The sequence below is a fragment of the Electrophorus electricus genome, chromosome 22 (assembly GCF_013358815.1).
Source record: "Electrophorus electricus isolate fEleEle1 chromosome 22, fEleEle1.pri, whole genome shotgun sequence".
NCBI lineage: Eukaryota > Metazoa > Chordata > Actinopteri > Gymnotiformes > Gymnotidae > Electrophorus > Electrophorus electricus.
The window spans coordinates 6818084-7103577 of record NC_049556.1 but is presented as its reverse complement, the minus strand read 5'-3'; the positions used below and the strand labels follow the sequence as shown (position 1 = coordinate 7103577).

The window sequence follows — 285494 nt, the reverse complement described above, 5'->3', positions numbered from 1 at the left end:
ACGGAAGTTCTTTCAACCTATTTTTTCTAATGCCTGTGTAAGAGTTAACATAATCTAAAGTAGTCAGTGCTATTTATTTGGTTGGTAAAGAGTATAACATCTTAGTATACAGGCAAATGATTATTTGCAAAAACTTTTCAATTAAAGAGATTTTTAAAAAGCCTTACTTGGTCGAAGTATATGATTCGGGTTTTATTACTCATTTCCGACGGCTCGTGGTTGTTGCTCCTGACGGCGGAGAAAGCCACCTTGGAGTTCGCTGCGCGCACCGAGATGCCGAGCGGTGAAGAGGAGCCTTTCCAATCCGTAGCCGGATTAGAGTCACAAACCACGAGACATTTGCCCTCCAGGACAATGGGCTCAGTGTCATTCTGAGCGACGACATGTTTAGTGATTACGACGAAGCCGATTAAAAGAGCCACATAGTCGGGTGTCGCCTTATTAGACGGCATTATCAAAGATAATGTACCAAGTTCCAATATCTTCCACTGGGTCTCCTCTGATGCTACTAATGCGGCTTTCGGTACGTTTCAGAAAGACATCCCTGCAATATCAACCGCCGATTTCTTCCAAACTAAACTTACAAATTAACGTTACATGTAGATAATTGCACCATCATTGTAGTCAGTCATTTTTTTTCAAACTTTCTATCCGTCTCTTTTGCTAACCAGTTGGTGGGTTTTAGTCTTTCAAACTCCAGCAAGCGAAATGCAGTGCGATAGGAAGCTCTGCGAGCAGCGGTTTAGAAGGCAAGCGTGCCCCTATCACTGTGTTTCATCACTTGGCGACTCCACACAAGCTTCTATTCCCTTTAGTGGTCTGCTGCAAGGCAGGTACAAGTCGAGAGAGTGCACTTAAAATTACCCGCAATACATGCGCAATTACATGCGCAATTAATCAAATTAATTTGCACTAACTAAAAAAATGAAAAGCAAAGAATCCGCGGGTTATTATTCCCTCTGTGCGTCTCTGCTTTTCCATCTCCCTCTCTCGGCTACACGTATCAAGTTGCAGAGCACAGTTAATGACTCTCGACTGATCACAAAACTCCACCACAGTAGCCCCCTGAAGAGAGAGCTACAAGTCGGATTAATAGCGGATCGGGAGGCACGACTCGGCGCCCGGGTCTGTTTCGTGATATAGCCATGCCGTTTGGACGCACTGGTTGTGATATACGATATGAAATCTTTTAACAGTGGTCCAGTGGCAGAGTAGAGTAAAGCCGCCTGCTGAAGTAGCCAGAAGAAAAAGAAAAGAAGAATGATTTGTGCAGCGGGGCAGTCAAATCGTGCCTAGTGACATTCTCTCATAAATAAAGCTTGGGAATTTCAAGGTTCTTCAGTTTCTCTCTAAAGCCCTGTCGAAAGGCTGGTCACAGGTTCGACAGAGTTTTTACTGTCGTGTTTACTTCGACGGCAAGAAATTCTGAACATGTTATCTTATTATCACAACCTGAATTAGTGCCTTTCTTAGACACATACAGTAAAGAAATAATTTATTTTGACATCCAGGAATTTTAATTTAGGAACGTTTAAGAATATGAATGTGCCACTGTTACTTTACACCAAAAAGCCACTGTAAAAATACAATAAAATAAAATTTGAATGTTAAAGATTGATTCAAGAGTCTGATCACTGGACCTAGAAATCATCAGCCCATCTTATGAAGTCTTCATGACCTCCTTTTGTAAATGTGGAAACTGGAGAAATTAGCTTTACATTCTTTTACATTCATTTGGCCTACCAGATGTCCTTATAAGGCAGCTCTTAGGAAGAGTTTACCGCACAGCTTGTCTTTGTTTGCTTATGGACACATTTTAGGAGTCTGCTGTCTTTAGGAGTATTTCATTCAGAATTTGAAACAGACTGTCTCACTGCAGCTACAGGGACCCTTATGTGATGAACACAGAATTAAACATGATATAACAACAAAATAATTATTTATATTTGTTGTTATGAGGTCCGCCAATATATTTGTGGGCATGTATGGGACTGTGTGTGTGGGATGAACAGACTGGGAGTGAGGGCTGTTCTGAGCAGAGAGGGAGGCTGGGTGTCCAGGATCTAACGACTCTCCGCTTGGCCTGACAACTGCTACTGCTCCCTCACACAAGACACCAAAGCCTTCAGAACTCCTGACCACATCACAGAGAATGCAATGAATCCATCAAGCCTGCGTTTGGAGTCTTCTCAGCTAATTAGACTGCTTCGCTCATTAGCACAAATAAGCAGTGCAATCACCTCAGGCTCGCACATCTCCAGTCAACAAATGCCTAGATTGTGCAATGTTCTCTCTCTCTCTCTCTCTCTCTCTCTCTCTCTCTCTCTCTCTCTCTCTCTCTCTCTCTCTTTCTCTCTCTCTCTCTTTCTCTCTCACTGTTTGTTACATGGGCTGACTTAGAGAAGGAATAACATGCAGTGCAAATGCAATGCTAATTCCCTCCCATGTTGCGTGTGAATTCAGGCTATTAACATGTAACACTTTAAATCTATAGAGTGCATAAAATGAGAGTGGCTGAAAGTTCGACATGTGGTGTAAAACAGTGCATGTGATGTCTATATTCATACTGTGAAATAAGACCTTGACAAAAATAAACAGGTCATTAATAGCCTAATCGCATATAATGGTGGTTTGTTTGTAGCATCATAATATCACTGATCTTGTTGTTTATATCAGTGACAAAACAGAAATTATTTCTTTGCCTGGTATTTAGCAAATAAAAAGCAAGTATTTCACAGCCCTTCTCCCTCATCAAATACTTTTGTGTCCATCATTAAAGAGGAAAGGTGCTTTCAACCCAGCATGACTAAGGTTAAACAGCATCTTTAATTTAAACAAAACTCTATCCAAAACAAATTTATTCATAATCTTTCAACATGCCAGCATAACTAACTTTCCGTTACGCTGCCTTCCTCTGTTACTGGACATGCTGTAGTGGGCAGGTACCATAATGAGAGCGGTGTATTTGATTTTGTTTTTCCAGGCCTGCTTTCAGGACAGAGCCCTGAGGAGGATTTGGGCCACAGGTCTATTCCTGGATGACTATGAGATAGATGAGTGGGACTTTGGAGTGCTGCAAATGAATCGAGCTCCAGTCACCCGCACGCTTTCAGAACAGCTAGCCGAGCATTGGCTGGGAACATGGGGAGAAGAGCCGGGTCATATGAGCCTATTGACTCTGTTTGTGGTGGGGAAACCTCTTGGGTGCAATTGTGGGCGCGTTTATAATTTAGCAGGATGTGAAGCAGCTCAACATGCCTGGGGCTATGGAGACCACGAAGCCACTTCAGAGCTTGTGCGCAGTGAGTCAATGACTTGTCCATTTAGTGCCAACCACTGTACGTGTTCATTGATGTATGCTGTGCCTCCGTGTGTGTGTGTGTGTGTGTGTGTGTGTGTGTGTGTGTGTGTGTGTGTGTGTGTGTGTGTGTGTGTGTGTGTGTGTGTGTGTGTGTGTGTGCATGCGTGCGTGTGTATGCACGGAAAGAACATCTTACTGCATAAAATGGGTATGGGGGTTCTCAGAGGGCTCAACTCTTAAGATGTCTTTGAAATTAAGAGCAAATTACATTAAAATTCCTCCAACAGCTACTCACGTGTAATTTATTTCAATCATTGTATTAAGTAGAGAAGGTTTTAATATATTTATGCATATGCATACACACACATACATACATGAGAGAGAGAAAGAGAGGAGAAGTGCTTTTAATCTTTGTTTAATCTGTGCTTTAAATGTGAATTATCTCACCTGCTCCCAGGTAAGCAAGAGGTTTAAGTGTGGAATTTAATGGTCAGCTATCTTTTTTTAAAGCACCTAGTAAACCTCATTTTAAAGTGTGCTATATACATAAACCATATTTATCATTTTTGTTATGAAACGTTAAAGGCTGCAATATTAGAATGCCACTTCACGTTCCAAAATCAGCCAAACTCATGCAATAAACCTTGCCAGCAGTCACAGTTCAAAAGCTCTGGAACGTTCATGTTTTCAGAAGCCAAAGTTAGAACCTTGATGAATAGCACAACACATTTTATGTACTGAGACCTCCCCTGACAGCTGTGGCAGTCACTAATAATTGTTGTGGTCACATTATTAGTGACTCTAGCACTATAGCATGTGAGGTGGAGCTGGCATTTGACCCACAGCTGATAGGGTGATGAACAGAGCGGCAGTCTCAGTCTGGCCCGGCAGGCCAAGCTGACAGGAGATTGGTAGCCTGCTGCCATTACCCCGCAGTAGCCCCGTGCTCTAGCAGGGAGGCCCAGCGAAATGGTTTAATCTGGATGGTGAACAAGGGTCACAGCACTGGTTTTCTTCTTCTTTTCCTCTTAATGGTCTAAATACTTCAGTGGCAGGTTGGCCAAGAGGACTGGGTGCTTTACAAATGAGAATCTCCTCAAAAATGATAGCAACACAAATCGTGGTCTCAATGTTTTGTTGAATTCAGAATTCTCAGAACAAAGGGTCGTTAATATTATTAAAGCTTAATTTCAGTCAATGCTTATTTTTTTTCACAGTTAGGAACCTATATGTATAGCACTACAGGGATTGTATAACCAATTACTCAGTTACTCCTAAAACCTAAACTTCAAACATGAGTTACTCAACCTCTTAGGCAATATAGTTCTTATTTAATGCTTTACCCCAAAAGATCAAGTGTAAAATGGCTCCCAGCCAGACACTGACAGTCCCACTTACAGAAGATGGAGTTTCAGACTGTACACTACATCAGATTCCTGTATCGCTGTGATGGAAAAACGCACAATGAGCCACTGTGATACATTTTTACAGGATTTAATTATAGCCAAAAGATTATTTAAAACATCTCAATAGGAATGACTATATGTATAATACCACCCCCTGTACTCCCTGTAGAAATGCCACAGTACAACAGCATGGAAGCAAATTTAGATTTTCCATAGAACTGGTCAAAACTCTATGCTGCATACCACATAACAAACTAAAATATACTTTCAAAATTTGTCAGAACTATTTCGATAGGACAGACCATCATGGTGTACACAGAATGTGTTCTGGATGACAGTCACCAGATCGCTCATCAGTTGATAGGGATAGGATCAGTTGGACAAGCATGTGTTACTAGTAAAAAAAAAACTCCCAGAAACATGCCTGCTAGAATCTAGAGAATATTTTAAAGAATGTATTCAATGTTAAATGTATTGCTGTGTGCTATCTCTTGGAAAACTAAATTTAAATATGTTTATGTAATTATTAATTAATTATGTTTATATCATTTTAAAGGTTAGTGTTGCTTCCAAACACAAGTACCCATTCTGAATCTTCTAACATTTGAAGCTACTCACCTCCATAAATGCAAAAGGTCTTTCCCTACTCCCCTGCCTCAACTGGCCTTTGTAGAATTAACTATGAGGAAACTCCCACAGGTCACCTGTTCACTCTTTGGCTCTGATCTTTCTGGAGTGCACAATAAATAAGTAAATAAATAAATAACACCACAACATCCTTTCATGTCTTGCTCCTGAAACAGCAGAGCTAGTTATGTAAAAAATAAAAGGCACTGTTACAAGACCATGCCTGAGCTCTTCAGAGAATAAGTAGCAGATTTTAGGAGCTGATTATTGAACCCCAGTGCAACAGAAAATGTTTCATGCTCCTGTGTATGGCAGGTGGAATGATTTAAGCAGCAGTAAAACCATCCCTCTCCTGTAATCCTCTGAAACTAATAGCAGGGTATGATTGGTGGAAACTGGTGGCTTTTGAACCTCGGGACAATGGAGAAAGTTCTGGATATACAGAATGGGGATTAACATTTCAGTGTAACCCAGGCACGAGGCACAGATGTAAAGGTTGTTCTGTGTTCCCCATAAACCCCTTTCAACACAAGCTGTAATATGTAAATGTTATACAGGCAAAAGCATATTTGATCAAAGGGATATTTATTAAAACATTTTTATATACAAAAGTAATCAGTTTCCCAAACTTAAACTAATCATTGTATAAAACATTTATCCTCAGCTGCTTTTATGCGAGGATTTGGTAAAAAAAAAAAAAAAAAAAAAATCAAGCTGTATGATATCAAGTTAAATCTTTTTGCACATTGGCACACAGCAATAAAAAAAAAAAAAAAAAAAAAAAAAACTAAGTGAAGCATTTCAGTTTTATTTTCTTCACATTAGTATGTGCGACATATAAAATGCTTTCATGTTTTCTTTTCTTACTCTACTACTGAGAGCTGTTGAAAAAAATAATTGCAACCCACAATTACAACACAATTATTATTTTGTCTGACCTGTTGCTATGTGTGTTTGTTACAATGTGCATTAATCAAAACAGACATTCAGGGAACCACACATGCCATCTGAGGCTACTGTAGCTTTTAAAGCAAGTGCACATCTGTCCTTTCCTGCTTCTCTATGTCTGCTTAAAGTGTAAGACCCACAGAAGCTCACGCTCCTTCAAGTTACAGACAAAAATCAATCGCAAGCGTTCCAAAACACAGTTTAGAGCCTCAATTCTACAACGGGCCCAGTCTGAAAGGAGAAGAGGAACAAAAGGGAAAAGCTGTGAAAAGCCCTCACGTTGGTCTACAGGGCCGTCTGGAGAACCATGGGCGGGGGCGGGACTCGGCTGTCTCTCACCACCGGAACTTTCCGTTCATCGCTGGCCAGCCGTGGAGCCACTGGCATTTTGGCAGACGCTGTCTGTCTTATCCAGCCCACTAGCTCCCAATGAAAGGGTGCTGAAAAAACAGCAGCCAATCTATGTGAACCTCAGCCGAGCGTTTTCTCCTGAGTTAGCAGGGCATCCTGTGTGCTTTGTTATGGACTAGAGCCCGAGATCTGCTTTCAGTAAATCTGTCCAAGACTTTTAATCAAAGTAAACATCGGTGCGGTGATAGATCCAGTAAATCCTTCACTAAACCCTTGGATTATGCTGCTCACAAAACACCTGGCTCTTCAGTTTAGAGTGACATTCAAATGGTCTTTGGACCGACATGCCTTCTATGATACGCTTGAGAAGACATGACTAGCATCAGGATTTTACATATTAGTCACTGCGAGTCCTATGCATGCACAGCACACAAACACACACACATTTTATATATATATAAAAATGTACATACACTGAATGGCCACTTTATTGAGAAACCTGCCCTTTCATGATTGGAAATTAGATGATGATTGGAAATTAGATGAACCCAGCATAAACTCAGATGAACAAGTTTTCTGTGGATCAGTTTCAGTGTGAATCCACATAAGAATGGGAAAATTGAGGAATCTCAGCAACATTTAAAAGGTATGTCTAACCATGTCCGCCCAGGGCCAGTATTTCAAAAACTGCCAACCTTGTGAGGTTTTCTCATGCAACAGTGTCAGGAGTATAGTGAGAATGGTGTGATCAAGGAAAAACATCCAGTAAAAAGGGATCCTGTAGATAAAAACTACTCATCAATGAAAGGTGTCAAAAGAGGATGTCAATAAATGTTCTCATGAACAGGCGGTGCACAGCTGAATACAATGCTGGTGGTCCAACATCTGTCCAAATGACAACTTGTCTATAACTGTGGACGACCAATTCAAGTGCCATTGCTGTCTAAGGGAAACAGGGCAAGTGGGGAAAAGAACATAAATACTGGATCATTAAGCAGTGTAAAAGCATTGCCTGGTCAGACGAATCCAGAATTCTGTTGAACCATGGGAGGGTCAGAATTCGGCGCCAGCAGCATAAGTCTATGCGCCTTTCCTGTCAGTTCAGGCTGGTGGAGGTGGAGTAATGATGTGGGGAAGGTTTTCTGGGTCCTCTGATCCCTGTGGATCAGAGGCATTTGTCCCTTCATGGCATCTGTTTACCCTATGGCAGAAGGACACTTTCAGCTGGACAGTTGGGTTGTATAGTCATGGACTGGCTCCATGAAACTGACAGTGAGTTTCATTTCCCTGGTCTTCACATTCCCCAGAGCATCTCTGGGATGAGGTAGAATGGGCTGTTCAGACCATGTCAGTAACATTTGGCAACTGCGAGAAGCTATCCTGTCCACTTGGGTTCAAAATTCCTGCAGAGTTATTTCAACTCCTGCAAACTTATTTCTAGTGGTAGCTATGTCACAATGACTGCTGTAGTTCTGAAGACCAAAGGATGTCCAATGTTTACAGCATTTAGCTGGCACTTTTATCCAAAGCAATACAATTATGACTGAAAGCAACTTGAGCAATTGAGGGTTGAGGGCATTACTCAGGGGACCAACAGTGGTACCTTGGTGGTGATGGTGGGGTGTGAACTGGCAACCTTTTACAAGTCAAGTACCTTAACCACTGAGCTACCACTGCACCAAAGTTCTACTAAGTACTAGATGGGCGTCTCTAATAAAGTGGCCAGTGTCATATATATATATATATATATATATATATATATATATATATATATATATATATATATATATATATATATATATATATATATAAAGATTCACGTACACACAGGTGGTAGAGTCTCAGCAGGTAAACTCTGCATGCATCTTTTTGAACTCATTGATAAATTGACAAACCCAACCAAACAGTTCTTGGGAATCTTGATTCAAAGGCTCCCCAAATTTCACCTAAGAAGAAACGGAAACAGCCAGTTCAGTTGAGAATGCATGCGGCTTGTGTAGATCTTTATTTACAGCACATCACAGACATGCATTTGCGCCCTCATCTGTTCTGCAAATATTGTACTAATCTGGTTCCTTATTACTTGTTTTTTGCACGGTTTGAAATTTTTCATAAGAGACATTTTCCATATATCTCCATGGAGGCAACACTTCTCTAGAAAGCTGCATTCTAGTTGCCAATGAGTTCACACAAAAGTCATACCTCTTATTTGTGCAAAACTCACATCTCATATTGGTATCAATTCCACGTTCATAATATTAGTAGAAATATTGCAAAAGCTGGTGATTGGAACACTCCTTGTCACTGATCATTGTCCTGGCATTCCAAGCATGCACTGCCTCTGCCTCTGCCTCTGCAGGCCAAACCCTGCCTCTGGCCTTACCTCTCACCACAGGCTCAGTCCTGTACAATCACAACACGGTGGAACCACTGAAGCCCCTGAGGAGCATGGGAAAGGCCAGCCTAGTGCTGATAATGCAGAAGTCATAAGAGGTGTGATGTCCGCACTGTTCTCATCTTCTTTCTCTCTCTCCCAGCCTCTCTCTCGTTCCTCTCCCTCCCAACTCTCTAATCGCGCGCTCTCGCGCTCCTCAATTCTCAGCTCGAGTCCTTTTCTCTCGCTTTCTGCAACTCTCTTTCTTTCTGGCTGACCCGAGTTGCTTCCTTTTATTGATGCTGGGGGCAGAAACTTTAGGCTGTAATTGTAAAACTAAAGCAATTCCCCTCCCTGGCTCACCAGCCCACCACTCACCACTGTCACACTCTCACAAGCCCAAAATCCGTGCAGAAGACCAATAACACTTTTGGAGATGATGAATTAGCCCTGGCGGAAATTGGGACAGCTGGAGGAAATGTACATTGGGGACTGGGAAAAATGGACTGTTCTCCCTATGTCTGCCCTTTGTCTTTTTAGGAGCAGAGAGGAAAGCACAATGCTGTACTTCACTGGAACTCACAGGCCTGGTCTTAGCACTGCAACAGCAGGAAATAACAAGGCTAATAAGGGCTACTAAGCTGGGACAGCCATTACACCATTTTAGTTACCCCTATTAGGGTCATTAAACTGGATGCTTCTTTACGTATAAAACAAACCATTACATTGTCAAAAACAACATAAGTACATGATTATCACAAAAAAGTGATAAAGGCAACAAGTATTTTTTTTCAGGTACTTTCAAACTGTATTAAGTATATTGTAATGAAGACAATGTTCAGGAACAGACAGAGGCTGCTGAGTTGCATGATAAAGCTGTGAACTGGGGGGCTTTGTGTATACACTGCTGGCCTACTAGCTGTCAAGTGCATCAGTATATCATCAGCTTTACTGAGAGCGCATCTCAGGACGTACATCACAGACACAATAGGCACCAAGGCTGGCAGCGTGGAGTGGCAAAGAATATAAGGAAAAAAGATCTAGTAACCTTGAAGAATCAACTGGCTGAATGATTTTCCTCCCTTTCTCCTGAGCCACTTTTGGGGAGATAGGGGGAGTATCACCAAAGAAGGCCCATATCAGCAAAACAGGTGGATCTCAGGCCATCCATCTCCACGAGGAAAACAACAGACGATATTCGAATAATAACTCAGAGATTACCAATATGTCTGTGTAGAGCTTCCTCATCTCCTCACACCTCTTCGTCAGCTGGCTGAGCTCAGCATGGTACTTCTCGATGGCCATCTAGAGCAGCAGATGAAAGAGTGGGAGTTAGAGCTAATCTCTTGCATTCTCCCATCCGTGCTTTCTGAGAGCCACACTGGTACACCGAGTGCCACTGCCCTTGGAGGTCGTCATTACTGCCACTCATTTCTTGCTGTCTGGCATCAAAAGAGGCTGTTTACAGTGAGTGAGGGAATTCTGGCCACATGAGCTAGTGGACTTTCCACTCCCTCCAGAGAGCAGATTGAGAGACTGGCTGTGTAAGGAGCATTACTGGGCAGTTTTAAGCAGAAGGGACGTTACCACACACGTTTTCCTTACCTCTCCATTCCCCATTATGCTCAGTTTCAACTGCACATTTTGCATTATAATATAATATAATATAGAACCATATTTTTAACCATATATAGTCCAAAGGCTCACTAACAAAATGCACCAGCACATCCCATCACATTCTTCGATACAGAATATAAAATTACTAGAATTACCTTCAAGTCTTTGGAGAACTTGGCGTGTAGGCCACCTGGGCTTTTCCACTTGCCTTCTTTCCTGTACTGGATGACCTTCTGTAGCTCATTCTTCACAACTAGAAGGTGACATAAGGTAACAATCATACATCTTCTCTGCTCACTCAGGCGGATCTTTTTTTAAGTGGCCTGCTACCAGCTCAATGGAGATCTCACAATGGTGTCAACTCTTTGAGCTTATAAAAACACACCATCTGAGCCCATCACTGCAGTAAATGTTACTATTGCTCATGGTTAAACGTGACAGTGGTGCATCGATCATCTGCAAATGCAATATGTCTGCCTTCATTCCCTTCTTCAGTGACATTCAAACCAAAAGCGATGCATCTATAGCCAGTACAAGTGACTATAGCTATGCATGTCTGCACTTTGGTAAATGTTCAGTGCCAGTTCCACAAAGGTGCTTCAAAGTGGACTTTTTTTTTTAAAGGGGCAGAATAACATTTTTACTTGACTGATGGTCCATAACCAGAAACACTATTTTCTCTGGTCTTATTTATACATGAGTGGTTGGAACTGCTGCATCGTCATAAAAAGGACCTTAAATAATGTAACACTTACCATCCACTTCAGCTGTTAGACCTTTAATTGAAGCTAATGGAAAAAAAACATAGAAACACAATAAAAAGGTATTTAAACTTGTCCAAAAAAGTCATGATCCGAATCTCCACTTTTTGATGAAGTTTTGATTTGCCTACCTCCGGGGACCGTCTCGAATTCCGCCAGCTCCTGATAAAACGTTGCCAAATGGGGCTTGTGCAACATGACCTGCTCTACAAGGGCATGCAGCAAGGTGAACTGCTTCTTGCTCCCTCTCAGCTGCGAGAGCTATGCAGAGAAGAGAACAAGAAACAGGCCGTGAGCGAAGAAGTGATGAGCAAAACGTTCATGAATCTGTACCTCCGCAGTCCCACCTACATATGCGCACCTCATGCAGCACTTTTATCAGGAGGGAGAGCAAAATATTCCAAATCCATGCATGTAAATAAATATTCTTCTTTGTTCTGAATGTGTGTGACAAGAACGCAAGAATATCCACGGCCAAAGACAGAGAGAGAGAGCACAAGAGACTTGAAAATTCAAGACCCACATGCTAGTTAGCTACACTATAATTAAAATGGAACTTTCCTGTGTCCTTGTGGTCCTATTGAAGCATGATTTTTTGTAGAGACAGGGAAACACAGTTAGTGACTCCACAAGGATCTCCTTGACTTCCTTTGACTGTTGGTTGTTATTATAAAGCATCAAAACAGAGGGCCACAGCACAGTGGGCTCTAGGGCCCTAGGCTTTGGTGCCTCTGTTGGAAAGCAGCATCTGAAGGGAGGAAGGCTGCCAGTAGAGTGCATTTGCATAAGCTGCACTTGTTTTGAGTCATCATACTTGAATGGCCATAACAGTTTTAATGTATGTATGTATATATAAAATATAAAAAAGACTGCTAATGACATATCCAATTGAATTTGTTGTATACGTCACATCAGGATAGATGTGCTTTTTTTTTCATTGTGAATGTAATGTAAACAACCCAGCAATTAAAGTCATAGTTGGAAAAAATGTTTAGAGTACTCTGGAAAGCTTATTTGCTTAATTAGGATGTAGAAAATACATCTCTGCTTTATTCTTACCACTCATAATAATATGGGTAGATATGCAGCTGCTTCATGATGACTGGCTCTTAACTGCAGGAAAGTGAACACTCTTTCCAGATTATGTTGTTTATCAATTTAAATTCATTCCCAAAGCAGTAAACGGAATAGTCGGCCACAGAAAGAGTGCCTCACTTGAAACTGAAACAGTGATTTGAAGGAGAGAGAGAGACTGTCCCTCTTTTCCAAGACCCCCAGCTGATGTCCCATCCTACTTTCAAAGGTCCCCCTCCCCACAGAGGTGTCAGCTGAGGACAGAGCACGTCCTGTCACCTCATTAGCTCGGGAGGAAGCCTTTTCGCTTCTGGGGCAAATGCCCTTAAATCTTGGTGGCGAGAGAGCAGATTTCCCACAGCACCAGCCGATAAAAATCAATACAAATTACCGCTGAGGTGCTAATGACCCAGCCAGGCCTGAAATAATTCCAAAACAAATGCACACGGCAGGGGGAGCGTGAAGCTAACGGGTGTGGGGTTAGACGCCAAGCACTGGCTCATACCTCCTCTTCATACTAAGTGAAGAGAAAAAAATCGAAGAGCGACATATCCGATCAGTGAGAGGTGAAAGCTAGAGAGAACGAAACTTACAGAGTGCCGTGAAGCTATGTTTGGGGAGAGGGGATGGCAGTGTGTGCTATCGGGGACATCGCAGAGGACATGTGACTGTCTATGTACCTCAGCCAAACAGAGAAGATGGATGGAGGAAGGATGGAAATTGAGTTTGCAAGAAAGAGAGAGAGAGAGAGAGGGAGAGAGAGAGAGAGAGACAGACAGAGGTATAGAAAGGGGCACTAGGTAAAACAAGAATGCATTTTCCCTGTATGCCAATGAGCAGGCTTATTAGCCTTTGGTCCCCTCAGCTCCGGCGGAGGTCATTCGTAGGCGGCGCCATGTCCTACCTTAGTTAGGGATGAGAGGCGGAATCCCTTGGCCTTGTCTTTGCCTGCGTGCTGGTTGAGGTAATTGCCTACGGCCAGCAGGTACTCCAGCACGCAGACAAACGACTCGGAGTCCCACAGGTTCCGGCACATGCGGATCTTCTGGCTAATCAGCTGGAAGACAAACACAGAGGCCAGGACATGACAACTCGCTCAGGTCCCACCGACGCACGCGGCCTGAGCCCTCACACGCTCCACCGTTAATGATGCCTCTTCCCCGGCCCAACATCACAGCATGCGCCGAGTTTATGAACAATTACACGTCTCCCATAACGGAGTGGATGCCAGTCAAATAAATGAATGCTGTGCCAAGGTTGAACTGTAGTCACAGGGAATGAATTAAATCTACCGGAAAATAAAGTGGGAAGTAGAATGGCATTTGAGAAAAAGCCTTTTATCTAATATTTTTGATACTTGGAGCAGTTCGGGACTAGCCTCAAACAATACTGGCCTAATATCCATTACCTCTAATTAATTACACCAAATTAGATACACCGCATTAATTTAGCCAGGCTACTTAACATTCATATTAATTCCACAAGTAACAAGCTGATTCTCCTCCTGAGAATACCCTCCTGAGTTTTACCGGCGCAAACATTTTCGGCTTCTCTAAATTTGCGGCAGCACTAGGAGCTGCCACATTAATTGGTAATGCTGTTTGTGTTGGTGGTTATCAGCAGGTCTCACACTTGTGCCTCGCCCTCTCCCCACACTGCACGAAGCAGCTCACTAGTGTGACTGAACGTGCACACACACACACACACACACTCACAGCCCACCCTGTGATTCGGTGTCCTAAAGATGAACGAACTCTGTTCGCAAGCTTGCCGTAGGTCTTTCAGTGGTGTGCGAGATACCTCTCACCTTGCTTTCTGTTTTCTTTAAATGAAGCTTGTGGTCCATTGCTTTGCCCACATCTCCCTCTGAATCATCTTAATAGAATCTTACACACCTAATATAAAACAGTTACACTTTATCAAGACAAGGCCACCTGCCCCACTAGAGGCATAAATGGAACAGGCTCTGTCAGATCTCTATCAGATGTCAGATTAACTCACTGGCTGCACTGTGTAACTGCACTCACTTTTTACAGTACTGTCATATTAAGTTTAGCCCAGTACAGTAAGCCAGTGATACTGGTAACTGCAGTTCCTAGGGATTATACCTGACTTTTAAATTGTAGTTCCGTTTAATTCATTTGCTTTGAGGTAACTTTGCTTTGAGCCACTGATCTCCAAATGTTCATCTTTTATGTATTTTCACTGTTACGGTGCGCCAGGATCGCCACTCAAAGGACACACCCACTGCCACACACACACACACACACACACACACACACGTCGCACCCGCTCCCAATCACCTGATTATCGACTGCTTGCACCTGTTCCTTGTTTGCCTCCTTTGTTTTCACCCAGGACACAATTGTCCAGTGGTGCGCATTTCTCCTGCTTCTCTGCTGTGTCTCAGGACTACTGCCATTTCTGCTCACCACACTGCTTGTCATTCTGTTTCAATGGAGTCTAAAGACACACCATTCCCACTCTCGTGTCTCGCTACCTGCTGATGCCACAATTACATTTGCTGTTACTACAACTTGCTGTTATTACATTTGGTTTACATTTTTGATTTACAGGCTATTCTAGGCTATAAATTATATAGAGATGCATATTTTACACATTTTCTCTTCTCTGTATAGATACTGTGTTAATTAATTATGCACTGCTTTGATAAATAAGCACAATAAAGCATAAAACATGTTTATTCTTTGCGTGGAGAATCACTTAAACTCATTGCACAATTCCTCTTATGCCTCTTCCACATTTCATAGTTGTGCTTCCTCCTTCCCATAATTCCCAGATGCCCTTTAGCCTCATGCATCAGGCTGTTAGAACAGTGCTCTGCAGTGATGCTCCGCTCGGCACTGACACTGCTCCCCAGGAGGAAGCAGGTCACCTCCGGAGAGCTCCCAGCATTCCCCCCCTCCCTGAACCAGCCTATTTTGTACCCTGGTGCCCCGCTGTCAGATGGCGGGCAAATCCGCCCTAATGTTGCTGGCTTAAAGAGTCTAGCGTGTGAGCCAATCCTTTGGATTTGCAGTCAGCGGCAGAAACAGAGGCTTCGGCTCCATCTCGCTGACGGAGTAGCACTTAGACTGGGTACAGGACTGCAGTCCGCCTGCGACCACCAACGCCGTCTGCATCACATACAGTGCAAAATTATACTGATAACTGTGTAGCTTTTTTTTCATCTGTATACAGTGAGAGGATCTGGATATTCTAGATGATCTGACATCTCTGTGTTGCATGACTATTTTGTTACACAGCTCAAAGCTCTGTGTTACAGTGTTACAGTGTTCAACACTGTAGGTGTGAAATCATCATTGCTGTGGCCTCAAAGTCAATTTTTCCATCTTGACGTCAGTGTGTGACAGAGAGCAGGCAGGGACAGAGGTGTTAGAACAGGAGGTCAGAAGGCCACACACCTACACCAATGATGAAACTATGGCTAGAACACAAGCCCTCAATGGCACACAACTGCTGAGACAAACACATTTTCCTCACTGTATATTCCCAAGTTCACACACACACAAACGCACACGCGCGCGCGCACACACACACACACACACACACACACACAAACACACACAAACACACACAAACACACACACACACACACACACACACACACAGAGCCACAACATTTGAGTACTTACTGGCTTCATCAGTTCATAACCTGTATGCTTACAAGACACACTGAAATCGAATGCCATGTGTTGCCTTTCCATGCAAAATGCCAGTAAATGTGCAGTGAATGTATCTGTTAATAAGAAAGTGAAGAAAAAGCAGATGATCAAAGAGATACAAATGAAGTCTAACTTTTGGAACAGATGGGAAATAGAGAAGGAATTACAGGTGCAAACTTTGCTCTTTTGTCTCTATTCAGGCAAGAGAAGATTATCAGAGTGGTTATGTTCCCATTCTTCGCCTGGTTCCACCTTACCTTACCCCTGTAATACAAGCCCCATGGGCCCCTGAAGTGATTGGCCATTAGAAAACCCCTCAGTCGACTCTAAGTGCAGATTCCTTAGGAGTAAAGCCCTTATGTATTTATGCATGACTCTTTTTTCCCCACAAGTCCATTTCAATTATTGTTCCAGGAGTCTACTGTCTGGCAGAATTATCTTTTGCATTAGTGAATGAGCTTTTTCTTCTCTTTTGGGGAGTGTTTCCTTTTTTAGTGTTTGCCAGGAAGCTCCTTTCAAGGCAATAGTGGTTTCCTCTCATGGGGCATGAGTTGATTTCACCTGAGATTGTTTTTCCATGAACAAACTTTTCAATTTCTGGTTATGAGTCTGCTGTCAATCATAATCATGAACGCAATGCACTGCTAACTGCAAAACAATTGCTCCAGCATACACACACATACATACAGAAGCACGCAAATTTAAATACACACAAATGCCTGCACACATACACTTACGTACACACACTTAGAAAAAGAAACACACTCATCTGCTGGCATTCACATGCCCTCTGCTCTGCTACCTTTCCATTACTTAGCAGAAGTAATGACTGAAGTCTCGGAGTTTCACAAAAAAAAACAAAAAAAAACAACAACAACAACAACAAAAAAAAAAATAGCCTAAATAAGAGTGGATGCTGTACTGACAGATAAATAGAGCAAGAGAGAAAGACACTGACCGGGTTCAGGTCCTCTATGCTGATTGGTAGTTCTCTGAGGGTAAGCAGGAGGTCCAGCTGAGTGCTCAGGTATGGGATATTGCACAGCTGTGGAGGAAGTCACACGGCCATGATGCTACATCTTCCACTCACACTCCCATTCTTACACTCACATTACACATACATAGTATCTCTCTCCATCACACGCATACGATAATAACAAACCTATGCTTTATCATATTTTAGATGGACAGTATTCCACTATAGAATTCCTGTCCAGATAAACCACACTGAGGAGAATTCTGCTGCAATGCCAATTGCCAGGTTCAAACCGCTAGACTCCCAAACAAAGCACCTGCTTTTAATACTGGACCTAAACTTACCAATAATAATAAACCATTCTTTTACTGTGGGTCCCACAAAACACATGTCTATATCTGACTGCAAGGCTGACTCCTGCACCCCAGACACTACCCTAGGGCACAGGAAAACAATAGGAACGCACAGTCCCAAGCACTTGAGTGGGAGAAGTGTTTCCTCCACCTTTCCTTCAACCACACAGAGGCTGGGAAGGCCAAGGCCCTGAATCTTGCCCAGAGCTCTCTTAGCTATTGTTCCTTCTGTCCACCTAGTCTGTGGATGTTTGCTTGTGCACGCTTGTGGGTGGGTGCAAGACAGACAGACACCGAGTTAAGGTACATATGATGTGTGATAAACAGTTTATGCGTGTTATCCATAGCCTTTGTTAAATATGCTTGCCTACATTTGTTTTTAGGCTATTAACATGCTTTGATCATCACATTATGTGGTTTATACTGTGAAGTTATCAATTTAGTTTAATCGGCATTTCTGGAGATGCATTTTCCAGGGAAAGTTTTTATTTTTGACAAGCTTACCTCCATCATATATTGATCAACCACATGCAGATCATTCACTTCCCCTTTATAGGACTTATACATTTCTATATCATCAGGAGTAGGGACATACCTGATAAAAAGACAAAATCAAAATTCACATACACACATTCCTATAGGGGTTACTTATAACCGAACATTGTAATGGGACTTCTGTGCTGTATTTGGCTTTATGCAGATTTACTACCTCTGTGGTATGTAGAACCACATGCGTTTGAAGGTTTCTTTGATTTATTTGGTTTGATTGATGATTGCAGCACAAAAAAAAAGATTTTATTAACCACTTCATTGTGCCTAGCACAACGAAAGCTTCCAGTATTACTCTTCCTATGCCCCACACAATAAAAGCTAACATCTCTCACAGGTGGAAAAACACTGACAGATGCAGTGTTCGCTCTGAGGAGAGCTTGGAAATTACAGGGCCAAGCACGTTTCCTTCAAAAAGCGCTGCCAAATTCTGCTGCCTGAGCGTGTCATTTGTGGACCACTGGTGATTACACATTTCCGAGGAAAATCAGTTGATACAGAACAAGTCAACTAGTATGGCCGTGACAATCATGAGGCAGCCAGAGTCCCTTTACAGCGTTGAAAGTTACGAGCAATGTTACCACAGCGTCTCCAACTGCACTCTCGGTCATTGGGTTCACCGCAAAACGTAGACAGATACTTTCTGAATGCAAAACTGGACAGTCCACACCTCGGCAGGGGTGTCTAGAGGGCATCGCCAGTTGGTGTTAAACATTCCCCACTGGGAGACTCCATTCAGTGAAACTATCCCCCCCTCTTCCAGGTCCTTCCACTTCTGACATGTCTTCTCTCTCTCTTTGCAATCCTTCTATCTCTCTCATGCAACAGTGATTTCCAGTGGCCCGAGGAATGGTGAGATGATTAAAAGCCAAGCTGCACTCATGGCCCAAGTCAGCTCAAATAAAGCTTTTGGGACGCTGCCGTTTTGGCCTGCTTTGCTCCCTTTGTGAACCCGGCCTGCCTCCAAATGTGCCTGTCGCATGGCCATTTAGTGCTTCTCAAACACAAATGATTTTATGAGTAATTATTTAAAGATACATGTGATGCACCTTCGGTATGACTGCAGTCAGTCGCCATTAATATTGCATCCTGTGTTGTGCGGAGATTGTGTTCCCGAGGCCCACGTAAAGCGACATTAAAATACACATCACGTTTGAGCCAAAGGATATAAAACCCGCAGCCTGTGCATCTTAGTGCGCTAGCCTTGCAGCAGGTAATCCTCCTAGAGCTCTCTGAGGATGCTTTCGGAAGACAACCAGTCAGAAAGCAAAGAAAGCGTTTATTCCAGTCTTTTGGCGTAACATTCCTCAGGGTATCTCAATTGTGTCCATCTCTTCAAATACCAGCCAATAAAAGTTTTATTGTTCAGACACTCTGGTAAAAGGGTCCGGCATATGCTTTTTTTATCATTAGCACTAAAGAAAGGCTTCTGGTAGTTTTACCTTCTCCCTGACACTAACTGGCAGTGAGTTGCCCTGGTCTCTTTGGGCTCTATTAATAGCATTCAGACTGTAGTACTATGTGTTCTTCCAAACACTGTTCCTGTTCTTACATACCTCACGTCCAATAACACCTGTGAATGCCTGTGGGTTCACTACCAAATACAGCTATATACGAAACTACAGATAATAGTTAAAACCAACAGTAATGTCTAAAGGAAATGACTACCTGTTTGATATGTAATCGGTAGTGAAACAGATACAGATATCGGATATTGTGAGGGTCACTCAGTTTTTCATTAAATAAAACAGCCATGTCAATATTTATTTGTCAGCCTACAATGTACACCATAAACCAGCCATTGCAAATCACTCTACTAAACACAAATCACCATTTCCCCTTTGGGCAACTAGCATCCCTACAGAGAGAACACCACACACACAACTGAACGACTTCACGACAAGCCAGGCCATTGGTGTCTGTCTTAGCCAGACTGTACATACTGAATTTCGACCTTTGTCGAGGTTTGCCTTTTACCAATGTAGCACAATGAAACATCTCTACGTTACATCAACTTTACATTTATATAGAATTTTAGATATTCATCAATTAAGGGAAAACACATTTCCACTTACAAATTGATTTACTAACATATTCTATTTACCTAATTCCATTATTATGGATGTTGTGCCACAATACAGCAGCCAGCAGGCCACTTTCAAAGGTCAATAAGTGTTGCCAGAATGGGCCTTGCCACAGGTAGAAATGAAAGAAATGGAACATACAGATGTGGTTCATTATTAGCATTCTTCTCTATCAATCAATCTATCTATCTATCTATCTATCTATCTATCTATGAAATGTAATACATTTTTTATACCTTCTAAGCGAAGCAATGTGCTCATCAGAGAGACCTCCTTCTCTCTCATTAACAATAAACAGTTTGTCCTTGAGGTCCTTTGGCTGCACTGGAAAACTTTTGAGGAAAATATCTGTGAAGAGGAGAAAAAAAATTAGTTTCGCACACACACACTCTCTCATGCACACATGCACACATACACACACACACACACACACACACACACACACACACACACACACACACACACACACACACACACACACACACACATACATACATACACACACACAACCATACACGCATTAAACAGCACTTGAAAGCATCCCTCCTGACAGAAAATCTTCCTACCCATGATGAAAAATCTGTGAATGCGCTCAGAAGACAAAAAAAACCCTGCGCTTAATTACCTCTCCACACAAGCCTTTTGGGGCTTACCTGAGTGCTGATTTGCATTGTACCAAATCTGAATTGATGAGAATTTTGTTGTACCTAATAACCTCGCTGTGTTGTTTATGAGAGGGAAAGACAGGCCATGAATATTCTAAAGATGTGGTGCCTTTCGACTGAATGAAGTAAAGCATCAACGGATTCATGCTTCGCCCAAGCAGCCACAGGTTCAAGGGTACTGTCGGGAAAGACAGTGTAGACTGCTGGGTTATTCTTCCCTGAGTCAAATGGAGAGGTTGCCAAACATGGAACAAATTAGCCTTAACTCTAGCATCAGAAGCAAGACCAATCATAGCTCCTCCCTTGACGGAAGGCTGTTGTGTTTGTGCACTGGGCCAAGGAGGACCAAGCTGGGCCAATCAGAGTGCAGTCAGGAAATGCAATCCTCGGTCTCATAATAAAATTATTACAAAAGAGACACATCACACTGGCTTCCACAGAGGACCTTGGTCAGAGACTGAGGTTTAAAAACATAATGCCCTCAAAGGAAGTGTTGCTAGTTAACAAAATTCTGAGGTGCTCTCTGTTATAAAGGCAAAAATGCCTGGTTTTGTTCAGTTACCTCGCTGAACACCATACACTAAGATGTCTGCATTCCCTCGTGCTAAGTGACTTTAATCTAAGGCTACCGCACTCTCATTCATCAAAGGAACATGCCACACAATTTAAGAATTTCTGATGGAACCAAATCCAAGGATGTTTTAATTCTAGCAGGCCCCCATATAAACCAAAGGAACAAGTCATTCAGGAGAAATGGTTCTCAATGGGAACTCCAACCTCAACCAGCTCCAATTTCAATCAGCAGATCTTTAAAATACTTTTTTCACCTTTCAGCTTCCCGTTTTATTATGGCAATTAAGAAGCAAGGGAAACACTTTAGAACTCTCAAACCAGGTCTTAAAGGCTGCCGGGGAGGAGAGTCGCTTTGCTATTGTGGCAGAAGAAAAACGCATTTTTTATTTTGTTTTTTATATGGTAATTTTAAAGGAGCAGTGCTGAATGTCTCTCATCTTTGAGCCTTTAACTTAAGCGCTAACTTCATTCCCTCCCCAGGGGGGTCCATCTCGGCATTCATCTGACGCTTCGTACGGAGGGAAACCATAAACAGCTTCCTTATTTGCTGTGTGCATGACTGTTGCACTTCTGTAGTGCTCAGAGCTGCACACGTTTTCTTCTTATGATATATATATATATATATATATATATATATATATATATATATATATATATATATATATATTATTTTTTTTTATTTTATTTTTTTTTTTTTTTTGTGGTAACACTCAGTGGGCTCATATATATATATATATATATATATATATATATATATATATATATATATATATATATATATATATATATATATATATATATATATGAGCCCACTGAGTGTTACCACAAATCCTGGAATAAAATACATCTGAAGTGTCTTATTTGTAAGCCTTTTAAGGTTGAAGCTTATAAGCTTAACTGTATGCTTCCAGGCTCTTATTAGGGAGATTTGTAGGACCTACAATTGCTAAATTCATGCAAGGGCTAAGACACACTGGAGATGTAGCAGGATATAAAATGGTTGACTGGCTTTAGCGAGATCTTATTTCACCTTAAACTGTTCTCTAGCCAGTACAACAGTGCTGTGCTGAAAATGCTTTGAAAAGAAGTTAACTTTCCTGAAACCACCACTGTCCTGAGAGTTGCAATAACAACCCAATGGAAAGAGAATGCCTAAAATCCACTAATTCCACCATCTGTATATTCTTCACTCTGCCATCTGTGTCAGTTCGAAACATTAAGCCACTGCATCTCTTGGCATAAAACTGCACATCAATTACCTGAGCCCAATTTACATTAGGCATTATTAGGTATCGAATATTTTTTAAAATTTATTATTGAGCAAAACCCTTCGTGGACAGACAGAATCTAAAGTTTTGCCTTGGATTCCAAAATGGGTCACAGGATTCATCTGAATACTAGCACTCAGTAGGCATATAGATAAACACACCTAATGTTAATTAGCATGTTGTGTTCTTTGAATTTACAGCCTCTATCTTGCTGTTTCACTGAAAGCCACACAATGCATCCTGGGAAATGATGGCTACCTAATGAGTCATAGTTGAGTCTTACATTCTCTCAGACCTTTGAACACAATACAATTGTCCACAACATGTGAGTGCTAACCTTGCAACCTGACTGGTGTTCACCTGTCAGTCTGCTATCCACTGATGTCATTAACTTCACAAGTCAAAAGATATTGGTTCATTTAGTTTCTTCAAGGTCCCTCAATCCACACCGCGTCCAAAAGCTCTGTGATAATGTGAATTAATATCTCTCTTTCTCTCTCTCTCTCTCTCTCTCTCTCTCTCACACACACACACACACACACACACACCCACACACACAGACGCACGCACTCCCTTTCTCTTCACATGGCTGGTTGAGACCAGCTGAGTTATTGCTGCTAAACATGCGCGCGCCGTCCGAGGAGAATTAACAGCACGACGGAGCTTGGGAGCCCTTCTTCTTCTCGCGGGCGGCACGACTGGAGAGATGGATTGCCTCGGGCTTGCCCCGGGGCCTGCTGGGCTGCTCCTGTGGCTTGTCAGAGGCTGGTGAGAGTGCACCCGGGACGGATTGCGTGGCTTACAAACAGGCCGGCGAGGGCACCATGCATATTTACAAACAGGCCGGCGAGGGCACCATGCATAATTCATGTGGGCCCCTATTGCGCAGCCCAGTGCCGAGATGGGGTTTTTTTTCGTTGTTCTTCTTCTTTATTCGCTGCGACATGGCTGTGGAGGTGGTCCGGATCACGCTGCACTGAGCTCGCCGTGTGGGGGAAGGGTGAGGTTAATACCACTGCTTCCAGGGCTGCCAAGGCCATGAAGTGCACGAGGTCTTACTGGCTGCAAAGTGACAAAAGGACGTGGCTTATTACTGCCAACTCTTGTTTCTTGGCAAAGGCTATTCTGAAATGTTGTGCGACGTAACCTTACGGCTGTGAAAGTGCAGTGTAGCTCTCAGCCTTACTTATTCATGTCTTTTTAAGTTTATTCAAAGCATTTATGATAGCTTCCATTATGTTCAACCCAGACTATTTATGACTGCTAATCTATTGATGTAAATTATAGCTAAAACATAAACATGGAGGTAAAACATACTATTAAACAAATAATCCTCAACCCTCAAACAAATATTTGAATTTAGAGAGTACATCTTAGCTTGAGGATCCAGACAATAAGCAGACCCTGCCTTTTGCAGTAGCAGGAACTCAGTGGTTTGCTGTATACTGCTGTAGCCTCATTCCTGGGGTCTCTGTCACATTAGTAGAAACACAGTAGGTTTGTATATACTAAGATATACTCCATTTGTCATCAGAGTGGTCAAAGGGAGTGACGCATTTTGTTGACATGCTCCAAATGGTATCAGCCAGAACAATTTAAATGTATTTTAACAACTTATTTACTTGCAAATGCAGAGGTAACACTTCTGAATATGGTAGGATTTGTTACAATCTGTTCCTTGCAACGGTCTCAAAATAAACAGCACGTTTTAAAAAGAAATCATATGCTGCCATCTAGTGACAGTCATGAGAAGTGCGTTCTCAAACTCAGTTAATATTCTTACTTAGACCTGGATGTGGCTAGAAAAAAAACACCAAAAACCCCAGTAAAATGACCAATCTTTATAACAACTATAAACAACTTAAACTACTTTCAACCACAATATTTATTCTGCTCAAATAAGCCACTCTACACAGTATATACATCTATTACTGCATATGATTTACATTTCAACCCATACAGGCTACTAAAGGACTCAAAATAACAAAGAAGCAGCAGAAAGCAAATGAGAGTATATCACTCTGACCCAAAATGAGTGTATAATCACTCTGATCCAAAATGAGTGTATAATCACTCTGATCCAAAATTACTGTATAATCACTCTGACCCAAGATGAGTGTATAATTACTCTGACCCAAGATGAGTGTATAATTACTCTGACCCAAAGTGTTCATATAATCGCTCCAGTCCAAAATGTCAATCTAGTGTGTGCACTAATTACATAATCTTTACATCTGAGATTGCAAAAATGTAATTGGAAAAATTATCAAAACGATCGTGAAGCTGGCCTTCTTCTGTCAAGCCATATTTATGCTATTTCAAAGTTGTGGTACAAGGTTATCTGAAAGGACTTTTATGAGGTTTTATTTTGTTCCCAGGTAATCCGGCATAGGTTTATAATGGCCTGCTTGGCGGTTGCCGCGGCCTTAATCCTCCCAGAGGGACCAATAAACACATCTAGCATGGCTGCTTCTGCATGATGTGAGGATACTCACCACAATCACTAATGTTCAACTTTACTTATCAAAGCATCAAGCAAAGCCACCCTCTGCTTTGTAGGGATTACACTTGATCAAGTATGCATATTAACATATGCAGTCCTAAGAGTTCAACAGTTACTGCAGCTGTATGAAAAGGTCCTTAAATCTGTAAAGGTATATATTTATTGCACTTATAGCTGTGGGTATGATATAGATATATTGGGTATAGTTTTATATATATATATATATATAGTTTTATATATAGATATTACAGCAATGCACATTCCAATTAACTGCTTATTAAATTAATTCAAAATGTAAAGAACTGTAAAGAATTCATGATTCAATATCCAAATCTGTGTGTATGTGTGTGTTTATATATATATGAACATAAATGACTAATCCTATCATTAAAATGTTGTGCATTCGTATATTTCTATTGATAGGTCTCTTTTAGAAGTAAAATACTCACTGAAGTTGTGTGCAATTTTTGGATTCAGCAGGATTTCCACGTGACTGCTCGACTCCAAGTTGGAAAAAGGCCCCGAGTCACTGACTCCAAATTGCTCATACAGACGCATCGTGTCGATTTCAATCTCTCTAGGGCTTCCCCGCGCCCACACTGACTTCGCGATCTGTAAGAGATGCGAAATCAGTCAATACCTTCATTCTCCTCGCAGGAACCTGCAATAAACAAAACTCTGTAATATCGCTAGGGGCATGAATGATCTAATCACAGTGCACAAACTCTGCCTTTAATATATGAGTTCAGAGAGCATACAAACAAGCATCTAAGCCAAAGTCTGAGTGAGAGACATAATAAATACTGAATTTCCTTTCAATAAAAATGAACCATTGTGGACTCAGATAAGGACTACGAATCATTTTAACTCTGATTTTATGAGACACAATGATTTGGCAGCCATATTTTTGTTAAAAACAACAGAAAACCCAACATATGGTACCTTGTCTTGAGCAATGAGGTCCCAGTGAAAGGCTTTGGTCCTCCCTGTGGGCGGTCTTGCCTCCTTCTTCTTTGGCAATAGGGGTGGAGCAAGAGGGGGAGGAGGCGGGATTAGGGAAAGACTGAGCACTGGTGATGGGCGGGACTCAGCTTGGGGCACAAGCACTGGGCCACTCCTTGCTAGGGACAATGGAGTGTTCTCTGGCACAGACTCCGCCCTAAACTCAGATGCATACTCTGTCTCCAGAACAGGCCCAGATGCCAGTTGTAGGCTTGAAGCTGGCAACGGAACAAGCAGAGGAACTGAGTAGAGCACACTTTCTAAAATGGGGGGGCGCAGCGGTAAGGCAGGCCTGTGGTTGTACTGCTTCCTGCCCGCCTCTGCCTCACAGTCATGTTCCTTAGTGATGTCACCAATGTTGGCTCGTTTTGCAAACAACTTGAGGTCTTCATACATGTGCTCACGCTGGGACTTGCGTTTCCATTCTACGCACAGATCGCCGATGGCTTCAACCCAGGCATCCCGTTCAGCCCTGACCTCCTCCGCACACGTGTGCCCAGTCATAGGAAGCAGAAAACTGAAAAAGATCAGAGAGACAGGTCATTTCTTTTCATAAACCATGGAATTCCCAGCAGCAGCCTGTTAATGTCTCCTAAACTGAACTAAACACAACAATTTACCATTTCGAATAAGTTATGCAAAGACTTTCTCATGGGGAATATATTGCCTTCCAGGCTACAATAAGCATTAAGAAGGTACTCCAAAGACAATGGAGCTTGAACCCCACTGGAATTTGTTCTTGTTGGTGATCAGTGAGAAGGCATCACAGGCGCTGTGGCTCTCTACTTTGGCACCACCGTCGGACAGGTGAATGATGATGGGCTGGCTAGAGGAGGCAGGTCCATCCTCATCACCCGGAACAACCTCACATCCCACCGGCAGCAGGGTGAGCTGGCCAGCCTGGAGATGAGCCTTGAACCTGACCAACAAAACAAGGGACAGTTTCTGAGTGCTCGATAACCCAAGTAAATTAAATGCCACCAGCAGGTGTTGGTGAACCTGTTATCAAGAGAAACCATGCCCCTGAACAGCAAATTCATATGGATCACCGGACAATCATTATATTTCTGTCTCCGTGTCAGAGAGCATGTATGCCAAGTGAACCAAGGGAACATGCATGTACATCTGCCATCTGCATGACGCCAGCCCTCCCCTCTGGAGGAGCAGCTGGCCCTCGTGAAGCTTCAGCGGGGATGCAGGCAGCTTTGTGGGCTCTTCATACAGATCCGTCGGATGGATATTCCTGTAGATGATCTGATGTATCAGTTCCAGGATCTAGAAGGAGGAAATGTAATTCGGTGTGAACGGCAGACATGAGGAACATGTTTGAGGAAGTTTAGAAATTAAACTTCAGACACCACACACTCTCTGGGTATTCCCAGGATGCTTTAGTTGAGTATAAATTCAAAACAGGAATAATAAACTCTCATCCATCCTAATGAAATCTGGTGAAGTTTAGTGGCTTTATAGCTACAAATTATGTTTCCATTAGTAAGGAATAAGAAATTTTGGAGCCCCAATCCTGAGTTCTGTGTTTTACTTAATCTAAATTCATAGCTAATTATCAAGCCCTTCATGAGATGGATCACATATTTAAGCAGGTCAATCCAGGATTGGGATGATAAATGACTGGTTAGCATGAGTGAAGTTTTGGTGGTTTTAATGACTTTGAAGTATCTGAAACATGTCTTACTTTGTGCTTGTCCTGTGGGGACATAGCTTCCAGTTCGTAGTCATGGTGACACTTAAATGACACAGTGAGCTTGGTGCCTGCAGCATCGTGGCAGTTTTTCACCATTGCAAACAGGAACTGCCTCTTCACAATGCCCTTCTCAATACTGCACACGGTCTTTGTGCTGAAATCAATCTGAGGGGAGACACAGTTAGGACTTCCCTAATGTGACAATTATTCTAAGTACTGTGTTATTTTTGCTTTGCATGACTAAACTATAAAGGTTGCTGGAATTAAATTTAACTGTCCAACCGGCCCGGGGTTTTCTTTTAACCTTTAATATTCAGAATGAACATCCTTTCCAAGAGCATGTTTGTTTACAAAGATCACTGCTTTCAAGATCATGTTTGTTTACAAAGAAACACGTTTGTTTTTAATGCATCTGTTTGTGAATGCAGATTAATTTAATGAATTAAGTTAATCTGCTTGAAAATGCAGTATCAATACATGTGCTGTTTTAGCTATTTTAATTTCATTCCTGTTCTATATTTTTATGTATTTGTGTATTCTTCTGTGTGTGTGTGTGTGTGTGTGTGTGTGTGTGTGTGGGTGTGTGTGTGCAGTACCTGAAACACCCGTTTTTGCCATCTGTACAAGCTGAATTTGTGTACACTAAAATTGTATTGTGAGGCCTGCTTTTCCTGGAAGAGAATGACATCAGAACAATGATTTCTGCACTTTTCAACTTCCTTACTGTGATGTTACAATAGATGCCAGCAGTCTAGCTAAGGCCTTTGGAATGCTGAATAGTAAGTTTCTCTATTTCCTCCAAAGAACTGTGCCAATCCTACCCTCCATTCCACTCCTATCATCTAATTATACCCTTACTGAGTACAGCATTACTATAGTAATATTAGTTTGCCATCATTTACTTCTTTTTGAGGTTCATCAAAACATTTTGTATTATGCTGATGGTTCGCAACAATTAAAGCTTTGTGACAGCTCAACACTGACAATGAGGAACTCTACAGTCTGCACATGGTTGCATTGCTACACAGTTCTGTGTTTTCCCTGCTCCAACTGTCAGGTTAAATCAGGTGAGCTGTGGCAGGGAAAGTTCTCAGCCATGTGTGGCTGTGGTCCCTTCACTCGTGCTCCATGAGGCCTCTAGGTTGTGGCGTGTCTCGTGGCACCTCCAGGTCAAAGCTCTTCTCCAGCAGCCTCAGTCGATCACTCCTGGCCTGATTCAGAGCGTCGTCGATGCTCAGTTCTCCGCTCTTAACCCTCTGCATGATGCTGAGCTGCATCTCGTTGCTGAGCTAAAAAATAACACACAGGGGGCAATAAACTCCCTGCAAGCTACTCGATCGAACTTATCGTGTAATCATCAGAACCATTAGAACTTGTCATGTAATCATTAGAACCTATGGAATTTATCATGTAATCATCAGAACCATTAGAACTTGTCATGTAATCATCAGAACCAATAGAACTTATCATGTAGTCATCAGAACCATTAGACCTTCTCATGTGATCATTAGAACCTATGGAATTTATCATGTAATCATCAGAACCATTAGAACTTGTCATGTAATCATCAGAACCAATAGAACTTATCATGTAGTCATCAGAACCATTAGACCTTCTCATGTGATCATTAGAACCTATGGAACTTATCATGTAATCATCAGAACCATTAGAACTTATCATGTAATCATCAGAACCAATAGAACTTATCATGTGATCATTAGAACCTATGGAACTTATCATGTAATCATCAGAACCATTAGAACTTATCATGTAATCATCAGAACCATTAGAACTTATTATGTAACTCTTCTGTCCCTGTGTCTTTACATGGTGCTCTCAGACAATAGTGATATAGTAACAGTGATATGCTGTTGCTAGCGACATTTTAACACTAGCCAACAAGGCCGGGGACACTTCAAAAATGATTTCAGGGTATTATGTGTGGAAATGATCCTTGACCGACTAGGAGAGGTTCTGTCTGTCACAAGCACAAATATTAGTGACATCGTGTTTACAAACATGCATAATGTGACTGACAGCCTTCACACAGAGCAGTGCAGGACTGTGGTGTAGCTAGAGTAGCCAGAACTGCTTAAGTAAAAGTATTGTTCCTTTAAAACAATAATTACCCAAGTAATATGCAGGTGTATGATTTTCTTTTGAAGGTGTTAGATGTGGTTATCACACAACCTTGTTGTTGTTTGATTTGCTCAGGGGAAGTAAGGTCCACATTTTCTGAATCGGATTGAACACAAATGTGGCTTTGGTGGGGTCAGTATATTCCCACCCGTAGCAAAACATGGGACACTAACTAGCTTATTGTGCTTACTGTGCCATGTGTTATAGCTACATAGTCAAATGTATATATAGTGCTTTTTACAAGAGCTGTTAGCACAAATTAGCTTTACAGTTCAAGTCCAAGCCCCCAGTAAGCAAACCAAATGCTACAGTGTCAAGGAAAAACTCCATAAGAGCATGAGAAAAAAAAAACCCTGAGAGGAACCAAGACCATAAAGGGAAACATATCCTCATCTGATCCACACTGGTCACCACAATAGCAACAATATAAACAATCAAAAGAGCAAAATGAGTAATAAGAGCTACTTAGCAATGGAAGTCTATTGTGCTCTCAGACAATAGTGATATAGTAACAGTGATATACTGGCACAGTAAGTGTTTATCACATACGCTATTACAAACAGGAACTGCAAGCAAATAAATATTGTCATATAACAATACCACTGACCTTGGTTATGCTCCTCTTTCACTTAAAAAGAACAGTACATCAAAGTTTGGGAGCATACCAAGGCCAAAAACCATTTAGACCAACACTGAAACCAAATCAGCTACATCTACATGATTTTTGACTTGCCTGCAAATTATGTTTGATATTTGATAATACATAACCATGTAGCCATATCAAATTATATTGGCACTGTTGTTATCTTCACAGTAACATAGGTTAAGTCTTTGTTATTTCAAACAACTGCTTGACTACAATTCCTTGTTTACTGCTTAGTCTTGTCTTACACTCAAAAGACTACTAAAGAAGCCTCATATGAAATGGCAATTTATTCCATAACTTTGTAATTCCGCATAAAGGGTTAAAACTCTTTCTTTAATGAAAATGGGTTTACCTGAGGGACGTCCAGAATGTGTCTGTTATCCATGCTTTTAGATCGCTATGGGTAACAAAAAAAACCAACAGAAAAAGGGGACACATCAAGCGTACAGTAAAACATAGCCTACTTCCTTAAATGTACAAAAGATAAAGAGAGCAAGGTGTGCAGTTCACTCACCGGGTTTGTCCACCCCTATCAGAGTCGAATCTCGTAATGAAAACATCACAAACATGAGAAAAACGATCTGTTGTCCTCTGTGCAGAGCCTTACACTGATTGAAATAAACATTCACAAAGGCTCGCCATCCTGTCCGTTGTTAGCAGACCTGGGTCGTACGTTTCTTCGTGCGTACCTTGCAAGGGTCAGCCTAAGTGAAGGCACCGCAACGCGCACTGCCCCTGAAAGAGTTGCGTGGATGTCAGAAATCTAGTAAACAGACGCAGGCATGCGGTAACGGTAGGCAATGGCAACAGATTTCGGCCTTTTTTTTTTTACAATTAAAAATGCAACTTAAAAGGTGTGTTTGCAATTGCATTTCTCGTGTGAGTGTACATTACTTAAGATGTGATTCAAATTGAAATGCAAAAAGTGTTTGCATTTGGTTTGCTGTGTACAGTAACTAACACGAAAAGAAAAAGCAAAATCTTTCTGACGCGTCATTTTCATTGTCGTATTCAGATATATTTTTAAAATATCACATTTGCAATTACATTTCCTCACCGTCGCACTCCAGCTATGACAAAAGAACATGCGTTTCTACTATCGACGAGGAACTACTTTTAAAAAAAAATTAAATTAAATTAAAAAAAAACAATAAGGTGGAACATCGGGAGGGACTTTTTGTTGGTTGTTTGAGGAAGCGGCTTTGGCGTTAATGGTACTTTTGCAGCATAGCTAATATGGTGGCAGCAACCGTTGCTAGCGACATTTTAACACTAGCCAACAATGCCGAGGACACTTCGAAAATAATTTAATGGTGTTATGTGTAGAATTTATATTTGACAGACTAGGAGAGTTTCTGCCTGTCACAAACATAAACATTAGTGACAAACATCCATGAAGTGACTGACAGCCTTCGCGCAGAGCAGCGCAGGACTGCGGAGTAAATAGAAACTGTGCTAAATTAAAAGTAGTTACTTTAAAATACTTACCCAAGTAATATACATGTGTATGATTTTCTTTTCATGGTGCTAGATGTGGTTATAACATAACCTCTAGATTTTGTCCAAGTCAAAGTGCCAAGGGGAAGTAAGGTCCACATTTTCTGAATCGCATGGACACCCAAAAGTGGTGGGGTTAGGGTTAGGGTTAGGTTTAGGGTTAGGGTTAGGGTTATGTATATTCCCACCCACAGCAGGACGTGGGACACTAATTAGCTAACTTACTATGCCACGTGTTATAGCTACATAGTCAAATTTATATATAGCGCTTTTTATATCAGCCGTTATCACAAAGCAGCTTTGCACATGTACGAGTCCAAGTCCCCACTAAGCAAACCAAAGGTGACAGTGTCAAGGAAAAACTCCCTAAGAGCCTGAGGAAAAAATCCTGAGAGGAACCAAGACCATAAGGGGAAACACATCCTCGTCTGGTCGACGCTGGACACCACAACAGGAACAATATAAACAATCAAGATCAAAATGAGTAATAAGATCAAGTTAGCAATGGAAGTCTATTCCAGGTTCCTAGAAGTCCTAGTCTGGGTTTGATGAGTGTAGGAGTGTCCAAAACCCATCTGGTACAGAAATGACGAAGAACAGCTTCGTCAGCATAGGTTGGCTGGGTTGGAGGTGGGAGTAGCCACAGTAAGAGAAGGAACCAAGGTATGGGAAGAACCACAGCAGCTAAGACAGGTTGAGGCTCAGCAACAAAATGTACAAGGATGGACAGATGGCAGATCTAGCTATGGCAGCACAGCTAAAAAGATCCAGAGACAGAAGTATACACAGCATCACAACATTCCAGTTTACCATAATTCTCAATGCCCCTGAATCCCTAAATCTACACCTTTACCTTAGATGAGAGGGTTTTTTTTATAAAATACCTGATTAAACAACTAGATTTTCAGCCTAGCTTTAAATACTGAGATTGTGTATCATGCTCCCTAGTCTTAACTACAATGGGTTGCTCTCAGGAGCTCAGTGGATTCCAGCGTGGTACCGTGATAAGATGCCACCTGTGCAACAAGTCTAGTTGTAAAGTTTCCTCACTACTAAATATTCCACACTCAACTGTCAGTGGTATTATAACAAAGTGAAAGCGATTGGGAATGACAGCAACTCAGCCATTAAGTGGTAGGCCACGTAAAATGACAGAGTGGGGTCAGCGTATGCTGAGGCACGTAGTGCGCAAAGGTCGCCAACAATCGCTACAGACCTCCAAAGTTTATGTGGCCTTCAGATTAGATCAAGAACAATGCGTCGAGAGCTTCATGGAATGAGTTTCCATGGCTGTACAACTGCATCCAATCCTTACATCACCAAGAGCAATGCAAAGCACCGGATGCAGTGGTGTAACGCACACCACCACTGTACTCTAGAGAAGTGGAGACATGTTTTCTGGAGTGATGAATCACGTTTTTCTGTCTGGCAATCCGACGGACGAGTCAGGGTTTGGCGTTTGCCAGGAGAACAGTACTTGTCTGACTGCATTGTGCAAAGTGTAAAGTTTGGTGGAGGGGGGATTATGGTGTGGATTTGCTTTTTAGAAGTTGGGCTCGGCCCCTTAGTTCCAGTGAAAGGAAATGCTATTGCTCCAGCATACCAAGAGATTTTGGGCAATTTCATGCTCCCAACTTTGTAGGAACAGTTTGGGGATGGCCCCTTCCTGTTCCAACATGACCAGTGCACAAAGCAAGGTCCATAAAGATATGGATGAGTGAGTTTGGCCTGCTCAGAGTCCTGAGCTCAACCCGATGAAATACCTTTGGGATGAGTTAGCGTGGAGACTGCAAGCCAGGCCTTCTCATCCAACATCATTGTCGGACCTCACACTGTGCTTCTGGAAGAATGGTCAAAAATTCCCTTAAACGCACTCCTAATCCTTGTGAAAGCCTTCTGAGAAGAATTATAGCTCTGTTATAGCTGCAGTCATTAAGCTGTAATCATTAAGCTTTATAACAGCTGAAAACATTTGTCACTTGAAAAAATAGTTAAGGATGGAACATGCATTGCTCAGTGCCATGACTGATCTGATGCATTTGTTCATTTTGACCGTTGCTTGTTGTTGTTTTGTTGTTTAAGTTAACACTAGATGAATATTTGCCTTTTTGTGTGATCTGTAGTGTACTGATTGAATTCAACCACAAAAGTGGAACTCAAAAGAAAAACATGAGCAGTTGGATGAATTAAACAAAGTTCATAAACAGAATGCTTCAGAAGACAGGAGATGGTTTGGATTATGTCTTAAATTATACACACTCTCATGGTAAATGCAATTGTAAATGCACAATCGAATTTGCATTAACAAATTTGCATTTGAATTTGTCTGGAAAAATGTTGAACAACATAGAGAACACCTTATTAAAATACCTCTGTATCACATGGTTTATAATGTTTTTAAATTGAATTTGTCACTTTCGACTGCATATTTTCTGCAGTTATTTAATTTTTTAAAATACTCCGTCGAGTATTTGGCCCAGATGGATGGGGTTTGACTTCACTATAGCCACGTAAAAGAAAAGAAAACAAAGCTCTGCAAAATGTCTTTATCCGCTTTTATCCGCTAGAGGGCACTGCTGCACTTAGTAAACCCAAGCAACAAAACTAAATTTGAAGCACTGAAAAAAAGAGCACCGTATCATGGCCTTTATGTTGGTATGATATCAGTCAGAATTTCCTTTTGTTCTTTTGTTGTTGCAATGCTTTTTAAAGCCCAAACAAATATTCCAATAAAAATAAACAAAAGACCAATTAAATCAATAATAAAACTGCAACAAAAAATGTATATCATTGAACGATTATTTGCAAAGCCACTCACTTAAACCAAATTAAGGTTCATCATGAAGCAAGAAATGTTTTTCTCAAAACATGTGAATCACATTTTTTTCCTCTGATAAATTGTAAAGCAACCTTGAATCTGAAAAGGGCACTATATAAATGTAAATAGTAGTAGTAGTAGTAGTAGTAGTAGTAGTAGTAGTAGTAGTAGTAGTAGTAGTAGTAGTAACAGCAGCAGTAGTCAAAAGTTCAAACTGGTGGAGGTGATGTAATGGTTACAGTATCAATAAAATGAAATAACACATGTGAACCAATAGATTAAAATGTTAAAAATATACATGAACTCATGTGTGTCCAGGCTTTGACTGAAATGCACTGGAACACATTTGTAAGCTTAACAATAGCAAACAACTATTAACTAAGTAGTTAATAAAATGCCTGACTGTTCAAATAGGTTTTCAGCCTAGCCTTAAATATTGAGACTGTGTCTGAGTCTTGAACATTTACAGGAAGGTTATTCCATAGTGTGGCAGCTTTATAGGAAAAGGCTCTGCTGTCTGTGGTAGATTTTCTTATTCTTGGTACTAGTGAAGAGCCTGCACCTTTTGATCTAAGCAGACGTAGTGGATCGTATTGCATTAAGAGTTCTCTAAAGTACTCGGGGGCCAGACCATTCAGTAAAATTTCATATTGGTTATAAAATACTTCTTATGACCTACAAAGCATATTGGTTATAAAATACTTCTTATGACCTACAAAGCTTTGTAGGTCATAAGAAGTATTTTATAACCAATATGAAATTTTACTGGGAGCCAAAGTAAAGTAGCCAAGATAGGAGTGATGTGACCAAATGTTCTAGTTCTAGTAAGAACTCTGGCTGCTGCAATTTGAACTAGCTGGAGCTTGTTTAGGCACAACATATACATGCTTCTCTACTCCCTACCTCCCTCTCAACCTTTTTAATTCTACCCTGCTAACCTCACTAAAGTGACCTGAAGTAGTTGACATTACATAAATAAATAAATGGATAAATAAGTAGTAGATCATTAAGGTGTAGAAAATAAATAAACAAATAAAATAAAACCAAACCCAAAAAACAAAATAAATGAACAAAAAACAAACAAAGATTCAGCATTTGCTTTGGAATGGAATGAAATGATTAAATTAGGACAGAAACGCAAATACATGTGGATACACACATACATATACACGCACATATAAATACCCATATGTGCATGTGGTGAAATACTTTGAAGCAGAAAGCAGACTACCACCACTCAACAAGGACTAAAAACAACACATGTATTTCCTTTTGGAAGTGAAACAGATACTTTCTGATGAAATCAATTACAGTAAATGCCTAATGGCATTTTTTACATCTTTGTTCGAACTATTTCATCATGGTGAGTTAGGTATTTCTGTATACTGTTAATTAGTTTATTATTTGATGGATTGAATAACTTATTGATTATTGAATGCTATAAAAAGAAAATGTAAAAAAAGGACTGAGCCTGAATGTAACAGATTGGGCTTAAAAAAGCACTCAGCTATGCCCCCAAAACTATTGATGCATACAGCCTGTTTCGAATTCCTCATCAGACCAGGGGATTCCCTACCACTTCTCGAAACGTCACACATTCCTTCATCAGAACACTGACAAATACATGAGATTTGATTGTTACCAGACCTAAAACACCTTCTCCTAAAAAGGGCACACCACTTCTGCATTATAACATCTGCGTGTCAAAGTTTATAAAACATTGTTTGTTTGTCTTGCGTTGATTAGCCTATTTGACCTGGGTTTTCACCTTGTTACACAGACCAAACTTCGCTATGTTAAGTGAATTCTTCCAGTATTCTCTACAGAACAGGATTGCTTGGAATATGGAGGGTTTAGGGGAAATAGTCACGTTGTCCAACGATCAGCCGAAAGGGAACAGGAAATCCCCCTCCGATGATGCAGGGGGGGGGGGGGGATAGGGGCGTGTCATTCGTGCTTTATCTCCGTCTGCTTGAAGTATAATATTCCAGAAACGTTCTGCGTTTTAAAGTGTACACATACATTTCGTAGATTACGTTTTAAAAGAACAGAAATGCGCGAAGGATTCTTAATTCTTTTGGTAAGTAAAATGATTTGGTCTTGATGCGCATAGAATTTGGCAGAGGTGGCTATGCTAGTTAGACGGCGTAAGTAAACATTTAATAGTTTGTTGCTGCAATTTACGTTGCTGATATTCCCCTCTTTTGCTGTTGGTCCCGTACATGCGTTAGGATAGCTTCATTTCCAATTAACAAAACATTGCTTACATTATGTTAAAATCAGCGTTAAGATGTCTTCTTTCAGTTTCGATTTCAAGTCATTGTTATTTGACTTAGGAGCTCACAAATAGTGAGCAGTAACATATATTATTGCTAAAACTTTAAGGGTTTAGTTTCTTGTTTAAGTGTCGCTTGAAGTGGCATGTGCATTTTAGCTGAGAATTTTGGGGACTTTCCGTGATTGACAGGCGAGCTGTCACGTCGGGCTGTTGTCATATTGGAAATGAAAAGCTCGTGTTTACCATTGTTGTTGGTACCAGTACCTGTGTATTCATTGTCTTTACAGCTTTTACCTGTTATAGTTCACTCCTGTGACCTCAAGACACATTATGCAAAGGATAACAACCAGTGCTGCAAGATGTGTCAGCCAGGTACAATTTTACATTAATTGCATTCAGCCGACACTTTTATCCATAGCAACTTACAATTACGACTAGAGTACAGCTTGAGCAATTGAGGGTTAAGGGTCTTGCTCAGGGGCCCAACAGTGCCAGCAGTTTACTAGTGGTGGGGCTTGAACCAGCAGCCTCCAGATTATTAGTCGAGTACCATAACCACTGAGCTACCACTGGCCCACTGTAGATAAAGTTCATTGCTCGACTTTTTGAAAACGCAAACTCATTGTTTATTACAATGTTCTCATATGATATTATATGAATAAAGAATGTGATATTTTGTTCTGCATCATTTTAAAACAGTGAAATGTGGGCCTTCTTTGGGGGGGAGGGGGGATTAGGGATTTTCCTGGGACACTCTCCAACTGAGTGATTATGGTTAATCTTATTGTGTGAAGTTTTAGTGCAGGCAGGACATTCCCAACTACTACTATATTTGTATTAAAAAGACTTTTTATTATGACTATCGTACAGGAACAAGGATGCACCAAGATATGAATTGCCAGGATCCCATATGTCTAAACTGTGAAGATGGAGAATATCAAGATGTTTACAACAAGGACACAAAATGCAAAGAGCAGCCTATGTGTGACCCTAGTGAGTTTCTGTTCAGGAATATATTCACCTAGAATTAACAACACAATTGCAAAATGCAAGGATTTGTTTACTAGTATGGCTAGTTTAGCAAAGTAGTTTAACTTACTTTGCTCACACTCCAGTGGCACCGTGCTAAATGGAATCCACCTCTTCCCCTCCACCTACCACTCCACCCTTTTGTCTTTTGAATAGATCTAAATTTTGCGAAACAAACAAATCCAAGTAAGAAGAAGTTCATGCAGTGCCAGTGCATCCCTGACCATCACTGCTCCACTGAAAACTGTGATACGTGTGTGAGAAACACAGTGTGTCAAGCAGGGGAGAGCATCAAGAAAATGGGTAAAGCACATCCTTACCGGTTACATCATAGTAATCATACATCATCACAAATCACACAGTAAACCCTGATCGCATGTTTCATATTCTGTGTTCATTTGTGATTATGTGTTTTGGGCTTTATTGCCTGTCATCGGGGGTTGCGTAATTTCAAACAGTGAAATAGCAATTTAGCCTATTTCAAAATCAAAATATTATTCTTTTCCAGTCATCAGACATTGTAGACAGAAACACAAAGGAGTGCAGCCCAGTTTAACACCGGCACTGGGTAGCGACTGATACGATTAATCTTACAGGCAACCAGACCTCAGACACTGAGTGCGAAAAATGTCCTGATGGCACATTTTCCAACACGCATTCAGCCAGAACCTGTCAACCATGGACAGAGTGAGTAGGCAGAAAATTTATTTAGTCAAAATTGGATGTGTAGTGACCACCACCAAAGATCAATCTGAAGCTTACAAAGATAATCTAATGAAGCTTATTACAGTGTTTTTAGTGAAAATATACACCTACTATAAGCAGATTTACTAATGGTTACACAGTGTTTTAGCATTTACTAATGCCAAAGGTTGTTTGACTTAAAATATTTTTTTACTTAAAATATTAGATTTAAGCACTGGTGTATGGAATTTTGATGTGGTCACCTCATCAACGGACTTTCGAATGTAATTGCACTGTGTTCCTCCGTGGTGTTTCCCATTATGTAGATGTGTGTCAGGATTCAGAGAAAGTGTTCAGGGATCTTCCACATATGACAGATCCTGTGGTAAGTACAGAACTGCTCCCAGTGCATCCTAGGAACTTTATGTGAATTTGTTTGCCATATAGGAGACTTACGTACATAAGTCCCCATTGTCATGAGTACATTAGTGCAGAGGACAGGAAGTGAAACCCGAGAAGCACATGTAAGAAACAGACACCACCCTCTTCTAGTATCATTTCCCTCATGCTGAGGCACTACACAAAAACTGAACTATCTCTTGTGGTTGGTTGAATTGTTTGGTGTAAATGGGCCATCAGCACCTTAGCCCATTCTAAAAAGCTAAGATTAGGGATGAAGTGTCTGTCACTGTTTCCATCAAAAGGAACCTTGTACTTGACTGAACATGCACCAGATTAGTAAAGTGCTTTGATGTTAAAGGAATACTCTAATGCTAAATCTCAATAAACATAGCTGTTTTTTAGGGCCAGTGAGTGTTGTGGGTTGTGATCCTTTTCTGCATGTCAACACCTTATATTCTCTGTTACTCGCTTCAAGCATTCAGTCTCCATCTTAGCCATCTCTTCATTGGTATAAGAGCAAAGTACTTTTAAACCAGTCCCAGACTAACCCAAAGGATGTAATATAACTCTTTTTACATTTACATTTACGGCATTTAGCAGACGCTCTTATCCAGAGCGCCTTCCAAAAGTGCTTTGTCATTTACTCATAGAATATATCCAAGTACAGTATAGTAAATTAGAATTAAACATACCAATGAACTAGAATACTGTAGAATACAGGGATGAATGCTGATACCTAGAAGTGCAAAATACATAAGGTCTATCTTAAACAATGATAAGTGCTATAAACAATAAGTGCTAGAGTTTGTTAAAAAACATAAACAGTGCCCTACAATAAGTGCTAAATTAGTCGGTCAATAAGGGAGCAGTGTCAGTTGTCCTTTAAATATTCTGCAAATAGATGGGTTTTTATGCATACAGTTGTAAACCAACTATTTTTTAACCAAACATTATGCCCTGTGAAAGGCTGCAAAAAATCATGTTTATGCTGTCTGTAAAACCAAGCATTTCACAGTATAGAGCAGTATAGAGCTGAAATATTCCTTCAAATATTTTTGGTCAGCTAAACTCACGGTGAAATCTTGACACATTTCTTTTTCTCCTCTTGCAGAGGCTACAACTAATGTAAAAGCTATAGTGTGTAGCGTGGTTGCTGGGCTCTTCCTGGTTGTATTAGGAACGTTACTCTATTGTTACAGAAGAGGTACTGTGCATACAGCATCCAGCATATACTTTATTTATTAAAGACTGCAAAAATGTGTAACTTTTGTTAGAATGTTGTACACCATGCCTTGTTGCCCACAGAACATGTATTATAATAAAATAATTTTATGTGTATATATATATATATATATATATATATATATATATATATATATATATATATATATATATATATATATATATATATATAGATATATATATAGATATAGATATAGATAGATAGATAGATAGATAGATAGATAGATAGATAGATAGATAGATATACACACACATACATACATACACAAGAGCTTTGATGAGCTGTGATGTATAACTTCAAATCCATATTTAATCTTAACTTTTAGGTAAAAGGGGAGCCATGGATCTGGAAAAAAAGGTAGTCTTCTTAATCCTCATATAGTATACATTGCAGGGATTTTTAATTTGACTCATTTTAATACATCCTTTGTTCCTAGTTACAGGAGCAATGTGGGATTTTCTGCAAAACCCTCAGAAACAATCAACCTTTCAACGATGTACCTTTAGAAGACGAAATGAACCAGATGCAGGGCAACGAGCCGGAAGAAGACACTGAAGACCAGTTAAAGCATGGGGTCTCTGCAAATGGCATGCCTGTCAGACAAGACAACAGCAAGGCATCTCTGATTTCTCAGCCCGAAACTGCATCTCCATCGGAAAGCATCTAGGGAATGTCTGTGAGACATGCATGTAGTCTTGTGTTCCAGGAGCCAGTCAAAAACACATTTGGGCTTATCACTTTTATCAGCATTGGTCCCCGTTGGGAGGAAAAGGAGCAGTTTGTGCATGCATTTAGGAATAAGGTGCTGCCCCTGTAGCACAGCTTAAACATGTAAACATACATCTTGGCACAGTCAGTTGGGTTAAAGTATTCATCGACTTGCAATACTGAGACAGTCAGCAATAGTTTCAGTGTGCATGTCATGATTCTGAATGTTACTTTAGCTCTAAGCGTGATGTAGTGTGTATCTTTAATTGTTTCCACCAGATGTTCTCAATCCAGTTCCTGGGAATCCCAGCAAGACCAGGATTTTTTTGCCAACTCCTAGCACACCTTAGCCAGAGAGAGTTCTAGCACACCTTAGCCAGAGAGAGTTCTAGCACACCTTAGCCAGAGAGAGTTCTCTCATGTGTATGAAGAGCTAAAGCTGCAGAAAAAACCTGAACTGGCAAGGAGTCATCAAAGACTGGACTGGGAACCTAAGGTCTATGTTGTATACTGGTGTTTTAAAGTTTGAAAGAATTGAGAACAATTTTGATCTGTGTTTGCACTACTCTGTGATGCACAAAGCGGTCCTGTGTTATATTTTTTGTGTATATTGTTGTAATTTACATTATTTGTGTTATCAGAATTGTGCTTGTGTTATCAGAATTTTTTTTGTTTTTTTGCTGAGTAAATATCTTTAATTGCTTTATAGTTCTGATATTGGCAAAAAAAAAAAATTAACTTACAAAAATAAAGAATTATATAATCTCTCATCTCAGGTGAATATTCATAACTGCATTTACATGGATCCATTATAGTAGTCCGAGATGAATCACGCTGGTGTCTTTACGAGCAGTTTCCTGTTTTCTGTCTGATGTGTATTATCCCATGACACTGATGCAGCTGACACCTTTAATAGTGTGAAACTTCATGATTTGAACTGTTAAATGTATATTGGCGTGGGCTGAGGAGTCGTCCACAAGAGGGCGCTGTTGCTAGCCAAAACCTGACATTCCTGTACCTGTCTAAACGTAAATTTAGGTTGTCTTCTTGGAGTGGAATTTAATTACCGAACTCATCTGTGGAAACATTTTGAACTAATTCCTTTTTTACTAACACTAGTTTGAATTTGTTCATTCAACGAAGACATTTTAATGTTTGTCTTGAATATAAAATTTCACACTTAATAAAATCGATTGTATTAATTATATTGAAAGATTGTGTTAATTATAAAATGAAACAAATGTTTTTTTAAAGCATCGGCTTTCCAAATTATCAGAATAGCCATGTCAAGAAATGGTTACAGCAAAGTGAGTAAAGTGTATGAGCATATGTTGGGATTAGCAGATCCTGGAATGACACTTGTGCCAGATTGTGCCCCAAAATCTCCCACCATTGTGTGACACCTCCATGTGGCCCACAAAAGGTGCAGCCCTCTGCCAGTCGTGTTTAGACTAGGATTACACCTCATTTGGGCCACCTGTAAGAGACAGGATCCGGAGCGGATTACTCGCCCCCATGTGTTTGGAAGGGATGATTGCTGAGGGGGTATGTGCATTTCAGGCAGGCAGTTTTTTAGCACCCAGGAGTTTTTTCATTATCCTTGGATTAACAGGCCACTGGCCTTTGAATTTACATGAAGACCTGAATAACTAGCATGGAACCGTATCCTTTCAACCCCTTGGCTGTCTCCCATTAAAACAGAATTCTGGCGATTTAATCCGGTTGGTATGTGTGCAAAAATATATGCAAATATATGCAGAATGATAAATGGATACAAAAATCGGAAAAGCAATCACAAAATATTACACAATTTAAAATTTTGCAGCATCTTCCCTTTGATCGGCTATGGCTATAATCCACGGGGGTTCATACATGAGGTTTAGGACCTATCTTAATTAATAAAATAGATTTGGGGAAGAGGCCGATGGTGTTAATGGTCTGTCAAATCGTTAATGGCGCAATGGATATCGCCAAGATAAAATCTTAATTATCACCCTGCAAGACGAAAGAGTTTGTGTTCTTAATCCGTGCTGGTTTGAAATGTTTTAACAGATCAGTGCTAGATATGCAAATCCCTTAATGGTAGTGCCTGCCTAGGTAACATGAAAGCTAAATCCTCCTTCAGAGCGGGGAACTTTAAAGACTGCTTGCGCAATGTATGATAAACTTTTTAAATGTCTTCTTAAGAATATTTACTATTACAACGTCCTCCAGAAAACTACTATATTGTTATAATAATCTAGATCATGAAAGTTCCAAAATATTACATTGTACGAAAATTATTTATCAAAACTTATTTATCCTATTGCTAATAGTTATATATCCACGGTTTTCATACGATTTCAGATTATGACATTCAACATAACGAGTATTTTCAATTCAAGTGTTTTTATTTTAGCAAAAATAACATACGCATGTAAATGAATTTATAATTTACATTGTGTACAACAAAATAAAATTTATAATTGAACTATTTACACAAATCTCACACTCCTTTAGTTTTATACCAGTTACTGGATTTGAACTGTAAACGTCATGACCAAAGAGTTCTTGTTAATTCGCGAGAATTAGGATTCAAAGTGCAAAATAACAAAAGTCTTGTATGTGTTGGATTAACTGTTTAACTGACTTTGTTTAAGAAAGTCATGTGCACAGTAGCCTCCAGCAAAATAGCTGTTCTTTGATGGCCAACTTTCCCACCATTTTCTATGGGCTGGGTCAAGGTTTGGATATATTTTAACATCGTTGGGCTTCCTCACTGTGTCTGAAGTTGCAGTTTCCGCCAGAGACCAGATTTTAGGCCTGTGAACATTAGGACTTTCCTTACACAGTTTATTCGACGATTCACACACTGTCTCCTTCTTTCCTGACTTAACGGTCCCAGTGCTGATGGTGTCATTTTCCGTTGGCGCATCAAGACCTTTTGCTAAACGCTCTTCCCCCGAGCATGTGCTCTCGTTTTCCACTTTCTCGCTTAAATCGGCCTCCACGTCAACAGTCTGGGGATCGATTTCGTCCTCGTCGGAACACTGATCTTTCTGCGAGGATCCCTCTTCTTCACTCTCGCCCTCCTCTTCCTCGTCACTCTTCCCTTTAGATGCCCAACTCACTCTGTTTTCCTTCTTCAGACGACGCCGAGCGTTGGCAAACCATGTAGACACCTGGGTCAGGCTCATTTTGGTAACAATGGCCAGCATGATTTTCTCTCCTTTAGTAGGATATGGATTTTTCAGGTGTTCGCTGAGCCAAGCCTTAAGTGCACTGGTGCTCTCCCTGGTTGCTACCTTAGTTACTCGGCTGGGGTCGTCCGCGGATACGGGGCGATATGGAGAATAGTATGGGACATTTCGGTTGAAGAGAGATTGGTGGTATGGTGTCGCAGCCTTTAGATCGTATGAATTGCCCTAAAATATATATTTTTTAAAAATTTGAAAGTCAGTTCAAAATAGTGATGAAGCATTCGTAATTCGTAATTAAGCATTCGTAAATGTTAAAGGCTTAAACGTAGTTTACTTTCTAATTTTAATATCGTGCGTAATTGCGCAGCATGACTTTAGTTAACATAACATAGTATAGTATAGGTTAGTATAAGTATAGTATAGGTTTTTAGAATTATTATTGGAAAAAACAAATTTAAAATATGCGCAATATGCAATATCGGAGACTACTTACGATATGAGCCATGTGTCCAGGATGTGGGAACGGGATGAAACTGTATCCCGGTATTCCTGAAAAGGGTAGGGGCATCCCAGCCATGGTAGCAAGGTGCGGAGGTGGCTGTGGCCCTCCAGGGGGATATCCTAATATCTGATATCCAGCAGGCATATTGAGCTTTCTGTCAATGAAGAAGTTACCAAATCCCGTTTGAGATGCAGGCATCCCTACTCCCTGAGCGATAGTCTGAATGACAACTTAGCGAGTTCACGGACCGTCTTTATAGGCAGCGCGATAACAGTGGGCGGCTCCGAAGGTCGTGACTGACAGTCGTACTCAAAGGCCCTGGCTTTCACTCGTGCTAAATCCCTTCAAAGAAGAACTCCGCTGTTCCTTTTAACGGCTTCTAAAAGCCATTAAACACATGATACTTATCTCAGTCCGATCTGCATTGTAGTCGGGAAAATAGTGCCTCATTTGAAATGCACAATATTTCTACATAAGACTATCTTAAATTATACCTTTTAAAGCGATCACCAAATCACGTCAAATATAAAGCATTGACTTATTCTTTAAATATTCCAGACGAAAACGTAACCCTCGTAACGTAATCATTATATGGTTATAATTACACCATACCGTTTTTTCATAAATAAACAATTCATAATCCAACTTCCAATTTGAGCTTTACAAAAAAAACCAAACAAACAAAAAAGTGTTTTTCCCTGCTGGAATTCTACAGACAAGAAAGGAAAATTAAAAGCTTGTGGTACTAACAGCTTAGAATAAACTTTTTTTCGACCATGCTGAAATTGTTTAATCTTTCTCTCTGAACATGATTGAGAGACAGCATTGCAAGCGATTATCAGAATTTGATTAACAACAACATGCAATGTCGTGTCTGACACCTTTGAAAAAGTAAGTGGTCGTGGAAATCAGGTAGTCGTGAATCTAATTACTTGGCAGTAGGCTATACCTCCTAACGTGTTCAAGAGTTTAAAAATATTTAGCATATTTAAAAGCTGGATAAAGTGGCTTTATCCAAACTTCGCCTTGAAAAAATGACAAGGATATTTTTGTAGTATAGCCTATGCATAGAATTTGCTTTTACAAAAGGAATTTATATTTTGTGACTGAATTTCCATTTAATATTTTTACTCATTGTAATTAAAATGATTTTGCTTATATCACTGCAGTACATATGAAACACAACTGCCAATGTAAGCTACTGAAGTATACAAACTTTACCATCCTTCTTTATGCCAATTCAGGTAGTTTATTATAAAGAGACATATTATTTGGTAGGGAGGCGGGTGCTTAAGAAAAATCTCTATTTCAATATCGTAGATTGTCGAATTATTTTAATATCGTTTCACTGGGTACAATTGAGTTGAAAAGAAATATATTGCTTTATTGCGATCGAATAACTGGAATGTTTATTAATTAGAGGGTAGTGTGGTTTTGGCCATAGTTTACCTTTTCAATTGCACTAATTAAATACGTATAACCGAAACAGGTGTTGACTAATGTATATGATAATTACACCATAACAAATGCTAATGTGAGGAGGTCGCTGAATTGTTAAAGATACGCAGATAAGATTAGAATTCTCAAACATACATACGAATACCTTTGCTTCACTCCCCTGGGGCGAAAAGCATACCAAACAACCTAAATAATCGTGTTACATTTCAAATGGACATTTGACTGGGAAACTGACTTTGAAACCTCGATTCTAAACCGATAAACTGTGAAAGGTTTGCCACTAAAGTAATATTTTTATGCATGACTTCATTACATAACAAAAACACATTGCTTATTGCAAAGTGTTCCCCCTCAAAAAACAAAATACCACAATCTAAATTATGCTTATTAAAACTGTTTCTAAAGCATTCAATGCATTTAAGTTAAAGTTATGTTATTAAAACAACAGAGAGATAGCGAGAGAGAGAGAGAGAGAGAGAGAGAGAGAGAGAGAGAGAGAGAGAGAGAGAGAGAGAGAAAGAAGCGTGGAGAAGTTAAGGAGGATGGATGTTTAGTAGGATTCTGGCCCCTTGGGCTAAGAGCAAATTTACTCAGCTTGTCCAAAGGCTATAGTGAAGAGCAAAGATCAGGACTTATGCTTACATGTCTGGAGACAAACAGCTCCGGGCAATGGCCATTGTGTCTTTCACACAATCTGTACTCTTTCCTTCCTCCTGTCTCTGATTGCACACAATGCAGGTGTTACACATGCTCTGACAGGTCGGGTTAACGCCGTTTGCCCATAGGATGTCATTCGTTTGCAAAAAGGGGCTAGAAAAGACCTGAAGCATTCCACAGCTGCTTGTATTCCAGATGCAATGGATGAAGAGATGAAGAGCTGCATATGCAGTCTGCGTCCTTAGAGAACATTCTCCCATTTGTTTTCAAATTGTTAATTTTTACCAAAAATGTGCTAATTAAATCTAGTTGAGTCATACTTTAGGCGACCCTCTGTTTTATGAGGTTGTGTTTTCTGCACAAGAAAGAAAGGTCAGGTCTTCAAGGACACTGAGCAAAATTCAGATCCAACCTTTCATGTATGGCAAAATAATTAAATGGCTTTGTGTGTGATCTACTTGAAACAGTTATATGTAGTTATTTTCAAATCAGACTACTTACAGTAGACTGAGCTTCCAAATTAAATGGAAGGGGCCAGACCACAGTATGTATGTTAAGTTGAAGAAGTCAGACCCACAGGGGCCAGGCCACAGTATGTATGTTAAGTTGAAGGAGCCAGACCACCGTATGTATGGTCTAATGGGCTGATAATGACATTGGCCAAAAGGTGTGACTTCATTTAGAGGCCCCTGCGCAGTCCTGAGCTAACAAAAGGCATTAGAATAGACTATAGCCAGGAGAGAATACGACCTGTTAACAAAAGCTTAAAAGGAATCCACAGAAAGCATTTAACACCTTCTTCATGTTAGTTTTTCTTTCTGAGTAAGTCCCCTTTTCCTTCTCAAAGGTAGGAGAGGAACAGAACTTGATAGCTGTCTTTACTGCTATGGAACAGAAAAGGAAATAATGAATCCTATGATCACAGTCTTACACTTTTATATTGGAGTTGCCAAATTCAGTTGAATTAATACAGTTATTCTTGCAGTTATTGTACTTTAGTGCAGCCTCTTCAGTTATAGCTAATAAAGGAAATTCTGCTTAAACATTTGAAAGAAGCATGAACAAGACTTCCCTGTAAAGTTTGCCAGTGCATTCTGTTGGAATTACCTCAACAACAATTATTCAAACTATTAGCCATCGCTGATCTAATGGAAAAGCTGTCAAATTTCTTTATACCACAAAATATGTAGGCCATGAATAGCCATTCCAAAATAGCATTTAATACTGAGAAATTTTAGAAACTAGTCAAACTGATGGAGCTTTACCCTCTCAGGCCTCTGGTCGAGGCACTAACAGGATTTCCTTAGGGTCTAACCCCAAATGGAGGGCTGTTAAGCATCGTGTGAATGTTATCAAGCTGTCCCACCTTTTTTTAACTCCTCTGCGTACCATTCCTCTGACCCCTGTTTTGTCATTTCTCTTATCAGTCTCATCTTCATCACTGCCTCTAACACAGCTGCTAGTGCCGGCGACGGCCAATGGGAGGACACCTTTGTTAGGGGTCTGAGCAGGCTCCACCCTGAGCAGTGTGATTGACGGGCCTTGTCATGGGGTGAGTGGCAGGTGTTGTGTTAGCCTGTGAGGCAGACCATGGATGATATGGGGCCTGATCATGTGCCAGTCAGTTTCACTAGTGGCATACTGTATGTCTCTTGTGTGGAACATATCAGTCCAACTGTCATAATGTCATAAGTCCTTGGTACTGAGTACTGCATGTTCCTGACCAGGCATGTCAGACGTAACAAACCCTCTATAGTATGCATCGTTCTACTTTCTGCACAAATTTACCGTACATGATAATATAAAAAGGTACACCAACTAAACAATAATCCTGTACATTCTAAACAATTTTTTACATTTAAACAATCCATTTTCATGTCAGCTTGACTCTAATTATTCTGTCACTACTATGTCATTTTTATATAATTTATTATTACCAAAGAAAGTATTGTTTAACAATTACTCCTGGCACTGTCAAGACAACACATTGTGCAATGTGCCTGATACACTGACAGCCGACCGCCCAAGGCAAACACTTGCATTCAAGATTAACAAATGTACTTTTCTTGCAGCCATTTTCTCCTACCTTGGCCTCACAATTGGTACCTGGGGTGCTTGTAACGCATCTGTGACGTGACATCTACATTTCTTACCATTTGTAAAACAAAGGCTACAGGGAAGCTGAAAGCCCTGGGCTCCTGGTTACTCCCCCCTCCCAACACAATAGCAGCCCTGGACTGCAGCAGGAGAGCAGTCCTCACATGGAAATGAGCAACCAAATCAACAATGTACTGCCTAATCTCTTCAGAGAGCCGGGAATCAGTTACACAGCAGTGCGGACAGCTCCATGCTTTTCACTGGAACCAGTTTACCATTGAAACATGAGTACCCCTCTCCCCTCCTTTCCTTAACACCATTCCTCTAAGCACACACACACACACACACACACACACACTCTGACCTCCCTCGTGTGCAGCCCCAGGATCCCCTTACACAGGGGCCAGATACAAGCTAGCTCCCCCCTGCGACACCAGAAGGGGTTGGAATAAGTGGAGGAGGTGGGGTGGATACAGGCCCCTCAAAGCACAGGATTAGAACTAATGTTCCCTCCTTTGGTTCTAATCTCTTCAGAGAGGGATTCTGTATGAGGGCTGGAGGGCAGTAAGATAAGTATCTATTACAGCAACTCCTTCTTATCCTCCCAAACCCCCGCGGCCTTTAGAAGTGAACCACAAACCCACTCGCAAGTCTTCCCTTCACTCCTCTGATACCCAGGCCTCGAAAGCAAGGGCTGCCTTTTTTTTTGGTGGCTAAGCTGGATTTAAGGGCTCAGGCCTTATGGAGGGCCAACAGGGCCATATTTACTCCATCTGTGGAGCTCAAAGCCGGAGGAGCGGCTGACGGTAATCAAAGGCTGGGTGAAAAGGAGGCTACAAGAAAAGAGAGGCCAGGCTTTTCTGTTTCTTGGCAGAAGCTGGGAAGGTGGAAAACCGCCGGGCTCGTGGAGCGAAGCGGAAGATCTGATAGGGTGTAATCTTGTTAGGCTCAACCGTCAGCGGAATGAAAGGAAGGAGCACGGCAAAGCACTCGGAGCGCCTGGAGCTGCAGGCTGGGGCCCGGGGACTGGCTGCAAGCGCAAGAAGCACCTTGTGTAGACCTGCCATCCCAGGAGAGCTTACTAATGGTTGATAATCACAGCCTTGCACATGGAACAACTGTCTGACGGTACAAATGAGAAAAATACAATGAAGCATAAAATATCATTTATAGTTCTTTTTTTTTCCTCACACCAAAAACAATGATGTGCAAAACAGCATTACAATTTTCTGAACCCCTACAACGGGAGTAATCAATAGCAAAAAATAAGGAAACAAAGAAAACTCCCAGCTCAAGGCACAAATGAATATTGTTACATTTCCTCTGTTTAGTAAATTATCATTACAAAATAGGTCCATTTCTAGACAAATTCAATCTCACACCTTATTGAAAATTATTACACATAATACCTTTCATTAATTATAGACGGCAAATAATGTATAACCAAATAACAAGCAACCAATGTGGAACATGCTTCTGTAGACCAAAGGAAAAGATGAACGGTAGCAGCATGACCCTGTTAGTCCTTTGCTTTTAAGACTTTTCAATAAAACCACTATGAGAAAAAATTTAAATAATGAAACATTTTAAAAATAATGTAAAAACATCTCAAATGAGGTTTTTTTTAAACCAGAAAAAAAAAAGTTACAAGGGCAAACCAACAAAGAGGAGAAAGGCGAGCAGCTCTGGCAGCGTTTTTTGTATGTGAAAAAGGATCAGGCACGTGTAACAAATATTCAGCAACCTCACATGATCTGACGCCACAGAACACAGCTTGCATTTGTGTAAGAGACAGCAACAGAAGATTCATTAAACAAACCTGATATAACAAGCGGGTGTGAACGTGTGTTTAATCAATGCCTCTCGTACAACACAACAAAAAAGGAGCAAAAAAAAAAAAGGGTATTTTAATAAAACCTCACCATATAAACCAAAATAAGAATATAAACATAAGGTGAATCAACAAACACCCTTGAAAGTGAAGAAAATTGTTGTTAACACTGATCCATGGAAAGTTTGGGGTGCCACGGTGAGCACAGTCCTAGCGGGAGAACTTCCTGGGTCTAAAAGCGGGGATCGTGAGCTGTTGGGGGGCAGTCCGTTCTTCTGGCACTGGAGCCAGCTCCTCTGCGGATCCCCACTTCTTCCGTGAGTGAAAAAGTGAACTGAGCTTCCTGTTGCGCCTCTCGCTCACTTGGGCTGGGCTGTGGTACTCTGAAACTTCAGATTGAAAAAGACACAACTCAAAACCAGCATCCTGCACTTCCTTAAGAAATTCATCCTGTAAGTCTAGAAGCAATTCTAAAAGCTTCTCATCACTGTTTAGGTTGGCTTATCTTCAGATGTCATTTATGTAATTTTTAAAAAATTACAAATATGTTCCATCCTAGTGAAAATATTACTCCATTTCATGTGTTGCTTTTGCTAGATGAGAACTTTTCTAGTTGTTTTTTCCACTCATTTTAATTAAATTAACCTGCATTTGAGTAAAGTGAAAGTCCTAAAATAAAAAGCATTAAAGCATAAAATCTAAATGAGTTTAGGAATTGAGCACCTTGCTTTCAGTATACCTTCATATGTGTTTCATTGAATAATACAGCCGTTAACACAAGAAACATGCACAAGTGCAAACTGAAGGATTGCATCGCCTCACTCAGATCACTGGGCTCCTCCACCGTCTTCTGTATGTTCAGGTAATGGGATGCCAGGTGACCACTGTAGTCTCTCAGGTTTTCTTTGGCTCCTGACAGGAAAACCGGAATTTTTCATTTTTCAAGCATAACTGCAATAATTCCGCTCACGAAGCCAACACTTTATTGGTTTAGACGCATTATATGTTACCATCAAACATGATAAGAATTTATTTTACCTGTTCACAAATATTAAAACCGTCATCGTTATCAGGATTTCATCATGTTGGTTGATGCTTACCATAGGTGGTGATCAAAAGATCAATTATATGGCGGTGACCATGAAGCGCAGCAATGTGTAAAGGTGTGTATCCCTGTCAAACAGCAAGGAGGTAGAAAGTTTTAATGCAGTGAATAGCAATGTGACAGCTGTCCTATACGAAAAAAGCTGAATGAGGGGGGGGGAGAAAATCGCACATCTAAAAATGCACCGCTAAGATACTCGTGCCTAATTTAGTGGCCAGTGTGTGTGGGTATGAGGTGGCCGCTGTGTGTCTTGAGGTAGACAGAACTAAAAGAGGACACAAGAGCACTTACTCCCTGTGCGTCCCATGCCACAAATCCATCCGAGCATGCACACACCCGAGCCAGAGTAGGAGCCAAGGGGAGATGGGAGAAAAGCGAAAGACAGCATAACCGAGAGGACACAAATGAACTGAGGTTACAGCAACAAACCCTAACGACAGCATGGTAATTGCCTGGTAATTCAGTGCAATTGCTCTTTTCAGAGTCCTGCTATTGGAATACGTGAGGACATTGTTTAAGGGAAGCGGTTAACGTGACATGGTTTGATTTATGAATGTGCGCTCTGAAACAGCGGCCGCGTTTATTCGCGCAGCTGCACTCTGTGCTGTCCCTTTGAGAGGAGCTGTGGCAGAGCTGCTGACTCTGAACTTCCAACCTTTTGGCAGGCAGGTAGACATGTGAGCAACACGTCATCAGCTGTACAGGGCTGTTTTCCACGTGAACGCAGCAAATCAAGGGCAGTTACTTACATGCTGAAAAGAACAAACAAGCGAAACACTGGATTAGTGATTCAATTTCTAAACATATTGTAAACAACCTTGTCTGATATTTCACCAAAGTATTTTTTTTACTACGCGCTGTCAAAATGCCACTGCATGAGACTAAGAGCATGACTTACAGCCTTGGTATTCACGTCGGCTCCAGCGTCAGCCATGGCGACAGCCATGTCCTGCTTTCCGTGTTTAGCAGCCCAGTGCAGAGCAGTCTGTGTGTGTGTGTGTGAGTGAGTGAGTGAGTGAGAGTGAGTGAGAGAGAGAGAGAGAGAGAGAGAGAGAGAGAGAGAGAGAGAGCGAGAAAACATGATGTCATGTAGCACTTCTGTAGACACATTCATGGTCAAGTTGCTGCCTTATTAATATTGTGCAATTTAAATCATAGAGACACAATTTGTGTAACATGGTAAAGCACCTGAGCCACATGTACTTGCTGAAAGCATTGCTGATATGGAATAAAGTACAGTTTCATATACAGCACATGGGTTGTCCATCTTGACTCTCTGGCAATATTTTTCAATCAAGCAAAACGTAGTTAATAGACTGAGGACTCAGCTACTAATTTGTTGGCTGGATGAGATGCAAGCTTGAAGCCAGACTGGCCTTCTGTGGTTATGACTCTCCACCAGTGATGCAATCCTTGACAAGACTTCCTGGGTATCACACACTCCCCAGATCACAAGACCAAAGCTGTAATGCAGGAGTTATAAGCAGCATGCCCTACATGTTCCACTCCACACCATGCTTGACTGACCCGGCCCCTCGTGACTCCCACAGTTGCAGAGGTTGTAGCCTCCTATTGGCTGTCTGGATGGAAGGGTCCAGCTGTGCGGTGGGGGGGTGGGGGGTCTCGTGCGGAGGAGACGGTTTCCTGCCACCTAATGGCGGCCTAATTACAAAACAACAAACCAGTGAGCCCACTGCGGGGGAAGGAGGGGCCTGTCACACGGGGGAAGATTGATGATGTTGGTATGACCCTATGATGGAGGACCCACCCAGGCATCAGCCCACTGACAAGCCCATCACGAACACTGAAACACGCTGCTGTCGCTCCCTCCCCCTACCTCATGCGCGCAAGCACATTTCAAGTAACCTGATGCTTTAGTAATGGACAACATTCACGAGCAACAGAAAAGAGATGTGCTCTAGAGATGTGTGCACACTCGGCAAAAAACTAGCATTTCCAAAAACATGCACTTTAAGTTCAAGCAGCGCAAACAAACACACAAAATGCAAACAGGCACATACGCACAGGGGAGACAAAAAGCAAATTTCACAAAACATTGCACATAAAAGGCTTCTAAACAAACGAATGGTACATGATGAAATCCGACAAGACCAACAGAAAGAAAATTTAAACCGTTTCCCTTTTGAATGCATCTTAAAATGACCATTTGGAACTTACCGGTGTTGCACATATTATATATATATATATATATATATATATATATATATATATTTTTTTTTTTTGTATTCTATTCTGCACGTCAGATGTGGTTATTTTTTAAATGATTTTTTACTATAGAAACACACTCCTCTTAATTTGATAATTTAGGAAATAATTCTCCATCTGACTATCTGAGGAGATACAGCATCTGGTGTAGCTGAAGCTTCTCAGTTCCACTCCACTCCACGGGCCCTGCAGCGGTGGGCGGGCCCAGTGCCCTCTTCGGGGTGTGTCCGCCAACCAGGCCCTGAGACAGATTGTGATAAATGGAGTCTGGCTCCTCTATCTACAGGCCCATTGTCTTCGCCGTCGCACCCTGGAGACGGATTGGCTGCCGCACCGCTTGAGTGACAAGCTGACAGGCCTCTCTGAGGCAGGGGGGCCGCACGGGTTTGACGGACGACGGCCAACAGGATGTGGCGTCTCCTGTCTTCATTGCTCAAGCTCCTGTCTCAAACCAGCGGGGTATCTCCTGGCCATACTAAGTAAAATACCACCTCCGTGTCCTGTTCCAGGAGACTATTACAAAAGGACACTGTGCCACACATATTCACTACATTTGAAGAGAGGCAATAGGGAAATGATATACTTACAAACTAGAGGAAGGAAGAGTGGTCCACGACCAGTGGGGAGGGGGCATGGTGTGCAGCACATGCAGAAGAGACATAGAGACAAAGGGAACTAGGGGTTAGGGTCAGCTACAGGTGGTTCTTCATTCACACACTATCCATCTTCTGCTCGTTGACTGACAGGTGTGAAGCTGTCCAGCCTGCGATGCTCAAAGGCAAAAGAATGTTTACGCCGCATCTGGGATAGCTGGCGTTTATTTTTCAGGTTGCCCCACGAGAGGCGCAGCTGGAATCCCCCGCTCCACCACCCCACCACCCCATCCAGGCACTTCAAACACTCGGAAACCAAACAAGATAATGCTCGTGTCAGGTTACGCTCCTACACCACCAGGGTACTTTCCTTACCAAGAAGCTCAAGACGATGCTTAACTGCTTAAAGTGCATCAAGGACTGAAGCCAACACCAAAGAGGAAGACTAGAGTCAGTCAGGAGGTCAAAAAATATATATAAGCGGGAGAAAATCCCTGTCCAGCACTTGGGAAGGCCGACAAGGCCTCATCCCTTGGCGCTCCCAGCCTCTGCTTACCAGCGTTGGGCCTTCCCTGCCCACCGCTCACACTCTGGCTCTGCCATGCCTGGGATGGGACATCCCGAGGCCCAGGAAAGTGGCGTCTTGGCCCGCATGACTTCAGCAGCCTTGGCACGCTGGCCTGGGTTGGCAAACGGCGGGGCGGGCATCAAAGCCACCCCGGGCTTAAACATGCCACCTTTCCAGGGACATGCTTGCAATTGTTGTCCAATTAATCCTAGCCTGCTCTATTACTTTCAGATTATCTTTAAGTGGTTGAAGTCTTTGAGGTCACGCCTAATCTCCCGTGTACTTCAATAGTCGCTGTTGTATCTTGTCCAGGCGGGGAAGGGAGCGGCTTAGTGGTTCTTGGAAGGTGGTCCGAGTAAAGATGGTGTGAGAACTCTAGGCCACGGAGAGACAACAAACACTACTCTAAAGCTCTTAAGCACACGGGGGGAGAGGGGTCAAATAAAGGGATTTGTTTGGGGGCACAGGAGCTAAAAAGCCATCTTTCATAATCCTTTTGATGGTAGGCCTTTGAAATGCAGGCTCTGGATAGAGCTTTTTTTTGCTTTCCTCTGCATCACACCTGGGGACAGGAACAGGGACTATGCAACGTCAGGGACTTCATAGGAAGCCAGAACCAGGGATCGGTAATTCATTTGCTATTTTAAGAGTCCATAAGAATTCTAATAAGAATTACTGCCTCTGTATCAATTGTACCAACACGTTAGTACACAAAACAGCCCCCTTGCATTCCAGTAAGATAGAATATAAAACTGAAAGTTCACTCACCCCCTTCAAGTAAAAAGGCATGACCACGTATCCGAGCAGAAAGGAAGAAGCGAAAAGAAACGGCATTACTTAAAATACAGACATTGAAATTATACACCACACACCTACAAAGCTGCAGAATTACAAACATGTACTTACTGAGGTAAAATCCTGGTTGGAGTAAACAGGAGAACCCCAAAAAAAAAGAAAAAAAAAAGAACAGTCTTATTTCTATCATTAGCCAACAATCTGTCATTTAACATATTTATTATCTTTGCCGGATTTTTTCATTAACAAAGTGTTCTGAGTTATATGGCAGTGCTGAGGCATTGCTGGTCTGAGGTCTGACTTTGGTCTGGACGGAACTCTGGTTACTTTTTTGTTGGCCAGCGAGGCGTCCTGCTTGAGCAGCTGGGTGAGGTGAGGCAGTCTGCCGCATGCTGCTGAATACATCCACTCCTTCTCAATAGGGTCCAGCTACAGAAGGACAAGCCCCAGCACCCGGTCAGGCTGATAAATGAGCACATGCGCTCAGAGGCATGCGTCTGTTCTGCATACGTTTTCAAACGGACGAGTCACAGGATCAACTACAGAGATTCGTCTCTTCTAACTTGCAGGGGGCTTTTGTGACGCCGCGGTATAATTTACAGTGTCATTAGCACCAGGCACACCGTGTGCTTCTTGTCTTGAGACTTATGACATCATATCACTTTGTTTGTGTGTATACTGCTTGGGTTTTATTGTGAACGATATTCTGCTCTCAGCTCAACTCCAACTCTAAATAAAAACTTTGTGGGGGTTTTTGGTTGTTTGTTTTTTTTTTTTAAGGATGGGCACGGCTGAGAAAAGGAAAAAACCCCTAGAAAAAGATAGCCACTTACTGCCACAACAGCAGAGCCAACACTGCCAGTACATTCCTCCTCTTGCTCTGATTCTGACTGGAAAAGAGAGAAAGTGAGCGAGGGAGAGAGAATAAAGAAAGAAAGAAAGAAAGAAAGAAAGAAAGAAAGAAAGAAAGAAAGAAAGAAAGAAAGAAAGAAAGAAAGAAAGAAAGAAAGAAAGAAAGAAAGAAAGAAAAAGAGAGAGAGAGAAAGACAAAGTGAGAGAGGTGTTGATACACAGTTATACCTGATTTTACCTAATGGAATTCTTAACTCTGACGTCAGAAATAAAAGGGTATCAGTACTCGAAAATCACATGTCAAAGCATCGTGCATTCTTTCTCTGTAGCAGCTGCGTGCCTGGAGGAAAGGCTGCCACACCACTCTGCTCAGTCAAGCAGAAAACGCCCAAGTTCACTGTGAGCACAGCAAGCAAGCCACAAATAAAACGCACATCAGGGAGAGGGAAATGAAATGGACCCTCTGGTCGGAGGACGGCTATAACAGTAAAAAGACAAACACTGCCTTTCTGTTGATCAACACACGGCATTACGCAGTGATGGTAACAGACATCAAACATACGAAGCAGCCAATCGGTTGAAATGAGGAAAGAGCTTTGGCGCACAGCCCAGACATTTGGTTCTCTGCTGCAGCGGGCCAGGGCGCAGTGTCCAGGTGACCCTCACACTTTCAGCCCTCCTTACACAACTCCTTTTTTTTGGGGGGGGGGGGGGGGGGTCTGTGGAGTCAGAACCCCTTCAGAAATAGACAACTGGCTTCAATGAAAGCCAAACAGCTCGAGCAGTGGATTTTCTTGTCTTCTTGAACTCGGTTTTACAAGGGGCCAATACTTAGGGACGGTCTTATTTTATATAGGCCTACCAATGTGTCAGTCACTTGGATAAGTGGCAGAGGAAAACAGCAGTTTGCTGATTTTAGCCAAGCGCTCGTTTGCTAATTGTTCTCAGGGCAGGGGAGCAGTGGTCAGCCTGACAGTGGGCAAACACACACATTCTTTCATGTGGACGCTGAGAACCGTCCAAAATGACTCCCCTTCACATTGTGAGAGGTACCACATTTAACCACTCAGGCACAGAGCCAGATACCCTTTCCACTGGAAACATGAATGGGAAAGGAAAAAGGAAAAACTTTGGAAGGTAATTGCATCGATTATAACTGTCAAGGTCTGAACACTTATGTCCTCTGATCCAGATTATTTTGTGATCAAACAAAATGCAAGTGTTGCCCTGGAGACTCAGCACAAACTCACTATAAAGGGGGTGGGGCACTTTAAAAAATAAGCACATTAAATTTATGGCAGTAAAACAGTTACGAACATTTCATATACAGGATTCTTAGAGTAATTAGTAAGGATGGGTTCAGTTTCATGAAAAGGACACTCAAGCATGAAAAGGAGGAAGTACAGCAAGTAACACTCTACATTTGTAATAAATGTGTGACAAAAAACAGACGCTCCTGACCAGAGTCATTTCAAAACCATGCATGTCGTTTTAATATAATGCTGAATGAATGAACATTTACTGGACTGTTGAAAATTAACACATCAATCTAAACTATTCTTGGCTTTTCATACTCCGTAGTTTCACCCAGATGTCCTGAATTCGTGACCATTACCTGCTATTGTTTGTCATCAGATGAACACTGTAATCAGGGTGATGCTCTAGTACCCACATATCAATCCTCAGGCTGAGTTGGTCTAGTCATTTAATAGCCATTCCTAAAAAATCTTATTATAAAATATTAAGAACAAAAATGCTAATAATATTTTTACTTAAGCCTATCTTACAGAAATACAAACTTTCATAAATGATTGTTATGTCACCCTGCCCAACTAACGCACTGTATAATGGAAATATTAAACTTATAAATTAAAACACTGTAATAGGATAATGGAAGACCAAATTGCAGTTGATTTTAGTCTTTAGGCGTGTTTTAAAAGCGATCTATACCAAAAGCCGCTGCATATTTAAACAGTCTGAGGACACAGATGAATATCGTCTCTCTAATGAGGTGGAGCATGCAGCTGTTTTACACAAGAAAAGAGAGCATCTCTAACATGGAAATACAAGCCCCGTTTGTACTGTCTCTTGGCTTCAAGCTTGTCTGCATCAAATCCAATTCATTAAATTGTCGCCATCTGGTGGTTACAAACAGCATCACCGCAAGAGAAGTCGATTACTTGACGACTTCAATCGTTGTCCAGAGGCTGCATTCAGTTTAAGTCTCTGAAGTAGGTACAGAACGGAGCAGCAGCACAACACGAATCAAAAAAGATTTTACAAAGGCTCTGTAAATCTGTAATCTAAAATGGCTTAAACTAAAAAAAAAAATAAACACAGTGCTTCGCCAACCTTTGACTCTGAGACTTTGTCCAGCTCCTCCTCTGTGTCTGCAGGCTCTGTCAACTGTCTCTCTGCTCCTAAACACGCAGAGGACCCAGAAATGACCTAGAGAACTACTTTTAACAACAACACTTTTCTGCTTAGTTATTAGACACTAAAACCCTATATGAGAAAATTCCTATTCACTGGGTATGGCCTTCTCTCCTCATCAGCTGAACTATACACAGTACAGGTAGCAACCACAGGCCTAAGAACATTCCTGCCATGGACATTTAGACAGTTAGCTTTATATAAAATTCACATGTTATTGGTCTGAGTCATGTTCCAGGTCAGTGCTCACAGCAAGAAACTGTTGTCCAAGTTTCACAACAGACAATGATCCAATTGTACTGAAGTCACAGAAAAGAAGAAGAGAACGCGAGGGGAAGAGAACGAAGGAAGGAGATAGATAGATAGATAGATAGATAGATAGATAGATAGATAGATAGATAGATAGATAGATAGATAGATAGATAGATAGATAGATAGATAGATAGATAGATAGATAGATAGATAGATAGATAGATAGATAGATAGACAGACAGACAGATAGATAGATAGATAGACAAACAAACAAACAAACACAACTCTTGCCTGTTTGCAGTGGTAGCTCAGTGGTTAAGGTACTTGGCTAAAAATCAGAAGAAGCCGGTTCAAACCCCACTACTACCAAGTTGCCACTTTTGGGCCCCTCAACCGTTTAAGTTGCATTAACAGCTGTAATTCGCTTTGGATAAAAGTTGCCAGCTAAATGCTGTAAATGTAAATGATGTTTAGCAGTTCAAACTCACACCTATTCAGTTAAGAATAGTACTGGCACTGTTTGTTGTGAAACTTAAGTGACACTCAGCCATGTGGCCCAAGCAATGTCTCTGTGGTTAAAGACGTCCACTGTAACTTCAACATAATTAAAAAAAATGTCTCACAGAAAATATTGAAAGCCAGCTATGTGCATAACTCTAGCTGAGATAAGGCAGTGTTTTTTTCTGATAAAGCTTGAACAACTAAACGACAAGCAGACACTAGCCTTATGATTTAAGGCTCGGCTATGTCTCTACAGGGTAGCCCCAACACTACACGAGGCTCATGGTAATGAGAAAAAGAGCTGAATCGGGCGTTTCCGAAGAAGTGCAGGGCTCCAAGTTGCACCCTCTCTCAGTGTGAGCAGAGAATGCTGGTCTAGGCGATTCTGACCATTAGCGACAATGAGGAAGTCTAACTGCTCCTCAGCTGCACTTCCATGCAAAAGATAAAATGTCTGCAAAGTGGCCGGCAGAGGCTGACTTATCACTGGGTGCTCTTCATCTCCAGATGGCACGCTTCAGTGAGCGCCTGGAACAGGATGTGCTGAACTGCTGGCACTGTCAGAGAGAGTGCACGATCGCCAGAGAGCTCAAAGCTGAAGCTTGTAACCATGCACATTTCTACAACGTTTCTAGCAGCAAACAGGTTGGACAAACTCATTGTATCGGAACGAGGAATGTATATGAGCGCTCCAGAAACAGAATGAGGCATTAGACAAGGAGGTATATCTCATGAGGTATATCTCATGCAGTGAATGATGAGGAACTTCTTGATATTCACTGAATTTTAGTGAAGACAAATACAAAAGTCAGAACTCATCTCTTGAAATAACTCACGAGTGCCCTGTTAATGTGCAATCTACCCGAGTGCTCACTTCCACATAAGCACGCGAGACCCTCCATATAGAACGTTTAACGCACACCACTGCAGTTAACTTTGTGGGTTTGCCTGGTGACACTAATCTGAATGCGGTGGCTGAGCTGTTTTGTTCTAACATCCACTTAACTGCTAGCCCTCAGCTAGCCATGGCTGAGTACATGGAGACATGGGATACTCACATCTTCTATAGGCTCTTCCACTTGGGCTTCAGAGACTGTAATAGCAGGTGCTTCACACCAGGCCACCAGCGCTGGTTTCCTACTTTGCTCGACATCCATCGAAGTCGGGCTTGGCTGTCGTGCTGGCGCCCAGCTCCGGAGCTCTGTGAGATCACACTGCCTCCCTGCCTCTGCCTCAGCCTCAGCTCCACTCTTAGACTCACGCTCCTGCATCAGCTGTTTATACTTCTTTTTGAGGACAAGGTATTTCTCTCCCTGAGGGGTAAACAGAAGGGAGCCCGAGGAGAAGGTAATGGCCTTTATCTGGAGTCCCACCTAAAAAGCATTTTGTCACAGTTTCCCTAGCAGTCACAGATATAATGAAACAATTTAAAAAATGCTTCATAGACGAAACTTCTTGGTTTTCAAATGCATCAGTCAACAGACTTTGAGTCAGATAAAGTGACAGTTTTATTAAAACCAACATAAGAGCAGGACACATGTTCCCATTAACAAAGAAAAAAAATTAATTCTATCTGGTGAATTCAGTTTGATCCGACGATGCATTTCAAATGATCCCAAATTCAACATGTAACAACTTAAACCTGCATTAGACGCATCTTTTTGTCATCTTTCTACATACACCCTTGGTAAGATATTCTCACACCAGTCTAACCTAACACTTGCTGCATTTAACTGTAATGATCTGATACAGAATTAGAGTTTTGCATTTATGATACTACTTGCCCTGTTTATTGTCATTTTACATGCTTGAAATTATTTTCCACTCTGCTTTAAATATACAGAAATTTGTCAAAGTATTTCTTTGTTGTAGTAGACAGAGAATAAGTTGAAAGAGATTAAGTTGGAATATCCCTTTAAGAGGCAAATTACTTGAAATCACAAAAAACATAAATACTAACATCTGAGAGGAACAACTTCTCACATGGCTTATTACCAAACGAGGATGGATTTTGCAAATAATGTTTTTCTTTGGGAATTATTTTTACATTTTTATGACAGTAGCAATGGGCTAGTAAACTATGAAATAGCACACAAGGCCCAGTCACATACACTATAATTAGGTCCTTAGGGAATGCAGATTAGGTTTACAATGACTAGCAGGGGAAGCAATATAATTTAATCATACTTCAGTTACTGTGAACATCTGAGCATTAATCATCTTAGGACAACACTCTTAATGGTGCTGAAGGGAATGATGTATTTTAAATGATGAAATAATGAAGAGCATAAGAGCCTCACTTACATTCTCAGATTTACACACAGCAATAGTGTCGATGATGCGTTTGAACTCCTCTCTGTATTTGGCTGCAAAGACACACAAAATTGACAGTGAGAAGCGCATTTTTCTGTAATCTCTGACTCTGAGACTCAAGGGTCATCATAACCCCCCCAAAAAAAAAATAATAAAATGAATGTCAATACAAAAGAAACATGAGAAACATTTACAAGTGGAATTCCTGAGTGCATGCAGGTGCGACAAGACATAAGAATAAAGACGGTTAAATTGCCAAAAATTAGGATGGATCTGATTTCTGCAATTTGCAGCTACTAGATTATAAATACTAACAAAACAGGTTTCAGTTTGTTAACTGCACTGACCCTTAACCGCTTGGACACTGCACTGGTGGAACTTTGCTTCATGACAAGTGAAATCTTTGAACTCTCTTGTTCCTTCTTACATTGTATTTGTTTCGATATTATGTCAATAAGATTAGTGAGTAGGCCCTAACCTCATGCCTGTCTGAGGACTGGGCAAGATCTGTCTGGAACTGTTTTACTGACCAATGGGAACTCTGAGCAGACCCCTGGTTCATTACCCCTGCATGAGTACAAGCTCATGAGTAGACCCACGTACATGACTAAACATGAGGGGTAGCAGCAGAAAGACCGTATCAGACAGGCTTTTCCATTCCCTACAACAATGTGTATTCAAAAGGGACACTCTCTACAAGTTCCCTGTACCTTGTGGGGAAAAAAAATCAGCATTAAAATACCACCAATCTACTTGATACTGCGTTTTAGTGTTTTAGAGAATGCAGCTGCAATTGTTTATACAGTATACATAGCATGCCCAGCACAGCTGAAACCTTCCCATTTTCCTGCCAGGGGAAAGAGAGGCTCAGAGGAGGACAGTTGTGCATTTTGCATCCTCAACAACAGGAAGTTGGAAGGGAAGCCAGTATTTGACCAGCCCAGACAGCTCAATTCCTGGGCTGGTGGTGAGAGGAGCATAGTTTATGTTTTTTTAGGGTTATTCATTAGCTTGCTGCCCTGATGGAATCAGGAGACTTTAATGTCACAAGATTCCCACAGAGAAAATAGCAACTGCCCAAAGTCTTCTCACAACCACTTCATAAAGCCAAGAGATTATGAAACATAAGATATCATTGCAGATTTGGGAATTTTTGGAAATAATTATATCTTGACAGCACTGTCAGACGGTGCCAGATGTACAGAAACGTCAGAACTGCACCAGAGCATCTGGAGAGAAAACAAGCCTCCAAATGGCAGCCATTATGGATAATGGTACACCATGGTACGTTTCTGAACATGAATTAAGTGTAATTATTTGTCATAACTCAATGTACACTATATAACAGAGTTCGTAATTAAATGTAACAATTTAAAACTGTTAGAATGAATCTCAAAAACAACTATAAATGAAATATTAAATGTTGGAGGACTAATCGTCAACTCGTATTTCGAATTTGACTCCAATCAAAATTCCAATCAGAGATCAGTGATAGATCTGTATTGAGATGTGTTCAGTCGACTGAGTGGCGCTGGCTGTTAGGACGACTTCAATCCTATGCCAACGAACAGAATGGTCGTTTTCCTGAGCTATGAACAGTTTACGCAACCGCACGAAAATAGAGCAGCACTGAGTGGTCCGCAGGACCGGAAACGACAAGATTCTTGATGGAACTGAAGCGGTTTACACAGACGTTAATGTAAAGCAGATGTTTACTAGACTGTTGTATCTAGTTTCGAGGGTTTACTGTGTGCCTGGAAGCTCTTGTAAATGTACAATGAATGGGACGACGGTGAACAGAACGAATGATGAGTTATAACATGGATGAATGCCGAACAGTCACACGTTTTGGCTGGAATGATTTAGCAGTGAGCGCAAGCCACGCGCACGAGGAGAGGCGGTGGCGAAACGCATCAGCGCGCGCTGCGCCCACGCCACCATCAATAAGAAAAAAGAGGAGCAAATATTCATCTACAGCGAAGGTTACTCACCACGAAGATGCAAATCGCTATGGCTTATATAAGGTTTATACGTTTTTAACAAGTCTGTATTTGTAACTTTTCCTCCTGAGCAATAAATATAATCCAGCAAACATGCCTCACTGACATCCCCCATATTTGATAGACAGCTTCATGCGGAAAGGTTGCTCGGAATTAACAAAACCTAATTTCCTCAGTGATAATGTAGCAGGTCTTTGTTTAGCTATGGAGCTAGCTAATTAAAATAGAAAGAAATACACTGGTTGTCCAAGTTCACTCCACCCAAATCCGGCCAGCGCGCCTCCTACAGTTTAACTCTTTACAGCCTGTATTGGATTTTTACTTAAAACAACAAATAAGATCAGAATACATCATAATTAAACCACCAAACAAATAGCAATTGTAAAACTAAGCTACTCCTATCAATGTTTCTATATCTCGCCTGTGGTAGCAAGTCATATCACATCAATTTGCACGTATCCAGCATAATGGACATCATTTATAGGCCTATAATTGATCAAATAAAAAGCCCTGTTACATAAAGAAATGTTGGAAAGCATATAATAACTTGGCATAGTTACTAGCGTCGACGTTACAGGTGAAACTGGAACTTTTGTAAAGGTACTTCCTTCGTTGGTCGAGCAACTAGGGATCGCGGTCTGCAATCACGCGCCCTTCGCCCTTTTTTTGCTGTTTTACCAATCACTTGGAGGTTTAAAATGCACAAGTGTTAGAGGTCCAAATTTAGGTCTAATAAGAGGTCCAGTGTTGCAAAATTTGAAAAATGTAATCCACCTTTTTTAGGTGGCGCTTATTGCGGCAAAGGGTGATATCACAGACACAACAGGCTACGCCATAACTCACAGCGTAGTGGATATGAACGAAAATGCATTCCCTTCACACCACAAACCTTTCGTCATTAGGCCTTTTAAAATACATTTCCCCTTTTCATTAAGAAATGTTTGAATCCCATTAAAATACAATGTTAAAATAAGACTAAGCCTCTTATGTGCTGGTACAATTACAATAACCTTGCCAGATGTGTTCATAAATTGTACTTTCTCAAGCTAGGTGCGTGATGAATAGTTGTGACCACCAGAAAGGAGGGGAAACACCCTAAATATGCTGCACATCTCAAATAAACCAGTGCTCAGTATTTACACATTTGTTATGAGTCATGTAGATAATTTTAAGATGAAATGACTCGTGCAGGGCCATTCTCTATGAATACGCAAGTCACTAAACAGGGGGGAAACCGTCTGTGCTGTGCATCTTTTCAGGTTTCAGATTTTTATCCGGTCGTCTCCAGAATCCCATGGCTGAGGTAGCGTTAGCTAATGAACCCAGCTGCCAAGGTCAGGTGGCATGTTAATAGGCATCTGTTCCCATGGTGATCCACGCCATATGGCTCCCACTTGTCATTGGTGTCTTTTGATGGCATAGAGCGTTGTAAACACTGTAGTTCATCATTCCTGAGCCCAAACACATCCAATTTCACATAATTCTAATCACCTAGGCATTTAGTGAAGCAGCCACTGGCAAAATAGCAGTGGTTTAAGCTCTCTAATACAAGCAGTTACAGCATAAGGACATGGAGGTCAGGGCTCAGAGCACGGACAGGATGGGCAGACAATAGTGACTACATCATTTCATTCCCTTGGTGGCACAGAATGCTGGGATTGGCAACATTTAATAAATGAAAGTGCACCCATAATCTGGATTTGCCAAAATGCCCTTTTGTGTTAATCAGACTTTTTTTTTTTCTTTTTTTACAGCATTTGACATCTGTCACAAGGAGTTGTTAACTCTGTAATGACCCTACAGACCTAGATTTTATATGGAGGTACCTGCTGTCTGCACTGAAATCTTTTATTAACTGTTTTATTAAAAGAGTTTAAAAACACATCATTTTGTGTATTCTAAACAAAATGCTCTAGACACAACTGTGTGCTGAATAATAGGCATTTAGTGAATTTCTTGAACTGTCTTGTCGACACTCAATACCCACTTAATGACCACATCTACATCGATTAGAAAGAGTTTCGCGGTATGAGTGTTGGCGGAGGCGTTACTGTTGCCGAGTTGAGAGCGGGGACAGGTGACGATGGCTAGGGAAAACTCCCTGAACGGGATTAAGAAAGAAACCTCTGGAAAACCAAGACTCAAGAGGGAACCTGTCCTCCATTGGGCAGCCCAACAAGTACCAATACATACTTTTTTACGGAACTGAGCAGTCACTTACATTTACCTGACGCTTTTGACTGAAAACAACTTAAGCAATTGAGGGTTTTTTTTTACAACATTTATAACACTGAGGGTTAAGGGTGTTGCTCAGGGGCCCACCAGTGACAACTTGGCAGTGGTGGGGCTTGAACCAGCAACCTTCCAATCACATCAAGTACCTTAACCACTGAGCTACCACTGCCCATGTCAGTCTAGATGTGGAGCCTCAGTTACTCCAGCGGGTCTAGGGAGGCCCACAGGCACTGGCCAATCAGGAGGCATCAGAGGACGGCACAAACAAATTCTGCATAACAAATGGGCTAATATTTTAAACATGAATAAAGGTTTCCAATCAAATGGGTATAATTATGTATGCTTCACAGGAGTGTCGATGCAACAGTGATCCAAAACAAGATTTTCCAATTTTACTTCTAAAAGACTATGGTATGCCATAAAATTTGGAAAAAATATCTCTTTTCCTGACCAATAAAGTAATATAAGATGCAATTTTATGCGCAAAAAAAAAATTTTTAAAACGTCCTACACAAAAAAAGATGAAATTATGCAGTTCCTCCTACTATTGTCATGATGGAATAATTAAAAACTGAATAGCAAATATAATAATAAGTGAATCGTGTTCAGAACCTTCACAACATTAATATTGTGTAATTGAAATTACAATTCTTGCCCTTTAAAATCAGCTAATGGTTTAACCATTTTTCAGGTCTGGGAAAATTACATCAAAATTGTAGTCAGTGAAATTAAAGAGAAATAACAGGACCATCATGGAGAGAAGCAGTTAACTACATTTTAGAGGAGAAAATTTCAATGATTAAATAACATCTAGCAAGATAATGACAGTTTGAGTCAGCTGTCAAACAGCTAACAGCTGTCACACTCAGGTGGGATTTAGAACAATTAACAAAATTGTCATTTGATTTTAAAATACGTAGAATGTAACTAGCCGATTTAATTAAATCACCACATTACTTGGTAACAGGAAAATAATGTAATTGCTTTAAAACTACACTGGGACTATAAATAAAACTACAAGTTACAGAGAAACATTACTACATCTGTAGGTTCGTGTGATCATTCTACTAGGTTGATAAGATTAGATTGGTAGTCATAGATGCAGAAATTCATTGTTATACACACTATCTTCTCTGCTTGTACATACAATATCTCCTACTCACTCACACAGCTAACCAAATCAGACTGTGTAATTTACTTTACGGTTCCTGAAGCAAGATGCATTTTCATAATTAAAGTCCAGCGTATCAGCAGTGGAGCATAAAATAGTTTCAGAATGCAGGATTACATTGGTAAATCCCACTCAGCCAGATGTGGTAACAGGGGAGTAGAGATGAGATTAAGGGGGCGGGGCGGGGGGGGAATCCCACAGGCCAGAATGCTGCCTAAGGATTAAGGCCTTGTGTGGAGTCAACATGCTGTAATCCACCGATTAGCTGATATAATCATCCATAAATACACCTTGACCTGCTCATAGTATGGACTGAAAGCAAAGGAGCTTCTCATTTGGTCACTGTGGTTCTTCTGCAGAAACACACTGCTTCAGACATTCCAGATGGAGATGAAGATGAAGGTTAGATAGCTAGAACCACAAAAGAAGCATAGAATCCCCAAAATCATAATTTATTAATCGAGCTCCTGAAAAATCCAAAATCTTTTTAAAATTATTGGCAGTAAAACCACACAAGAAAATACACTGTGCAGTATATGCAAGACAAGGAGAAATGACTAGTTAAGTACATTGCTGGGGTATGCATTTCAGTTATAGTTTATGTTTTGGCAAATTAAAATATGATGTAATGCTTGGATTGGAATCATGCTTAAAAACATCCTCATACTAATATTTAGGATGCTCTCTAGGGGTTATAATTAGGAGAACAATGAAGGCACTACTTCTGATTTGGTGGATGCTCATTGGATTACTTGCAGAAAGTGTAGTTGAATGTAATAAAATGGATCAGCATTCAAATCTGAATATATTGTAAAATGTCTTTTTATTTTGCAAGTCACTTAAAGACCATTCCCTGATATTGGGAACAAAGTTAATTTGGTTCTTAGCAGATTGACCTCTTAGCAATTAGATTTTCAGTAAACAAAAGACTACAAAACAAAAAAAACATTAGTTCTGAAATAAACAATACATTTACAACAAACCATATTTCTCACACACATTATATATATATATACATATATATATATATATATATATATATATATATATATATATATATATACATATATATATATATATTAAAAAAAACACACCAAGATTAATAAATATGACGATTTTTTTTAAACATATGCACAGTATTAATTTTGGCCAGCTTTACAAAAAGTACATTTAAGGTTTACCAAATCTGGCAGAATTGAACTTTAACACCTCTAGAGCAGTATTAGTAATGTCATTAATTGTTTTTATTTAAAAAACAAACAAACAAACAAACAAACCCCTTGAATTGTACCCTGAGGTTTCCAGGTAAATTATAATCTTAGTCGAAGTCCTATAACACTGTCAGCGTTTAGTATGAGATTCTAAAGGAGTGGTTGCTATAAGTGCTGCTCTAGCGTCAGGCTGTTGTCCCTGAACCATAAAACTAAACCGAATAATGGCAATGTTGAGACAGGCGTAGACTCACCTTTACTGGCAAACGTCTGTAGTGAACCCTGTAGAGTGAAGTCTAGTTTTCTCAATGATGTAAAAAGACACTTTAGTAGCTGCTAAAGTTTCTTTAGTGTAATGCTAAGAAGCCAAAGGATGGGAACGGCTACCTTAGAGGCTTCTCACTGCTCCACTGGCAATAGATGAGTTCCATTATACTTTAATCTCTATGCCTGGGATGCAAATCCAAGTAATCACTTCTTATATTCTGCAGTTGTTTCAGATCACCTGTTCGTTTTTTTTTTAAGCAGTAAAGGGGTCTACAAGCAAGGTCACTGAGGATGAATAAGCTTCACACACACACACACACACACACACACACACACACACACACACACACACACACACACACACACACAGAGAGAGAGAGAGAGCTTTACACCCAAGTTAACTTGGTGGAAGAACAGGGCTTTAAACCTAAATTAAGGAACTTAGCTGAGGAACAGCGCTTTAAACCCAAGTTAAGGAACTTAGCTGAGTAACAACACTTTAAACCCAAGTTAAGGAACTTAGCTGAGGAACAGCGCTTTAAACCCAAGTTAAGGAACTTAGCTGAGGAACAGCGCTTTAAACCCAAGTTAAGGAACTTAGCTGAGGAACAGTGCTTTAAACCCAAGTTAAGGAACTTAGCTGAGGAACAGCGCTTTAAACCCAAGTAACTAATATGGTCCTCAAGTTCTTTGTTGCTTATATTTAGAGTTCATCTACCTTGCCATCTGAAATACCATTCAAATAGTTTTTACTTTGGTTTAGTTCGTAGGTTAAGTCAACATTTGATGCTCACATGCACATGCACAAGCACATGCACGTATGCTTGCACATGCATGCACGCACAAAGTATTGGTCAACACGGATTTCTTTCAATTACATGAACTGTGCATCTGCAGACCGAGCCCCAACTCAAACAGGCAGATCCAACAAGGCTTTCTGGCCTTTGTGTAAATGAGGGACCATCAGTGCCTTTGAGAACTGTGGGGAGTTTGCGCTCTCCGTAACCCTCAATACCTCGTGGGAGGTCCATGGAGAGGGGTCAGCTGGAGCCTGCCCTGAGCTGACTCCTTTAGAGGCCACAAGCGTGAGGGCACGGGCGCATGCGCGCCAGCTCCGTTACCCACAGACACCAAAATGAAACGCCAAGCGGGTGGGGTCCTCACACGGAACACCAGTGAGGAAAGAAGGAACAAAGCCCCTTGAAGGGAGAGTCACTGCCGAGCTTCTCAAAGCAGTAGTGATGGGAAGTCCAGGGAGATGCAGCGTGCGCTCCAACCGCATGCTCTGCCACTTTTCTTTTCATTCTGATTCCATATCAACCATCCTTCTGTCTTCCAAAACGGCCGATCAGCTCCAAGTGCACAAAATGGGACAGACCTTGGCATGAAACTTGACCACTTTCCTAAGAAAGTGTCAGTCAGTATCTGCTTTACCTGAAAGTTTAGCCACCCACCTGCCCCCAACAAAGTTACTTGTGATACAAAGTGCAAAGAGTCCTCGAGAGCGTGCCTCAGCCCCGCCGGATTTGGGGTGGGAGTGGCGATGACAGCAGGAGAGTACACTAGTCAGAGGGCATTCGTGCGGGGGGAGTTCAGTCCTGTGGGGTGACGTGGGCATCGTCAGCGTCAGGTGGAGCGTCCAAGGCTACACCTCCCTACGGACAAACACAGAGTCAAAGTCAGAAAGTCAGCAAGTGAAGGGAATTTTGGTAAACACTGAGTGACTTTTTATAATGACTGTAATATGACATCTGAGAGGGTATTTTATCTACTACTACATCTGAAGCAATTTTACCACAGACCACACATCAGAACACAATTTAAATACGAAACGTATTAAAGGGCAAACGATTTGTATTTTAAATGTTCAACGGCAAGCTGAACTCTTGGAGGCACGCGTGGGACTCACGAGGCTGTGAGGGTGGAGTTGAGCACCAGTGTGGTTCGGATTCTGCACAGCTGCGCCATGGTCAGCTTCTTCTTCTGCTGCGGCGAACTCTTTCCGCAACCCCTGTCCTCCTCCGACGCGCTGCAGCTCCCCTCCGCATCCGAGCAGCCATAGCTCATTTGGCCCCTCTTGTAGTCGCCCCTGGCACGGCGCAGAGTGTCCGCCAGCAAGGTGGCGGGAAGGCTGTGCGACAGCTGGCAGCTTTCCTCTTTCTCCATGTCTGGCAGGGGCGCCTCCACCTTGTGCCCTGCGCTGCTTGGGATCAGTTCGCACAGGCTCCTGCTATGCCCCAGCCCACCGTCCGGCCACTGGGGGCTCACCCGGGCAGGCTCGGTGTCGGCGCGTGCCAAGGGGCGACTGCCGTTGCCACTGACGCACTGCAGCAGGTTGTCCTCCGAGCGGCACTTGAACGCCAACCTCTGGAGGCAGGGCAGGCGGAGCTGCACGGGCGCGCGCCGACGCGGCTTCAGGTGGCGCGCGGGCGAGAGCAGCGAGCAAGGAGAGCCCCTGTTCTCTGCCCCCTCCTCCTCCTCCTCCTCCTCCTCCTCCTCCTGGTCCTGGTCCTCCAGCTCCTCCAGCTCCTCCCCTCGGTCGCCTCCTCTTTCTCTCTCTCCCTCCTCCTCGTCCTCCCCTCCTCCCCCCGTGCCCACCGACACTTCCTCCTCGCTGGTGGCCGTCAGCGTCTGCATCTCCAGCAAGGACTCGGGCGAGAGCGTTCCGTAGGCACTGTCCACGGACACGGAGCGGCGCTCCGAGCTCTGCGGCAGGGGGTCGGCCTCGCCCGCGCCCTGGGCCTTCTGTGAGCCCGGGGCCACGGGGCTGCCGTCGGGAAGGGGCATCGGGGTCACAACGGGGTCGGCCTGCAGAGTGGACGAATCCAAGCACGCTTCCGACTCGTCTGCGTCCATCACTGAAAGCGTCTCGGTGGAGCCATCCGAGCTTCTGAAAGTGGAGTAGAAGGAAAAAATTAAGAAAAAAAACCCAAAACACACACCGTCCAATCTCAGCATTAGGTGCAGGACCATAAGCCCATGAATAACCAGACAGCTTTAACCTGTATAATCCTGTCTGTTAGAGTATGCAGGGACAAGGCTGATCCTGGGTCAGTTTTCTAAGCGGATTTAAAGGAACGTGTACCCCGTGTGATGCTGCTCTTTGTTCTGGAGCCGTGGGGAGCTGGCGGTGGAGGTGCAGCTCTCTTCGCCTCGCTCGTCCTCCTCCCCGTCCTCTAGCCTCTGCCTCAGTCTGGCCCTCCGACGGCGGCCCTCCTCTGACCGCAGACGCTGTAGCTGGCTCTGGAATAACAAAAACAAACACAGCCATGCAGTCAGTCAGGAGGTCTGCTCTGCCACCCACGAACCTGCGAAGAGCACGCTCAGCACGGGCCTGAGAGCCACGAGGCGAACCCATGCAATCGAGAGAAAATCCACGCCTATAGTCTTTCGTGACTGAAGGCACAAACCTGTGCACTGGAGAGTGCATCTATCCAGCTTCTCCCCTGGGGGGCGCTGTTGGCCTGGAACGAGTAGGCAGCCACAGCACTTTTGAACTCGTTGAGGTAAATGAGGACGAAAGAGCCTGTGTGGAGAACAGCAAACATAAAGGCGACGTTGGAGAATGAATGACCACTTTACCATTGGAACTGATCTGGATCTGAATGTTGTGGCTCAGTGAATAAACCATCATTAATGAAAGTGGTAAACAACAACAACAATTAACAGTCACCAACCTGGGTCTTTCAGTTCCCTGCACACAACGTTCTGAACAAGGAGGGGTGGTCTGATCACTTTCACCTTCTCGACGCGCTTGACTGGTTTAGTGACGAGCAGGAGGTCGGTAAATAGGAAGCAGTAAACGTCCATCTGCAGAGCACACAGCAGGTCAGCAGGGGGGCACGCTTGCCTTTGCCCCGAGCTCGGGGTTGTTTAGAGGGGTCACTGAAAAGATTGCTCGGAAAGTGGCGCCATTACCCGGCTGTCTTTGCCTTCTTTCATGCGCAGCGCCCCCTCCAGGTGGAGCTGTCTAGTCTCCTCCGGAGAGGTGTCAATCATAGGAGCCATCAGGTCAATGTGGTTGAACTCTCTCAGGATCTGAGAGCAGAGAAGTGAAGTGTGAACGCTTAAAAACGCTGCTAATGAAATGAAATGGATGAACACAGCACGGTGATGAACGCGGTGCTCTCGGTCAGGTTCTTGGACGGGAAGGAGATCTCACCCTCTCCACCTCCTCGGTGCCGCCCTCCACCGCCTCGTAGCTCTCCACGCGAGCCGAAATGGCTGCCAGCTTCTGCTGCTCCTGCTTCTGCTGCATCTGAGTGTCCACGCTGTTGATGAAGCTATCCACACACGCCAGCTGTGCAGCACGCGCACACACACACACACACACACACACACACACACACACACACACACACACTTCTTCAATAGTGTAAAAACTATACTAATATCTAGAGACTCTTACACAACGCTATAAATGAGGGATGCCTGATTTTTGGAGGACCAGCCACTCCACTGTCCTTTGATGATTTCCACGCTCACACACACCTAAACCAGCAGCTGTTAGGAGGCAGCTTTGGCAGATGTGTGGGAGCGGGGACATCAGCAGACGGGGGGTGGGGTGGGGTGTGTGTAGTGGGCCGCACAGGCTCCGTCTCCCTCACCATGCTGAGCAGGGCGTCTTTGGCGGCAGGCTCGTCCGTCTTCTTCAGGATGGTCTTGAGCAGCAGTGGGTACTTGGTGAGCCTCTGGTGTGGCTTCACCAGCATGTCGGCCAGCTTCAGCCTGGCGCACTGCTTGTTGCCCTCGGCCCACTGTGCACAGGAGACGAGAGGCGCTTCAGCTCAGCCGGGGTTCAAACGAGGGGTCAGGCAGGAAAGCGCAGAGGCGGAGCGGGAGGGGACTCACCGTGATGTAGATTCTGAAGAGCTCGTTGTCCCGTAGCTGGCTGCGCATGTACTCCATGCATCGCTCCTCCTCCATGCAGTAACGTAAGTAGGGCTGGAACCGTGAGCCAAACTGCGCGAGTGCACACAAACACACACCCCACCGCTAAGACGGACGAACGGACGGGCGGACGTGTATATGCGTGTCTAAAGGTGTGGTGACAGGGTTAAACTCACCGTCTGGAAGCCCTGTAGCAGGTGCATGGGGTCCAGGAGGCTGCGGTCTCTCCGCGCTCGCTCCAGTACCGGTTCCATGACCTGGACCCACAGTGTGGCATGCACACGCACCAGGTCCTGGATGTTGCTGAAGAGTTTGCCTGGCTCCACCTCGCTCAGCAGTCCACAGTCCTGCAGGTGCAGCAGGCCACATAGGAACAGCTGCGGACACACACACACACACACACATATATATATATATATATATATATATATATATATATATATATATATATATATATATATATATATATATATATATATATATATATATATATATATATATATATATATATACACACACACACACACACACACACACACACACACACACACACACACACACACACACACACACACACACACACACACACACACACACACACATCAAACACTTTGCTTACACTGCCCAAGAAGTGTCAGCATGACTTGGCATAGCTGAAAGAGTTCAAAGCAGGGAAAAAAAAAAACCCCCAAAAAAAAAATTGCTGAGGTCTGATCTGTCCATAAATCTACCCCAAGAGTCATTTTACACAGTAGATTATGCAGACTGGGAGAAAGGAATGATCCAGTGGAAGACGCTGACTTACATCAGTGATGACCTTGAGCTTCTTGATGTAGGTGGCCTCGGTGTGGATCAGCTCCCATATCGCCTCCTGCTGGTGGACCTGCCGCCGGCTCAGAGTCTACAACACATCACCGCATCCATTTAGCCAGGCATACGAAGGACGAATGTTTGTGCGTATGTGTGCGTGCAAGTTGAGTGTGTGTGTGTGTGAGAGAGACGGAGAGTGCACCACCTCTGGATTCTCCAGGAGCTGCTGCCAGCTGTCCTCCAACGTCAGACCTGGCTCCTCATCGTCCTCCTCCCAGGAGTCCTGGTGGAAGGACGACACCTTGGGCAAGCCGTTGTACGTGTAGAACTGGAGTCGGTTGTTAAGCAGCTCCACCCGGTCCAGCTCCTGCTCCCCACACACACACACACACACACACACACACACACACACACACACAGGGAGAAACACCAGTAGTTACCCACTGTATACATCAAATGTAAATGACTCCATGTGATCCATCACAGTTTCCACACAACAGGGCCCATCTCATTACCGCGTCACGCGTCTAGCTGGCTGGACAAGCCCAGATAGACAAAGACCTCCTCTGTGCTTTACCATGCCTTACAAGCACTTACAAGAGCTTTTCTTTAACACATCAATCAATCCTGGCCTGCTGTGAACACACTCTTCTGAGGAGCTGCAGCTGATCACACCAATGTCCTTCCAGAGGACTGGACACTTACAAAAGAAAGCGTCAGTTGAGGTGGACGCACACAGACAACAGAGCGGCGAAACAAAGCCGATAAAGTGACAGAAGGCGGCCCTGGCCCGCTCCTGCATGGAGGTCAGGGGTCTCGCCAAAACGGGATGGCGGTTCCTCTGCAAAGGGGGTTGCTGGAGAACAAGCTAAGCACGAGTGACAGCTGAGAGTCGGCTACCCCTGCTCGCACGTCTGCTATGGGCCTGTGCTTGGGGCTGGTGGGGCTGTGTCAGAGCTGTAGAAAGATTTCCAGGAAACCGAAAGCGACAGCGGTCCTGGGAGTTACAGCTTAGTAAATGAGCTGTATAGCTTCCGGTCTGTGCACTAGCATTAGCGGAAGCATGGAAATCCCCACCTTGCCCGCTCCCGAGGGGAAGAAGAAGCCACTGAAGCGGCTGGCCGGACGGTTCTTGGGAACGCCGAGAGGCGCCACGGAGGGCAGGGAGCCCCCGAGCTGAGCCAAGGAGTCTGGGGACGGGATGCTGGCATCACCCAGGAATTCCATCATGTTCTTGCGCCGACGCGCCTGACCCTGTTTGGGGTAGGGGGGAGAGAGAGAGAGAGAGAGCTATGAGTGTGATTATGACAGTAAAGGATGACGCATAGTCACAAAGTTGGTCACATGGGTTTCAGGAAAGATGGGTACAGGAGAGAGAAACAGGAAAGGGAGGGAGAGAAATGGACAGGTTGCCAGACATTCAGAACTACAGATCAACAAGGACAGCAAAAAGAAAGAAAGAAAAAAAAAACATGGAGGGGATATAAGCAGAGAACAAATATTCATCTTGCATTATTCAGCTGGCGGGCTGAATTGGATAGGGGTTCTAGTAAACCGTGAACAATGGGGAGCTGCAGAATCGTAAAGCATGTTGACACAGTACTGCAAACTAGCACTAAACCTATTACAGCATCTTCAGGGGAAAAGTTGCATTCTGACACAAATCGACAATGGTCCCCTATTGTACCCAGATTGCACTGATCATCTATCATGACATACAGCCCCCCCCCCCCCCCCCCCCCCACCCCCCCCCCCCCACACACACACACACACCGTGTTAATTTGCTTTATGACAGCTGGTGCGCTGAATGAACTGTGGCTACTGTCATTGGCATTTTCCAAGCGTCCACGAGATGAGCGGCAAACCTCTCTATCCACAGCACAGGAACTGTGTTCCCCAAATTCCTGTCCCCTACTAAAGACCCTGGAACATTCCAAGGATTGTGAGGAATTACATGGGTCAGGATACAAAACAGGAAACCGGCTTAGGGGGCGGGGGGAGGTCCACACGTACAAAAACACCATACTCCATATGGAATCGTCTGTGCTGGGCTATGCGCTCGATGCTTGGCACATGCATGACAAACAAGCTCACTGATCTCACGTTTTCAAACAGACAGCAGCATCATGAACGTACAGCTCCTGAACAACACAGGTGATGTCTACCTGCTCAGAGGCCCCGGGAAGAAGCTGTGGACATTCAGTACTGCGAGAGAGGCAATACACCCTATTATTTTCTAACTTCCAACGGGTTCTCCACGAGTCTGTTTACAGTAAACTACATTAGTGGTATGCCCTGCTGAATTTAGTGGTTGGCTCAATCAAATCCTTGTTATAAACAAACATTCTTGTGAAACAGCTTGTCCAATAATATACAAATGAAAGCAATACTGGGAGGATTGGAGGCGGTGGTAGATGAGGGGATTTCTAAGGAATCTGGAGCAAGAGGATGATGACAGGAAGTGTCCCTACTCCAAGGAGGAAGGAAAGCAAGAACCCCTAATGAGTTACAGATACTACTACAATTCACACAAATGGAGCGGTATTTAAAAATAAATAGGTTATTTAAAAATATATACATCTAGATCAAATGACTAAATCTGGTCAATAAAAACCAGAACTTGAAAACAATCTGGTTTTCAGTGCTTGAAAAAAGTTCTTACACAGTCAAGCAAGACTTTTGCAATCAAGAATGAAATGATTTTATACAAAATAATAGTAAACAGAAGTCGTCTTCAGGGGAGAAAGCGCTGAGACACCTCGACATCGTTATCAACTCAATCACGTGACTGCAGTCGATGCTTTCCAAACCTGTGCTTCAGACCAGAAAATTCACCGTCTGCTGAAAACCGGAATGACAAGTAGTAAATCATAGATACACACGAGGATTACCAGGGAATTAGCGATACTCACTGTGGAAGCAAGAGTCATGGGAAAAGTGAGGAAGACCATTGTAATCCTTCAGCTGGCCTGGCAGAGCCAGCTGTTTCTCTCTCTCTCTCTCTCTCTCTCTCTTTCCTATCCCCCTCTTTCCCTCCACATGGGTATGGTACCACTCCAGCAGCTGCAAGGGTAGAGACTGCCTACATTGCTACAAGGGACCACCTTAATGTCATGGCAACAAACAAGATCCTGTCCCATTGTGTGGGAGCAGGAAGAAAGGGGAGTGGCTAAAGGATGGCAGGAGGCTAATCTGCATATGTAGGAAGAGCCAATGGGCAGCGTCTCAGTAAAACATTCTTCTACCTCAGTGATACCAACTGTTTATTTAGAGGCTTTTGTATTGTTAGGACTCCTTGAACAATGGCCTTCACATCCCCTTCTCGAGGGGAGTGGGATTCGTTTCTAAATGAAAAGCACCAATGACCTCTGATTGTCAACAAAAGATACGACACCTGTTATACAAGGCTGATACGGCCCCCGACACCCCTCTGTTAAACACGGCTGATACGGCCCCCGATACCCCTCTGTTAAACACGGCTGATACGGCCCCCGATACCCCTCTGTTAAACATGGCTGATACGGCCCCCGACACCCCTCTGTTAAATATGGCTGATACGGCCCCCCCGACACCCCTCTGTTAAACATGGCTGGTACGGCCCCCGACACCCCTCTGTTAAACATGGCTGATACATCCCCCGATACCCCTCTGTTAAACATGGCTGGTACGGCCCCCGACACCCCTCTGTTAAACATGGCTGATACGGCCCCCGACACCCCTCTGCCACTGTCCTGTGTTTACCTCTTGGACTATAAGACTTGCATGAAATGGTCTGTGTGTTTTATTTTTAAGTGCCTCTTACAGTCAAACAAATTTTCTGTGGAGGCTTAAACTAACACCTAGTCCTAAAGATGGAATGTAATGGACAACGATTTATGAGTTTGATTCCTTCACAGTATGTCCAAGTCTTGTTTAACAATACATTTCAATGTAGAGTTATTTAAACATCCATAGTAAATTAAATGAAACTATGCCATGGTGAAAATGACATTGGTGGGTATGTGGGTGTGTGAAAGAGTGAGAGAGAATAAAAAACACCTCAGTAAAGCAGGCAGACCTCGTCAATCTTCACAGGGAGGTGTCCTCTGCTTGAGGCAAAGGGGAAACCCCACTCTACATGACAGTTGCTTTACTGAACTTTCCTGTACTTGACATCTGCACATAAATAATGAAACTAAAGCTTTCCGGGAACATGGAAGTAATATTGTACTTTTGACTTCCTTCTAATCTCGTGAATCGCTGACTTGGAATGCTTTACACTGCTCCGGGACCTAAATCACAACATTAAGTCATCCAGTTCCTTTACCAAAATACAGCAGAACTATGTGGATCTCTCGGACCAATACCCTGGCAGCAGTGGGACGCACAGCGGGAACCTCAAAGATCCGGTGGGAATGTTGACAGCGACGGATCTGATCGGCACACTTGCTCATAGATCTTTTCAGGTTCAGTAACTTACCATTTATACCAAGATGCTGGTGAAATGCTGGCGTGTCTGTTTAGCAATACTAAAACTTACAGCAGTGCTGGACACACTGTAAGACTCAAAGTCTGGCCTGCTCGTACAATAAAGATGAAACGGTCCTTGATCAGCCTTTGATTAATGATGGGGAAACAGCAGGGTGTTAAACACCCACCCCACCCCCACAATCTCACGTGTCAGGATGTGAGATCATATAAATCATGTGAAATGTACACAGCATGCACAGACACAGGACATGGAAGATCTGGAGAATGTGGCTTAAGGACGCATGAGAGAAAGGTAGAACAAAAATAACTAGAATCAAAAGACATGAATCGAGCGAAAGGCAAACAAGTTTGTGCTTCTCATGTTCCCTTACTGGCCCTCGTATGCCTAGCCTTGCCTGTCGACGAGGGCCAGGTCCCAGGGCTGGGTCCACACACTGGCTCACCTCCATCACCGCGCTGCTCGTCATAGCGTACGGGTGGAATAAAAAGCCATTGAGACTTCAGCACAGCAGATTAATCAGTGATCAAAAACAGCGACGACCCGGAGTCTTATCTCAGGACACCGATAAGGCTGCCCGTCACACAGAAAGCCCCAGGCCCGGTCATCAGTCGAAGCAGGGCTACTTCAGCTTTTCCACTGCATGCAAATTCTATTTCCATTACGCACTGTCTAGCGTTAAGCGAGCTGACGTCTACACATACGTTTCCAAAACGTACACCGAACCGAGCAACCCGAACTTCCACAAAAGATGACAAAAAGATAGCCTGCTGAAACCGGGTCACGCAACGGATCGATAACTGGCATAATGAAAGGTTAGAACACCATTTTTACAAGCAAGCTTGAAACCAAAACAATTTCACGTGATAAAGGTTGCCGCCACTTTCAAGCAAAACGCTACGCTTTAGCAAACCAGTTCTTTGCCCAGATCGAGCCAGTCAGTGATCTGTGCCGTTCCCCAGGGTCCTTCGCTAGGAGCCCAGCCTTACCTGACACGGGGCGGACGGCTTCTGCTGCCCCGGCTCCGACAGGTTCTCGGGTACCATGCTCAGCAAGTCCCAACTGTGCCAGGAGGTGAGGCGTCCGAAACGCACCATCGGCCCACCGGCCACCAGTCGAGGAGCTCTCTGCCAAGCCCCGGCTCTCAGCTCTCTCTGACGCCCTCAAAGTGGAGTGCACCCAGCGTATGCTCAGACTGGGAGGGACGGTAGTCATACACTAGCTCCGCGTCGCTTCGGATGGCGCCGACCAAGCCACAGGGAAAGAGAGGTGGAAAGGCACCAACACGGAGTTGCTTCTGCAGCTACTGAGCCGCTCTGAGAGAGAGCATGACGCTATTAACACTGCAGATCTGTAGTACGCTGTACACTCCTCCCACCACAGCATGCATGTGCACGGCCACCCCCTTCCCCCCCAATACACACAGACACACATATTTACACACAAAGTTACAATGCCCCGCTGGAAACCACCATCTATCTGCACATCAAAAACTGCAGATACACAGCACACACAGCTGGGGAAACCTTCCACTGGAGAAAAGGAACTATCTGCTCAACAATTCAAACTTTCAGGAAACAAACGACTTCCATCAGATAAAACACAGTAGCACAGGCTTATTGCTTTAGGTGTTATTCATCTTAAAGTGGGAAAAGCAACGTACACAATCATCATCATCATCATTATCATCTGTAGCTGATTAAACTTGCTCTGATTTAAGCACGTGAGTATTCAATACCGCATACAGTGTCAAATTATCTACGTGTTGCAAAATTAAAATGATTTTTCAGTCACTTATCACAAACAGAGCTTTTTTTTAAATCACAGCAATTAGCTTCATCAGTAAAGCAATCAAGAAAAAGATAAGTCTGCGTTTTGCAAGTTGTGTATTCTCGCTGGTCCCCATTGTCTCCAACACAGGGGGTTGATAGCCTGAAACTAACTGCATAATAATCTGGTTAGCCTCAGTGCAAATCAGAACATCAATCAGGCCTGCACCCAGGGGGAGGGGCACATGAAAGCAGTGAGTGCGCTTTGTGGGGAACTACAGCGGTGTGAATAAGTGATAAGTACCACGTGTGGGCTTCCTTTCTTCTGTCGGCAGGCATCGCAGGCCTGGCTAGAATCAATACAAACACAGACTGTGGGATCCGCCGAGCAGACAGAGTGACCGTTTCAAAAGAAAAGTTCAGTTCTAAAAGAGGCAAAGAAAACAACTAAAGAAAAACAGCCTGTTGGGTCCATAAATGCCCATGGGGCCTACAGAAAAATGTAGGAACACATTACATCTTCTGTTTGGAAGAGGGTTAAATTAATAGTGTGCCGAAATGAGATCAGCCTGCTGTAACGAAGGCTAAAGGCAGCCACCCTATCCGGGACTCGAACCCAGGAGGCAAACTTGAGCTATGACCACTGGAATTTGATAGGATACGAACCCCGTCCTTCGGTGTCTGGATTCTGCCGGTGGTTTTTCCCAGCGTAGCCCCCACCGAAGGCCCCGGCTGTTCAGCGGGTGTTCCGCTTCGGTGGCGGAACAGCCTGAGACAGCACAACATCCCTCTCGCCTTAAAGCCCAGCCATTGCCGGCTTCCGCTCGCCTAAACATGACTGCCCCTTCTCCACCACAGTAAATGGATCTTTTTTTTTTTTTTTTCTTGGAAGAACTTTTGGCAAAATATCACTATCAAACCTGTGATTACTGGTATTTCATATAAATGTTATTTCTTATATGACACTGGCATGCTTTGTGTAACCCATGTAACTTCCTTAGGGGTAACGAGAGACGTCTTTGTTATGAGGACTCCTGAGATCAGGGTCTTTGCTGGGTCATCACCTTGCAAACACACATGTTCATGTACTCTCCGCTAGATCATGGTGATATGTTCCCCTCTGTCATACAGCCTACTCCCCCGAGGGCAAACTAGTGCCTATGATGTGATTTTTCCTGCCATTGTGCAACAAGCTCATCTCTGTGTCAGACAGGTAAACAGTTCAGGCCCGAGGGTGAGAACGGTCCAGCAGCGTGCGCGCTAACACCCACACAGGCACGTCCACGAAGGCCGTTCCCTGTGAGAAGAAAGAGCCAGATATGACACAACTGGAGTCCTGCATGAGACATCGCGGGAAGTCCCAGGAAGGGCCCGACGCATGCAAGTATTGCGTCATTGTGACTGGTAGTGTCTGCACATTGAGCCATGTACAGACATGGGAGAGATGAACCTGAGCAGTGTGTACCAAGATCATAGAGGAAGAAGCGTCAGAACATGGACGCGGCTTTTACCAGAAAACCTACAATTGCGAGACATTTGTCTTTTAGTTACTCCGGCGGGGGGGGGGGGGGGTGATTACATCAAACCGTAAAGCTCAAAAGGTCATCACAAGAGCAGGGCAGATATGAGGGCAGGAGAGCAGGAGCAGTGGCCTCGTTTGTAGACCCCCTCCGCCCCGATTGATCCACGGGCGCTTTTATTGTAAAGGTCAGGCCTTGGCGACAGGGAGCGAGACCCAGCTGGGAGGACGCTGCTCAGCGGGTGAAGCGTGGTCCGAACAGCGGGCGAGGCCCAGCAGCGGATTGTCATGTTGGGAGGTGCATGGAGGGTGGATGGGTGGTGGAGGGAGATGGAGGGAGGTATGAGGAAAGCCAGCCCGGAGCACCTCCTCACTGTGGTTAGCCTACTGGCAAAACTACAATGGTGAAAGTTATGAAAACGCTCAAAACTGGATCATATTATCGCATCCATTAAAAGCTGGAAATTTAGCCTTGAGGTTCTAATTATACTTTAGCTCCGCTTAGAGAAAGGCTGGTGATGGAATGCTATTTGCATGCAGCCGTAGAGTTATATTCATAACGGCATCAAAGAACAATGCGGAACATCTTTCAGGAGGAAAGACGGGGTGGATGGAATGCTGGGATCCGGCCTGGACTACTGGGACGGAAATGCGCCGTGTTCCATCTTCAGGCAGATTTGTGAACCTGTCTGCTTGTTCCCCAACAGCTGCACAGGAGGAATATTCAAATTGGCTTCACTCTAAATGGGTTGGAGCACAGTGGTCACCTTTAGGAGGTGTGAAGCAGAGTTCAAACCAGGTCACAGCCAAGAGATAACTCCATCCCATTTCCTGAGGCAGGGGATGCACTGCGGTGCACACTTGTGGACAAACGGGCAACTGCACTTGTTGGCACCCCTCAGGCAGTAACGTTGGACTCTGAAGTGCCCCCCCATCATCAAAGCCTACCTATAATAACTACAGAGGGGCTGACTTCACAAACAAAATGTTCCCACTTTGCATTAAAGTAATTTCTCTTTTACAGAGATCCAAGTGCTCATCATAAATTTCAACTTTCCAAGAAAACTCCAGACGGCTTTGGCTCAACGCTGGGTCTAAAGTCTCTCACCTGTGCTTTCTCCAAGAAAACTGGCCTGACAGTGGATTTGGGAGGCCAAAACCGCTTTCTACCCGCGTGTTAAGCGGAGAATAAGAGTGCATTTAAGCTGCAACGTGTACAGGCGTGTCCACGCGTTATGTAACTCTACAGAGACGTACGCAGTCCCGTGAGCCGTGGTGGAACGAGGACGAGTGCACGGCCTGAGAACGGAGTCTTGTGGTTTCACAGCTAATCCTCGCGGCCAAACCCGGAACGAAAGGCGGTGGGTATCGAGTATGGAGAACACGCCAGTTTGCCCGGGAGGCCGATGCAAACACACCACTGTTGGCACAGTGGGCCTGAACGTGCCAGGGAGCAGAATTTACCAACAGATTCCCGGACCGCAAACACTGAAGCTGAGCTGAAAATCCTTTGCTTAAAAGCAAAAAGGAGCATCATCTCAGCACAGAATGAGAAGGGGTAAAAGATTCCACGGTGATAAAATGCTACTCTACAGCAAGATAAAAATGGTAAAACAACTACAAATAATCTGAAACGGAGACAGAGTTCTTGCAATTTTAGCCCTGACAGCTTAAAAATAGTAATTGCGTGTATGCCCGCATGCATGCACGCACATTTATATTAATTTATATAAAACATTTTTTGAACACGTCTGTCCCTGTCAAGCCGTCAGGTTTGTGACCTCTTCGCTCAATACGGCAGACTAAGCACTTCCTCTCCCAGGGTGGCTTTTCCTGTTTGAAGCAATGAGGTCATATGCTTAACAGGAACAAACACTTGCTGAAAGGAGCCTAAGTCATCAACAGGAAAACCGTAGCACCAATGAAGCGTTAAAACCAGGTGAGACCGCCTCTCGTCAGACAGGGCCAAATGACCACATAGTGTGTGTGGGTGTGAAGGTGATGGTACTGACCAGGATGTCCACGTTGTCTTGGCGGGAAAGGGAGCCATGATCGACTTTGTCGTTGGTGGGGTTGAGGATATAGGGGCTGATCCCACTCGAGCTCTTTATGTTGGGCAGACTGAGGAAGCGCAAGTCTTTTACCCCCTGATCCACCTTCAACTCATCACCAGGACGAGCTGGAGCACGCACACGCACACACGCGCGCACACACACACACACACAAAAATCAATACAATACATTCAACCCAATCAACGTGCACAGCCTGAGACATCAGTAAATAATAAGTACTGAAACAAAACGAATCAATAAGTAATACTTTTACATAGGTAAGCAATAGTTAACAGGCAAACTCTTAAAAATCAAAACCTTGAAAATATTTCGGACTAGACTAGAAATTCATCTGCAAATCAAATGCAGTAAACATTTGTACTCAACATGAACATGCTGGGACTCTGACCAGATATGAGCCTTATTAGCCATCAGAAAGCAAAACAAGCTTTAATCCAAATACATACTTCCACACTAAACACAGGCATGCAAACAAGGCAAGTCTCTAAATACTCTAAATACTCACCACATCTCTCAGACGCTGGCATTTTTACCATTAACTGCACATGTTTATATCCACAAAAGCCTCTGTTAGTGCTGTATAGAAAGCTGAGGAACACGACTAGAGCTCTCAGAAGTCACCCTTGCGCAATCCGTACGAAGGCAAATTAGTCGGCTGTCCAAGTGGGCGATCAGAATCATTTAACTGTGTTTAAATCTCCTGTCTCACGTCAGCGACTGCAAATTACGCAGGCAGTGTCAAGACTAGAGCAAGTATGATGACTGTGGCGTGTGTGTGTGTGTGTGTGTGTGTGTGTGTGTGTGTGTGTGTGTGTGTGTGTATGAGCACGCGCACACAAACTTGGTGGAGTGCAAGACGAGGATTTGTTAAGAGGTTATTTGTCATAAAAGAGGCTTTGTGGTTGGAGCTGCCCAGTAGTCACAGAAAATACACACACACACACACACACACACACACACACACACACACACACACACACACACACACACACACACACATATATACATAAAAATAGACATTACTATGATAGTACATGTGTGTGTGTGTGTGTGTAGGAGTGGAAATAGCAGTGTAATACACAAGACTTCCAAAGAAAGAGGTCAGAGAGAAGTCTGTCATGATCTGTGCAAGTGAAGTGCTTCTGAAGCTTACACACCCCCACCCACCCATTTAATAACGACGAGTTTCCCCTCTTACCTTTGACTTTAAGGTAGTGCCCTCCAAAAGGGTAAGCCTCAAAGTGGAGTGAGAGGGGAGTGTTCGACTGGTCTAGGAACAGGTCTACCCGCGACAACTCAATGCCCTTCCGCTCGAACACTGGTCCCAGTAGCTCTCTAAATGCAAGAATGGATGAAACCAATCAGAACGCTTTCCCTCCGACTCTCACGTTAAGCCTTTTACCCACAGGTGTTTCATAACGTGCAGTGTGAAAGGAGTTATACTGAAACTAAAGACGACTTCCTGGCAGACAGCTAGTCATGGATAGGCTGTAGTTGGTTGATCACTATCATGTACACTATCTGTTTGTAAATGTATTCACAAGAATGGCTCTATAATTGAAACTCTCCTCCCTCACTCACCTTAGTGTCTTCTTTTTCATGGCGGGAACAATCTCTGTATCTATGTCAACGTTCAGGTCAAACTTTAGGGTGAAGCATTCTTTACTGGGGTCCTGCAGGGGGTGACACAGCAGTTTAAAAAAAAGAAAAAGAAAAAAATAAAGATGATTAGTACGATTCAGCACAAATCAGCACGATTCTGTAAGATTCAGCAGCATGTGCCTCGGAAAGAAACAGAATGCTGTTGTTATCTCTGTAATGACGGGCTCGGATATCTCACTAAGGATCACATTTTGAGCCCAAGAAAGATGACTCAGATGCTGATGTCATTTCCTGTGTATTGGCCACATCAGTGTTTAATGGCCTCACCATGAATGACCAAGACTGACTTTCCCCAGGAAAACATTTGGAACCGACAAGACAAATCCAGTTAAACCCAGATGCACACTCACACACAGACACCTAAATACATACACATGCAAACACACACACTCCTACACAAAGATTTACACAGATATAAACAGATGGTCACCTGTGTATAGGAAAGCTGATCTCCCTGAGCCTCATTAAGCCAAGGTTTAAACCCCAAAATATAAATGTATTGGTGAATAACCATCAAATCTCCTACTTGTTCCAAAATTTGCATTACTTCCCAAAAAACAACATCTACTGAGTGCATTAGAGCTAAAACTGTAATGTGCTTGAACCACCACTGCCGGTGTCTCTCCCATAATCCCCAGAAGACACGCACTCACATCAGTGTAACGCCGACGATGCTTCTTCTTCGGCTTCATCTTTCCAGGCTTACGCTCCCTGGAAGCCCACATGTGCATAAGAACACACACACACACACACACACACACACACACACACACACGTGAAGACATCCCAACATACCAGCTTCCACATGTACAATAACAATTACACTGCACACAAAATGTACAAAGTGTCTGTCCGCTGAGCTTATCCCAGCAAGTGAGAAACCGGACGCGCAGCATGCACGCCGGACGTCACGCGGCGCGGCGCTAACTGACCCTCTCTCTGTGGCCCCCTCCTCCTCCTCCTCCAGGTCTGAGGGGGGGCTGGTCCTGGGGGGACAGGAGCGGGTTGACACATTCCGCGCCAGGATGGAACCTGCAGAAACGCACATGAGGCTGTGTGAGGCTGTGTCCAAGTGCAAGTCCTCTAAAGAACAAGTCACACAAAGGGCAAGATGTTCTCCCAGCAGGGGTGGTGTTAGTCCAGTTCACCTGTGCGTGGCTTTCTTCATACGGACTTCAAAGCACAGCAGTGACTATCTATCTTGAGCATTACTGGAAACAGGAAGTTTCCCAATATTCCATCGCTATTTAAAACTTCGCGATGACTATTTATAGTTCATTTTAAATTCCAGTAAAAGGATGCAATTCGTTACGTTTCACAAGAGCAGATGAAAGAACAGTTAAAGTGATTTATTGTGTACTGGGCTTGCGCTTGGCAATGTAGGATGGCTAGATTACTGCTAAGTGCATCTGGTTTTATCTGGGTAGGTATTTGTAAAGGGGTGTGCGCGCACGCGTGTAAGGTTAGGTGTGTGCACGTGTGTATAGACGTGTGTGCGCGCGTGCACGTGTGCTCCTTGCCTTGTGGCTGGAGATGAAAGCGAGGGTGACGGTCAAAGTGCATATTGTCCGTCTCGTCTGGGTGGCAGCGGGAGTCACATGACTCACACAGGTGAAGAGGGCTCTTGCTATTCAGATCCTGACAGTCTGGATGATGGCACACCTGGACATGCACACAGACACACGAACACACACGATTTTTGCATAAGTTCTGGAGGAGGAATCAGTGCATGTCTTTTTTTTTTTTTTGTATATTTATTTAATCACCTCTCTTCATAGTAACGTCAAACGTATTTATATAGCACTTTTTACAACGCGCAGTGTCATAAAGCAGCTTTACAAATGTATGGGTCCAGATCAATGATGAGCAAGCTGAAAGTGACCGTAGCAAAGGACCCCCCCCCCACTGTACAACATCACACTGCACCCTCCCCCCACTCCACCCCTATGTCTTCAACCCCCACCGCTGGAGCAGCGGCCAGGGCAGAGCGGCTGGGTGCTGACTCAGAAAGCCCAAACCTGGCTCCACCTCAAGCCCTCAAGCCCCGAGCCCTCCAGGACGAACAGCTGAGACACTCCGTCAAGGAGTGAGCCAAACGGTAAAGGACTAAATCCTAGAGAACTCCTGAGCGCCAAGTCAAGTCTTCTTCCTGTCCTGGCTCCCGCACGCCGCGTTTACTTCAGCTTCCAGGAGCCGTGCAGCCGGCCCGCGCCTTCTCCCAGGCCACACCCCTGTGAGGGTCCATCCCTTTTCCCCCCTTCTCTCACCAGACGTCTTAAGTTGCCCGACTCAGCCAGCCCTCGAGTCAGGTTAAGCCCCTGAGGGGGTGAAGCTTTAGGCAGGATCTTGACTCCCCACCAAGATCCATGGCTCTGAAATCAGTCGAATCTTCGGGGGGTGGGGTGGTTAAATCGGCCATCGTTGCATCACAGCAACAAGCTCCTGTCTTTGTTTCAGTGATATTGTCCCTTTGTTAAAGAAGCAAATGCTTTGAATTGTTTCCCCCTTTCCTGGTGTGTACACATATAATTAATAAACAAATAAGAACTCCGATCCAGGAAATGAAGAAAAGCCCGTGGAAGGACGTGAAAGTGGCTCTGCCCCAGGCAGCGTAACGCACTGCAAACACTGAATGAGTCTTAAACCAGAGGGATACTGATGGAGAGCTCGTGGCAGAGATTAGACAGAGACACATACACACACATACACAGATACTACACTTCCTCCTGCTGTCATGGCAACTGGGTCTGCCTCATTGTCTGGTCCAGAAAAGCGCAATTAACAGCAATAAAGCCAAGGTGGGTCTGCTATGCTCACCACCAGGCACACTCCCATCCTGACCCATCCAGGACGGGAACGGGACGGGAGACAGACTGAAAGAAGGGCATCCTGGCTATGGGGTGCATGGACAGAGAAAAGGAAGTTAAGTGAACGGAAAAACGGACTCCTGCAGAAAAAGTTTCAGAGCGAAATGCACATAGAAAAGAGTCGAGCGCTCGCATTAGCAGCATGGACAGCTCGCCAGGCGGCAGAAGTCAGCGCTGGCGATCAGGGAGCCTTTGCCAGGGATTACTGTGAAGGCCAACTGAGCGTGCGTGCGTGTGTGTGTGTGTGTCTCATGTTGCCTGCTCTGGGTGTTATGGGGAGTGTGTGTGTGTCTCATGTTGCCTGCTCTGGGTGTTATGGGGAGTGAGAGTGTGTGTGTGGGTGTATAAGCACATGTATGTAAGCAATGAGTGAGACAAGACACCAACAGCTGTGAACACATTGATCTCACTAGGGCTTCCATGTGTCCAGAGCCACGAGGCACTTGTTAACACACACACACACACACACACACACACACACACACACACACACACACACACAAAGTGTTTGGTCAGCACAACTGATCAAACTACAAGACTTGGTCACAAAGAGCAACTGCTTCCACAAACCCTTTGCCATCATTCTAATGAAGCAATTGGCAGTGCCATCGTCCATGCGTGAGGCATGAAGTGTATACTGCAGTGACACCGTCCCTGTGCGAGGCACAGCGTGCATGTCGCAGTGACACCGTCCCTAAACGCACAACTGGCAAGCACGGCCTAGAATGAGTGAATGGGCTTTACTGTCCACTACTGCACAAGAGAGAGAGAGATCGAGAAACATGCATGGTCGCACAAAAATCACTTTTATCCACCCGAAGATAAAGGGCAAAGGACTTTGTTAAATCTGACAGCGCCCACACCCACAGACAGAAGCCGAACGGATCAGAGCCAGACGGCTCTGCAACCCTCTGCCTACACGTCGATACAGTCATGGGACTGACCAGCAGCAGGAGGACAATGGATGCACTTCAAGTGGACCAAGCTGCACTTGCAGAGCTACCGGATTAAAGCGTGTAATACGGAAGGAAGCGTGTAGTAACTTGTACTGGGAAAGTTCCCTGAAGGAGCTCCACCTGAAGCCACTACTCCTGACTCTCAGGCTGACAGACACAGAACGAAGAGCTGAGCGCTCCCCTTTTCTCAGCTGGTCATCCGGGCAAACCGCAAAACACGAGGCAGCGTGAGGAGAGTGGCCAAAGGTCATGGTAACAGAGGCCTGCTTGCCGGTCACAATACTCCCAGCAGTGCCAGCTGAGCTGATCAAAACGTGCCTCCAACGCGCCTCCAACGCGCCTCTTCTCACCTCCCCAAGTGTGACGTATAGTGCGTGTGTGAACGACGGAAGGAGAGATTCTTAAGAGTGGGTTTGAGCTTCACACTTGTCCAGTTCTGTTGGAAACGAGCATTAGAGGATAACTGATGAGAAGACGCTGATACGTCAACAAAATACCAAAATAAGCAAACAACCCAAACGAACAAGAAAAAAGCCATAAACAAAAAAACACAGTTCTATACCACAGCACGTAAAACCGACTCCCCCCCCCCCACAACCCCCAAGAGAGGCGCCTTGTTCTTACCCCATTTTCTCTTTATTTTCTTTTATTCCAAAGCTTTATACAGACAGAAAATTCTCTGTGAGGCAACCAGCGATTTAAGACCCTTTAAAATATCCACAACAGAGCCTTCAGCTAATAGTCTGACTTCAAAATGAGTATGAGAGCATGCATGAGTGTTGTGGGAGCGTGTGGGCGAGCGAGCGAGCAAGAAAGGGGCATGGTGAGAGAGAGAGAGCGCGCGAGCGAGCGAGGGAGGAGAAATATCATTTAGTGAGTCACTGAATCGCACGTCAGCCACCATGACTGAGGTGTCTGACAAGAGTGAGACACACACATTCTACTCTCTCGCTAACACAACACACCCATGCCCCCAAGACCGAAACATACACACAGACCTACTCAAGCACCCACTGAGCACTTACTCAGACAAACTGATTCATACCTTCCTTGCCTTAAAACCAAAGATGTGCACAACCCACAATCACATAAACAAAATGACCATGCATACACAGAGTCATGACATACACAAGGTCAGTCAGTCAATCTGTTACAGCACAGCAAGCAACTGTACGGATGTGTCCTAGATCTCCTCTCTCAACATCCAGAGTATGGCTCCATGCTCAGACACCTAGACTCAATCAAGTAGGCTAGCCAACAAGTTTCTTCTGTTTATATGTGGGGACCTCGCTAGAACTCCTACATAGGAAACGGGACAAAATCATTTCGGTACACAGAGAACAACGGCCGATTAAGTGTGTTACAACGTTTACTTTAGACATCCTGAAAAATAATCATGAAAGCTAGGAAATTAGATTTTCTGCATCTGGAATTCAACGCTTGGCATGCACTTGCTTAGAGAGCTATAATGCAGCTCACAGAATTAATTGCACCAGCCACATCTTCAAATAAACCGAAGAAGGGTCCAATTTACTTTCATCTGCATATGAGCAGGATGGCAGCGTGGTGGAGCGTTTTAGTTAGTTGGCAGACTCATGTCTGGCCTGTAAAAACCACTGCGTTCCATTAGCCTGCTCTCCACGCTTTGTTTTGCTTTGCCTTATTAAGCTGGCCTAAAAACAGGACGTCCCGTCCCGGCTACCCCTTTTGAAAGGGGCCGTGCGCACACGTGGTTTCGAGATAACTGGGTCGGAAGCATAAAAGCTATGAAAGTGTTAATGACCTTGCCGATATAAGCGCACTAAAATGTCTTTGGTCCATCGCCTCTAGAAGTCTTGGGTGGGCAGCACCAGTGTGGAAAAGCAGGTCTGATGTTTGAGAGAGGGATGCTGATAACACCACGGGCGAGAAACCTGTGAAACACCGCTCTGAGAATCAGTCGTCCTCTTTCTGTTCACTCAGCCCTGTTCATCTGAATGAAGGCATCTAGGCAAGATAAGGGAACACATGTGGACCAGGTGGGTACAGCTGAAATATTTCAGTGCCTCAAGAGGGAAATCACACACCAAAATATTCACCAGTCAACTGCTCCAGACCTGCCTGCCAAGTCCAACCCTACCATCACTCCCCTGCCAGCACATTAAGGCTCTCGTGAAGTTCTAAGAAGACAAATCACCATTGAGTTTCTTTTAAATGGCTAGCACCGGCAGTGTTACCAGGAGTACACTTTGATATGACACAGCAGAACCAACTGGGAAGTCTCTACTGTCAATTTCCACTTGGTCTTGAGAAGCATCCAGCTCACAGGAAGCAAAAAAGCAGGGAGGTTGTGACTGACCAACCATGTGCAAGAGCCGGTGGGGTTTCCACACTCTAGTTAGCAAAGCCTCAGGGTCAGCTTGACAGTCAAACCTGACTCGGATATAAACGAAATTCCTTCATGAAAAAGGGGAGATAAGCACACGAGACATTCGTCTGAAATTTAAAATAAACAGAATCCTGATCACGCTTTACCTCTGTCTAGGCCACAGTCTCATGACCTGAAGCAAAAGGTCACTGGGGTTGGCTCATCACCAAACTGCTCAGCCACCAACCTCACACACAATATAGCTAGTGTTCATCCCATATAGCTTATCAAAATATGAACTGCTTTAAAGCTAAACAAGCAGGTAAACAAAAACAAATTTAAGCCTCTGTTGGCTGACATGCCACATCCTGAGAGGTTGAGAAGCATGTGGTAAAAGTGAGAGCATCAGGCGGAAGGTCCTCACCTCCTCCAGTGGCATATGACTATATACTCGGCTTCCGGTATATTCCGCCAGTGTATGTTGGAACATGCAGTACAAACACTACCAGAAAGCCAAAAGGTGCATACACACCCACCTCAAACTGCCAGCTTTTCACAACTTCTCACGGGTAACTGATACAGAGAAACACGCTCAAAAGTTTGGAAAAGCCTGAACAAATTTGTTCAAGTTGTATTTTTTTTTTTTCTTTTAAACAAACCACAGCACTTGCTTGGGATGACTGAAAATCCTTTAGAAGACATAAAACCATTTACCAGAAAAGACTGAGACCAGTAGAACTTATATAAGCATGTCTTATAACGACTGAGTTCTTTTCCCAGTGATCACCATGTTATTTCCATTCAAACCAGTAAAGAAAATCTTCAAAGTACAACATTTAACAATACTGACGCTCATCCACTTGGTAGCACCCCAGAGACCCCCGTTACACAATACTAGCGCCACAGAAAAACAGCCGAGTTCAACGGAGAAACAGACGGAGTCGGTACGAGCTTGTGTCCGGAGCCAGCGGACTCACCAGCAGATGTTCCTGCTCTCCCGCTATCTCTGTATCAGCTCTAAGGCAGGCAGATGCACTGAGCGGAGCAGGCTGTCTCGGGCTCCTACAGCCCTACTGTGATGCAATACCGCTATCCATAGCTTGAGGGGAGGAATAGAGTCAACGGCGGTGGGGGGGGGGGGGGGTCGGAGCAAGAGAGAGAAGAGAAAGGAGAGACGTAGAGAGTAAGAAAAAAAGAGGGGAAAAAAAATTGGTCATTGGGACTCAAGGTCAATCTTTGCTTTTTTTTTTTTGCAACAGGAAAGGGGGATATATTAATGGGTGCAGAGGACCTTGGGTAGTATCAGAAGCAGATGTGAACTATACCGACACAGGAGAAAAACAGCGGTAGAAAAGTCTGACAGGCCAGAGATCTGAGCGCCGTCGCCCCCAAAAGCCGAGTGGTAGAGCTCATTCCAAAAAAAAAAAGAGAGAGCTTTATTTCTCTAATGAAAGACAAAGAAAGGGGAGCAAGAGAGAGAGAGCAGGATGGGAAGAAATGGGAAAAAATTTGCACTAGTCTGCGTTCGTTCCAAAACCACCTCCAGTCCAGACCTGCTGGCTTGTGCTGTTCAGTTTGACATGTTCAAACTGATCCACTTATACATCAAGATCCACACAATTCCCAAGAAATTTGCCAAGAGCGTCAGTAGGCTCCACATATTAGATGTTATAATTATTAACACACATACACACCCCTTCACACACCCACCCATACTACCTACATCGGCATGCGCATGCAATAGAACTCCACATGCTAACCAGCAAACGTGTTGTGCTTTAGAACGGCTTAACATCGTTTTGTTATATATAACAAAGGTTAAAGAGCAAGGTGAAATCGCAAAAAATGAGGAAGAGACAACGAGAGGAAGAGGGGAAGAGCGAGAGAAAGAAAATAACCAGAGAAAGCAAGCACGAGAGAGAGAGAGAGAGAAACAGAGAGACAAGCAAGAGACAAGGTGGACTCCTGTGTCTCACTGTACCTTCATGGCCACTCACCTGTGGCAGACAGACAAAGAGGTGCGTGCGCGCTCCACCCGAGGTCTGAGGATGGCACGTCAGGTTATACGTATGCATATGTGCAGTCTGCGTGTAGTCTGCGTGTAGTCTCCTAAGCCCAAACACATCTACTGCCTTGGTAGTCAGTGTGCATGTGAAGTGAGAGAATTTAGCTACCTGATCTGATGTCTCCGTATAGAGATATGGAAACTTCTCTCACTGGTGAGGGGCGAGGCTAAGAGCGGGGGAAAACCGTCTCACACACACACACACACACACACACGCACGCACACACACACACAAAAGGACACACCCCCTGCATTACCTGTCGTGCACAAACAGGGATTCTCTCTCCTCTCTCTAATTTAATCCTACGGGCACGTTTGGAAACGCATTTGTTCATCGCGGGTCTTCAAATTGAAGTGTCACACAAGTTCACTTAGAAGACTTGAGAGCTGAAGAGAGGTGAGCTGCCAACCTAAAGGAAGAGGAAGTCTGAGTGGAGAGAGGAGAAATGAGAAACTCATCAAGCCTCAGGAAGATGCAGCACAAGTAGATAAACAAGAACCCAAGTTTAAAACAGATGGCTCTTTACCTACATGATAAAATAGTGAAACAAAATCAGATACTTAGAACTCAGTTACGCATCAGTTGATTCCCCACCCATGCCAGAAGGCTCGAAGCTGCGTCCGTATCCAAACCTGCTTGCAGGTTAGCACGCCTACGAGAGGGTAAAAACTCTGCAGTTAAACTCGGGATGGCCAAACAAGGCGCATGGCAGATTGCTGTACACCCAGTCCTACGCATCAGTGAGGTGCCTGATCCCCTCAGGGACCGCGGTGTCCTGAACTCCTGTCAGCTCTGCCCAGCGTCAGTAATGAGCTGACTTCTTTAGAAAAGAGAACCAAGTCATGGAAGACCAGGTGGAATCACTTGTTGGGTTGCATATTTGAAACATAGCGGGTTTGTAAAAAGTAGTCCTCTCTTGGATGATGGCTCTAGACTAGGTTATCAAGCAATGATAATCCAAGTGAACAGCGGGTTGAGAGATCTTTGCCTGAAAGCACACTATACCATTGGTGGTGCTGACTGCCACTGTAAATGAGCGCTCATGTGTTTACCATGAAACACACAGCTTGGCTGAAATGTTCCTGAAGACCCTGTTAAACTGGATCCATCAAGTAAATGTGCTAGCTTGGCGCACACTTTGAGGGATGGATGGCTTCCAAGAACAGGCCTAGAATCTACTCGTCAGCCCTTACTGCTGCAGTCAAAAGCCAGCAGCCAACTTGTCAACAGGGCACGGGACCAGCTGCCTTATGTCCATATCAATGGGTCTATTAGGGTATTAAAAGCAAAAACTGATCCTGGACCAGAGCTGCTACTCAGTACACCAGAACTGCTCAGGAACTGTTCAAAACATCATTCCTGTTTATTTAAGAAGTTGTAAGAAGACAAAACATTTGTAGCATAATCTGGGGAAGAGAAGCCCAGGTGTCGTGGGTGACCAGAGACCACTAGTGTCTCACGAAACAGGCTTACATATGTCAAAGTCAAATGTATTTCTATAGGACATTTTACAACATCCGTTGTTACAAAGCAGCTTTACAAACGTCCAAGCCCCCAGTGAGCAAGCCAAAAGCGATAGTGGCAAGGAAAAACTGTCTAGAGCATGAGAAAGAAACCTTGATAGGAACCAAGACTCAAAGAGGGAGCCCCATCATTCTAATCCTAATCCGAAACCCATTTTGCATGACAACGTCTGTCCAGGGCTCACACACTCACTTCATTATAACACCCTCCCATGTACCTGCCAGCCAAAAGCACGCAGCCATCGGTGGTGACCTAAAACTGACCACTAGTGAAGTGTTGGAAGGATGGCGACCTGTGCCCCAGACAAAGTATTTCTTCCAAAATAAAAAAAAAAAGTTTGTAATAATTGTAAATGTACATTTGAATGTTTTGGTTGAAACGTAAGTAACCGGAGATACCTAGCACTATTATTGTTCATTGAAATGAAAGCTTACATTGATTTCGTACCTGGGACTTTACTACAACTGTGAGTTTGTGCTACCAATGACGACATCAAATCATTTCTTAAACTCTGTGGAATCTCTCCGCCCGAGTAAACAGCGTTCACTGGCCCTGCCCTCCCACTCTGCAATCATGTTTGTGCATGCCTATTTCCTGGCAGGTGTTGATTCCAAATGTGATGTGGATAAGGACCTCTCTCCGTCTTCTCTGGAATCCTCCCTTGGACCCGTTGATTTATATCTATACCATGAAGATTCAAAATTGGAGTATCTTGTCTTCCAGGAAATCAGCAAACTTCCATGGAAACAGAAAAGTCAAAAACAAACAACCCCCCCCCCCTCCCCCAATCCTTTTCTTTTAATCTTAAGGTCATCATAGTTGTAAGATCGATAGTCCCATTATACTGCCACAAGTCTAAATACTGCGTTTCAGAACATTCATACTTCTAAACTTTAGTAGAAGAGACTTAAAAGCTTGTACATTCTGTGTGTGCAAGTATGCTCAAAGGGTAGGGTGCGCAGCATCTCCGTGCAAGTATGCACCAAAGGTTAAGGTGCGCAGCATCTCTGTGCAAGTACGCTCAAAGGTTAGGGTGCGCAGCAGCTCTGTGCAAGTACGCTCAAAGGTTAGGGTGCGCAGCATCTCTGTGCAAGTACGCTCAAAGCTTAGGGTGCGCAGCATCTCTGTGCAAGTATGCGCAAAGGTTAGGGTGCGCAGCATCTCTGTGCAAGTATGCGCAAAGGTTAGGGTGCGCAGCATCTCTGTGCAAGTATGCTCAAAGGTTAGGGTGCGCAGCATCTCTGTGCAAGTATGCTCAAAGGTTAGGGTGCGCAGCATCTCTGTGCAAGTATGCTCAAAGGTTAGGGTGCGCAGCATCTCTGTGCAAGTATGCTCAAAGGTTAGGGTGCGCAGCATCTCTGTGCAAGTATGCTCAAAGGTTAGGGTGCGCAGCATCTCTGTGCAAGTATGCTCAAAGGTTAGGGTGCGCAGCATCTCTGTGCAAGTATGCTCAAAGGTTAGGGTGCGCAGCATCTCTGTGCAAGTATGCTCAAAGGTTAGGGTGCGCAGCATCTCTGTGCAAGTATGCTCAAAGGTTAGGGTGCGCAGCATCTCTGTGCAAGTATGCTCAAAGGTTAGGGTGCGCAGCATCTCTGTGCAAGTATGCTCAAAGGTTAGGGTGCGCAGCATCTCCGTGCAAGTATGCTCAAAGGTTAGGGTGCGCAGCATCTCTGTGCAAGTATGCTCAAAGGTTAGGGTGCGCAGCATCTCTGTGCAAGTATGCTCAAAGGTTAGGGTGCGCAGCATCTCTGTGCAAGTATGCTCAAAGGTTAGGGTGTGCAGCATCTCTGTGCAAGTATGCTCAAGGGTTAGGGTGCGCAGCATCTCTGTGCAAGTATGCTCAAAGGTTAGGGTGCGCAGCATCTCTGTGCAAGTATGCTCAAAGCTTAGGGTGCGCAGCATCTGCACAGGCTGCTCTGGATGTACACTCTGACCACACAGTGTCTCTCACTGTCTGCCACATTTGCCATCTTTACATTCCAAATAACCTGTCGAGTTGAGTTTAGGTGCATGACAGAGGTGTATGCAGCAGGGCTGGGCACTGAAGCACTGTGCTTCAAAAACAAGGGCAGTGTCAGCTGGGCTAACCCATATGAGCAAGAGCAATTAAACCAATTAGGCACGAGTTGCTGCACAAGACGTGAGCAAAATGATTTATAAAGGGTTTAAAAGTTTGGATGATACAAGCTGATAAGCATATTCTGAACGTCGACAGCTGATGCTGAACACACTGACGTGTACTGGGCTATTTCGAGAGCAGGTCAAGCGCTCTCTTCCTGGTTTAAGCAGACACCCTGCTGCAAGGTTCTCAGCAACATTAGTAGTAACCCTTTTCTGTCTTTAAAATATTTTTCTGATTAGAAAGAAAACTAAGCAAGTGTGATGAGATTTGAAATAGCACACACACACACACACACACACACACACACACGCTTCTAATAAAGCCATAATAGGCTGTGTACATTACCAAGCAACTTATGCTGTGTGTGTGTGTTTACTTCACTTCTTCTAGTTATCAAATACATCAACATTCTCCATACTAATAATTTCCTATTTGAAACTTTTTTTTTTTTAAGCCCACATCAGAAAAACTGCTTCATTGTCCATCCTATAAATTACCTGCCGTTCGAAAACATTTAATGAAGTTCTTAAAAAAAAAAAAAAAAAAAGTCACTTATTTCATCAGAAGTAGCTGAAAGGCAACGCAGGCTATTGTCCTCGATTTCAACTCTCCCTTCCCAGATGAAGTGGTCCTACGCCGAATACCCATCCCACTACTGCGAAGGCAAGTGCCAGTGTAAAGATGACTGATGTCCCAGCATTCCTACAGCCAAAGTCACAGGCATCCCATTCTTTGTTCCAGGAGTGGAAAAGCATTGGTCTGCTGTCGGGCTCGGCCCATGTGATTCAAGCTCTTGGTGGAGAAAAGAACGAACCAAAAAGAGGCAGAACCAAAAAGGTGGCGGGTTGGACTTCCTCGCCTTCCTCATTTTAGCTGACGAGCTACAGAGCTTCTCTGCTTATTCTGGATTCCCGTCACCTACGGAACGACACTGGCGGCTGTGTGGAACAGGGCCGCGATATCCAGAGACTCCCGGAGTGCTCCGTTCAGGTGGAACGGCGGGGGGCCTGAGGCATGTACGGATATGCCAGGGAGGCCCATCACCCACTTCCCAGAAATGTGCTCTTTGGTGAAACGCGGGCTTTCCCCCCCCCATGGGCGGCCCAAATATAGACTGGCAGGCCGTCAAACATCCGCACTAGCAATGGTGAGGTATGAACCGTACCAGGAGCCTAGCGAACGCTTATGCTGGTACCTTAGCAGAGTCAGCACCTTCACCGAGTCCAAGAGAAGAGCAACGAGGCAGGTGTAGCTTTTAACCTTCCACCAGACCCACAGTTACCACTCTCAAAGATGCGAGACAACGCGTTTCTTGCTTAGTCAAATTAGCAGGCTGATTTGACACTCAAATTTCAGTTGCTCATCCGTTCACACTCAGGGCAGAGAGAGCGAATTAGCGCGGGCAGACGCAGGACGTCTCGGGCTTCGGGTGATGAGAAGGCCATGAGGCCTTGAAAGGAAACCCCATCTACCTAAATGAAAATTATTTCAAGGTTAACTGATTAAGATGGGTCACCCTCAAAAAGACGATGGTTGGGCGACATGAGTCATGTGACCAGCCAGCGTGACAGATGGTGATGGGGGGGTGATGGGAGTGGTACTGGTATGAGTAAAAGAGTGCCGTGAGAGAAGATAGACATGCGAGGCAGTCCGAGAGGAAAAAAGAGGAAGAGACGATAAAAGGAGTGAAAGTGAGTAGGAGAGTGAGAAAACAGACAGGAACTAAAACACAGGCAGAAGAAATTGAGAAGGGGAAAAAAAAAAAAAAAAAGAAGTGAGAAATATACGAGGAGAGTAAATTGGTAGATTCAAGATGCCGATCACTCCACTTGCTTACACAGTTACACACAAACAAAAACTCTCTCTCACTTTCAGTGCTGGCAGCAGTGCAGTTTTGTTGGGCAGGGCAGGGCAGGTTGGCATAGCGAGCTCCACCCTCCTGGTGCTGTCTGATCCTGCTGTAGGGTGAATGGAGGTGGCAAGCATGCCCAGACTCGCCTGGCCGGGCCCGGCTCAGGCCTCCTACCAACCACGTCCAACGCCTTAAGCCAGCACACAGGGCTTTTAACGACCACGTCGACAGCCTTCAACCAGCACACGACGCTTTTAAACGACCACGTCCACAGCCTTCAACCAACACACGGCGCTTTTAACGACCATGCCGGGACTAAGAACTGCAGAAGGAAAAAAATAAATAAATAAAAACTTTGAAAAAACTTTGAAAAAGACATCGGAAACGGAGGCTCAAGAAAACACACTTTCACAATACCCTGCAGACCAGGCGCCCTCGACCCTATCTAGACAGCAGTGTTTGTTGTGTTTAAATTTAAATGCGTGCATTGCGTAAAACTAGTGCCTGCTTCCCTGCTGAAGTGGCAGCTGAGATGCATGAATCAGTGGATTGAAATCGTGTGCGTGGGTCTGTTGAAACTGGAACAAAATAACCGCCACCACACGTCCAGGACAGAAAAGCAGAACATACTTCGAATTTTCAAGTGATTAATTATAGGTTTAGGATCGTGTGCCCTGTTTAGCAAAGGAACTGCCAGTTAAAACAGCTCTCTCTAGTTCATTTATACCTTTGAGGCAGATCGAAGGTAAACAGTAACTGCTAGCAAACATGGGCAACAATGCTCCCAAAAACGTACATCTGTTTCCCCCTGGTGGTCACATTTTGCTACAGCAGAGTGGGAGCCAGCAGCACATTCCAACAGCCCCCAAATCAAGACATGATTACTCTAAACAGAGCACATTTATTTACCACATTATTGATTAACACAATCGATTCTTGTATAAAGATTTCCCATGCACACTTTTTATTCCAATCACTACCAGCAGTCACATTAAAACATGACCCTGCTTGCTAAGAGATTGCAGGAACAAAGGAGAGAGACCCCAGAGTAGGAGCAAGTGACCCTGAACACACCAAAACAGCTGCAATCCTGCTTCTCTTTTCCTCTGAGACTCATAGAGTCTCACTCCCCCCAAGCCTCAAGGATCTCACTTTCACAGTTGTGAGGATCTCACTTCTCAGAGTCTCTAGAGTCTCACTCCCTGCTGAGTCGCTAGGATCTCACTATGGAAACGCCAAAGCAGAGGAGACACGGCTAAGCGCTGACCTCCTCTTCAAATCACAGCCACACCACTGACATACGGCAACCGACAACACATTATACGTTTGGAGTACTTTAATCGAGGCTTTATGTAAGCAAGTTGCAAAGCCCTAAACAAGGACTGGCCTGCGGTACAAATTAAAAGTGCTGGGGTGATTTCCCTGAAGGGGCCAGACGGTTCCTCCCACGCTATCTGCTCCTCATGTACCCGTTGAGTGCAGGTGGGCGAAACCGAGAGGCGTCTTTCTGTCAGCAGTCGCTTAGAAGAGCAGCATGCGGACACGCATTACGCCGTCCTACTAATGCTCACTGCCTCAGGGCCCCTGACAGGAATGAACAAAGACAGAAAGATGATTCTTATTAGGGAGCAGACAATTCAGTCAGGGTGGGGGCGAAGGGTGGAGGGGGCTGCAGTGGGGATAAGCCTCCCGGAGCAGGGAACCCGGGGTCCGAGGTGGCACCAGAGACAGCGCGGCCCTGACGGAGGAACCCACGTCACACGCTGCCGCCAGCGCTCTCAAAAGGCCATACAACAGCAGGATCCTCCACATACCCACACACACGTGCATAAACAGTGAGACAGACAGACTCGCTTTGTCAGTGAGTACGTGGGTGTGCGTTCAAAAGTAATTCATCCAAGAACGGACACAGACACAGACCGACTGAGGTGTGCGATTTTGCGGTTTTGCTCGACAATAACTTAGCCAGAACCCTCCGTAGAGCGGAATAAAGAACATGCCCAGTGTTTTTACCTTTGCGGCACGGCGGTGCTCTGTGCAGCCTGGATGCTGACACACCACACACTCATCATCCTGAGGGGGCTTCTCATCTGGAACAGGAGATAAAAGAGCCAGTATTAACTTTGGCACACACCCACACACACTCGCGCGCAAACGCACACATACACGTGCGTGTGCAACCTGCGCAGACACTCTCAAAATGAAGCTCGGGGGGAGAGATGACAGGGCCCGGTAAAGAGAAGATAATGTCTTTTGATGAGCTGATCACCGTTTAGGCTGCAGTGGCCAGTCCCACTGACGCAGCAATCAAAGCGAGCAGGCCGGAGGCCAAAAGGTGACGAGAGAACGGGCTGAGAGATGGACCGAGAATAAACCAGGCAGAGGAAGATTAAAGAGGGCTGAGGAAGAGGATAAAAAAGGAAGCAGCAAATGTGGATGAAGATGTTCACCACAGTTTGATCAAAAGACCACAATGAGATGTCTAAAGCGTGTGGTGCCAAGTTGGGAAACTAGCTGCTGTTGTGCTAGGTTGGGGCCGTCCCGCATGCCTTCACAATATTTGGCTTATACGAAACGACAGTTTGAAGGTCTGTATTGGGCTAAACAACTCTCTCTGATTAAGGTTAAAAAAAAAAAAAAAAAGAAAAGAAGAAGAGAGGAAAATAGCAAACCTCTTTTCCATCGCTTTGCCATGTCTATTAGTTTTTAAACTCCTTTTAAAGGAGCTTGGTTTGGAAAGACACAGGGTTGGTGTATGTGGTCAGATTTTTTCCTGGTAGTTTCTGCCAATTAAAGTTTTTCCTGATTTTGCCTGAAATTGGTAGGGCTGGCCAATCGGATGTCTGGGGGTGATGTAGCATGACACGTCAGTAAAGAGATGAAGCAAACTGACGTACACGGCGTGCTCTGAAATCTCACATGAGCATGAGCAGATATTCCGCATATAAGCTGTTAATGCTCTGTCATTTCAAAATGCAATGGGGAATGAAAATTAGAGCCTTAAAATGTGTGTAAACCGGAGGTTGGGGGGGGGGGGTTAACGCAGACACATCTGCAGTAGAGCAGCAAGTCAGGAAAACAGGTCTGGACATGAGGGCCTGGAGATGAGCAGTAATTTTAGCTGTAGCGCAGGACAGCGAATGGTAATGACTGTGTGTGAAGAGCAATGCAGTCTGACTCAGCGATGTACATTTCTGGGCGTTACACCTCTTTCCCAGTTCCGTGTGCTCCCTCCCTCCCTCCCTCCCTCCCGGAATTTCTGACCTCAGCACTGCTTAGCAAGCCCAGAAAAACAAATGAAACCATACTGGTAGCACACGCAGAGCTCCACGTGGACATGTGACGGTACTCAGCAGGGACACTGAGGAGGCCAACTGGAGACAAGTGCCCTGGGTTTTCTGTTTGGGAAAGCTTCTCTGAACACACATTCTACACCCACCTACCCACCCACATCTGAATGCCAGGTCATACCATGTGAAACTGCTCAGAGGTCGTTTCCATCATCTCCCATGGAAAAGGAGCAAAAGGATTTTTAAACCTTGCAACTTTTTTTTGTTTTGGTAAAAATGATTTTTCATGCTCTGTCAGCCATTTCAATATTGATGCTTCTCACAAACTCACAAATCTTTAACGGTCCATCCACAAATTGCACCGGCATCTGCTCCAGGACATGTATGGGAAAGGCACCTGCCTATAGTAGATTTGCAGAGATAATGCTGGTCATACTGTTAACCCTCTGTGCTTGTAACCCCAATTCCATTTTTACTATGTCAGGATACATGACCAGATATGGACCAAGCACAAATTACTCTAATCTTTATCAGAAATCAAAACCTACATCTGATTACGTGTTATGTATTACACGCATGTTGCATCTATTCTAGGGGCTTTATTGCAAAACACTGATTACTTTTTTGGGTCCATGTGACCTTTCATCCCTACAATAATTGATCTGTCCACACCTGAAGTACAGTAAAGAAAATTACTGAGATTTAAACAAAAGACATTCAAAATGATCAATCTTCACTGTCACCGATTTGCATGCAATCAACATTTCCATAAACAGTGCCCCTGAAAACACTGAGAGCTTACAGAGAAGCCTCAACACAGCACAGAACTGGTGCTGCGCATTAGTGAGTTTGCCATTTTTGAGAACAAACTGTACAAAAATAAGCCAAACCAGCATTTTTAGAGTAAAGCTCCTTGCGCAGTTCAACTCTGTATCTACATTAAGACAGACACAAGTCCTTTATTCATTATCCCCACATACAAGTATGCAGTCATGATGCACCAGAAGTCTTCCCCAAGTTGAGGCGAGGGAAACATGGCATGTGTTTTTGTCTGAAGAATGTGTGGACTGCCAAAGGGGTCCACATTTTACCTGCCTGCATCATCTACATCTACATTTATAGCACTGTATTTAAGGCATGATGACTGACTCCTCGACCTTGCTCTGATGTCTGTTTGCCCGCAAGTTGACTGGACGCTGTAATAGTGCAAGGCATTGCCTAAAACCGTCTTTCTGTGGTTGGGTTAGAGCAAAAACATGGATTGCCAGGTGGCTTATAAAGACTGGGTTGAGAAACAATGCCCTAAAGGAATGTTTCACAATCTAGTCCATGTGGACCAGTCCACTGTTTTAGACGTTCCCAAAACAGTTGCACCAGATATTCTATGTTCTTTACTTTTTTGCTTCAGCTGTAATAAGAACTGGAAAAGAGCCCAAATGAAGATTTTCTGTGGTTCCTTCAGGATTCGGGGCTCAGAAACACTGCCCTAGAAAAGAGACAGCAGATGACCGCCGACTGCCTGGGAACAGGGAGATTTCTTCAGATGGAATATCAGAGGCCAAGACCACAACTTACCTCACCGCTGTACGACGTGTGAACAACTTTCTTTAAAAAACAAAAACAGAACAAAAAACCCTGCAACTGATAAGCATCTGCAGTGAAGACCTGCATTCAAGTCAAGGAAACCTGTAGAGTATTGCTTTTGTGCCAAGTTAGGAGTGACCTGTCCATTCATCCATAAACTTTACAGTGGTTCCAGAATTAATATGGCCTGATGACTTTAGCCATATTTCCATGCCAGTTACAGAGCAAGAAATGAGTGAAACTAGATGCTATACAACCGTCCATTTTCCACATTAATGGAAACAGTAACTTGCGGAGAAAGGAAAAAGGGCTCTATGACTTGGCAAGCAAACATGCAGACAACTATAACGACACAGGAAACGATCGTTTTCACATGGGGGAAAAAAAACAAAACATGCGGCTGGTGGAGTGGCTAAGTGTCCGCGCCTCATGCACTTTAAAAGCGTATTTAGCTTAAAAATGGGTAGGAGGTGCCAAAACTCATTAAATGGCAAATAAAGGATAAAAGAAAGAAAACCTGCTTTTGCACTCTCAGCCAAAAGCACTGCCTGGTGTAGACTCTCCGTGTTCCATCTGAACACCTCTCATCTGTTGCTGCCCGGTGCCATAGCACGGTTCAAGTGAAGCCATTCTGTCGCCGTCAGCTCAACCCGCAGACATGCACAAAGCACCATGACTCCTCTAAACACAAATGTGCTTACAGCGGACGCAAGTGAAAACTCTGCAAACAAAGGCAATGTGTCCAGGCTCGGGTGACTGGCGAGGGAGCGAATTAACTTGTAGGCCAGCCAGACGTGACCCATTTCAGTGGCCTGAGAAGGACTCTGATGCATGTAGAGCTTCCACAAGGAACTCTGGTTTAACGCCAGCACTTAAATGCACATCTACTATAAATATAGCCGCTAGGCACAGCAAACCATCAAAACACCAAAATGACCGCTCGGTATAACTAAGTTACTACCCAATCCGTTATGCAACAGGAATGTTTAAAACCGCTGGTGGTAGCTAATCCTAAATAGTGGCCTTTTAAAAAGATTGCATAATGTGGCCTCAAGCCATGGCTTCTTCCTCTTTCACCTTTACCAGCTGTTAGGGCAGAACGATGTGTGCTTTCCCCTTAGTACAAATCAGCACTAATTTGGATCTTTGGGAATTCAAGTCTATGCTTGACAATAAGAATATGTACTTGGATGGAGGCAGTAGCAGGGCCTGGCTAAGCTGCTTGGCCTTGCTCTCTGATTGAGTGAACGGGGCACCAAAGAGCGGCCTCCATGCTGTGTCCCATGCTGTGTCCCTCCTTGGCTGAAGCATCCCAGAGGTACGAGCAGGAATTCTGAGCACGCCAAATGACCTGCAGTAGCGCGCGAGGCTTCCAGGAGTGGACCGCGGATAGAGTTCCGTTCTCCGCCAGGTGAATCAATAGCGAGAGCCGCCGAAGCGACGCGCTTCGCGGCTGCGAGCCATGATCATTTCATTCCAGCCTTGGATATCATTTGAGGCATACTCACAGCTAGACAGCAAGTTTCCATTGAGCAAAAGTGGGGGATATCATTTACGTAATGCGTGTTTTACCTGCATCTAGCCCAGCAAATGTTGCGCAAAAAACAAATAATAAAAAAAACAAATCCAGTGACCTTTTGTTTGGCACTACAGTATGAAACTGTGCAAGTCAAATGACCCACAAAACTGGCTGACTTAACAAAACTAAACTGGTTGTTGGCAAGGAGATTAGATCAAGCATGTATTGATATGTGACACAAAGTGTGACCAGGACATCCGTAGTGTTTAGAAGTACACACTTTCCTCTTGGTGACCTTTACTGTGTACAAGGTAAAACTCTGATACATTATTTACATGTACTGTGGATAGGATAATACACTTTACATTCCCATGGGCATGAGCTTGTGTTTAATATGACAAAATGCCATGTTAAATAAGTCATAAAAATGCTTTACTGGCATGTGTCCTTCATAAATCAGGGCTTTAGATACTCAGTCTGCCTGCCTGCACAAAAATAGTGTCCAATACTAATAGTGTATAAGGGAGTAATGGAAACTTTCAAAAACCAAGGAATTTAGAATTTACATAGATTTTACTCTAGACAATTCCATTGTTAGTCTAAAATTGCTCTAGTCAGTCATACCTAGTTTCCAATATTTTCTTATCGTCATGGCAATAGGAAAATTTGAATATCATGAATATCAATTCAAGGCCAATGACTCCCAGGAGTCATATGTGCTTGCCACATTAGAGCTTTTGAGAGGAACGGAACCTGTCCTTACCATATGGATCGTGGATGACCTCCAGGGAGGAGGACCAGGAGAAGCGCTCTGGAAACAGCTCCATTTGAGAGGAGGGAAGAGTTTCCAGTTCATAGGCCCCTCGCTTCTTCCAGTAGAGGAACATGGCAAATGAGGAAGCTTTGTGAAGCTAAAGAAAAGGCTTGCTTCACTTCCTTACACTTCAGCTGATGACGACGACCTCAACCGCTAAACCGTCCTGTCCTGACACGACATGCAGGTTTGCTTCAAGCTGCTGGAACTGAGCCTTCAGTGTCTAACAAAACTAAGGACATATCCCATCCCAGCAAACCCTACCTCCAAGATACTGGGAATAGTCGGAGGCAAACGGTTCCCTATAAATCAGGCACCTGCATAGTTACTTCACCTTTTTTGTGTCAATTAAACTTTCTCTTTGAACAAGATCCATTGTTTCCAAGTTCAGAAAACGTCTATATCCAAGCCAAAACCCGACCCGTACTCCACGTCCAAGAAAAGCCTGGCATCTATTTCACAGAAACACTCGACAATAACTTTCAGGAGAGCACGTGTAACTGGTTCCATCATCTGTTGTTAATTCTATTTGAAGCCAAGCAGTTTAATTCCCAAACAAAGCACACACATACACTGGATGGAGTTGGCATAAATAAAACAAACCAAGCCATTCTTTTGACCGAAAGCAAACAAGCAGAAAAAAAAGAAGAAAAAAAAAAAAGAACATTTCATTTTATCCTTTCACTGTCATTAAATTTGTGGTATATCTTTATAAACCCCTCTCATCTTGATTGTGTCGCCCATTTACTGAAGCTCAAAAGTTAACACTGGTTGCAGTGAGGTCTGATTGGTGCTGTAGCCTGTGTAGTGTCCCACCGAAGAGTGGGCTGGCCAATAAAAGGCCCTCGACCCACACTTTCAGACAAATGTTGCATTCACCCCAAGATGAAATGCATCGGTCCGAGTCAACGCCTTTCAGTATAGGTGGCACAAAGGTCTCTTGTACCCACCTCCTACGTCGGCAGAGAACTTTTTTCCATGATTTGCAAAGACTGTAAAAGTCTGACATTTTTCTGCATTCATCACACTCTGGCACACTCCGATTGGTGATGGATTTTTGCCTTGTGAATGCAATGTGACTGTGCTAATGCGTTCAGCTATTTCTGCGGAGGGACCACGCAGGCAAAGGACAAGCACGTTGCACTAATGAGGTAATGGGGCATGCAAAGAAAACACTTTTTTTTTTTTGGGTGCCCCCGTGCACAATTACAACAATCTCTTACTTTATTTGGGTTAGGATCTCAACAAAGGATTAGAGTTCCCTAATGCTACAGAGAGCTGTGAGCAAAGTTGTTGTGTGCTCGGCGTTGCCCCTGCATGGAGCCTTCAGTAAGGTTGCAAAAAAGTTGATTCATTGTTAACCTTGTGCTGAAGAGAGCTAAATAATCAGAGTGAGAACACATGCTAATCTGGCAAAAGAGCAAGAGTGTCGCACAACAACTCAGATGTCCAATTTTGGGCTAAGAAATTAGAGGGTAGGACAGAAGCTGGTTCGCCGCTTAGAGGTTGGCCTCACAGACATATGGTAGCAATCTGAATCAGTCTGGAACGCATGAGCAGGTCACGCTGCTCCAGAACTAGGCCCAAAAGAGCAGTAGAAGTCTGTTAACAGCTGAAAGAAAGCAAAAGTGCAGGGGACTCCCCTGGCCATGTCAAACCGATGTTCCTCTCAGAATCTCACAGGTGCATCTGGCATGTTTTCAGCACATGGTGACTCTCAGATCTTTGACTTTATTCATTTACTTTATGCAAAATACAAATTTGTTTATTTTCAATTTGGAAAGGAACAAATGTCATCAAGGATCTTTAAAACCTCAAATTTTATGATACAAATTATTTCCCCAACACTATACTCTATTTCCTGAAATATAAATCACATTCTAAACTGTTTCTTTCATTAACAATAGGTGCACCTTGGGTTTTACCTGATCACAAGCACTTCACTAACTTAGAAACTACCAGGGCCTTTGGAGCAAAGGCCCTCTGAAGAACATTTTAGTCATTTTCTATTTCAGATCGCATCCAGGCTGTGATCCACTATAATCGCTTTAAGCCAATTCAAGAAAGCTGCTTGCTAATTTTAATGGAAATCTGTCAATTAACTAATCCATTTAATTTGCTTAACTGATCATTTAGATCAGCAAAGCTACAGTAAAATAACTGCTCACATTCACCAGATATCTACATTAAAGTTGCAAAAGTCCCATTAAATATTACTGCCACATAATGCTCATTCAAGCTCATTCAAGCCAACTACAACAACTACTTCTAAAATCCCTTAATTGTCAACTCTATGGCTGAAATTACTATGGGTGTTCACCCCATGAAAAGCTGGGAGCAGACAGTTCCTGTAATTCTCTGTATGTGAGCTGATATAAAAGACAGCTCATCCTGCAAAGACATGCTCATTAATGGAAGCCTGCCATGTTCCTAAACAGTCATGAGATGGGTGTGGGCCCCAGCTTGGGTTAAAGAAGCAGCAGTCTGGGGAGAAGAGAAGGTGTCATAGCACGACCTCTGAGTAATGGCTCCTTTCATCATTGGTTTAGCATGGCATGGCAGAGAGACCAGCCACAAATTCAGACCGAAGGGTGTGGGCCAGTCCACCAAAGAAACGAGACATGATGACTGTTTCTGAAGTGAGGCGCATTTAAGAGTAAATCCTTTCCTCTGGAGCGAGGCTTGCACGGAGAACATGTTCCCTTACCTCTCGTCTCCAGAGACAGTGCAACCAAGCATGGGAGCACCAAAGACTTTCAAAGGAAACATAAAACGTCTGCATTAACTGCAATGCAGCAACGTGTGGCGTGACTATGAATGAAAATACTGGAAGATCACATGTGAGCAAACCTGCATATTCTGTAAAATGATTTTATATGTCATGAAATCACAAAAGGTGTCTGCCAAAAGGTCCAAATGGTTTCCCTGGCCAATGGCCTTCCTAGGCTTCAGCCAAATAACAGCCTACATATCATTACATTACAGCTGGGACCTAGCTGAAGGAACTCAAACAGCCCCCTCAGGCTACCACAGCAGTGTACCATCTGTCATAGCAAATCTCTAGATGCAAGTTCACTGCTTTAAAAAAAAAACCCTGCTAATCCCCACCATTCAAATAGGAGTAATAGCTGCGTGACCACCACTTTAACTGGGGGGGCAGGATGCAGAGACAGAGGAGTATGCTTAAAATCAGTCTAGTCTTCTATATGGAAAGACTAATGGAGGTAAAGACCATAGGAAAGTAACGAAAGATGGAGAGAGGAATGGCCTGCAGCTGTGTAAGTGTGTTCACGGCCGTGACGTCACCCTTCTTTGCCTCGGTGTGCGTCTGTGCGTGTTTGGTTTAGGTCGCTGAAGCAATGACATGCTATAATCATGCAATCTAGCAGGAACAGCCTTTTACATTTACAGACAGTTACATTTATGTTGTGTAAATTTTGAATTATAATCTGTCAGAAGACAGGTCTGAAATATTGGAAAATATTATAATCAGGCAGGCACATTCTATAAAACACCCTTTTCTATTGACTGACTCGTTTAAATGTGCTACAAGCATGCTACCAGCTTTGTAAAAGTCTGCATAATGCAATGAATAAGTCAAATTAAACACTAACACATGTACACATGCATACACACCGTTGTTCTTATGTCCCTAAAGTATGTTTTATTCATGACTAATGAGGTCATGTTACTTTTGGCAGAAAAGCATCAGTGCTACTGTACTAAACACACTAAAGAACGATATATTATGGAACCCACTGCCCTAATATTGTTTGTGTAAGGGATTAATGCAAGAGGCACTAATCAATCAAAGATTTAGCCTTGCAGAATGTATATATTTGATTACAGTACATAGTTAAATATTTAGACTATGGTACACTGCAATTGCTTCCTGGAATTTCACACACACACACACACACACACACACAAATATATAAAAATCTATCTATAATAATAAAGTCCATATACAAACACATATGAGTGGTAAATTACCCATATGTCTGCAGATTCATAAGAAAGCCTTGTATTTCAAGGAGGACCGATTCCCTGTTGCCTGGATCAGTAAGGCCATGCTTTATCCCTCCATGGCTTACAATCCCATGGTAGTATTCTAGCCAGTGGATGGCTAAATATAAATCACTACTGCAGGCTTGACAGATAATATTACAGGCTACCAGGATAATCTTGTCATAGTTCTGGCAAGCAATCATTGTGTACCTGGGACATTTGCCATTGTAAAACGTATAACTAGGCAGGCAAAAGCATATTTGCCTACTGTCCGGTCTTTCAATGTTATAAAATATACATGAAGACCAGCTTCCAATTTTCTTTCTGTAAAATACAAACTGAGGCAAAGCCTGGACCATGCAAGATTTACATGGTGAAGGGAGCTCAACATTAAGTAATTTAGGCTAGCAGATACCTATAATTTCTTGTAACAATCTCTAAGAATAATACAGCAATTCTTTGCAAATGTATAAGGACCGGATGAGGAACTGCAGGAACACAATCAACCATCTTATGAGGTGGCACACATTAAAGAGTGTGTATAGATGAAGCTCAGTTAAAGGCAATTATGAAAGAATTGATAAAACTTCATCCTCCATGCTCATTTCAGAATGAAAAAAGTGATTATGGCTAATCCGTGGCTAAATTAATTGATCAAGTCTGAATGTACATGTTATCATCAAGTTAAGAGCTGCATCATCTCATGTTATGAGGTATAGTTAACTACACTATATAGACCGAGATGCCTCTACGATTTATTCATCCATATTGCGACAAGTCGGATAGGGTAGGGTCCTATAGTGAGTCTCAAGTGTGTAGTCTATAATTAGAAATGACAATAATTACAATTATTTTACATAACGGTGAAGCGTAAAGAAAAATCTTACTGAGACGTAGTCGAATCCCAAGCCAGCTTCTAGGAGGAGACTTGTGAAGAGCTGTATTCATGGTCTTGTCTGGAACCATCCAGGATTTATACAACGCTGCATTTAATCCGACTGGTGCAGGCGGAGGTAGAAACAGCTGGCTGAAAGGACCAGCAGATCCTACAACGGCAAAGTGGGAATAAGATGTCTAGATCATTATTTCCTTTGTTCAGCCTGTAACCACATACTAGTTAAACTGATAGTATTCTGTTTCTTCAAATGCACTATACAAGTATTTATCATCATCATTTAACATCACTGCGATAAATTCAATTTAAGCGACTAAAATCTTAGTGCTGATGTAAATTAGCTAACCTAGCTAACCCTAGCAATGCTAAAACTTGATGCAGCTGTCCGCAGGTTATCAAAGAACTTACGCGACTGGAACCATTTAGCTAGGAAGGCTCTACAAAAAACGGGATAATGGATAAAACATATAGCTAACCCATGTCCGTTATTAAATTACTGCTTGACGAGTTCACCCTTTTCCGAGTTACCTTAAACAGCTAGATTTAGGGTAGCTAAGAGATTATATATATATATATATATATATATATATATATATATATATATATATATACACACATACATACACTTTCCTATGTGGTTTACCTTTTAACCCTAGGTTTGCTATCGCTACCTTTCCTACAGCTGCCACTGCGCTAATTAGCTAGCTAGTTAACCTTTTAAAATTGTTTATCGCTTTTACATGCATCTGGTGACGACATTTTGGTGCCTGGAAAATTCTTAAATAAACCTTCCAACACGGAGTAACTAGCTAGCCAGCTACTGCAACGATTCAAAGTCGCACTAACCTGTTGCACAGAGTTGGCAGTAAGTAGCCTATTCTTACCGAGCAGCAGATCCGCCTGCAACTCATTCAGCCTCGACGGGATAGTTTTCCTTCAGGCGAATCGTCGTCACTCTTAGTATTACAACTCTGCCTTCGGTTGATTTGGTTTTATTTTGTTTTGTACACTTCTCTAGAGCTAAACGTTGGTTTCCATTCCCCCTTTTTTTCCTACCAGTCTATTTCTGTTACTTTTCTGCCATAAAGCAAATATGTCCTGCCCCATTCATTCAGTTCCAGTTAAGTGGAGAGCTGTCATCCCTACATGTCGTCTAGTGAGGCGCAGTAGAGCGCAAATGGGTCAAATTAAACCTTTTTTTTTATTTTTTAGTTATGACTTCGATTTGTGATCAGTTCTAGGTAATGAAGAAGTGCCATTTCCTTCGTGTTGGCGCCATTGGCAGTTTACCTATTGTTTTTTTGTTTTGTTTTTTAATCAATAACTCACATGTAAAGTAACTGTTATCTTTAATGTTATTTGTACAGTATACCCGAGTTCAAGATCTGAAAGTGAAGTATAGAATCAGAGGAAATAAATGGAGATTAAGCAGTTATAGAGCGAGATTACTACCGCATGTATGACGCGCACCTAGCAAAACTGGCCATTTATAGCCATTTGGAAGCATGTTTAAGTCTAACAACTGCACAAGACCGTTGTTTGTAAACTAATAACAACAACAACAACATCCACAACAGCAATAATAATGAAAGTAGCCTGTTTTGAGCATCAACATCCCTGGATTACCTGAGTGGTCCATCTAGTGGCCAGATTTGTAGCGAGATCATCTTGTCGAGTATAAGAGTGCATGCATTGCCAATAAATAAATATACCAATAAATATTTTCAAGGACAGTCAGAAATATTATCAAACACTACAGAATATTCACTGTATATCTATTTAAACCCAAGAAAGCCTTTATTCCTTTTTTCTTCCTTCCTTTTTCTTTCTTTCTTTTTCGTTCTGCGTTTAACTCATGGTACTACGCAGTCAGGGAGTGACGTATGGTTTCGTCTAGTGTAAACACGGAAGAATACGTAAGTCATGGCAAATAGAAATGATAGAGCGTTACTCATCTTCATTTATTGTTTTTGAACATTTGAGCTATGACTGTTTCTCACTTTTTGTCGTATTGTTCTTTACTTAATAAAATATGTTTACGTCGTAAGATGCCAAGCTAAATGTACGGCACGCTACCTAACGCTAACGTTAGTGCACTAGCACTCTGGCTAACGTTAGCTACCTTAATTCTAGTTTCCTCATTTCTAATTCATTTGTAATTTCCTATTTTGGGGGAGCTACAACTCATGTTTACTGTTATGTTTTCTTTTTACACAGAATGGATGCTAGTCAGAAAAATATCCTTCAACTGAACAGGACTAATATTGTTAAAGATTTGGATCCTTCAAATGTCTACGATGGACTTTTGTCAAGGGGCATCTTCACTGAAGACATGATAGATGAGATAAAGGTTTGGCGATGATGTAGCTAGGTTAGCTAACCCTAGCTAGCTAAGTTTACAGGACTCTCACTGGTCAGGGAATTCTTTATGGAATATGGAATTTTAAGAAGTCTATTCCAGACATGGAAAGTCGGGGGATTTGATACATTTCGGTCAAGTTATGAAGTATTAGGGAAAATTGTTTGTAGCATGGTAGCTTCCATCTTTAAATTTTAGTTGCCGTTTATAATAAACAAATAATCGAATATGAGTGGTTTTTATGGTTGCTTGATTTCTTGGTACCCATTTAATACATTTGGCCTGTTTTCCTATTTATTGTAGGTCATGGAATTTCAGATAAGAGAATTTGACATTTGACTTAGCGTGGAAACTCGAATAATAATCATGTGAAATGTACAGATTTTGAAGGAGCTCTTTAAAATGTTAGCTGTCTATACAATTTCGCTCAGAGTCCAAGTCCGATCATAAAAAAGTGTTAATATATTTTTAGTAGTTACATTCTTGTACATTCTTGGGTAGTCATGAATAAGGATTAGTTGCCTTTCTCAGAGCGCCGGAACCAGACGTGACCAAGCCAGGCAGCTGGTAAAGGACCTACAGATGAGAGGGAGTAGAGCATTTCCTGCCTTTCTTGAGTGTCTTCGCGAAACTGGACATCACACTTTGGTCAATATACTACAAAGTGAAGGTCCAGTTACTGTCCCAGCATCCCTGCCTGTGCTACCTTCTGCCGTCCCTTTCCCAATCTGTGAGTGTATTTTTTTATGGAATGATTTACTTCACAATGAGAAGTACTGCACAAGTACTCTTTTCCAAAGTACAGAAACCTCTATTCCTCATTATTTCTGTGTTATGCTTCAACAGCACATCCTATAGATGGTAAAAAGCCAGACAGAGGTGATGGTCCTCAGAAGCTAGTGCCACTAAAACCAGCACTTCCTATCCTATGTATGTATAGGGTTCCATCTCTTAAGGCACTATTAAGGAATGTACACCATTGCAAATAACAGAGTTATTTGACTAAGCCGAATATTCCTTTTCCTGTAGCTCCTGAGGGTGAAAGTTTAGCACCCAGGCTGCCTAGGCCAAGGCGTGAGAGCATCCAGGTCAAAAGATTTTTAGTGCATGACCCTTAGATCTCACAAGCCTTATTGTCATGTCTTTGTTTACCGCTGTAAAAATATACTGCTTTTCTTTCCACATTCAGTCTTATAAGATAGAAGCCAACCCATGTGGGCTCTGTTTGATCATCAACAACGTGGATTTTGACCCTGCCTCAGACCTGAAGAATCGGGCTGGGTCTGACATTGACTGTGACAAGCTGAAGAGGGCGGTTCGAATCTTTCAACTTTTGTGTTACTGTTCGGAAGGAACTTGAAGTGTAAGGTAAGCACTTCTGTGTTAGGTATCAGGACGGATACGTATGTCTTTGTGAGGGACTGATCTTTGTATTTCCATGATACTGTGATTGCAGTTTTGGAACTGACGCCTTTCTGTCTCATTCACAGGAAATAAAACATCAGTTGTCTGTGCTGGCCAGTACAGATCACTCACTCCGGCTATGACTGCTGTGTGGTGGTCATCTTGTCACATGGCACTGAGGTACGTGTGTTGAAATGCGTCTTAATGAGACATACACCTTTTTTTTGCAACATATTGGATCTACATTGTAATAAAAATTGCTTAACTTCAATGGAAACATGTAAGATTTGTTTCTGTTTGGACTTCTTTAAAATAATATTGTCTCTAATACTGTAATTGTACAGTAGAATTAGGAAAATCATGCAGAAATTGGTCAAATGATTACTTCTGAAAAACTTAGTAATTCCATTTATATAACTCTTATTACAATACACAGCTTCATTTACTACTAATAAATTGTCTGATGTAATGAAATGTAATATTTCTTATATATATATATATATATATATATATATATATATTATATATATCTCCTATCCAATACATCCTTATATTATAGTGTGCTATATTTAACATTAACATTTTCTAATTATTCAGCTAAGAAAAGCTTAAGCTTGTTTCTGTAATGCCTGCTCTGTCTCTTCTGATGTTCAGTCAAACAACAATCGCTTCCCTGGAGCAGTCCATGGTGTGGATGGTCGCTCTGTCCCCGTTCAGATCATGACTAACTACCTCAATGGCAAGAACTGTCCCTCCCTGCAGAGCAAGCCCAAGCTCTTCTTCATCCAGGCCTGCGGAGGAGGTGACTACAGGATCCCTACGGTCCTACACTGCTTTAGTTCTTTGTTGCTTGCCGATTGGCTTTTTTCTGTCCCATGGCCTCAGCGTTTCAGTCAGGCGTCCCGTTTTAGAGAGAGAGGAAGGTCTTCAGATACATGCCATTACTTTCCTGGTTAGAGAACCACCACAGAATCATGACAAGGCAGGATTTGCTGTCTTTCTTCCTTCCGTTCTGTGCAAAGTGCATTTAAACCGATCAGCATTTAGCTTTCCTTAGTTCCCCAGACAGAGCCTGATGTTAACTTAATTGTACTTGACATATTATTTAATGGCCTTTAAATAATAGAGCCTATAATGTTTATATCTTCAGAAAGAATGACAGAAGTATCTTTTTCTGCTTTATTGTTTTGGTTTCTTTTTTAGACCTGTAAGTAAAACATTTAGTGCAAAGTATGAATGACCATGTGCTGGGTTCAGTTTGATTTATTATTTATTGATTTGACTGAAAGATTTTCGCAAACTTGGATTCAATATGATCGTTCTCAACGTGTGTGTGGGGGGGGGGGGGGGGGGGGGGGGGGGGGGGGGGGGGGGGGGGGGGGGGGGGGGGGGGGGGGGGGGGGGGGGGGGGGGGGGGGGGGGGGGGGGGGGGGGGGGGGGGGGGGGGGGGGGGGGGGGGGGGGGGGGGGGGGGGGGGGGGGGGGGGGGGGGGGGGGGAGGGGGGGGGGGGGGGGGGGGGGGGGGGGGGGGGGGGGGGGGGGGGGGGGGGGGGGGGGGGGGGGGGGGGGGGGGGGGGTGGGGGGGGGGGGGGGGGGTGTGTGTGTGTGTGTGTGTGTTTGTGCACGTGTCACACATTTTGGTAGGCGAGAAGGATACTGGCTTCGAGGTGTCCCCGGATGAGGTGCGGCCCATGGCAGGTGGGATGGATGACCAGACGGACGCCATTCCCACGTCCTCCAGCAGTGACTCGCTCAGCTTGTCTGATGAGCCTGACGCCAGAGCCACTCTTCCCACAACCCAGCGATATTCTAGTGTCCTATCTCCACCTTTCCAGGTACAAGAGTGCATGTGTTTGCTATGGACTACTGTACTATCAGATATAATTCAAGAACTGACATTCTTTTTCTAAAAGAATATGCACTCAAAAGTCACTTTATGAAATACCTTTTAGCTATATGGTTATAATCTGTGGCATGGTCAGTTTGTGGTGGCCATCCTTTATGAACCAGCAGTCACTTTCTGACCATAGGACCTGTGTTGGCTGAATATTTCTGAGAGACACAACATTCTCAGCTCAGCAGTTCTACTGATGCTTAAAACATCAACTGTTTCAGTGTTAATGCTGTTTCAAGAACAGTTGGTTATCTTATCAGAGGTCCTGCGATCAGAAACAGAATAAAAACAGGGCGGGTGACAAATGATGCATGTCAACATGGCTACAGTGTAATTTAGTTCATGTACAAAGTAGTTATTTCTTTAAAAAAACAAAACAAAACAAAGGTGGCTGGTAAGTGTACAATTACTGCCTTTGTCCATACAATTACTGTACATTCCTTCTTATATCAAGTTTCCAATATGCCCCTGAAAAAGATCACCGAAATCGTTATTAAGTTTGCAGAAGAGTTTTGAGAGTAGTTAGTGTTTGTTTGCAGTACTGAAGCAGTTCTGTCCCCAGGATATGTCTCCTGGAGGGACAGCAATACAGGCTCCTGGTATGTGGAGACGCTTGACTGCATACTGGAGCAGAATGCTGCCACTGATGACCTCGTCACCATGCTAATGATGGTATGCCATGTTCTTTTGATTTATTTGTCTCCGATTGCTTTATGATCATAATTGTGTTATTTTTCCCATTCTCTAGTATTGCATATTTGCTGTTCACTGAATGTTGTATAGTGCTACCGTTATTATTCAAAAGAGATTCATCCTTAAAAATTGAAACTTTTCTCTTCCATACACAAGATGTCTCCAGGTTGGCTCATTTAATGTCATTTTCTTTTCAAAACATGTTTGCAATCCCATATATCTATGCATATATTATTTTCTGCAGGTCAACAATGAAGTCTCTCAAATATCTGCTAAAGGCCTATACAAGCAAATGCCTGGGTCTTTCAACTTTCTCCGGAAGCTGTTTTACTTTCAGACCTCAAAGACATGACTGATGGAAACTGACATGATTCACATTAAACAGAATTGCTGTTATTCTCACTTCATGAGATGACTGATCCTGGAGATCAGAATCAACGTGCAGCACTGTCGACTTTATTTAATGCACCTTAAAACTAGTCACATGGTATTGGAACTCTAGAGAACTTTGTGCAACAAAAACCAGCAGCAAGACTCATGCTTATCACACTGTTTGTAAACCCAGAGCTAATCTTTGGGAGACTTTTCTTCATTTTCTAATGTTTTGATAAAAACTTCAAAAAAAAAAAACAAGCTTTGAGTGACACAGCTTACATTAATAAATTCAAACGACTTGGGTCGAGATGTATGAATTGTTATGGTGTTATGGGAGCTGTTGAGGGGGTGTTTGGTTTTCTCACGATTTGCTCATTAGCAGCAGAAAGCTGGCATGGCCAGTGCTTGGCATTTCTGCTTTCTAAGGACATTGCTAAAATTGTATGAGTGTAAGTGTGAGAAGCAACTTCGCAATTTTGTTTTGTAGCAATATGTGTGAAATGAAAAACTTAGTTGAGCTAAGTACTGGTGATTGCATGGTCTCGTCCCATGAACCTTGCATCTCACTGATGGTGCTAAGAGCTTCTTAGTCTCTGTGTGTGGAGTCTTTATTACAATTGCATACAGATGTATTAAATTAAAAGAAGACAGTCTTCAGACAGAAGTAGCAGTGGCTGGCTCTGGAACATAGCATGATTTTGCCTGCATGCAGTCATTTAAAACCAAATCTTAACTTCATCTGCTTTGTTTCTCTCAGTGGCGCAGTTCACATGTTTGAATGTCATGTATATTTCATGTGCTCTAAAGATTGAGATGGATGTATGATGACACTTCTGCATTTTTTGTTCTGTCTGGGTGCTGTTGTTTCCTGTTCTTCGTCCACCCTAATGATAGCTGTTAGACAATGCTTCATTCAGACAGGCACTATGTCTTTTATTACGCAAGTGATATATTTATAGCTCATTCTTTTGTATGTACGCACATAAGAGAAAACATAAGAGCACATAAGAGGGGCACAGAAATAAAAGGTGAAAAATTCATTCACTATCTTTCATCATGTCATAAAAGTTACAGTATTGCATTCCACACTTTCAGTGTTTACTTTCCCTCTTAACTGTCACTGGTAGCATTGTTTGTTTCTGTGAGAAAATGCTCAGGGGAGGCTACAGTTACCACGACCCTACTGACAAAACGCTGAATTACTGGCAGCGACTTAATTCTATGGATGTATCCACTATTTCAACATTGACGCTGTCAGCGGCTTGTGCTATGACTTACCTCGGGGTTAGCCGTGCTGTGTGAAGTCTTGCGTTGAGGGGTGGGTGAGGGGCTGAAGCGTGAGGGACTAGCTGCGAAGAACGCTTCTGGTGCTGAGAGCGTGTGCTGCGTCAGAATGAGTGGGCAGCACCAAGAGGAGGAGGAGGAAGGACTCGAAGTGTTTCACATTATCGCAGTCTGTGGGAGAACAGTATTGCTAGCTCTGACAGCATGTGTGTCTCGGAAAGAGTGTAAGGGAGGGAGTGTTTGATGTACGGCAAGAGGACGTATTAATGCAGGTAGACGGAGTGTGTTGGTATCGTTAAATATTTGGAGGTCCATGTGAGAGTACATGAGGATCCATCCTGGGTAAGTCTCTTGCAGGTTTACTTTATATTTTAGATTTAAAATTTGCGGTCGAATGTGCTATGATTTAACTGCTCATCACTCTTTAGAAATTGGTATTTTAAGGCCTTAATTAGGTAGCTTGGTTTTGTTGTACGTTTGGTTTTAGAAGGCTGACTGTGGACTATGAAACCGCAAACAGGTGATCTGCTTTTAAACGAGTTCTTCAGCAGTCTCAGAACTATATTTGTACCTGGTAAAATAAAACCAGCAAAGATATGTCTGTGGTATGCCGAATGAACGTATATTCGGAATCAGCTTTTAATTAATAACACAAATGGGTTCTATTTTTGTGCCACTTTCTGCTGTTTCATTCAAGGGCAAAAGAGAAAGCTGCTTCTTTTTGCTGATTGATAGAGAGAAAGAGAGTGGAGGAGTGACTCATGGTGAGAGTGAGCAGGATTTGCTCAGGGTTCTGCTGATCCTAACACAGGAAGCTTGCGTTCTTCCCTTTTTTGAGGCCACTGTCACCAGCTATCACACAAAGGGTGAGAAACGTGAGACTGCGAGTGCACTATATTGCAGGTTTCCCTCTGATGCATGCCCAAAGAGTGCATGACAGCGTGCACCCAGCACTGCGTGCACAGGGAAATCGCAAGCACACATTTTCTGTCCTTTCACTTCGTCCTTTCATACTGTGCTTTCTTGTTGCTTACATAAGCATACCTATTTACAGTTGCAAATGAGTGCCTACAGTTTTCTAGATCTATTGTAGAAGCTTTAGCTACTAATAACCTCTGGGTGAATATTTTCTCTAACACAGAACAGTGAGACAAATACATGAAGCACAGTTTAGCAACTCTGTCATCATATGCAACTCTATTAGAATTAAGCATTACATGTTGGGGCCATTCGGATCAAACTGATTCAGTTCCGAATTCAATTATATCTCCATAGTCCCACAACGTGTATCTCCATAATCTCTACTTTCACTAGGTTGCTCTTCATCCATCACCCCCATAGTTTCAAACACACACACACACACACACACAAGCACAAGATCATTTCTACTTCTGTACACTATAATTAGCTCCTCTGAAGGGCACTAAGAACTGAGTGTAATGGAAGAAACAGGATGACATGAAGATGCACTGACTCAGTTTCGATCCAGTGTTTGCTTGCTCTTATGTAAGGGCAACACAGTCATTTCCACTGTGTGCACATGACATGTTGATGTGCAAGTCACCCCATGTCTCCGGGAGCACTGGACAGGTCAACTGGCTGTCACTGGTTAATGTCCAGTATGTGCTAACCTATTTGGATGACCGAAAGCATGTGACTAACCAAAGTATAACAGTGGTCAGCCATGTTTAGCCCGTGTGCAGGGAACTCCTTCTCTGCTCATGCCTTTCCTCCTAAGGGACACTGTGTTCAATGCAGGGTTTCACGCAGACAGTGCTACGATGTCGTCATACAACGTCAAACTGAGGAGAGTCGGCGGTGCGGACTACGACACACAGATCAAAGGTAGGAGCAGACCAAAAACACCACGCTTTCCTTGGCCATTCTTCTCCAAAGGCAAGCTCCATAAGATAGAACACCTGCAACAATTTCAAACCCTTTGAAGTTCAAAACACTGAATACATTTGTAAGGATATGAGAGCAAAAATTAAGATGACACTACTAAAGTGTGGCTGGGTGAGTGCTCAGTATACACCAAGGTGTCATAGGTTAACTTGCTCTATAGCGGAATGCATGGGCTACCACTCCATTGATCTGTTTATACTTAAGAGTTCATTAACTGATGGTAATTATGTTCTCGTCACCTTCACAAATGACCTGTTGCAGCAGAATGGTGTTGTGTATAAGCTTGTATAGATTCAAACGTATACTGTATTCAAGTGTTTGCATAATCACTATTTGAAAATGCATTTATAAATGTATACAATGTAAACATGCATCCAGCTACCACCTGCCCTCATGAGAGATGTTCGAGGTAGAGGTAACACAAGGGACAGGTCTCCAGTACAAGTCAGCTGCAACAATCAACACACACATAAACATACAATTAGCTGCAAAATTAGGTAAACCTTTAATAAAATGATAACTCAGGGAATAATCTTAAAACAGCTCAAATTTTTGTACTTGGCCTTTTATCTAATATTTATCAAATGTGATCAAATACAGTTAGATAGATATATTCTCAGATTGTGAGTAAAGCAGGCAATCATCTGCTTTAGCATTAAAACATAGAAATTTGCTTAACTGAATTCTTCAGTTCTGACAGAAACCACATAAAGCTTTTAATAAGACTGGCATTCAAATCTTGACTGAAGAGTTGAACTGGCTCAGTGTGGCGATGGGTAGCCTGCTGAGGTATCCACGCCAGAGATTTTGTGAACACTTCCCTCAGCTACTTCTGCCCTAGCCAGTTCAGATGTTAAGTCTTACTTGTCCTGTGCTACTCAAGTTGATTATTTACTGGATTTCAGAGTAGATGCAGTGACTTACTTTCTAAACTTATAGTTTGGATTTTAATGACCTCCTGTGTCAGCCTCATTTCAGTAGACTCCTGAGATCTGAGTCTAGATCGAGTGTATTGTCGCTGTGCTTCTATGAAATCTGTACCATCGGATAATAAGGGAAATCAAACCGAGTCCTTAAAAAGGAAGTAGTTTATAAAAAATAAAAATTAAAAAAAAGTGATGTTCGCATTAGAGTGCAACAGAGCTGTTTTATCAATTCCAATGTTCTCACATGAGGAGGTGTGGTCTCATAAAAGAAACCCTGATAGAAGGAACTGTTAAAATAAAACATTTTAATAACATGAAGGAACTAAAAGATGTTCCTCACTCGTTAGTAATAAAATGTACCATATTAAAAAAACTGGACTAGAGAACAGAGGTAAATATAATGTACAAAGATAAGTAATATTGTGTCTAGAAAAGAACATAAACATTTCTACTTTTAGTCAAGTAGCGAGTACGACAAAGCAAACATTTCCATCATTTGACAGCTTGTGTGTTTTGCAAAAAATCAACAAGGATGAAATGTTATGTGCAGAGAATGAATTTTCGCTCTCCTTACATCTTAACCCCCCCCCCCCCAGAGGTTCGTAATCAGCTTGCCGAGCAGCTGCGAGTTGTTGATAGCCATCTGGAGCAGAAGAGCCAGGTGCTGCAGGAACTGAGTGACTACCTGCGCCGGCGGGGCGAGATCGAGAGCGAGTACGCCCGCTCGCTGGACAAGCTCGTCGACAAGTTCACCTCCAAGAGCAGAAAGTGAGCGCGGGAAAGCGAGGTCATTTAGAGTTCACCTCTATATAGGGCTTGTCTTATAGCAGGTTCTTTAACCTGAATGTTTAGTAATACAAATCCCCATCGTGTAGGGTATTTGGCATAACATTCGAACTAATATACTTTTTCATTAGCTGTGTTGCAATGGAAAGCAGATTACAGTCCACAATATTATACTTATGTGAATATATAAGAGGTTTACCATGCATTAGTTGTCGGCATTGCTTAGGGCTATGAAGATTAAATAGCCAAAGCATGGTAGTCTCTCTAACTGTCTTGGTATGTCTGTCGCACTTCCTTTCTTTTCTGCTTGAATTTCTGTGTCTTAGAAAGGAGTCTAGTAGCCAGTCAGCGGTGCACTGTTGGCATATGCTGTTGTCTCAGACGCGGCAGGAAAGCAAAGATCACAGTGCTCTGAGTGACAGCTGCAGTACTGCGCTACCTCAGGATCTCTCACGCTGCCTGGAACATGTTCAGCGCCTGGCAAAAAAAGTACTCTCACACACTACATATACTTATAACACTGATGCACTGAGGTGTTACCCATATTGTACATGCACGCACGCACGCACGCACACACACACACACACACGCACGCACACACAGAGTTATAGACAGACCTATGAACATACAGATACATAACCACTTGCAACCAAAGCTCACTAGTTCATTTTCACTATAAAAATAATTCTACATTGACAGAACACTTAACTGAATTTGAGGAAACTGACTTGCTATATGCATAAAAGATTTCTTGTTTCTCCTTTTTATTAACCTCTTTTGCTTATCTTCCTTCAGAGTAAAGACATCTGCACTCAGCTACAGGATGGTCTGCTGAAGGTAACGGTGGAGCTGCAGACTGTAAGTACACTCTTTTAACTTCACAGACTGGCTGGGCTGGTTAAATACTCAGCCTTGAGTATCGCAATAGTCTCCTCCTGCCAGTCCAGCATAGGCTGGCTGTAAGTATGACCTGGCTTTCCGTACCGTTAATCTGTGTTACGTTTGGGTGCGTAGACGTTAAAAACATATTCCCAGTACCATACTGAGTACCTGTCCGCCGAGGTCAAACTGAAAGAAGCTGCCAAACAGGAAGAGAAACAGAAACAGAGCGCTGCAAGGAAGATAGAGAGACTGATCGAGAAAGTAAGTCTGCTTTTCATCCTATATCAAGCCAAAGTTACTGTGGTTGAAAAGGGCACATGGGGTCCATTATTGGAATACTGATTCATCTGACCACAATATGTTTCCACTGTATGATGCTCCATCCCAGATGTTGATGCTGCTTCCAAAAATAGCTAACATAAGACTTCTATTTTGCAAAGTAAACATAGTATTTAATATAGGATTGTTTATACATAAAACTGCGGCATTTGCAAATGTAACTCTGTATTGTCATGTTTGACAGGAGTTCGCTAAGGTAATTGCTAAGGTCCATGTGATTATATCATTGTTGAATGACAGTTCTTGGTGCAATGCCATCTGAGGGATTGGAGATCACAAGTGTTCAGCTGAGACTTATGTCCTTGGTCTTAACGCACTGAAATTCCTCCCAATTTATTGAATCGTTTAATGGTGTTATTCACTGTAGAGGGAGAAATCCGCAAATCCTTCCAGTCTTTGAGGAACATTGGTTTTAAATTTCATTAATTTTCTCACGCATTGTTGCCAAACTGGAGATCTTTTCTTATCAGGTATTCATGGATACTGCTTTTGTACCAAATCATGATTGCAGCACATGTTGACATCATTTGTTTGAAGTTATACTTATTATTTATCCTTATTTAGTTTTGTTTTTTTTTTAAACCTCATTGCTAGCACTAAATTGCGTCCATCTCAAATTTTTTGGAATGTGATGCAGGCTTGAAATGCAGCAATGGATGTATATTAACAAATGAAGTTGACAAGGCAAAACATGGAATATATTGTGTTAATACTGTTTGCAATGAAATAAAAGTCAATTAGCTTTCTTGAAGAAACACTGCAATGTTTTATTTGCATACTGTCCCACTGTTTCTGATGTGGGGTTGTAAATAAACTTGCCTTGCTTTTGTCTAAATGTCAGGTTTTATTTGTTATAATGATATGATGATAGGATCACCTTTTAAGTTAAATTCCAAAGGGTTTGCCAGCCTTTTTTCCAGTTGTAAGTACTTATCATTTTCGCCAAAGTAGCCTTTATGATCATCTGGAATTATTTACACTTTGGAAACTTTAAGCTTTTACTGTAATGTAATTTTAAAAGGTTGTGTTTGACTTTGGACTACATTGTGTTTATCTGACATGGTTTAGAATGAACTGGGTATGACCAGGTGCAATAAGAATATGTCTATCTCTCATGTTTGAATGTTATTCATCGTTTCTTTGCTGTGCTATGCATGCCCATGCCCTTTGCAATTTGCCTGTGTTCAGATGAGATTTCCTTTCTAATTGACAGAGTAAGCGCCTGGGTTTTTTCAGTGTTGCCGTGTGGGCAGTGGTTTTTGCTTTGTTTGTTTGCATGGTTTCATTGTGTGGCTGTTTTCTCATATGTGCAGAGACAGTGTAAAGTTCAGGAGATCCAGCTAAAGTGCAACAAAGCACGCAATGACTATCTGCTCAACCTGGAAGCTGCCAATGCTTCCATGAACAAATACTTCCTGCATGATGTCTCCAGCCTCTTCGATGTGAGTAGTCCACATAGCCATGGCGTAGAAGCTAGTGCATGTAAGAGCGTAAATGTGGACCAGAAGTTGCATTAGCATAATGTTCCTCATGCATTTTCTTATAATTTTCTTCATGTTGTTGTAGTACAGTGATGCAGGATTCCACCAGTCACTGTCTCAGGTTCTGAGGCTGTACATGTCCAGACGCTCCCAGTCCCACCATAACCTGGGCTCAGGGCTGCAGCAGTTGGCTGGTGCTCTCTCGGGCCTGGATCAGAACCATGACAGAGACACACTGATGCAGATGCACGAGGCCACCTTCTGCCTGCCGCTCCGCTTTCAATACCAGCCCCATGAAGGAGACCAAGTACTGTAATAACTGTGGGCGGTTGGGGGAGAAGGTGGATTTGCGTGTGCAAGAAAGGTTACCAGAGAAGGCATATGTGCGAGCATTTGCCCTGGTGTGCTTGTGCATGTGTGCATGTATGTGTCTGTGTGTTTGTTTGTGTGAGTGTTTTTGGATGTGTGGTGGGTGTGTGGTGGGTGTGTTTGTGGGTACGTTTATTCTGTATATCCTGTACAGTCTGACTCATTCATGTCTTGTTTTGAGCAGGTGTGTGAAGTGAGTGCAGACTGTGAGATGAAGAGTGAGCTTGAGACTCGGTTCCAGCAGCTGCAGACTAGGCTGTCCTTGGTCACTAGTGAAAATGAAGAGGTGCTTTCACAAAATTTCATTCAGTTTAACACACAGTGGTAGCTCAGTGGTTAAGGTGCTTGACTTATAATCAGATGGTTGCTGGTTCAGGCCCCACTGCTGCCAAGTTGCCACTGTTGGGGCCCCTGAGCAAGGCCCTTAAACCTCAATGTTGTAAATGTTAGTCATATTATAGTATTGTTTGTACTGCACCATCAAATTACAAATTGTTTCATTGAACTAAGTATAGTTCAATATTCAGTTACAAACCCTGCAATGTTGACTCTCATCACAGCTCAGTAACATGGTCCAGGTTGCTCACACTGCCATGCTTGACTGTATTAATGAGGATGTCTTTGGCTCCACCCCTGAGCACATTACCAGCCAATCACCCGAGAGTACCAATGAAGTCTCAAACAATAAGTTCAATCAAGCAAAACGTAGGACCAATCTGCAAGAAGTGGAGAACTCCTATTTTATGGTAAGTTTACTTTAAGAAAGAATGACCATACAGTGTATCACGTGAAGGCAGTAGGAAATGGCTCTCATGTTTATTGATTGTGTACCCTTTGTCTCACAGAAAGTTAAAGACTATCTCTTAACTGGCTCCTTAGCGTCAAAACTACAGGCAAGGCATGATCTACTCAAAGTTGCAATACAAAAAGGTAAATTCAGTCTACCTATCTTTTAAAAAAAATCTTTGTCAATGGATACTAAATCTAGTTTCTCTGCCTGTCCCTAACCAGCTGGAACTGTTGACAGTCACCATCCCAGGTGAGGACAGAGTTCATATTAAGAATTAACAACTTTAACCAAAGTACTATGTAGTAGCCGGCTATCCTTTAAGCTCCAATCCATCTCCATTTTAGTAAAATGTCATTTAAATCTCTTGACATGTGAGACAACACTCAAGGCAAAGGATATGAATTACATAAACACAATACGTTTTTTCAAGTAATTGCCATTTTACTGCCTGAATATAAATTTAAAAACCCTTATATTGGGTGATCAAAGGCATAAAGACATTAAAAAACAGTAGTGTTTATTTTAGTGTTAGTGATGTGTCAATAGAAAAATCCATAGTGTTATTCACAGAGTAGTTATTAAGGTTGTTAGTCCAGTGTGGTATGGCATGACAGCACTGCTTTGAAATCATCAATATATTCCTCCAATATGACTCCTTCGCTGTCTCTTGGCCAAGTGCTAATCGCAGTTACATTTTTTGCATAAGAAAGCGCTCCAGGAAGTCTGTTCGCCAAAAGAAGAGTCAGCTGTCTGCTCAGACCAGCCTAAGCCCCTTCTTTGGAGACCTGCTGTCTTACATCCAGGTACACCCCCTCTCTGGCCAGCCACAGAATGGTCCAGCATGTGCTCTCAGCGCTTCTAAGCCTCAACGCCTCTCCTGCAGGCATCCGGAGAGCCGATTCCTGTGGTGGTGGAGAGCTGCGTCAGGTTCATCAATCTCAGTGGTAAAAAGAGGATAGATTTTAATTAATTAACGTGTCTGGTTACAACGCACAGCAGAGCCTTGTGCTTTAGGGTGTTTCTGCATGTCGGAGGTTCATTTCATAATCCATGGATATTGTTCACTGAAAAGATATTCTTGGCTAGATCGGGATTGGTCCCTTTCTCAATGCCACCTCTATTTTGCTTTCTTTCTCGACCAGGCTTACACCATGAGGGCATCTTCCGAGTGCCAGGCTCCCAGCTAGAGGTCAACCGGCTAAGGGATACATTTGAGAGAGGTATGTGAGCCCGCTCTGTCGGTCATGTGCATTTCAGAGTTCCTCCTCCACTGTGAGCTAGTGATGATGGAGGCCAATGTTCTTTGTGTGTGCTATGTCCGTGTCTGCAGGGGACGACCCCCTGGCTGATGAGACATGCGACATGGACTCAGTGGCAGGTGTACTGAAGCTGTATTTCAGAGGAATGGAAAATCCCCTCTTCCCTAAAGACAGCTTCGACCAGTTGATGGCGTGTGGACGTGAGGAATGTTCCTTTTTTCAACAAAAACATGCTAAGAATGTACCTTGGTTTTTTTTCATCTAGTGCTTTACATAGTAAAAGGTGTTGAACTGCCACCTACAGCAATGTAAGTCCAGATAAACACAGATGAACACTGTAAGAGTAAAAACATTTGTTAATTCGACACTGTGGGTTTTGCTTTACAGTTGAAATGGATGTTATAAAAAAGGGTCCTTTTCCCCTTTTCTTTTTCATAGAAACAGAAGATGAGATGGAGAAAGTAGCAGAGTTAAAGAGAGTCATCCTCTCCTACCCTCCCCCACTTATTGTTGTGATGAGATACCTCTTTGCATTCCTCCACCAGTGAGTAATGAAACGCTGGACTGGTCTAACATTCCTTAAATGTACATTTAAGTCATGGCTCTAAGTGTGTGTGTGTGTGTGTGTGTGTGTGTATAGTGTCTCCCAGTACAGTGATGAGAACATGATGCAGCCCTACAACCTGGCCGTGTGTTTTGGGCCCAGTCTGATCAGGGGGCCTGAGGATGCAGACGCTGTCGCACTCCAGCAGATCAATGCCATCGTCAAAACCATCATCACCCAGCATGAGAGTATCTTTCCCAGCCAGAGCGAACTGGACGGACCCGTTTATGAGACGTGCATGACACTTGAACAAGAGGATATGTGAGAATCTCACCCACACACATACACATGAGTATGTGCAAAGATGTGCAAAAAAACATGGATATATGTTTGTACCCAAAGTGAGGTTGCGGGAGAAGAGGGGGAGCTGGAATCGGACGCATCACCGCACAAAGAAGTCAAAGAGGGTGAGCAAAAAAAAAAATGCATATGACAGCTCACTGCCTCTCCAAGGTTGTACATGAAATGAGTGTCAAAAGTGTTGCTAAATGTGAATCTGCATTTTGTATGGTGCAGAGCTGGAGGGAATAGCCTTGTTTGATTACACGGCACGTTCGACAGCTGAGCTGTCCTTCAAACAGGGTGAACGTGTCCTACTTCACAGCAGAGCCTCCTTTGATTGGTGGAGAGGGGAAGTGAACGGCACAAAAGGTCTTATCCCAGATAAATACATTAGCATGCCAAGGTGAGTCTTCATACGTCGTTCCCCTTCTGATCCTCCTGATTTCACCCCCATCAGTGTTCTGTTCGATACCAATTCTGTGGTCTGCCATGAACAATATCACTGAGAAATTTGCTAATATACCAGAAGAGCTACCCTTGGATTGCTCTCATTCATACCTTTTGTACCTTCCTCTTTCTCATTTTTCATCTTTAAAGTGCGGCGGGAGGGCAAGATCACAGAGACAGAGAGAGGAGCAGCAGTGGAAGCCAGACAGTGGAGCAACCAGCCGGGGTGACCCACATACGGTGATTTAACCTCAGCAAACGGTGCAAATTTCCTGCTCGTTTGTACCATGCGCATAACGTCTATGGTATGAGCGAAACCACCAAGGCATCCATTCTTCCAAATTAAACAGATGAGAATGGTTTATCTTTTAGTACATCATGTTACCTTGGGTTAACTTTGGTGTATTAGCTTTATGAAGAGAATTAAGAGGTTAAATGTGCATATGGATTGTCTGTGTTCAATTTCAGGCCCAGGGTTTCCAGTGAGAAGTCTGGAGTTAGTGCCAGCCATGTGCATGCAGGCAAAATTACCCTCCAGATACCCACAGGGCAACATATGCGGCAAGCCACTTCTCCAGGGGCTTTACGTAAACCAATAGGGTGCGGAAGCAAAAACCCACTTTTTAATGCTTTATCTTCCGAAATAATAATAGCAGATACGTCTGCGGTCTACCACTTGAGTAATTTCACATCTCTAGCATGCTAAAAGGCAAAATTTCAAGACATCTGTCTGATATATTGTCCCCCTAACAGTCCCCAGATGAGAAGGTCTGCAGTTGACAGTGAATTAGGAGAGGAGATGAAAATAGAGGTGGACAAGGTTGGAAAACAATATTAATTTGAAGCTTTGCTCCCATAACCTCTAATTTCCAAACTGCTTGACCAATTACTGTGAGTTTTTTTTTTTCGTTCTTACAGGACGTGTGTCATCAGATGAATTCTGTCTTCAAGGAGCTTCTCTCTCGCCAGCAGTCTGGCGAGCAACCCGAAGTGTCACACTCTTCCTCGTTGCCCACTGAGACCTTGTCTTCCTCTCTGCCACAGAACTCTCAGGGGAGACGAGGCAGTGCAGAGAGGAAGAGGCGTTTTTAAAATGGCAGAACAGATGGACTGAGAATTAGAGAAGGACAATTAGGCCTGACACACTCTGAAAGTGAGATACAATGCATGGGTCTGTTGGTAGTTATTAACAAAAGAGAAGTTACTTACAAAAGTAAATGCCATGGTAACCCAATAGGTTTGATGACAATAGTGGAGAAGTTTGCATTCCCCATTCCCTGATCATATTACATTAGTGCATATCTGTGCCATTCTCTACATTTATGATTATCATATAAATTGTCAGTAGCGGCATAACACATACTAGCTTAATTTGCTTAAATAATAATTTATTTTCTGAAGGTATTTATTTCCTAAATTGTGCACCACAGGCTGCAGATTCTTTGTGGGGTTTTTTTTTTTTTTTTTTTTTTTTTTTTTGCCTGCTTGTTTTTGCAATAAAATAATTTAACAATTGAACCCGTCAACATCTTCATTCAGGATATTGTGTCTTGGAGTTAAATGCCCCCCTTAGATAAAATACCTTCTATGGTTATTTATGCACCAAAACACCATTTCTTTTCATCACTTTATAATTTTATACATTGGCCAATTTTATTTGGATGGTACTACCACCACTGAACTAAGTAAAACATACTGATTATTTAGCTGTTTAGATAGTAGATAAGCTTACCTTGTTAACCAACATTTTGTAAGTTTTTATTTGTATTTGCCAGCAGCTCAGTCAAGTTGGCCATCAAAAACCATCAAACCAACTTGGACCATACTCTGCTGGTTAACCAGGGTTAAGTGGACGCGATGGTTGTTTGTTTTTTTTGGTTTGTTTTGCACAAGCGTGTTAAACGCCTCTTGTTGTAATTATATATTTTTCGTTATAAAGTAGTATATTAAGTTATCAATTGTTGATAATCTAAAAGTAAATTGCTAACGAACGTGTGCGAGTTAAGCCTGGACCACAAGATAAGGTTCCCTTTATTGATCCCCATGGGGGAATGCAGTGGCTCCAACACTGAACGAACAGGGATAAAGGTAGAATTAAAATGAAGTAAAAACATTTTTGCAGATCACCGAAAAAGTACATACAGTTAAAACGCACTATGTGAATTTATGTCAGCAAGCTAAGTGAACAATTCCTAAGTCGCACAAGTAAACAGTATTTTACGATTTAGGCCATATTGAATCATACAAATCATAGCGCATAATTCATTGCGGTAAAAGGAAAAGTAACAAAAGATCTACGGGGTGACCTCAGAAGATGAACATGTTAAAAGAAACTATATTTTTGTTAAGTAGCAGTATTGCTTAGAATATATATTTACGTAGTAACTGGAAGCGTGCATGTAATCTCTGCAAATCATTTTTAATATAAACTATTGATGCGTTAGGAAGTTTGGCGCGGCTCAATCCTCGAACTCAACGTCCCATAATTCATAGCGTAACGTCGTGGACGTTCCAGCGATGACGTGCTCTCTCAGGAACGTGGCTAGCGTTTGGAGGAACCGAGCGGTCGATATACATAGGCAGTGCCACGATGATTAAGATTGGACTCATTTTAGTGGTTTTTGTCTGCATGTGCAAAGGTAATAATTTTTAATTATTTAACGCTAAATAGATAGCTAACTGTGTAGCTAGACAGCTATATTAAATTCCTAATTTGAAAACAAGTATAGCGATAGATATTACATTGCTTTTTTTTACTGTAAAGTTTTAATTGTGCTGTTCAGTTTTGGACCGTTTCACTTGAACAGTAACCTATCATAGCTAGCGAAAGCTTTTGCGACCCCAACATTAATTAGTAAAAAAATAAATAAATCTATCTATCTATCTATCTAGCTGGCTGGCTGGCTGTCTGTAGGACTGACTGACTGACTGACTGACTGAGTTAGCTAAGTTGGCTGTCAGCACATTTAAGCAACATTTGCAAGTCTAGCTAGCTAACAAGCTCCAGTTTTCGGTTTGACTGAAAGAGTACCGATAGCTAAAAGACATTGACTTGCCTGAGTTAAAGATATCGTACAAGTCTGTCTGTCTGTCTGTGTCTGTGTCTGTGTGTAGGGGAGAGTTGCCTGGATCCAGTCATTAGACCATCAACATACACGACCAATGATGCTGTCATCTCATCCGAATCTGTCTTCATTGTGGAGCTCAGCTTGTCATGTGCCAATGGAGTACAAGTAATTTGGGGTTATTTATGGCATACTTTATGATAACATGAGTAATTAAATGAGTAAAATAACAACATTCCTGTTTTTCATCAGAGTGTGGCATTGTATGCAGATGTCAACGGAAGGCAGTTTCCAGTGACCAGGGGCCAGGATGTTGGGAAGTACCAGGTTGGTATTCTTTATCTGACATACATTGTTTCTAAAGTCTCCCCAGGTTTCCTATGTGGGTGATTTCTTACCAGTTGCAGCAAGCCCTGCTACTTCATGTGTTGGTTTGATATTCGAACAGGTGTCGTGGAGTCTTCCACACAAACAGGCCAGCTCGGGGACATACCAAGTCAAATTCTTCGATGAGGAGTCCTACAGTGCACTGCGCAAGGTTGGTCAGTGATAGCTGAAATGCTTCTGAGGTTAACGGTCTTTTGCTGCGATATGAAGTATTTAATGTCCACTGAAGAACATGTATACGTGTCTTGTAGGCTCAGAGGAATAACGAGGATATAGACACAATCAAGCCCCTCTTCTCGGTCAATGTGGATCACAGAGTAAGTGGAAAACTAAGCATTTTCTCAAATTATTCATTCTTCAATGTGGCATTGACTGGATATGCTGTCTGATTGAGGATTGAACATTTGTACTCAAACACTTAATTAGAAACACCTTCCTTACATCATACTACTTCCTTTCAGTTATGCCCATTTTATGGTGGCCATGTTCCATGTTTCAGCCACCCTCTACCCTCATGATGGCTCATTTTATAAACACTGGACCACCCCTTACTGGATGTTATTTGAGTAGTGGACCATTCTCAACACAGTAGTGACACTGATGCAGTAGTGGAATTGTCATGGATGTTATGCTGGAATGCACGTATTGGGCACAGCATTGTTGTCGCAGGTTTCACATGTGTTGGTCACTTCAGGGTTGAGAAGGGGGAAAACATCACACACATTCAGAGAAAAATCAAATGATCCAGCCAACAACAGTCCTGTTTTTTTTCCCACAAAACAGAGTTAAGAGTTGGAGGATGGGCTCTAGTCCCTAACGCTATGGGTCCACTGCATGTAGCATGGAATTCTCCCTCTGCTTCACCACTTAAGGGACATGACTCAGTATTCAGTAGCTCAGCAGTTTAGTACTGGACTTGTAATTAGAAGGTTGCCAGTTCAAATCCCACCATCGCCAATTTGCCACTGTTGGGCACCTGAGCAAGGCCCTTATCCCTCACTTACTCAAATTGTAAGTCGCTTTGGATAAAAGCGTCGGCTAAATGCCATCAATGAAAATAACTCACCAGGAGCACTGATAATGTCAGAGACTTTTTCCATGCTGTGTTTCTTTTACTTTTGTTTCTGTATTCTTGCTATTTTTGATAATAAAGAATGGGGAAACCAGACACAGCTGTTACTAGCTTTTCATGCTGATATGCAGCTGCCCTGTGTAATTTGTAGAAATTTAAATGCAGCTCAAGTCCTCTTACAAAGCCGTGAGTCAGTTTCCTGCTGGCTGCTATCCCACAGTTTTTTTCATACATTTTTTTTTTTTCACGACTCCTCCTTGAACATGAATGAGGGTGAATTTTTGGATGATGAATTTACATGCAGTGCAAATGCACCGTAGGGAGTCTTTCAAATGATGCTTGGCAAAACCACTGTGCTCACAGGTACATTGTTTTCCTAAGGGGAGTGTGGTGCCTCTTCACCTTATGTAATTCAGACAAAAATCTAACCGGCATGCACCATGCCAGGTCTGCAAGGAACTGCGTTAAGTCTAACGAACCTATACTCATTGAATACTCACTGAACGCAGCTGCATGCACTTAATAATTCGATAACTGCAGACCTGATCAATGCATTTATATGCAGTTGGGTAATCAGATAATAGTTAAACAGCTGTTGTTGCCCTTCATTGTTTTGATGATGACAACACTAAGCGCATGCATATTCGGCAAAAGCCAAATGAACTCTGATCTGACCATTATCATCCAAGAGGCCACAAATCCAATCTAGGACTACTTAAAATGACGCGAATCCGATAAGATTTGAAAGAATCTGAAAAGATAGGATTTGTGTGTCCACACAGATCTGATAAAACAGATTTGTTTCACATTAAGACTAGATTTAAGCGAATGCCGTGTTTGTATTTCTAATAAATAGATTTTTGTAGGAGTGTATAGTCAGAGTGTACCTTCTCATGCCAGTGTCACCAGTTTGCCTCTGTGTTTGATTCAGTTTTAGTTCACACTGATGGAGGCAAGCATGTGCCTGAACTGTCTGTATGTTCCCGTGTATCAGTGGTGGTTAATCTCTGCTCTCTGTGTGTGTGTGTGTGTGTGTGTGTGTGTGTGTGTGTGTGTGTGTGTGTGTGTGTGTGTGTGTAGGGAGCATGGAGTGGCCCTTGGGTGTCTACAGAAGTGCTGGCTGCTGCTATTGGCATCTTGGTTTACTACTTTGCATTTAGCACTAAGACTACGATCCAGGCTTGAAAAGGACCCCCACAACTCGCATTGTTGTATTATCACCTCCTCAAATACCTCCATACGTTGACCTAAATATGACCATGTTGTGGTTTTTTTTTTTTTAACTTGATCTATAATGGTCTTTATTGTTATGCTGGATAGAATTTTGTGAGCGTTGTCCAATGTGCATTAATAACAGTTCTCTAATATCTATCTATTTATGTATTTATTTTTATTAAGTTTGACAGTGTATTTTTTATTTATTTATTTATTTTTGTTCATGGTTGTATTGAAACAGTTCTGAAACAGTATCTGTTTGCTTTTGGCCGTTTTTCTTTAAATTGTGGGTGTGCGTTTATTTCCGTCGCTCTGGTTTTACTGTAGAACCCTCTGGTTACAAAATTATGAACACAAGGGGGCAGCCAAACACTTTCTATGTGCTTCGCCATTAAATAACAAATTCAGCTTCTATATGTTGTGCTGTTTTAAGTACTGTTGGTAATGCAGAATTATTTATCATTACTACTGTGTTCCAGTCTAAAATATGTTTTTCGCAAATGTCCAGTAGTTGTTCAAAATGACTTGCTAAAGCTGGTGATGTCGATAGAAACCCTGAAAGTGGGATTTTGGCAGTACATCTGGTATGGCACTGTTAAGCATGGTGCTCAGTATGTTGGTCATGACATTAAAAGGAAGTTTAAGGTGAACTGAAAGGTGTGATTTGGTCTTTTGGAATACAGTAAGTAATGACCAAGTGAGCATAAATGGTATAGGTGTAAATCTCAAATATTTCTTAGGATAAGTTTGTTTATGAATGAATTAGTCCTTGTAAGTAATTTGAGTCATTCAGAAAACTACTGGTGCTGTTACAGTGTGGACTATTGACCACAACATGCATGAACTGTCTGGTCAGGGATGATGAGTAAGCTTACTGACATTCCCATCCTGTGCTAGCTTGCCCAGTTTTGAAATTCACATTCTTTGTTGATTTATCAAGAACCATCACCCCTTGGAATATCAAATATAATTGGTAATTTATCTGAGACTGGTTACGCTTAGCCTTGGCATAATTTGCTTGGCCAAATTTCTACACTGAAAATCTTCCTTGGAGTAAGATTTTCGTTTTTCTTGGAGTACCAAAATGCTAATACTGCATATAAAAATCAGAAACATAGCGGGTTTTTTTTTTTAAAGTGTCCTGCGCACACTACTACACAAGAAAACGTTAGGCCGGGTGTTGCATTCGTTGTCCATATGTCTTGGTACGTCTTTGTAGAAAAGCAGACGGCAGTGTAGTAGAGTTTGATAATGATTTGATTTAGGAGACTCCCGTGCCACAGTCGCGCCTCTAGCCTGATTTCCGAAATGTAATAATTCAGCCTTTAGCCGTCTAATCTAGTTTGTGTCAGACCCTAACCGACTGTAATGAAGGAATCCAGCTATCGAGCGTGAACCTCTGCCCAGGTAATGGCGATGTTTGCTGGGGAGATCACCCAGAGCTTCTCCGTTAACTTTTAGACGGCCAAAAGTTCGTACGACTTCGCTGGAGATGGAAGTGCAGTGGTGCTTATACATCGGTTCACCAGCACTACCGGTGTCAACTTGTACGGTTAGATCAGGGACAAGTTTCATGATAGTCACTAAACAACGATAAACTGACGTTAACCAAAAATTGCTGAACTGGGTTAAGTCAAATCTATTGTGCCTGCGCACGAAAGTCAATGACCAACATTCTAGATGGTTTAATGTTTTTATTAATTTATTTATTTTTGGATAATACAAATAAGTAAGGGCAGCAACCATTAATGGAAAAAAGAGAACACATGTATACCAGGTGTCTATGGGGAAAAAGAAAACGCAGACTACAAACATTGGCTAGTAATCCCATTGTACACATTCAGCAATTTAAGTGCTAACTTGCTACAAGGTAAACGCAAAGCAACCTTGTACTGAGGAAATTTGGTATAGAAGGAGACATGCTGGTAGTTTTATCACTTCATTTACATTTATGGATGTAAAATTGGGATATAAGGGTATTAGTAAAGGCCGCAAAGGAACAACTCATTGTTACTGGCTATTAAAAATACTTTCTAACAAGCAGAAACCGAAAACAGCAAAAATCATAACGCGAGCATGGGTGACCACAAACAAAACCAAAACTGGGCCATAAAAAGCTACAGTGAACACGCAGGTTTGGAGCTTGGTAGTTTCAGAAACCGTTTAACCCACCACGTATTTCCGATTATGAAACAGTCTGTTTAGACTGTGTGAACAGTCATGTACTGCTAATGCTAAGGCGTTATATATACGTTTTGTAAATGCTTACCTCAAAAGACGACCCAACGAGCAACATGATTGTTGCTCAACTGTTCTTAGCCTACTGACAGAATTTAACTAGACTTCAAATTGCCATGCCTTTGCTGTACGTAGCTGCTAAATTTACTAATAGCCTAATTGCATAGGACATTCCCTTAAAATATCTTAAATGTAAACATAAATATAAGTACATTTTGTGCTGATATTCCTTATTTTTTTCAAACATTTTAATGCCAGAATTATCGTTAATTCCATAAAATCAAACTTAAGTCAAAGTCATTTAGACAGTTTTTAGAAGGCTTGAGTTTTGGGAAATTAATGAAATATAAATGAAAAATGGGTGTCTCTATAATTTATGTTCAAACTTTGAAGAGTATGTGGTATTTGAAGAAACGATATTATAATACAGGCAAACAATGAAGTTGTAATAAATGGTCGATTACAAAGTGATGCTATAAGCAATCAATAAGCAAACAATTTTAAATAGCTCTATGGTTTCTGTTTGATTGTTTGTTTTTTTTACTGTATTTACTTAAGTAAGTACATCTACTCTACTTGCCTGAAATCAATAACAGAAACAGGTGTGTATAAAACTTCATTCAATGCCAAGAAAATTTTAACACCAATTTATCTGCCTCTAAATTATAATTAACAAATGTGTTTGAAAGAGCAAATTCACTAGTATAGGTGATGAGAATATGCATAACTTTACAAAGATGCTTAATGCTAAAACGGCCTGCTTTGAGGTTTACCATTTAGCTAGCCTAATTTAAGGTTTAACCTAGTAAACATACACCAGATTGGATACTTCACAGGGAATTATAAAACTACAGTTGGTTCTGCATGCTGGTTAGTGAATACTTAAGTATTTACATTGCATAATGCTAAATAAAGAGCTGAGATTCTCAAGTTCAAGGTAACACAGGATCTTTTAGCATAATACAAGCCAATCAATTAGGCTACATATTGCAGTTGGTTAGATATTGTAATGAGGCAATACAATTCAAACTGTAAAGAACAGGTAAATAACAAATCCATCATAGAAATTAATGCCTGAATGTTACTGGACCCATGAATGGATGGATGGATGGATGGAAAGTTTGAGAGGGAAACAGAGAGAAAGAGAGCAAGACCAAGAGAGATTTCTCCAAACGTAACTCCTCAGTCCACCAGTTCTGCCCCAGTTCTAGTCTCAGCTCCACTTCTTCAAAAATCCTCTCCCCAAGGTCCAAATGTCCCAGTGTTATCATTACCAAGAACTGAGATTTCTACCACTGACGATACAACAGATCTAGTGCACCTGGATGGTTCTTTTTACAGGGAACTTCAATAGATTACAACTTTTTACTGCTAGTACCTGATTAAAGAAATACCCAGGTGAGACCAAGAGATGGCGTACAGAGCCTTCTGAGGGAGATCTAAAAAGACTCCAGTTGTGCAGCTGGAATTGTCTGGTTATTCAGTGTATGTGCTAATAATCATTTTCTTTGAATTGGTGTGTATTTAGACTGTATTCAGAACAGTGAAAGGTTAAGTAAGCGTGGGCTTACAAATCTGCATTACTAATAGCATTTTTAAAAAGTGCCTTTGGAAAATAAGTAGAACTCTCTTACTGTGCTACTCTCATTGGAAATTATAATAGTTTCTAGGCCAGCACTTATAGATACCAATCTGATTATGCTAAAGGCTCTACATGATAACTAACAATGCCTTGTCTTTAAAATCTCTCACAGATGTTTCTGTTGCATATATGCGATTTCACTATTTAACTTGTATTTGTTCACATTATTCTGCTACTGCCATCTTCAGCCTCTGAGCTTGCAGGTTTGGGCTGAAGGAATTCTTGCTCTGGTAACAGGTCTGCCAAACGTTTGAGCTGATTTTATAAAAGAGAAAATCCCAGGCTTGTCCAAAATAATCAACAAGTGAATCAAGTTAAAGCCATTAGCCATGTATGTGAAACAAGATGCAGAGAAAACACCACACTGCTATTATCCAGTGTGAGTGATCTGAAGTAACAGGAAGCTTTTTTCTAAAGGTTAAAGCTACATCTCACGTTTATTTTCTTTCCATCATGACATTGGTCTGTATTTTTTCAACTTAAAGATTTTATTAGAATTAGCTATGTTTAGGCATGAGCTAGATGATTACATTATGCTGCTTTCTGTTCAGACATTTGGTAGACTTTTGAATGGTGGTTATGGGCAGTGATTTTGGTTTTACAGAATTAGTGTGACCACATATATTTGTAATGATGTCAAATGAAAATGATTAAATGTCTCTAAAGCTCAACAGGATAGCAATGTAATGCATGGCCAGTTCCAGCACCTTATTTGCATAGATGGTGTGCTAGCAACCTTAAAAATAGAACAACCAAAACAAATCAACAAAATATGCCTTCCAACTTTTAGTATCTATAGTCATGCTTTTAGAGCCAGGATCCATTCTAAAGACTTGGTCAAATACATTTAGTCACTGATTTTCTACTCATTAGAGATAATTAGATAATTAGCATAGCTCAATGGTGAAATATATATATATATATATATATATATAATATATATTATATATATATATATATATATATATATATATATATATATATATAATTGCATTTCAATAATTTTCCAAGAAAAAACCTCTGGAATTCACATTCAATGCACAGTTAATATCAATAGGTACTGAACATAATTATCTATATAAGGTCATTAAAACAAAACAGGAATTTAATTAAATTTATGGTTTTACAAATTAAGAACCAAAGGACATGATTTCATTTTGTCCGAGATTTATTCTGGTGTGTGAACATTCCTAAATACAGTATGATGTGGTACTGACTCTGTAAGTGCAGAATGGTAAAAGAGGAAGCTATAGAGTAGATGGTTGGACATGCTGCTGTGAGTGGCATTTAAGGCACTCATCTGGCCTGCTATAACTGGAAGGGTTCTGTCCTTTTAGCCTTTCTTAATCCGAATATTACAGGCCAACTTTGGTTCTGAACAGCAAAAGCAGACAGCTAAATGGCACCCGACAAGTGGCACCCAATAGTGTCCTGCACCTGAGCATCATGCTTTGAAAGGTTTTAAAGGATAGAGTATCATCTTCTTCTTAGAGGTAGTGGTGCTGGTATAACACTGGCAAAATATTTAAGGAATTGATTCTAACCTGGTTTGTTCCCCTTTTCATAATTCTCTAATTAGAACATGGAATGTAATGTGGCTGTATTTTTAGTCTTTTTTCACACTTTTACATTTGCATTTATGGCATTTGGCAGAGGCTCTTATCCAAAGCGATTTACAAAAGTGCTTTGTCATTTGCTCATAGAATGTATAATAGCCATTACAGTAGGTTAGAGTCCAAGATACCATTGAACTGCAATGCTGTTGAAATACAGAGTTCAGTGCTGATGCCTAGAATTGCAAAACACATAAGCTCTATAACAAACAACAATACATACAATAAACAATACCGTACAATAAGTATTAGAGTTTCAGTTACTCAACATAGGTGCAGGATCAGTGGTCATTTAAATATTCCTCAAATAGATGGGTCTTCAGTCTGCATTTGAAGACTGCAAGGAACTCTGCTGTACAGACAGGCAGCGGAAGTTTGTTCCACCATCTAGGAGCCAGGACAGAGAGTAGTCTCAATGTTTGTCTTCCATGAGACTTGAAGCATGATGTTTCAAGCCGAGCCGTACTTGAGGTTTGAAGTACTCGAGGTACGGATCAGGCTTTGACCATGTATGGAGGGGCTGGTCAATTTTTTGCTTTGTAGGCAAGCATCAAGGTTTTAAATCTGATGCAGGCAGCCACTGGAAGCCAATGAAGGGAACGCAGCAGCAGAGTGATGTGTGAACTTGGGAAGATTAAAGACCAGCCGTGCTGCAGTCGCAGAGATCTGATGGCTCTTAGCGGAAGACCAGCAAGTTAACGAGTTGCTTTTCTGTCCATGTTGTTTGTTCTCCATTCATCACCACTACTTTATGACGGATTTCTAGCTGTTGTTCTTGGATGAGGTTTGCATGCTTGCATACCATAAGCTATTTTTCTCAGCCTTTGCCATGAAGGCATGGAACGTTAAAAGAGCAGAGGGATTTATGGCAGACAGAGTGATACAGTGTGGTGGAAGTGCAGTGTTCCTAGCTTAAGCGGTGATCTCTTAAGTGGGCTTTCCATTCTCTCTGTTCAAGAATGTTGACCCATTTGGTAAAAATCTGCAATATATTATTATTAGTTATTTTAGCTAATCATAGGATTTATTTTGCTTGCTATATTAGTAGTCTCTTCTCACTCTTTGCCATTTTAGATGGAAACAGTTTGAAGAGCTGCTATATCTGGGGTGCATACTATTTTGCATGAAATTCTCATAAGATCATATTCATGTCATGAATTGGGTCTACAAGGTCATAAATGTGCCATGCTGTGAGATGTGCTCTGGATCAGGCTTCTGCTGTTTCTTCCGATTTCCTGCCGGAGGTGCATACATATCGATGTAGGTGGAGCACTCCCAAGGACGGGACCCAGGTCACGTGTGTTTCACGAGCGTTTTATCTCATCAGGCTTGCTCTGCCTGGTACCAGCGTGTGAAGCCTCGTAAATCTTCCTGTCTGCCCGGCGTCTGGGCATCAGAGCGGCAGGGAGGGGAGCTGTGCCCTGCGCACGCGTCGCACGTGGGCCTGCCTGCACGTGTGCGGAGGTCAGTACGGGTTGTCCTTCGTGGTGGTGGAGGTGTGGATGCCGCTCGAGTCTTCATGGGCGGAGCCCCTACGTGAGGGGCGCGTAGGGCAGTGTAGCAGGGTGAGCAGCTCGCGGGACACGCTGCTGGAGAAGGCTGTGTAGATCCATGGGTTTGTGCATGAGTTCAGACTGGCCAGAAGCATCAGTATGGTGAAAGCCACTCCTGAGAGAGAGAGAGAGAGAGAGAGAGAGAGAGAGAGAGAGAGAGAGAGAGAGAGAGAGAGAGAGAGAGAGAAATGACATCATGGGGGGAGACATATCGGCTTTGTGATGCCAGCACAGTAGTGGTCTGCTATTAGGGTATTAGCTCACAGAACATGAGATGACTGGATGGCAGATATACAGCACAGCTGAGGTCAGTCTATCTGCTTTTATACAGTGTATATACATGCACCTCATAGCACATTACACATTAGCTGGTGTTTTACATTTGACCTTTCACACTTCCATTGCAAAATCATAAAACGTATACATAGATACATGCACTTTGTAGCATATTGTGCATCACTACAAGTATCACCATATAAGTTCAATTCTTTCAGCATATGGACCATTCACCAAGTAATAACCCTATAATACTAGAGCAGCTTTGAGATCGACATCGATCTCAAACATACTCAAGTGTGACAAACAATGTCTCCTATTGTCTGTACTACACAAACTATAATATGCAATTTGTACTTTGCACACTTTCCATATTATAAGAAACACTAACATCCTGACCATAAAGACATAAAACTGACATTCATCTGGGTAGATCTTAATTCTGTAATTCGCTTTGAAAAAAAGTGACCCCGAGCACCTTAACAGGAGATAATAATGGAGAACAGCAATATCAAAAGCCTACACTTATCAAGTGGAACCTATCCATGTGTCTGTGTGTGCATGTGTGTGTGTGTGTTTGTGTGTGGGGTGGTGGGGGTGGTGGTGTGTGTTTGTGTGTGTGCGTGTCACCTTTTGGCAATGTAGTTTGCTTTTGAAAGACCAGCATCTGGCTAAGGGGAGGCAGCAGCATTAGACTCAAACATATAATTTAAAACAGGATCTTTATTGGCAGTGAAGAAGAATAAAGCACACACTCTGCCGTCAACATGGACCTGAGTTATGATGCTGAGTGAGAGACGGGGAGAGGGAGAGAGAAAGCACCACACTGCTTGCCCTAGTGACTCAGTACCCTTGGAACAGACTTTAAAATGTGTTTACAGAATTGTTCGTTGCAGTCGTGACGTTTAAAAGGTTGGATGTTACACCTCACCTTGGGATGGTGGGTTGGGGTCCCAAGCAGCCCAGAGTTGTACTATGAAGAAGGGCGACCAGCACGTGATATACACCAGCACTATGACCAGAGTCATCCTCACTGTTTTGGACATTGCTCTGGATACACCCGACGGAGATGGTGTGATGGGGTGAGGAGAGGCAGAAGAAGGGTGGGGGCCTGGAGCAGAGGCCTCTGCCTGGGGTGTGAATGAGCTAGTGAACGTCTCAGAGTGAGGCGATGAAGAGGGGCTACAAACACCAGTCTGTTCACGAGGACCCTGGTTCAGAAAGCAGTTTTGATGAGGTGCCGAGGTGCTCTGTTCCATGTGAGCATGCGTGCGACTGTATGGGCGAGTGTGAGACAGCACATCCAGAGACTGACAGCTGCAGGAGCGAGTGACTGAGGCATGCTGGTTGTCCTGAGGGACAAAGCCATAGCAGTCTGGCTGCGGTGCATGCTGGGAGTTGTAGATCTTACAGTGCATGGGGGAAGGACTGCTGTTACTATTCCTTTCATGGAATTCTTCTCTGGCTTCCCTCGGCAAGCACCTTCCTCTCCCTCGCTCTCTCGCTTTGCCATCCTGCTTTCTCAGGCTGGGAAAGTGGAAGAGGACCAGGTTCTTTTTCACGTCAGCTGACACCACGCGCTCCGACTTCAGGTAGATGTTGTCGTGGAGCTCCCTGAATATTCGCACCTGAGAGTGAGACAGTTGCAATCACTTACAGACCTTACAGACCACTCAAAAAAGAGTGGTCAAAGAGAGTTCATATTATAACGGACAAAAAAGAGCTCCCTGGTTCAAGCCCCGATGATTCTACAGTCATGTGTGCTGGGAGTCCTTGCGTGCAAACTAGTGCTGCTCTTAGGGTGGGAGGGGGACTCCGTTCCAGCCATTAACCTCAACACTAGCCCATCATGGACCTCTGTGTGTTTGTGCTTGCTGATGAGTGCAGTTAGTGCTCTGAGTGTTCTGGGCTGCCCTCTGTTACAACACAGACAGCAGTTCGAAAAAAGGTGCTTAGTGTCATGTGTCTTTGACGGTTAGTTGTCATATGACAGGGAGGCTCGGTAGGAGGGAATTGACGTAGCAACTAAACTGGAATACAAATGACATAAAAATGAGGAACAAGGACACACAGTGTCACTGATGCAAAGCACCAACGCTGTTTCAGAGCTAACAGCGCTCACTTGTGATCCATCGAATGAAATGTGTGAGTGAGTGAGTTACAAGACAGATCCATGAGGCGCTTTGCATCTAAAAATATCTAAAAATTAATTTAAAGGAAAGGATTTTAGATGTGCCCCACCTTTAAGCTTCAGAAAAAAATGATCTGATCTCTCAGTCGTATAGCTGAAAGTGGCAGATTTTCACAGAAGTCATATTTAATATATTACACCCAGCATATAAAATGACTGACAGGTCACCAAATTACAGTGCTTGGGGAGTACAGAGATGAACTTTTAACAGCTCCAGACTATACAGGCTAGAGCAAAATGTGTGGAAGTGGCAAACATTTGATATTGGGCTTGATAAATGAGCACTTATGGCACTTATAGCATTCCTTTCGAGGGCATGATATGCAAGGCTCGGTGGAGTCTGTATTGTTCATTATTTACACATGATTTCTTTTGCAAATAAAAGTTACAAAACCCCACTGGAACTGTATAGTGATCTGGTGAGAATCATCTGCACGGTAGAACACCCTTCCAGAAATATAAGGGCTCTGACCACAGTGCCTGAAGCAGGTCGGGATTGCTGATCTCCCAGGACATTTTAAGATACACAATGCCAACAGTGTGATGCAACTTATTCACCAGGAACAAATATTGTATTGTTTTTTGGGTCTATTGTATAGTCCTATTTGGGTCTATTGTGTGTTTAAAAGCACAAAACTCTTATTCACTTACAGAGTGTAAACACAGTTTGTGACAAGACGGGACATAAATCTTAATATGAAATTTTCACAAACCTTCCCTGTAGTTTTTCCATCAGATCCATTTAAATGTCATATAGGACAGGTTTATAGAGACAATACTAAAAATCACAGCCCCCAAGAGAAATGATTTTTCTGACTGAACATTGTTCTTGCGCACTAAGGCCACAATGCTAAGACAAAATTGCTAACATTGTGGGAGCAGGTGTTACTAACTGTACAGACGCCGTATTGATGCCAGGGAAGAGATCCCTTCCAGCAAAGCAATCACTGCCCATTTCACTTACATTCTTCAGTTTCTTTTCACTACATGATTAGGATGTTGTCTTAACGTTGAGCTTTAAAGGCCAGAAGGAATCGGACAGCTCCCTGCAGTGAAACCACGCTGTCACCACATAACAGGTAAGCCTAACGGATAGGGACTGTGTTTGCTAAGTGGCAGACGGTCAATAGCAAAGTGAAAAAAGAAAAAGCCTAAGTCAGAATCCCACATTAGACGCTACCAGAGAGAGGCAGCGGATGCAAGAGAGGTCCGTTACCTGGCAGACAGTGACGATGAAGGCAGGGAGCAAAAAGACAGCCAGAGTCATCCAGGTGACGTAGGCCTTCAGACCCCAGTCCTCCGCAAAGTGGCCCCAGCACTCGAACACCCCCGGGGCCACTTCAGACCTGGAAAAAATAAACACCTGGGCAGGGGGTGGGGTGTGTGTGTGGAGGGGGTGGAGGGGGTGGGGCAATTACATTTAGCAATTACATTTAAGTTCAAAGTAACAAGGCCTCCAATTTATGAGACCCAACATGTTTCTCACTTTTTTTTAGGTATATTCATACCTGCGGTACGCTAAGGACAAGGGACAGACCCCAAGCCACCATGATGGGTGTGTTCCAGCATGAGACTGCCCCCCCCTTTGTACGCCCGTAGAGGGCAGCAGATGGCGTAATGCCGGTCCACTGTCATGGCCACGATCATGTAGGAGGATGCGAACATGCCCACGATCTGCATGTACTTCACCGTGCGGCAGAGTGCATCCGGCCCCTGGAACGTCTCTGTGATGTCCCATACCAGCTGCGGGAGGACCTGGGAAGAGTGTGACCGGTTCAGATAGGTACTATTCACAGTACACAGTGTGTGTTAACGTATGTGCATACAATATTATAGCGGCGTGAGAAGATAGCTCTGTGGCTATTGAAAAGCAAGGCCTAAAGATCTGAATGAAACAGAAACATCTGAGCCCTTCCATGTGATATATTCCCTGCTTATTTTAGTTATGGTTATTTATCTGCAGTATAGGCCGGGATAAGTTTATCTCCATATCCTCCCGTGGCATTCTGGACGTGTTAATGATCAGATCTATGGGTGAGCTCACCTGGAAGAAGGCCACCACCAGGTCTGCCACACACAGGTTGACCATGAACAAGTGCATGGGGGCGTTGTGCTTGCGCCTGCGAAGCAGAACCCACAGCACAAAGCCATTGCCCAGTGCGGTGAGCGCCAGGACCAGGCTCAGCACGCCGATCTCGGCCCGTGCCAAGGCAATGTCCCGCATTCGGGCCGGTGCTGGGATCTGGGTGGCGCTGGTGGAGCTGTTGCGCAGTACCCAGAAATGTGTGTGTGAGCCGTTGAGGCCGACGAGCTCAGGCGAGAGGGCGGAGGTGAAGTTGCTCCACGCGGCCATCGCCTGGGACCCATTCCAGCTGGCGTGCCTGAGGTGGGTTTCCATGCCTGTGGGATCAACATGAGTTTCACACTGGAGATATTCTGGCCCACTGACCCTATGCGGAGACAATGTCTGATCCCTGAAAGTGAACACAGCTGCAGGCCTTTGCTGTTCCTAAGGTATAATATCAAACAACTGATCCATTGGAACATGCTCACTAGGCTAATGTTGTAGATAATCACTTTATATGAGATTATCTCCGTGTATTTTCCATGTGTTCAACATGAAACTCTGAATTACCACATAAACACACTTTATAAAAAAAACTTTATGGTCATTAAGTGTGAAACATATTATTTCAGCATCCCTAACTAGTTAGCATACTTTTTTAAAGCGATATTTCAAGTATGTCTTAATAGTAGCAAACAGCAGTTTGCTTAGAAATGCCCTTCAGCAAATGCTGTCATGACCCTACACAGCTACACAGTCACCACTGACACTCACCACCTACACTCATCACTTAAGGGTCACACATGGCAATAAATATTTCCTTCATTTTATGTACCAAATAAAACTAGGCTTGGCCACATGCTTTTGTTTGGATATTCATGGGATTGCCCTTATAAATAACTCTTTATATAGAACAGTCATGTTTTCTTAGATCAGAAGTGATATTCTCAAAACTGCTTATTCAACATATAGTCACTTATGCAGATTATAAAAGCAATTTCTCATTCTTTTGAAAAAAAAGCAAACGCTGTGGCACATTTATGAAAGTGACTACGTACAATTGTCTGCTGTTTCTTACATTATCAATTGCTTATGTCACAAAAAATATATTGTAGTATTACCCCCCAAAACGTCTAGGCATTAATTCATTGTATAATTTATTTCACTGAAACAGTTGTCATAATCTGTCAAGCATATCAAATGTATTTATGAAGCGCTTTTTACAACACACATTGTCACAAAACAGCTTTACAAATGTATGGGTCCACATCCCTGATGAGCATCCCGAAAGTAAGGAAGTACTCCCTGGATGAAATTAAGACAGAAACCTCTGGAGAACCAGGACTCAATAGGTAACCCATCCTCCATTGGGCATCCCAGCTAGTAACCATTTATACATTTCTATAAGACTTTTTTTGGTAAATGTCTTCTGAGCTGATGGATTTCTCTCAGGAGAGTCTTGACTTTCACTTCTAAATTTGTTTATGAAGGGGAATGAACTGCCCTGTCTTCATTTCTGTGTTGTCAACCATTTACAGTACAAACAGTTAAATCATAAATGTGAATTCTGTCAAATCTCTTGCAAGCAACCTCCTACATAGAATAATGTATAAGTGTACTGCTGAAATTGATATATGCCACACAGAAAAAAGTGCATTGTTGTATGTCATCAAAAGCTTAGCCAACAGAAAACACTTACAGAGTACACTAATATATTAGCATAAACAATAACATTCTGATGGCACTGATGTTCACTGACATAAATATTTACTTTTTAAACATAAACAAAGGATTTTGAGCAATTGTTTGGCTTTTGCAGGTAATCCATTGTGTGGTGCTGTTTGTAGTAATTATTTTGAAAATATTATGATGATTCGAGAAATGCACCAAAGTGACCGAGAAAAAAAATTAAATGGTATGCGTCTGTAGAAGATTGGAAAATACCACCATTGCACCTAATTTTCAAAAATAGGCTCTAACTAAGTTAAAGCCCTGAGGACCAACTGAGTTCTCACACAAGCTTCAACAGCAAATGTTCTCCTTCTGTCCCAAGTGAGCCCTGAGCAAATGTTGAGGCCAAGCCCCTCCGGCACATGCATTATAATGCGTTTAAGTGCTCTGAGTGACTCCGTTGTGCTTGTTTTACCATTTTGTATGGCTATTTGTCATTCAGTCCCAGACACTGTTTACCTCCAATGCTCGAACGTCTGTCTGAAAATAGCAAAGGTGAGCAGTTTCATTAGAGCTCTGGCACCAAGCTGTTTCGATTTCCATTTGCATTCCTTTATTCTCCTGAAGGCTTTTTAGCTGTTACATGACTTGTCCTGCACAATATCTGTCTATACTTTGAACTTTAGGCTGATTAATGAGACCTTTCTATTGTTTTTTTCTGTGGAGATTACTCTTCTCAGAAGATCCCATTTCATGCACTGTCGCTCATTTATTGCTCTGGTAAAATAACTGATGAAGTAGCACAGGACAATCTGTATTGGAAATCTTTTTTTTTCCTTTCTAGTAATTCCACCTGCTCCATCATCTTTGCCTAGCTGTGCTGCCCAGATCACGCCATGCCGGGTAGCATTGCCACTGAAGGTACAAGCATACTATCTGGGAGCAAGATATCAGAGTAACGCTTGCCTTATGATTTTGCGTTTGAAATACGCAGGCGCAAGCTATCAAAATAACTGCACACACACTGCCCAGCTCCTCATTCTGATTGTGCCTTTCTTAGAACAGCCTGTATCTACACTTATTTATCTACATTTATTTACATATCATTTATTTATTCTTTATTGATGTTTTGTAGAGTTATCAATAAGGGCTCATATCTGGTCACGCGGGTTGGAACAAATGACTGATACCAAAACAAAGTGTGATAAAAACATTCTTTCATCTTTAAGGCATTAATAGGTTGTTGTGCACTCTAGCTCTACAATTACAATGGAACAGGTGACTCAGTTTGAAATCCATGGCAAGTTAATGGCCAGGCTCATAAATGCAAGCCTCCATACCGAATGTGGAATCTCGACCACAGCTAAATCTTTTTCTGATGACAAGGCTTTCATGAAAGGATAGTGTGACTCAGTCAGTCAGGTAGATTCATTTTTCATTAGCTATTCATTTCAGCATATTCCTGTGCACCTGGAAAGAGCTGCAACTACTCAAAATCTCCAGACTGAAGCTGCCTAGCGTTTCAAATTTGATAAGATGACTCACCCTCTCTCTATCCCATGCCTGAGTCATGAAATACACCTAGCTCCTACCATGAGGCACTTCCTTAGAGAAATGCTCTGTTAAAAATTCCATTTTCATGGATGGATTCAAAAATAGTCAGTCTCTAGCATTCACCTATTAAACCTTAGAAATCAAGATGGCCATTTATCATTGGGGTACATACAACAACTGAGACAGGTCATTTGGTGTGAGATGTAATACTCATTCACTGAGAATTTTAATCATTTTTATAGTAATAAAATTATAATTATACTAATTTTAATTATACTAATTAAACAATAGTGCACGTTTATATTTATATTAATATAAATAATAAAAAACAAGCAAATACACAAGCAATAAAATACACTCAAATATATATGTGTCATTTTTACACTGACTGCCACAAATGCATATGAATGATTAAGCTGTCTTAGCTGATCATTTCCAATCATATGACACTGCCAAGCATACAGTTCCTTACCTGATCAGTTCATGGTCTTTACTTCCGTAGCATTCCCCCACGGAGCCCTTTAAACACACACATACAGACACAAACTTTGTTCGCTCTCTGACTTCAGTACATGTTGCTTGTACATGGACAATGACCTGGAACGGCACTTTTATTTTCACTCTTCTAATAACTCTAATAAACCTCACTCCAATGATATCTTCTCAACCATCTTCTCAAGTATAGAACATCCTCTCAACCATGTAGCACAACTACAATAGATCCAAATCTACCGCTATCTGGAAATATGCATCCACTCGCTAAAGGAAAGTTTAGAAAAAAAAAAGATGTGTTCTTTAGAAAATAAGTTCTTAAGTGATGGCCACATGTTTAGAAAATGACCACAATTCACAGCACATATGATGAGATCTGAAATTTTAATCACACTATGTCCAGTAAATATGAGTTGTCTTAATTCTGGTTGTGGTTCTGTACATGATGAAAAAACCAAAACTTACTCTCTTTTTTGGTGTGATCCAAGCTCCGTGACATCCACGTGCGAGATCCTGCTCCAGCGCAACTTTCTTATGTTGTCCTTCTGTTTGCCGCCTGCTTACAGAGTTTACATCATTTGTACAGAGTTGATGAAGGTGGTGTGTTATTTCACCAGCCTTTGTACAGCTTATGTGAACCACTGATCCGATACCGTGAGACTTTCACCCCAGGCTGTGGAAGAGAGTCTGTGTGTCTTCAGATGATTGGATCTTCCAAACAGAATCAAGTGAGCTATCCTTGGTATCGGTATTCTCCTGAGAGGAGCGTGTCCAAGTCTTCCTGGCTTAAAATGGTACTAGTGTGCTGATACTGCTGAATTTGAGATCAGACTGTTCTCTCTTTATTTCTCTCACTCTCTCTCGCTCCCCTCCCCTGTGCTCTGGGAGGAGTCGGCGTAGAGGTGCTCCTCCACATACCTCCCAAGTGTGACATATCCAGAGAGATGAATTAAATGGAAGGTCAAATATGTGTTCGACACACCCTGGCATAATGCAATGTTTGCATTTATGCATTGAGAGAAGGTGATCTGTGTCAATATTTACACTCATTTTTACATTAACCTGCAGGGGTATGAATTGAACGAATGCACGGATGTTTGGTATTCGTTTTGCACCACTTATGCAATTGTACTTACTGTTGTGTTTGATTGTTTGCCCATGCTTTGCTCGCATGTCTTTTATTATTTTCTTTTATGCCTTTTTAATTTTATGCCTGGTTTGTATAATAACCTTGTAACAGCTGGTGATATGTATGGATGTTGTAGCTTTGTGTGTCCAGAAAAGGGCAGCAGATATATATTTTGGACTCTGCATAGCAGGCACCGTGTCCTTATCACGGGCGGGACTGTGTCTATGGCACAGGAAAAGCAGGAATAGCTTTGCCCGTAGGCTGTGATGCTGCAAGCCTGATGTAGAGCGTCAACTCAAGGATACACTAACGCAGACAAGTACCTGCTATCCCTGCCGCCTGTATTCTGACAAATAGTTCTTGGGCAGAATATGTTAGCCTTCACCTTCGTCTGTGTGTCAGATTGGCCAGCAGTCCACGGTCACTTGCCATCATCAGTAGACTTACTGAAAGCTTCCACTCCACGGCACCATGGGAGCGGAAGAGCAAAAGCAGCCTGGGCCGGTTGCTGTGGAAACAGTGCGCTGGTTGGAGGTGCTCGCGCACGCCGGAGGCTCACTTCAGCCCATTCTCGTCGGCAGCCCGAAAAACAGAAGTGACAGCTGTTTTCCTCAGAGGGAGAGGTTCTCTGGAAGTCCTTCCAACGTCCTTGGCTTGGTAGGATTGTTGCTGAAGGAGAGACCCACAGTGCACTCAAAGGATGCCCCACACCCCCAACGCAAGGTCAGATGTAAGAGGTCAAGAATGATTTGAAAAATAAAGATATCGTAAATATAGAAGTGTGAAACTGTGAAGGTCTAGACAAATATTCATGTCAGAGAATGAGCGGACATGACACACTCATGTATTCAGGCTAGACACAAAATCTGACTTAAAAATATGGAAGTCATGTAATAACAAAGAGCTGAGTGAGCGTCAAGAGAGAGACTACAGAGACACTACATGGCTGACAGAGGCTCTGCAGTGGGAGGTCCCCCCCCACAGGACAGCACTCTAACACCTGGAATGGCAGAATAAGATGCTCGCAACTGTCGACATTCATCACAAAAATGAATGAAAGCTCCATTAACAAGCAACGCATTCTTAATGACTGACAGCTTTACGGCCAAATTCTATCCTCCAGGATCAGAGGATGAGAGAAGAATTGGCCATAGAGGATATTACATGCTGAAGGAAGGTAATGGACTAGATTTCATATTTGCAGGCTTCTCTCTTTGATGTTTGTACACCAAAACATACAATGCCTGCTAGTGTGTATGTGCAGTATGTGTGTGTCCTTCACTTGAGTAATGCCTAAATCTTTCTCGCACCTCCCGTGACCTGCTGTATTTTCTTTTGCTGTTTCATCAACGTCATCGTAATTCTTTCTTCTTCCTTTAATAGCACATTATTCTCACACAGTTTGCAAGACAGCGCCTGTATAGCTAGTAACATGAAACCCATGGTTTACAAGAGCTGTCAGAGCTGGTACTTAATTGAATTAGGAATGCAAGCCAGCGGAGAAGAGAAGACGTTGAACCAGCCTCATCTTGAGGTCAGGAGTTAGTCTGCTCGCTTGGCTCCTTCCTTGAACTTTTTCCCCCTTTTTGCATCTTGAAAAAAAATAGGAGGAAACTGATGGAATCTCTAATTCGATATGTGACCTGAGACACTCTTTCAACAATGAGCCGGATGAGTTGGTTAGAAAATACTAGTGCATTATATTAGAGTCTGTCATTGGAGGATGGTTAATTCGGCTGTCCGTGCACAGCCTCATATAGGCAGAGCAGATGAAACTCTATTAGCTATTACTGGTACTGTCTGCTGTGTCCATCAAAGTAATAAAGAAATACATTTGCCTGAAAAGACACTGAGCTGGTGTTTTACACCAGAGCGCTCTAGTTGATATTGTCTGACACGCACATGTTATAGAGCTTGATGTGTGCAGATGTGATTTTACACTGTGCACATGGTCCAGTCATGTAAATGAAACAGCACTCGGTGAACAGGCATGAAGAGGAGAAGTGTATCAGGTGTATGTCTGGTAATAGCAGATAGTTACAGTATGCATGACTAATAAAGAAGACACAGTTGTGTAGTGTATATGGAAATTAGACACAGAGAGAACCCACAGATATGCTTTCTTTTCAACCATGCATGCAGTCAGTAATCTACCCTTCTTCTTTGTTTCCATCTCTAAGAAAAATGTGTGTGTGCATAATAACAAGAGAATGTGTGTGTACAGTTGCACACATCCTCATTTACATTAAGTGATCATAGCGTATTGTGTTGCGCAGCCTGGCGCCGCTCACTCTCAGCCCCTAAACCTGACATCCTCAGAACGCCTGTGTGCCAGTTGCCGGTATGCACATGCGCGCGCATGTATATTGGATGGGTGTGCTCGCGTATGTGTAGTGGATGAGTGTGCATGTGTATGAGTTGACTATACACACACATTCATGTAGGTGGACTGATGTGTTGCCCTAATTCCAGTTATTAGGCCTGTACAGGGGGGGCGGCACAGGAAATGGTCCTGAGATTTAGCCATTTTAAACCCTACTCTAACTTGTATTCCAGCCCTCCCTATAGAGTGTGGGAGCGAGAGAGGAGGAGAAAGTAGGAGCCACAGAGGTAGAGAGGGAGTGAGAGAGTGGGAGAGAGAAGAGGAGAGGAAGCAGGCAGGAAATATGTGTATTTGACTGATGACCGCAGCGCCTGTATCACTTTGCACAAACCATATAACTAAACACATACACAGAGAACCACAGACCTCCACAGTCTAATCAAGTAATGCGCCAATCCGACATAAACTACGAGACTCTGTCGGGTTTGTGCTCTGCACGACAATCTGAACCAGGCCACAGCTTCGCGTTCCAGCCCAGCATCCAAAACACTCCTGAGTGCCACGTGGAGCCTCCGCAATTATCATTTCCCTCATCGCCTCGTGTTGCATTGCCATGCCAAATAAGTGTGGGTATGTTAAAGTCCTAAAAACATGCACATGGTTAGCTAAATATTATTTATTATACAATTACAGATGTATTCTTAAAACTTACTGTAGAAGGCTTGTGTGTGCAGCACTGGTATACGCAACAGAATGTGTGCATGCGCAATGCGGCTTCGCTCAGGTGATCACGTTTACATATGTTCGGGGGGGGCGGTGTGAGCAAGCGCTGGCAGCGCCTAAGCAATCATAATGTTGATGAGCATGTTTGTTTATCCATGGAGGTGGAAAAGGACGTGTGAAAGGATACCCAGTGTGCGAGCGAGAGATGAAGGAAAGGTACAGGAAGTAGAAAAAATGGTAAAAATGGAACTGGAGGGCGAGGGCCCAGGTTGAATGGAACTCTGTAAGGGCCTCAGAGACAAGTGATTCCCCCACTGGCCTGATGGATAGTGTCGTATGTGTACGTGCGTGGGTCCGTGCTTACATCTCGTGTTGGTGTTTGCGTGAGCATTTAATGAGACTATAGTGGGCGTGTCAGTTACAGTGGGGTATTTCTTTTATTTATTTCACATCATTTGTGGTTTTGTGGTAATCCTGTTGACTCATCCTGCAGCAAGCTGTGGTCATAATGCATCAGAAAAGGACACGGATAAGCCTTCACAGCGTGACCCTGAGCGCACACTGTGAAGACATGCCAGCACAGCTACAGCAAGAAACAGCGGTTTCTCACTTAATCCAGCAGTCCGTTAAAGCAGGGAGACTTTTTAACGGATCCCGATGTGGGATAGGGATGTGGGGACAATGATCTCAGTGAAAGGGTTTGTGGAATATGGCAACAATCGATGTTGGCTTTAAGTACAGATGGTTTCCTGAGCATAAGACACGATTGCACTGTTTCTCATTAGCTCAACATTGTATCACAAAATGGCCATGAAGTGAGATGGAGAGAGGGAAAGAGCTCAGGATATTAAATAAGGGAATCCGGCCAATATAACTACATAGGGGGAAAAAATTGAAACAAATCAGTTAAATTTGATTCAATTGGATTAAATTTTCACTGAGCACTTTAAAGAAGGAGTGAGTCAGTGGCAAGGGAAAAGGATATTAAGTAAAGCAATGCGAATCAAAACCAAAAGGATTAAATGGAAAAATGAAATTGAAACAAATCAGTTCAATTCAAATACATTTTCACCAAGCACTTTTAAGAAAGGGGGAACCAGTGGTGAGGGGGAAATTCCTGGTATGGCAGGAGCAAAAATTATGTAAAAAAAAAAAAAAAAGAAATTTGGGAAAAAATGAAAAGAATAGATGAATATCAGTGAAGTGTGAGGCAAGGTTGAATGTGAATATGCTGAGCACTGAATGTTACTAACTAATGTTAATAAAACCTCTCTGGAAGGTGGACTGTGTGATTGATAGGGAAAACAGACCATTCCATTTGCCCTCAAGATTTTGGGAAAGTTTAAGGAACCAGTAGAAAAGTTGAGCTGAATTCATGTCTATGTGTGTGTGCGTATATGTGCGTGAGCAAGCGATTAACCGGGGGGGGGTTAGGGGGCGGGGATTTGGTGGTGACCTGGGGCGTGACATGAGCAGGATAAGATTCACAGGCCATAGGCACTGATTAACTGGAGCTATTGTTGTGGTTTCTTCCTTGTTCAAAGCAGCTCTGAGTCACATTTAGCTGAAGAAACTCACTTTCTCTCACAGCTCAGCTTTGCGTGTCTCTGGGTCCCACAGTTGGCGTTCTACTACATTCTGCCAATGTGAACATGGACTGAGCCACAGAACCCAACGCTAAATTAATGTTGTCTTGTAAGCCAACATGGAACCCTTGACATCTCACTCATTAACAGCATAACATGCTAGCAATAACATCGTAATACATAGCTGATGTGTAAACAGATTTATGCTAGTCCGGCAAAATTCAACACAAGGTCACATGTACAGAATATGTATAATTATAGGTAGAATATGTATAAAATAAGATGTTACATATGCAGTTTCTCTATACATAACTAACAAAGGAAGAATTGGGTCAACAGGTAATGAGTGAATACAGACAGGTGATTAGTTTTCAAAGCTTCTGTGTCAGCACACATTCAATGTACTTCAATAATAGGGTGAGTCACAGTGTGGAGATCTTTCAAACAAAGATCCTTCTATGTCACTGTAAAGAATGGATTAAGAGACATTGTCTAATTGTAGTCCTATATAAAAGAAAACACACAGAGTTGGAGTGGCTGGTTAAGGAGTAATCAACAGTCCTTACAGATTTCTCCATTGAAGAATGCCAAAGCTAATCAGTCTTCAAAGGCCACACACAGGCTGTGTTCTTAGAGGCATTTTTAAGGTTTAGCTTTTTTGATGGTAATTTTTGACTGGAGGCAGTGAGGAAGCCTTGGTGGAGGAGGAGCGTAGCAGGCTTCAAAGCGTTGGCCTGGGTGGAGTGGACGAGGTTCGTTTAAGACTTGCTCGTAAACTCCACGTGGAGACATCTGATGTTACTTAAGCAGCTTAGAAATGGACGGCCACATCACGCTGCTTCTCTGGCATCGGTCGCACCATTTATCTATAACTCACAGAACAAATGACCTTTCATCACGATTCGCGTTGCCTTAAATTTAGCTGAAATGTCTCATGTTGGGTGCATCTGTTATTGACAAGATTCAGACTTTAAATGTTCATATTTTAAAAAGGGAATGTACTGGTCACATTTTCGATGTGAAACACAGCTTGTGATGATTTAGAACGTTAGCAGAGTGCGGCAGTTCGTTGGAGGCCGGTATGTTTACAGGGTCAAGAGTGCGAGGACACCTTAGCAAAAGCGTACTTTGAGCTTCTAGGTGCCACTGTTAGGACGGCCATGTGGCAGCAGTGAAAAGAGGCCAGATGGCCAGCAAACCTTGTGCGTTAAAGCCCACCTCATGAAAAACAACAGAGGTGGCAGAATCCTGAGGATAGGGCATCCCAGAGGAACCATCTGTTGAGGTGGCGGAATCCTGAGGATAGGGCATCCCAGAGAAACCATCTGTTGAGGTGGCGGAATCCTGAGGATAGGGCATCCCAGAGGAACCATCTGTTGAGGTGGCAGAATCCTGAGGATAGGACATCCCAGAGGAACCATCTGTTGAGGTGGCGGAATCCTGAGGATAGGGCATCGCAGAGGAACCATCTGTTGAGGTGGCGGAATCCTGAGGATAGGGCATCCCAGAGGAACCATCTGTTGAGGTGGCGGAATCCTGAGGATAGGGCATCCCAGAGGAACCATCTGTTGAGGTGGCAGAATCCTGAGGATAGGGCATCCCAGAGGAACCATCTGTTGAGGTGGCAGAATCCTGAGGCTAGGGCATCCCAGAAGAACCATCTGTTGAGGTGGCAGAATCCTGAGGAAAGGGCATCGCAGAGGAACCATCTGTTGAGGTGGCAGAATTCTGAGGATAGAGCATCCCAGAGGAACCATCTGTTTGTCATGCCTGGTGGAGAGTCACTGTGGGGAAGCAGGTGAGAAAGTTGGACTATGATGGGTGTAAGGGGGGGAAGAGGACCAAGCACACGTGTATCCTCCAGGTGAATCATCACTGATATTGGGCAGACTATTGGGTCACTGCAGACAATTGAGCTGAAATAAGCCGTGAGCATCAGTATAGCTTTCCAGTGACTTCAGCAGTGTGTGTCGGGGGGTTACCTGGTGGAAGCAAACAGGAATAGGAGCTATAAACTGCACAGGAAACAGGGCCAATTTTAACTCAAAGCAAAAAAAATCTATCCTTTGACCTAAGAATACCATCAGATATACTCTTCTGTATCACTGTGCCTGTGGGAGTTTTCCAATGAACAGTGTACTACTTTAGCTAAATATGACTGTACATGTGCACATCTAAACATCTGTAACTTAATGTCAGTAAAAAATATCCCCACAATACATTTTTCCTATTAAAAGATTACAACAATGTACACATGTACAGTGGTGCTTGAAAGTTAGTGAACCCTTTAGAAGTTTCTATATTTCTATATAAATTTGACTGTTTGTCTCACAAGTCTTAAAAGTACATAAAGAGAACTAAATCAAAACAAATGTGACCAAAATATTAGACTCATAATAATTTATTATATTATTATAATAGACATTCATTTATTGAGGAAAATGAACCAATATCAGTGAGTGGCAAACGTATGTGAACCTTTAGGATTAGCAAATCATTTGAAGTCATTTGGGTCAGGCTTTGTCAGTCAATGGGATAACAGTCAGGTGTGAGTCTGCACCTGGTTTTATTTGAAGAACAGGGATCTAGCAAAGATTTAACTGCACACCACATTTGTGGAGGTGTATCATGGCACGAGCAAAGGAGATTCCTGAGGCCCTCAGGAAAAGAGTTGTTGATGCTCATCAGGCTGGAAAAGATTTCAAAATCATCACAGACTGTGTACAAATGTAGGAAATTTAAGACCAGTATTATCCTCCCCAGGAGTGGTCGACCAACAAAGATCATGCCAAGAACAAGGCATGTAAAAAGTCTGACAGGTCACAAAGGAACCAAGGTAACTTCTAAGCAACTAAAGTCCTTTCTCACAGATTGTAATCTAATCTTAATCCTGAATTATACCAGCAAATTCTGAAGGAAAATGTCATGCTATCGGTTCATAAAATGAATCTCATGAAAATGTGGGTCATGCAGTAAGACATCGACATCACACAAGTTGTTCTACCAAAGAGTGGGAAACACAGCTTGTGATGATTTAGAACGTTAGCAGAGTGCGGCAGTTCGTTGGAGGCCGGTATGTTTACAGGGTCAAGAGTGCGAGGACACCTTAGCAAAAGCGTACTTTGAGCTTCTAGGTGCCACTGTTAGGACGGCCATGTGGCAGCAGTGAAAAGAGGCCAGATGGCCAGCAAACCTTGTGCGTTAAAGCCCACCTCATGAAAAACAACAGAGGTGGCAGAATCCTGAGGATAGGGCATCCCAGAGGAACCATCTGTTGAGGTGGCGGAATCCTGAGGATAGGGCATCCCAGAGAAACCATCTGTTGAGGTGGCGGAATCCTGAGGATAGGGCATCCCAGAGGAACCATCTGTTGAGGTGGCAGAATCCTGAGGATAGGACATCCCAGAGGAACCATCTGTTGAGGTGGCGGAATCCTGAGGATAGGGCATCGCAGAGGAACCATCTGTTGAGGTGGCGGAATCCTGAGGATAGGGCATCCCAGAGGAACCATCTGTTGAGGTGGCGGAATCCTGAGGATAGGGCATCCCAGAGGAACCATCTGTTGAGGTGGCAGAATCCTGAGGATAGGGCATCCCAGAGGAACCATCTGTTGAGGTGGCAGAATCCTGAGGCTAGGGCATCCCAGAAGAACCATCTGTTGAGGTGGCAGAATCCTGAGGAAAGGGCATCGCAGAGGAACCATCTGTTGAGGTGGCAGAATTCTGAGGATAGAGCATCCCAGAGGAACCATCTGTTTGTCATGCCTGGTGGAGAGTCACTGTGGGGAAGCAGGTGAGAAAGTTGGACTATGATGGGTGTAAGGGGGGGAAGAGGACCAAGCACACGTGTATCCTCCAGGTGAATCATCACTGATATTGGGCAGACTATTGGGTCACTGCAGACAATTGAGCTGAAATAAGCCGTGAGCATCAGTATAGCTTTCCAGTGACTTCAGCAGTGTGTGTCGGGGGGTTACCTGGTGGAAGCAAACAGGAATAGGAGCTATAAACTGCACAGGAAACAGGGCCAATTTTAACTCAAAGCAAAAAAAATCTATCCTTTGACCTAAGAATACCATCAGATATACTCTTCTGTATCACTGTGCCTGTGGGAGTTTTCCAATGAACAGTGTACTACTTTAGCTAAATATGACTGTACATGTGCACATCTAAACATCTGTAACTTAATGTCAGTAAAAAATATCCCCACAATACATTTTTCCTATTAAAAGATTACAACAATGTACACATGTACAGTGGTGCTTGAAAGTTAGTGAACCCTTTAGAAGTTTCTATATTTCTATATAAATTTGACTGTTTGTCTCACAAGTCTTAAAAGTACATAAAGAGAACTAAATCAAAACAAATGTGACCAAAATATTAGACTCATAATAATTTATTATATTATTATAATAGACATTCATTTATTGAGGAAAATGAACCAATATCAGTGAGTGGCAAACGTATGTGAACCTTTAGGATTAGCAAATCATTTGAAGTCATTTGGGTCAGGCTTTGTCAGTCAATGGGATAACAGTCAGGTGTGAGTCTGCACCTGGTTTTATTTGAAGAACAGGGATCTAGCAAAGATTTAACTGCACACCACATTTGTGGAGGTGTATCATGGCACGAGCAAAGGAGATTCCTGAGGCCCTCAGGAAAAGAGTTGTTGATGCTCATCAGGCTGGAAAAGATTTCAAAATCATCACAGACTGTGTACAAATGTAGGAAATTTAAGACCAGTATTATCCTCCCCAGGAGTGGTCGACCAACAAAGATCATGCCAAGAACAAGGCATGTAAAAAGTCTGACAGGTCACAAAGGAACCAAGGTAACTTCTAAGCAACTAAAGTCCTTTCTCACAGATTGTAATCTAATCTTAATCCTGAATTATACCAGCAAATTCTGAAGGAAAATGTCATGCTATCGGTTCATAAAATGAATCTCATGAAAATGTGGGTCATGCAGTAAGACATCGACATCACACAAGTTGTTCTACCAAAGAGTGGGTGAGGAATATAGTTAAAGTTTTGGAATGATCAAGTCAAAATCCTGACTTTAATCCAATAGAAATATTGTGGAAGGACCTGAAGCAAGCAATTCATGGGAGGAAGCCCACCAACATAACTGAGTTAAAATTGCTTTGTACAGAGGAATGGGCTAAAATTCCTCCATGTCGATATACAGAACTAATCAACAATTACCGGAAATGTTTAGTTATTCCTGCGAACCAGATACTGAAAGCAAAGGTTCACATACTTTTGCCACTCAGAGATATGGAATATTGGAACATTTTCTTCAAAAAATAAATTACTCATTTGTTTGATTTGATTTGATGTATCTACTTTTAGTACTTTTGTGACAATCTGAGTTAGGTTTAAGTCAAATTCATGCAGAAATATATAAACTTCTAAAGGGTTCATAATGTTTAAAGCACTACTGTGCTCATGCACACACACACGCACACACACACACACACACACACACACACGCATACACACACACAGAGAGAGAGAGAGATAGAGAGAGACAGAGACAGACATCCAACATCCAAACAGAGAGACATCCAAAAAGAGACATTCAAAGCAATGTTTATTTGCTCATGCCAGTGAAAAATATATCTAATGTGAGTTAAGGCCAATTTTAGGATATAAATAAGTATAGTTATAGAACGTGTTTGCTCATTGTAAAAATAATAACTTGCATTTTAAAATAATAACTGGGCATGTTGTGATGCCCAGTTGAGTTGCATGTGGTTTTTCTAAACATATAACTGACTCACGACCTCCTTTTTCAGTCTTTCACAATATTCTCCATATTTTTCCTATAGACTTACATGAGCATTACATATTTTGATCTCAGAATATTGATTCGTGGTCCTCATTACTTTTCACACATTACTTACCCATCCAAACAGCCCTTTTCATCCCAGATTTGTTCGTCTCATTTTCTGAAATGTTCAACATCCTCTGTAGTTGGTATACACAGTAAGGCTTCCTTAACGTAAATACATACCCATTTGGCTTTCACAGTCCCCTCAAATCCTTTTAATTGTCCGTTCATGATCCCAATGAAAGTCCACTGGTTTTACATTTTTAAGATAGCTAAGCTCATCTCATTAACATTCATTTATTTCCAAGTCCTTCAGTTGTCAAGGTATAACCAACAAAAATGGAAGGATTTAGTGGTAAAGAATTAGCACGTAGCTGAGAGGACAGGCTTACTACAGCCCCTTCATTCTTCTCCTCTTTACCGGTTGGAAAATCACTCATTTTAACACTTCCGAAATTTTCAGCTTAGGTGGCACCCATAGTCCAGTGCTCTACCATTCATCTTTTATTCAAAAACTTTATTTTCTAGCTATAAATGTGCATAGATTTACTACTGGCCTTGTATTAGTCTTTGTAAAGCCAATTTATAGTTTATTCTTTGTTGTTGTAATTAAAATATAATTCTCTCTCTCTCTCTCTCTCTCTCTCTCTCTCTCTCTCTCTATATATATATATATATATATATATATATATATATATATATATAATTAAATTCCAATCTAATAGTATTAAACATAGTAACATAGTAACAACATCTCTAAGAAGTAAACTATATAGTAACATAGTAACAACATCTCTAAGAGGTAAACTATACAGTAACATAGTAACAACATCTCTAAGAGGTAAACTATATAGTAACATAGTAACAACATCTCTAAGAGGTAAACTATATAGTAACATAGTAACAACATGTCTAAGAGGTAAACTATATAGTAACATAGTAACAACATCTCTAAGAGGTAAACTATATAGTAACATAGTAACAACATGTCTAAGAGGTAAACTATATAGTAACATAGTAACAACATCTCTAAGAGGTAAACTATATAGTAACATAGTAACAACATGTCTAAGAGGTAAACTATATAGTAACATAGTAACAACATCTCTAAGAGGTAAACTATATAGTAACAGTAACATCTCTAAGAGGTAAACTATATAGTAACATAGTAACAACATGTCTAAGAGGTAAACTATATAGTAACATAGTAACAACATGTCTAAGAGGTAAACTATATAGTAACATAGTAACAACATCTCTAAGAGGTAAACTATATTCTAGAAGCAAACAGAAATGATGGTTAAGCCTACAATAGAAAGAAAATGTATGTCTTCAAAGTCTGGGTAGTAAAAAATGTTTTAAAAAATGGATTAACAGAGATACTGTGGAGAGATGATTCCAAGGAAAGTGGTTCATACACTTGCCAAATAATATATTTTGTTATATTAGAAAACCTGAAAAATTCTACATCCTTATAAAATCTCTTTCTCTCACTCTCTTTTTTCTCTCTCACAATATGTTATGTATGTCTCTAAAAAACCATAATTTACTCATGGCTTGCCCACAGGGGCTTATAATAAAAGATTTTAAACATGTAGCATGGTAGAATAGAGGGGTGGCAGAGCAAAATCAATGGTGGGTTGGTAGAGAGACTGATGCTATGTTTCCACTGTTCAAAAAGGTGGAGTGGGGACATCTGTCAACCATTAACAGAGAAAAAGCTTTTAGAAAGACCTAGATTTGTGCAAGATAGGCTATCAGAATGAGATCTGATTTTCCAAGTCAATAATCATTGGGAAATAATTGGAAATTTACCTGGTAGCATTTGTCTGTCATGTTGTGCATGTTCTAGTATGTCTGTTATATTTAATAAATATTAGGACCATTTTATTGGCAATATCAATAATCTGTATTTTTGTGTGCCTAAAAGTTAAACATTTATTTCATCTGTCAACAGAACATTGTTCCAACAATGCTGTGGAATAGGTGGGCTTGAACAAGCTCAAGACATGGAGCATTTTTTGAGAGTTGTTTCCACCACACTAATCTCCCATGAATACTGCTCTTGTTTTTGTTATATCAAACTCATGAACACAGACATTAGCAAATGTAAAAGGTGCATAGAGATCCTTAGCTGACACCTGAGGGTTTTTGCAGCCCTTCACAGCCTCATGAGCATCAACGGTTGTTTCTTTTGGGATCTTCTGAAATCTCTTTTGACCAGTGGTAGCTCGGTGGTAAGGCACTCAACTTGTAATCAAATGTTGCCAGTTCAAGCCCCAACACTGCAAAGTTGCCACTGTTGGGCCCCTGAGTGAGGCCCTTAACCCTCAATTGCTCAAATTGTATTCAGTCGTAATTGTAAGTTGCTTTGGATAAAAGTGTCAGGTAAATGTCAGGTGTGTGTGTGTAAATGGCTAACTCAAAGTATAAAAATGGCAGGTAGGCCAAATCCTCTCCTAAATTGATTAAAAATCTGACTCAGTTACCCTCTTTTTAAAAGATCATTATCCTAGATGTTTACACCCTTTTTCTATAAATAAACCTGATTGTTTACAGCATTTGTTCACTGACATGCACACTGTAACATACCTTGTAATGCATGTTAAATAAACTGTCTTTTTATTAATGAATTATATTATATCACTGATTGACATCAGAAAACGTTTTAGGAGTCTTGTATGCAGACTGCTAAATAAATTGAAAGAGTTGACCAGTTTTGGTGGTATGTGCAGGTGGGATTAATTTACTGTTTTGGAAAGTGCTGGGGCCCTTCACAAGTTTAAAGACAGTCACACACATATGCATACTTAACTCATCTTACACATTTCTGCCTGAGGTCCCTCGACCCCTCTTTGAGAATCATGTGGACTTATAAAAACATCTGCTAGAAAGGCATAAAACCCACACTTTACATTCCAGCAGTTGTTTAATGCTGGCTGCTGGTTTTACAAAACTCTGGAAAATACAAGCGATGGTAAGGCTCTAAAACACAACTGCAAAGCAAAATCACATGGGTCTAATAATCTCCTTCAGTGTTAAACTGTTCTTCCATTTACACCAGAAATATTTATTATAAGATGCTGTTTTTACAGTGTAGTGTTAAGACAAGGAGAAGAGATATTGTCAGCCCTATCAACAATCACAAGTAATACAAAATGTCCAAGAGGTGTTTTTTGTTTGTCATTCCCTGAGAACATTTTCTATATACATGCTATAAAATTTTAAGAGTCTGTCTAGGATATATGTTCGCTCCAGTTTACATATAGAGTAAAACCTTTCTCTGACGGATATTTGGAGTAGCTCACCATGAGTCATGCAAGCATTTTGGGGCTGAATGGTGAAAGGAACAAGGAAATCACTCATGAATCACCATTACAAGAAGCCAGCAGGGCTTGTGGAAAGTGCAAGAGTTGAGTGAGAACGTACCTCTGAAATTATGGCTAATAATTGTTGCGAAAATTACTACCCTTTCAGCACATAAACACTGTGAGATGGCATAACTGAGCGAGCGGTGCGGGGGTTATGCGCGCTCACGGCTGTGTCTGTGTTGCTAGAATGGCAGGAAGATAGTCACAGCTGTGAAAGAGACTTGTCGTTGCTGAAGGCTTGCTATGACTGCAGACCACATCCAAATGGGATCAAAGCAACAAAAACCTAACGTGGCATACCTCTACATTCATTTATGGTTATTTTGACAGCTTTGCCAAGAAGAATTCTGCCTCGAGTATGCAACTGCTTCAGAAGTGGGTAGTATCACCTTTAGAGGCAGCAGTTGGAACAAGGTTGCAGTCCTCTGACATATGTTTCTGCTCTTTTGCACCTCTCTCCCATCAACTCACTCTCGCCTGCCAACCATATGAGTCATGCATGCTCTCAGAATTTGACCTCAGAGCGAAAGCGTTGGCTCGTGAAGCTGCACACAGACCTCATGGACACACAGGAGATCAGAGGCAAAATGTTTGATGGATGAACGTAGAACTCAAGTTAGAAAGAACAATGAAATAATCTATAAACATGTGCAATTGGACTTGGAGATGGAACTTAATATTTGGACAAAAGATCCATGTGTGTTTGCCAGCAATTTGCCTCTATAGACTCAGCTGGTGATGGGAGACAGAGACCAGCGTGTGAAAGGCCAGAGTGGATGTGGATGTTTCCCTCTACAACCTTTATTAATCTGCATTCTCCAATACTCCCAATCATCACTCCATTCTGTTTTGTTCCAGCCAATATATAGTTCTGCAGAGGAATTTCCTCATAGCATCCATTACAATCTTTTGCCCAACATTACTTTGAGATTTATAACATCTAATCCACCAATAACTGTCCATGTATTTTCCTTTAATTACTAGTTCTTAAGATCTTCCAAAATTAGCTAATTTTATTTTTCCACTACAATCTTGCTAGTGACTAGACACTCCAAATCATGTCTACATTTTGTTAAAGGTCTACAAATTGTTTCACTCTGAGATGTCCATTTATTTGTTTTAGTGTTAGCATGTGCTAATATTATTATATAATATTATATTATTGTATAAATAATTGTTTTGCATACCTGGTCTGCTATGGAATCATGTTATTCAATAATTTTAAGAACAGCACCACATTCATTCTCAGATGTCTCAGTAACTGAGTATTGAGTAAGTCTTTGCTTTCTGCTTGTATTTGCTTAGCATTTACACTCAAGTAGTGTTGGCTGGATGAATTTTTACTGGCATGTGCAAGATCCTGTATTAATCGTAAACTGTGAGAACTGTTAAATCTTCACTTTTATAGTAAATTTCAGCTAATCTACTCTAAGTTGGCAGCCAAACTATATTTAGATAAGCACATGCAGGCCAGGGCAAAACTCTCTCCCTCATGGGACTGTTAATAGGCAAAATGTTTACGGGGCCTTTTTGGCCCACTGCCTCCTAGAGGTTTTTCTCAAGAGCAATTTGTGCATGTACAGAACTCCAGACTGATGTACCCAATATGCCAAACAAATGTGATTCGCTTTAAATACAGAAGCAATATATTCTTTAAATAAGGTTGATCCCATGTCTCTTAACCGAGTATTAACAGATTAGTGGAAGTTAAGTGTTGCTATTTTCACAGTTTACTAAAACAACACAGGTATAATTAGAAAAAATCAAGCAGCAAAGGCCAAAGAAAGTTAAAGAGCCACTTTACTGATATGCTCTTAAGCCACATAATGTGTGTAAAATCATCAAATCAAGGTTTTAACCATTTGAACTACCATTATGGCACAGTCAGTACAATTGCACACTGAAAATACAATAAGTACTAAGAGATCAAATAATGATTGTGCTGGTTAAGTTACAGTATGACAGAATGAAGTATTATGTTCATGGTATAATCGTGCAATAGTGGAAACCCCGAATATGGCTACTATATGCATCATAAGACTTAACTAGAAACATTATTATAAAAAGGGAGATCCAGGTTGTGTATGGAATGTTGTGAGACCCATTATAATCTAATATCTAGTATTAAGGCCAGCTCAAAAAAACAAAGTTAATCATGGAATTTATTTCTGTAGTTAATCATGGAATGTATTTTGGCCAAGGTGAACCTCACATGGGGTCTATATAATAAACAACATACGAAAGATAACTACATAACCATTTATGTACATTGGGTGTTTAACATACAGGTGACCCAGGATGGTATCAACAACATCAGATGACATACAAAGACACTGGGATCCAAACTGATCTCTGAACCTAAAAAAAACATCAGCTATGAATGGCTGGCTCAATGGTAAGGACCAAGAGTTCATATAGAAGAAGCTTCAGGTGGTGTAGTGGCACTTCCTAGAAAGAGGAACCATCTATACAGCAAAGGACATTAGTTCAAAGGATTTTACATAAACTTCATCAAAAAGGTAAACAAAAGGAACAGTGGACATTTTAAGCAAATTACATATCACTACACATTTGCCTGTGTAACATGCCACACCCACCAGAGTGCTTCTGTACAGTGGAGGGTTGGACAGGTGTAGAGCTCATGGATCATGGCTCTGTAGTGAGGGGTCCGCTGTCGCGGATCACAGCTCTGTAGTGAGGGGTCCGCTGCTCTTTATGTTTCTCATCACGGACTGCACCATCTCTGAAGTGGTGCCCTGCCCCCCGATGTCTGGTGTATGCAACTGCAACACAGCAATGAGAAATATGTAGAAATCCCAGTATTAAAAAAAAGCAGTGTATGCTTCTTTTATGTACAAATGCATAATGTGAGAAATAGAAAGAATGGCCATTTTTGACCAAATGGGCTTGACAACAGATTCAAATTTCATAGTTATGATTCTAGTCATGATTCTATTGAAGTTCATTCTGGAATTTTGATACACTTGTATTCTACTGAACAAACTGAAAAAAAACAAAAACTGAACAAACCGAACCAGTACACCTGTCAAGTTTTAAAGGCTCGACAGACCTGCTATGCAAGTTCACCTTTTGTTTTTCTAGGAATGTCAACATAATTTGCTGCTAAAAGCAAGCGAAGCTACAGGTGGGATTCCTGCTGGTCACCGTAGCCACCCAAGACTGCCTAGAGTGAGAAGAGATGCCACAACAGCCTGAACAGTGCTGCTGTACTTTACTACAGAGTCATTGTTTCATGTATAAACCCCTGGCAAACCTAAGCATGACTACTCAATCGCCTGGCTAAGAATATCTTCCTGACATTTACTTGAAAGAAAAAAAAAAAAAAAAAAAAAAAAAAAAAGGCCCCAGGAGCACCGTTTCCAAAAGTTGGCACAAGGACTGGAAAGAGAAACGTTTTCGGTCAGCTGCACCAGGACATGATGCTGTAGCTCACTTATTTCTTGGCAGTGCCAGTGTTGGCAAAGCATGCCAGTTATAATCTAGACATTTTGAATACTTTTATACTCTTGTGATTATGACCATTAAATATTGATTGTATTATGTTTAATAAAATCTTCTTTTTCTACAAGTCTATGTACATTGTCTTACATGAACAGAAAAGCGTAGCATGCTGGTATAAAAGTGAATGGGCCAGACCCCACGTCAAGCTCTAATGGTTTGGTATAGAATTTCTGACATCCTATTCTGTGCCTAATTACATTTACTTATCCTGTTCATCCAGTGACTGCTGTGAATAGGGCAGCTGACAATAGGGGAAAGACCCTGTGGCAGTTAGGAGGGACAGCTGACAACGTGGAATAGAGCCCAAGTTGCTGTCATGGGTTAGCAACGTACGGCGGCATACATGGTCTGTTAAATCATGTGTATACAACTTGCTTTGATGGAAGGAGAACTAATACAATCTATACTGGAGAAGTCAGGCAGGAGTGTCGGTAGATGGCAGTGCAGTGTTGGCAGCATTAAATGATAAAGAGCAAGATGTGGGGCTAAAAATAGAATTGGTGAAGATTTTTAATAGCACTGAGGAATCATGTTTACCAGATGAATTGAAACTGTGGTTTCTCCAGTTTGGCTTGCTGCCTAGTATTATGTGGCCACTCATGGTTTATGAGGTCCTAATTACCAAAGTAGAGAGGTTGGAGCAGATTACAAACAAGGCTATAAGGAAGTGGTTAGGGGTGCTGCATTGTTTAAGTAGTGTGGCAGGGTACAGGAGACGTGTGTTGTGCTACTGCTGACAAGTTTAGCTGAGGAACTTAAATGTGCTTAGGTGAGTTGGGAGATGATTTTGTTAGGGTCCCAGGATGCACTGATAAAAGTCGGACAGAAAACAGGCATCAACCAGGTGCAGTCAACCAAGAGCCTCAGGGATGTGACTGGCCAAGTGCCATGTGGAAAAACAGGTATTGGGTCAGGTGGTTCATGGAAAGCGTTAAAGGCCACATTGCCAGAGAGAAAGCAAACAATTACTAGTATTATTTGCAAACAGGAAGAGGAAGCACGAAGCGCAACAGCAGCAAGGCTTTGTTAGGAAAATCGAGAGAAGAAGTGGAAAATCACCTGGCAAGAGCTGTGGGCAATAGATTCAAGTTCCATAAAATATTTGCTGGGAGTGACTTACAATGTCCTTCCAACCCCATAAAACCTTGAACAGTGGGCAGGTGAAGAGCCTAGCTGTAAATTATGTGGGGGTTGGTACACTGAAGCATATTTTATCAGCATGCCAGGTAAGTTTGCTGCAAGGACAATATACACGGAGACACAATCAGGTGCTCAGTGTATTAGGATGTTTGTTCAATAATAAGTGCTTAATGGTTAAAGCTTTGTCTAAAAGTAATACAAATAAACTGTGTATGAGGGGCAGTGTTTCGGAGAGCAAGAGCAGGCTATAAATATTGGTAGATGGGGTGAAGCATGAGACTGGAAATCGCTATTGGATGTAGGTAAAAAATTACATGTCCCACGCTGTATTGCATTAACTACTCTGAGGCCAGACATGGCAGTGTACTCTCAAGTAAACAGATATTTTATAGAGTTAACAGTTCAATTTGAGGATGTAGTTGATGAAGATTTTGAAAGAACAAGCTGAAGTATGTGGACTTGGTAGCTGAGGTGAGCGAACATGGGTGGCAGGCACATATGAGACCAGTAGATGGTATGGTACTATGGAATGAAGTGAGTAGGCTGGGCCCTATGTAAAGCTCTAATTGCATAGGATATTTGCCATCTTATCCTGTGTATAATTACAATAGTGCAACGACATCATTTTATTATTTTTAAATAGGCCTCACAAACAGTCAAGTGAACACCAGAAAAATTCCACAATTTTTGCAGTGAAGTCAATAGTGTGTCTCAATTTAAATTAGTTAATCTAGCACTTAAAATGGCTTCCTAATGAGACAAACAGTGTAAACTGAGTACATCGGAATTTGTACCACACTGGTAATGTAATCAGTAGAGACTGAGAGTGGATTTGCAGGTTGGACTGGTGAAACAAACTTGAGAAACGGTTGCAAAATGCCACTAAATATTGCAAGTGTGAGTCTTTCACATTAGAATGCAGCCGTATGGGTATATCTTACCAGAGACTCATTCATAGTGGCGAAAACAGCATTACGAATCATGCTGGCATAGTCATGAAGTCTAGGGAAGAAGAAAGGGGAAAATTACATTTGTTAGAACAATTCAACTATCCAAAAAGGTGAAGGACCAACGTGGCTTGGATCAGGAAGGTCTAACACCAGAACTGGCAGGCCCGGGTTCAGCAGTGGCTTTCACAGGGATTTCTGTGGTCACGTAATCTCTTAAATTACCACTTTTAATAAGTGTGTTAGAAAAGGAAAACTAATCGCCAATCCCTGCCTTATACAAACACTGGTCACTTTTTCAAAAGACTTTGGGAGTTATCCGATATTCAAATCTCCCACTGATGGTGTGATTAAATTCAACACTAGGCTTGTTCCTCTTACTGTGTGTGCAAATTTACCCTTTGCCTACTGTAATATAATAAAACTTGACAATCTAGATTCAGAGCGTGAATCCAATTTTAACCCCAGTTAAATTAAAATGAGGAACAGGAACTGAGCAGAAGTAAACAGCACCTGCTCTTAGGAAGGGCCAGACTTGCATTATTAAATCACCACAAGTGACTACTCAAAATTAAAAATGAGGCCAATGCACTAGCTGAATTTACTTCAGATGGTCCAGCATGAGACAGCTGGCCAGTAGCATTGCTGTGGGGTTGGCAATGTTCCGTCCAGCGATGCTCTTGCCGGTGTTCCTAGTAGCCTGCCAGAACAAGAAATCTCCCATAAATCCCATATGTCAACATAAAAACCTGATAAGGTATATAGCTGAGGCCTAGTTTCAGAGACTGCATGGGGACAGCTGAAGAGCACTCACTGTTTCAAATACTGCGTAATTATGGCCGTAGTTGGCACCAGGCACCAAACCAGGCCCTCCTACCAGACCGGCGCACACATTGCTGACCACGTTGCCATAGAGATTGGGCATCACCATGACGTCAAACTGGTGAGGTTTGGAAACTAGCTGTAAAAAAGGACAGTGCAAAAACAATTCTCATGTATGACAAGTTTTCTTTAAAGATAAGGTACTTTCACGATGTGTTTGAATTTATACTGTTAAGCTGTTGCCAGTTAATTTTACAATATATAGATAGGTAATCTAGAATTACAGGAGACTGCAACTCTATCAAACTTAACTACTATTGATGTTTACTACTTTATGTTTGCACACTTGAACTACCATCACCCCCCCCCCCATTTAGATTAATCAAACAATGTTGATTCACTTGATTCACCACTAAAGGCAGGCATCCAGAAAACATTAAGGCCAAGATTCCAACTCCTACACTAACTCATTTCAGTTTCTTACCGTCATTTTGTCATTTTGTTTTTAGAAAGAACTTCCCTTCTGTTCCACAATACATATTTCACAATGCAATCCCCCTAATATTACATAACCACATTACATTTATCAAACAGAACTCAAGTTTGACCAAGACATGGTAAAAAAGAAATTAAGGGGCAACATTATCAGTTTCCCATTTACAATTAGACAAATTTACAATTTGACTCGCAAAAAGCCAGCTAAATTCAGAATGGCTTTTGGGACTGGGATTTTCATTTGCCAAATGCTAATCACAAGTATGATTCGGTCTGAATCAAAGAATCTCACCCTCCTACAAGTCCAGAAAAAAGAACAATTTGTTTGTGAATAAGCCATCACATGCTCACCTGCATAGTGGTGTTATCTACAATCATGCTGTCGAAGGCGATATCAGGGTATCCAGAGGCTACCTCCCTACAGCACTGTAGAAAGAGCCCATCAGCCAGTTTCCTGTTGGGCCCATAGAACAAGATGCAGTCAGACAGAAAGGGAAGGGGTAAAGAAATAGTGCACACTAGCACACTGTTTCAAGGTTGCAGACATCTCAAGTCTGGGAAGGTAGTTAGCATCTATATCTTCCAACTTACTACTGGCTAATTCCTTATATAGTAGATTGAGATAGAGAGATAGAGAGACAGATAGACAGACAGACAGACAGACAGACAGATGGACAGACAGAGATGCCACACAGCACAAGTAAACAAGTGAACCACTCTGAAGAAGGTCAGAGTCAAGTACTGAACAGGATGGAACAAACAGTTTAGTGCAATCACAGCTTCAAGATGTGCAAAACTTTGTGGGAGATCTGTGAGAGAGAGTCAGCTGGAGTTTGCAGTGGAACACCCTTTACACTGATGAGCACGGATCATTCGAGGCTTAAACAAGACTCATACTCCCATCCATGCCCACTGCGGCATGGACATGACCATGCGGTCCATAAACCCACATGGTCATGGAGACGGTGCGATCCGTGAAACATAGCAAGGTGAGCTGACTCACATGATGTTGGCCTTGTGCACGGCTGTGACCCTGCGCCGCCCCTTCTCCCTGGCCAGCTGAAATGCGTAATCGGCGATACGAAGTGAGTTGTTCCGTGTGATGATCTTCAGGCTTTCCACCACGCCAGGCACACTCTGACAAAGCCAAACAGAGGACTCCAACCTTAGAAAGCATTTAAATGCAACTTAGTCCATTAATGGGAATTCATATGCAAAAATAGATGGTAGTGGTGTTGTATAGAAAGATAAAGAATGAGAGAACCGACTGTGACCAGTGTACTTCATTAGTTTAATAGGCTATAGTGTAATTGCTCAAGGTGGGATAGTTGATGGGTGTGGAGACAGTATTCTGTGGGCTTTGGTGAGTGGTGGGGGGAGCAGTGTCTACCTCGTGCTCCAGGCTGCTGTACTCGCCCTCTGTGTTCTCCCTGATGATGATGATGTCTATATTCTTGTGCCGCGTCTGCACTCCTGGAAGAGACTGGCAGCGCATCACGTTGGCATACAAGTCGAGGCCAGTGCTGAGAGAGGGTCAGGGTTACAGAAGGGAAGAAAGTTAAACAGAGGGAAGAGAGAGATAGGGAGGAAAAGAGGGAGATGGAGAGAAAGAGGGAAAGAAGAAAAGAAACAGGGATGGAAAGAGATGGGGGAGATGCCATATCAAGTTAGGCCACTATGCCGATTACAGCAACAGCTAACAAATTAAAGCTGACAGCCCCTATTTACTGCAGTGCTTCTGGAAAAAAAAACTAAGAGGGCACTTTAAGAGAGCTGATATAATTTTTATTAAGTTTCTTTAATATACTTTAAAACACTACCGTAAAACGTTGTTCCTGGACTTGTGTGAAGGGGGCAATGTGTGATTTGTCTCCAAGTTACCTACAAAAAGAGTATTCAATATGAATCAGAACTACAGCAACTACAAGCAAACACTGATGAAGTTTCGGATAAATACTGATTAACTCTCAAGATAGTCAACTATATTAAGTTTCAATGGCATTAATCCTTTAGAACAACCAACCTTTTAGAGCAACTCCATTGCGGCGTATGGCTGTGATGGCATTATTAATGTCATCCTCGCTAGTTATGGAAGAGTTGATATTTACCACCTCAAAGTCCAAAGGTACACAGCTGAATCTGCAACGGAGGGAGATGCACTTACGGCCATTCTATCCACCCATCTATAACTGCTTCTCTAGCCATGTTATGGTTCCAAATTTAAAAGCTGGGACAACGTATGCTTCCAGTCTCCAAATCGTTGAGGGTGGCCTAGCATCCATCCAGTTCTGATACTGACCTGAAGAGCTCACGCACATGGTTGAGCAGCTCTGGGCCAATCCCGTCCCCTGGAATCAGTGTGACGGTGTGTCTACCGCCATACCGCGCAGGGGGAGGCTGAGGACATCAACACGGAACTTTCAGACTTGGATGCTCAGCTGAGCATTGACTGTGCTCTCAGATGAGACTATGACATTGAATGTATTAATATGCTTGAATTTAGATTTAGTTTGAAATGACACTTACTATGATTTGTCCCTTTGGGGTCATGATTGTTGAGAGAAGGAAAATATTAGTAAAGGAGAGTCAAAATTACTACATACAATAGAAAGTATGCTTTTAGAATAGGTTCTCCTTGCTCAAACAATCCGTTATGGTAACCAGCAAACAGACATCGCTGACACAAGCCAATTTATTAGCATGGCAGCTGAATGCATGATGACAAAAAAGCAAACAAAAAAACTCCAAAATAATATAGAAAGTGGTTACACTTCTAATCAGATTAATTTACCATCTTATACACTATTCACATATATGTGGGAAATACATATAAAAACAGCACAAATGCCACAGAAAGTCTTTCAACAGAAACTAAAACCAAACTTATCAAGAACCACATTAAAATGGGCACTATTAACTAAACCTCATCATAAATGACTGACCTTTGCATGGCAGATTTTAGTTTTTGAACAGCTAAAAAGTTGAACAATAGCAACAGACCCATTAAAATAGATAATAGTTACATTACAGTTGCTTCTTGTGGGATGGATATAGTAGTTTACAACTAGGGTAATTCAGATTTACACAGGTTAGACTGTTAGTGATTTAGATACTTAATAAGAACATGTGTGTAGGGGATATCACTTTGTTATTAGACTGCATTAAAGTTTTGGATGTAAAGTAATGGATGAACTGATCACACTTTAAGGGGTCAGGAAAGACCTGCTCTTTTCTGCTCAGGTTTCGTTCATCGCGTTTCTTCCAGAAATAAGAGAGGAGGGGAGGTTCACGTTGTTTCTTTAATGCTACAGTATAGCATTACAAGGAAATCAGACAACAAAATCACAACCTACCGTATATGTACATTTCTCTCTTTGTTTGGAGGCTGACACTCCAATAACCTGAGGAGAAAACAGTTGTAAACAACAAGTCCCGTTATCAGTTCTCAGGTAAGCTGTTTCTCATTTGGTAAACTTGCTGATGGAGACGCATCGTGTCGTATAAGCTGTACTTTCGACTTGTACAGACCGTTTCAGGAAGTAACCAGCAAATAGCTTTTGGTGTTGGCTACGATTTCCTTTTGGGCACACGGGCCAAGTACCACTTCGACATGGAATATATTATTATTATTATTATTATTATTACTCCTCTGAGAAACGTGTTTATGTATGTGGTACTGAGCCAGCTAGCTAAGGTATATAACTAGCTTAGCAAGCTAGCTTTTTTTCAAGATAGTCAGACCTTTCTGGCAAACTGTCATACCGCAAAAGTTGTTACTTGGTTTCCATAGCCAATTACCTAGAACGAATCATAAAGCTGCCTTGTCAAATATCTATAAGTCAGAACATTTAATGTCTTGCCTTAGCCGCATGTCCCACAAGTCCGCTAGTCACTGATGTTCGAGCATTCGTGAGAGACAGAACAGCTCTAAACGTGGCCATCTTGCTATGAGTTGTGAGCTGACTCTGATTAACGCCTTGTTGAATCAGATTCCCGGATGCTTTCAGTTATTTTGTCCATAGCTAGTTACTTTTTAAAAACTTGCTTGAACTTCTTAAACACATAGCTAGATAACTAGGTTACCGGTAATGTCTATGACACTAGGTCATAGTGCATTGTTTAGGAGTAACATTTGGTTCAGAATACAAATTAAATAGTTAATAAAATAAAATAAAACAACAACCTTTAAAAAAAATTATCTCAAAGTCTATTCCAGCAGTAATGTCTCACACATCACAATAAGACCAACGCATGGGCAGGTTGCACATACTTTTTATTAACGTATGCTCTGGCCAACATTATTTATTATCATTATTTACAATCATTTTGTAAATTGAGTAATTGAATACAATCTATTTGAAATGCCGCAAAGTGACGGAATAAGTATACTACTATGTGCAATATTAAGTTCAATTTTACTTGGCATCGTTTAGGATGTCAGCCCTGCAGAAGCTCGATCCCGTGTCCCTGAGGAGTGTGCGCGCTCACGAGTGTGGGTCACGGGCAAGGACGTACCATTCTGCACGCCGCCGGAAGTTATCCATGATAGACATATCCCTCGACAATACTGCACGATAATATTCGTTTAGCATTTTTTTCTGCTTGACATTAGCAAGCTTATACTTAAATATTAGTTGCTGAGCTGTGTTTTTAATGAATGGAAACTCGATACAAGATGGCTTGATCATGCCTTCAGTTCGTTTGGTCGCTGCTTCGGCATCCGCGTACAAGTGTCTTCATTTGTTTCGTCTGTAAAATTCTTGAAAACGTCTTGGAGACTTCTTAACCGCCATTTAGTAAGGCATTCAATATAACTTTATCAACGCTAATTCAGATTTCCAGCTATATTTCACTATGCTAGTTAGCTAGCTAGCTAGCTAGCCAAGTACATAACAGTTATGTTATTAACTTAACGTTCGCTAGTTAGCTGCTTAGCATTAGCAAGCAAACTTGAACCCATTGATGAAAAAATGCGGATAGTGGCAGCTTCTCTGTTCTTTACTTGATCGTTTAATAGAAGTGTATAATTTTCGTCCTGTGATTATCACTGCATCTGCACGTTTGCGTTTGTGTCCTAGGTGATGAGATGTTGCTTTCAATCTGCATGGTAGCAAATCGACCTTCCTCTAATTTATAAATACACGGAAACAGAACTTTGAATTGATATATCTAAATTATATCGCAACCAGATCCTTTTCTATAACTTGTATTGCGTATAATGCATGTTTGTCTTTCTTATGAATGCATGCATTTTGTTGTTGCTTTAGCCGCAAACTCTAGACGCTGCACAGAAAACGCAAACGTAGAAGAAATGTAAGCTATGTGAGAAAAATGTGATTTTCTTAACATGGTCACTCACTTGAACACATAACACATGTAACTATGTCACTCCAGTATTTTTTGTTCAGAGCAGAAGACTCATCACTCATTTTCGTCTCAATTTGTGTCGTCAGTTGTCATGAGGCTGGCAGGTTAGTACACCTATTATTCGCTAGACTGTTGCATTGAGTCTGGGTACTGTAACAAGCAAGTCATCTATTTGAATAAGAGATTAAGACGAGTATATGGAAAAATGCAGATGATCACGTTTGATTTAGGGGCGTATTCAGGACACGTGTTTGCTTTTGTGGTGTAACAGCACGTTTTGTATGCATACCTTACATTTTAGGTCCATGATTTGCTAAACCGTGACTGAGGTGGTTAACGCACAATTGAATTTTAAATATTAAAGCCAACTATTCTGATGGAATTGGGGCGGGGGTGGGGGTTATGAACACGCAAAGTAGCTTCAGAAAGAAAAAAACAAAACATCCACAAATATATGGTCACATTTAGTACCCTAATTCTATTAATTTATTTGCAAGGAATAGTTTTGCCTCACTGTCCCAGTACGTATGACGGATATGGCAGGATCAGTCATTCTCAAGATTTATCTTGTAATATCAGGCTTCACAGTGTATTGTATTTTTTTTTTTAAATAATCCTTGTAATTCCCAGCCCTGTTGAGTGGTGAAATGCCACATGAAAAGTAAGTGCTCTTAAGAGTATGCCAGCACCACTAGCCAACGTACATAAGATACTGCTGGTGAGTTTGGCAACATGTAATGGCAGCAAAGAAGTATCTTTATCTGCTGGCTGTATTACTAACATACATGGTTATGCACTAACTGATGTGGTGTTAAAGAAAAAAACATTTATTGTTCATGCTGAAGCTTGGTGCTAAAGGATAAATCTTGATGTGAAAGTGAATTAAGGGCAAAGTGGACACAACTCCTCCAACTGACACCATGCCTGGTACACTTCCCTGTATGTCTGTACTGCATGCTCGCAGTGACTTCATGTCCACTTATTTACATTTTCCATATTCCCTCAGGGCCACTGCGGGCTGTTGCTGTGGTTCTTCTTGTGGGCTTGACTTGGCTTCTAGCAAGTTCCATACTAGGAGGAGATGGCTCCTCCATAGTGAAGATGATTTTTGCTGGTGAGCGTTTTGTTATTACACTTCAAAGTATCGGGGGATGGCTGATGTTAGGGGGCGTGATGTTAGCTAGTTGTATATGTCGGGATATGACACCTCCGACCACTGAATGGGTTAATTCATCCACTTTGATGTAGGCACTGAACAGACAGTCATTGACCCCTATTTCGTTAATTTTTTCTACATAATGACGAGGATTGTTAATCAGTCAATATGTAAAATAACTGATTGACTGACTGGCAAAAGGATTTGGGTTCCTATTGGCAAAAAATAGCACACTATTGTTAATTCATGCTATTAAACTGGCAGAGACCATGGAATTTGTATTTACTGCTAGTCAAATCAGTGGGGCTGCATTCACCCATAAAGGTGCGGAGGTATTGTGCAAAGAAAAAGTACCTGGAGGCATTGATTTGTCATTGAAAAGGAGATTCAATGGCTGCCATGGTTGCTGCACAGCCATTGCAAAGAATTCAGAGAATCCTACACATGGACGTATTTGTAAAACAAAAGCCTTAACGTTTTACATTTAATAAGTTGTACACAATTTTCGATCATTTTTATATCTACTTTCACTTGCTAAAAGTACCAACAGCTGCATATATGCTGCTTCCAAAGATTGCATCGTTTGGACTAAATGTTTCCATGGTCTCATGCAGTGTAATTTCAAGAGTCAGTCAGAATATGTCTGATACGTGAAACACATCCAACTACTTCTCGTTATTGCATTAACATATATATAACAGCAAAGTGAAATAAACACATTGACCTTCATGTACCGTTATTGTTATTTCTTTTTACTAAGACAGCAGTTTTTACTATGTGATTGCTCACGTATGTAGTGGATTCTTTTGTTTTTCTTTTTACTGTGGTTACATTTACAGATCTATGTATTTGGTAAGGCTTTATGCAATTTTGTAGCCTGTATCTAGGCTTTCGTGCTTGGACATAAAATGCAACCCCAGGTTGCAGTCCAACCTAGTTAAAATATTTTTCCATGTGAACAAGGCTTTTCTAGGCTGTGCTTATTGCTTTTCGCCGTCGTCGAAACGGAAATCAGGTAGCTAGCTACATACAAATGTCAGGAAACCCGTTTCCGAATTTGTTCCACGTGGCCACATGATGCTTGCTCCATTCCTGATTTTGCCGTTTCACCTAATAAATTCGGAATGTTTTGCCACTCAGTCTAACTGAGGGGACGTATTTTGACGGAAAAGTGACGTCAGTGCGTACAGTATACAGGATATTAAGTGACATCTACTATGTATATTTGACATAAGGAAATAACTTTTATAAAGCCATCATAAATTCCTTAGCTAAAACACAGATTTCAGATTTCTTATTTTTAAAAACTGTCATTTTTATTTCAGTTAACAAGTACATTTTTTCATTGCTCATTTTCTATAACGAAAATAACCACTACCTAGCACCATGTTTTACCTGGAATTTCTCGATTGACCATGTAAGCCTTCAGTACACTGGACATGAAATCTGAAACAAACTTATTACCACTATATATTTCTAATTCTTTACAAAGGTTTATCAGATTTCAACAGGCAGATGTGCTTAGTACTTCTTTAGCTAATATGTTGAAACACAGTTTTGATCCGAAATCATTCACTGATTGATTGTGTTATTCTAAAATCCTCAGGTGGACAGGAAGAGCCCACCCCAGGTAGGATGAAGAACTTCACTCTAACTTTGCATGAGAAGTCTGTTTTTGTTTGTGTTTATTTGTTTAGTTGTTTTTGGGTGTTAAATTTTAACATTGTGCTCTGCCTTGTTTTCTCTTAGAACCAAGACCACACAAGTACAAGTGTGGACTCTCTGCTCCATGCCCTCCGAAACACCTTGCCTTCCGTTTACTCTCTGGAGCCGCCAACGTCATCGGTCCCAAAATCTGTCTGGAGGATAAAATGTAAGCCATAAAATGCCTGTCTGCCTGACTATCATTCCATCTTTCTTTCTGAATGCCATCATTAGCAGCTTTGTAATCTCCCACTCCTGTGTGCTGGCTGTGATTCCATCTTTATGTTGTCTTTGTGTCCCTTTAACAAGATTCATGATCATTGTTTTAAGTATAGCCTTTCAAGCTTTCTCAGCTGTGTATTTTGTTATTTCAGTCTCATCAGCAGTGTTAAGGACAATGTTGGCAGGGGCCTTAACATTGCCTTAGTAAACGGTAACTATTTTTAATACACTCTTGATGTAGCTTGTGCATAACTATTTTAATACAAAATATATTATAGAATTGTTACATTTTGTCATTTATTATATTATTGTTACTATTATTATGATGTTACTATTTTATATATATATATATAGATATATATAGAGCATGTAACAGTATAATGTCCGTCTTCTTTTTCTTTATGATGATGATAACGCTTTGTTCAATATTGCCTTTTTCAGGTGTCTCTGGAGAGCCTTTGGAAACAAAATCATTTGACATGTGGGCAGGAGGTTAGTCTCTTTTAATAATACTCCAGATAAAAAATTTTAAAAATTTGTACATTCAATGTTTGTTTTTCATAGTCTTAAAAGGATTTTAATGTAATGGTTTATGCTTAAATTTGTTTCTATGATGAATATAACATTACAAAGTTTAAAATTAACATTTAATTTTAAATGCCCCCTTGGCAAATAGTTTTCATGCAAAAGTTTAGTCCCTCACCTCAAATGCTCTGTATATGTGCAAATTATTTCTGTACTGATGGAAAAGCATCATAGATGGCTGTCCCATGAAGCTGATTAAGAGAACAAGAGTGTGCAAAGCTGTCAAAGTAAAGGGTGGCTACTTTGAAGAATCTAACATCTAATATTTGTTTAACACAGCATAACGGCATATGTGTCATTTCCTCGTTTTGACACATTCGGTGTGTTGAGTAGGTGTATTGAAACATCTGTCAGAGCCTGAGCATCCTCACCCTCTCCACAGATGTGTCTGATCTGTTGAAGTTTCTCAGACCTCTCCATGAGGGAACACTAGTGTTTGTGGCTTCCTTTGATGACCCAGCTACTAAGTAAGATTCCACGCATTGCACATGCTTCAGATCATATCTTATCCCTGTTTCAACTATAAACGATGCCAGTCAATGTGAGTTTACGCAATAATGCCCCAAGCAAGTCTCCGTCTGTCTTTATAATGTCCTTAAAGTTGATTTCTATCTAAACACTGGCATGCAGGCTGAATGATGAGGCACGGCAACTGTTCGAGGAGCTGGGCAGTACAGCAATAAAAGACTTGGGCTTCAGGGACAGCTGGGTGTTTGTGGGAGCCAAAGGAATAGAGAACAAAAGCCCATTTGAACAGGTAAAACTGACCCCTTTTAACACAAAGAAGAAGTCAAGGCTGCCTGTTAAATTATTCAAGTGATAAGTAATAAATGATAAAAGATTCCTGAAGACAGTGATGCTGTGTATTATTGCGACACTGCCCTTTCTAAACTCCTTCTTTGTTTTTCTCTCAGCGTATGAAGAACAGCAAAAGTAGTAATAAGTATGAGGGTTGGCCTGAGTCTTTGGAGATGGATGGCTGTGTTCCTCTACGCGCTCCACTAGAAAGTTGATCTCTTAATGGGACTTTGATCATCAGTCTTCAAACACGGTGCTTCAGCAAATACAAAACTGGCCCAATTACAGACATGCTGAAGTCTTGAATCACACAATTGCCTGAATCATCTCAAAGTGGATGAATGTTTTCTGAAGGATATCAGTTTTCTACAGAATATTTTTTGTGAAAGAAAAATGAAAATCTTAACACAAATTCAACACATTTAGCCCTGCCATTCAACAGAGGAAGTGAAACTAAAAGAAGCAGAAAATAAAAGGAAAAAGGAAACATAAGGTTGGCTTGAAAGGGAAATCAGTTGGGCCACAGGGTGGGTGTGGGTAGGTGTGAGTGTGTGTGTGAGTGTGTGTGTGAGTGAATGAGTGTCTGTGTGTTTAATCATTTCATGAAGAATGAAGTACATCATATGTCAGCCAAGCTTATTTTGAAGTAATGTGCATATTTCTGATTATTTTATTTTGTGTTGTCTTTATCCTTTTTTTTTTAAAAAGTTTTTATTTAAATAGTAGAATGTGTGACTACCACATTCCACATTTTTCATTTGTCTACTCACATTCCAAATCACTGCTATAAGGGAGCGCTGATGTTATGATGTACAATAAAGTAGTTTCCTTGTTTTTTCAGGAAAGCTTAATATACCAAGTGATGTTCAATTAATGTACATTTTAATATACTTATAACAATATATGTGTGTTGGGCATAATTATAGTGAATTATAACTGAAAAGCTTCAAGTAAAACCACTGATAAAGTTTCAAGCACCCAGAATATGATTTGGATTTAATCTTTTAAAAATAATTTTGTAGTAAACTGAGAAATGTGACTAAATACTGTACTTAAAGTATAATTGTTGCAATAAAGTGTGAAGGTTACATTTATTACAAAAGCATCGAGTTTAATGAATGCTAAAACAAACGTGAATTTTGCACTTTTGAAGTCAGTAGGAAAAACGTATTTTAAAAGAGTTGCTACAAGCACCATGGACAGCGGCTTCATCAGACGACAGCCAGCAGAGTGCGACAGTGAGGCAGAAATATAAAATTGTCAAGTATAAAGGTTTACTTATTAAATTGTTAAAATTCGTAATGCATGAACTTTGAATTCACTAAAGGAGTTTAATTTACATAATTGGCTTTGGTCTATTGGTTGAAAGTGTCACATGTTACCATTTCAGCAGCGTTGAATGCATTGCCGGGGTAGTGCTACAAAAATGGTAATAGAATTCCTGTAGCGATCATAAAGATTTAAATCTATGATGCGAAAGTTTTCGGATAAATGTTTTTAGTCGGTTACTAAAATGTAATCAACTATAATACGCATGACTTGATTCGTGTGCGATTACGATAACGTGTCGAAATGTGACATGTTTACCTTATTTAGCCAGGAGTGATCCTGGCAAGCGCGAGTACGCGACCTCACGCGGTTAGTCTGGCGGGTGCGCACGCTTGTGCGCGTGAAGCCCGCGTCTCCCAGCTGCCGAAAGAGAAATGAGGAGAGGACGGATGGTGCATTACAGCACTACCACAGTACATCTGCCGGCATTGTTTTGTGACATATCTGAAGCTGAAAATAAATTATGCCTTTGTATGGGTACTGCAAAAGTGCACGCTGAGCAGTTAGTGAGCGTTTTACGCAGCTCGATTGTATGAGAATCATGAGTCTGCGTTCAATAGGGATTTTCAGAGTAACGACGTCGCTTAAACAAGGGAGCTAACGCTTATCGTTTGTATCCAAGAAGTGTACACATTACACCGAACCAAGGTATTTAATCCTTCATTTTGAATATTTAATGGAATGTTGCCAATTTCATGAGCCTATCAAATAATGAGGTATAAATCGTAAGCATTTCACTTCTGACCTGTCTGGCTAAATATAAACACAAACGGACGGACGGAAGACGCCTCACACCGGTGAGTATAATAAACCCGCATTAACAGAATCCCTGGCTGACGTTAACCGGCTAACTAACACAACGCGGTGCTGAAATATTATTATTATTTCAGAAGGGTACCGTCAGCGGGCTTTATTGTTCAAACCGTATAGTATTTATTTATTTTTTTGCATTCTTCCTCGTTTCACTCGTAAGATTATATCATTTAGTTACCTGGTTGATTAGAACTTGGTTTTTCATTTGATTCCTTTCGAAAATTCTAGGGAAAAAAAGGTCCGATAATTTATGATTTTTCGACTGGCCGGTAAACCATCAAATATCGCCAAGGCTGTAAGCTGGCTATATATATCGCTGGGTACTAGCTGACCTAGCTAGCTAGCTAGCTAGATACATAACCTAGGTAATTGTTGTCGTAGAATTTATTGCCCATTCGAATATAGCCTTGGGCTCATTAGGTAACTCAGTATTTTGGATTTTATGAAGCACGAATCTTTCATTAACTGTGAGCCGAGGGACTTTACGATTGAGCACGAGCTTTTTATTTACCGTTCAGCGTCAGGTTGTACAACGTCAGCGTAAACAATCAAAAAGGAAGGATATTTTCAGTCTGCCTTAAAAAGCTTATTTGTAGGTAAGTCCGCTCAAACAGGTCTTATGTGCATTGCGAGTTCAGTAAAATTAAAATTTACCCGACTAGTTTAGGCCCACTGTAGCACGTGTGAAAATAGCCATGTCGTAGGAACGTTTTATTTTACGGTATTACCTAACTAATATAGGTGCTATAACTACACTTAATTCCAAAAATGAATAACCGTTATGAAAACGCCAAGTACAAAGGTAAGTGGCTCCATATGGAATGAGAGGACAAAACACTACAAACTCGTTTAGGATTAAACTCTAGCCAAAATAGTAAACCATTACGAATCTGGGATCTGTAATCCAGACAACAGTCTCACCTGGATTATAGTCCAGATCTTGCTAAATAGAGGCAAAAAAAAGTAGCTCAAATGCCTCTCATGCATTTGAGATTAATTTAGTGTGTATTGCATCTCATGTGCTTGACCTGGGTTGAGCCACATTTTCAGACCCAGCAGTTTCTGGGTCTTAATATATTTGAATAGGAAGCGCAAGACTCCCATTGTTTTGACATTACATTTACATTTACAGTGTGCATGATGAACACAGGGTGAAACTAAAGGCACCAGTCATCAGAAGTGGCATCAGCCATTCATTGTACTGAAAATGAGGCTATGGGTCCCACATTTGTGGGATAATATAGGCTACAGCTGATCAAAATTGTATTTTTCAGAGCACAAAGGAATGTTCCTTCTTTTGAAAAAATAACTGACATGATTTGCCCAAAACATGCACTGTTTAAGATACTTAAACTGTGCTTCAAATTAAACTATAGATTGTCAGCATTTCATAGCAAAAAGTGTTCAACAAAAAGTTGTAAATCCCTTGGTAAACTTGTGATTAAAATCACACTGTTTGGCTGTGCTTTGATAATGAGTCATTTAGTTTTATGTTTATGTTTCATATTCCACTTTCTAAACTAGTTTAATTTATGAACTTGTGTCCTGTGTTTAAATTTTTGTGAACCTGGATAAAATTCAGAACAAGAAAAAGATCTGAATCCATTTAATTGCCATTGGAACCGTGTATTTAGATGTAACAAAAAAAGATTTGCATATAAAAACGGTCAGTTTTTACTGTTATGCTATGTAGGGCAATAGTAGGGGCACAAGTTGATTCAAACAATTATAAATGGTATTGCCTCTTTTTTTTTCCATTGCTCACTTCTTCCCTAGCTCTCTCTCAGATGCTTTCTCACTCTCTCTTTTGTGTCTGCAGTCCTCTCTAATGTCCAAACAACGGTTTTATGTTCAGGCAGAAATAAAACTTTAGTTTCTGCTTTTACTCTGACGCATATTTTATCAGGAAAAATCCCCAATTCTTATTTGGGGAGAGCCTCCCCCACTCTAGATCCCACTCTTCTCCCGATTCTCCCACATCCCTTCTGCCCATCAACCACCCTACCCCCAACCCTCCAGTCTGCCCTCTCCCTTACACACACACACACACACACACACACACACACACACACACACACACACACACACACACACACACACACACACACACACACACACACACACACACACACAAAAAACGCCTAGAGTTTTCCTCTTTGTCTACCTCGGTAAAGCAGCAGAGCCTGCTCAGTCCTGAGGGATTAATGCGTGTTTGCCGGTGAAGTGAGAGATGGGGGGTGGTCAGAGGCCGAGAGGGATTGTTCATGTGCACCGTTTGTTGTGTTTGGAGTTTGAGAACTCTGCAGGAGTAGTCCACACTCTGTGTGTGTGTGAGGTGCAGGAAGTGTGTGTGAGAGGAGATATGATGCACAGTGGAGAGCTTCTGAGTAGGGATGGGCAATATGGTTTTGTTCCTAGTTGTTCAATGTTTTGTTGCCTTTTTTAAATATGGCACTACTGTTTTACTGGTCAGTTATGTCTGCTCCAACCTGTTGACAAACCTCGGAAAAACTGAATAATGTAATATTTAGTTACTTAAGTGCCCACGTGTTGAGAGAGAATATTTCTGCCACATCATCCACATGTTTTTCTGATTAATGAGCCACCTCTGTACCATGTTAAGAGCTGAGATCTTTAAATCTTTATGAAAAAGTAATGCCACAGAGCTACCTGAGAGAGCCATGTCACTTTTAAAACCTGAATAGGGAAAGTGTTAACGTATCATGCTTTGCATTCAGGATAACAGAAGTACAGCCCATATTCTAGTCACACTAGGCACACCCATTTCTCTATTGTGCTCTGTTAAAGAGAGCAGGTTAGGCAGGGCTGCGGATGTCCTAGTGATTGTTTACTGGGATCATGTCATGCATAGTCCACTAACAGGTGTATCTGGAAAAGACTCGGCTGATGTTTTAAAATGGGGGGAAAAAAAAGAAAGAAACTGCAACGTGTGCCCCTGGCTTCAATTCAACACAACAGGGCGGAGTTGGTCCTGTGACTGCAAACTGGCAATATTTGCCCACCAAAGACCAGGAGGATAAAAGGCTGAAAAGTGTAGAATCTGTCTGCACAGTTCCATTAATATGTTCAGTGTGTTGACTGGGTGTTGTATGGAAACAACCCCTTAACCCCATGATCTCAGGAAAGAGAACAACTTACTTGGAGAGAGGGGGAGAGACATTCATGAACACGTTCATTGTTCTGCAATAACGCTTTTCTTCCCATTTTTCTCCCAATGTTGTAATTTATGCCAATTCCCACCCACCAACTTGCTAACTACCAACTGTGAAGGGTGCAGAAAGCACATGCTTCTTCTGAGAAGCGTGGCACCAGACACCAAGCACCACTTCTTTTTGAACTGCCGTCCATGCTGTAACAGAGGGCAGACCATCACACTGCGCGAATAGCACTTATCTGTCCTCGTCAGCAAGCATAAACTCAGACATCCACAATGGGCTAGGATCAGAGTGAACAACGAGGTAGAGTAATGCTAAGATTATAAGTGAATGTTGTGTCTTCTATGGGAACTCCCTGGTCTGGGGACACAATTACATAAGCTTCTTTTTGAAAGCAAACTTGAATCCCCAATTTGCATGTTATTTAAGATGACATGTTGCAACATTAAGCCAAGTAGTGATCCTGGATATTGTAAATAGAACTTGCTTATATTAAGGCAGTGATGCATGAGTATTGGCTGTTATTTTTATTGTTCTGATTATTGGCATGATCCAATGAACAGCATAACGGCTTAATACACCGTAGAACATCCTTGGTCTACAGTTATGTATTGTTTTACTACTGTAGTTTCAGTTTCTGGCCATTATATCTCATAGCTTATCTTCCCCTTTCTCAGTACTCATTCAGCCCTCTAAGGCATATCCTTGGTTGTTCAGCATTGCCTTCAGTATGAGAGAGCCATGCTTTCAGCTTTTGAACTTCAGTATCTGAGTTTGGTCTGTTCTGCTGTTGGACTTTGGAACCCTGGCATAATAGCTGTTATGGGTAGAACTTGAGTTGTACAGTGTCCTTACTAAAATCCGTTTGTATGAAGGTGCACATGAGTGAGTATAGTGCCCGGGTAGCAGGCTGATCTTAAAACCCAGCTGTGGCCTGTGTCAGAATAAACAGGAGCAATGTCTATATGTATATATGAATATTTCTGCTTAGTATTTGTCTAATCAAAGAAATTTGGACACACTGCATTGCCTAGTTGGTAGTCAGCTGACACAACTGCTAAAAGCTGCGAGAGAACTCCCTTCCTTGGAGATTTTCCAACGTGATACATTTGTATGGCTGCAAAAAATATCATCTTTTATTCAGTATTGTAATTTATCTCTCAGTGTTTGCCTTTGCAATATGTCACTTAGCCCTCACTGAATTTGTTTTGTGTGTTTTGTGAGCATTGTTGCCCAACTTCAGGTGTTTCATATTCCTATTCTGAGTGTTTTGATGAAGCAAGACATTTATATAATGCAACCAAAGTACTCAGTGTAAAGTAAAACCATGTCACAAGGCTTTACCATGAATGTGCTTAATATATTTCAAGACATATTGTAATCACTGTATGTTGCAACATAATCGCAATATGATATTTTGTCCATACAATGTACACCTAATGCATCACAGGGGTACATTTGTGTCCATTATAAATGTTAATGTAGTAGCCCCTCATCAGGAAAGATGTCACGAGGTCACATGGTTTTATCAGTCTCTGCCATGATAAAGCTCATCCTCAGTAGCATTATGTAATTAAGCCTAGTGTCTACCTCAACAAAGGGTGCAAGAGCTGCGTTTACTGCTATAAATAGCCTCCTCTACTTGTTGAGGAGTGGTCTGCTGTTGCAGACTGATGTACATTATCAGCCGGGGGACGGATACACAAACGCGTCAGATGGACAGGGACAGCAGAAGGGCCAGATAACAATGTCACCGGAGGGAAGGCAGAGGAACACTGAGACAGGAATGCAGACACGAGACAGGTTGAGCTAGACACCGAAAGAGTCAGACAGAAAGAATTTAATAGGGAAGGGCTGAGACAAAAGTACAGGAAGAAATTTTGGGTCGGAGCAAGAAAAGCAAACCATTGTATGGGTGATGAATAACTCCTTGAATTAGTTTTGTGAGTAAGGGGGCCGGCTCACTGTGACTCAGTAGCATTGGAATATTGCTGACCACCATTAATTTGCTTATTTAATGGATGTGTTCTGCCATCACTGATCTATGCCTTTCACTCCAGATCAATTTTGCAGCCCGTCTGTTTATGAATTATTCAGTTATTCGAATCGTAAGGGCTCTGACTCCATGATCTATTTTTAATGGATGATGCAGTAAGGGAATCCTGGTGTTTGCTGCCTTTGTACTCAATTATGGAGCCTTCTGAATTTTATGAGAGTCAAAACCAGAATTTTATGAGACAGTCAAATCTGGGGCTTCTAATCTGATGTGGGGCTTCTGAAGAGATCACACTTCTTGATGGCTTAATTAGGGGATTAGGCTAGTTAGGTTACCATCATAGCACCCTTACCAAATATTCAATTAGTGTGCAATGTCCTCAGCCTCTGCATCCCCTTCAGTCTGAATTTAGATAAACGAAACATCTTGGTGAATTATTTTCCCTGCACAAGTTAACTCAAGTGCCATCACTGGCATATTTACACATGTGGTGGTGCCAGCGCTCGAGCGCTCCTGTTGAGTCACCGGGGAGGGAGGTGTGGCGTCATGAACTGCAGAGGAAAGAGAGGAGGATAGTATCTGCAGAAGCGATACCAACACCCAGGCCTAAAAGAGCAGACAAGGATTTCAAAAGAATTGGAGTTTGTAGGTGCGTCACCTTGATGTTGCATTCTAGCTGTCGTAGTCAGTCGTGACAGGGATGGGGCCAGTCATGCCAGCTTTCAAGCGTCTGGATGAACAATTGACCATAACGTTAGTGATGCTCTTTTAGTTGCTTTTTTTTTTTTCCATGTGGAAGAAGTGAAATTATTATGTAGCTGTAACTGCGCCTTCCATTGGTGGTTCGGTACTAGTGTTCCTGCTTCCATTGGTGGTTCAGTACTAGTGTTTTTGCTTCATTTGCTCCCTTCCTTTCCTCCGTTACAGCTGTGTGTGCAAGTCGAGCTGTAGGCTGTAGTTAAAGGGGAAAACAGATCAGCTTGTCTAGCCTTTTGTCATCCTTTTCCCTCCTGGTGGTTGTCAGATTCCACGTAGCTAATTATATTTGGCAGAGAACTCGACTGGCTGTGGGAGGCAGTTCTTTCAAGTTTTGTTTTCAAAGCTATGTTTTCGTGTTATATGCAGCTTGTAATATGTAAACCCGTACATTTGCTTGATTTTGAATTTGCCCTCTCTTTCCACTATCACAATTATACAGTTAGCTAGGCATGACTGGATATTAGACAAACACAAGACGTGACTCCTATTAAAGTATCTCTTTTTTCTGTTGTAGGATTTACCTGAAGATGCGCCTTGGTCTTTGAGACAAGACTTTCTTGCTGTGCAAGACCTTCAGTTATAGTTATTTAAGTTTCAGCTGTAGCTTTTGGATTTTCAGACACCATATTGCCTTTCTCCAGAAGGAGCTGCAGACCGGAGATGGAGAGGAGTGTATGGACTGAGAGCCAACTTAAATTAGCAGAACATATAAGCGAGTGTCCTCCCATTTCTCTGTGAGTCAGACAAACCCAGAGCGAGAAGAGCGTCAGGACAAAGACATCCAGGGGGTTTCGTTTGTCCCACAGGACCAGTGGTGGATCTGGAAGGAGTCTTGGACAGATCCTTGTAAGCGTTAAGAGGGTTACCCACCGCGTGAGAGAGACGGGGTCAGAGGCAGAGCCAGAGCGCGGGAGGGGCTGGCGGGAGAGTGGGAAAGGACGTTTGCTATGGCGACGGACCCTGGAGAGCCCACTGCCACGGAGGAGTCATCTGGAGAGAACGCTGACGGGGAGAGGAAGGAGAGGCAGCAGGAGAGCCGGGCGATGCCCAACGGGATGCACAGCGCGCTCTCTGACCTCTCATCTGACCAGCCTCACGAGAGGCGAGCGGGCCGAGAGGGCGGTACAGGAGCAGGGGAGATCGGCGAGGAAGCGGACAGCCCTGCCGGGCCGCGGCCTGCCCTCAGCCCGCCTTTCCCTGGCTCTGGTGGGCCTCAGCCGAGGCGCGAGAACAAGCGCTTTTTCCGCAAGAGCATGGAGATCTGCGAGGAGGACGACCACTTCGGGGAGGTCCACGACACCTCTCATAGTGCGCCTCACCTCGAACTCCATGGCTCGGACTCGGTGTTCAGTGGTGGTGCCCAGCAGCTGCCCAACGCCACTTCTGCAGGCCTGCGCGAGGATGACACACACACGGGCACCCAGGACACCGAGAAGGACGCCCCTATGGTTCCCGTGCTGAGGGGGAAGGAGCGTGAGCGCGAGCAGGAGGAGGAGGCAGAGATGAAGGCTGTGGCCACATCACCCAGTGGCCGCTTTCTCAAGTTCGATATTGAGCTCGGCAGGGGGGCCTTCAAAACTGTTTACAAAGGCCTGGATACAGAGACGTGGGTGGAAGTGGCCTGGTGTGAACTGCAGGTGAGTGGTGCTTTAGGATGGTCTGATTAATAAGCACACACAAATTTGAGTTGCCTTTCTGCTGCTGTCATTAATGGTAGAATATTACAGTGACAGGATTTTTATTTTTTTTTAACATGACTCTGTCATCATTAATTATAGTTCAAATGGATTTTGAAAGTGCTTTTATATGGTTCACCCACAAAAGGATGATCATGCAACCTTGAGCATTATATATTTATTTAGTTAGTATCATGTATTTATGCCTAAAAGCTCTTGTCCACCCGGCATGAATCGGGGCACAGTATCTTCAGATTTTGTGGCCTGTTTGAGAAATCTTAGCCTCTTGTGTCTTTGTTTTCAGTTCAAAGCTTTTCACAGTGGAGTGCCTCAAGAAGGCGATAGAAAGGGGTTTCAGAAGTCGAGCTGAATAGCTCTACAGTTCATGCGCCGAAATGATCCGTGGGAGAGCAGAGACGAGCCTGCTCACCGTGCAGTGAACTACAGTGGCCATGTGGCCCACAGTAGAGCTCTTGTTTTTGATGTGGGGTTGTTTCTGTTCCTTTGTGGCCCACAGTGCGTTGCATTTTCGAGGAGCGCATGCAACCGCATAATCGATTGGGGGGGGGGGGGGCATAGTTGATGTCAGTGCATGTGCGGTCACGACTAGATGCACGAGCATCATGTGGAGGATTGATTCCACCGAACTGCATCACAGTAGTTACTGGGCCCAGCGGGGCTCACAGTGCTCTGAGGCCACGTGTGTTTTTAATCCTCTCATGACCATGAAGGACACCCTGAATGCCCTGACACCACAATAGCCCCAGTAAAATGTTCGTCAATCAGGGCTGTATGCAGAGGCTAAAAGCAGCTAGTTGTAAAGATTTTCAAATCAGCTTACAAGGGCTGAACTGAGTGCAATTCATAAGCTCAGACTGGCTAATGAACACAGCATGTTCTCTCAAAGAGAAATTTTGGTCCTACAAGAATTTTGGTACTATGAATGCTGACATACTGATGCTTGTTTTTTAGCGTTACCGTGTATGAATCATATTCCCCATTTGTATGATAATGATTAAGGCATTTATTTCCTATTATTGAAGTCTACACGGGACACTTTGGCCTTATTGAGTTAACACAAGGGAGGTTATACATAGAACAAATGGGATGTTGATTTAATGCGTTTAATACAGTTGTGGGATGAACAGGAATTTTGCCCTGGTGGCTTTTTGCCCCCTGGGATTGGGCTAATGAGACAGAGTAATGGTTAGAACCAGAGGCCGAGCATGCTCAGTGCTCTGCTGCTTGGGGAGAGACAGAAGTGGTCTAAAGAGTTGCCTGGGAGAACAGGCAAAAGCAGTCCTATACATTGTATACACATGCCTTGGCTGGCAGTGAGCGATTGTGCTCCTCGTTAACTACTTTGTAAGGACCCTTTTTCATTATGTAATGGCAGAGGTTTTTTCCACTGTTATCCTAGTTCCTTTCTGAGCTAGTTAGGAAGCTTTGCTTTCAAGGGCTAGACGGTCATATGCTTGGCTCGGAGCTAATGGCACGCGCTGGCTCTGGCAGAAGCTCTGTGGCTGAGGGCTGTGGGCACAGCCTGCCCTTCTCATTTCCTCCGTCAGCCTGCTGCTCCAGATTAACGCTAGCAGCCACCAGCTAGCCTCCATGAGCTCATTCTTAGAGCCACTGGCTCCAGGTACAAATACTGAAAGCCAGAGCGTTGTATTATACCGATGCCAATGTAATGGGTTTTTTGTTTTAAAAATGATTAAGCTTTAAAATGAGCTGCTTCAGCACTTTACTTAAAGAGGAAGTTCACCTCGTTCCTTCACATTTAACCTCTCTGATGATTTATTGGACAATTTCTAAACACTTCAGACGGTTTTTAGATTAATTAGTTAAATCATTTCTTGTATATAAAAGTTAATTCAAATAAAACTGGCTCACCCCCCTCATCCCCAGTGACCTTCAGTGGCAATATACATGTTACGTATATTGTCTACACATGCAGACATCGAAAGAAATGCTCCCACTTTGACAAAACGCCTTCTCAGAAAAGTATTCTGTAATGCTATGTTTTTTCTGACTTTGTGCTTCAGTAAACAACACCATCAAGGCTCCTTCTTGAATGTTTTCATGTCTGCAGACCGCATATTGGTGAAGAGTATTGATGTGATATTTTGATAGGGGTCGATATTAGCGTTGTCATGCCGTATCAGTTTGTAACATATTTCAAGGAGATGCTTGTAGCCATAATTGGCACAAAGCTGTGTCTTAACAGAAAAGGTGAAAATAAACTCTTTCCTGCTGATGGGGAATTTTCAAAACTGTTGCTAATCGCAGAATGAGCAAAGGTAACTAAAACAAATGCCAACAGTGATCTAGTTCCGCTGGTACAATTTCTGATTTTTAACCAATCAAGAGCGATTAGTCCTGGCTCCACCAACCCAAAACAAACAACAACAACAAAAAAAACGTTTACCACTGTGACAAAAGACAGGTCTTGGTTTTTATTGTTTTAATGGACTTATTTTCATAAAAGATATGTTTTGAGGAAATTAATATTGACACATCAATTAACATTCATATAGGGCAAAGGTAATCTCATAAGAATTTAATTTGTCAGTCAGTCATGATGAAAAATATATTATTTCTTTCTTTATTTTAATTTTTTTAAATTGATTTTTTTCAATTCTATTGTCACACAAAAACCAACCAAAACCAGAAATATCACTTACAGTGTGAAGGCATGTTAAGTTAGTTTCTTTAGAAAAGAAGTTATAATTATATTGTAACAGTTAACCTCTTGTGATATTACATTAGTAACATAATCATTTCCATTTGTTATCACCTGACCTGCTTCGATTTATGTTCTTAATCTAGAAGAAATTCAATTCTGTTAGATTTGTTATAGAATCAGATCTCTAACCACTACTAGCCATCTCTAACCACTACAGCTGTCAAGAAGGAAAACCACACACAAAGCAGTTGCTACATAAACATACCTTGAATACATGGCTTACCCTGGAATCCTGTCATGAGTAGTTTTCATCATTTCATCATCAAGACTGAATTTTCATTGGCGTCCACGTTATTCACAACACCAGGGATGGGCCTTCAACCTCATGTGAGACACAGACCTTCAAAAGAAGAAGCGGAAGCTAAAGTTAAGAGGTCTGCTGCCCTGGCACTGTGCCCACCATGAATACACAGACACAAAGATCACTCGCAGACAAATCAAATGCATAAGGAAATAATGTCAGAGACTGACTGCTCCACAAATATTCCCCTGTGCCCCTTGCCAGTTCAGAAAAAGGAAGGAGACATGTAGTATAAATTGAGGGAGAAACCGTGAAGCAAAGAAGGGCATAGTTGCTGTTGCATTACACACTGCTCTAATGAGCTCCTGTGAACCTGCCATGAGAAAGGTGGAAGAGTGAGAATGCGTGTGAATGATGAGCCAAATAGAGGATTAACATGACCTCACTCCCAGGAGGGACAGTCGGGGTAATTCTACCTTTCCACACATGAACAGCATGGTCTCTCCATTTTTCTCTCTATCAAACACACACACACACCATTGACAAAAATACACCGAAATGCCTGTAGGCTGTCTAAAGCTATTGGTTGATGTTTCATGGCTTATGAAATCCTTGTTAATGAGCCTAAACAAAAGCACTATTTAGAAATGACAAAACAATGAAGAGTTTACTGTGAACTGTATGATCATTACAACACGCTTGTAATACTCCTCTGTATTCTGAGAACATATTATGTAGTACACTATGTGGGCGTGGGCTGTAGTACTGTCTCAAATGACGGCTATGTAGTCAAACATTTCCTTGTTGCTTTAAGTACGTCTCACACCATTGTTATTGGTATTGTCATGGAACGAACAGAATAGTGTTCTGTTAGTACTTTATTGAAGTGTGTGTGTGTGTGTGTGTGTGTGTGTGTGTGTGTGTGTGTGTGTGTAGATAGATAACTAGAGTAAGAGAGGGAGGTGGTCAGTCAAAAATTGTTGTGAAGTACACTAGATTTCCAGAGAAACAGGACATGTCAGCCAGAGGTCCTTCATCAGCTGTGCAAGCAAAGTGCTTCAAGGCAAAAGTTTAAAAAGTAAAAATAAAGGTCATCTCCACCAAAAGGACAAACTAATTATGACCAACTGATGCAACTACATTTCTTAAAGAATGTTTGTTTCAGCACAGGACAGAAAAAAAAAGATTGCAGTGTTAAGTAAGTTGTTTGCACAGAGTCTCTGCATGATTGCTGTGTCTCTTAAATAAGCCGGATGCACACATTTTTCTGTGGAAAACATTTAAGTGTATAAGGTATCTTAGGTCTAGGTGCTTTTGTTCTGGTGCTATATTTTGCAGTATACACCCTGAGAAATATTACATTTTATATATATGTTTTATTTAGATGGCAGGTATATGAAGATTGCAGGGATATTTTTAGTGGAATACATAGCACATTTCAGGCACTTTCTAAATGGAATGCCCTAACACTGTCGTGTGTGAATCAGGATGTGCTGGATTATTGTGTTTGTATCCGATGCTACCACATATTTTGTAAAATTCGTAGAATTCATAAAAGTGTCCCTCAGACAAACCTACGTTCAAGTACACAGAAAGGCCTTCAGACCTTGGAAATAGCTCTACTAATGCAGCTTGAAAAAATGGGAACTCCAAGTTCGTAATGTGGCCACACTCTCTGCTCCTACTCCCCCCTCTACTACGTTCTACACAGCTCCCTATATTTCAGTCATGTTAACGTTTGTAGCTGTAACCAGATTCCCCTTGGTGTAGCCAGCTGTGTGAATTTGCTCTGGTCTTTGCAATGTGAGTGAGTATACACAGTGATCCAGGGAGTTAATTACAGTGGATGCATGTCAGGATGGAGCAAAAGGCCTGCATAGACAGAACAAGCCAGGCAGAAACCCAACAGCAGGCTGAATGCATGCAGCCCAGACCAGATCTGTCTGGCCCAGCTCAGCCACAAACACAAGCCTGCTTCACCCCTAGGTTCACACACACTTCAGCGGAGAAAGCAGAGCAGGGCGCCTTCACTGAGTGCTCATCCTACACTTTAGTTCACTTCAACACCATGGATCAGAATTCATATTTCCACAATACATTACGCTGCTGAGTGTGTTTTGTAACATGGCTTACAAAGATATTGAAGATATTATATGAAATGTTTTACTTTGAAAGCTAAGAAATAAATTATCATTAAACACACATGTAACGACACAAACATTCCTTGATTACATCACATGGCAATTTCTCATAACTGCATAGATTTTGTCAAACCATCTTTTACTTTGAACTTTCTACAGATGCATGAACAGACAGGGGTCTAAACTATTTATCATAATCATTCTGTTCTGTTTTCTACCAAGTCTAGAGTAAAAATTCAACTAACTGCATTATAAGATGGAGTCTGTTTTCTGTGGTATTGTGACTGATTACAAGATGGAGTCAGTTTTCTGTGGTATTGTGACTGAAACCACTCTCAAATACTATTACACTATTACCAGACAAATGTTGGGCTTATCCTATAATGCATTAGCTAGTTAACATGACTTTAATGGATTGGAATGTGAGTCCAATCATCAGAAATGGTCTCCTGATAGGGCACTGCAGAATAGAAAAGGTAAATTGGCAACAGATAATTAAAAACAATCTACACTAATAATTTTGTTTAAATAAAGTGGTGTGTGTGTGTGTGTGTGTGTGTGTGTGTGTGTGTGTGTGTGTGTGTGTTTTGTTGGTGGTGGTTTTTTTTTTTTTAGTCTTGTTAAGTCTTTGTTTAAGTCCAGTTTCTACTGTAGTTTGATGAATGGTAACTACTATCCTCAAAAAAGATCAACACAGAAATGCCCACCAAGCGAAAAAGACAACAGCCAATTAACACTGCCTTTCTTCATGCCGTATGCCTCTTCGACACTATCTAAAATGCATTTTGAACACTCTGAAACACTTTCAGCCCTGATGCCAACTGCTCTCGCCTCCGTTGTAATTGCTTTAAGGTTACTCTGAGAGCACATTGATACACAGTGTAACTGCATCTTACAAAGAGCAGAGAGAAGGTGGTTCAGCATTAATGTGCTCCGTGGACTGGACATGCGTCAGGGTTCAACATAAGTAATGACCTAATGGCCTTGGGTCAGTAAAACATATGTTGGGCAAGTATTGGCCAGAGATTGGCCCATGCAAGCCAGAGACCATGTTTCCTTCAATGACAGTCATGAGTCAGTTCTCCGGTGATGCGAACAGGCTGAAACTGGTTTCTCAAAAATGTTGGATTTCCAAGTTTTTAGAAGACGAATGGTAGTATAACTACATTCCTCTGCATTTATTAAATAGCACTTAACAACATGGCTATCTAGGGTAGTAATTTAGCCTCGCCAGGTTAGCCTGCAACACTAAGCTAATATCCGACCTTGTTGGCCGAATGGTAAACACTGAACATCAGGCTTCATTCTCTCACTGAGATGAAAATAATTGAACTTAGTTTAGCAATAATAATCTGTAATAGTGAGTGATAATTCAAGTGTGCAATTCAAGTGAAATGTTTTTTTTCAAAACCAAGAATGTCAGTGTTTATAACATTTAAATCCACCTCAGAAATCAAAAGGTGAACTTGTGCAGGTCATAATGCTCAAAATGTGATATTTGACACATCTTAGTAACAGATAGAAGTGACAATCTCTGACATTTAACTCTGTTCAGTTAAGGCATATATCTAAGGTTTTTCCTTTGTTTAATTTTCCTGCATGTCAAGGAAAATCGGACATTTTTATTGCAACTGCATAAGAAGAGAATTTATTGATCCCCAAGGAAATTTCAGCATCACAATACTGTACAAACTGCACAAGCGAAGACACATTAAATCAGAATAAATAGGGCAGGATTATAGAAGTGAGTTACAGAAGTACAAAATAAATAAATACACCTGGATATTATAAGAGTTAGAAGGGTCTGTATAGATATATAAATTATGTACATGACTTATGCAAGAGCAGCCTTGGAAGGTGTTCCAAGGACTGCAAACATCAGTATTGCACAAAGAATGTATTGCACTAAGAAACATTAAGTGGTAAAACCTGTTACATGATAAAACATTATAACACAAGTGATAAATGTCTATACAGATAAATGACTATGTACATACAGTACATTATATAATCATGAGCTGAAAAGTGATTAGTGCACTAATGGAATAAATAGACTCCTATTGTTAATAATATTTTACTGTCGGTTTCACTTCCTATTTATTACTGACAAAATTGGTCAGACTAGAGTAGAAATAAAGTGAATTTAGTAACAGGTCAGATAAAGTAACAGTGAAAATTAGTGCATCATTATAGTATAAATGATGTAGCTTGGCACAGTTCAGACAGCAGGAAATCAGGAGGGTCCCTGCAGTGCGGAGACTCATTATAGAGTCTTATTGCAGTGGGGAGAAAGCTCTCATACAGCGCTCACACAGTACTGCTGTATTAGTCTTCTGCTGAACGTGCTTCTCTGTTTGTCCACTCTGGTGTACAGAGAGTGTGATGCATTGTCCATAATAGCCAGCAGCTTATTAAGAGCCTGTTCCTCTGCCCCAACCTCCAGATTGACCACTTTGACTCCTACAACAGAGCACGCCTTCTTGTTCAGTTTGTTTGTTTTACTCTTGTTGACGCTGTTGTGCCAGGACACAACGGAATAGAATATAGCACTAGCAACAACAAACTGGGGAAGGTCTAAAGGAGTTCAGTGCATTCTCCAAAGGAGCTTAGTCTCCTCAGAAAGTACAGACGGCTCTGCCCTTTCTTGACACTGCACTGGTGTTAGCACACCCAGGTACTTGTAAGTACCAAGAATGTCATGAGTGAGTTGGAGTGTCATGTTTAGACTTTTTTTTTTTAGATTATTTTAGATTTTACTTTTAAACCACATACAGATTTCATATTACTAAAACAGCATTATATCTTTTCAGGGATTAGCATGAATGAGACCCTGTCTCCATCTACAAGATGCTAAGAATTTGATCCATACTTTTTTTTTCTTGACAACTACTGCAATGCATTGCTCATAGGAACAAATAAACCTCAACTTGTGCCATGTATATATGATAAATAAATTAACAGTTTTATGGAAAAGCTTTTTGTTAGGGCTATTTATTTATTTATTTATTTATTTGCTCTAAAGGGAACTGGTAAAACTCTACTGTCCCAGGAGACCACAGGGACGAAACATTACGTTGGACACTGCGTGTGCTAGCTCTCTTGGCTTGCTGGCAGTGCAGTGAGTCCCAGTCATGCTGACCTGCTGCTTTTTGAGTTATAAGGGGGCTCTGGGTCAGGAGCCAGCTCCAGATGAATCACTAGACTCTGCCTTCTGGGAGCTGAAGTCCAATTTGTAGGTAAAGTAGAACAGTATTCAAAACTATCAAGAATATTGAGTTTCACTGAATTCCCAGTTCAGTCTTGGCTCGTTACCCCAATCAATGGCAAATTTATCAAGCAATTTTTTAAAGAATTGGTTTTCAGATGCAGTCTTAGTTTGTTTTCTTTATTGATAACTAAATATACCTTTTTTATACCACTGCTTTTCACAGTGTTCCGTTTTTCACATCTAGAATTTGATTCAAAGTAGAATTCAAATAGAATAGAGTAGAATAGAAGGGTCCACATTCCTGTATATCCTGGCTATCTTGGTGTTTAAACTGAGATCCTGGGAACTGAATTCTGGATTGAGCTGTAAATGACATGAGCAATGAATGCTACAGGTTATCTGGTGAAAGGAAACAAATACAGCCAATCTCTTGGATAAAATGTAGAGGCAGAAAGTGGATATGTCATAGATTACAGTAATCTAATCTGGGCAAACATCTGATTCACGGTCCCCAACTGCTAAATCGCTTCCAAAATACACACACACATGCGTACTGTACACACTTTCTCTTTGCATGCAGAGTATAGAATTGCCCATGACTCGAGCTGGTGGATATTGTGTTCCCTCCACATTGCTACTGTACGGTGCATGATGTTCTAACATGAGCTCTACACTCACTCCTCCTCCATGCAGAAGGTCCCTGAAGACACATACAGCAAAAGGATTTTAAGCGGGCACAATTAACTTGCACATCCCCGGGGAGCCAGGCATTCCATTAGGCCTGCATGTTTACAGTGGGAGGAGAAAGAAGAAGCAGGAAACTCATACTTCGACTGAGAAGAGGAGGCATGTGATAAGACCGGCTTGTTGTTTGGCCGTCTGACCGGCGAGCCGGCCTTGGGCTGGCTAGGCTCTGTGCAGACTGAGTGCTCACTGTCCGGTGTCAGGTAGACTCTGCGGGCTGTTTGCAGAAGCCTGAGCTTCTGTAGTCTGTGTAGCACCAGTCATCTTGCAGCCCTCAGTGTAAACACAGCTTTTATGGTAGCTTGAGCCTCTCTGCGAATTTTAAATTAAGCTTTCCAGCAGCCATATATGTCACACTGAGCATTCTCTTTCCTACAGAAGGCATGTTTTTTTTAAACAAAAAGAACCTGTTCACTTGCGCTGCAAATGCAGGTCGGTTGTTGCAGGCAATATCTGGCCCTAGCGATCGTTTAACTGACTATCTGTAATCTTCCCTCACTAAGGGCTTTCTCCTGGACACCTATGGGACAAGTACAACGGGCCTCCTGGATCCACACTATTCCCTCTTTCCCTCCCCCTTTTCACCCTCTGTCATCCTGTCATTCTCATGCTTTTCCCACTTCCTCTCTATCCTGGTTAGCCCTTTATTTCTCCTTCTCTTGTGTCTCCTTCTGTTCATCCTGGCTGTGCTCCTATATATACAGCCATTCCTCCTTGGAAGCGTTCTCCAGAGAATTAGAATGTTTTGTTTACATTCTAAGATATGCTTTCTATTAATGGGAGTGTGTTATGGTGGCTTGGATGAATTGCATGTGTGCTTGTCTCTTGGGCCTGTTCTGTGCATGTGTGTCTGTGCATTTGTGTTTGTTTGCATTTTTGGGTGTACTTCTGTGAATTCCTCTGGCACAACATGACTAATACTGACTAATTAAGACACTGTTACTATAATGTTAATCATTATTAGTGCTGGTGCCCTCAACTTGACCAGGGCAGCTGGACACCATGTTCTAGAAGACAGTGGCACCGGAGACTACATTTAGAGAGAAGACAAGGTGCAGACAAGATGGTGGCATATATATAAACAGGCACACAAATGCTGATGCACATCACACACACACACTCACACTCACACTCACCAAGGCACTGCCTCACATGGTGCAAGGTACACGGAGGGAACCACATGCAGACAGGCTACTCAGGCAGACAGCATTGCAGTGTAGTGTGCAGACACTCACAGGCATAAGCACTTCAACAACAAATGCAGAGGTCAGCACTTGTGAGCCAGGCTCCAGGAGGCACATATCGACCTGTGAAGAAACATGGGGTGCAGTTTGAAAGAGGAGGGTGCAAAAGCAGTACCCTAAATCCACTGACCCCCCCCCCCCAAAAAACCCCCCACAGAGTAGTGGATGCTGAAACAGAATCTGAGATGCTGTAAAAACAGTATTTGAGCAGTGTATTTGAATAGTCTGTTTGAGCAGTGTATTTGAATGGTCTGTTTGAGCAGTGTATTTGGTCTTTTTGAGCAGTGTATTTGAAGGGAGGATATGGCACAGTGGGGTGGAGAGAAGGAAGGAGGGTTAGCAGTGGAGGAGGGAGGAACTTCAAAAGGCTCCAACTGAAATTTCCACAAAAGGACATGCGGCAAATCCGTGAGACAAATGAGAGAGATATTATTAATGTACGTAGAGAGATGTAGAAAAGGAGTTTACTGAGAGGGAAACATTTTATCAGACAGCCAAATTATTCACTGCAAAATGTCATACAGACATAAAGTCCATCTTTCTTCCAAGTTTTGCACATATAGGCATGTCTGTGTTCATGTTGTTATAAAACATGACATCCTGACTCCCTTCACATCTCTTTTTGGTAGTGCTGTTTTAGCAGGTGTTCATGGTCTCTTGAACTCTTTATCGCTTTGACCTATGCAGGTCATGCTAAACCAATGCATGCAGTCACTAGAGGATAACAGGGTCAAGGGACCACAATGTATTATTTGTATTCTGAGCATAGTGGCTAAATTTGCCAAATGGCCCTGAAGCACAAAACAGATTGTCATTGCCTCTGCTGCTTGGCAATTTTCGCGTTTAAGTTTTGCTCAGAATCTGTGATCACACCTTTAAAAGATTTAGCCATGGTTATTGGTGACATAACTGAGGGTGACATGTTCCCAGAATTATGAGGTTTGTTGATGCTTTTTTTTTTAGCACCTTCTTTTTTTCTGATGCTCTGGTGGAGTTCCTGGCTGCAGAAGGTATGACTCTACTATCAGAAAGTAAGTGTGATGCTGGCAAGAAAGAGAACGTGAACTTTAAATCCTCTGCTGAGACCCTGAGGAGGAATTTTTATCATCATCATTGTAATGAATCATGAATGAATCATCAAATGAGCTAAACTCCGTTCATTTGTGTAATTCTAATCAGAAGGTTGCCAGAGGTTTCAGTGCTGATCCTAGATCAGGCTTTCTGATTAGAGAGGTTTGATACATACCTTTTAACAATCATCAGTCACTTTCTTAGAAACGCCACTTTACCGACATATAGCATTATTGTAACAAGATAAGTCAAAAAGTGGCTGGTGAGTGTATAACACAGTCCACTCTAATTTGTGTGTTATGAAGTAACCCTAACTCGACCCCTCAGTACACAAGGTAAGCTTGATGTGAATGCTATGAAAGCTGCTCTTTGCATCGCCAGCTTAGAAACGATGAGTGACTGAGAGACGCATGCCCCTGTGTGAACTGGCTACCAGCGGTGCCTAGTGTTGACATGCATGGCTCTCAGCGCCAGAGAGGGGATCTGTGGAGCATCTGCCGCTCTGGAGCAGAAATGCACTTTCACGGGCAGCCACTGGGTGTTGCCTTCTTGGTCGCACAATTGATCTTTGCTGATGCCATCTGCTGGCCTGTAGCGGTACTGATCACAGAGATGGGATTCCATATCTCCGCTCAGGTACCAGCTGAGGTTGTACCAGGTTTTATGCTGGTGTTGTGATCAGATGCAGAACTTTGCTGTCCCCTGAATACTTAACATCCAGCACCCAGCACAGCTTCACCTGGAAAAAAAATATGCACAGTGTAGTCAAAGCTGGCGAGGCTTAGCAGGTGGCCACTGGCAGGTAGGTAGGCAACTAAGTGTGTTTGGGAGGGTTATAAAAATAAAGAGGCATAAAGATAAAGGAAATTCTCTCTGTAGGCATATTTTTACACATTTTAAAACACTTCCGGCCGGCAGCCCTGCCTTGAACCTGCACCATGAGTTCTTAATAATGCATGAGCTTTTAGTCGTTCGATTGTGTTCTGCAGTCATTCTTTAAATAATTCTTACATTAACTCACAAGAGAACTCAGTTGTATTTATAAATCATTAGTGTGATTGATTTGGTGGAACAGAAAGCCCAAGACGATGAATGATATCATGCGTAGCAAGACCCTGGGCCAAAGTGTTACTGCAGAGCTTCTGCTAGTATACTGTGGGTGTACTGTAGTATCCTGTCTCTTAACCTCATAGTCATCGCTGTCTGGTGTGCTGTTTTTTGCTGCTGCTGTTGTTGTTTTGGTTTTTGGAGGGGGTTCCACCCATCTCCTCTGATTATGAGCATTGTGCATGTGTGGGCTGTTGCAGGACCGGAAGCTAACGAAGGCAGAGCAGCAGCGTTTCCGTGAGGAAGCAGAGATGCTGAAGGGGCTGCAGCACCCCAACATCGTGCGCTTCTACGACTCCTGGGAGTCTGCACTCCGAGGGAAGAAGTGCATCGTCCTGGTCACCGAGCTCATGACCTCGGGGACGCTTAAAACGTCAGCACTCCACCTTGCCTTCGTTTGATGGGTTTTTTTGGTTTTTTTTTTTTTTTGAATGATTTCAGTGCTGCAGGTTATTTATACTCTGGGGACTATAATAAATTCAAGACAGTGCCTCAGCCACTCAGCTGTATGTGTATACGTATAGTGCTTTTTTTTTTTACAGATCAGCCATACATAGGCATAGGCCGTGTTGTGACTGTTCTAATGCCTGTGTACCTTACAGCTACCTAAAGCGCTTCAAGGTGATGAAGCCCAAGGTTCTCCGTAGCTGGTGCCGGCAGATCCTGAAGGGCCTGCACTTCCTGCACACGCGCACGCCGCCCATCGTGCACCGCGACCTCAAGTGCGACAACATCTTTATCACGGGTCCCACAGGCTCGGTTAAGATCGGGGACCTGGGCTTGGCCACGCTCATGAGGACATCCTTCGCCAAGAGTGTCATTGGTGCGTCTGTGTCTTGGTTGGCTAGCTCAAATGCATCACACGTGTTGTTTCTGTTGTTGTTGTTGTTTATGTGGTGATCATGCTACCCCAAAAGTCCACTGCAGGTTGGAGGCTAGCTCTGTCACATTAGCACCCAATCATTAGTGGTAATGTGCCGTGTCCGCAAGGCTCATGGACCAGTGGAAGTCTGTACTGGCATCTTGTCTCTGTGCCTCTTCATATCCATCAGAATCTTTTGTTGTTCATCTTAAAGCAAAATGTTAAGAAAAAAAAAGTAAAACAATAAGAATATTATTAGACTGTTTTTTTTACAGATAACTGTACATTCTGTCTGTTGCCACTTTTGAGTCATTGCTGTGCCATGCTGTGTGCAGGTACTCCAGAGTTCATGGCTCCAGAGATGTATGAGGAGCACTATGACGAGTCTGTAGATGTCTATGCCTTTGGCATGTGTATGCTGGAGATGGCCACATCCGAGTACCCTTATTCTGAGTGCCAGAACGCAGCGCAGATCTACCGCAAAGTCACCAGTGTAAGGCTTATAAGCACCAAACAATAGAGACAGTCAGTAAGAACAGCAGAAGATCTGGTAGCATTGTGCATTACACATCCACTGTAACAGTATACAAGTATACCAGTACTTACAGTATAATATACTGTAAACACATTGATACTGTGCACATGCATATTGTATGGAGCTATTTTCCTGCCAATAGTCGAGAGTTTTTTTTGTTTGTTTGTTTGTTTTTTTAAATGCGAGTGGGATTCATGTAGCACTCATGGATTTCTTTTGCTCACAGGCAAAATGTACATGCGCTCACTCAGATTTACACTGCTCTCGCTCAGATTCACTTTGTTCTGCTAAAAGATTGCTTGTGCACACAGATATATCCTGCTCTCGCATGAACTTGCTCTTCTGTGCACTCAAATTCATCCTGTGTGCTCGTGAATCTTTTAATGCTCTTGCGCTCGGGTGTTCACCTCTACAACTGCCAAAAGTCGTCAGCCAGTCAGAAAGAAGATTTTGACCAATGACATTGTTCCTGTTGCTCCTCTTCGTTCTCATTGGTTGGGAAAGGCATTATGAGCACATTTACAATGTGTGGCTTGCTTCACCGTAGCCCCAGGTAATGTGATTAATTACTTTATTTTTATATAAATATATAAACTTTTTTTTTTGTTATGTTATTATGTTGACATCACACTTTTGACCTGGAAGTGGTGCTAAAGTTGCCTATTTTCTGTCAGCTATGAACTATAGCCTGTATTGTAAAAATTGTTTCATCAGCATGGCAATGGCTATAGTGATGTGTTTGGATAGACAGTACATGATAAAATACAATCATTGCAAAAAACAGGATATTTTGGTGATATCTTGTGTAAGGACACAAAATTTATGCAAAAACCTCCATGTCTCTGATAATTTGTGATTTAAATGTCAAAAATGCATTTTTGACTAATGTAATCTTAACTGCAGCCCTAATCAGATGTAAGGACATGACTAATGCAAGCCCCCATATGGGTTGTTCATAGTTCTTGGTTAGTTTAAAATGTATACTTTAACAGGATGGCTCACTCGATGAAGCAACAATTTACTGTAATAAGTTGTCACATACGAGCAGACAGACACAGCAGCAAGAAATGGCCAGATTATTTATATTTTGGAAAGAATTATTGTAGTGACATCTGACTTGACAATAACATATGGTAGTGCTGGTCTTATTTTATGTTCACTTAATTGTAAAATTTGAAAGCTTATATTTCAAGCATAATTCTTTAATAGATGGAGGGGTGATTTGTAAGTGAGTGATTTATAGTATATAAGCCTGACTGGCCTCTCAGAAGTATCAGTTAATGCAGAAGTAACAATATGTTACAGTCTTTACAGTAAATATGTGTTTTAATTGTTTACTTCACAACTGTGTTGTGATTTCACTGATCATTTCGAGGCTATTTTCAAAAGTCTCCACCTGTAAGGGGCCAATGACGCTGATATAGTCAAGGGCAAGACCAGATGCAGAATTGCTGACAACATAGTGCAGTTTACTGAACGACCCCTCCTAAACTTGCTGTCTAAGCAAGCATTGTAGGATTAAAAGAGTATAATTATTACCCATACAGGTTACAAAGACAGAACACATTATATTGCTAACTACATTTATCGTATTGTTTGTATATCATCCAGACATTCACTTACTTTATATAGTTATCACAGGATATAATGTAACCATATAGACATATATGTTTTGCCATAGATATGTGACATGACTGTAAATAAATGTATTCCATATGTCATCTGCAGGACGTAGCATAAACTAATTGGATGGGTTATTGAATGGGTTATGTTAGGGAGAGGTCTGTGTCGATAAGGCTGGCTTGTTCCGATAAGGCAGACAAATCTGGGGATCTAGGTTAGCTGTGTTTGGAATACCAGCTTTCTATATAAATAAAGCATATTTAAGTATATCCTCTCTAGAGGATGTGTAAAGTGTTTTGTAGTAAAATAAATAAATAAATTGTGTGTGTGTGTGTGTGTGTGTGTGTGTGTATATATATATATATATATATATATATATATATATATATATATATATATATATATATATATATAGACAGATAGATATATAGATAGATAGATAGATATAGATATAGATGATTCACGAGCATGCTGAATAATTTTAAGTGCACAGAAGAGCACATTTTGCAAGAGGAGGCTATATATGTGTGTGCAAGCAGTTTTGTAGCAGAGCAAAGTGAATCTGAGTGAGTACATGTACATTTTGCATGTGAGCAAAGGAAATCCATGAGTGCTACGTGATTTGTGCTCTCGCATTTTAAAGATGTGGTCTTGACTATTAACAGGAAAATAACGCCATAATATTGTAAAGCAATACTGATACGTACAGAGGAAGCACAGAGCAAATCTACTGTACACAGTAGCACTGTGTTGATGCCCACCGTTACTTCACGTATTACGCTGTATTTAATAGCATAGTTGGACTGTAAGAGTGTTTGTGTAATGTTACTGATGAACTTTGGAAAGAACATGTCTCTATGTCTCTCTGCTGCAGGGGATCAAGCCAGCCAGTTTTGACAAAGTCATCGACCCGGAAATCAAGGAGATCATTGAGGGCTGCATACGGCAGAACCGAGGAGAGCGGTAAGTGCTGCCCCCGGCCCGCCAGTGGCTGGCGGGCCTAACCCACATCGGAGTCCCAGAGTGGCCTTTTAATTCGCCATGTCCACCTTTCCCCTCAGGCTCTCCATCAAAGACCTGCTGAACCACGCCTTCTTCGGCGAGGACACGGGCGTGCGGGTGGAACTGGCTGAGGAGGACTCGGGCAGTCAGGACTGTCTGGCCCTGCGCATCTGGGTGGAGGAGCCCAAGAAGCTGAAAGGCAAGCACAAGGACAACGAGGCCATCGAGTTCAGCTACGACCTGGAGAACGACAGCGCCGAGGAGGTGGCACTAGAGATGGTGAGCAGAGGGAGGGAGTCCAGGAAAGGAGGAGAGAAAGCCAGAGATACAGAAGACGGTGGCTCCATACGAGGTCACCTGGCAGGATTGGGATTTGTTGCAACTGGTTTATGCTCAACCTGTAAACTGTCCTGAATTACATCCTTACATTCTTACGTGGTTACTCTCCCACTGTATGCCGAACATTCACTGCAAGATATTGACCTGATTTATTTGACGATGATACATTTTCAGCCATTTAATAATGGCTGTGAGTAGTAAGTAGGTAGAAAATAGCGGAAAGCACAGCACAGTCTACTCCACTGCAGTGGAAGGTTGTCATACCTACTCTCCCTACAGTGATCTGTATTATTTCAGCCTGATCTGAAGTTGTGTGCAGTGTGTCAGTCTTGCTTTAATCTTTCTACTCCTCTCTTTATATCTCTCTTCTTTAACCGCATTTTACTCAGTCTCTCTCTGTTCTTTCCCTGTTACTCTTTATTTGTGTGCTCTCTAGGTGAAGTCAGGATTTTTCCACGAGAGTGACGCGAAGGTGGTGGGGAAGTCTATCCGAGACAGGGTGGCTCAGATTAAGAAGTCCCGCGAGAGGCGACGGCAGCAGCAAGGCCTGGCTGAGCGGCGGGACTCCTCTGCCTTGCCCTCCCTCACAGGTGGGCCTGCCTCTGGGCCCACCCAGTCTGCTGTTGCGACCGCCCCAGGCCCAGCTCCTGCTGCGGTTCCTACAGCAGCTACTGCGGTGCAGGGAGAGGCAGAGGAGCTGCCGGAGGTGGAGCAGCATGCTCGCCAGCAGCAGATCCAGGCCAGCGCTGCACGGGGCCCCACAGGTACCACACAGTCGCCTGGGGTTATGGATCAGGAAAATCACCATAGTTTACCTGTGCATGATAGTTTTCAAATTCAGACAGTCAGACATGAACTTGGTTCTTACTCTGAATGTGTCTTTGCCATTGGCACCAGGTGCATATCGAGTCTTATTTTGGGCGGGTGTGTAAATATTGATGGTTATGTATATATCCTTGTTCCTTTCACACTTTCAGAGCTGGATAGCCTCTGTGCAGTCAGTGGAGAGTCATTTGTGAGTGGCCAGAGCCAAGCCTACCTCCAGACAGGAGATTCAGGGAAGCCTCGTGCTCACCCTCAGGCCAGCTACCCCACAGCAACCTCTGTATGTACTGCCTTATGAAGAACCACCATCACTGACTACATGACAGTCTTACTGAGTCTTTTATATGTATGTTTTTATAATCATAAAACAGGTGCTCAGAAACCACCACTCTCTGCAAATCTGACAGTTTTAAAATTAGATGACGAATGCAGAAATAAAACAGCTTTTGCTGACTGAATGCACACACTGGTGAATAAGCATTTTTTTCTTTATTTATTAGGTAGTGCAGAGTGCAGGGGCTGCATCTCATGCCCTGATGTTTCCTGTTGGTCAGAGCAGAGGGGTTCCAAATGTGCCTATTGGCCAGGGTGGTGGGTTGTCTAGCACGTCCGTTGGCCAAAGAGGTGGCAGGGCTCATAGCCTCCCTGTGGCACAGGCTTTCATTCAGCCGGTTGCTATGGCAACACAGATCTTGTCTGGTGTTAGAACTATATATATATATGTGTGTGTATGTGTGTATGTGTGTGTGTGTATGTGTGTGTGTGTGTATGTGTGTGTGTGTGTGTGTGTGTGTGTGTGTATGTATGTGTGTGTGTGTGTGTGTGTGTGTATGTATGTGTGTGTATGTGTGTGTGTTTGTGTTTGTTTGTGTGTGTGTGTGTGTGTGTGTGTGTGTGTCCAGGCAGACTGTTCAGATGTGCAGGTACACCTATTTCAAGCAAGCAGTCTATATATCTTAATTTAAATATTGGAATGTGGATTTGCCCCTAATGTGATATATGGAGCCACTGCTATGGTATTTCCCTCTGTGTATAAAAGACAAGGACAGAGTAGTTTTGCAGTCAGTAACCTAAGCTTTGGTATAATGCATGCTAATACAATTCAGGGCTCTGGCCTTTGAATTTCCATAATGCTCTTATTACATGTTTCCACTGACATGATTTTTCCACTATAGTGCTGAAATGTAAAGTCTAATTTTCATGTCCATACAAGCATCCTGTTTTTAACATTTTAATAAGGCTGGCTGCATTGAGATGCATCCCCATCTTGTGGTGCTTTAGGATATTTTACCACTGAATATTATTAAAGTCAAACAGCTGTTGTCAAAAAGCAGCTTTACAAATGTCTGAGTCCAAGCCTCCAGTAAGCAAGCCAAGTCTGAAAGTAGCAAAGAAAAACTCCCTTGAGCATGAGGAAGAAAGCTTGAGAGGAAGCAAGACTCAAAGGGGGGGGGGGGGGGGGGGGCATCCTCCTCTGGCCGAGAATGAACACTACAATGACAACAATATAAACACGCAGAATAAGTGGTGAGAGGGTGAGTGAGAGAGGGAAAAAAAATAAAGAAATAAGTAATCACTGTCTAGTTCAGTTTTCTAGAATATGGTGTGCATGTGTCCAAAACACATCTTGCATGAGAACCTCTTTCAGGGGCAATGGAGAAGTAGTTGGCTGGGGTGGAGGTGTGGTGGGCTACAGCAGGGGAGATCAGGGGGTGGTGGGAGGAGCCATGGCAGCTGAGACCAGTTGAAGCTCAGAAACATGACATCAGGGGTAGGTGTACCATGGTAGAAACAGAGAGACTAGATTATTAGGCATTTCCAGGTGCAAGGGTGTGTAAAATAGGGAACTATAATATTCAAAGCTGAACTCTGGCAGATCTAGATATGGCAGCACAGCTAAAAGAATAGAGCCAGAAGGAAACACAGGCACCCTGAAACATCAGCACTCTGCCGCTCTCAGTCAACTAACTTGAGTGACAAAAGAGAGGTGAAGTGACAGCATGATAACATCCCAGTTTACCAGAACTCTCAATGCCCATGGCCCTCCAAATCTACACCATTACCTAAGATGGGAAGTAGTTAATAAAATGCCTGACAGTACAAACTCAGTATTCAGCCTAGCCTTAAATATTGAGACTGTGTCTTAGTCTCGAACATTTACAGGAAGGTTATTCCATAGTGTGTGAGCTTTTCTGCTGTAGATTTTCTTATTTTTGGTACTAGTAAAGCACCTTATGATCTAAGCAGATGTGGTGTATCTAAGCAGAAGTGGTGGGTGTTTGCTAAGGTACTGTGGGGCAAGACCATTCTGTGCTTTGCAGGTCATTAGAAATATTTTATAATCAATACAACATTTTACTGGGAAGCAATGTAACAGCTAAGATGGGGATAATATGATCAGATTTTCTAGTTCTAGTAAGAACTCTAGCTGCTGCATTTTGAACTAGCTGGAGCTTGTTTAGGCACTTGAGCTACTGGTAGAGCCAGATAGTATGGCATTGCAGTAGTGGAATCTTGAATTGATAAATGCATGGATCTACTTTTCTGCATCATGTGAGAAGAGTATTTTCCTAATCTTTGCAATGTTCCTGAGGTGGAGAAGGGCGGTCCTAGAAATATTTACATGAGCTTAGATCAAGAGACTGGGATCCATAGTCACTCCAAAATCTTTAACTAAAAGGGTGTGATTGGGAGACCATTGGGGTTCATTAAGTAATTAGAGAGCGAGGTCCTAGCTCTCTGTGTGCCTACTATAAGCACTTCTGTTTTCTCAGGATTAAGTGAGAGAAAGTTTCTCAACATCCAGTGTCTGACGTCCTTTATGCATTCATCAATAATACTAAGATGATACATGTCCTCTGGTTTGGCTGAGACATATAGCTGAGGATCCTCAGTGTAGCAGTGGAAACTAGCACAGTGTTTACATATGTCATCTAGAGGTAGCATATATAAAGTAAAAAGTAGAGGCCCTAGAACAGATCCTTGTGGGACACCATAGCTACGCTTGTTGTATGCTGAAAAGTCTCTTTATGATAACAAACTTGTTGCAATCAGATGGGTAAGATTTAAACCAGGAAAGGGCTGTTCCCCTAATCCCAACAACATTTTCAACTCTATCTAGTAAAATGTTGATATATAGTGTCAAATGCTGCACTCAGATCAAGCAATATAAGCAAAGAAACATAACCCCGGTCAGAAGCCAACATTAGGTCATTAACTACTTTAATCAGTGCTGTCTCTGTATTATGATGAGGCTTAAACCCTGGCTGAAAGACTTCATGTATCTGGTTCTGATTCAAGTATGATCTTAGCTGCTGAGCTACAGCTTTTTCTAGGATCTTGGAAATGAATGGACGATTTGAGATTGGCCTGTAGTTTGACATCTGACAGGGGTCGAGATTAGATTACAGTCCTCGTTTTAATTAGACATGACAAAGCAGACTATATTGGCACTTTTTAATTAAATGATTATTTAATTAGATGATTTCTGGCTAAGATCTATAGATGGAGTTATCCAACCTTGCTGAATCTGCATTGTGAGATTTTCCTTGAATGGTAGCCTTGAAAAAGGCTTTTCAGTTCGATATGTGAAAGATTGAGTGAGCTGAACGAACATGTCACAGGTAAAAGCTATTGCAGGGAACTAAAGCCAAAACAAGAAACACCTGAATAAGGGTGGGGAAATCGCACAAGATGAGACAAGAATACAAACATTGCCATAGGGACAAAACCTAAAACAAACCAAACAGAACACATGGAGCTCAAGTTCACAGAAACTGTGACACAGACAGTGACTACACCACAATGCCTGTCTCACTTGTAGTCACTATTCAAAGTTAGTTGGCTAAGGAAGCATGTCAGTAGACAGCGACATTTTACTAATAATGTGTAACCCCATCTTCAGAATGCTAAGAGAGGCAAGGCTGCTATAGACTAGCCCCATAGTGAAAGTAATACATTTCACTGGTCAGAATTTGCTAATAGACTTACATTAGAAAACCCTTTTAAAGTATTACCAGAAGGGGCATGTAGGCATGTGCACAGCAACCAGCAGCCATATTACCAAGCAATTTTGATTAGTTCCACTCTCAGATGTATTCGATAGTAACCAAGAATATGTAAAGCAGCCTATATGAATAGGTTGATAGTATTTACTTTACTTGGGAAATATGACTATTATTACTTCCATCCATTTTTTTGTTATATACCGCTCTGAAAGGTTAGAAGCACCTGACTGCACACAACTGAGATATATAAGCTATATAGGCTATATATAAAATGCATTACAAGCATTCTGTCAGCACACGTGCGATTTGTTAAAGCCTTTATTTACATAGTGAGGCCTTCTCCAGTACCAGTATGGTAGAGATAATGATAAAGATGGCAGTTGTTCAGAATAGGCCAGAACACAGCATGACAGTGAGAAAACTAATATTACATGCATTGATATTACAAGTTTTCTGACCAGTAAAGGGTAACTACATTTCTAAAATTGCTAATTGAAAGTGTAGCCTCTCACTTTAGGAATAGTGGTGAATTGTACTTAACATGATTTTACTGACATTATTTTACTGAGTCTAAGCATAACATAGTATCCAAGCAAGAAGAAACAGAAGATGAAAAGTATGAACAGCCTGTACTAAACCTTAGATTCCACTTTGTCCTGTTATACTTGGATAATTAATGTCACCCCTACTAATGCATCGTCTTACTCTGTTTTCTCCCCAATCTTTCTTCTTGACACTGACATCTCATTCCATGCCCTCCCCAATCAATAATATGTTCACACATATCTGTAGTCTCTCACCACATATCCCTCTGATTCACAAATGCCATTCCTCCAGCCAGGAGAGGCAGTGACTCCCCATGCTTCACAAATACAGTCCCAGTCATACGTACCCTCCATTTCATCCCAGACACCAATTAATGTCCTACCTGCACCCATGTCTGCTGGAGATCCTACAGGATCCTCACAAGGGAGAATAATGCTGCAAACTCCACAGAACCAACCAAACGTTACACCTCTGCAACAGCCAGAAAATGTGTCTCAACCAACTGCAGTTCAGACACAACAACAGATAGTATTAGATCTACAGACTACATTTATACAACCACATTCATCACCATCACAGCAGGCAAATGTGAAACCACAACCACAGGCGGTTTTATTACAACAGATGGACCAAATTCAGCAGAGTACCTTGCTGCAACAGCCTCCTGCATCATCAGGAATGCAATCCCACCAGACTGAGCAACCACAAGTGGTTTTGCAGGAGCAGCAGCAGCTCCATTCAAATGTACCTCCACAGCCGTATATACCACAGCAGCAACCACAGACTCTGGCTAACCCACAGCAAACAGAAACACCACACCAGGTATATTCACAGCAACCTGCAGGAGTGGCCCAGCAGCAGCAACCTGTAATTCAACAAGTCCAGCAGCAGGTGCCATTACAGCAATCTTTAATGGAACAGCAGCAACAGAAACCACAGTTGTTATTGCAACAACAGGTATATGTGCCACGACAGGCTGATTCACAAGAACAGACCATGTTACAACAAGCAACAGTGCTACAATCGGCCTCTCAGCCGTTACAACTTGGGGAGCAGCAACAAGCAGCACTTATTATGCAACAGCACATTGAACAACAAAATCAACAGCAAATCTATTTACAACAGCATCAACATATAGAGCAGCAAAAGATGCTTCTTCCACAACAGCAAAATGCTGTAGTACAACAGCAGATTAAGCAACAACAGCAAACCATACAGAATCAGCAGCAAGTAGAGCAACAGCAGGCAATTTTACAACAAGCAGAACAGCAACGGCAACAACACGCACTATTGCAACAGCATTTGGAGCAACAACAGGTTTTACGGCACCAACAACAGTTAGAACAGCAACAAGCTCTTTTGCAGCAACAACAGTTTGAACAACAGCAAGCTTTGTTGAAGCAAAAACAACAGCCACAGTTAGACCAGCAAGTGTTGTTTCAACATCAACAGCTAGATCAACAAGCTTTTGTTCAACAAAAATTTGAGCAGCAAGCACTGTTGAAACAGCAGCAAATAGAGAAGCAACAAGCAGCTCTATTGCAGCAGCAGCTAGAGCAACAGCAAAAGCAAGCTGTTTTACAGCAGCAACAAGCACTACTTCAACAGCAACACCAATTAGATCAACAAGTGCTGTTACAACAGCAACAAGTGGAGCAACAGCAAGCTTTTCTACAGCAGCAACAACAGTTTGAACAAAAGCAACAACCTATACAGCAGCAAAGTTTACAATCTCAAATACAACAAATAGAGCAGCATACATTTCAGCCACAGATGGATCAAGCACAACAGGTGTTACTCCAACAACAGAGAGAACAGCAGTTGCAACAGCAAGCTCTACTACAAAAACAACAAATTGAGATACAGCAGCAGCTACAACAGCAATCTTTGTTGCTACAGCAAAAACAGCAGCAACAACTGGACCAACAAGCAGATCATGGGCAACATCACAGTGGAAAACAGAAAGGTGTCACTCTTGAGCAACAGCAGCAGGCTTTACTCAAGCAACAGCAGGAACTACAGCAGCTGCACCAGCAGGCCTTGTTGTTACAACAGCAACAACAGTTGGACCAACAAGCAGTCCTCAGCCAACACCTTGAGACAGTTCAGCAAATCAGTCAGATACCTCAATGTATTACTCAACAGATTATAGCCACACCCCTTCAGCCTCACAGTACTCTTACTCATCACCAAATAGAGCAACAGCAACAAGCATTTACTCAGCAGCAAGTTGCTTTCTCACAGCAGCAACAGAAAACTTCTGTAGTGGAATCACAAGTCCCAGCTGTTGGTCAAGTAGCATCACAAATGGTTAGCTCCAAAATTACAAACCAGATACAAACCCCAGGACACAATCAGCAACTTATACCAGCCCCAGCAGCAGCTGAACCACAAGGGCAAATACAACAAAGTCAAGGTGACACTGTGGCACAAATCCATGGTCAAATTCCGGTGCAGACCCAAAGTCACACTAGACCACAATCAATGGTTTTAATCCTGGGACAGACGCAACCCACACAGTTTCAAATTCCTCAAGGAACCCAGCAAATGTCCAATGCTCCATTACAGAGTCACACCACAGTACAGCCACAACTACAGACACAACCTTATGACCAAACTCAGAAGCAGACTCAAATGCTCTTACAGGGACAGAGTTATACAACTCAAGTCTTGCCAACTCAAACTGTAGCTCCTGTTCTTTGTCAAGTCCAAGCAGTACCTCCATCAACTCAAATACCTAACCAAATGCAGCCTCAGGCCCCTTCGTCCTTGCTGCCAATTCAGTATGCTCAAGCTTCACAAATGAGTCAGCAGACCCTCCAGCCAGTCCATCTGGACCTAACGAAGGGGACCCAACAGCAACAGTTTCCACCACAACAATATCACCAAGCTGTGCTGTCTCCAGTGTCAGTGGGAAGTACCGTTGGAGCAACATCAGCCACTGTACCTACTACCTTGATAACCACTCAGCAGTGCTTACAACAGACAGGTCAGACTCAAATTCAAAGTCAGGCGCAAACTCCGGCGATCCTACAGGTGCAACAACAGCCGGTTTCCATGCCAGTGCAGACTGTCATGCAGCCTGTACCACCTGTACCATCTCAAGTTCCTCAACAGTATGAGCAGCACATACACATTCATCAGATGCAGCAGCTTCAGGCCCAGCCAGTTTTGTCAACTGCAAAGCAAGTTTCACTACCACAGCAAACAGCAGTGGCACTAGATCTAAATCACCAGCCATCTCAGCTAGCATCCGCCTTGCATCCTGTGGTTCCCGCACATGTCCCACCAATCCAGATGCCTCAGACACAAAGTCAGACTGCTCCTCTTTACAGTCAGGATGTAGCAGGTGTACCATCTTCTCCACAACATCAGTCTCAGCCAGCCATACCTGCTCACACTCACACCCAGACAAGCACACAGGCACAAACACACATGCACACACAGACTCATGTCCAAACACAGGCCCACATGCATACTCAGACACACACTGAGACCCCAGACACATTAGTGAAGCCACCTTACTCCCAGGGTGCATTGCAGCCCCCACAGATACCGTCTAGCCCATGTCATACATTCCTCCAACCATCCACCACAATATCAGGCCTCCAGGCTGTTGCTTCAGCTTCAGAGCTCCCTGCCTCAGCTGAGGTACAGTTAAGCCAAGCTGGGCAAACTGATATGGCTCATAACTCCCCTCCCACCATCCATGCTTCACAGCCCCTTGGTTCTAATAGCCCTGCTTTTGCACCGAACCTGCTGCCAGACTGTGACACTGCATTGCTGGGCATTTCACAGGTATAAAGGAACACCCCTATCAGTGTAACATTACTTAAGACTGTACGGCGCAAGACATCCCGTACGTCTTTGAGAGCAAAAAGATATCATAACAACCCTCTCTAATTCTTAATTCTTAATAATTTCATAAGCATGTAGTCTACTTTGTATTTTTTAAATCGGTGTTAAATATTAATAGCTACAGAATCAAACTTATGCTTACATGCTTGTTATTTCCAGGTTGTTTTACCTTAATTCTCAGGCTTAAATACTTTCAGTGTTTATATAAAAATGTATATTACTTTCACTTTGAAGTTTATAGTATTTACTGTTGGCATTTCATTTTTACTGTACATATCTATATATTTCTGTTTTCTTTATGTTGCTTTGTGTCTTGATCTAAATTAACAGGAGAGCCCAAACCAGTCTGCCAATCAGCATTCATTATCAAGGTATTTAAGAAAATACGTAACCACATTTTTTACCACAAGTGGTTTTTTTGGGGGCGGGGTTTGTATAAGGTCAATGTACTCTAACATTCTGATTTGCTTCTAAACAACTGCTTACAGCTCTGCTCCAGCCAATGGAGAGGAATCCCAGTCATTCAATGGGAAAGTGGAAAGAGTGAAACCTCAGAGGAGAGCGTCCTGCAATCGTTCTGAGAGAGCCACTCACTTTCAGCTGAGCATGCTGCAGGTGAGCCTTTACTCAACTTCAGAATCAAATTGGATATTTGCAGTACATTCAACAAGCAATCACAGCTGGGTAGTTCAGCAGAAAAAAATATGTTCAGTTAAACCTTTCAGATTAAGACTTAGGACTTAATATATTGCTTTTTCTAGGTTTCAAACACCGGAGACAACATGGTGGAGTGCCAGCTCGAAACCCACAGTAACAAGATGGTCACTTTCAAGTTTGATACTGAGGGAGACGCACCTGAGGACATAGCTGATTACATGGTAAAAAAATCTGAGCCTCTTTTGTGATTTTAATTGAAAATGAAACACAAATAATTAATTCAAATCAAATTATTTTCTTTGTTTAGTGTTTGTCCTTGCCTGCTGAGTTTAAACTTTGAAAAAGAAACTTAAAAATTGCAAAGAATATATATCTCAATGTTCTTATGGAGGTCGAAGAGGATTTTGTCCTTGAGTCAGAGAAGGAGAAGTTTGTAGAGGATCTGAGGGCCATAGTGCAGAAAGCCCAGGAGATCCTGAGCACTCAGTCACAGGTCTGTCTGCTCTAGCATTATGAAATCATATTTGGTCCATACATCCAAAATTTGTCATTATACCATTCATCAAACATTAAAAATACACCAGTTGTTTTCCCACATTTTCCTACACACTCTGAATTTACAGTAGTAAATGATTTGTTTTCATTCTCAGAACGGATCTATGGAGCAGCTACATGTGGGCACTCCATCAAGTTCAACTAGTGAGCACCATGTTTAGTCTTGATTTGTTTTACCTTCATGTTACGTCTTCTGATCCCTGGATTAATCAAGTTATTTGATTAAAACGAGTTGTCTTTGTCCCTTGGTTGCAGATGTTAATGAACTAGTTTTCAAGATTGAAAACATGGATAGAGATTGCATTTCTTTTTTCTTGCTTCATCAGTGGACTCGGCCCCTCAGTCTTCTCCAGTGGGTCGCTGGCGATTTTTTATCAATCAGACTATTCGACATCGTGACTCCCACTCCAATCAAGGAGCCACCACTCCACCTGCAGTAGGGGAGAGCCAAGGCTCCAAGACCACGGAAATTGAGAGAGGTATTCTGCAACAACACTGCCCTGGAATTATGACTGATTTATACAGTTTTGAACATTTATGATCTTACACTCTGTTATCATGGTTTTACTTAATGTAACTTCAATATTCATTATTAGTAATTCATTATTTAACCTTACTAAGAATGACTTGTACTCCATACTTGCTGTAGCTTCAGACCATGAGGGTTCACAGCAGTCAGATGTTCTCTCTGGACTCATAGCTCCCCCCTGTTCCTCGCTTTTGGTGTCCTCCATCCCTGCCTCTGTTCCTGACACCACTGCCACAGACTCTGCTGCCTGTGCCCCACTAACTGTCCAGAAGCCTACGTCCACTGCAGCTCCTGCTAATCAAGACATAACGGCTATCGCACAACGAGATCCTAGCAAAGTGTCAGCAACAGCCATTCAAGCCCCAGTCCGCAACCCGGCCTCTGTACCTCCTGTTGTCCCCTTTCCTGAGGCTGAGCCTGAGCCCACAACTTGTTCCAGTGTTGGCCTGTGCCCAGGAGAGCCTTCTGCTAAGGTGCATGACATGCCTGAGAATCAGCAGCCCTTCTCTGGCCCATCTTCTGCTTCTATGTTAAGTCATGGCGACCGAGTACAGCAACAGTTGCCTCAAACCCCAGTATCAACAATGCAGAATGCAGAAGTCCTCCAACAAGGTCTCCCACAGCAACAACTCACAGAGGCTCAGGCAACACAGTCGGTGATGGCCAGCAACGATCAAACTCTGATTCAGCAGCAGCTTCCACAACATCAGCAACAACAGTTGCAGCTGACTTTACAGCAGACAGCACAGCAGCCAGTCCATCAGCTAACTCACCAAGTACAGCTTCAAACTGGCCACACAGAGCCACAAACCTTACAACAGCCTAAGCCAATGGAGACGAAGCCCCAGCCTCTGACCCAGGCTAGTGCTGGTGCCCCTTCAGTCTCAGAGCTGAGCGCACACTATGTGACCTTTCCAGGCCAGCACCCAGTACCTGAGTTGCATCCAGTGCAACAGTCGGTACTTCAGCAAATTCTGCAACACAAGACACAGCCTGAACCTCAACCACAACCGCTCTGTCCACCGACTGTTGACTTACAGTTGCATGGTCTCCAGCAGCAGGACAGCATAGAGAAGATGGAGCCACATTCAGTGGTGCAGAAGCAGGCGGTTCCCATACAGCAGCATGCGCAGCAGGACACGGTGCAGAACCCTGTGGCACTGGCTATGCAGCCTCAGCAAGGCTTCCAAACACAAGAGCCTTCACAGCACAGACCACAGGTTCAGTCTGTGGCCCTACAGCCAGAGTCTGCTGAGCCAATGCAGACCCAGCCGCTACAGCAGGTGCCACAGGACAAGCCTCAGCCTGGTGTTCCACCTGTACAAAAGCAGCCATCTTTTCAGCAGTCTGAATCTGAGGTCTCCACTGGTGAGGCAGCTGTTTCAGAGGAGGTTTTCAGCCAGTCTGCTTCTCTACAGCCCTTGTCTGATGCCTCCCTGCCCCCTCTCCCACTCCCGGAGGCACCTCCGCCCGTCTTGGCGCACATCCTCACGCCCTCCCCTGTCCAGCCCTCTTCAGTGGCTGAGTCGGACAGTGAGGGCCCCCCGAAAATCGAGTTTGTGGACAACCGCATAAAGACGCTGGACGAGAAGCTACGGACTCTGTTGTACCAAGAGCACAACACAGGTGGAGCTGTGCTGGGATGTTCCACTATTGCCCTTACTCAAGCTCTTGCCTCCACCTCTGCCTCTACCATGGTACCGGCTTCTGCTGGGGGAGATGAGTCATCTGAATCCCACCCAGTGTCTGTCTCTGCCTTTCAACCCCCTCCCGTCTCCTCCTCGGACACCTCTCCGCACTCCTCCTCCCGCACCGCTTCCTCCACCACTCCTCGCTCCTCCTCTACCTCTCCGGACAGAGAGAGAATGGGAACAGGAGAGGAAGACGTGACCCAGCCCACTCTAGTTCCTCCAGCTGCTGTGGATCACCAACCCGCTTCGTCGTTCTCCTCCACCTCTCCTCCCTGTTCCCTCCTGTCTCCACCACAGGATCCTGCGCCTGGACCCCTGCCTCCACCCAGTGAACCTGCAGTCCTTGTAAGTCAAGCCCACAAAACCAGCCCAGGCTGGTTTGGTGTGCTTGGTGTTACACCAGTGTCCTTGACGATGAACAACAAATTCCATATTCTGATGTTGCAATTCTGCTAAATACATAATTTGGCTCACTACAAGACTTACTGTTGTTACTAATGTTGTAACTAACTTGTTGAATCTATACTGTCTGCACATGTGTTGCTTCCACAGCACTTTATTTCTAATATATCACCATGTTTCCCCTTCCGGCCTTCCAGGCTGCCCCCTCCCCCTATGATAGCAGTGTCCCCGGAGACGTCCCGTGGCTTCCCCCCTCTCAGCAGCCCACCCTCCTGCAGCCGGGACAGCAGCAGCAGCAGCACCACAATGCAGGAGGTGGATATTTTGGCCTAAACCTGACATGTCCTAGTATCAGAAATCCCGTTAGCAAGAAATCCTGGACTCGCAAATTCAAAAGCTGGGCGTGCAAACTGCGCCACTCCGCCAGCTTGTTCAAGAAGCCCCGAGTCCAGCAAGGTAGCGTCTGCACAGAGCGAAAGAGCGCGAGCGAGTGAGGGGTGTGGGTGGGCTAGCATTTGAAATGAATGTGTAAATTACAAGTACTACTGCACATGTAGCTGACCCTTACCTTGCTAGATAGGGATTGTCTTAAAAAGTACTGTTAGTATTAATAATCAACTATTAATCCTAATAGTAGTTTTCAAAGTGATGTGACCATCATGTCTTGATACCACTACATTATCTTAAAATTATGTGTTTAACCTTTTAACATCGATTAGTTTTAAGTTGCTCTACATGGACTTTGTTGTAGCTTCTTATCATTTGTTTGCATGGGTTACCCAGGGCTAAGAACAGTGGAGGGGAAGTGGAAGAGTGAGTAGGACAGGACAGAGCAATGTAATGGAGGTGACCATGGATGCCAGCACCTCGTCCATTCGCAGAACAGTAAAGTCAAGCTCAGCCCACCACGTCCTGCCCCTCACCTGCCTGCACAGTTGGGCTTCCCTTTCCAAAGGGCCAGTGCCACGCTGCCCCAAAGCACAGTGTCTGAAAAGGACACCCGCACGGGCCACCCACCCACTGGCCCACTGGATGGTGTAAAGTTTGCACCTGTGACGTATTTTAAAGTTTAAAAAAAAAAAAAAAAAAGCCAAGGATATTAAGGTTTGCTTTATCCATTCCATTTAATGAGTAAATGGGAAAAGTTTTATTTTATCATTTATCCAGCTTTTAAAAAGCGCAGGTGCAAATTATTTACCAAAGAGACAAATCAGTCTGGCACAATAGGTTTATTGATAGGTTTATCAATCAGTCAGTCAATAGGTTTATCACAATAGAATTTTTGGTCATGAGTTTTATTTGGCATTAAATTCATAAATGGATTTGATGGCTAAAGTATTTTTTTAAAGAACCCCATCAACTACTCAGCTTTAAGAACTATCTGACCTATAGTTGAAATCAGCTTAGTCTGACATGTTTATATTTGTTGTGGTTCTCTTTCAAACATTTGTTTGGTATCTCAGTGCAGGAATGCCTCAGGCATGACCAACTATGGAAGCACCAATAGCAGATGTCAGTTGACAGAGCTGTCACTGCTGTGGCATGGGGGCCCCATATCTAGCATTGTACTGCCCCTGGAGTGTCCTTCTCACTCTCTTTTCTGTGCAGCTTATCTCAGCCTCAGACAGAACTGCCTTCTTTCCTAACTGCTCACAGACAAATCTTGACAGGGTATGGTTGCCAAGTGCAGGAATGCAGTTTGCGTTCCAGTTTCTCTGCCATCTCACCAGACTTCTAACTTTCAACAGCAGAAATTTCTCATGTTGACTCATCTGTATTAGAAAGGCTGGTTATCAAGCTGAGCTAGCCCCTGCTTGGTTGCTAGCTCTCAACTCATAAGCTAACCTGCTATCTACCGCTTAGCTACACCGTAAAGGCAAGCAAATTTGCATTCTTACTTATACACCTTGTTGTGTGGGGATATATGTCTGTTGAGTTGCTGCTACTGCTACTCCTGTTAAGGCTTCACTAAAGGTTATGAGCCCTTCTGCTGTGCCTGGTGACTTGTGACTCTCATGTCTGATAAAGAATCACATCCCCTGTGCATCTTGTGAATGAGGGTTAAACATGCTCAAACGATTGTCATGGAAATGGATAGCTGCAACCACTGCAGGGGACAGTCACTGCACTTCAGATCTGCTTGGGCATTACAGCTTCATCCAAAGACAACCTGCTCTTCTTTTTGTGCTTTGGAAGGAAGTTACTACTAAGCTTGGCACCAGGTGGCCTGCCTCGAAGAAATCCTGGCATTGAGTTGGATCTCTATGAAGACAAGAGGTTTACCTCTCCTGTTACTCCCTGCAGGTCTGGAATGTGTGGTTGAACTGAAGTGCTAGTAAAACCCCTTTTCTCCCTGACTTCCTGTCGAAGGCTACTCGAAGCAAGACATTGACGGTACAGAAGACCTTAGATCCTCTCCTCAAATCATTGTGGAGCCTTCAGCCAAATCTTTCCCTCCTGCCTGGTAAAATGGAGTGCTTTACTACCTCTCTATCTCCTCCATCTCAGCCTATCAAGCCAAGCTGCTTAAGGAAATAGAAAAACAGCTGGAGAAAGTGTACTCCCCTGTACATCCCAGTGGTCCTAAAGACCTGTTTGAGCCCCTTATAAGAAGCAGGCCAAAGAGTTTGATGTCAATCAAGCCAGCAGTTTCTGCTCAGTGTCACAGGCAGCACCCAGACAAAGAAATTTTGTGACCAGAAAGTGGTGCTGATTACCCCGTGTCTTCTACAAATGCATAGGGAGAGCACTGACTCCTTGTGAGACTGTTTCATCCTATATTCGTAATTATCTCATTTGCTGACACACACTGCTCCATGTGACGCATGCCTTTGTGCAACAGCAAGATGCCAGGCAGAGCTTCACACAGTGATGATACTTCCTCATCTACAAGATCAGTTTAAGCTTCATCTACAGGATCAGTTAGAGTAAAAACTGTGTAGTCACAACTCTTTAAAACAGACTTCATCTCTTTCTGCTATTCTGTCAGAGACGGGGTCCTCCCACTTCAGTTCTCTCGTTGCCACTCACATGCCAGGCATCATGAACACAGGATTTCCTGAGGGGGACCTCCATTTCCAGCCTGCTCTGTGAGAGACAGGGTTGCTGTGGATCTCCTTAACTCAATCATACACTTTCTTCTGTGTCATAAACGGTGACATGCCCGTGGGTGTAGACATACTGCTTCAACAGCAGCTTCACATGATGTTTTATGCATTTCTGCCTCTGAGCCTTATTCATCCCTCTCTAGCCAGTGAATGAAATGCATCCCTTTCTATGGCACCTTACTGGTCCAGGTGGCTGTGTAAAGTGAAGATTGCCAGGCTCCTTGAGAAAGTGCTGTGGCCTTCCCCTGAGAAAGCACTCCCTCTCCCAGGCTCCAGGCGCAGACATGTCATCCCTACAGAGCATCTTCACCTCTGTGGTGTTTGAAAGGCTGAACCTTCCTAAAGTGGTCACCACCATCCAGGCAGCTGGCATCTACACAGAGGCCTCATCCCCTTTCAGTGTTCCATGGTAGAAATTTTGCTTCTTACAACACTTTTTTGGACAAAGGTTGAGGGCTTGTCCACCATTAAGGTGTATTCAGCAGTTATCTCTGCTCAAACCTTTTGGTCAGCACCATGCATCTGCAGATTTGTGAATCCTTTTAAGATACTGGAGAGTCTGGACACACAGACAGGTCTGTTATGGGCAGCCATATATCAGCAGAGACTGCCCTGTTGGTGCTTCCACAGTCATAGTGAACTCATGCTTTCAAAGAACGTGGGTTATGTAAGTGAGCTACAATCCACAGTCATGTGGTATGTGAATAATAATTCATAAGTACATTACCAGAACTGTAGATAAGATCCTGTTCTTTGCTGCCTGGGTAGGCTTTTGTAACCGTTCTTTTTAATATTACCTGCATGTCTATATATAATTTATGATCATCATTAAGCAATAGAGTCATATGCTTTGTTGTGAGTACTCTATATACATGATCATATCATATATATCACAACACCCTGTTCAAAATACATTGTGTGTATATGTCATAGTGTATCAATTACTGTTGCATGTGCCTGATTAGTGTACCTGTGTATCATTTGGATGTATATCAGATTCCAAATACATGCAGCAAATTTACTCTAAGACTGTAATGTTCTTAAGCATCACACACCCCATCCAGGGCCCTGTGATACTGTGTGTGTGTGTGTGTGTGTGTGTGTGTGTGTGTGTGTGGCTGGGAGGGTAGGGTGAGCTGGTGTTTTTATCTTGATATCCAAAACTCGTACTGCTTAACCTGCATCGCATACAACTGATTTTACTTTGTATTGAGACAGTTTCCCATTTCCAACTGCACCATGCATCTTCTCAGCATACTATATGAGCTCAATTTTCATGGAAATATTACTGTCCATAAATAAATAAGATACCAATTTGCTGTACTCACATAGAGCAATGTAACTTTTACATGCATGGTAGTTTGTTAAGTCGATCCTGAAAGTGTGTAAGTATGTGTGTGTGTTATGGTTCAATTATTAACACAATATTCCTGTGTTTGTCGTGTCTGTGTCTTATCTGTGGGATTTGACATAAATCCCTTCATTCTGTGCTGGACTTGTCTTTTTGTGTGTTGTTTTTCTGTGTTGTTTGATTGTGCTGGCCTTGTCCTCGTGTCTTCCTCTTCTCTTCCATCGCTCTGGACAGACGGGAACTCTGACAGTCAGGCAGTGAAAGAGGAGAGAGAGATACCATCAGATATGCAGCCCTGCTCGCACAGAGGACGTTTCCAGGTGCCAGGCCTTTCTCTGAGTATTCAATTGCATGTATCTGATGGTCACATTAATCTTATATATTCATCCATATATCTTCTAATAAGCATATACTATCTGATTCTCCCCTGGCCCTTCAGATTCACCTTGTAATAAAGGGTTCGGAGAAAGACTATAGAGGTCACAGAGTGCAGGACACGTGTCCTTTTTCCTCCAGGTGACTCCGGTTCCGCAGGCTGTGGACCCGGCTCCCCTAGCAGAGGTGGCTCAGGGCCAGGAGAGTGTGCTCGAGACTGTGGGGCGTTTCTCTGTGACGCGGGCTGAGCAGAGAGAGGAGCAGCTCTCCGACAGCTCCCCTGTCTCTCCAGACCTGGAGAGGGACAGGAGGAGGACCAAAGGGAAGGAAGGGGAGAAGGAGGAGAAGAGGGCCCCTCTGGGGGGTGGGCATCAGGCCCCACGCAACCACACGCACTCCCCAAGGGCCAGTAGTGACGATGAGAGTGAGGTGGAGGATGAGGACCTAAGGAGAGAGTTGCACAAGCTCCGAGAAAAGTGAGGCCATCCTCTCTCTCAAACACTGACCCTGTCTCAGTCAAACACATCTAACGTAACAATGTCTCTCTCCTTCTTTTTCACTCGGTCTCTCTCATATTTTCGGTTCTTTTTGTCTCCTAACTAAATCCACCTTTCCTTCCGTCACCCGGCGTGCCCCTCCGGCTGTTCTGTAGGCACATCAAAGAGGTGGTGTCCCTGCAAGCGCAGCAGAACCGTGAGCTGCAGGAGCTTTACAAGCAACTGCGCAGTCTAAAAGACCACAGGCAGCCCCTGGGGCTGGCTCATATGCCTCCCCTTCCTACCACATCCCTGGCCATCTCCCCGCGCAGACCCCGCCCTGCCAAGAGCAAACTCCGCCCCCGGCCCCATTCCCACATGGACAACAACGGAGTCGTGCATCAAGGTGCTGACCACACCCTTCATCTGCAGTTTCCTCATTATAATATAGACATTTTCTGTTTATAAGGTGTATAAGAAAAAATTTTGTCTACATAGCGTAGAATAGCACTGATTCTGTCTGGAAAACCAGTACAAAGCTTTGATATCCCACTAATATGCCATATCTGCCCCGACACACACTTTCTCTCCCTTTCAGGGAGTCTCCTGCAGTCTAGCAGTTTTTCCGGTGGAGAGCAAACCAGGCTGCGTTCGCACAGCAACCTAGAAAAATCACCTCCAGTGACCACCAAGAGAGGTAAAGAAGCAGAAATGAATGCAGCAAAAAGATCCATACGACAGTGCTTCCTAAAGGCAGGTGCGCTGAAGATGACTGGTACTAAAAGAAAATGTTTCCTTGTTGTCATTATTTCAGACCACAGTCCTCCAGTCCGGTGTTCATCCAATAAAAAGAGCACATTCACAGACGAACTGCACAAACTCGTAGATGATTGGACAAAAGAGGCAGTTGGGCCTGCCCAACCCAAACCTTCACTCAATCAGATCAAACAAATTCAGCAGGTGCAGGAACTGGGTGCCTGGAACCAGTCCACTGAGGTAGAGTGTGTTTATTCAGCAAATATTTGATTTTCAGATGTATTAGTATGAATATTTTGATTATTTAGTGTAATATCTGATAGTAGTATAAATAAGTAAATTCTGCGTGTATGTATGTAAATAGTGTCAAGGAAGTTCATGAAAACATCATTTTACATTTATACATGTGAATGGTTTCAGTGGGGATACTGATGTATATCTGTGTCCTCAGGCGTCACCTCCAGGCTGGTACCCCACAGCTTCTCTTAACCCCCACAGTGCTCCTGTATTAGCCAGCCTGTCTGCCATGGCTTGCCCACCCTACAGTACAGCAGGCCAAACCCAGCCAGCTCCTACACAGCCCCCCATTGGCCCCCTAGCACAGCAGAGCCTCCATCTGCAGGCCCAGGCCTTCACAGCGCTGCCGTACAGCCAGCCCCCTCTGCAGCCACAGCACACGCAGATCCTCCCCGGGGCACTGCCACCCAACCAGGCCCTGCTTCTCGCCCCCGCGCAGGTGCAGCCGCCAGCCTGTGGCGTGCACGCGCAGCTACCCCCTCACGCCGCTCCCTCCCCCACGTGCACCAGCACCACAGGACCCCCGCCGGTCCCACCTACCACCATCACCGCCGCCTCTAGTTCTGCCTCTGCCACCCTCTGCTCAGATTCATCGTGCTCCTCCACCTGCTCCGCCTCAACCCTGCCTCCTGGTAATAAACTCCGCCCCGCGCCCCCTACCTCTGCCCTGCCTTTAGGACAGCAGTGAGCACAAGTGAGCACAACTGGACAGAGAGAGAGAATAACAGACAGGACACAGGATTTTGAATGAAAGTAGAGAAGAGGCTTGTTTTTGAAGAATGTTTGAGCATAACATGAATACTACAGTATGTAGAACAAGAACACTAGGGACCAGGGGCTTCTTAGCGTTGGCGCATATAGGTGTGAGGATGTATAAATTATTTAATGCGTGTGTATTTGTGTGTATGCGTGTGAGGGTGTTTACATTATTCCCCCAAAACATATCCTCTGCGTGTTTCTGCACTCTCAAGGTTTCTATACAACACAGTTGAACCTCAACTCTTCCATATATACATATATACAAGACGACCTTTTCTGACATTAAAAAATTGTCATTTTCGTTTTATTTATGAACACCTCTGTTGAAAGGACCGTTAGCGTATTAAAAAGTGCAATTAGTAATATTTAAATTAATTTCTGTGTTGTTGTGTTGCCTGTCTGTAAAGTGTAAAGGACTTATTTTTTTAAATGCACACAGAGATGACCAGATAAACAGTAAGACACCATTTTAAAAGAATATAGCACAAAAAAGGTCTCAACAAATAATGAAGCAGAAATGATGCAGTTTCAGCAACCGCATGTTCTGCAACTGAGCATGATGACAGTTACCTGGCAACAGTCATCTTAGCTACGAGTCCAACCTAAACATTGATTGTTCACTGCAGTGCACGGATTAGGCATGCTCTTCATGTTCTTCTATTGTACATTAATAGTACATTAATTATTAATAGTGGTAACATCTAAGATTAATTTAAGGGATGTTATAGAATAACACGAATAGCTTCCATCTGACTAGATGGATTTCAGTCCAGTGTTCTGTAAGCTGTGTGGCTGTGTACAACTGAGCATAACTAATTTGACTGCAGTGTTTGCTTTTTCTCGTTTGTAGACTCTCCTTCTTGGGGGTTTACGGTGTGAATTCTAATTCCATAGTGAGGACATACAGGTCCAGAGCTTTTAGGGCACTTCGAATGAAGCAAACTGCTTGGTCTTGCACTTGATCTGTGTTTTGCACAGCTATGTTTGTGCTTCTGAGCACACCAAACTGTGAACAAGTCACCTGCATACATATTTTGTTTTTTTGTTTTTTTTTGGGTGAAAACACAAGAAACATCAAAATCTGCACACAGGTATATATTGTAATACATGAAATGAGTCATGTGATTTTGCTTCATACTTCAACAAACAACACAAATAAAACTGCCAAGTGAATTTAAGAATGGATTACTTTGCACCTCAGCTTTCCAGATACGATGCCTTTCAGAGTAGCGTTATTGAGTGTTTTTAAGTCGTGAGATTGATAGCCTTCTGTGTGTGGCCCCAGGGTCCAGCCTCTTCAAGTCCGCACCTGATAATTGTTTACAGATGTGTATCTTTCCATGCAAAAACAAAGAAACAACTAAATGAATGCAGGGATTGTGTTCTGTGGCCATGCAAAAGCAATTGCCAGACAGCAAAGAGAGTCTTTTGGCTTGTGCTTTAAATGTCCAGACATTTTTCCTGGGTTTCATCCTTAAATATATATTGCCTGTACACAAAAACATGACCAGCTACATACATGCCTGTGTTACGATAATTAAAAATAAAAATATATGGGCCGTTGATTAAGGATCTTTAGGTTTGAACACAGTAATGCACAGAAGGCTTTGAATGTTTAAAAAAAAATTATTTTTTCAGCATTACATAAGGCATATGGGAATATGTTGTGCAGTGTTCACAGAGACTACAGAAGGACACAAAATGGGGAAAAAAAAAGTTAATTTATTTTGTGATATTACTTATGCCATGTAATGCTTGAGCTAATGAATGTTTTATTAAAAGTGAACACGACTGGCATGTGAGTATCGGAATAACTAAACAGCCACTAAATATGTGCAGATTCTCTATGGAAACAACCCACATCTAAGTAGCTATGGAACATAATAATGGTGGTGAGATTATGTGCTGTTAATATTGACACGGCTGCCATTTGTCACTGCTCTGACAGGAAACATGGGACATTGTCCTATTTTGAGGTGTTATCAAAATGTAATCTAAAAGAAAGCATTATTTTTGTATTTTGAACTGGGGATGTAAAAATGTAAAACGTACTGAAAATGTATTGATCGTTTCAAAAAGGTTGCAGTTATCTGATGCATTGGTCCTCAGCTTTGTGCTGTTCCCCTGCTTGGGATATAGCTTAGCTATGAGATTGATACTCTAATGTTTAGTTTTCTGATAGGAATTTTTCATTTAAATTTATCGGAATTGGTGTGAGGAACTATTTTTCACTGCCTAGTGCCCATCTGATGAATTTGTAGACATGTTTACCAGGGGACCCCAGAATGACTTAACTGAGCACCAATGATTCAAGGTTATTTGATCCAAAATAATCTAAAAGACTAAACTTTTATTTCTGGTAATTTAGCTACTGTAAAATTGTAACTAATTCAATTGTTGATTTTATTTATGTTTTGTAACTAATCACAATAAAAGATGGTGTTAAACCTGAAAATATGATTCTCTTTTACATGTTTTATAACAATAAAATATTTAAATATATACATTTTAAAAAGAGGTTTACAAAATGCTGTGCAGGGTGACCAAAGCAGATTACAAATACAAAAAAAGACAAAAAACAATAAATAGAGCAAATTCAAATTTAAAAGAAAATAAAACAATGCATTGGATATGATTTTTTTAGAAACTACTTAAACTCATAAAGAAATGGAACCTAGTTAGTCAATGTAGTTTAATGCTACTTTAGACCAGCAGATGTCTCTGAGATCACAGATATCGTCATACTCCTAAAGTGGTTCACACCTCATTTAAATTTGAGTGCCAAAACTTTGTCAATGTCCTTATTTCTCACAAGCAGTACAGTCCAGATATTGTGCAGATGTTTCCACAAATACTGTTTTACTGGAAATATGAACATCTGGGAGGTTCACCCTGTCAAATTGAATGCACTGCATTATGTAAACAATCTTATATATCTTATGTAAAGACTCTCCCCACTCAGTTGGGTCAGAAGGGAAGTAGCTCTATTTAGCTCTCCTCTAACTTAAGAAATGTAGTCCAGATGCCCGTGACGTGGGAGGTGTGGCTTCATTCCCAGCTGAGAGAATGTGTTAGTATAGCACAGGTCTCAGAATCAAAAGAGCAAAAATTTATAAGAACGAAAGTGATTATCCAATGTCTCAAGCAAAAGGCTTTTGAGCACATCTGCCTCCGTTTACCCTTCTCTCTCTAAGGTGTCAAGAATGCTAGAAAGATGCCATCAGAGCATTTATAGGCCCCAATTTGGTGGCAATGGAAAATAATGTGATAATGTCTTATCATTGGTCCCTTTTAGAAGCAGAATCTCTCTCTGTGTTCGGATCTGAGCAGCAGGCTGCAGTGCACTTTGCTGTACAGTGGCCAGTTTGTTGTGGTCAGACATGTTGCAGGCCGGGTTCAGAAGTCAGCTTGGCCCCTGACAATGTGCCTATTGTGACACACTGGTCTATATGCATCAATGAGGGGATTTAGCAGTTGACATGGTTGGAACACAATGATGCTCTTCAGTGTGAACAAGAAGGCCATGCAGACCCTCTGTGCGCAGGGATTCACTGTACTATAGAGGAAGCTGCAGAGGACTGGGTGCTGCTTGCTTCCCTGGGACACGTCTGTGTACACCACCCTGTTGAAAGGAAAAGGTTTCAAAACACCATGACTGGTTCCAGCTGTAACTAGGGTTGTTTTTTAAAGGTGTTTCTTGTTTAGTCAGTCTTTGGAATCTTTACTGTTTGATAGCGTATCAGTTTATGTCATATGAGATTTCTTTATTAGGTGTGTATATATTCCATACTGTTCACAAAAGCCACTTTCCATGAGTTACCAATTAGAGGTGCATTTTATGCCATTTTATTCACATTTTGAATTCTTTCAGGGGGACAAGTTGGACTTGTTCCTTCAGTGGAGACGGAAACCATAGCCATGTTCTTTCAGGTTTCTAATAAATCCTTCATGGTCACCGGCCATTTGTAATTATTAACTTAACACGAGTTCAGTGACCTTTCATACACTTTGGGAGGCATATTTCATGATGCTTACTCCTGGATAGTATATCGTAAGTTAGATTCCAATATCGATATTAATGTTTCATACACCAAGACCCACTAAAATTCTAATATACTAATAGTGCCTAGGGTTCGGAAATTGCTCGGAGCATCTGAACCTTCTGAAAGCAACTGTGCGTCATAAGTATGCGATGCAGGTATGTAAACTGAAGTTACTTTTGAATGTCGCAGTTTTTCTTCAAGAAATCCATACTTGCTGATTTATAACTCTATTGCATGCCGTCTTGTTTATAATATCTAATGACGTCTTTAAATGTTTTTAGCAAATCTTTTAAGTTTAAAAGAGGAAGATTATCTGTAAAATCTCAAGGATGGCAAGTCAAATGTCAAAGACGTCTTTGAATGGGATCGATTCTTTCCACGTGAGAGTATGTTAAAAAAATTTTTTTACTAAGTTTAACTAAATTACACTATTTGAAAATCCAACTACAGTCTCACATAAAATTTGTCGGCACCTACTTGCGAGGAAAGGGCACAGGTTTGTCGCCGTGATTCATTAATATCGTAGACCAAAGGGTTCCACCAAAATGCAGCCCTCAACAGTAGTTTACATTCAGGGAGTGGTTCAACTGCAGCTTCCTTCTCGCTCGTCTCCGCTCCCAAATTCCAATCTCGCATGCCTACAAAACCTTTACGGTGTCCACAGCCTCGCTCCAGTAGGAAAAAAAGAAAAGATGACTTGTTCAATTTCTCCTTGTATTCTCTAGCACATGCCACTGCTTGTTCTCTACAACGAAATCGAAAGGCGCGAATGACTTGTTTAGCGGTTGGAGAAGTCGGTTTAGCAGTTTAGGGAACAACGGTATCGTTTAATCATACTGGCTGTTCAAGAAACAAAAAAAGAGGACTGGATTTTTTCACGGACTTTTTGGGGTTTTTTTTCCTATCCGTAAAGGAGCGAGTGAAGCGCCTGGATTTCGCGACCCCACATGGTTATTCCCACGTGCGCTCTCCCGTCCTTATTGACAAGACGAGATGCGACCGCAGGTGCTCGCGCTTCGCGCGATGTGTCTCCTGGGTTTTCTACGTCCGGCTACTTTTCAAACCCAAGAAGGTACGTTTAATTGTCATCTTGCACAAATAGATAGCATACCTCGGTTTGTCCATATATAAATAAATAAATTGTTTCGGATGATAAACGGCTGGAGTGTTTGCATTTAAGAAAGAAAGTAACCAAATGTTGTGATCTCTGAGCGTCAGTGCGAATATACCGCAGATTTCGAGGTGATTAGTTCCTAAATGTGGATTAATCCGTATTCCGAGACTTCCCTCTTTCACACTCGAACCCCTGCTCAGAAGCGCTAATTCTGGGTTATGGGAGATTGCAGATTTATGTGGACCGTTCGTGAATTATTGATGACAGAATGTAAACTGGGGTGGTTGGTAGAAAACCTTGTCATGCCTGTCCCCTTGGATGTCCCCTTGGCTCGTGGTTGGCCCCTGTTTTTTTTCTTCTTTCACCTGTGTTGGAGTTGAACAGGTTGGCAAGTGTTATTTTTAGCTCTGACTCATGATCTAGAGAATCTGTGGAATTTTTATGTTGCACCTGCTCTTAGTAAACTTATTCAAACAAAACGCATCTTTTACCTCTGAACAGAAATTAGAAACTGGTATCATTCTAATATGTTGAACAGGGATCTGATTATTAAAAACAATCATTTAGACTATTAAATACTAATACATATACAAGGTACTCAGAGAGGGAGGTTTTGGACAGAGCATTGATGATGAACACCATAGAAGAATTTAGTTTGAAAGCCAACTTGGCACTGTATTATTCTGTTCAGAGTTTGTAATGACATGAATCAGTACCATAAAAAGCATGACCAGGCTAGGCTGTAGGGTTCACTTGTGGTACCACCCAGGAGTGAGTCAGTTCAGGTGGCTATATCTACAGGTTCAGAATGATTAACCCAACCTCTCCTTAATTGTCTTTTTCCTTTCACACACAAAACACTATTTTTATTTCTCCTAGACCTTTGCCTCTGAAACTAGTTGTGGGATTTCAAACACCATAATCAATGCCCTTGAATTGTACCATGTCACATAATCAATGTTCCCAAATTGTACTAATACATCACATACTTCTCTGATAGACACTTTTCACACTAACACTGACACAGTGACAGTACATGTGTGTAATGACAAACCTACATTATTGCACCTATCATAAAGCAGAATCTGATGTCGCAATCACGGCAGCAAAGGTCACAGGCTTGTTTGTTACCAAAGAGGAGCTCAGTGATGCTCAGCAGTCTGGTCTGATGGGAACAGCAGGTACAGATGTCAAAAGAAAGATACAGTTACACACAAAGAGCTTGTTTCTGCTTTTTTCGTCACAAAGGTTTTTACTGTGTTACATTTAATACATTGAAGAAACACAGGAACTGTATTTGATCTTTTTCCTGGTCCAACATCACAATTATTGCCTCTTATTTTTAATAAGAAGCAAGCCGCTCGCTTGAAGTTCATGGACGGCTCTCTTGTGAGTCTACCCGGAGACATGTCTCACCTGTTTTGGGTTATACCTGTCATTTATGTCCCTGGGGCATTCAAAAGCAGACTCAGTTTTATTGTATGTTCACCCAATAGCAGAGACTGTGTTTGCTAACAGTGCTTCATCTGGGATTTTGTTGACTTTTTTCCCATGATTCCTCTGCCTTTCTTTTATTCTCCCTCTCTTTACCTCTTTTTTTCCCTGTACCCTGATTCTTAGCTTTCAAGTTCCCTCTGGCCTATATGAAGTGTGGATTGCTAGATTGACTGCATCGTTTCCTGTCCTGTCTCCACTCCCTCTCTGAACTAATATTGACTCTGGAGTAGATAACTGAATGCATATATACAATATGAGTACATCTGAAACCCATGAATATGAAAAAAAAAAAAAAATAAAAAAAAAAAAATATATATATATACACACACACACACACACACACACACACACACACATATATATATATATATATATATATATATATATATATATATATATATATATATAATATAAAAGTACGATGATGAAGGTCCTCTGTCTGAAACATCACATTTCACTAGAAACTCACTATGTTATAGAAAAAATTATTACAATTTTTGGAGGAAAAAAGATGGAGTGCAGTGCAGTGGAGCCTGTGTACGGGGTGTAGCAGGGAATGCCCTCTCGAGCAGGGAAAAAGTGGCCCCTCCAGCCTGCTGCCTCTATCTCTTCTTGTGGCCCGGCCCTCCTCCTTGTCTTGATAGACTGCCACCCTCACACTTACCCTATTGTCCGCTGCCATGATGACACACGCCTGCGCGCGCACACGCTCGCTCCCTCCAGTACACGTTAACAGAGCACACATTTATAGCTATGTGACAATCCTAAGCGTTGTTTATTAGGATCGCCTATTTAGGCTTCTGGGGCCAACAGCTCCAGTCCTGCCGCAGACAGCCGTGCACAGAGCCTGCATGACGAGCCCTAATGCACTACCACAGCCACTGTCTGCCTGACAAGGTCTCCTCTGCAACAGGCATCTTGCAGCTTTTTGGTGCATTTGAAAGCTTTTTCTTTGTAGTGATGAAGATCGTAAACTCACATGAGTGAGAGTAGTAAACTCGCATGGACTATCAGTAGGGGTTCTCCAGTGCAAGCTGGGGAACCATTGCGAGGTCTTGTGATGTGTGCCAGCTCGGCAGAAGTTAGCGCGGAGAATGAGGTGTGGTTTGGTTCACCTCACTGATGGCGGAGGTGGGCTGCGTTCTGTTCCATAGTATGAAGTGCAGCGCTTCTGCACCACCTTTGCCAGGGTCCTAGGTGCTGCTACGCCCTCCTTCAGAGCGCGTGAGGGTTTGTGCTGACTAGTCTCTTGGCGATCCCTCAGGCCAGTGGCCCTGCTGCTGTGCTCAATTGTGGCTATTTCTCACCGCTGTGGCCCCTCCTCTCCTGCACGCTAAATCATGGCTGTTGGAGCACATTAAGCGTCCTTATACTGCAAACTCTGGCCTGTTTCGGTCCTGTGACCTCTTTCACCTTTGACCCCCCCTTTCTCCATGCCCCTGACCTTGTGTGTATGTATGTCTGTGTGTGCATGTGTATGTGTGCAGAGGAAGCTTTGTGCTACTTCAAAGGCTCTGTGTTCCCCTCGTCAGGCCTTTTATCATGCCAGTCTCCAGTTGCAGCAGAGCAGTTTACAACTGCACCTCTATTCATGCCGCCCAACTAGCAATTAGATTAAAAAACAAAACAAAACTGAGCACTGGATTATAGATATATAGATAGATAGTTGTTTATGTGCCTTAAAATTGGATCAATGTATTGGCATAAGTTCATAGGGGTTTTTTTTCTGTCTGTGCCAGTTTGCCTGGGAACCAAGAATGGGCTCAGTTTTACAGACAGCTACGCCCAGCACTACAGTAACCTGAAGGAGCGCTACACTGGCTGTGAGATCATCTTGGGCAACCTGGAAATCAACCTTATGGAGCATGACTTTGATTTCTCTTTCCTAGGAGTAAGACACCTTTTTGTCCCTCATTTACAGCACATTTTATTCATGCACAACTGTAGGACGTCTGAAACGTTAAGCATGCTGGGAGTCATCGTGTGATTAATGTTTAAGTCTTAAGTAAATGTTAAGATTTGTGCATGTGATTTGCATGACGTGAGAAGAGATTAAGGCAGCTGCATCTGCTTCTTTAACTACATTTCGGCGCTCTGGCCCTCGCTGCGTTTGCCTCTGCTTGTAGAGTATCCGGGAGGTGACAGGCTACGTCCTCATTACCACAAACCAGTTCAGCCGGCTGCCTCTGGAGCAGCTGCGGGTGATCCGCGGCAGCACCCTCTACGAAAAGGCCTGGGCCCTGTCTGTCTTCCTCAACTTCGAGGGCCAGTATGGCCTGGTCAACCTGGGTCTCACACACCTAACAGGTATGGGGGTAAGGGGGGAGTGAATGAGGGTGGGAGCGAAGAGGGTCCGCCGAGCTTGAAGTCAGCCCCGAGACACTTCATGGATTCAGGGACCTGAGAGAGTTGTAGATTCAGGGAGCAACCGCTTTGAGGTGATTGAGAATAATGTTAATGAGGCAAATCTTTTCCATACAGCTGCTTTGCATTCTCATTTATGGAGTGATAGCATTTTTATCAAAGTCACATTTAGTTATATAGCGTTTTTACAACAGCTATTGTCACAAAGCAGCATTGCGGATGTCAAAGTCCAAGCCCCCGGTGAACAAACCAAGGGCGGCAGTGGCAAGGAAAAACTCCCTAGAGAATGAGGAAGAAACCTTGAGAGGAACCAACACTCAGAGAGGAAACACATACTCACCTGGTTGACATCACAGCAGGAACAAAACAAGCAAAAAATAAATAAGTAAAATTAATTAATAACAACAATTAAGCAGTAGAAGTCTATTACACGTTCTTAGAAGTCATACACTCAGCTTTGTGCTTCACTGCACATGAGTAGTGTCAGGAAAGGGAGTCCCACAACCTGCAGTATTAATATAAAAGAGTTCGCACACACTGTGTATGTGTATGTGTGTATGTGTATGTGTGTGTGTATGTGTGTGTACGTTTGTTTGTTTTGAAACACCCCATTCCCACAGCACACTTCAGGCTGGTTGGCAAGGGCAGCATGTTGAGACTAGTCAGGACTACTGGCAATAGCCCATGGAATATTGGTCTTAGATTGTGGTCTTAGATAACTGCAGTTTTATGCTCTCCTTCGAAGAATTCTATGAAAATCAAGTTGTCAGATTCACTCTCTCTTACTTGGAACATTGAATGTGTGTGTGGAGGGTTCTGCCCTGTAACTATTTTTGCTGCTAGTAATGTTACAGTACAAAAGGTTACACTTTACTGTATATTCCCTCCCTACAGAATTTACTAGTGCAGTTTCCTTGGGATCTTCATCACTTTATTTTTCTCTTGCAAAGTCTCCTGCTGACAGTGGCCCAAATGCTTGAAATCCTGATGGCCTGTTGTTTACCTTCTATAGAGATCCTAAAAGGGGGTGTGCAGATTATTAATAATAAGTACCTAACTTACGCGCCCTGGATCAACTGGCAGGACATTATGAGAGACGGCGGCGCCCGTATTGAGATCTTCGATAATGGCCAAAAAGGTGAGTGTGCGTGTGATGGTGAGGTCACTGAGTTATATCAGCTGCTGTATTGGTTGGGTTGACTGTCTTTTTGTCTGCAGGGCCGTGCCATTCAGACTGCAAAGACTACTGCTGGGGTCCAACCAAAGAGGAGTGTCAGACCTGTGAGTAGATCCACAGTCACACCCTGGCAATTCATGGCACCAGTTATCTGTAGCAAAATGCTATAAGATACGATTTGAAGTAGTTGTACCCGAGTGATGACATTATTACAGCTTGTCACTAATTGCTTTCACTTCTCTTGTCAGTGACGAAAACGGTGTGTGCGCCACAGTGCCACGGACGGTGTTTCGGGACTAGTCCGCAGGACTGTTGCGACATCGAGTGTGCAGGAGGCTGTACAGGCCCTCTGAATACCGACTGCTTTGTAAGTGTCGCCTCTGTTCTAGCTAAAGTTGAAGGGAAAGGGCAGCGGCCACGACACGATATGGAGGAGGATGACGATTGAGGCCCTAAAGCATTCCTGAACTGACGCGCGTGCACTCCCATTCAGGCGTGCCAACACGTGAACCATTCAGGGGCGTGTGTGTCTCACTGCCCCCAGCCGCTCATCTACAACAGGCAGACGTTCCAGCTGGAGCCCAACCCAGACGCGATGTACCAGTACGGCTCAGTCTGTATGCACAAGTGCCCCGGTGAGTAGGCAGAGCCCACGGAACACCCCAAACACAAGCTACCGGACAAAAATGGCATTTGGGGCCCTCAGAGTATGGATGGAGTACAGTTTGGCTTGCTCCAATGGCTGTGAAATGTGTCTGTCAGGGAATTGGTGCCCTCAATAAAGGAGTATTTTCTGCTTTAATAATTGTGGACTGTTTGTTTTTGCAATATGCCATTTGGCCCCCACTACATTTAATTCATTAGCTGTGCTAACATTTGGCAAATGCTGCCTTAAGTGTAATTAAGTACTTAAGATTTTACAATGTGTAGTGGAGCAGCAGAGGTAAGCAGTTATATGGTAGCATTACTGGACAGACATGCACCATCACACATGATAAGGCAGTAACAGGAATATAAACGCTTCAATAATGCATTCAGTCTCTGTGGCCCACTGTATGTTCTGAATACAGGATTTACTCAAGTGAGCCTTCCTCTGTCCCTGGTCTCCCTCTCTCTCAATCACACAGATCATTTTGTGGTGGATGGCAGCGCATGCGTGAGTAGCTGCCCTCCTGATAAAATGGAGGTCGAAAGTAATGGAATAAAGCAATGTGAGCTTTGCAATGGCCTCTGCCCAAAAGGTGACGGGTCCCCACCATCCACAGTGCATACACACACACACACACACACACACACACACACCAGTCACAGCAGACTTTATACACACACCACACACACACACACCGCTCACAGAAGACAGTACACACACATCACCCACTGCAGACTGCATACACCCGGCCTGATGTTCCACAAGCCCTTTGCCTGATATAATCTAGTATAGAGGGCCTAGTATAATCTAGTATAGAGTGCGTGCGTGCGTGCGTGCGTGTGTGCGTGCGCGCGTGCGTGCGTGCCCCTCTCTCCTCCTCATTTTCTCCTCCCTCTCATCATTTCTCACTCTGCAGTGTGTGAGGGGACAGATCCTGACAAGCCCCACAGACAGACTGTAGACTCCAGTAACATTGACAGTTTCATTAACTGCACTGAGATCCAGGGTAGTCTACATTTTCTCATCACGGGCATTAAGGGGTGAGTTTTCCTCTCCACTCTCCTTCTTTTATAATAAAAACTGCAATATGACAGCCAGGGTTCTGGCTCGTGGTCTGGCGGTCAGAGTTCACATTTACCGCCTGTAAGACCTGGATTTGAGTCCTGGCTAGGGTGGCTGCCTATTGTTAAAATGATAAATCATGTGGTGCGATAGTTTATTGAATGCCCTGGTACTATGTTTATAGTATTTTTACACACTTTTGATTTTTACAGGGATTTCTATAATAAAATACCACCACTGGATCCCCAGAAGCTCAAAGTCTTCAGTACTGTAAGAGAAATAACAGGTACAAATACCACACTACATAACACTAAACTGGGTGTGCACTATGCTATTATATTTTATTTTAAAAGTGTGGTATATTTCACGTATTGTGGTATTATGTTTTATTTGTATTTATTTTTATTTTATCTCTTCAATAATCAACAGAAGAGAATACTGTAAATGAGCCAGAGTTAGCCCTGCGGCTACTTTTCAACTGTTGTCCCTGGCCAGTTCTCAAAATGGCAACCTAAAACAATCAAAAAATTTATCCCAAATGACACATACAGATAATTCATACAGACTATCCAAACCAGTACAGTAAAATGTAACACAACCATAATTAAATGACAACGCTACATAAAAAACTGAGGAGGGTCAGCAGGCAGCTAATATTCTCATGTTCACATATTTGTTAATAAGCCAAAGCTTCAGCTGACCAGTAAGAGAATATTTCTTTAATATGAACTGGAAGCAAGTTACAGTCTTTAGATGCTGTTACAGGAAACGGTGACTGAATACAAGAACTTCTTTGAATAGGAATGATACGATCTCCTTTTGTACTACCTCTGGTAACCTAAGTGTTTGTTCTGTACATGATGATAAACGTTTTAAGGGCGGGGGAGGGATATTGTGTAATATCTTTAATACAAGATATGATCTTTAAAGAAGATTAACATTTTAAAGTAGCTTTTCCCAACTCAGAAGTGTATATTTAAGATTTGCCAGCTGTGAAAACTGCTGAATGTCTGATCAAAAATTTCAAGTTGCTTCAATGTAAATTTGTGTAACCCTTGGATTAAATTGTCAGACAATATGTAAAATGTGGAATGATCATGACATATATATATATATATCATATTATATTAATACAACAGTCACAGAGCTCAAACTACTTGCATTAAACCAAACTCTTTGGCATATTTTTGGCAAAGAAAGATTAGAATGAATCCAGACAACCAGATACTTAAACCCAGTCACAACTTGCAGCTTTTGCGATGATATCGTTATATCTGGCTTTGGAGTAGTGCATGACCATTAAAAAACATGCCAACAGTTTTGGTTACATTTAGCTTTAAGACATGACTGATTTAGTCATGTCGTTCTATAGCTCATTGCACTAGTAAATATGGGAGCAGCTTACTGTTTTCTGCCGGTATGCACATAAATCACATCAGCCTATAGTTGAACAAGGCAAACCAAAAGGGTCCAAGTGTATACCAATGAGGGACACCATTTGTGGTGTTAAGAATAGTGGAATTATGATCATGAACCTTCACATATTGTGTTTTTGTTCTTTTAATTATGATTTTATCTATTTAAGGTAATTTAAGGAAAGTAGTTTATCAATAAATACTCTCTGATTTACTGTGTCAAAGCCTTTCACCCCCATCAACCACCAATTTAATCTTTTCCAGAAAGAGACAGGTAGCTGTTCTGTGTTGAGCATTGAATCTAAAATCTAACTTGCTTATAGTGTAAGATGCAAGAACTATTATTCAAATAAGAATCTGTTAGCTCTTACAACCACTTCTCTGCCACTTTGCATTCAACAGACAAAATGCTGATGATTGCCTGCCTTGTTAATACAATAGAGGGTTTCCATGTATCTGGAAAAAAAAAAAAAACAACTTGGAAGATTGAAAGGCTGATATTTGTACTGCATGAAGCCAGGGACTTATTTAAAGCATTAAACGTTATAGAGTTACCATACCATACCATAACAATCTTTGGCTTTAGTGGTATGAAGTAAATTAATTCTCCTTATGACTTCAGACTCAGGGATGTTACTGAACATGGGTTTAGAAGCATCCACTATTACTCTCAATAAAGGGTTTGTTCAAAGCTTCAACAATTTATACTGGTTCTTGTAATAAGCTAATATTCAATTTCAACTGTAATTGTGTTGATGATACTTTGTGCTTAACACCTAGTTTTTTTTAATATGCTCCAAAATTTATTTAGTACTGACACTAGCATCAAGAAAAATATTAATAAAAATTTAGCTTTGGCCTTTTTGAATTCTTTAGTATCTTTATTGTATAACACTGTAAATTTATGTTTATCAATATGCAGTTTAGAAATTTAACTCACAATCCCTCTCCGTCAATTTCAGTAAGTCTGCATTCAGCCAGGATAGAAAATTCCTTTGATATTTCTTTCCTGGGAACTACTTTACTGTGATATTCTTCTGTACAATATTAACAAAATATTAACTGATTTTTTTTTTTTTCTGATTTTGCGTTTGTGTGTACTGCAGGAATTTTAAATATCCAGTCTTGGCCAGCGGAGCTCAGTAATCTGTCTATTTTCTCCAACCTCACCACTATACGTGGAAGGTCCCTCCAACCGTAAGAGAGAGAGAGAGTGTGTGTGAGTGTGTGTGAGTGTGTGTGTGAGTGTGTGTGAGTGTGTGTTCGTTTGAGATCTGTGCTTTTCCAACATCAGCCATGTTTACATTGAGCTGTGTTTGTTCCATGTATCGCACCCCAGTGCTTTTCTCCTGTGTCTCTAAGATCATGCTGTTTATGCGCCTCTGTATACGGCTGCTTGCTAATGCTACTAGTCTGACAGGCCTTTTAGACCACCAGTGTTCTACAGTCTGTGCATGTGGCTCATCAGTGTTCTTTTTGTGTATCTGTGTTTGTGTGTCGCCCCCCCCCCATCCCGTCCCATCATGTCCACTGTCCCTAACTGTGTACCCACAACAGCACTAAGAGGTATGTAACCCAAGTAAACACCTCTAAACGCTAGAACTGCATGGCAATGGAACGATCTAGAATTTCCCTTTGTCTTTCTTTCTCTTGCTCTCTCTCTCAGTCTCCCACACACACGGACACCCCATCACACGCATGCAAACACACGGGTGTCATTTTTCCTCTCTTCCTCATTTTTCTTTTTTGGGTGCTACTGAATTGACAGTAGTGTGAAAGGTGCCTTGGATGGGTTGCGAAATATGACTGAGAAATTAGCAGAGCACGTATGAGCAGGGGTTCAGGCTTGTAGCTCGGGCAGGCCACAAACGGGCGGCCTGCAGCGGCTGGTTGGCTGCCAAGAAGAGAGGCCTACGAAATCCATTCCGAGAGGTGCAGCATACATTTCATCTGGTGAAGTCACTCAGGGTGTCTGCATGCGTTATCCTCCGCTCCACTTTCCCATGATTCTGCCTCTCTCTCCCTCTATTTCTCCCTTTTTCACATTTATTTATATCCCTCTCTCTCTCTCTCTCTCTTTCCCTCCTTTCTCAGGCCCTTCTCTCTGCTGGTAATGAAAGTGGACACCCTTACATCTCTCGGCTTGCGGTCTCTGCGAGAGATCAGTGATGGTAGTGTGTACATCAGCAATAACACTAACCTGTGTTACCATCACACTGTGGACTGGACACAGGTCTTCACAAGTGCCCGCCGCCAGCGCAGGCGAAACAATGACATCAAGTACAACAAACCCCAGAGCGAGTGTGGTAGGAAATACTGTAGAGCACCATTCCATGCAACACTTTACACATGCATGAACAGTATTCTATTATTTTAGAGCTAATTGACTGTACTTAACTGTGTGTGTGTGTGTCTGTCTCGCGCTCTCTCTCTCTCTCCACAGAGGCAGAGGGTTGTGTGTGTGATCCACTCTGCTCTAATGCAGGCTGCTGGGGCCCTGGACCAGAGCAGTGTCTGTCTTGCAGGAATCACAGTCGCCATGGCACCTGCGTGGCTCAGTGTAACATCCACACTGGGTCAGTCTGTGGGCTTAATGTTAATGGAATTCTGCCTGTGTAATGCATACATATAGATAGATTTTGTGTCTCTGGATTTCTCTTGTAAGGGTGTGCGTGTGGGTGTGCGTGTGGGTGCGTGCGTGCGTGCATGTGTGTTAACAGAGAGCCGCGGGAGTTTGCAAAGTTTGATGGGGAATGTGGTGCTTGTCACACTGAGTGTCTACCACAGCAAGGGAGAGCAACGTGCAGGGGAGAGGTATAAAACCCTACCTGTGTCTGTGTCTGTCTCTCTCTCTCTCTCTCTCTCTCTCTCTCTCATGCTCACACTCTCTCCCCATTCAAAAAACCATACCTATCCCCCCCCCCATTCAGTTCTATAAATTTCATTTTAATTCAAGATAGCTTTATTGATGTGACCATATTTAATGCAGTATTGCAAAAGCTGTGGTGTTGTCAGTAATAATTATAATAAAAAGAAATAATAATAAAAAATAACAATAATAATAATAGTATATTGATAAAGAAATCAGTCAATTTTGTAATAAATAATCAAGATTAATAGATTTATATCAATAACAATAATGATCGCTAGCAAAGCGTATTAACAAGATGTTGAACGTGTCAACTGAGGGAAAATGTTTGTGGGCGAGTGCCGTCTCTTTGTCTTACTTTCCCTAGCAATTACATTCATGCTTTATTATCATTATTTAATTATTTGCCTGTCAAACATTTCATAAATTACCTGTGTGGAGCACAAAGAACCATCCATTGTTTAGTTCCTAACCCCCCTACCTGACATCACAATGTACGCATACATTCTGGCCCAAATTCATTATGTCAACAACACTGCAGATTTCTTTAAATGGTACTAGAAGTGTTAGAAGGTGACAGCTGTAACATAATCACACCAGTAGTGAAACTAAACAAGCCATTTTTGTCCCCATCTGGTTGATGAAATAAGACCTCCTTCATTTCCCCTTTGATGTGGTGGTCATAATTTTTATTCATCTCACGCCAAAGGGCTGTGGATTTTCCACTGTTTAGATCCACGATATGCTGTGTGCTGTTTCCTTCACAATTAGTGGTCACCTGTTCTTTGTTTGGACTGTAAACATGTTCACTTAATGAAATGAGCCTTCAGACTGAACCAGAGCAAAGTTCAGGCCATGATCTGAAATGAATGTCTCTGTTTATTAACTGACGATGATGGCGGTCGTGAAACAGAGGAGGAAGAGCAATTTTGTAAGGCGGAAGACGACTAAAATGACAATGTTGTAAACAAGGTGGACAAATAATTCTGCAAAACATTTTATCTCTGTTCAGTGCCTGTCACCGTAAAGCTGCCAGACTGGCTTTGCTGCTTCTTGGCTTTTGATGTGCTTATTACATAATAAGGCATTACTAAGACATTGGCTGAATTTCATGGTCTTCTGTTTTAGCTGTTTACCTCAGTGCTGGTCTGACAGATTGTTCTGTGAATTACTCATCACTGCTGTCTTCTGTCACCGCCTCATGGCCCCCCCTCCCCCCCCCCTCTCTCTCTGTAAGGGCGCAGACGAGTGTGTGGCATGTTCTAACCTTATGGATGGCCCTCACTGTGTGTCCGCCTGTCCTAATGGCTTAAATGGGGAGAGAGGGCAAGCCATCTTTAAATACCCCAATGCCACAGGGCATTGTAAGCCCTGCCACCCCAACTGTACAAGGGGGTAAGCTGTGTGTGTGTGTGTGTGTGTGTGTGTGTGTGTGTGTACACGTGCGTTTCCCAAATACTTTCAAATAGTATAAAAGCTATACCGAGTGTTGCTTTGTTAGTTATATAGATTGAATCTACATGTTTCTATGCCTGTACATGATTTGCTGTGCTTTTCTTTAAGATGTAATGGCCCAACTCTGAGAGATTGTGTAGACTCTGACAGAGCTGAGCACAGGTGAGTAGCTCCCTCTGCTGGGGACAAAAGAATCTGCCAAACCCATGTTGCTTTACATTTCCTTCATATCTCTGGTCTTCTGCTTCTCCCTGGCTGTCATGGCCTGCCTTGCTGCAGTCCTGCTGTTGCAGTGATAGTGTTTGGAGTGCTTGCCGGCCTCATCGTGTGTCTGGCGGTGGTGGTCCTCTCACTGCTGTACCACAGAGGCCTAGCCATCCGCCGCAAGAGAGCCCTCAGGAGATATCTGGAGAGCGGTGAGGTGAGCGACCACAACACAGCTGGACCCGGTCACATACTGACAAAGCACACCTCAGTTTATCTAAATAAAAGGGTTCTAATCATCTGTTAAAGCATATGCAGAAAGTGATCTTGCTTACAATTGTTTTTCATTATAGGGTTCATTTGAGTAATCCAGAGAATTGTGTCCTGAAATCTAAAGAAAGTTTACATCAATCCTTTGCAACAAAGTAATCATAATTTGGCAAATGTCAGAATGTTTGGCAGACCTGTTACTCAGCACATTTGAACTTTTACGCACATGTATAGAAGAAAGCTAGAGGCTGACCTTCCTTCTTGCCTGCTGTCTGGGCTGCTCTCCTTCTATAGAGCATAGAGCCACTGGATCCAGGCGAAAAGGGCACAAAGGTTCACGCTCGCGTCCTGAGAGCTTCTGAACTGCGAAAGAGCAAACCCCTGGGCTCCGGAGTCTTTGGCACTGTACACAAGGTCTGCATGCCCCCATGTCTGTCTTTTTCACACACACCATCAATAAAAAATACGTGTCTTTTACTGCACGTGATTAGGTTTCTGGCAGTAGATTACACAATGGAAGCTGTTTTGCAAGGCATGGTTTTTTACAGTAGATAGGCAAAGTACAGTCTAATCCCACATAGGCTCCACTGTATCAGTGTGTTTTATTATACTCTGAATCATGTAATTGGAGATTACTCTGGACCATGTAATCTCGTGTTACACCTTTGCTCAATGGTACATGACATCAGTGTGTGGTCTGGCTTTGAACCCAAACTTTTGCTTGTCCTCAGGGTGTCTGGATTCCTGAAGGGGACTCTGTGAAGATACCTGTTGCTATAAAGACCATACAAGACCGCAGTGGACGCCAGACCTTTACTGAAATCACAGACGTGAGATACACTCCCATATACTTTACTCAACCACAGCAAATAGGTTCTAGTTAGAACTGTTTCTTAATTTTTTTAAATCAAATCCCTTTTTTGGAAATCTCACTCTTTTCTTAATGCTTCTGCTAGTTGTTCTCATGGAACAATCCTATGTAACATAAGAAGATTTTCTAGATTCTTAAACTTCTTCAGAAGGGAAACTTTCATGTCATATTTTTGAAAATTCCTAGTACCTGGTACTAAAAGCTCTGTCTTCTTTGTTGTGTTTGTATGTCACGTTATGTACGATGTAGCAGCAGCATGTGCCAGTACAGTGACACTGATACTAACCCCTCTCTCACCACCTGACTGTGCACAGCACATGCTGGCCATGGGCAGCCTGGATCACCCGTATATAGTTCGTCTTCTGGGCATGTGTCCCGGGCCCAGCCTACAGCTGGTCACTCAGCTGAGCACACAGGGCTCCCTCCTGCAGCACCTCCGCCAGAACGCCCACAGCCTGGATCCACAGCGGCTCCTCAACTGGTGCGTGCAGATAGCCAAGGTGAGGCGCTGAGGCACGCCAGAGCTCGACCTCTTGCACTGGCTGGAATGTCTGAAAGGGCTTTGAACATTTCCGTGTGTGTCCATCTGAACGTGTGCGTAGGGGATGTTCTATCTGGAAGAGCACCGCATGGTCCATAGGAACCTCGCCGCTCGCAACGTTCTGCTGAAGAGTGACTACATTGTGCAGATCTCAGACTTTGGGGTTGCAGACCTGCTCTATCCTGATGATAAGAAGTATGTCTACTGTGAACACAAGGTATTTACTCATCCACAGTAGCACATGGTTTCATAAAGAGGACTGTAGAAAATAAGATGGAAATCCTATTAAACAATAAAAAAGCAGGATAATTACTGATGACAGCTTACAATCAGCCGGTCCTCATCTTGCACTTAGAATCCAATAAAATGGATGGCATTAGAGAGCATCCTGTTCAGGAGATACAGTCACCAGAGTGATGTCTGGAGTTACGGTAAGACATGGTACTTGTGTCTAAGGGTTAGACCACTACACATTATACATCTAATACCCTTATTTAGCTCCATATCTGTATGATCAGGCCTGCTCTCATCTCTCCTCTCCCTCACTGTCCTGCTGAAGGTGTGACCGTGTGGGAGATGATGTCGAATGGGGCAGAGCCTTACGCAGCCATGCATCCCCACGATGTGCCTGGTCTGTTGGAGAAGGGAGAGAGGCTGGCCCAGCCTCAGATCTGCACAATCGACGTCTATATGGTCATGGTTAAGTGTAGGTCACATGGAGTTTGACCTGAAACCAGCGTGGATTCTTTTATAGTTCCTGAGCACTGGTTTATGTCTTTTTAATCCATTTCTTTTCAGGCTGGATGATTGATGAGAACATTAGGCCAACCTTCAAAGAGTTGGCTAATGAGTTCACAAGAATGGCAAGGGATCCACCCCGTTACCTCGTTGTGAAAGTGAGAATATTTTGACACTTTGAAGCAGCCATTAGACATTTTGCAATGGAGCCAAATGACTGCAGCATGTCTCTCAACCCAACGCAGAATGAACGAAATAGAGCGGTGCCAGATGAAAGCCTTCCACGAGAACTCAAGCTGGCAGAGGTACACCTAGAGAGTGATGATGAGGAGGTATTGGATGATGGGCTTGCCACTCCTCCACTCCACCTATCACCATCAAGGAGTCACTCCCGCCTGCGAATCGGCTCCTATAGGGTGGGACATCCGTTCATTCTGACTGCTTGTCTGCATTTTAGGAGATCAGAGCAAGTTGAAGATCTGTTTGGTGTTTTTAAAACAAATTCTCTTTTTTTTTCCTCACCCAGCAGAGTAGTTCAGGTCATTCTGTACCAGTGGGGTATCTGCCCATGACCCCAAGTCCTGGGGATCACTCCAGACAGGTCAGCAGCTATACATTGTGTATTTCACTCTTGATACTTTATTTTATCAAAATAAGCATTGACTGTGGTCTGAGACCTGTCCATGTGTGCTGTTGAGAAAACTGTGGTTAAAAAAGCTGTTGCAGTCCAAGTCATGATTCTAGTGCTACAGTAAGTAAGTGCTGAGCCTGTGCTGTGCAGCTGTGGGCCCAAAGGAAACGTCTGGGATCGACCAGGACTGCCTCTGAAAGCTCAGAGGGAAGGAGCACCATGGCTGACTTGGAGATGAGCGACATCACCTCTCAGACAGGAAGCTTGCGCAGGGGTCGCAGTCGAATTGACAGCGCATACATATCCAACTGCACGTCTGTGGGATCTGTCCCCTTCTCACCTGGCACGGAAGCATCTGAAGAGGACCCTGATGGATATGTCCTGCCCCAGAGCATCCACAGCTCGGAAAGAGGTGACGCCACCTCATTGTTGTGCTTGGAAAGTGATAGATATGCAGTAAAAAAAAAAATTGTGGTCTATGCTCTACTTCTCTGAGCTGTCTTGTTTTTTTAACTTGTGTCTTTTTTTTGTAGATGCCCTGGTTTTGGAACCTGGCTCTGGAGTCAGAATGCTGAAGGCTGGTTCTGGAAATAGCCTTCCACGAAGCAGACCACCGCAAAACACCTGGAATCATCTGTCCCCCTTAGTCCCCATTGCAAACCCCTCACAAGAATATGAACTGATGAACACACAGCTCACCATGCTCCCCTGCCCACCCAGAGACAGCACTGATGTACCCGCCTCACTGTTGAGGCAATCCTCCTGCACTGATCCTCTGACCTGCGGTACCAGCCTTTCACCAGAGGAAGTCTCTGGGTCTGCTGATACCCAAAAGAGGGTCGAGTGCAACGACGCTCACAATGAAGATACTGCAGCCCACGAGGATAGACCTGTGCCAGTAGCCAGAGACGGGCAAAGAGAGCCTTCTGAAGGCACGTCTGAAGACTGTGCAGATATAGCGGAGGCTCTGCCCCAGCAAGTCGTGGTAGAGTATGAATACATGGACATCAGGACAGAGCCAAAGCCAGAGCAGCCCCAGAGCGGCTCTGAGGTGAGGACGGGAAGCTCTGGTGAGAAGGACAAAAAATCGAACAGCAAGTGTGAGGCGAACAGACAGCCAAATGAAGACGCCATTTACCAGAACACTTGCGAGCTACCTGCACTGAATGGCAATGCAAACAAAAGGACAGGCAGGGAGCCAGCTGTTAATGGTCACCTGGATGAGTACGAGGACATGGGTGCTTGCGGGAGAGCTCACATGTGCGGTGATCAGGTGGTGTATCAGAACATGCCGACAAAGGGGAGGATTGCATCAGGAGAGGAGCTACATGGAGCAAAACTGAGGGCCTTCCGAGGTGTGTGTGCAGGGATGGATGACAAAGGGAACACTTCATTTGACAACCCTGACTACTGGCACAGCAGACTGTTTCACAAATCAGACGCTGTTTGTACATAATAAATTGAAGGAGTTGATGGACTGTAGCAACTGGTTTGCTCATGGTTTCTCAGGTCTTTAATATGATTTATGGTAATGCCATCAAGCTACAGTGACAATAGAAATAGTGTGCCAACACTAAAAGTGAAAGTAATTTCCATAAATAAGAAGACGACAGTAGTCAGTAATATGGCCAGTTAACAAGCCAACTGATGTAGTGTGTGTGATGGGCTGATCATGAGCGTGAAGGTCAGTTGTTTTGAAGTTTTTCAAAAAATTCAGTGTTTGTGTATGTGTTTTATATGCAAGCCAGTGTTTCCTAGTGTTGGGGGAAAAAAATTGTCTATTTTCTGTATACTGTGTGAATCTGTCAATAAAATAATGTTTAATAAGACAACGTGTAGGCCATCAACCATATTGTTCCGAAGGGTGGGGGGAATTGACATATAAAAGTAAAAAATCTGAATGTCCACATATACTGTGGTTCTGTAATAAACACGTTACTAATCTGACATCATGGTATCCCAGTGTTGTGTTTTTCTTAATAAACGGTCAAAATAAATAAGGCAATATTCGCTACTAACCGTTGACCACTTTCTAACCGATTGGAACTTTTATTTTGAAAATGTGTGCTGCGCGCGGCCATCTTGGAGCTTTAGACAGGCTCTGGTAGTGTGGAACTAGCGTGGTTACAACCGAGAGAAAAAGTTCACCGCTATACGTTTGCCGACTGAAAAAAAAAATGTCAGGAGACGACGATCAGCAGGAGCAGACTATTGCTGACGACTTGGTCGTCACCAAATATAAAATGGGTGCTGATATAGCAAATCGTAAGTGTGCCTGAACGTTTCATGTTAAGGTAATCATCGTAGTCCAAATCCTAGTGTCATTTAGCTAGCCGGCTAGGTATGTAGCTTCTGTGCGGCCATGTGTATCTCAGTCTGATGCCGATAAGGGAGTTTAGTAGGAAAAATATATTGTCACTTTATTTTAAGAATTCACTACTATTGCAGGTAAAACAAATATATTTCTTGGAGTAAACAACGCCGTTTACACGTTTGCTGGGAGCTTGTAAAATTTGCTTTTAAAATGGCTAGCTAGCACGTTAATACCAGCTATGTATAGCTGCAGTTCAGCCGCGCATGCCATGGCGCGCGACAGCCTACGTGCACGTGAAGCGCGAGCTGCCCGCCGGACGGCAGTACAAGCTAATCACGCTCTGTGCAGAGTATTAACGTGCTGTAGTGGTCAGCTGTATGTAATTTAAACTCGCTTGAGAAATGCAATTGCTTAATGCACTAATTGGGCAGTGAACAAAGTGGGAGTTCCGCGTCCATGCCTAGCTGGTCGGCTAGCTGGCTAGCGTTGCTGTGGTAGTAGTGGTAACCTTGTTCGGTTAAAGCGTGTGTAACGCCGACGAGAACGGGAGTCACTGAACGGGGGTTAGCTTCGTATCTCATCGCCTGGTGCAGTGCTGGCAGCGGGTATATTTAAAATGCTTTTGCTTTTTGCTCGACTGCAATTGCTTGTTCGGCTCTTCTTTCCCAGAGGCTTTGCGGGCAGTGGCGGAGGCAGCGAAGCCCGGCGTTTCCGTGCTTGACTTGTGCGATAAAGGGGACGCCTTCATTGCCGCCGAGACCAGCAAAGTGTTCAAAAAGGAGAAGGAAATAAAGAAAGGTAGATATGACAGTACCGCCGTACATAGATCAGCTCGGGTGACATTTCATGGAAAAGTTGGTGGTTTTCAAGGTGTGTGTGTGTGTGTGTGTGTGTGTGTGTGTGTGTGTCTCTGTCACAGGGATCGCCTTCCCCACATGCGTGTCCGTCAACAACTGTGTGTGTCACTTCTCACCTCTGAAGAGTGACCCTGACTATACGCTACAAGACGGCGACTTAGTTAAAATGTAATACTTGCACTACCTTCCTTTCTGGATTCCTTCTGTATTTGTAGTCTGTTCTATTTTAATGAGTCGGGTTACCCTAATGTTCCCTGCCCTGGTCACTGTGTCTGTTTCTCTCTGAAGTGATCTTGGAGTTCATGTGGATGGCTTCATCTCCAATGTAGCACACAGTCTTGTGGTTGGTGCTACCAAGGTTAGTCACTCTATATGGACTTTGTGCATATAACACACTTAAATGAGTGTCTTGGTGTTGTTTTGACTGTAAGCCACATGACTGTCCAATCCCAATAACCATGACACTTTTAATGTGTTCACATCTGGCTCTTCTGACAGGACACTCCAGTAACTGGGAGGACAGCCGATGTGATCAAAGCAGCTCATCTCTGTGCTGAAGCAGCTCTGAGGCTGGTTAAGCCTGGGAATCAGGTATGTGTGTGTCAGCAGGGGTGTTGCGGTGTGATGGGACTTAGAGCTGCAGACCTGGGACCAGTTCGTGCCTCATGTGAGAGATTGAATCTAGATGATAAGTATTTAGGCTGTCTGATACCTGATAATTAAGGGGTTGCTTGTGATCCCATATTGAGGAGAAATGGCACATCTGGACAAACAAAGCCTGTTTTATTGGCGCTCGATGAATTTTAACTCTTTACTAATAAAGGAAACGCTTGCTGCCTGAGTGGTGTTGGTTGAATAGGTCAGTTTCTGAACATCCCTTTTGTAATTACTTTATTAATGATTCTGACCTTGACTAATGCTTCCTTGGGGCAAAAAAAAATAGCAGGAGGAACATAAGCTAATTTCTTTTCCTGAAATAAAGTAACCTTTTATTTTTTTCCTTTTATTCTAATTCATAGAGTTTGGATGAGCTGACAGGTGCTGTATTGGTGTGTGTCTCCTGAGTGGTTGTTCTCAGTCAGACTGATAGCTTGTTTTCTGCTTTCGTTTCAGAACACGCAGGTCACAGAAGCTTGGGACAAGATTGCTCAGTCCTTCAAATGCATGGCCATCGAAGGTGAGGCACACGGCAGTAAGCGCACCTTGGACCATATGGCTCCTTGGTCTCACCACTGCCACTCCTGTCTCTCTGCAGGTATGCTGTCCCATCAGCTGAAGCAGCATGTCATTGACGGAGAGAAGACCATTATCCAGAACCCCACGGACCAGCAGAGGTCAGGAGGCATAGGCAACCCACGCATGGTTACCGTAATATTATTCCTATAGCTACCATAGGGTACATGTAGCTAGCGGAATCCTATAGCTCACGATTCTTTGCAAGAGCAGTTGGTTCCGAATAGAATTTGCCACACTGATGTTGCTAATCGGATGCAAGAAGTAGTTTGCGTCTTGCAAACTAAAGCATGTCACCGGTGTGGCCATGGCACTGTTTGTGCAAGTGTAGAGTTGACTTGGAGTCATTCACCCCTTGTTCAGGAAGGACCACGAGAAGGCTGAGTTTGACGTGCACGAGGTGTATGCTGTGGATGTGCTGATCAGCACAGGCGAGGGAAAAGTGAGCACCAACTTGCTCTCAGCTTTTGCATATTGTATAAACCTCTGCATAATCTCAGTGTTCTACAATATTCCCTGACAACTAGGCTAAAGACTCAGGCCAGAGGACCACTGTCTACAAGCGAGACCCGAGCAAGCAGTATGGGCTAAAGATGAAAACTTCAAGAATATTTTTTAGTGAGGTAGAGAGACGCTTTGATGCCATGCCCTTCACCCTCAGGTAAAGTTGGGCTTTAATGACGTTTTCAGATGTCTCGCAGTAAAGATGTTGAACTATACAGCAAAATGCATCAGTCTGGGACAGCATTTTGCCACGAACACTGTATGGCATCCTCTGTAATAGCCCCACCCTGTGGATATTTCTAGAATGGCTCAGCTCTGTGTAGTCAAAATATTTTTGGAAATCGTTACACAAAATCTGAAGCTGAGTTAGGTCACATTCATCCAAGGGCAGCTTTTATTTGCAATTAGTGCGCAAATAAATGTGCAAATAAATCTGATTTATTTGTTCTACATCATTTGTCACCTTTTGTGATTGACAGCCCACTCTCTGGTCATCCCATGTTCTCTTACACATATCTTTTTGCCCTCCCTCAGGGCATTTGAGGATGAGAGCAAGGCTCGTATGGGCGTAGTTGAGTGTGCCAAGCACGAGCTGCTGCAGCCCTTCAACGTGCTGCACGAGAAGGAAGGTACGTCATCAGCACACCCATGCACTTCACACTGGGTCATTCACAGAAAGGCAAACCAAACCTAAGTGCATTAATCTGCACAGGGCCAAGTCAGGCTTTCACAGCCGCATGCTGACCGCTGGATGCCTCTGGACCAACGCTGATGCTAGCGACATGCTCTGTGGTTCGTTTCCTTCCACCTAAGTCATCCTCTCTCTCCTCAGGCGAGTATGTTGCGCAGTTTAAATTCACCGTGCTGCTCATGGCCAATGGGCCCCTGCGGATCACTGGAGGATCCTTCGAGCCGGACCTCTACAAGTCCGAGTACGAGGTGCAGGACCCCGAGCTGAAGGTAAGATGGGATGGAAGCTGCTGCAGTTCTGACCTCTTGACCGCTTTCATAATTTTTGTTTCTTTGGTAATAAAATGAATGCGTCTGGTTATTTTTGGTTGATCTCTGGGGCCTCTGTTTGCAGGCCTTGTTGCAAAGCTCTGCCAGCCGGAAAGCACAAAAGAAAAAGAAAAAGAAGGTTGGTTCTCTTTTCGGTTTGAAATCCATACCAGAACTTGCGTACTTAATTAATAATTTTTTTTTTTTTTTGTATTTTGGAACACCGTTACACCTGTGACTATTTGTTCCCAGGCAACGAAGACGGTAGAAAATGCAACAGGACAGCCGATGGAGGTGGAGAACGAGACTGCCAAGTAGATCCTCCCCTGCCCCCTTTCATCAGCTATACTGACCGACAAGAGAGATGTCCTCCAAATGACCCAAAGTACAGAACCTTCAAAGCGAGTCCCGCCATGCCCCACTGAGAAGCCTTCCAGCCTAGCCTTCTGTCTGTCTACATGCCTCCGAGTTAGCTACGAAAGACTGCTCTGGGCTACATGTCATCCATGCAAGCCCAAACGGCATGCGGTCTGAACGTCCTTGTGATGGGCTAGTGGTAGTTGCAGGTGAACAGGCGCTAGATACAACCTAACTGCCTGTGTTTACAGGAGGCATGTGTTTGGGGGTTGGGGGGTGGGGTGGGGGGTTTGCCCCTCTCTTTTTACAAACTGTCACTGTAAAACCAATCACAGAAAATAAAAGCAAAGTGGCAGCACCGTTGAAGTATCGTCACTGCAGTGTGCCAATGATTATTTTATACCTGAGACTCCGGTTTGGAATATTCCGATTTCCTTTTGTGATGAGTTGATGTTATAGTTTGGATTTAGATGTTCGAATGCTCCAACTTTGGTATGAGCTTTGCAGCAATGTGCAACAACAGTGGATATGTTCACTATATTGTGATGTAGTCTGGTGTTGCTACTGTCGGTTGGAACTCACTAGTCATTTTAATTTTCCCTGTCAATAGAGTACGGCACTTGGCAGTTGTTTTAGTTTCAGTTGAGCTGTGTCTGAGCCTGACAGCAAAAATGATCATGCCATTTTCCTATAATTGTCAAAAGAATAAATGAAATTGGCCAATTTAGCACCTAGTGTGATTTTCTAACTCTCCTGTATTGCCTTTTTGGTTTGTTCTTACTTTTGTTTTGAAATTCTTGTTAATTGCCTTCACAACCAACATTAACCAGTAATAACCAGGTTATTTGTGATAATATAAAAGTATATATGTGGGGAATAATTGGTGAATGACAAGTTGGCCCCATTCAAGATAGTCCTTGGATTCTTCACTTTTATCGGGTAGCCTAAAATAAGGAGATACTTCTTAGTCCTCCACCCCTTTAAAACAGCTCTACCACAACACTGACAAGAATTGCAGAGCATGGTTCTGAACTGATGTCATCAAAATTTAAATAAATTTTATAACATTACAGTGTAACTCCAATAACAAATCTCACTCCAATAGCAGATCTTTTGTTAAGGTCAGATGTTAGTTATTTAAAGTAGCCTAGTTGTGAACAAGTGTTTTGTCAGAGTAGTTTTAGTTATGTTGTCAGAGGATGGTTTTTCAGTGAATTTATTACAGTAGTTGTAATGATAGATAATCCTATAATGTAAAATGAAAGTTAAAAGATGTCTACATAAATGCAGTTCTTTTAATAGTAAAGAGATTGTAGGAAAGTGCTTGATTTACCATTATAGCTGGCTTTATTGTATGGCGAATTTGATTATTTGTTCTCTGTAGTACTATGATAATAAAGCAGTGGTATAATATTTGAATTGATGTTACTTCAACATGAGAGGCCCTTAATCATTTATTAAGAAATAACATTTTCCCAGTTAAAGCCAAGGTTTACTCTACATGTTACTATACATTTGCTTTGGTGTTATTTAAGTCATCTACTTTGTTCGAGTTGGAGGTAATTTTAAATTAATTGGAGACCTTTTAAACTTTAATTCACTATCAGATTTTCATTGGGTTAAAGGTTTATATTAAGTTGTCTGTCTAAACAGATTCAGAAATTGAAGCCTTGCCTTTTAAGAGCTTCTGATTGGCCATTTGTCATAATTAGGAGGTAAGTGCACCTGCAACTGTATTTAAGGGCCTACCTTTTCACCCTTAAATGAGAAGCAATTAGGGCAAGACTTTAAATAAATCGTGACCTTTCACAGTTCTAGCTCCTCAAGAGCAATCTACAAACAAAAATTCCCGAATGGAATTAGCTTTGATTTGAAAAGATATACTGCTCTGAGACAACAGCAATAGAACTGGGGAAGAGGTTGGGGGTATCATGTTAAGTTATCCATATCCACAGAGTCTTAACATCACAATAGCCAAAAAGGTCATCATGGAGGGGAGAAGCCCCTACTCCAAGATTAGCAAAGAAACAAACAGACGTTTGCTGGCAATCACCTGAGCAAAGAAAGTGTTCTCTGGTCAGATGAAATGAAACTAATTGGCCATAACTGAGTGCTTTGTATGGAGGAAAAAGTGAACACAAGGGTGCATGTTGTGGATGTGTCTTACTGAAAGTGCACTTCTGAAACTGAACTGAACCGTGATGGATTATCTAGATATAAAACAATATCAAGTTGAAATGCAGTTACAACTGGATATTCAGTACAGTGATCCAAAGATTCCTACAAGGTTGATGTAAGTAAGTTTATAAACATGAATTATACTAGTTCTGCCATCAAGAGTGGGCAAATATTGAGAATGTTGAGAAGCTTGAAATGTTGAGAAGCTTCTGGAAGTTTACCCTATGTAATTCAGTTAAACAATTAAAAGGCAATACATATCTGACCCAATGAAAATGCAATAACAGTAAATAAAACTTGAAAGACACTTCTATTGACTGATTTTGAAATTTTAGTCTCTTATGGACGTAAACTGGTAGACACATCAATACTGTATGGATTTGAAAGAATTTTAATGTTTAGTCTAGGTGTATGTGCGCCTTTTAGCCTCAAATTAATTCTATCATAACTTTTAGGAAAAAAATTAATGCTCTCTGTGAAAAAGATTATGTATTCTAACAGTCATTCAAGTATGAATTTATGACTGGCCTGTTCGGAAAAGGTGTCATTTGGATGTCTAATGTTGATTACTGTTTCACTTTATTACAAACATCTGGTTGTTTCACGATTCTATCCCAATGTATCCCATTGAGAGTAATATTCGATATACATACATCTTTTGAGAGAGTTTGGTCTAGGCGCAATTAAATGTCGGTTTTTAAGTCCATTACGCTGGTCTACTATCCTTCACAATAATCACACTTGGTGGTTTCTGCTCAGTTCCATAAGCTACCTCTACTACCACGACAGAATTCATTACCCAGAACCATTGACGCTGTCGCGAGAATGTGACGTATTTAATGATATAAAAGACCTGCGCGTTCGTCATGACGTCCTCTTGAAGTCGTTGCCTTCGCTTGTCGAGGTGAGGAAGTTGCTGTTCTTTATAGTTGTTTAGAGCAGCCAGAACAATCCAAATTAATCAAGACTTATGAAGGTTCATCCATTAACATTTTCAGTCTTTTTTCCCTCTACAGAAACGTCTCCAATATGAGAGCGAAGGTAAGTGGTCGTTTATTATCGGGTTAAGTATATATCCCATGTTGGCTAGAGACAATGTGGATACCGTGGCTAGTTGGTTAGCTAGCTTGCTTGTGGATCTAGTCATATTGGCTAATGCTACACCTTTAGATGATCACATTTGAGCCTAAGTGTTTTGCTCCCTTAAATCTTGTCCGTCCGATGTTAACCGGTGAGTTTCGTAGTTATCCAACAAAAGATCAAAAATGGCGTCTTTTTTTTTCTTCAGATATCGCTAGTTGTAGTGAAGCGAGTCGAGTCGGCACTGCTTCACAACTATGAAGCGACATGGCTAGCTAGCTGTGATGTTAGCGACCTTGCAAATAAACACAGCATTTACGCCATTTAGCAGACGATCTTCTCCAGGCGTAGCTTGCCTAGGTCATACAGATTTGGCAGTAAAGCTTGTCTTTTGGCACTACCTAGTTGGCTATCTAGCGTTAGCTATCAATGGATTCTGTATTACGGGCCTTGAAGGTGCTGTCACTAGTTAGAAAAGACGTTATTTAACACTAGTCTTGGCATTGGCGGTATAGATGTAGCTCAGCTGCGTCATCTGTGGTTCACTTTTTGTGCAGCAGTTAGATTTAACCTGCAGTAGTTAACATTGGTATGGATGGACGTGCATGTTGCTGTTCTAAGGGAGCTAGCTAAATACGTACCTTTTCAATGTGTTTTTTGTTATTTTTTTTCTCGATTCACCTTTATTACATTAACTCGGATATGCTTAAACCTGACCTATTAACATAATGTAAAGCTGTCCAGGTGAGACTGCCTGTCCTGTGCTTCATAAGTGTTTTCATTTTTGTGTTTGTGGTGTCCCCCCCCCCAGTGGAGAAAGAAGCGCATGCGTAGGTATGTAACAACTCACCTGACTTAATTTCTTCAGACCACTTTGGCACAGTGGGGAGGGACAGCTCACTTGTTTTGTCTTTTTTCTTTTGTAGGCTGAAGCGTAAAAGGAGAAAGATGAGGCAGAGGTCCAAGTAAAATGCAACCTGTCTGCTGCAGCTGAGGGAAGGGTGCTTCATCTTGGATTTCCCCCTTAATCGAGAGTCTTGTGGAAACGTCAGCTGAAGACATTGCCATCTGTCTCACCACCTACAAGACTGCTACCTCCTTCAGAGGACTGCCTGGCAGGACAGTTGGATCTTGGTTGTGATGACCTTACTCTCTTTGGACTTTCCAGCCTCCTTAGCTCAGCATTTCTCTTGTTAATACCTTTCAATAAATGTTTAAAAATATGTATTTGTGTGGTCATTGAGGAATTGATGAATGCTGTGTTCACTTTGGAAGTCATGCTCTGAAGGAGTAAACGAGGCATCGGTAATGCTGAATGGAGTGCTCAGACTGGCTCTGTATGCAAGACTGGTAGTTTTCCCTTTTGACCCAAAGTATATAATTTCTAATGTGATGAGCACACTGGGTAGTCTATTCCTAATTATAGACTGATACAGTATTTAGACAGGTGGATTTGCTGTATCTGTGTGATGGTATGTGCTTAATGGTACTTTAATTTGACAGGTATAGCTTTCACTGCTCTATATTGAGTTATCACTGCAGAACTGCTGGTGTAGGGGGGTATGCAGTAACGTCTCCACCCTCCCTCAGGCATAGGGTGATTAAGCTCCTGCATTAACGAGTCTTAAAAAGCTCTTGAGGACAGCTCGGTTTTTGCCGAGTCAATTTTGTGCGTGTATGGCTTGCGTGTGTCAGTTTTAGTTTAGTTATGCTCACACCCCACCACCTACGCTACGATTAAATGACCAAGCTTGTAAGTCTAGTAAAACAAATTTGATGGTTGTTGCTGTGCTGTGGCCGGATTTTGTGTGGAAAGCTATTAGACAAAATCCCCACGTATGGATTGCACAACCTTTTAAATCGGCATTTTCTTGTCAAAATCTGATTGCTCTTAAGGAACGTGTGTGTGTGGGGGAGTCCGCACTACTGAAAAGTTGTCAAGTAATGTATTTTATGGCAACTCATTTTAATTTTATTCTCTGACCACGAAAATAAATGTTTTTAAAAATCATCTGGCTCTATAAGCTTTGACTGCAATTGATATTAGTTTTAAGTCTTTAAAAACCCAAATCTTATATTTTAAAAAAATGTTTGGGTGTTTGATACAGTAAGGTATCTACTCCCCCTTAATATATATAATCAGCCCGCAGGCTTTAATATATCATTTCTAAAAGCAGTGACAGCTTTGCTCGTCACATATTGTGAAAACCTCTGGCACTACACTATCAGATAGAATTGAGGTTCCATATGGACCACCAGAATAGGGCCACAGCACTTGGCTGCTAGCTTTAATTAACCATTTACTCCCGTCTGCACAATAACGGATGCGATCTTTTGGGCTGTGTCCGTCTATCGTAGGCAATAAGGTATCGCGTAGATTGCTTTTTTTTTTTATAGTAAAGAACTAGTGAGGTCTGACTTTTTGGGGTTAAGTTTGTGAAAAGGAAGAGCAAAAACAAGGAGGGCTTGCCGCCTGCAAAACACGCCCTCTATGCCAGAGAAACTAAAATTCTACAGTCTTAGCGGTACGCAAGCCATGTCCGTCGAAACCTCTGGCGCTTTTTGCTGAGAAAACTTGTTGAAATGAAATGTATTAAACATTTTTTTTTTCAAGCGCAAATGTATGCAATCTATATGCGTATAAAACGTAAGAGTTACTGCTGAACGCGGAACTTCTGTAAAAGTACCAGTACAACAGAGCGAGACGTGGCGATGTCATCTGGAGATGCAGGGCCGAGTGTCGGTGGTGGTCTTGACGCTGCAGACTCAGCCATGCCTGAGGACTTGCAGCCTCGGGGTACCACAGGGAAACGTTTTATTACTGCCTTGTTATCATTCGCAAAGTGCCTCGGTGCCTTGCTGCCCGTTTACTTAGCGGGTTATTTCGGGTTAAGTATCAGTTTAGTTCTATTCGGACTTGCGGTGTATATGGGTTGGAAACACCACCGCGATGCAAAACAGACACGACTGCACAGCGCCATGTATTTGATGGAGAATGAAAAAGGTTACACTACCACGCAGGTTTTCAGAAGCAAGCGTGATCTACCGGCATGGGTAAGGATTTAATGTATATTGACTTACTTGTCTGTATCAGCACAGGTGTTTTTTCAAGTGAACATCTGCTAAACAACTGCAAGCAAGGCTTTGATCTTTTCGTCCAAGGCGAACAAACCTCAATATGTTGTGTACAGTGTCTTTGGTAATTGCGCTTACGGTTGACGCGACGAGAGCGATTTTTATGGAGCTATCAGAATTGGTTTTTCAGTAGCATATAGACTTACTCTCAATACAACAGTCGTTACTGGGGCTATTATGTGAAGAGGTATTCCACTTATTCCATTAGAGCACAAATACATATGTCAAAAACTGCCAGACGGGCTGGAGAAAGTGATGACAGGGACAACGCTACTGACGTGCACTGTTATCTCGCTCATACTCTTTCCATTAGACGCATCTCACAGGCTTGTGTGTTTCTCTTTCTTCACTTGCACCCTGCTTGCGGTGTTCCTCTCCTCCCCTGCTAACGCCGTCGCATTCCATAGCCCCACCAGCCCTGGCTATATTTGGACATTTAAGGATCCGATCTCCAGAGAATGAATCAGCATCCCATGAGATACTAAGATAGGCTGTGCAAATCAAATGTTATGTGAAGAATTTGGTCTGAAGTGTTGTGAAAATATTTAGCAAAAGTCTGATGAATTTCTGAAGCTATTATTAACTGGAAAAGAGAGCAAGTCCCTGGTACTTGGAAGCTGTCTGGTTGGGTCTCCCCAAGTTTATTAACTTACTGTTTCAATACGCCCCCCTTTTATTCTCTTGTGCAATTTTTAGGGGAATTGTATTTGAAAGCCACCAATTCGGACAAATGCTACTTTGATTCTGAGCTTGATTTGAGCTTCGGTTCCAATCAGCTAGTAATGGACATTCAGTAGATTTGTCTTGGTTGGTGATGTGTCTTGATTGATCAAGAAACCTGCTGTTTGGAAATAAAGCTGTTATACATGAAGAGTACACATGAACATGTATGGGGATCATTGTTCTAACTTAGATATGACTATGTTATATAGGAAATGGTACAATTTTTCAATATTACAAATTTTAAGAGGTTTCATGATCTGGACATGAGTTTGATGGTAACTGATAATTACTAGTCATAGTTCCTGGCTATACATAATCAGATAACTGCATAGTCCCCACCCTTCCTTAGAGGTTTTAATTTTTTTTACTTAGACACATACTTACATACTTGTAACCATTGTGACAACAACACATTATCCCATATATTTAGTTTCTCAAAAGAATGTATCTTTTAATTCCAGGGGTTGAGAGAAACAGATTACCTCAAGTCTGATCTCATGATCCAATCTGCAAATCGTCCATTTGTCACGTTGCTCTTTTTCTTCCCGCCATTAGAATCCCATTCAAGTTTTACATCTTCCACTAAATCCTCTAAATACCGAGTAGTGCCCAAACTGGGGCTTCATCTTTTCAGTATGCCGCATTGACCTGCTTATGTCTGACAGAGTATATATAAGTTTCTGTTTGTTATTTTGTGCAGGTGAACTTTCCAGATGTGGAGAAAGTGGAATGGCTAAATAAGGTATAGTACTGTACCATTATCAAATGTACTCCTGTACATCTATATGAAAATCCAGGAAATATACTGAAATGTTCACCTTTTGCATACGTATTTCAGCAGTTTAACGTATGCGCTCCCTAGCACAACATTTCCATGTGTAATTTTCTAAAAGTCATACACCTTTTGGTGCTTTGCAGGTCTTTGCATTAACAGTTTAGGAGCTCTAGTCAGTACAGATCATCTAAAATGGAAAGTCATGGCTTTTTATAAGCAGTCCTCTGCAGTGGGTCTAACTAAACTGATTTGCTATAATACAGTGAAAGTCTTGCAGAAAGCAGAGACTGTGGGGAGATCATCAGCAAAATTAAGCTGGTCTTGCACAAGCCCACACTGTTCCAAGGTTTCTCTCTCTCTCTCTCTCTCTCTCTCTCTCTCTCTCTCTCTCTCTCTCTTTTTCTTTCTCTCTCTCTCTCTCTCTCTCTCTCTCTCTCTCTCTCTCTCTCTCTCTCTCTCTCTCTCTCTAACACATGATCTTTTTTGTCTTTCTACATAGCCTCCACCCAGCCACCTTTGAGCCACTGCAGACCGCATTTCCCTTTCTTTTGGACTGCAGCCCTTTTGTTTGTGACACTATGACCTTAGCATATTTTCAAACCATGCTATCAGAAGGGATCGGGGGAAAGGAAGCCCAGTCTGAGTAGCATTTAGAGTTTACAGATAGTTTGCGTGTAGTTGAGCATGATCAGTTCAGGATAGCTCACACCACAAAGCACACATGCTCTAAAGCTTTGGGTCTCGCCTTAGGCAGGGGGGAGGAGCTGGAGATGAGAGGTTTTGCACCACAAAATTTAATACTTCATATTTAGCACTTCTGAAGCAACTACACATACAATGCTTTTCTACATAGACCTTCGAAAAGCATAATCTGTTTGTTTTTTGTTAAAGCAAAAATTTTCTGCTTTGCAGTGGGTAGCATATTAAGCAATGCAGAATTTTGACTCAGTTGGCTAATTTGTCAGCATTTTTGTAATAGTGAATGATTAATGATGTACATCACTTTTCAGAAATGTAGGCAGAAGGCCATAGTTTATCTCTGTGCTATAGTAACATGATCACACAAAATAAATAATTTGCGGCTCAGTCAGGAAGTGCTATGATATAAATCTAGGTGGTTAGCCTTTTTATATTTTTTCCGTTCTTGTGCATACACATGCACATTATTATTTGCATATACATTTACACTTACAGCTATGTCCTGCACTACATTGTATATTGACTTTCCCTTATACACTTAGCCACAAGTAAAACAGTATCCGTGATGTGATGGTTGTGTTTCTCAGCAGCTGGTTAAACAGCCTTCAGTGTCTAAGCAGCCGTTGTTGTGCAGATTCTGCAGCAGGCCTGGCCTTTCGTGGGACAGTACCTGGAGAAGCTGCTGGTGGAGACAGTGGCTCCCTCGATCAGAGCCTCCAGCGCCCACCTTCAGACCTTTAGCTTCACCAAAGTCAACCTGGGAGACAAGGTTTGCCCTCTGTCTGATTTAACTTGCTTCATAGTTTGTGCTCATTGTTCTCAAGGTTCAGGTATTTTTGTCAGTTTGCATAAGTGAATGTGGTTGCTTTATTAAAATCTTTGATGTGAGTCTAAAGCCGTTTGTTCCTACAGCCTATGAAGGTGGTGGGGGTGAAAGCTCACACTGAGCACGACAAGCGTCAGGTCTTACTAGACATTTACATCAGGTTGGTCCATTCTATAACCCAGTTTCCTTGACTTATCACCGAAGCGAAATATGCGGTCAGAAAAATGATCATGGATAGCCAGTCATTAAAAAACTTGGAGGCGAGTTCTTGATTTTAGGGTCTCCTGTTTGCAGCTATGCTGGAGATGTAGAGATCAATGTGGACGTGAAGAAGTACTTCTGTAGAGCGGGAGTGAAAGGAATTCAGGTACGTATCTGAAGAATGGAAGAGCAGCACATTTCCCCTGTTAAAAAGAGGATCCTGAATGATTTTTCTTCTTCATCTTCTCATCCTCAGCTACATGGAAAAATGAGGGTGATCCTGGAGCCACTGATAGGAGATGTCCCTCTTGTTGGAGCGATCACCATGTTTTTCATCCGTAGACCTGTGAGTTTCCATTTCCATTTTTTTCAAAAATTTGAAAACCCTAAGAAATATATGCCACAGAATGTAATACATTTACCCATTTTCACAAAATTACTATGCTGTTTCAGAGTGTTTAGCACTTTTACACTTTTACTTTCTATTCATCTGTTCTTTCTTTTGTTCCGACAGAAGCTGGACATCAACTGGACAGGTCTTACCAACTTACTGGATATTCCAGGTCTGAGGTAAGTGGGGTACTCTGATGTATTTTGTGTTGCTGCTGATATTAAAACCATAGCAAAAACCAGTGGGACAGTGACTGATTATTTGCATCCTGCCATGGGGTGACTCGCAGATTCTAAAGTTATTTTTACCATCAGACTCTTCTTTTAAGAGGCACCACAACCATTATCTCAACTTAATATCATTACCTAGGGGCTTCCATTCTGTCCCACCATCAGTAATGCTGATCCTGTCTCCACCCCACATTCGTTTGCAGCACCATGTCAGACACTATGGTAATGGACGCCATCTCTTCTTTCCTGGTGCTCCCTAACCGCCTGACTGTGCCTTTGGTGGCTGACCTGCATGTAGCACAGCTCCGTTCACCCCTGCCGCGGGTAATGTTGTTACTGTCGGTGCAGTGCTGTGACAATAAAGAAGTCTTTTGTAGTTCCGTCAGTACGTGGAAATTAACTCTTTAAGACTTGGATTTCTGGACATAACTCATGCCCAGTTATGGACTGTTACAATGTCACTGATATTATGAATTATGGGATATTCCACTAAAATTAGCCTGTGGCAACAAAACCAGCTGGATTTGTTTGTAGGCTCTGACAATTTTTGTTGTGCATTAATATATTGAACAAAACTGACGACCCCCCCCCCACCAAGTCTAGATGACACATGTTGCCTTGTTCTTGCAGGGAATAGTGCGAATACATCTGCTGGAGGCTGAGAACCTGGCTGCCAAAGACAATTACATCAAGGGTGTAATCGCTGGCAAGTCAGACCCTTATGCTTTGCTGCGAGTGGGCACTCAGGTCTTCACGTCCCACCACGTGGACAACAACCTCAACCCCCAGTGGCGGGAGATGTATGAGGTGCGAGAGAAAGCGAGAATGAGTTGATGCCTCTCACTGACTGGCTGTTTGGTGGTGGTTTTAAAGTGGATTGCAGTGGTAGTCATGTGTAAAGTTTTTTCAGCTAGATTTGAAATATAATACATGAAAAGCTCATTCTGAATTACAGGCACACAGAACTGTCAAATCTCAATAAAATTTCTAGCATATTATGTTGTGGAAAATAACAATCCATATAAATAATTCATTATAAATATTTGATGTTTGTATCTAAATTAGTAGATATGCTGTTTTCTTTTTTAAATTTAGTTCATTACTTTTGAAAGCTGACAGAATGGTCACACTTAGTCAAACCAAAACTGTGGTTACAATGTTGTAACCACTGGCAACACTGGTAACAGAGAAGTGTTGCATGATAGAGGATGTGACTGTCATGTGCTGTGATCAGATGAGATCAGCAGGGTGGGGGAGCAGGAAAATAAGATTTTTTAAAATACATGTATATAACCACTGTTTTATTTGCTGTAATCATTGTGCAATATCTTGATGTTGTGTTGTCTCAGTATTTTGAAGTAGTCATTGTAACCACTTATGGTCAGCTTGTTTTCTTTTTTCTGTGTGCATGGTTTGGGGGGGGGATATGTATATTTGTGTGTGTGTGTCTGTGTTTGTGTCTGTGTGTTATGTAATAGGTAATAGTTCATGAGGTTCCTGGCCAGGAACTGGAGGTGGAGGTGTTTGATAAAGACCCTGATCAAGATGACTTCCTGGGAAGGTATTCTCATATCCTACTATTAGCAGTAGCAGTAACTACTGTGAACTGAAAACCCCTGTCACACTCTTCATCCAACTCCACGTTATTGTCTCTGACCCCCGCCTGCCTCTTGTTGTTGGCTCACAGAGTCAAGCTGGACTTGGTCCTGGTAAAGAAAGCAAGAATTTTGGAGGCGGTAGAGACCATTTTATATTTGTTCATTTATGTTCTCTTCTCCCCTAGAAAAAGTTACATTTACCAAGTTAAGTAATTAACGGAGCTGTAAATCTCCTCTCTTTAAACACATTTAAATACGTCTCAATGTATCCCATACTGTTATTCTAACTAGTTCAGTCCTTTCTTGCTCTGCTTGCCCCTTCTGTGGTTTCAGTGGTTCACTCTGAAGGATGCACCAACTGGCAAGGTTCATCTTAGGTTGGAGTGGCTTTCATTGCTATCCTCTGCAGAGCGCCTTAGTGAGGTAAAACCCAGCCATATTTGTTACACAACCATAACTGTCTCGTACTGTAAGACTAGGGTCTTCAAACACAGATTAAGCTTGGTCATAGGTTAAAGGACACTAGTGGTGTGGAAGTTTGTATTTGGAAAAAAAAACAGTTTAGAATTATTGGTAATATGGCCTACCACCTGGACTGTCAATCCTTGACTGAATTCACAGGTGCTCCAGAAGAACCAAAACCTCACTGTCTCCAGCAAGACCACTTACCTGCCTTCAGCCGCCATCTTGACTGTGTACTTGGACCGAGCACAGGATCTACCTGTGAGTGGCACTGCGCTGTTCTCTTGGAACATGCTCCTCTGTGTTATGCTTTGTTGACATATGGATCACGACTATGCTGCAGATGCTGCGCTAATACCATGCTATGTTCTATTGCAGATGAAGAAAGGCAATAAGGTCCCCAGCCCTATGGTGCAACTATCTATCCAGGATGCCACCAAAGAAAGCAAGGTGATGCTTAAGTGGAGTAAAGCTCATCAACTCTACACAGTTTCTTTGTTTGTTTGTTTTTTGTTAAATATCTTTCCTGCCCTTTCAGACTGTTTATGGGACCAGCAACCCCGTGTGGGAGGATGCCTTTACCTTCTTCATCCACGACCCTCGCAAGCAGGACCTTGACATTCAGGTATTTCATCGTTGCTGATTTATTGCATATTGCTCTAGGCAGTCTTCTCTCTCTCTCAACATACAGTTGTTTGTAAGCCACTTGTGATACATCTGTCATGTGTAGGTTGAGTGTTTAAGGAATGACCAAAATACCATTATGAACCTAGCCCCAAATCTGTATGATCTTCATGGGTTATTGGCTCTCACTCCAATTAGCCATGTGAGCATTTAACATGATCATGGTAACACTATGGCTTTAAGTAAACACACCTCTGCCTTCTCAGTTCATTTGTGTACACCTCCTCTGTTTGCTCCAGGTAAAAGATGATGACAGGTCTCTGACTCTGGGCACTCTGTCCATTCCTCTGTCACGCCTGTTGTCTGTGGCTGATCTCAGCATGGATCAGTGGTTCCAGCTGGACAAGTCTGGACCTGCCAGTCGCATCTACATGAATATTATACTGAGGGTAAGTGCACCCTCTCAAACATAGACCAATTACAAGTGTTTCTCTTGTAAATATAGTTCTTTTTTCTTGTTTTGGTTTTGCATTTGACATTAAGGTAAAACAGTTACATCTTAAATGTTTCAGTTCTCTAAGTCTCTCACCTTTGAGACTCGAGTTGGAGAACAATGAGAGAAGGTGTGGTTTGCATTTGTGGGGCTCAGGTTCTGTGGCTTGACCAGGATGCCAGCTCCACCACTCCTGTGTCCCCGTACCCCTCAGTTTCATTGTCTGATGATGGAGAAGAAGGTGTCATACCAGATTTGACCACAGGAGGAACCTGCATTCTACCAACCCCCACACTTCCAGAGCACACCAGCCCAGACTCCAGCTTTGCCATCGAGGTGAGTTGCCACTGCACTACAGGAGCCACAATGCTTGAAGTAGTTTAACTCTAATATGTTCAAAAAGGATTCTGTTAATAGTAAGGGGGGGGGGGGGGGGTCACAACTGGCCCAACAGAAACCTCAGGTGTGCGTATGTTTCTCTAGTCATTTTAGAAGTAAAATGTAAAATGGAGCATTTTAATATTTCAGGGTGTTCTGCGGATCCACCTGGTGGAGGCCCATGACCTTGTTGCAAAGGATAGCTTCATGGGTGGCATGATGAAGGGCAAGAGTGACCCCTACATGAAGATCCAAGTGGGGGGGCTGACCTTTAAGAGCCACGTCATTAAAGAGAACCTCAACCCAGTGTGGAACGAACTTTATGAGGTATGCTGACAGAGAAGAGGATGATCACAGTGGATCTGACTGGTTTTTGCCTCAGTGCTATATGATAGGCTCCACATGTTCAGTTTTTTGTATTTTTCTGACTCGGAAGGACATGTTGATACACTCAGTTCTTCTCTGCTTTGCATTTCTGATCATTGTTGAGAGATATTCCTAAAGATAGAGATATTCCTGCAGGTCATTCTCACAGCACTGCCAGGCCAGGAGGTGCAATTCAACATGTATGACAAAGACCTGGATCAGGATGACTTCCTCGGCAGGTGAGGGGAAAGAAGTTTCTTCTTCCTGCCTTCTTAATGCTGCATTTATTCTTTTTGTCAATGGTGCTGCCTCTTATGCATCAGTGAAGACCTAGTTTATTTTTAGACAGTTTTGATTTCTTGATACCTACTTATTCAAATGCTTGCAGTATGCTGCATTGCGTACATGTTTGTACTGGGTTCAGTATGTATCTAAATTATAGTTACATTTTAGAAACTAATATAGGTATGTTTGTTTATTCATTTTGGTTATAATATCCCTTGCTGTAAAATGAATGTTTAAAAAATGATATATTGTCATTATTATTTTTTTAATAATCAGTTATTTGCTTGCAGGTTTAAGCTGAATTTAAGTGACCTCATTAGTGCCCAATATACTGATCAGGTGGGTCGCTCATCTTAAGATGACTGACTTTGACATGTCTGTTTGTAGGCAGATAACGCTGACTATGCCCCTAAATGTTTATGTCCATATGAATTCACATGCAAATATTTTCATGCGTGTTTGTGTGTGTGTCATAGTGGTACACCCTGAATGATGTGAAATCAGGAAGGGTTCATCTACTAATGGAATGGCTGCCAAGAGTCTCAGACCCACTAAGACTGGAGCAGGTAAACTCATCCTCATTCCGTGCATTGTATTCTTTAGACAATCATCCCTAAATCACATTAGCATCGTATTCTATTGAACTTCTGCCCATCGGTATATCTTGATGTTCTGTTCAAACATTCTGACTGATTGCCTTGTGTGGTGTTCAGATCTTGCGCTACCAGTGTCAGGAGTCCTATGCAAATAAGGCTGTGCCCTCTGCTGCTGTGCTCTTTGTGTATGTGGAAAGGGCCTATGGTCTTCCTGTGAGTTTACTTCTCATTCATTAACATGGAAGTGATGCAAATGTCCCTTGGGAAAACTTAATGCACAGTTTCTAGTGCTTGTGAGTTCAATGGGTATTGTCAAATTTGATGGATATCAGTGATGTTAATTCTTATTGTAACTATTGTAGTCTTGGTTCCTCTCAAGGTTTCTTCCGCATGCTCTAGGGAGTTTTTCCTTGCCACTGTGGCCCCTTGGCTTGCTCACTGGGGACTTGGACTCAGACATTTGTAAATCTGCTTTGTGACAACATCTGTTATAAAAAGTGCTATATAAATAGATTTGACTTGACTTTACTTGACTTTATTGTTTATAGTTGAAGAAGAATGGGAAAGAGCCAAAAGCTGGAGCTGAGTTGTCCCTCAGAAATATATCCTATAGGACTAAAGTAAGACTCAGTAAAGTTTAGAAACTTTCAAAGGGTTTAACACATACTTTTGCATTTGTACATTTTGTCTGCAATGTCTATAGCACACATTTGAATTCATGTACAGAAAATGTAAACATTTGTTTTATTTAAATTAGTGTTATTGTAAAGAACAGTAAGTTCAATGCATGATTTCAAAAGCTATATAATAAAGCTGTGATGGTTATTTGAGTAATTAATTTATGTATTTACTAGTATTGTCATAAACAGAAAGGTACACACTGGCACATTATCATCTTGTCCTGACAGCTTGCTGATCGCTCAACATCTCCACGCTGGGACGAAGCTTTCTCCTTTCTGGTTCATGACCCCAGAGAGGACACCCTTATTCTGAAGGTGCAAACACTTTGTAAAGAATCAGTTTAATTGTGTGACACCATTTGGCAGCACTCATTCAGTCTTTCATTTGTGATTGCCAGCAACACGATACTATATTTGTAACCATAATATTCAAAGATCTCGTTTAAGGATGTGATTTTATGATCCACGAGTCAGTGTTTATGTGAGACAAGATTGTTTGTGTGTATGTGTGTGTGTGTGTGTGTGTGTGTGTGTGTATGTGTGTGTGTGTGTGTGTGTGTGTGTGTGCGTGTGTGTGTGTGTGTTTTAGGTTTTCCATAGCTGGGGACAGCCTCTGGGTTCAGTTGTGCTGCCTGTGAAGGACATAATGGCAGAGCAGGCCTTGGTGCTGGATCGCTGGCTCACCTTGGATGGAGCCTTGCCTGAGAGTCAGTTATTAATAAGGGCTGAACTCAAGGTAACAGAAGAACATACACACACAGAAGTATTGTCCTGTATGCACCTCAGCTAGATTGATCCTTGGTCTTTTCAAAGCTTGACTCTTATCTGTGGTCAAGCTGCTGGATTCTAAGAGGGCACAGTATGCTGATGCTAGCAGTGGCACTGAAGAGGTGGAACTTAGCATCCCCAGTGCTGACACAGTGTCTGCAGCCAATCAGGATCTCAGACACAGGACAGTCTCCGCCCAGGGGTAGGTCATAAATGCTGCCATAACTACAGTGGTTGATTTTCAGTGATTTTCAAAGGCTTGTTAAATAGATTGTGTGTGTGTGTGTGTGTGTGTGTGTGTGTGTGTGTGTGTGTGTGTGTGTGTGTGTGTGTGTGTATGTGTCTGTGTGTGTGTGTTTATTTGTTTTTGTTTGAATATTTGTATTTGTAGAAACGCAGATGCACAAGCCAGTGGGCGGGGTCAAGTGAAACTCTCTATTGCCTATTCTACTGAGGAGAACAGACTTGTCATAACTATCTGTTCTTGCAGGTCTGGTTTTACACTTATGTATATAACTAAACTGTACTCCACACATTGTATAAGCTAGTGCTTTAGTCTGTACCTGCCTTCTCATATTACTGAATCATGTGAAAAGGTTACAGTGCACAACATGTCTTATTTTCAGCATGGCTTTTAAGCATTACTAGACCCAAATATTAAAAGCTCAGATATTCAGCAGATCACATAAACACAATGCACACAAACAAGCAAATGAATTATTGCTAAATTGTATACAGTACACAGGGTCAAAACACTGTTACCCCCATCGTGAGTTTTGTCCTAATGTGCTCTGTTAAGGCTTTCTAGAGCAGGACTGGATTTGATGCGCTAAAGCATTTATAGGTGGCATTTCTCTGCGCCGTTCATAGACAGATGGAGAGAGTGTGGTGCTGGTGAGCTCAGCATCTCTGACACAATTTTTTACCTTTGCTGTGTAGAAAGCTGCCATGCCGCTCCAAAGATGGCTTGGACCCTTATGTTTCCTTCATTCTCCAGCCCGACAAAAACAGAAGCACCAAAAGAAAAACCAATGTGAAGAAGCGAGATCTTAATCCTGAGTTCAATGAGAGGTGACTGAGAGTTTACTCATCAGTGCAATCTTCAATTAAGTCTGACTGGACATGAACATTGTCAGAGCTCATTTAACACTGTGTGTCTTGCTGAGTTACTTGACCTCAGGCGCTCCCTCACTCTGTGTGTGGTGCTTGCCTCTTTAGGTTTTATTTTGACTTCTCCCTGGAGGATGCCATGCAAAGACACCTTGACCTGTCAGTCAAAAACAGTGTTTCTTTTTTGAGCCGTGAGAGAGAGCTGATTGGCAAGGTATTATATGTGCACTGTCAGTTTCAAATATCATTTAATGCTTTACTGTCAGATTATCAGAAACTGCAAAAGACCACAACCATTGCATTATTTATAAAACTCCTGAATGGCTAAGCATGAAAATCATAATGCGGTGTGGTGCTTTGTGTTTCAGCTCCAGTTAGACCTGAATCAATTGGATCTCAGAGCAGGCGACCAACGGTGGTAAGCACCTCTTCCTCAGCTGTCTTTTGCTCAATGGTTAAGGAGTTTAAATAATAATCAGAAGGCTGTGTGTTCAAGCCCCACCACTGCCAATCTGCCAGTGTTGTGTCCTTGAAAAAGGCCCTTAACTTTCAATTGCTCAAGTTGCTTTGGATAAAAGCATTAGGAAATTCTAAAAATCGTAAATTCTAAAAATTGTATGTCTTTGGTTTGTCCATTTCCAGGTATGATTTAACAGATGAGACCAACTGATCTGGCCTGGGGAGGTTTTATCACAGTCACTTTACGCCCTGGTTCCCAGGCTGCATTTGCATGTTGCTGTTACCTATATACCTTTGTGCATTGTATGCTTGTGATTTAAGTTTGGTAGTTACTGGGGCTTTTATCCCCAACATGACCAAATGTGTTTTTGGCAGGCGGTATGCAAGACTCAGCACATATCGGCAGAATCACAACAAGGAAAATAACCCTTAAGGATGTCCACATCATCATTGCTTCTCCTTATATTTGTTATGTTCCTTTCTTTGACAAAAGGTTGATTACTTCAACATTGTTTATATATATATATATATATATATATATATATATATATATATATATATATATATATATATATATATATATATATATATCCGAATTTTAAAGAATAGTTATTTTTTACTCTTTTTAATTTAACCAGCTTTATTCTCAAAAAACCGGGCGGTTCTTTAAATAACTTAGAATATATTTACTGTTGGGTAGAATTCGTATTAGTTATACAGTGGGGTAAGTGTCGCGTGTTACACTAGCTTTAAGAGTACACGAGCTGTGAAAATCAGAATAATTTATGTGATCTTAGCGCTGCAGTCGGGCTCTGTTTGCTAAGTTCAGTTAATTGCTTTAATTCGTTTTCTGGCATTTATTTGCACTTTTTGCCTTATGCAATTTTGCTACCAGTCTGGTAAACTGCTGTCCACTGTGTAGTGATTTCTGGAAGAAAGATATTTATCTGTGTGTATATCAGAAGTGTCGACGTTTGCCTTAAGGCTGTTTTGAGTTTCATATATGTTTTGAATTTCACAGATTCTGAAATCTTTAACATATCGGTAATGTATCAATCACTGTGCTTTTTGTATTCGTTGCAAACAAACGTATTTGTCATCATCTTTGAGGACTTTGAGACAACATTAATTCTTTTGTTGGAAGTGTCGATGGTCAAAGACTGGTTCTCTTGCAGCTAGTGTTGGAACTGTTACAGAATATTTTTAAAAGCCTTAATTAAAATTGTCCCGTGGAAGTGGAGAGGAAACCCAACTGAGTCACTGAGAGTCTGTAACGAAGCTGTTTTATTAAAATGCTCTTTGCACTTTAACTAATGTGTTTGCTTCCACTGGGTTTAATTGACCTCCGTCAAGAGTGTGGAAATCATGCCGCTCTGTTTATTAATGTTAATGGTAAGTGCACATACTGGATTTTTTTCTTATGTAATGCCCTTTTTATATTTAATGGAATTTTAAAAAATTGAAATGTTTAAGGGTATTTAATAACTATTAAGGCATTAATGAAGTATATTTAATAATTATTCAGTTACTATTTAAATTGTCAATCATTAATAAATCTTGAATTTGCACTGATAGGATTTAGATTTGGGAGTAGGTGTCCCATTCGTGAGGTAGCAGTGACGGTTTTTACCACTAGGCAAACCACGTAAAAAAGCCGTTTTTTTTTTTTTTTTACCAATACGCAAGAGAGCCCCCAGCCATAACTTTGCTTGGATCCCCAGAAATGCCAAATCCTATCAGTATTAGCGATGTTTGCATGTACACACACGCACTCAAACACTTCAGTAGCGGAGTAACGCACCCCTTACATTTAGATGAGCTACAAGATCATATGGCAATATGTTAAATCAATACAATACAAGGTATTTGCTTCAAAATGTATGGGACTCAGTGACACGCTGAAATAATGCTGACCAGTGGAAGGTAATTACTGTTTTACTGTACTAAAGAGTGCAAGTAGGTGTCCCTCCAGACATTTAGCTGGACGGGGAGCTGAAATACCCTATTGTCCAGCCTAAAACCGGACATCTGACCACCTTAGTTGAGATGAAAACAGCGGATATTAAATAACTATATTCAAAAAAGGTAAGAAAGTGCAGGTTGTGCTGCAGTGGAAAAAAAATCAGAAGAGATTTTGACGATCCAAACAATAGTCTGGATGTAGTTAAGTCTGGTTGTGCTTAAATTAAGCCATTAGTGCAGAAACACATATTGTAACTTAGTTTTAATTACGTTCATACATTAAGTTCATACATTACAATTAAACGGTTTTTTCCACACTGTTGTCGTCCTTTGGTAATGGTGAATTTAAGGAAAGATAATTAGGCGTACTAATGGCCCTTACATTTCAGATGTAATCATGTGCATGCGTTCTCTCGTTTAAGTCTGTTTGTTTGAGACTTCAGAGCTAGGCCAGTTAAGTATGCTACATGCTCCCTGTATGCTCTCGTGAAAAAATCCACAAAAAATACAAATGCCACCAAAATATGAACGATTACTGCAAATTGCTGTTTTTATGTCAGCGGCGCGACAGCAGGTGGCGATAACGGGCCCTTACGGTGCTCGCTTCGTCAAAGCGCCTCAATAGGACAGACTTAGTTAAGAGTGGGTGGGACAACCCAACGCAGTTTGTTTTCAGACTGGATACAATATGCAGGCAAGACTACTAATCCGGATCATGGAACGTAAATGAATGGAGACTAAAACAGTTATGAAACCAGAGTTAAATATTTAACAAAAATATATATTTGGAGAAGACAGGCAGCGTGAGTGTTTGAGATGGATTGGCCAGGTAACTCCGAGGTTAAGCTTTGGAAAAGGAATATAGATACATGATAGCTTTCTGGAATCAGTTGCGAGGCGATTTTAACCAGCAACAGATGCTATAAACTACGTTCACAGATCAACTCCGCTTAGGAATAACTACCAAGGAGAACCGTTTTTATTCAAGAAACAATTTCATAAAGGCTACTGAACAACACTGGAATGTGAAAAACGCCTAGACTGGATTTATTTGAGATTTAAAAAGAGTTTAAAAGGACAACTGTACCAGTATCTCTAAAAGTTTTTTTTATGTGGATATTATAAAAACCCTCAAACATGGGGAATCTAGAAAGTGTGGACGGGCAGTCTGAAATAAAACACCATATAATGCCATTAAAAGTTCCAATGCCTGATCCAGCGGAGCTTGAAGAACGGTTTGCTATAGTTTTGGTGAGTATAATAAACACTTTTGCATGGGGATAATTGTTATTTTCGTTTTATAAAATGGCTTTATATATATATATATATATATATATATATATATATATATATATATATATATAGAGAGAGAGAGAGAGAGAGAGAGAGAGAGAGAGAGAGAGAGAGTTTTTATACGTATGTTCTGACAGCTGAAGGCTCAAAAATTAAGAAATATCAACAAATTGCTGTTGTTTCAAAATCAGGCTTCCTCGTAAATGTAAAGTTGCCATCAACATAACTCATTCTTCGGCCCTACCTTAATAACCTTTATATCTTAAACTGTGTACCTCGGGACACCCCCCCCCCCCCCCCCCCCCCGCGCGTACACACACACACGCACACACACTTCTCACTGCCCCCCTTAGTACATAGATTTCCAGTACATTGCGAGGCTTTCTACGTACAAAACCTAATCTCACTGTCGCATGCTATACCATACAAACTGGAGTGGGATGTTACACCATACAAACTGGAGTGGGAGACTTTGGGGTCATTGTAAAATTTCCTAGTACTTTCACACGCAGTGAAACATTTTCTGAATTCCCCTAACACTCCCACGCATGAGAGATCGTGAAAGAAGCGCCCCCTACTTTCTTCGTCTATCGTCCGTCTAACAAGCGCGGTCGATTGTTAAGGTATCAGTAACTGTGGTATGTAGTCTAACACGCACCAGCGAACATAATTCCACGCCTGGAGGCAAGCGTGTATGTTTATGTAATGTGATGCATAATGTTGACTACAGGAGGCGTCTGGAAACAATTAAGCTAAATTTGAGCGTCAGAAGCATTAACTTGATTGTACATCACAGTACTGCCGCTCTGCTGATGGCTGTCAAAAAGCAGCTTTTTAAATATAACACTTGCTAATTGACACAAATTAAGTTCCAGTGTCATATGATCCATCAATAAAATGTCCCCTTTACTGTTTGCTGCTTAAGCTGCATCAAAGCAATCTCCTCCATTTTAGTATTTTAATTTTTTTTGGTGACATCGTTTTTAATGGTGACATCGTTTATGAGCTGAGCGTTCCTTCATTGCTGTTTTATTGACCTTCTGTAAGTGGGTTTCTGCACCAGACCACTCTGACTCCATCCCTGGGAGCTTGTGGTTGGAAAGACTGACCTGTTCACTGTGGAATAGAGAGGCGGTCCTCGACGCCTTTTCACTGGCCTCCTGATGTTCCTTTTCCGAGCTTTGCGCTCATGGGAAAGTGACAAGGGCGAGCTCTTATCAGCCGCTAGCGTTGGCCAGACCATGGCCGCACATCGGCAAACAGGATCACATCAAAGTCGTGCTCTCAGTAAGATCCTTCGGCTCAGAAAAAAACTGTCTGAGAGTAACTGACACCCTTGGAACAAAGCTTCCTTAGGAGCAGTAATCTATGTAGGTCTGCGTTTAGATTTCCCTTATACAATCTTTTTCTATAATAGCTTGTGTTACAGTTATTTTCTTTGACAGTTAGCCATTACCTGTGACAGCATCCTGCCAGCAAGTCACATCTTAGTCCCTTCATTAACCCTGCAATAAACTTGTGCAGTTTGTGTGAGGTAGTGCTGTCTCCTCCCTCAGACACTAAATGGCGGTGCTTTATGATGTCATGTGCACTCTCATTGCCAGTATAGTAATATCTATGTACTAATGACTTAAACAGTAGTCTAGCGGAGGGAAACTCTGTGTGTGCACATGGGCATGTGTGAGCGAATCTAGCCACAGATCCTGGCAAGGGCCAAGGCGCCCGGGTGGACACGCGATACGTCATGTGCTTCTCTAATAAAATGGTTCAAATTTAACAGAATACATATGCTTTCTACATCATTTCCTTCCTTTCACTGTTGTCTGGTTCTGTAACTGAAGAGGCACCTTTTGTCCCCTGTGCGTGGATCTAGCAACAGGTATGGCTGATGTTCAGTGATCTGAGTGTTGGTGCTGCAGGAGTCTCTGAGTGTTGCCCTGGCCCACCTATGCAGGGCTGCCTGAGGACTGCCTGAAAGGTTGTTTGTAGCTTATGGATTTCCACAGTGCTGACATTTAAAGGTAGACTGGTCGATGAAACTGCCCAATCCCAATAGATTTTGACTGGCTGCTCCTGGGGCTAGCATGTGTTTGAATCTGAAGTTTGGTTTGCCAGCTAAACTTCTCCATTTGACAGAGTCTGGAGAATTGGTCATAGTTTTGCAAAGATGCAGTGATGGAGCTGAATCCCGTGTGTGTGTGTGTAATATCTTCTTTCAAAGTGCCTCTGCTCAATTGCACTGCGGTGGATTCCTGTGGTCTGCTCTCACTGCAGGCCACGGGAGAGGGAAAATTCCCTTTGAACTGGCTGTCTGCCTCTGCTCTATGCCTTAATGACTTTACCAACACTTTTAGTGCATGCATTATAAGGGAATATATGATTCTGTATTGTTTGTTTTTTAATAACTGTGACTGTTTTTTTGAATGAATCACTGTTTGTACATTTACATTGTATATTTACCTTATATCTATACATCTATATACCTTTTATATATATATATATATATAAATGGAGGCATAAATGTAACCTAAATGTGCCAGTTCAGGTTTCTTATCAATACTATAAGCCACATAGTATTCTTTTTTTCTTAAGTGTGTGTGTATGTGTGTGTGTGCGCGTGTGTGTGTGAATCACTCTGGCTTGCATGTGGCTGGTGAAACAGATGGAGGAGATGAGCTGACCCTTCACTGTTTGTCTCCCTGACCCTTGAACATGATGTTGGCGTCAGAGTGTTTGGGAGATGTCATTTTTCCGGAAATGATGCTGCTAGGCTAGGTGCCATCTTTATGGAGCATTGGGGCTGAGTATCTCTCACAGGGGTGGGCCTGTCTGTGCTGCTGTGGTTTTAAAGAGCTGGCAGGTGGGGTGGAACCAGCCTATTTGTTTGTTATGCCACACACCGGAGCTTCCCTCCCAGCAGCCAGATCACGGTGGTGGAAACACTTAAGCTGCATCCTCTCATCTCATATATGCACACACACACACACACACACGCACGCACACGCACACGCACGCACACAGAGTTTAAGAGAGTTTACGTCTGAGTATGGAAGGTCTTTGAGCATGGCGCCATGCTAATCTCAGGTGTTATAGAGCTCGTCTCACAATGCTAGGAAAGTTTGTTTCAGAGTATCTCAGTGAATTTTGTAGTTTTCTTTTAATCAGCCATTTTAAGACATATCAGTGTCTGTATTTCTTTGTTTGATTGTATGTAGTACTGTTTATTATTAACAAACTACATCTCATCATGGGTGGTCCTGGACAAGATATGTAAGCGGTGCATCATGAGATGAAAGAGTGGATCCACACCTGCTTTTGCTCATGTATGGATTAGAGTAGGCATGCGGGCGTGTGTGTCTAGGTTGCCCTGGTGCAGCTGTGTTTCCTTGCGAGCACAATCGATGCTTTATCGGTGTGTTGTTTCAAGTACTGCACCTCATACCCTTCCAGCCATTTGTGCTTCCTGCTTCTCTTCACTCTTCACAGAAATCCCTGCAAAACCTTTGGAAATACTAACAGACACCAGACAAATGCACGCTGATTTACATGCGCAAAAGAAACGGACAAGCGAAAGTGGTCTGTTATGGCTTTCTGCGCAATAACATCGTTACGTAATTAAGAACATCCGCTTTTTCGCACTTGCATCCTTTATCGCTTTTTCCCGGCACGCTTATTTTCCCTTTTGCACACCCCAGCTTTACATCTTTCTGTGTCTTTTGGTTGATCAGTAGAGCGTCACCACTTCTCACAGACGGAACATTTGTTGTTGTCCTGTAGAGTGATTTTTACCATGGCAGTCCACGACTGGTGGATCCTCGCACTCTACTGTGGGTTTCTGCTGATATTCTCGCTTTCATACAGGCATGTTGTAGAGATGTTACTAGTGCAAACAAAACAATCTTTGCGTACCTCTTTTCATAGTTGTCTCCTGGGAACACTGTTGGATACCCAGAAATATCCTTTAGCTTCTCAGTCCTAAAGATTTATACTTGTTTGTTAGGATAAAAACAATAAATATTTTTAAAAGCCATAGAACATCCTTCACCAGGACACAACAAGCTAAATTTATTAGTTATTGTTTGCACTTTGGTGTGTAAATGCCATTCTGGGTTTATCCTCTAAGACCCTGTGGTCTGCTAGTCTCCTGTATGGAATCCTGAGAGGACAAACAGGACATCCTCCTCTCCAGAAAGTTCCACAGTACCTGAATCATCACCAATTCCATTAACAACCTGTTTACATTTGATTCCACATGCTTCGCATACTTAGAACACAATTACTTTTGTGAGGTGTTGTGACGTGTTGACCAAAAAAATGACCAAAAATGATCCCAATCACAACCATTATAATGTGGTTTTATTAAGAGGCATTTAAAAGTGACACACTTTTGGAACATTCAAGTAATTTATATGTTGTGGGTTCTGCTAATGATCAGCTGAAAGGGAACCTGCGACATGACTGTTTTAGGGCCTTCTAGATTTATTGTTCTCACATCTGGCACCCGCATCCCAACCTTGAGTAGTTGACATGCCTGTGAGGGGGCCCTGTAGGAGTCCGGCTTCAAAGCAACCTCAGCGCTAATTGCTGCGGCCTTCAAACGAGGACTTGCATGGCCTCCTCTCTGGGGAGCAGCGGGTGGAGGCTGACCGTGCCCTACATCACAGAGTGGGTTTGTAAACAAGGAAGAGCCTTTGCTTTGGAAAAAGGTAATCTAACTGCAGACTCTTTCCAGGAGAAAATAAAAGTTGTTTAGTAGGCAGGCAGTTTTAAATGTTTACCCAATGGTGATCGTCATTTTTATTCAGTACTGCAACCAGACTTGCACAACAAAACTAAAACTTTCTACCTTTGCAGTGCTTTGACTAAAAACACTGAATGTGCTTGGGGACAGAGGACGACACCAAAGACCCAGCATAGTGTATCAAGGGTCTACTGAACTCGTGGTGTGGAGAGGCAGCCGCTCCCCAGAATTTAGTTCTTGTGTCCAATCGAACACCTTCAGCATCAGTATCAATGTCCATCCTCTCCTTTACTCATGATGACTTTGTGCAGTGTGGAGACTGTCTGAGCCACCAGTGGCACTTTGGCTTTCTAGACACATCACTGCAACCATGCACTTGAACAGTTTGTAATGGCTAAGAAGGGCACAGGGATTTGGAGGGTCACTGTGGAGATATTAACAGCTTTTCAGTAGTGATTTTGAGCGTTTGGAGAGAATGACAGTTTTCAGTCACATACATTGTGGTTCTGATAGATTGTAAGTCTACAAAACCCCTGCCACATTACTCAAGCATGCAGGTAGTGTGCCACTAATTGTGGTGTGTGTTGGGAAAATGAGTCAACAGAAACTAACAGAGAGAATCTGTTGGTAGTGAGGTGCTTCATTTAGTTTATTTTAGTTTATTAACCAAAAACAAGCGAAACTCAGCTTCAAGTTGAATAAAGTTTTACTTCTCCCTCTTCTTTGTTTTCTTATCTCAAAACAAATTGGTGAATGTATTTTGATTTACTTCGCTTATTAGGGGTAACTTAAAAGAAAAATTCTAGTATTAGCACTTAATGGATTTTGAATGGATGAATGTACATGTCATCACTCAAAATGTGTCAATTCTTTGACACGACATCACTTAAGTTTAAGTATGTGGTCATTTAACAGAGATTAGCATTGAAGTGTGAGTGGTCCTGTGGTCATTCATTGCGGAAATCGTTTGTGTGTCTTGTGTAAACAAGGAGTGGGGGGCAGGGCTTCAGCACACCAGCACCACCCACCGCCTGCTACTCGGCCTCCCTGCTGCACCTCCTCTCTGCAGGGGAGATGCAGGAGGCCTTTGTGGGTGCCATTGCTTTGTTGTGATTGCCTGGGTCAGGTTTCGGTGTTAAAGCCGCTAGATCAGGTGTCGTTGTGATGAAAGGCGCACAGTTTTTTTCTCACACTTCCACATTTGATAGGATCGGGAGCAGGAGGCCAGCCTGAGAACAGGGGACACCTCTAGTCCTGCATCTCACCAGTGACTGTTTCTGTGTCAATGCCCAAACAAGCACTTGGAGGCCCAGATCCAGTCATCGGTGAGAAACAATGTCGTTGTGTTAAAAGTTGGGTAAAGGAAGCCCATGTGGTCAAATGGATACTGGTGACAACTTGTGTCCTGTATTTCTTATGTGACCTGCAGCAAAGAATAATGGGAACAATAGATTTAGAAAGCCGGTTGACTTGGTTGTGTGAGGTTTCCTGGAGCTTAGTAATTTCCCTTTACATGCTTTTTTTTGTTGTTGAGAGTTTCCCATAGTGACGTCTCTTGTGGCCATTTCCCTAAACGAAACCCCTCTTAGTATAGATCACAGTCACAGCTGCAGGTTTCTCAAAACTAGTCCAAAACAGGACCCAAACCCCACCCTGGCTATAATATCTTAACTGACCCAAAATCAGTTGGTAGGTGTATTATGTGCCTACAGGGCTTTGTCTTTCCCTCAGGAGGGGGGTAAGTCTTCTCAGAGTCTGCGCCTGTTGGAACAGTACTTGGTAAAGGAGGTTTGTTTTGAGCCATTTCCAGATGTCTTTGGCACATAGAGAGTGGCCCAGTCTCACTGAACTGCATTTGTTTTTTTCATTGGATGTATCCAAGATATGCTGAGTAAAAAAATTCACAGTGAAAATATAGTCTGCCTGCTGCTCAGCTATGTCCTGCTGATTTCCCACTGTGGCTTTGATTCCAAAAGGGCTTGTTCAATTGACTTCGTCTTTGTTATTCACTGTGTAATATCTAGCTTTCTAAATCAATAGGAAGCTGGACTTTACCATAACGCAAAAAACCCCATTGTGACGTTAGACAATTGTT

At 42.4% G+C, this 285494-nt stretch overlaps 17 protein-coding genes across 49 annotated transcripts in view; 10 read left to right on the top strand and 7 right to left on the bottom strand.

Moving 5' to 3' along the window:
- The window catches only part of cbln4 (cerebellin 4 precursor), a 5765-nt gene extending 4809 nt beyond the window's left edge, over positions 1 to 956 (bottom strand). Inside the window, exon 1 of the mRNA XM_027008309.2 lies at positions 168 to 956. Coding sequence (XP_026864110.1) covers positions 168 to 452 — 285 coding nt within the window. The 5' untranslated portion in view covers positions 453 to 956. The remainder of the gene's footprint in view (positions 1 to 167) is intronic.
- A 5145-nt stretch (positions 957 to 6101) lies between these two features.
- LOC113576296 (formin-H) lies at positions 6102 to 31730 on the bottom strand. Of its 2 annotated transcripts, none has more exons than XM_035521181.1 (20): positions 31663 to 31730; positions 31120 to 31340; positions 30958 to 31002; positions 28984 to 29109; positions 28417 to 28491; positions 27812 to 27985; positions 27242 to 27393; positions 26846 to 27037; positions 26059 to 26635; positions 25566 to 25728; positions 20344 to 20455; positions 17979 to 18069; positions 17104 to 17190; positions 13364 to 13516; positions 11517 to 11646; positions 11380 to 11412; positions 10780 to 10877; positions 10229 to 10312; positions 8458 to 8579; positions 6102 to 6722 (listed from the first exon to the last, which is right to left on the bottom strand). In XM_035521181.1, the coding sequence occupies exons 3-19, from the start codon at positions 30988 to 30990 to the stop codon at positions 8475 to 8477; spliced, it is 2385 nt and encodes a 794-aa protein (XP_035377074.1). In that variant the 5' UTR covers positions 30991 to 31002; positions 31120 to 31340; positions 31663 to 31730; the 3' UTR covers positions 6102 to 6722; positions 8458 to 8474. The 2 variants fall into 2 exon arrangements, with proteins under 2 accessions (XP_035377074.1, XP_026864086.1); XM_027008285.2 differs by having other exon boundaries at positions 8529 to 8579.
- A 5136-nt stretch (positions 31731 to 36866) lies between these two features.
- Positions 36867 to 42469, top strand: cd40 (CD40 molecule, TNF receptor superfamily member 5). Of its 2 annotated transcripts, none has more exons than XM_027008325.2 (9): positions 36867 to 37000; positions 37486 to 37570; positions 38069 to 38191; positions 38384 to 38530; positions 38824 to 38914; positions 39238 to 39296; positions 40425 to 40517; positions 40882 to 40913; positions 40999 to 42469. In XM_027008325.2, the coding sequence occupies exons 1-9, from the start codon at positions 36974 to 36976 to the stop codon at positions 41221 to 41223; spliced, it is 882 nt and encodes a 293-aa protein (XP_026864126.2). In that variant the 5' UTR covers positions 36867 to 36973; the 3' UTR covers positions 41224 to 42469. The 2 variants fall into 2 exon arrangements, with proteins under 2 accessions (XP_026864126.2, XP_026864125.2); XM_027008324.2 differs by having other exon boundaries at positions 40993 to 42469.
- A 1291-nt stretch (positions 42470 to 43760) lies between these two features.
- On the bottom strand, positions 43761 to 45143 carry irx7 (iroquois homeobox 7). The gene is made up of 2 exons (XM_027008312.2): positions 44937 to 45143; positions 43761 to 44668 (listed from the first exon to the last, which is right to left on the bottom strand). The coding sequence occupies exons 1-2, from the start codon at positions 45141 to 45143 to the stop codon at positions 43877 to 43879; spliced, it is 999 nt and encodes a 332-aa protein (XP_026864113.2). The 3' UTR covers positions 43761 to 43876.
- Positions 45144 to 50308: 5165 nt separating this feature from the next.
- LOC113576313 lies at positions 50309 to 64876 on the bottom strand. The gene is made up of 13 exons (XM_035521736.1): positions 64618 to 64876; positions 62618 to 62679; positions 61368 to 61626; positions 59480 to 59547; positions 57109 to 57165; positions 56603 to 56704; positions 54387 to 54401; positions 52992 to 53078; positions 52843 to 52845; positions 52385 to 52582; positions 52089 to 52161; positions 51811 to 51900; positions 50309 to 51377 (listed from the first exon to the last, which is right to left on the bottom strand). Exons 1-13 carry the CDS (start codon positions 64739 to 64741, stop codon positions 51199 to 51201), a joined length of 1317 nt encoding a protein of 438 aa, XP_035377629.1. The 5' UTR covers positions 64742 to 64876; the 3' UTR covers positions 50309 to 51198.
- Positions 64877 to 71415: 6539 nt separating this feature from the next.
- On the bottom strand, positions 71416 to 113676 carry plekhg5b (pleckstrin homology domain containing, family G (with RhoGef domain) member 5b). 8 transcript variants are annotated; one of them, XM_027008293.2, is made up of 21 exons: positions 113393 to 113676; positions 112539 to 112697; positions 102450 to 102526; positions 88223 to 88364; positions 87635 to 87734; positions 87356 to 87413; positions 86622 to 86713; positions 86239 to 86375; positions 84980 to 85146; positions 76288 to 76464; positions 75416 to 75577; positions 75206 to 75301; positions 74577 to 74777; positions 74362 to 74472; positions 74118 to 74267; positions 73673 to 73810; positions 73429 to 73548; positions 73188 to 73320; positions 72921 to 73036; positions 72596 to 72753; positions 71416 to 72400 (listed from the first exon to the last, which is right to left on the bottom strand). In XM_027008293.2, the coding sequence occupies exons 2-21, from the start codon at positions 112615 to 112617 to the stop codon at positions 71416 to 71418; spliced, it is 3399 nt and encodes a 1132-aa protein (XP_026864094.2). In that variant the 5' UTR covers positions 112618 to 112697; positions 113393 to 113676. The 8 variants fall into 8 exon arrangements, with proteins under 8 accessions (XP_026864094.2, XP_035377408.1, XP_026864088.2 ...); XM_035521515.1 differs by having other exon boundaries at positions 113431 to 113676; XM_027008287.2 differs by lacking the exons at positions 112539 to 112697; positions 113393 to 113676 and adding an exon at positions 107593 to 108429.
- On the top strand, positions 108775 to 120356 carry casp9 (caspase 9, apoptosis-related cysteine peptidase). The gene is given in 16 exon segments (XM_027008294.2): positions 108775 to 108794; positions 114764 to 114896; positions 115437 to 115635; positions 115752 to 115835; positions 115935 to 115993; positions 116095 to 116217; positions 116219 to 116254; positions 116256 to 116273; positions 116396 to 116446; positions 116448 to 116489; positions 116964 to 117111; positions 117953 to 118104; positions 118106 to 118129; positions 118131 to 118143; positions 118765 to 118874; positions 119140 to 120356. Coding segments are annotated over 16 exon segments (1305 nt in total). The 5' UTR covers positions 108775 to 108789; the 3' UTR covers positions 119248 to 120356.
- Positions 120357 to 120722: 366 nt separating this feature from the next.
- On the top strand, positions 120723 to 132069 carry arhgap4a (Rho GTPase activating protein 4a). Of its 2 annotated transcripts, none has more exons than XM_035521522.1 (25): positions 120723 to 120896; positions 121290 to 121420; positions 122313 to 122399; positions 123982 to 124153; positions 124498 to 124660; positions 124967 to 125029; positions 125186 to 125314; positions 126706 to 126834; positions 126959 to 127180; positions 127427 to 127528; positions 127803 to 127988; positions 128088 to 128172; positions 128254 to 128281; positions 128739 to 128835; positions 128916 to 128976; positions 129175 to 129252; positions 129363 to 129491; positions 129730 to 129835; positions 129932 to 130156; positions 130238 to 130302; positions 130412 to 130580; positions 130775 to 130864; positions 131093 to 131224; positions 131378 to 131444; positions 131543 to 132069. In XM_035521522.1, exons 1-25 carry the CDS (start codon positions 120880 to 120882, stop codon positions 131714 to 131716), a joined length of 2907 nt encoding a protein of 968 aa, XP_035377415.1. In that variant the 5' UTR covers positions 120723 to 120879; the 3' UTR covers positions 131717 to 132069. The 2 variants fall into 2 exon arrangements, with proteins under 2 accessions (XP_035377415.1, XP_035377416.1); XM_035521523.1 differs by having other exon boundaries at positions 120724 to 120896; positions 121252 to 121420.
- Positions 132070 to 133161: 1092 nt separating this feature from the next.
- On the top strand, positions 133162 to 137013 carry LOC113576307 (translocon-associated protein subunit delta-like). The gene is made up of 6 exons (XM_027008307.2): positions 133162 to 133263; positions 133739 to 133857; positions 133942 to 134016; positions 134138 to 134227; positions 134328 to 134393; positions 136229 to 137013. Exons 1-6 carry the CDS (start codon positions 133215 to 133217, stop codon positions 136331 to 136333), a joined length of 504 nt encoding a protein of 167 aa, XP_026864108.1. The 5' UTR covers positions 133162 to 133214; the 3' UTR covers positions 136334 to 137013.
- Positions 137014 to 143321: 6308 nt separating this feature from the next.
- Positions 143322 to 148274, bottom strand: avpr2aa (arginine vasopressin receptor 2a, duplicate a). The gene is given in 6 exon segments (XM_035521735.1): positions 143322 to 143524; positions 144617 to 145313; positions 147093 to 147239; positions 147385 to 147462; positions 147464 to 147631; positions 147921 to 148274. Coding segments are annotated over 6 exon segments (1647 nt in total).
- Positions 148275 to 168403: 20129 nt separating this feature from the next.
- idh3g (isocitrate dehydrogenase (NAD(+)) 3 non-catalytic subunit gamma) lies at positions 168404 to 177510 on the bottom strand. The gene is made up of 13 exons (XM_035521489.1): positions 177408 to 177510; positions 176901 to 176948; positions 176074 to 176085; positions 175847 to 175944; positions 175571 to 175686; positions 175368 to 175428; positions 174938 to 175070; positions 174551 to 174684; positions 173899 to 174001; positions 173045 to 173191; positions 172836 to 172930; positions 172225 to 172285; positions 168404 to 169404 (listed from the first exon to the last, which is right to left on the bottom strand). Exons 1-13 carry the CDS (start codon positions 177486 to 177488, stop codon positions 169303 to 169305), a joined length of 1191 nt encoding a protein of 396 aa, XP_035377382.1. The 5' UTR covers positions 177489 to 177510; the 3' UTR covers positions 168404 to 169302.
- On the top strand, positions 176925 to 184473 carry fam3a (FAM3 metabolism regulating signaling molecule A). 9 transcript variants are annotated; one of them, XM_027016491.2, is made up of 11 exons: positions 178050 to 178343; positions 178815 to 178860; positions 178961 to 179018; positions 179921 to 180028; positions 181677 to 181700; positions 181820 to 181943; positions 182149 to 182207; positions 182438 to 182488; positions 182964 to 183048; positions 183212 to 183338; positions 183496 to 184473. In XM_027016491.2, the coding sequence occupies exons 3-11, from the start codon at positions 179006 to 179008 to the stop codon at positions 183592 to 183594; spliced, it is 690 nt and encodes a 229-aa protein (XP_026872292.1). In that variant the 5' UTR covers positions 178050 to 178343; positions 178815 to 178860; positions 178961 to 179005; the 3' UTR covers positions 183595 to 184473. The 9 variants fall into 9 exon arrangements, with proteins under 9 accessions (XP_026872293.1, XP_035377383.1, XP_026872292.1 ...); XM_027016490.2 differs by having other exon boundaries at positions 178956 to 179018; XM_027016489.2 differs by having other exon boundaries at positions 178942 to 179018.
- Positions 184474 to 184995: 522 nt separating this feature from the next.
- Positions 184996 to 232690, top strand: si:dkey-151g10.3 (serine/threonine-protein kinase WNK3). Of its 4 annotated transcripts, none has more exons than XM_035521339.1 (24): positions 184996 to 185356; positions 191967 to 193089; positions 205831 to 206003; positions 206233 to 206453; positions 206828 to 206985; positions 209525 to 209613; positions 209712 to 209931; positions 210428 to 210755; positions 210969 to 211096; positions 215616 to 219167; positions 219558 to 219598; positions 219716 to 219842; positions 219989 to 220105; positions 220276 to 220377; positions 220535 to 220583; positions 220766 to 220918; positions 221089 to 223004; positions 223259 to 223376; positions 227754 to 227839; positions 228036 to 228370; positions 228547 to 228776; positions 228969 to 229067; positions 229185 to 229366; positions 229578 to 232690. In XM_035521339.1, the coding sequence occupies exons 2-24, from the start codon at positions 192400 to 192402 to the stop codon at positions 230109 to 230111; spliced, it is 9648 nt and encodes a 3215-aa protein (XP_035377232.1). In that variant the 5' UTR covers positions 184996 to 185356; positions 191967 to 192399; the 3' UTR covers positions 230112 to 232690. The 4 variants fall into 4 exon arrangements, with proteins under 4 accessions (XP_035377232.1, XP_035377231.1, XP_035377233.1 ...); XM_035521338.1 differs by having other exon boundaries at positions 184996 to 185505; XM_035521340.1 differs by lacking the exon at positions 215616 to 219167 and having other exon boundaries at positions 184996 to 185505; positions 229578 to 232649.
- Positions 232691 to 233784: 1094 nt separating this feature from the next.
- erbb3b (erb-b2 receptor tyrosine kinase 3b) lies at positions 233785 to 253029 on the top strand. 2 transcript variants are annotated; one of them, XM_027016472.2, is made up of 29 exons: positions 233785 to 234380; positions 235139 to 235297; positions 238576 to 238727; positions 238963 to 239143; positions 240213 to 240338; positions 240419 to 240481; positions 240626 to 240744; positions 240871 to 241012; positions 241505 to 241618; positions 241943 to 242066; positions 242301 to 242374; positions 244610 to 244700; positions 245598 to 245809; positions 245947 to 246079; positions 246224 to 246317; positions 247610 to 247767; positions 247936 to 247989; positions 248107 to 248248; positions 248596 to 248715; positions 249033 to 249131; positions 249487 to 249672; positions 249775 to 249930; positions 250069 to 250144; positions 250273 to 250419; positions 250512 to 250609; positions 250697 to 250867; positions 250978 to 251052; positions 251233 to 251494; positions 251616 to 253029. In XM_027016472.2, exons 2-29 carry the CDS (start codon positions 235219 to 235221, stop codon positions 252536 to 252538), a joined length of 4371 nt encoding a protein of 1456 aa, XP_026872273.2. In that variant the 5' UTR covers positions 233785 to 234380; positions 235139 to 235218; the 3' UTR covers positions 252539 to 253029. The 2 variants fall into 2 exon arrangements, with proteins under 2 accessions (XP_026872273.2, XP_026872274.2); XM_027016473.2 differs by lacking the exon at positions 233785 to 234380 and having other exon boundaries at positions 234841 to 235297; positions 250981 to 251052.
- Positions 253030 to 253169: 140 nt separating this feature from the next.
- Positions 253170 to 258073, top strand: pa2g4b (proliferation-associated 2G4, b). 2 transcript variants are annotated; one of them, XM_027016522.2, is made up of 13 exons: positions 253260 to 253347; positions 254066 to 254194; positions 254316 to 254421; positions 254542 to 254611; positions 254752 to 254844; positions 255367 to 255430; positions 255509 to 255587; positions 255850 to 255928; positions 256014 to 256147; positions 256525 to 256619; positions 256823 to 256950; positions 257075 to 257128; positions 257242 to 258073. In XM_027016522.2, the coding sequence occupies exons 1-13, from the start codon at positions 253260 to 253262 to the stop codon at positions 257305 to 257307; spliced, it is 1185 nt and encodes a 394-aa protein (XP_026872323.2). In that variant the 3' UTR covers positions 257308 to 258073. The 2 variants fall into 2 exon arrangements, with proteins under 2 accessions (XP_026872324.2, XP_026872323.2); XM_027016523.2 differs by lacking the exons at positions 256823 to 256950; positions 257075 to 257128; positions 257242 to 258073 and adding an exon at positions 256703 to 256811 and having other exon boundaries at positions 253170 to 253347.
- A 4812-nt stretch (positions 258074 to 262885) lies between these two features.
- On the top strand, positions 262886 to 275911 carry esyt1a (extended synaptotagmin-like protein 1a). 3 transcript variants are annotated; one of them, XM_027016525.2, is made up of 31 exons: positions 262894 to 263658; positions 265163 to 265204; positions 266571 to 266705; positions 266849 to 266922; positions 267057 to 267129; positions 267220 to 267309; positions 267478 to 267533; positions 267788 to 267908; positions 268215 to 268391; positions 269063 to 269145; positions 269272 to 269320; positions 269516 to 269605; positions 269804 to 269905; positions 270023 to 270094; positions 270183 to 270269; positions 270568 to 270717; positions 270918 to 271097; positions 271290 to 271466; positions 271662 to 271744; positions 272081 to 272129; positions 272267 to 272356; positions 272504 to 272599; positions 272935 to 273006; positions 273295 to 273381; positions 273656 to 273802; positions 273903 to 274036; positions 274226 to 274324; positions 274774 to 274905; positions 275053 to 275158; positions 275313 to 275362; positions 275587 to 275911. In XM_027016525.2, exons 1-31 carry the CDS (start codon positions 263317 to 263319, stop codon positions 275612 to 275614), a joined length of 3273 nt encoding a protein of 1090 aa, XP_026872326.2. In that variant the 5' UTR covers positions 262894 to 263316; the 3' UTR covers positions 275615 to 275911. The 3 variants fall into 3 exon arrangements, 2 of the variants coding, with proteins under 2 accessions (XP_035377548.1, XP_026872326.2); XM_035521655.1 differs by having other exon boundaries at positions 262892 to 263658; positions 267220 to 267533; XR_004775539.1 differs by lacking the exons at positions 275053 to 275158; positions 275313 to 275362; positions 275587 to 275911 and having other exon boundaries at positions 262886 to 263658; positions 267220 to 267533; positions 273880 to 274036; positions 274774 to 274863.
- A 2130-nt stretch (positions 275912 to 278041) lies between these two features.
- The window catches only part of fmnl3 (formin-like 3), a 32360-nt gene continuing 24907 nt past the window's right edge, over positions 278042 to 285494 (top strand). For all 8 annotated transcript variants that reach the window (XR_004775468.1, XR_004775469.1, XR_004775470.1 and 5 more), the window contains exon 1: positions 278042 to 278616. Coding sequence is in view for 5 of the 8 variants with exons in the window: in XM_035521180.1 (XP_035377073.1) it covers positions 278503 to 278616 (114 nt within the window). In the remaining 3 variants the exon portion in view is untranslated. The remainder of the gene's footprint in view (positions 278617 to 285494) is intronic.

Coding starts and splice junctions, on each gene's coding strand:
- LOC113576296 (XM_035521181.1), bottom strand. CDS start 30,990: ATGGATAACAGACACATTCTGGACGTCCCTCAG. Junction 18,070..20,343: donor CACATTGCTTCGCTTAGAAG/GTATAAAAAATG, acceptor TCTTTTTATCAG/GTATGTCCCTACTCCTGATG. Junction 17,191..17,978: donor TTGATCAATATATGATGGAG/GTAAGCTTGTCA, acceptor CTTCCTCCACAG/CTGTGCAATATCCCATACCT.
- cd40 (XM_027008324.2), top strand. CDS start 36,974: ATGCGCGAAGGATTCTTAATTCTTTTG. Junction 38,915..39,237: donor ACCTGTCAACCATGGACAGA/GTGAGTAGGCAG, acceptor CCCATTATGTAG/ATGTGTGTCAGGATTCAGAG. Junction 40,914..40,992: donor CCATGGATCTGGAAAAAAAG/GTAGTCTTCTTA, acceptor CTTTGTTCCTAG/TTACAGGAGCAATGTGGGAT.
- irx7 (XM_027008312.2), bottom strand. CDS start 45,143: ATGCCTGCATCTCAAACGGGATTTGGTAACTTCTTCATTGACAGAAAG. Junction 44,669..44,936: donor CTGGACACATGGCTCATATC/GTAAGTAGTCTC, acceptor TATATATTTTAG/GGCAATTCATACGATCTAAA.
- LOC113576313 (XM_035521736.1), bottom strand. CDS start 64,741: ATGGGGGATGTCAGTGAGGCATGTTTGCTGGATTATATTTATTGCTCA. Junction 61,627..62,617: donor CTGTGTGTAAATCTGAGAAT/GTAAGTGAGGCT, acceptor TTTACCCCTCAG/GGAGAGAAATACCTTGTCCT. Junction 51,901..52,088: donor TCTTTTGATCACCACCTATG/GTAAGCATCAAC, acceptor TTTTCCTGTCAG/GAGCCAAAGAAAACCTGAGA.
- plekhg5b (XM_027008287.2), bottom strand. CDS start 107,716: ATGTTCCTCTACTGGAAGAAGCGAGGGGCCTATGAACTGGAAACTCTT. Junction 73,321..73,428: donor AAGAAGGCAAAGACAGCCGG/GTAATGGCGCCA, acceptor TGTGCTCTGCAG/ATGGACGTTTACTGCTTCCT. Junction 72,754..72,920: donor ATGCACTCTCCAGTGCACAG/GTTTGTGCCTTC, acceptor TTGTTATTCCAG/AGCCAGCTACAGCGTCTGCG.
- arhgap4a (XM_035521522.1), top strand. Junction 129,492..129,729: donor CCAGTTGATGGCGTGTGGAC/GTGAGGAATGTT, acceptor TCTTTTTCATAG/AAACAGAAGATGAGATGGAG. Junction 130,157..130,237: donor ACACTTGAACAAGAGGATAT/GTGAGAATCTCA, acceptor TTGTACCCAAAG/TGAGGTTGCGGGAGAAGAGG.
- LOC113576307 (XM_027008307.2), top strand. CDS start 133,215: ATGATTAAGATTGGACTCATTTTAGTGGTTTTTGTCTGCATGTGCAAA. Junction 133,858..133,941: donor CATGTGCCAATGGAGTACAA/GTAATTTGGGGT, acceptor GTTTTTCATCAG/AGTGTGGCATTGTATGCAGA. Junction 134,394..136,228: donor CGGTCAATGTGGATCACAGA/GTAAGTGGAAAA, acceptor GTGTGTGTGTAG/GGAGCATGGAGTGGCCCTTG.
- idh3g (XM_035521489.1), bottom strand. CDS start 177,488: ATGGCCACGTTTAGAGCTGTTCTGTCTCTCACGAATGCTCGAACATCA. Junction 175,429..175,570: donor CAATGGAGTTGCTCTAAAAG/GTTGGTTGTTCT, acceptor CTCTTTTTGTAG/GTAACTTGGAGACAAATCAC. Junction 174,002..174,550: donor GTGCACAAGGCCAACATCAT/GTGAGTCAGCTC, acceptor TGGGCCCAACAG/GAAACTGGCTGATGGGCTCT.
- fam3a (XM_027016492.2), top strand. Junction 180,029..181,676: donor AGTGAAGATGATTTTTGCTG/GTGAGCGTTTTG, acceptor TAAAATCCTCAG/GTGGACAGGAAGAGCCCACC. Junction 183,049..183,211: donor TTTGATGACCCAGCTACTAA/GTAAGATTCCAC, acceptor ACTGGCATGCAG/GCTGAATGATGAGGCACGGC.
- si:dkey-151g10.3 (XM_035521339.1), top strand. CDS start 192,400: ATGGCGACGGACCCTGGAGAGCCCACTGCCACGGAGGAGTCATCTGGA. Junction 209,932..210,427: donor AGGAGGTGGCACTAGAGATG/GTGAGCAGAGGG, acceptor TGTGCTCTCTAG/GTGAAGTCAGGATTTTTCCA. Junction 220,584..220,765: donor CACTCCATCAAGTTCAACTA/GTGAGCACCATG, acceptor TTGCTTCATCAG/TGGACTCGGCCCCTCAGTCT.
- erbb3b (XM_027016472.2), top strand. CDS start 235,219: ATGCGACCGCAGGTGCTCGCGCTTCGCGCGATGTGTCTCCTGGGTTTT. Junction 249,132..249,486: donor CCTTTACTGAAATCACAGAC/GTGAGATACACT, acceptor GACTGTGCACAG/CACATGCTGGCCATGGGCAG. Junction 251,053..251,232: donor CTGGGGATCACTCCAGACAG/GTCAGCAGCTAT, acceptor TGTGCTGTGCAG/CTGTGGGCCCAAAGGAAACG.
- pa2g4b (XM_027016522.2), top strand. CDS start 253,260: ATGTCAGGAGACGACGATCAGCAGGAGCAGACTATTGCTGACGACTTG. Junction 254,612..254,751: donor TTGTGGTTGGTGCTACCAAG/GTTAGTCACTCT, acceptor CTCTTCTGACAG/GACACTCCAGTAACTGGGAG. Junction 256,951..257,074: donor TGCAGGACCCCGAGCTGAAG/GTAAGATGGGAT, acceptor CTCTGTTTGCAG/GCCTTGTTGCAAAGCTCTGC.
- esyt1a (XM_035521655.1), top strand. CDS start 263,317: ATGTCATCTGGAGATGCAGGGCCGAGTGTCGGTGGTGGTCTTGACGCT. Junction 266,706..266,848: donor AAGTCAACCTGGGAGACAAG/GTTTGCCCTCTG, acceptor TTGTTCCTACAG/CCTATGAAGGTGGTGGGGGT. Junction 274,325..274,773: donor ATAACTATCTGTTCTTGCAG/GTCTGGTTTTAC, acceptor TTTGCTGTGTAG/AAAGCTGCCATGCCGCTCCA.